Raw genomic sequence first — 259325 nt, 5'->3', positions numbered from 1 at the left:
TTATTTATTGCAGCTATAATAGTTGTAATAAATTTTAACAAGGAAAAGAACGAGGTAGCATGAAACGTAGCAGTCATACGTGAACTTGTGATTAGATCAGATTTACCGGTATATGCTTGATTCATCAAATTGACTTGATTCTTGCGTAAATTTAACCGAGCTCTAATTCCAACGATATTAATCCAATCTAAACCGTTCCAATCGAAACTCTACGAGCCCCCCCCTACCTTGCGAGCCAACATAATTACGATCCAATACAAACGTGGCCGAGTCTAATCTAAACAGAAATCTTCCAGGTCTAATTCGCGTTTAATCCTCGATCGAAATCTTCGATCGAGACTTTACGAAGTTACGAGTTTAAATCAAGTTGGATACTTTTATCGCGCGAGATGTCATCTTGAGATTCAATCTATTCTTAATCTTAATTAATTAAATCGTTATATAATCAGCTACAATTTTTTCTTCATCTACACAATTCTTGTACAAATTTTATTCTTGAAAGCAAAATTGCTTTTCCAAAATTGTTCCTTATATTTTTTTTACTTAAAATCCCACCAATTTATACCACACTTTTCTTCCAAATCGCAATCATATCAAGAAGGAAGAATTACATATTTCAAGAAAAGACAAATTGTATTATTAAAATTCCGCGTTAGGCGCGTTATTTCTCAAGTAATACTGAAAGAGGGATGTTTACTCGTTACAGGGATGGTTAGAGGAACGACACAACAGGGAACAAGGACTACTATTTCTCCCATTGCTCCGCAGAGGCGAAAGTGGGCACAAGAACACTCGACTCTTGCGAAAAACCGTTATTGAGAAATGTTTCGCATTGTTGGAAATATTTTGTAAACGCCAATGTACCACCCCTCCTATGAATTTTTTACGCCCCCGTGGATCGAACTTTCGTTTCCCTCGAAATCAAATTTCTATAAAAATGGAATATTTTTATCATCGGCGGCTAGATTTTGTCGAAACGAAACGAAGCGAGTCGTTATTATGTTTATTCGAAAAGAAGAATATAGAAGATCGATCTAGGTTGATTGGAAAAATTTTTTAGTAAAAACCGTTTAATTAAAGTTTACGAATAATTGAATAGAAATTGGAAACATTGTTGATTATTAAATACTTAATACTTTGTGAAAAATGTAAATTAAAAATAAATAATAGTTCTTAATAAGGATAAGTTTGATTAATTGTAGGAGGGAGATCATTTTGTGGTTAAGAACTCGAAGATCCGTTCGTGGATTTGCACGTTTAATAAACCGCGGATCTTCTAATTAATCAGGGGAAGCTTCATTTTATCACCTGACATCGTAATAAGCCTCAAAACTGTGTGACAAAGTGCAGATTTAGCTCGCTATATTATTCAGCCTCAAGTCTAAATACTATTTAAGTCTCTTGGCTCGTCTATTTAAAGGCCGGATAAAAATTTCTATCAATCTCTTCGCAAAGAAATAATCATCAATTTTTCCCCGTTCAACGTCGGAGAGAAAGAAACTAAAAAGAAAAGGAAAAAAATAATCGTACAAATTTTAAATTATATTCCACAAAAAAAATCCAATTCACAAAAAGAAAAATCCAAAAACATACTTCTCCTTTCACTCTCTCCCTAATACGTCTCACTTTTCTCTCATCCGGCGAATAACAAAAACCTCCTCGATACCAAAAACCGATTTTTTATTTATACTCTTCTCATCTCGTTCCCTGGCCGTGACAGACCACCTCCTCGTGACTCCTCGACAAAGCGAAACTCTCACGCCCCATCAAACACCCCTTCAATCGAATCCCACGAATTCTAATCCCAACCTCGAGAAGAAGATCTCGATATTCTTCCTCCCATCACCCATCGACGGAACGAGATGCAAATTCGAGATTGCGAGGTGGCGGCCGAATTTCGAGCGGAAAAATCGTTTCTTCCCACCCCTTTGAATTCGAGAACTCGAAGAGAGGAAGGAGGGGAGGAGAAGACGATGGAATTTTTATCTTGGGGATAAAAACCTGACCTTCCTTCCCTCTTTCCTTCCGTGGAACCCACTTGACGGCGTCATCCTCGAACGTCCTCTCCAGGAAGTTGCATCGGAAGGGCGCAATCCCATTCCGGTTTTCTTAATCGAGGGAAAGAGAGAGGGAGAGGGAGGAAGGAAAGGGCTCGTTCCTCGCACTTTCTCAGGAATCAGGGAGGGAATAATCTCGACCAGACAGCCGCGTAATCTGGCTTGACAAAGCGAACCCACCCTCTGATTTTTCAATTTAATTCCTTCCGCTCGGCCTAGAACGAGAGATAGTTGCGCGGCCTTTTCTCTCGATTTCCTTTTTCCATATTTCTATCCCCTCTCTTTTTCCTACGGTTTTTACATCTCTTTTTTCCTTAGATATTTGTAGTATATTTGTTATAATCTGATATTCGTCGAGAAGTCGTAGTTTCTTTCTTTATCTTTAACGGTTGTTTTTTAATTCGAAGCAACTTCATTTAAAAAAAGCTTGCAACTCGTAAATTAATCCTATTTATACGTGGAATACAACAAATTGATATTGACGTTTCGATGCAACTCTCAGAGAGATCAAAGAAATATAATAATCTCGTAAGTCATCTCCTCCCTTGAAAAAAAGGTTCAACAGACAGTTTCCAAACCATAACCTAACCTAACTTCACGAAACTTCAATACTTGGCCCTCCAAGATATTCCATCCCAAGGTTACGAACTTTCGCGCGAACCTCTCTTCTTCCCTCCCTCCCTCTCGAATCCCCATGCAAACTTGTCGCATCGAAACAGATCTCCTCCCCTCCCCCCCCTCGATATAGAAATCCTGAAGCGACCACTCGTGTCCCGAGGGAGACACACCGCCTCGAGTGTAAACACGGCGTAGCCATCCGTAACCGTGCACCTCTTTCCTCGAGGAAAATTCGTCCCTCGATTTTCTTGCCTCTGCTGGAAACACCTCGACCACGTGTGTTTATCCCCTTCCTCTTTCTCTTCTGGAAAGCGCATGGAAAGCGCAGCGATTGCATTCGTTAAGAGGAAGAAGTTGGGTCTCGATAACGATTTCTTTTTACGAGGCTAGTTCTTTCTTCTTCTTTTTCTTCTCTCAAGTTGGTTGGTTTTCTTTTCTTTTCTTCCTCTTTTTCTTCTGTCTCTCTTGTTTAATTTCGTTTCCAGAGGTAGCACATCGGTCTGAATCGGAATTTTTAACGGGGTCGTAGGATTAAATGGAGGATGGTGGGGTTCAATGGGGGGAAATCTGTGTTTCGTGATTGTTTTTTTTTTTTGAAGGTTAATCAAAATGTTAGTCAGAAATCGAACGTGTCTTTATTTCTTTTGGAAGGAGAATTCAATATCTTTTTGATAAATTTTCTAATGATTTTTATTTTAAAATTTTATAGACGATTCTATGATATTATTCGAAAGTATGTAAAAGTATGTAAAAGAATCGCGAGAGAGTTTGATCTCCCAATTGAAAAATCGTGGAAAAAATTTCAAATTGAAAATCTTACGGATTTGGTAACGAGATTTGGAAAAGAACTCTTTCGACAATGGGATGATGAGTTCAATTGCGTTGTAATTCCAGTGGATTGGAGCGTAAAAATGGAGGCTCGATGTGTAAGACAGCGGGCAATCTCGATTGAAACTATAGCCAACATCGGCCAATAATTCTTTGGGTGAAAGGTCAATTATGTGTCAGGATGATGAACGACTTCTTACACTGGCGCAGCCAAGTTTCCACTCGAACTCGGAGGAAGCGGTGTGTGGTTGAAACTGAAGTGTTTAGAATGGATGGAAACGATCCGTCGAATTAATCAACCGCTCAACTCTGTCATATTTCGATAATCTAATTCGCGATTTACATGTAATAAAAGAATAATTTTTAGTTGAATGATGAGTTCGAATTTTAAATAATATTTCGTACGTATTATTTATTCATTCATTTATTTTCTTTCTGAATTATTGATTTTGTCCCTCTATTATTTAATGCTTCTTTATGCATTTGCTCGAAGATATATTTTTTCTTTATTATTCTAATTAATCAAGTGCTCAACCCTGTCATATTTCGATAATCTAATTCACGATTTATATTCATGTAATAAAAGAATAATTTTTAGTTGAATGATGAGTTCGAATTTTAAATAATATTTCGTATTACTTATTCATTTATTTATTTTATTTTTTAAATAATTTTCTTTCTGAATTATTAATTTTGTCCCTCCATTATTTAATGCTCCTTTATGTTCGAAGATATATTTTTTCTTTCTGAAAAGTCGAAAATTCTGCTACGTTTAAACTAACGTTTTTAAAAAAGTTTACGTAATGAGTTAAGTTGTATATTTTTTCTCTCTTATTTCGACGAAAGTCACACTTTTCACGAAAAGTGATTTTTTTCATCGAGTTTTGTAAAATATTTCTCTAGTGCTTCAATGCTTTCAATGCAATTGTAATTTTCATTGAGAATTTTTTGAAACGCTTCCCCGAAGTGGAAGGTGGCCTTTTCACTTTGAAGCCAGACCAATGAACGGGCAAGGGAAACAGGAAACGTGCCCTTTCGAACCACCGACCGGAATCGTGCAACCGGTCCGTTCGAATAAAATTCTTTTCATCAATTCTTTTAATTCTTTACACTTAAACTTCGCCAGAAACAATTTGTTCTTTCGATTTTATTAATTTCGAATCACATGTTGCGTACTACAATTGTAAAAATTTTCCAAGAAATTTTCTTCTTTTCGTTCGACAAATCCGTCTCAATTGCTTTTTCTCGAATTAAAAAAATTACAAATATTATTCTTCATCATCACAAATTACAAATTCTCCAAGAATTCTCATATAATTCAGAGGAGAAAATTTAATAATTTCATTTTACATAATTATTTATTCTTCAAATATTCGTCTTTAAATAAATTAATTTAAATCCATCTTATTCCCCCCTCCAAAATTTTCTTTCAGAAAAGGAAAATAAAGATTGGAACGTAATAATAATAAATTCATGACACGGAAACCGAGCGCGTAATCGAAAACTTAACGATTCCACGTATCTGCAGAAGCAATCCTCCTTCTCGAGGATTTCTCGAAACGAATTCGAATTCGTAACTCGTGATGGTGGTCAAAGGACCGACTTCGTAATTGCCGTCTATCGATACCATCGAATCACAGAGGCTTCTGTTCGAAACCTCAAATGAGATGATCGTCTTCGAGTGCGAATCCATATCTGCCCATTTTCGATCGTGCGTTTAAACCAAGACTTACTAATTAATTCGTATGTGTGTGTGTAGAACAAGATTAAATGGCGAAAATATAAAATATAAAATATTGGATTATGAAAAATATGCACTGTCAGAACGAATGTTTAATATTTATAATATTTATTATTAGTATTGTACATTGTACACATTGTATTGAATTTCCACGTGAAATACATTGAATATTTTCTGTTATTACAAAAATTTTCTGCATAAATAATAATCTGGAAATGGAAATTGGATCTGATCTGAGAATGGATAGAGATTGGAAAATGTTCAAATACTTAATGATAATCGTTTGAAGAAAGGATGAGCTAAGAGAACGTTTTAGGACAATAACAGAGTGTTTTTTTGAAAACGATGATTCGACTAATCGAATCACCGTTTTGGAATTAATTCAGCTCGGCGAGATTTAATAGTTTTACGAATTTCAAATTTAATCGATGGATTAAAACGTTTAACAAGTTGAGTAATTTTATAAAAACGATTTTCTTTTTCAAGAACAAAATAGCGTGTTGATTAATTTAAATTTTTTAAACACCGTGTTGTGTTGTAATGTAACGTAAAAAATTCATATTCTAATAAGTATGCATTTGCATTTAACCGCGATTTACATTACACACTATATCAGTAATAAACGGTTGAACAAATATCTCTATATTTAATTTCGCCTCTACCACCGGCAGGATATTTCGTTTCCGTTCAAATACACTCAGTTTTTTAATTCCACGAATATTCTATGGAAACCCTTGAATTGCTTTTATACGTTTCTGACTAAATAACAAACTTGATCACGGTAATATTTTTGTTTTTACGATGAAAATTCGCCGCTTTTCAGTATTTCCATATACTCGAGCACGCATACGGATGCGTATAATCGAATGAAATATATAGACGGGTCGATAAATATTAATTTCGTCAAATATTATCGAACATTCCGAATCCATTCGAAAAAAAAAAAAAAATGAAACGTTATACGTGGATTTATTTATCTTTCTTAATTTTCCAAATTTCAAAATAACATTTGCCCTTTTTTCTTCTATACGCGTTATATATTTTTAAATACAAATTCGATTTATCGAATTCAAAAAATAAAAATGAACGAACGAAGGAGGAAAGAATTAACGAGGCGAGAATTATTAGAAATTTTACGTTTACTCGATTCGAAAAATTCGTCAATACCTTCCCAGAAAGGATTTACCTTTCCAAATATAAAAACACGTACGGATTAAAATTAATTTATCGAACAACAAAGTTTCCTCTTTCGTCCAATTGGATCGCTATTGAATAATCCATCGAATAATCCAAAATCATCAAATTTGACCTGACTCGATTTATTCGAAGTGAATCGAAGAATCGGGATAAAATTGAGATACGAACAAAAAAATAATAACAATAATATTAAAAAAAATAAAAAAAAATAAAGAAGAAGAAAAAGAAGAAGAAGGGTAAGGAAAAATGAGAGATACCTTTCGTGGAATCGTTTTATCGATTGTAAAATCGAAACTTAATTTTCCATCCCCCTCTGTACCTTGTGGAGAACACTCGATAGGAAACAAGGGGAAAATTGGAGAATCGTGAGGAAACATCGCTTAGCGTGCTTCACTTCCGGCTGCTTGAGTGGCTTTTACAGAAATTTCCCTCCCTCTGCCTTCTTCCCACGCCCTTACGAGCTTCCGAGCAACCCGTTTAAAGCGAACACCGTTGTTACCTCTCGCCCGTACCGTAGCCAGTGGACCATGTTCCTAAGCAACATCCGATAAAACGATCACCTACCCGCCCCCTTGGAACCGGAAACCCAGTCGATACCAGTCGAGGCTTGGAATTCCAGAACTTGGAATAATTCTGATTTTCCTCCTTTTCAATTATATTTATATTTTTCTCTCTCTTTATTAATAATTATTTCAAATTATATAAATGTTTTACATCATGTATTTTTGCAATTATTTTTTAAAAGTATTTAGTGATTGAGAAAGAAGGAGATAGAATTTCATGTACAGTCTCAGAAAGAAAGAAATCTACATAGATAGATTTCTAAATTTTAGAAAATGATTTTACATATAATAGTTCGAATTTCATATTCATATTTCGTCGATTTGGCGCAATAATAATTGTATCAAAAATTGTTAACGATCAAGTAAAAATAATTAGATTAAAAAACAATAAACATCTTACTCTTCGAAGAAACCACTTGTCGCTTATCAAAATTAAAATTAAAAAAATTAACAATCTTGTAGACAAGTTGATCGATCAAAATTCGAACCATTAACCGAACCATTCTTTTTCTAGATCTCCAAAAATGGGACTTCGTTCATGGCGTTCCTCCACCTCGATTGGTCAGATATTAGATCGAGCGAAATAGAGAAAATCAAAGTTCGATAAACCCGATAAACGATTTTTTTCCACGGTTTGACACGATAATGGAGGCGATAAAACGCACAGGCGACACCGTTGATCGCCTCGATGTAATCTTGCAACGGAGGCCGTCGCCGCTGTAAGACGGTCGCAAATTGCATAATGCGAGCTGTTCAAGCGAAATTAGATTCTTACGGCTCTTTATCGTTCCTTTCTGAAGCCGTAATTTAGCAATTTAAGTAATTCGAGCCGTGTTATTCACGCCGACACCTGGACGACGTTAAATTTTATTGCCAGCCGTCATCAAGCTTGTACACTTGGCTTGTTGGTGGCGGGCTTCCCGAATGAATTCGAGTTTAAACTTCGCGTTCCCCAGATATTTGACGGCACGTGATTATTCTCGTGAAGGGAGAGATTTAATAAACCCTAAGTTTCATTCTAAGGGATATTTCCACGCGATTAATACTAATTTTTTAATCGCAATCGGGATTGAAAAAGATCTTCTTAATTTTCCAATTTTCGTGCGTATCAATTTCTTCAAATTTCTCGTTTAGATGAAATTATTATTATTAGAATTTCGATCGTTATTAGAAGCGCAATTACAATAATAATATGCTAATAATCTAAATTATTTTCATATAATTATTAATGACTGCACTAACTCATTCGTGTCATTAATCACGACGGATAATGATCTATCTTTGCCCATTAATCACACCGAACGTATCCTAACCTCTAACTACGCCAATCATCCTAGCCATTCTCCTCGTAACTGCGCATAGATGGCGCCAAACGTCTCTATCTCCCCTCAAACGCCTCTCTCGTCTCCATCAAGAGACCTCCTAACCTCTCTCTCTCTCTCTCTTTTTCTCTTCGAGAACGAGGCCTCCGCACAATCACTTCGTGTCCCTGCGCTCGAAACGGTTTCATCCGACCGGCTTCGAAACGAGGCCCCTCTCGCCATTATAGCCTTCGAAAGAGGCAGCCTCGAAAGGAAGCGAAAAGAGAGAGAGAGAGAGAGAGAAAGAGGAGGAACAGGCGTAATAAGATAGCCGAGGAGATGAAGTGTGAACGCGCACGAGGGAAAGAAGAAACGTGGGTCTCGAGTGGGCAGCGGGAGGAACGAACGGGAGGAAGAGTAGAAGAAAGGCTTCTCCATGGTTAAATCAGAGAGAGAGAGATCCACGAAGAGATGGAGAGCTCTCAGCAAATTGGAGAGACCCGGCCTTTTCTACTGCGTGCCCGTTTCCATTCGCACGGAAACATCGGTGCACCTCTTTTTCCCTTTCCCTTCCTTTTCAACTTCCCTTTTTTCTTCCAAAGCCTTTTTTGCTCGACACCCTCCCTCTCTCTCTCTCCCTCCCTCGCTCGTTCACTCCGTTCTTCCAAGGGCCTTCAACGGTTCCTCTCCCTGGCCTCGTTCGTTCGTTCGTAGCGGTTGTCGCGCCACCCCCTCGGGGAAAATAAGCAGCCAGGTCTCCAGCGACACCAGAGGGGTCACTTATCGTCGCGGGCCATCTGCGGGGATCGTGGCCAGCCTCGAGCTTGCTCCGGGATGATACACGTGTCCTCTTGCGCCGATAAGACGACGATATTCATCTCTGTCGCGGGAACTGTATCGTGATGTTTTATACGAAGGAGGGAGAGAGAGGGAAGGAAAGTTTCGAAAGATGGTTTTTGGTGTAACGATTCGTGGAACAGTTCTTGCTTGGTTTTCCGCTTAATTTTGCGGATTCTGAATTAATTGGTATTCTTGAGATATCGGTGGACAGTGATTTGTCTTGATTAATTCTGTTTTTCCTTTTCTCTCTTTTTTTTTTTGGTATTGATATTTGTGATATAATATGAAGAATGGATTTTTTTTTTGGAAGCAGAAGCTTTTTTCTTCACGTGCATCATGATATGCGCTCACGATAAGAACGGAAGCGCGTAAAAATAAATCTTCTTACACGGTTCAATTTTTTCCTCCGCGGATATTTTCTATCCCCGACCGAAACGCAAGATATATATAACCCGGCCCAATTGCATGACTCGCCCTGTACAATTTGTCAAGAGCAATCTAGATGATGGTTCACTTTGTCAAGTGCAACTGAAAACACGAATGTTGTATACATCCGGATGTAGAATTGCAAACAATATTTGTATTATCCTATGTGTTAATTGCAGAAAATTCGCCGGTATCGATAAGTACGTTTTTTTAAAAAATAAATAATCTCTTGACGCGAAATATGAATAAAATTTATTTCATTTTCTCTCATTATTTTGTGAGTTATATCTCTTAACGATGAATGGATTTCTTTTTTTCGTTTAATTCTTCGCGATACAATATTACACGCTCTTCCATTTTTATTCCATTTTTATCGTATGAAACTTTTTTTTTTTTCTCCTTTTCTCCTTGAATCGAAGCATTATTCAATGGAAATATTGTGAAATCTATATGTGTATATAATAAAAAAAAAAAGAAGGAAAAATTGGAACGGATTTATACGAGCAGCTGTTGAAAGAGAATTAAATAAATTAAATATAACGGGAACTAAATTTTTCTTCCTCCATTACCATCTTTCATTCCGTGAAAAATATTCCATGAATTTTAACTACATTTACATCTTAAAAAAAATACATAACGTAAAAAAATTTGAAAACTTGAATATGTAACACACGATTTACAAGCGTTTCATTGGAGCGTTTCATAAAAATCATTTAAATTCCGTTTGAAACTAATAATAATCAAATACATAAAGAACGAACGGTCGTATGAAAGGAATATTCCTCTTTCTTTCCTTCTCTCTTTTCTCAAAAATCTCTTCGTCAAAGAATAAAGGATTCGAAAATCCTCTATCCTTTAAAAAAATTCGCCAGTTTTTTCGCCCCTTCCCCTTTTTCCAACGTTCTTTCTATCCCTCTAGCCAAACGAATTTCCAAAAGTGGAGCGTAACGTCGAAGACACGACAACGATGGTTTTTCGAGCTGTCCACCGCGGTGAAAAAGGCGGCAAAAGAGTAGTGGTAAGCACGTTTGGGAAAAGGGAGGTCAAAAATTTTCAATTGCGAGCAACACTTTCACTTCCTGTTAAAATTTCCAGCCACGTTTCGTCTGCGTTTTTTTCCTCTTCTCTTCTCTCTTTTTTTTTTCTTGCTCTATATTTCTCTTTTATCACGGATCATATTTTTTTTCCCCGTGGCGCGAGAGACGGAAAAATGGAGGAATGAATAAAAAGTCAGAATTCTCTCTTTCTCTCTCTCTCTCTCTCTCTCTCTCTCTCTCTCTCTCTCGCGTATTTGTTTGTATTATTTAACGAACAAAACGTATGCGTCTACCTCATACTTAATTTCTAATCTTTAGATAACTTTTCTACAAAATATCGGATATCATTTCTTTGTTTTTATGTAAATTTCATAATATTCCTTTTTTTTTTTTGTAAATTGATAAAAATTGATAAAAATATCGTGGAAAGAATATGGGAGTTTATTTTTTGTGAAATAATTAATAAATTAGCACTGTTCCAGGTAGCTCCAGCTCTCTCTCTCGAGTCTACTAATTAGGGAAAGGTTAAGGGGTTGAAACTGTGACGTCATTTTTCACTCTCGACCAGATATCATTTTTACGCTTTGACGGATGGAAACGTTTTTCAGATATTTTATCTGAAAAATAATCCGGGGAGTAGCGTATTTTTCGTATTTTTCATGCTATATTGAACTTGCAATCAGTCTTATTACCGGAAGACAGTGCAAATAATTTTTTTCTTTCCTTTTCTTCTTTTTCCATTGCAATTAGTCTTATAACCAGAAGACAGGAAAAAAATAATTATTTCTCTCGTTTCCTTTTTTCCTCTCGTTTTTCGCCAAACCACATTTTTTCCTCCCTTTTCTTTTTTTTCTTTTATTATTATTGTTATTATTATTATTATTATTATTATTACACGGGTTCAGGAAATTTTACTTCTCGCGAGAGAAGAAAAGAGAGAACGTTGTCCAATTAATAATCTGTGTCGCTTCCTCGTTGAATTTCATTTTTATTCCGTACAAGAATCGTGGAAATTCTGTATGGATCTGGAGAACTGGTTTCTCCATTTAAGAAGATTTTTCTCTCTTTCTCCTTTTTTTTTCTTTTTTTTTTTTTTTTTTAAATAGAGGCGTTGAAGTGTGCGGATGAGGAATACGTAACTGGAACAATTTGTTAAATAAATGCAACTGGATATTCATTGTTAGCAAAGAAACACGGAGATATTCGAGCATTGGAATAATTATTTCTTTCGTTCTTTTTCTTTACATTCTCTTTAAACGTTCTTTTTTTAATTTTTCGTCACTTTATCGTCCTTTAACAATTATTAATAATACATCGTAGACACTCGCGTTAATTCAATTCTTAATTTTCATCAATTCTTAGATATATTTAATCGATCGAGAATTCGAAAATTTATTTATTTTCCAATAAACGAATCCAGGAGAATCGAAGCTCGAACATGACATATCCTTCCTCGACTCCTTTCCTTTCCTTTCCCTTCATCAATAATCGTCGCGTCGCGTTGTTTTCCAAACAATATTCCCACTCGTCGTTTCATCTTGTTCGCGAAATAACAATTTCCAACTTAAGTAATTACTTTAAAACTTTCGAATTGAAAAAAAAAAAAAAAAGAGAGAAAAAGGATATTACGCTTCTCAGCCGTAGGATTTCCAACGGTGGACGAAAGAAAGACTATTGAAAAACCAGGAAGAAAAGAAAAAAGACGTGGAACAAACGGATGGAAAGCTGCAATAAATCTAGTTTCGCGGTGACGATGGGCGTGCTGCTCGACAAATCGATTGGGAGGAGGAGCGGGAGAGAGAGGAGAGGAGAGGAGAGGAGAGAGAGAAGAAAAAAAAAAAGTTTCGCCAACCGTAACGAATAAAGCTCTCCATTCATCACGTTCGTCTTGTTAATCCACATCGTGATCGGTTAGGAATGAGCGACCACCCTCGAGAAAGTCGATATCCGATGGGAAATGCGAAAAATCAAGGGCGAAGGAGGGATTGGACAATTAGTTTCATTGAATACTAATTGATGCCACTTTCTCCCTTCTCAAGGAATTTAAAAAGAAATTTCAATCTTTCGTTTAAACAAAATTCATATCCACGCGTTATAAAATTATTTTTATTCTTTTTTTTTTTTAGCTTTTCATATTCATTGGCATATTTTTAGGATACGTGGGTGAAAATTTATGTACGAAATTCCCGATATTTTTTACGGCATAATTTACACCGGGTGTGTAATTAAAAATTATGAATTTTTGTGACAACGTATACCGATATATCATAACTCATGAGGAATGTACGAAATGTATAAAATATGTGTAATAGTGATTAATGTGAAAAATTATTATGAGAGAGGAAATGTATTTAAAGATTCAAGATTTAATAAAGATTAAAAGTTATCAAGGAATTCGGAGGAAAATCGATAATTCAACTTTCCCTTCTAAACCATTCCAAGTTAAATTATTTATCAAAAGCGTTACAAAATATACCATCGTTAAATATCTTTCCAAATTTGCAAAATGAAGAATAGAAATTTCCATCCTCCACTGTCCCGTTAAATCTTTTTTAAAGCTAAACTTAGGATCGAATCGCGAGGGGGAAAAAGCGGAATAAAAAGAATCGCTGTCCCGCGCAAAAATATATTTCTCTAAATTCCCCGATAAATAAATTCTACTTTCCCGCGAACATCCACTGTTTCTATAAATCTATTTCTAAACTTGATCAATCCAATGAGCAAGAGTAGAAATGAGCAAAGAGCGGAACGAGGAAATTTGCGAAAATGGGATAAATCCCACTTTCCCAAATATCCTTTCCTTCCTACGTTGCCCTATAAATTTTTCGCAAAACCCGCGGCAACACCAAGTCGAATCATCGAATCGAGGAAAGCCGGGCGGGAATCCCGTAAAAATCCCCGCGTCGACGCGGCGAGAGAAACGTCGCGCGGGTGGAAAATATCGTTACAAATGGACACGCGGTAACAGATTGTCCTCCCGGACAACAATCATGACCGTCACTCGCCGCTACACAACGATAACTCAGCGGGGAGGGAAAAATGGTTTAGCTCTCAACCCCCCTTCTTTCACCCCCCAATGATTTTCGTCCACCGCAATTTCGATTGTTTGTTTCGTAAATTGAACCTTCGAATCCGATTCGAACGCGATAATTTTCGAGTTTGCTTTTCCTTCCTTTTTTTAAAATTATTTTTAAAAGAGGGGATAAAAGGAGAAGGATAATTTTCTACGATTAACTTTTTAATTAATTTAAAATCTTTTCAGGAGAGGCTGCTTCGAAAATAAATATTGTTCCAATTTTTCAAAAAATATTATGATTATCCTAACAATGGCTAATTTCAAAGGGGGAAGTCCGTTCTTCTCTGAAACTACTTGCCACCACCATAACCATCCTCCATTGTCGCTGTAACGCGGCAACACGTCTGCAAATTACGCGAACAACGTCACGACGACATCGTTCCACTCCAGAAGACGCATTGTCAGATGTAATTTGGCTCGAGTCGTAAAACATGCGCGCGCGAGCGTTTCAGATCCATATGTAAAATAGCCAGTCATCGTAAGCCATGGAACAAGGGTAATCACGAGGAATGATTTTATCCACGTTTATCATATCTGGAACGAGTTCCTTTTTCTTTCTTTCTTTCTTTTTTTTCTTCCAAGTTAAAGTCAATGGCGCGACTACTAGCGCCACAGTGACCATTAACTATTATCGCCTTAATGCAAGTGTCGATACATTTCGTGGAACACTTTTGAACGATCGATTCGAAAATAAATACAGAAATATAGAAACGAATCTATCGACGCTTATTTATCGATGAAACGAAATGCTCGATTGATATTGATATTGATTGTTTCAATCAAGTTTCTATTTGTTGACTTTTCTATAGAATATTCTAAAAATATTTCTATTCCTCCATATTTTTGAAATTGCAAACGATTGATAAATATCGATATAAATAAGTCGCATCGAACGATTCGTTGCTCCACTTTTCGACAGTGGTGCTCGTTTTTTAGATTTCTGGCATCGTTTCTCGACACAATCAGCGACAACCTGTTCGCGTTACTCGCGAAGAAGTTGCTTTTATGCCAGTAAGCGGGGTTAATCTTTGTCGACAGGGGTTGGTGAGTCGAGATCTCGAACGGGTGTAGGATCCTTGAAAGTTGGAGAAATATTAATGGAGGCTTTTTCTTTTCCTTTTATGGCAATTTTTTGGAATAACTGGAGAATTTTTTTATCACACTTTGGTTTATCACATTTTAAGAGAACCCTTTCTTTTTTTTTTTTTTTTTGAAGATATGGAAGGGTCTGGGAGGAAGAAGTTTTTTGTAGATCCTTGAGATTTTTTTTAGAAGGGTAGTTTGGAAGAGGATTTAGAACAGAAATTTTTGATTTAAGTTTTTGCAGGATTTCTTCTATTCTTTCTTGTTCCTTCCTAGAGAGAACTAATTTTTTGGTAAATAACTTTTACGATTTTGCTCTTTACGAGTTCAATATTTTTTTATGAGTCCAATTCTTATATATGAAATTAAACACGTTTTACAAAAATATACTGGAACTATAATTGGAGAAAAATAGATAAAAATATAAAATAGATTGATTTACAAAATTGAAACTGATCGAAGAAAAAAAATTGGCTTGAAAACTTCGATTCAATTTCAACGTTATTAACATTCTCAAAATTACAAAATCATTTTTCAAAATCAATGATACAAACATCGTCGATAAACCATATATACAAATGAATAATTCCCAAAGCGAAGCATCAATCTTTCGGAATCGATCGGGTCGTGACGCGAATCGGGAAAGGATTTTCAAAGATTTTCCAGCACGGGTATCGTCCGTGAAAGCTGCACAAACATCCGGCGTGGCTCGAGTCGGCCACAAAGCAACGCTAGGCCATAAAATCCGCGCGGTAATTGAAGAAATCGTGATGTATGATATTCGCTTTATAAATAGAAGAAGATAGAGCGTGGAATGGTACGCGCGTAAAGTGTCGCAGTAGGACCGTCGTAAATTACCGGCCATTTTCTCTTATTCCGTGGCCACCGCCTCTGCCGTGCTTTCAAATTAAAAAAAAAAAAAGAGAAAAGAAAAAAGAGAAAGAAAGAAAGAAAGAAAGAAATAAAGAGAGGTAAAGAGGGGAAAAAAAAATATATTCGTGAAAAAAGTGTGTACATTTTGATAACGATGATACAAGCAAGTGGAGAAAAAGAGGAATTAACAAGAGAAAAGTGGAATTGATAAATATATAATAGAGAAAAAAAAGAAAAAGTAGAGAAATCGTTTTGATTAAATATTTTTCCGATTGGCTTAATGGAATTTAATTAAATCGGGGAATCGAAATGATTTTGAATTTGTAATTAACATGTTCTGATGAAGAATTCATCGGATTCTTCAGAGTGTATTCGCTGTTTGAACAAATCAAGTTTGCGTTTGTGTATCGAATCAAGAGGTAAAAAGTGTACAATCATTCAAGTACCTTTTTTTTTTTTTAAATTACAACTAATAATCAAACAAAAGGATCCTATTCAATATAAATATAATCGTTCCTTTTAATAGATAAATTATTGTACTCAAATTAAGAAACAAAATCAACAAAATGAAAAATAATTTATCTTCAACATTGATTCATTTTTCATTGATGAAAAATTTGCCCCTCTTCCTTCACTTTCTTCATATCCATATTACATTTTTACATGGACAAGGAGATAATAATTTATCAATCAATAATTTATCAATCTATCCATCCACTCTAAACAAAAAGAAACATAGAATAGAGAACATTTATACGACTTTAATATCCTCCTCCCATTTCTAATAATAATTTATAATTTACAATTATTATTACAAGTTTAATTAAACGTCGTGAAGCAAGCGTGTTGATCCATCTGAGCAAATTGTGATAATACTTAATTTATATATGGCCATCGTTCAAATATTATACCTGAAACGAAAAGTACGTTCCATTTTCCCTGGAATGGAAACCATGGAGGAGGAGCCATTCTTTGAGGTTCACCACGAGGAGAATCATGACTCGGTCGACACTTGATCGATTGAAATCGCGAATGGCGCGAGCAAAGAGTGAAAGCGGAAACGTGGAGGGTTTAGAAAAGTGTGTTGAGCAATTGGAAAAGAGAGGAGGAGAAGAAGGAAGGAAGGAAAAGAAATCGACATTATTTCTATCGAAAATTTGAAACGAGATGTTGCGAGGATGAAAGAAAGATAAAATTAAAATTTGTATTATCCATATTTTTGGATTTTCGTTTCCTCTTTTTTGGAAAATAAAATTATTGCGAAATTCAGAGTAGTTTTATCTTTCAACGAGAGATAAAAGAGGCGGGATAGATTGTCGTTTCATTTAATAAAGCGTGGCGAGCGAGCTGAAAGCACATCTGCTTATTTCAGCGACGCGAGTTTTATCGCTCCTTTATAATTTCAACCATTCTCCCGACTTAACCCGACCCGAGTCAGACGCTTGCTTTTGCTTTCGGATCCCACTTGCTTGCCAAGAATCCCCCCTCCCCCTCGAAAAGATACATCGCCCGCAACAATGCGCTTTAAAAAAACGCATATCCTTTCCATTCAATCCCTCCACAAATTCTTTTAACGCTGCTGTAACTTTGAATCAGACCAGATTATTTATTATTATATATTATATATTATATATAATATATTATATAATATATATTACATATTATTTATTATTATATTATTTATTATATATATTACATATATATATATATATTGGGTTGGCAACTAAGTAATTGCGGATTTCAGTTGAAGTTGATGACGACCTAATCAAAGCAATAATCGATTCGGATCGTCACAGTACAACTCGTGAGATTGCAGAGAAGCTTCGTGTATCGCATACATGCATTGAAAACCACTTGAAACAACTTGGCTATGTTCAAAAACTCGATACATGGGTTCCTCACGAACTGAAAGAAAAGCATTTAACGCAACGCATTAACAGCTGCGATTTGCTAAAGAAACGTAATGAAAATGATCCATTTTTAAAACGACTGATAACTGGCGATGAAAAATGGGTTGTTTACAACAATATCAAGCGGAAAAGATCGTGGAGCAGGCCACGTGAACCAGCTCGAACAACATCAAAAGCTGGTATTCGTCGAAAGAAGGTTTTGTTATCAGTTTGGTAGGATTACAAAAGAATTGTCTATTTTGAACTCTTACCACCCAATCGAACGATCAATTCTGTCGTCTACATTGAACAACTAACGTAGCAGTTGAAGAAAAGCGGCCCGAATTGGCAAATCGAAAAGATGTATTCCATTATGACGATGCAAGGCCACACGCATCTTTGGTCACTCGGCAAAAATTATTGGAGCTTGGTTGGAATGTTTTGCCACATCCACCATATAATCCTGACCTTGCACCATCCGATTACTTTTTGTTTCGATCTTTACAAAACTCCTTGAATGGTAAAAATTTCAATAACGATGATGATATCAAATCGTATCTGATTCAGTTTTTTGCTAATAAAAACCACAAGTTTTATGAACGTGGAATTATGATGCTGCCTGAAAGATGGCAAAAGGTCATTGATCAAAATGGGCAACGCATTACGTTAGAATAAAGTTATTTAGTTCCATGAAAAAATTATCTTTGATTTTCTAAAAAAAATCCGCAATTACTTAATTGTCAACCCAATATATGAGCAAAATTAAAATTAAATTTGTCATTAAATTTCACTCAACACTGAGTGATATGTTCTAACGAGTATCTCAACAATTTCAGAGTTAAGGAAGTCGAGAAACTTTTCAAAGTTCCATAGTGGAATTTTGTGATACGATCCCTGCTTTATATCCACATTGAATCTTGACGATCCTCGTGTCATAAGAGGCAAGGTTCTCGAACCTGGGATTAGCTATGGTCGCGCTCAACCGAAATTCGAGTACCTCCCCACTACGAGCCCTCCTTGTGGAACCTTATCGCAAGACATCAGGACTTTGATCCTAAATGTCTTGTCACGAACCCCAAACTTCCAACTTTCAACCTCGAACCGGTATCAGTTAAGACTCCGAGACCTCAAATCCCGGTCTCTAGACTTTGGTCGGTTAGTGTTTGCGCTCTTGGGCGTGGATATTCCACTTGGCCAGCGTCGTATGATGTCTTGCACACACACACACCCCAGCTAACCGCTCTATTTATTAGGGACAAGTTTTAAAGTTTCCTATTCTAAATCTGTCCAAGTCAATACCACAATGCTCCTACGTTCATTGCATGACACAGATTTAAATTTAAAATTCGTGTGACTCGATCTAGAAACCTTTATTACACAAATTAATTGTAAATATTCTATTCCATACTTGTTTTAAAAGATAAACGGCGTTGTTCAAGAAATACATAATAATAAAACGAATGTTTATTAAAACATATTCGTCCATTTCCAGTAATAAGGAATCGTACAAATTTTATGTAAATCATTTAGAAGATCTGAAGGATTGAAAGATTCCTTCAATTTCTTCTAATAAAAAAGAAAGAAGAAAAAAGTATTGTACAAAGTTTTTTAGTATTTTCAACATCTCCCAATTAATCGCGATGTCTGTGAAAGCTGGCCGCCCATAAACTTCCGCCGATGGAGCGACTCCGTGGATAAATGGCGGTTTGCACACTGTATATATATAATTCCGGTCCGAATAAGCAAGTTGCAGCTGCACCCTCCTACCCTAGTAAGAACGTTAAACGGCCGCACGAGGTCGGAATACGTAGTTCATCCGTTCCCCCAGTTTCTTTGGAGGAGTTCAACAGCGATATAATCGCGTTTGAGGGCCACCCGCCGATAAATCAAACCAGATGAAACAAGATGGCGAGGGATGTGCAATGGAAGGATGGAAAATTCTTCTCTCGAATTCTTTATTTATAATAATCCAGACGCGATTCGATTCTCCTTGTAAACGATCCAAAATTTTTCATTTCACTTTATTTCTTTAATTATCTTTAATCTTGTAGTGACTGGAACAATTGCATATTTATAGATCAGGAGAAGAATTGTAATACGGATTGAAGACGAACAAAGTGAAAATAAGGGAAAATAAATTCATCATCACGATATTACGAAAAACCTCTCGAAATCCTTTTAAAAATAATAACCCAACCCCTTTTTCTTGGACTTGATTATCCAAAAAACGAATCGTTAATTAAAATTGTTTTCCTAATCATGTTAATAAAATAAAATTATTAATAAAAATTCAATAGTAAATTTTATTTGAAATATTAAATTTATTGTTTATTAATTTGTTATTATAAAGAATTGTAATATAAAGAATTAGAATTGATATTACTAGTCCAATTACACCTTCTAGTTTATTAGGAATTGCTCGTAAAATAGAACATGCAAATAAGAAGTATCATTCAGGTTTAATATGTGTTGGACTATTTATTGGATTTGCAATTTTAAAATTATCTGGATCTCCAAGATGATAAGGAAATTGGAAATTAATAAATATAAAAATGAATAAAATAATATAAAATCCTATAAAAAGATCTTTAATTGAAAAATATGGATGAAATGAAATTTTATAATTATTAAAATTTGAACCAAGAAGATTTGATGATCCGGTTAAATGTAAAGCAAATAAATGAAGAATTACTATAAATAGAATCACTAATGGTAAAATAAAATGTAATGAGAAGAATCTATTTAATGTAGTTATTAATTGAGAATCCACCTCAAATTCATAATACAATTGTATCACCAATATAAGGAATTGTTGATAAAAGATTAGTAATAACTGTTGCTCCTCAATATGATATTTGTCCTCAAGGTAAAACATATCCTATAAATGCAGCTGCTATTGATATTAAAAGAATAATAATTCCAATACCTCATACACTATTATTTACAAAAGGGGAGGAAAAGAATAAAGAGAGGCAAGAAAGGAAGAAAGAAAGATAGAGATCCATCGATGAACCATCCCTCCTTCATCCTAAAGAGGATACACATAGGACGAGCTGTCATAAACTTGGCAAGAGTGTGTTGGGCACGTATGACGAAGGCCATCGCGATCCATACGTGGAGAATGGGCGAGGGGAGGGGGAGGAAAGGTCGAAGGAGGAAAATGCGAGTTACATTTCTTTCTCTTCGGTTCCCCAGGGATTCAATATTTCACCCGTTAGCGGCCGGCAACAGATCCTTGCGCTCCAAACTTTCCGCGAGAAAGGAAATTCACCCTTTTCCACCTGCGCTCCGCCATCCGCGTGTCCTTTCTTTCCATGTGTGGGTGGCTACTATCGAAAGTCTCGATGATAAGTGGTAATTTTCCATCGATTTTATGCCCGTTAAAGGGGAAAGGATGATTTAATTACAATCTTTCTCTTGGTTCCTAATTTTAGATTGGTCGAAGGTTTCTTGCGATTTTCCAGTGTTTTGAGAAAGGTGGATGATTACTTTTTCCAAATGGATTCGTATTACTCGAGAAATTTCTGTTTGAAAAATTCAATTTGAAAAATTATAAATGGTAACAGTTTGGAAAGTTTGCGGCATAAAATAGCAATTATTATTATACTACTATTATACTGTCTTCGTGAATACTTTGAATTTATCGAGGAACTTTCGAAAGATTTCTATTATTCCATAAGCGACGAGTGTGATTATAAAGTATCAACGTTTCTCGGGGACAAAAGTTGTTAAAAACTGTTTTACATATCTCTAATAAGAATTTTCCAAAAAAGGAAAAGAGAATTGTCGCGGAGATGGTTTCGATCGAAAAAAAAAAAAAAAAAAAAAAGAAACGTGAGATAACTGGAAGGAAGCAGTCCTCTTGTCTTCGATATGAGAATTTTTAAGTAACACGACTGCCTCATGATAAAGTCATATCGTGGCCATTATCCCGAGAGAAACTTTACGTGCACAGCCTTTGCGAACTTCTCTCGGGTGCTTTCAAGACAAGCACAAGTGCCCATAAAGATGGATAGATAAAATTGTAAACGTACCAACCTTCTCTCCGTGTCTCGTCTGTAATACGAGGACCTTACGTCTGTCGATGAATTCAGCACAAATGTTTAAAAAGAAAAAAAACATTCCGCTTCTTCTTTCCTTCCATTTCCAAAGAAAAAATTAGATCCTTTATTCCAAATTTCCATACTCTCAGCCTTCCAACATCGTATCCAAAAATAATATCCCCCATTCCATATCCACATTTGTCGATAAATTCAGCAGAAAAAAGGAAACATTCCTTCTTCTTTCTCCAAAGAAAAAAATTAGATCATATTTCTTTCAATTCCTATACTTTAAAACGTAACATTCGTCAAACTTATTCATCCTTTCCTTATCCAAAAAAAATAATATCCACATTTATCGATAAATTTAACAAAAAAAAAGAAAACATTCCTTCTTCTTTCTTCAAAAAAAAAATTAGATTATATTTCTTTCAATTCCTACACTTTAAAACGTAACATTCTTCAAACTTATTCGTCCTTTCCTTAAACAAAAAAATATATAAACAAAATATTCTTTATTCCATATCCATATTTGATAAATTCAGCAGAAAAAAGGGAAATATTCTTTCTTCTTTTTCCAAAGAAAAAAATTAGATTATATTTCTTTCAATTCCTACATTTTAAAATGTAACATTCGTCAAACTTATTCGTCCAGATCCTTTCCTTATCCAAAAAGAATAATATCCACATTTGTCGATAAATTCAGCAGAAAAAAAGAAACCATTCCTTCTTCTTTCTCCTCAAAAAAAAAAATTAGATCGTCCAGATCCTTTCCTTATCCAAATTTCCAAAAATAATATTCCACATCTTTCGACATAGATTTCCAAAACTCTATCCAACAACTTTATACATACATTCCAACTCCTTTCGTCAATCATGACCAATCACTTTATATCCTTTCCATTGAAAAAAAAAAAAAAAAAAGAAGAGAAGAAACTACATCGAGGACACAAGGACGAAGACTCCTTCCCCGTCTCCAAGGCATTCCACGCCTCAACACCCTCCGCCAAACGTCATAAATCACCCAAAGAAGAGGAAGAGACCTCGTGCTTACCTTCCATTAGAAAAATTTGGAACCCGAAAGTGGAGAGAAGCAGCTCTTCCAGCAGCTCGTCGGCATTTCGAGGAAAGAGTTGCCATGGGGGGGGGGGGGGAGGAGGACACACGCGGATGAGCAACGTGCGGTGCGCGGACGTTACACGTGTGTGAATGCGGTGTGGCGCACGACGGAGCACTGTATCAGTGCCGGTAATTTCGCCACGATGCACCGGACGTGGATCACGGGCGGAAGATAGATGACATTGTTTCCTGTGTCCCTCGAGAGGGTGGGACGAAGACGAACAAAAGCTCGTTGGCGAAGAGAGGGAGGGGCGCGATCGACAGAGACCCGTTGGAAACGGGGCGAGTCGATGATACCTGAGGGGGAGGGGGTCGAATTTATACAACGAAAGTTTTTAGGGATACTTTTGTCTCTTGGGTGTTTTATCATAGCTTGAGGTGTAATTTTATATCTTGGAGGAAAGAGGGTTTGATTGATTTTCGAAAAATTAGAGAGATGTTTGGAGAGAGTAAGGATTATTAATTCCAATAATTATCATTCAATTCTATCGCGATGATAATTACTCCATTGTTCCAACATTCTGAAAAAGAAGAAAAAGAAAAACACAATTATTAAAAAATCTTCCATTCGTAGAATTTATAGAAATTTCAATAAGTAAAACTTTAATACAAAATAATAGGAATTCACAATGAATTTCTAAAAATAATTGTATCAACAATTTATTTATCATCTCCTGTAAATATTAATTATATACGAAATTTTGGATCAATTCTATATTTTTAATAATCCAAATTATTTCTGGATTTATTTTATCTATACATTACTGTGTACAAATATCAATATTGCATTCAATTACTAATATTATAAAAGATATAAATTCAGGATGACTATTCCGTTTAATTCATATAGAAATGGAGCATCATTTTAGTTTTATACTTTTTAATTTTATATTAGAATTATATAATATATTAGAAATATATTATATCATATAAATTACACTGAGGAATTATAATTATTCTTTTAATATCTATAACAGCTACATTCATATATATTACCTTGAGAGCAAATGTCATATCGAGGAATACACAACACAAAAAATATTATCACTTCTGCTACGTCCACTATCGAAGAATAATACAAAAAGAAAGAAAGGAGACAGATAAGTAATCACCAGTAGCATCGGCCAGCATCGAAGCAATCGCAAAAAGCTCTCGTGCACACGCGAAGACGACGATCGACGATGGGCAAGATAAAAAAAAAGGCTTCTGGGCGAGGAGGAGGAGGAGAGAGCGAGGGGAAGAAAAATAAAACAGCTTCTCTCCGGTTTCACCCCGGTGAGATCGTCATTTGTCGCGTGTCTAGCAGGACGACAACGACGACGACTACGACGACAGGGTGGCACTGAGGGTAGGGGGTTGATAACAATGATAATGACGATGACGAGCAGGAACGAGCGAGCGGCTCGAATGACAGAGTCTGCGGCGTCGAGTGAACTGCGCCAGCAGAAACAATGCCCGCTGAATTTCCGCTCCGATTATTCCCCACTGTGCGACGCATAAAACGAGCGCCGAATCTGATACGTGTCCCCATCTCTCTCTTTCCATTCCTCTTTCTCTCGCCCCCCCTCCGACGATGAATTTCGAACGAACGAACGGTTTTCGATTTCGAGGATGACGCGAGGATTCGATGGATCGCGAGTATTTCGAACGGGCGTGAAATCGAAGGTAGCCGTGGTCTTGGAAGAGGAGAGAGAGAGAAAGAGCGGAGAAAGGGTATCGGTTTGTATGGTTTAATTGTGACGGAAGTGTAGACCAAGAGGAGGGGGGATGTGGCGTGTTCGGGACGGTGTACCAACTTGTTGGATCGGTGTTTGAAGACTGGGATGAATGGGATGGATATCGAGCTGGATTCAATGGAAATGGTTCGTGTTAATGAGGAGAGTTTTGATAGATGTGGCAGGTTCAACAATTTCCTCGTTATGGTGGTTAATGATTCGTGTACGATGATCTATTTATTTATTCCTTAGTTTCTTTCGAAACATGGATATATTAAAGTGCAAGTAGTGGCGAGTAAAAAGTAATTTCTATTTATATACGTAAACGGATTCAATTATCCAAGAACGTAATCCAAGATTAGATCTTACAGCCTTAACAATCTTACAATATCCCCGAAATATTCCATTCCATTCCAACAAAGAGGTCGACCACGGTTCTGCGCAATTCCATTGCACGACAAATTTCCATTACCATCGCCGTATCTTCAACACCGCGTATCCAACCTATTTTCTTACATCCTCGATTCTCGCAATTTCGAAACGCGCGTAACCCACTTCCAACAAGCGTAACCAACCGGAAATAACCGTGGAGCCCGCTCGACAAAAATCCACCAAAACTTGCTTTGCACCTGGACGCTTCTAAAAGATTCCCTTCGAAAAAAGAAAGAAAAAAAAAGAAATACTCTGTATATCTCCCCGATGATTCACGGTTCTCGCACGATCCTCGAGATCACGTGGAAGCCGTTCGATCGTAAATCTTCTTCTCGAACAGACATAAATCCACGATTTTTATTTCTTCTTCTTCTTCTTCCTCCTCCCTTCTTCCTTCTCTTTTATCCTTAAAATATTATATATGAGGGGGTTAGGCTGTCGCGAGGAAAGCGTCGCGTAAGAAACTCGAGGTCCAAGTGAATTGGCCAGGTTGATGAAGACGGGGAGTCGTAGGCGAAATTTAATTCGTTATGGAGCGAAAGGGTCGGATGATAAATGGGCCGAAATTTTTAAAAACGGGAAAAATAAACGAACGGGTTTTATATCGGGGTTCAGGAGGGGAGAGGGGAGGCTTTAAGCACGCTCTATCGGCGTAAAATGCTCGAGCACGTTTGCGAACAATGCGAGTCGTAAAGAGCGACCTCTCATTGGAAACGAAATGTTCTCTCGTTTTTATGTTCTTCCTCTGTGCTTCAACCCCCTTTTTTTTTCTTCCTTTTTTTTTTTCTTTTTTTTAAGCAGAAAAAGTGAGAATTTTTCGTTGTTCCGGAGTGTGGGTTGGTTCGAACGAATGTTTGGGAAATGTTGAGTAGTTTTCGTTTTGTTTAATTGTTTTCGGTGGAATAACTTTTTTTTTTTGGCGATATATTCTTTTGTTCGGGGATTAACGGGTAGATTAATTAGAGGCTTTCTTTCTTTCAGCCACGATTTTTAAAGTAAATATATTAGTAGTTATTATGCTCAAGTTTAATTAATTCGCTTTTGAGATGCTGTTTCGCACGCTGTTCCTGTCCGCTCTGTAAATGTTTATGCATTTTACATTATGCATTTACAATTTTAATATTCACATTTACAATTTATATATACAATTTTTTTTTTAGAGAGAGAATGTTACAAGTTACAACGCTGTCGTGAAAATTTTCCACAAAAAATTCTCTTGAAGATTAATTTCGGATGGATTTTTCATCTAAAATGTCAAAATGTTAAAGATAAAAAATAATATCACCTCGTGTGTTACAGGGATAACGAACGGAATCATTTGTGCTTCAATTTACTCGATCTGATTAAGAGGCAAAGAGGATTGTACTGTAAAATTCGATGAATCGTTGCTTTCATATCACTTTTCTTGGAACGTGTCCTGAATTGCTTCACGCTTATGCGCGCTAATTTTGCGGGACAAAGCGTTGTTTGTTGTTCGACGTGTACACGATATTCTTGACTTTAATCACGTAGAAAAATGTAAAGGGAGATCGCCACGCTTATCGGGATAATTCGATGAATAACATTGAAATTGAAAAAAGAAAAAAAAAAAAAGGAATTTTCGATCGTGGAAGAGACAATATTTTCTCTTTCTCGATAAATAAATAATTGTCAATCTCTATCTTTTTTTACATATATTGGATTATAGATTCGATTTAAATCTTCATAGTATTAGTTTTTTTATTATTCTTTTACTTTAATACATTTAAATTATCTCATTTAATTCCTGTAATATTTTAGAGTTTCAAAAAAATTGGTAAAAAATTAAAAAATTTTTGCTTTCAAATATTAAAAAAAAAAAAAACTAACTATTAAAACTAACTATTATTATTTGGTATATTTATTTCATTAAATTTCTTGAATAAAGCTTTTATGGAATTTAAATTATCATTCTGAATATAAATTATATAAATTCTAAATTATAATTTCCATTACTGAAATTTTAATTATTAAAATTATTAAAATTATGTGGTCATATGCAGTTATGTTGAATATATAATTAAAATATAATATAAAATTTGATATTATATGAATATACAAATAATTATTTTCCAAATTTTTTTGAAAAATAATTTTGAAATACGAAAACAGGACATTTAGTGACATCTATTGGATTTTCAAAATATTAACGAACAAAAATATTATTCTATCGATAATATCACATACTACATTATCATTCAAGTTATTTTATATTTTTGTCGTAAGAGGGCTACAGTTTCCTGTTTCTTTTAGTTCGTGATATACATCCGGTACGTTTTCTAGTGTCAGATTCTCATATTTATTATTTAAAATATGTTAAATTAATTAAATTGACAGATTAATAATAGTTATAAGTTGTTATTAATTGTTTCGTGATATCACGTAATAATTCTCATTGTTATATTTGATATATTTTTTATCGATCTCAATGGATTTAGAGAATCTATCTTTGCATGGCATTTTCAGCCGTATAACAACAAACGCGTGTATTTTGTTATAATATATCAATACTTTAATGTTAAATTGTTTTCTGAGAATCTTTTTAAAAAAACTTGTATCAAAGACATTTCTGTTTGACGTTAAAGTGAAATTTTGTTTTGTTTTTTGTCTACAATTCGAACATTACCTTATCATAACCTAAAACATCGTATTAATTTTAGAATTTGTTTAATATATATCGTTATTTCTCGTTACAATCGAAGCTTGATTTTTTTAAACAATAAAATTTATCGTAATATAATTTTATGCTTTATAAAGTTCGTATTTTTTTTTTCTATTAGAAATGGCAGACACACCTGCTGAACCAAAGTCTAAAACGAAAGCAACTAAGAAACCGAAAGAGAAGCCAGTAGAACCTCCTCCTTTAAAAAAGAGGCCTTTTAAAAGACACGGACGTCTTTATGCTAAAGCCATTTTTACTGGTTACAAACGTGGATTGCGTAATCAACATGAACACACAGCACTTCTTAAAGTTGAAGGAGCTAGAGATAAACAGGATTCAAATTTTTATGTAGGAAAACGATGTGTTTATGTATATAAGGTAACTTTCCTTAATTGTTTTCCTTAAATTATTTTATTTGAATTTAATATTGTAGTACAATATTAAATGATATAAATTGGATATTATTTTCATTGTAATATATTGATAATTTACAGGCAAAAAATAAGACACCTGTTCCTGGAAAGAAAAGCAGGAAAACAAAAGTTAGAGCTATTTGGGGTAAGGTAACCCGACCGCATGGAACTAGTGGTTCAGTACGTGCTAAGTTTAAGAAAAATCTACCAGCTAAAGCTATGGGTCATCGTATCAGGATTGTAAGTTGTTTAATAATTTGACTACTTACATGCAACATGTAAATGAATTTGCCAATGTTTCATTATTTTGTTACAGATGTTGTATCCCAGTCGGATATAAAAAATTATTATTGTATAAAATAAACAAATAAATACCACTTTGGTACTAAATACCAGTTTCACTTTTTTTCCTGCTAAATATATTTATTTTTTCATTTTGTGTTTTTTAAAATATGAATATTAATTTATTTTATTTCATATTTAATATTAAAAATTTATGCTATTACTTGTATTGATTTTGATAAAATCTTATTTACGTATTTTTAAATGAAAAACATAACCTTAAATTTCATACGCGTAATATATTAAATTTTCCAGTTTAAATTATACAAATATTTAAAAATTTTTTAAAAATTAATAATAATATTAAATTTTTTTAACAAAAATGCAACATACCTATATAAATTAAATAAGAATTTAATATTGATTGCACAAATTTGAAAGGAAGCCATTTTCTGTCATGTACGTATAATCTACCTACACACGGAAACCTCAAAGTTCAATCTCTGCGTTGAAATACGCACAATACTAACTTACTATCATACCCAAATATTGCATGGTGTTTAATATTCTCGATGTAATCGAAGTAAATATCGTGAGTTATTCGTTTCATTTTACGGGAGAAAAAAAATTTTCTCCTAACAGTGTCACAATGCTACAATCGTTAATCTAAACAAACTATAAAGAAAGGGGAACAAAGATGATGTTTTGCTGTTTGAGAAATTGTTTTGACGGCCTTGGCTTTGCCGCAACTCAAACACCGAAGAGAGAACCAAATCCTATATCTTTAGACACGTCTTATATGGGTAATTTTTAATTTTAATCTTGAAATGATTTTAACAATATATTTAAAATGTGTTAATCGTATCGTCGCATTTACATATACTGTATGTTCACATTCCTAAAGATAAGGTGTGCATTTAGTGTTTCTAATGATTTATTAATATTATGATAAATTTATTTTCGTATATTCTACATTAATGTTAAAAATTTTTTTGAAAACTACAAAAACAATAATTAAGAAAAATATTAAATTGGTGCAGGACATGAAGTTGTGATAGTAAAAAATGGTCTAAGAGTATGCGGTCGTGGTGGTGCCTTAACAAATGCTCCTCTTGTCCAAAATAAAAGTTATTTTGAAATAAAAATACAACAAGGTGGTATATGGGCTATTGGATTGGCTACAAGATCCACAGATCTCAATATTACTATTGGAGGAAATGATAAAGAAAGTTGGGCTCTTAATTATGATTCTATTATAAGGCATAATCAACAGGAAATACATAAGATTCAAAGTTCGGTTCAAGAAGGAGATATTATAGTAAGTATAATTATAATAATTATAAGGCATTTTCAATTTAAAAATTAACTATTTTTTATTTATCAGGGCGTATCTTATGATCACATAGAACTTAATTTCTATTTAAATGGAAAACCAATAGGTGCTCCAGTAATGGGCATAAAAGGAACTGTTTATCCAGTACTTTATGGTAATTTATTGTAATTTAAAAAAAAAAGAAATTTAATGTTTTAATAATTAATATTTTAAATAAGAAATGATTTTTCTTTATAGTGGATGATGGGGCCATTCTAGACTTAATTTTGGATAATTTTATTCATCCTCCACCTACAGGTTTTGAAAAAATCATGTTGGAGCAATCATTACTCTAGCAAAAAATATTATTACATAAGTATCAATCTTTTTATTCCTTGACACTAAAAGCATTTTATGTCCATTCTATATTTCTCTAACATAAAATATGGAATCAAAAATTGTTCTAATTTAGAAAGAAATTCATAAAACATAATTTTATGAATAAAAAATATTTCTCTTAATAATAATGTACAAATATATTTAATTAACGATTGCAAAATAAACATTTTAATTTATATCTCGCCTACATCATTCTTTTCAATTGCATTTTTAAAATAATGTTTACAAAAATAATGCTTACAATATACTAACAACATATGTAACATGAATTAATTTTTGTTTTAATTTGGTATATTGTAAAACAACCATATTTCTTTTATATAATTGTTTAATAATCAAATAACATAATTTTAAATATGTGTACAACTTACATATAATATTTTTATATAATATATATATTTATATATATATGTCTGTATAAGATTGTATATAATATTGTATACACAACAATTTATTGTTCCTTAATGATTTAATGGTATGGTATATACACTGGCTTACATAAGGTACCATTGGCTTAGGCCTATACTTTACTTTATTAGGCTACTGTCATGGCTTTTTGTTTTCATTATTATTTTTTTCATTATTATTTTTGTTACAACTTAATTTCATGCTAAAAATTTCATATTACATATTTATTAAAGCTAGGCTTTCATTCACACTAATCCAATGAGTATGTGCTCATTTTTTACAATGCTCACAATGTAAATACTTAAGTAACTATCAATCTCATAAATGTTTACAAATAGTCACAAGCATTCCATTGCATACGTAATGAGAAACATTTCAATATGTATGATAAAAAATGGCAGAGATAAGTATATGTAATTATTGAAACTAAAAATTAATAAAATAGTAGACAATGATTCTAAATATGTTAATTTTAAAATACTGCACACCCTGTGTGATTTAAGTTCGATTATTTCTGAATTGTTTGGAAATCTTAACATATAATAAAGGCAAGTACGCGAAAATAGCGATATATTGCTAAATCTGTGTTTCTGTGCATCAATTGCTTAAAAGATTGTTTGTGTTTCACCCAAGTTCAATATTGTATCTATAATATATTATTATTGTACCTATAGTATATTAAGTGGAAAGATAATAAAGTATATCTTTCGACTTAATATAATTATAATGATCACTTCATTTAAGAACATATAAAAAATTTTCCTTTTTACAATTGCTTGAATATGCTCTCTGCTCTTTTCATAAAAACTTATTAAATCTTTGGTCCTTAATGTTACTTTTAAATGATCATTATTGTTAATAATATTATAATGCTTAATATTATATATATTTGTAAATATAGATTGTTCATAAATTGCTCACTTTTGAGTGGTAATAATATCAAATTAATTTTTACATATATTTTCAAATAATGTTCCGAGAACATTATAATTAAAAAATCAAATTGATACTATTATCATCTACAAATTAACTAAAAAATATATTTAATATAGGTTGAGAAAGAAGAAGCCTAAAATTTATGAACAATAAAATGATATATTTTTCTAATTAACATAAATCATTTGTAATAGCAAAGCTAAAAATAACAGATCAATTTGTTTTATATCACTGATGGCACTCATTTTACAATTTAACTTATAATATAAGTATGGTAATCATAGAAGATCAATAATATACGTTAAAAGCCGCGTATTCACCGGCAACTTAAAAAATTATAAATATTTGTATTTAATATACAAATGTACTTATGATGATTCACTTAAGATGTTAACTAAAATTCAACATTTGCCGAGATAAATATTGAATAATATGAATATATTCGAGAACATCTATTATTAATCAATTGATAAAAATCAATATTTTAATATTTTTTTATTTCCATTGGACGCAAATAACGAATTTCAATTCGATGTATGGCAATCATAAACGTTTGCGGATATTTACGTTCATGTATGCCATGTATTTCTACCAATCATCAAAGAGTTTATGGATTATGGATTATTTACGTAATTGGTGAATACGTAGTTAAAGAGAGCATTTGCATTTTGCTTCGTAATGATTTAATGTTAGTTAGTTATATATATCTAATATATAAAGGATATATTACATTTATTTCATGACTGAATGATGTAAAATATTTTATAATGGTAACCCATCGAGTCTTATTGCACGTATGATTTCAACATATTAAATGTAATCTTTTCAATGTAACCTACATTTTTAATCAATCAATAGATTTTATTAATTTTTTCAAATTCATTAAAATGTAAATTTGATACTTTCAATGTTTTTGTGTGCATTATAATAAAAAATAAAATTATCGAAAGAAATATAATAAAAATGATACTTGTGAGCATTTAGACTGTTAAATAATCAGTATCTAAAGGCCCTTACACATTGAAATATATTGTAATCGATTCAAGCGATGGGTTTAAGTTAATGATTCACATGATATTGAAAATGATAAAATAATATTTCAGTCTCGCGAAAACCATTGACTTAAACCCATCGCTTAAGTCGATATATGTGCATCGCAATATGTTTCAAGATCTGCAGGCTGCTTAATATTAAACACGTTTATCCAATGACCATTCGTTCCAACATTCACATGAACATTTTATCACTTAAACTATATAGATCGCTTTTATTAAACCTAATACCACTTCATTCAAATAACACTGCAAATGATTCTATTAAAAAATATAGATTTTTAGATATATTTACAAAATTAATTTGTAATATTTATCCTTCCATTGAAAACCACTATAAATAGAGATTTTTATACATGTATTATGTCACTTTTATTATCTTTTTCACATATTAATTAGGAATATAAATTGTGATTTAATTTGTAACCTTTGATATAAGTTTAAAGCAAGAAATATTTCATTAAAAATTTTTTCTAAATAGAAAAATCTATTACTTATTATTTTTTTAAATAATATTTTATAATTTGCAATAAAATAATTATAAAATTTACAATACGATATACGATACATATCGAAAGAAAATTTATTGTTACGAATTATTAAAATTCGTAAATATGAATATATTATTATGCATATGATCATAAAAATAAGAAATTTAAATAAAAAAATATGCTTTATAATATTCATATCAATAATTTTAGCTACTAAATTATGAAACTAATTTTTATCACGTTTGAGAAACAAATAAATATAAAATATTGAGTATCATATAAAATACTACACACTTATATTTTTGCAAAACATTAAAGTTAATAGCTTTTTTTAAAATGTAAGTATACGTTTAAGAAATAATTATAATATTTTTTCCTAGAATTGACTTTTTAACATAGATTAAAAAAATCTGTAAATTACACCTACATGTAAAAAATAATAACTTTAACAAAGATTAAGCTTAACCATGACATTCTAAGCAAAAATTGCATTGAATGGAAGAACTTTCTTTAAAAAAAGAAAATTTTATGTATATTTTAAAAATCATAAAAAAAATTTGTGTAATTATACATATATCTTTTTATATATAGCTATTGAAAGAGGATCTAAAGGTTATTTCAAGATCCTCTCTGAGCTCTCTTTGGTCTTATCCACAATATTTTCTATAAACACTTTTGGTAAGTTCCATGCAGCAAATGCATGTAATAATTCTATGTAAAAGACATTTTTTCTTTCAAGGATGATTCCCTGAGATGCTCAGATTCAGAGCAACATTTAATTTGCTTAGCTATGAATGCAAAGCATCAATAATATTTATCATTAACATACTTACATATCATTCAACATCTGTAGTATCTTCTATAACAGAATCCCAATTGAATTCCGTTGCACTTTGCCTAGAAGGTAATTCCCCAAGGTGTTGAAATCGTTGTACAAAGTATGGATCGCGATCTTTAAGTCGTTTGAATCTTTGAAACGCAAGATTCTTTGCGAAATCATAAAGTTCCAGATCCAGTCTGTTCAATCTACGCACAGCATCTAACTGTTCCACACTTAGAGTAGCCATTGTGGCAGCGCTCAATGTCGCGTTATGTTGTTCAAATGCAACGGCAAATCTCATTCCAAATGTTTCTTCAAAGGAATATTGTCCCACCTATTCGATTTTAATTTAATTTTATAATATTTACGCACAATTTATGCATTTATGACAATATAATAAATAAACGAACTGTATGTAAAAACTTTGAATAATGTAGTACATTTCGCGAAAAAATTAAAAAAAATATATATATAAAGCATACAAATTTAAAACGAGGAACAAGATTTTTTATATGAAATTCTGCTACAAAAATTATTTTTAAATATATAGTGCATTCACATAACTAAATTTAAATAAAAAAAACAACAAAAGTTTAAAATTTATTAAAGTTTATAATTATTAAAAAGAAAGTTAGAAAAAACAGTATTTATTTTTTATGGTAACATATATTTTGACTTATGGTAATATATATTGACAAAGAATTTCCATTTGCATTATAAATTTAATTTCATATTTTTATACGATTCAAAAATAACAATTTATATCAAATTTTTCCCTAATATTAATAGATAAAAAAATTATTTGAATATATTCTACAAACATATTAGTATTTTATATAAAAAAATATGTGAATATTTGTTTTAAATTGGCAAAGGGGAAATTGAATGATATTAAAGAATAATATTCAAATAAAATTATCAGATAAATAAATAAATTTATATAAATTAATTTATTTATTTCATCTTTTGCAATCAATATTCAAATAATTTTTTTTATTTTTCAATTTATTAATTTCATTTTTGTTACGAATATATTAAATGCAATTAATAATAATAATGTAAAAATATTATTTTTAAATATAAATATATTTATTAAAATAAGAAAAATGCCTTTAAAACTAAAACGGTAAAAGCGTGGGATGTTTAGCATATTCAACGTCCATGTACGGGTGGGCAAGACAAATATTTACATTAAGAGCTACTTTCCAACAGATGATTCTTTGGTATAACATAAAATGTCTTGTTAATTCAGACGGATCAAGCAATTTAGAAGAAAATAATTTTTTCAAAATTTGAAAAAATTGATGAATAAAAATTTATAAATAAATCGAAGCATACAAAATTAATAACATTAATGCTAAAATAAAACAATTTTAAACAATATTCTACAATATACAATACCAGAATATATAATAAATGCAATCAATACACAATTAAAAAATAGTTATTAAAGATTAAAGATCATAATTTTGAACTTAAGATATATATACACAAGTATATGGAACATGCGCAACATGTATTAATTTAAATTATAAATCCATAATTTTTTACCCATGAAACAGACAGCATTATTAATAATGCAAGCAACATATGCACACAATATAAAAACTTGCATATATTTACATGCACTTAGTTATCAATAAAAAAAATTAATTCTTACTTTTTGATATTCAGTCAACATGAAGAAAGGCATGAATTGCAAATTGTGCTTAGCGCTAGCCAACATGAGACGATCTCTCTCCAAACTGCTGAGTGTAGAATTGTAACAACCAACAATTGATAGATCAGCCAACATTCTTGTTTGACGATTGCTTGCCAAATTATATGGACACGCCATGAACTATATAAAGAATAATATTATGAAAAGGGGATTTAATTTTTAAATAAAATCTCGTTTTATAATTATATTTTTCTATATTATATATTTTTCTTCACTTCACTTTTTAATATATACATATTTCATATATAATATATACATATACATCTATTATATTCAATATAAAATATTTAAATATTTAAAATACTTAAATATTAAATTATAAATACAAATATATTTATGTTTTAAATTATTATATCAATAAAATAAATGTTGTTTTCATAGGAGAAAATATATCTATACAAAAGAAAAAAATTATATCTATCTTAGAGAAGAAAAAGACAAATAAGATAAGGAATAATACTTATCTTAATGTGTTTCTACATATAAAAGCCTTTTAGATAACATAATATTATATTCATTAAAGAAATCATTGTTATGGATTCATGGAAAATATAATATACAAAGATATTTTCAAATTGAATATTATTTAATATTCAATATATGTATATTATTGAATATGAAATTTATGATATAATATTACCTGTTCTAAAGAAACTCCTTGCCAACTAGAACCAGGATAACATTGTGGTATATTTGCTTGAGTTCCTCCACACCAATGACGAGCTCCTCTCCAGGTTGCTCCTCTTTGTACATGTCTAAATTCAGACAAATATCGTGCAACAGGATCCCTTATTATAGTTATATAAAAGTATCTACGTTTTATTCCATCCCCCTCAATTTTATTTAACTCAGTATCAACACAACTAGTTAATTCTGTCCAGTCAGCATGTAGACCACATTTCCAACCAGTGGAATATCTTGAAAAAAGCCAATTTTCATTGCGATTTGGACGGAAACAAAAACAACGCTTGCGTCTTCTTTGACAAGAACATGGTCTTTGTAGATCTAGATCTCTAACTAAATGTTTTCCAAATAGGGTACCTCCTGTAACAAAAAAATTTTTAAAAATTGACAAATATTTTCCAATATATTAGAAATTTGTTTTCAAATTTTAATTTTAATTAATTTTAATTTTTTCTTGTCATCTTATATATTTATATTGAAAGTTTAAGCAAATATTTATGATATGCATATTCTATTACGTATCTTGATAAAGAAAATCTTATGGGAAGCATACATGTGGAAAACAAAAAGGAAATACAGATATGCATGCATAGCATATTAAACAAAGCAACATCCCTGAATTGTTCTTTCTCCTTCTAAGATAGAGCTTGGAGGTTTCACAGTGCCTGATGAATAATGCAAAGATTCAGTTGTACAATGGTCAGAAGGGATGTTGCATTGTTTTTATTAAGCTATAGGATTGGTTGGTATTCATTCAAAGAAATCAAGATACAAAACAATCAAAAAAATATGTTTATGCAAAAATTCTAGATTATTTCACATATTATATTATGTAATTCATTATATTTCAATATTTTTATTAAAAATAAATGATCAAATTAATTGAATTTCAATTAATATATAAATTAATATAAAATTATGGGAAAAAATTTATATCAAGAAACAAAAAAAAAAATAAATATTTTCCAAATTAAAATTTTATTCTAATAAAAATTCCTATTGCATATTTTTCATAACTTATAAAACAACAAAATTGATATATGAATATTTCAAAAAAAATCTGAATTAAATAATAACGCAAATTTTACTTGCCAGTCTTCTGAATATGCAAGAAAACGATGACATCGTGACCATTGATATCAAACTGGAAAGTATCATTGGTAAACACGTCGTCGTAACCAAGGCTTCCCTGAATACTCTGCAATCTAAAAGCAGGATGTACCGAGAGCAGGCCATTTTTGTCGAATTCGACGGAGACGGAAGACAAACCGGAGCCGGGACCAGCGGATAGACCCTCGGACAATCTTACGGACTCCTTGATCTCGCGGCTTGTTAAAGCACATACGTGATCGGGACAGAAGTAGCCGAGATAAATGATGCCCGTGAGCGCGAGAAATAAACATATCCCTACAACGCTACGTAGCCGAGTCCTCCGTGCTCGTGATTCCATCGTCGCGGACCTCTCGCATAAATTGTCCTTTATCAGGACCGAGAGTTCGCTAACGCCTTCTTCGCTTGACCGTCTGCCCATTATCGTACCCCATGTTTTTTCTTACCACTAAACACACCACGTACCGCTCACTAATGCGGTCTGACCAAAACTACGCTCCCAACGAACGTCGGCCATGACAGATACTATCCCTACCATGCACCTTGTCGTATAGTCGCCCACCCGCGGTTTTCTTACGGAACATTGTCTGGTATTCGTCTGTAACAGTTTCTCAAAGTGAAGTGGGGAGATCAAGAGTTTATTTAAAAGTGTGAACTACGAGAAGTGTACAAAGCTGTAACCGTCTATACGTATATATTTATGTTTTATTACAGTGCGTCTATTTAAAGAAATATTTCGTCCTTTTACATCAGGATTTTGGTAAGTTTTACAAGTTGTATACAATGAAAGATTATTTTTGAAAACAATAATGATTATAATTATCTCTTTTCGTTTATAATAAGGAATAAAATGTATATATTTTTTACTTTTAAATCATTAAATATATAACATTCTTGTTTGAATTAATTTAAAAGCAATGTGATAGAAGATTATGCGTAATAATCTTACGTTTCAATTTATAAAAATTTAATCATTATTTATATTATTTATGAAAATTTTGATACAAATTCGATATTTTCTTGTTTAAACATTATAATTATAAAAAAAATAAGTTTTAAATATGTAAAAATTTAAAATTGTCGATATATTTATATTACCGCCTTTTTTGATTGCTCTGAAGTAAGTTGCAATACCGACAAAAGCAGTTATATATTGGATTACTTCAGATCATAGTCGTATACTTATTATAACCTAATTTTATCTGTCAAATTTTATAAATTTACTGTCATATATATAAATATTATCATTTATATATATTTGTGGTGTAAATTGAAGTTATTTTAGTGGAATTCTTAAATTTTCTCAAGTAAGTAATGTCGCATAATGTTATAATATAATATTTATCACAAATTTTTTTAATTTATTTAAACTCTACTACATTATTGATTTATTAACAATATATAAAGTAATATTCGTTTTATTATTAATTATCATATATGCATTGATATACATATGTAAATGTATTAAATTACATAAGCTAATTAAGATAAGTATGTATCATAAATTGTTAAAAAAAACTTAATATATTACGTATTCATATATTTAAATAATAATACATTAATAAAAAAATATATAATTATTTTATTATTCTGTTTTTTAAATATTTAGAATGGCAGCTATTGAATTGTTAGAAGATAGAGTTATTGAATTGGAAAAAAAAATATATGGACTTGCAAAGAAAAAAGAAAATAATGATACATTGGAAAATCCCGTGATAGATAATATCTTGCATGTAAATACATTAGTTTCCTCTGCAATGTCAGGAAGAGAAAAAGCAAATCTAATGATAAAGCGATTACCAGAATTAAATACTTACTTAGATCCAATAATTGAAAGTTCAGAAATTCCTATAGAGGCCAAGCTTCAATTATTGTTAGCAATGGCATCAGAAATAAAACAAAATCATGAAATGTTAAAACAAGTGCAAGAATTAACACCTGTATTAGAGACTGATCGTCTAAGAAATGTACCAGAATTAACAAACAAACTCAATGATTTGAATTTATCTTATCTTAAATTATATGAAGATACTCAAGGATTAAATAATCATATAAATGAAGTTTTTTCCAAATATAATGATGTAATAACTAGTATTTCTAAGTCATTAATTACTATAGATGCTATTGTAACAACAGCTGAAATTGCAGCAATGCCCAAGAAACAATTAGATTAAGAATTTATTGTATAAATAACAAAGAATTATTTATTGTATAAATAACAATAAAATTATTTATATTTAAAATAAGAAAGCTTAAAATTCATTTAAAATACATTTATTTTTTATCTTAGCATATAAAAATACTTATGCATTCATCAATGACTATGCATACATAAACATATTTTATTATTGTATTTCTTCATAACAATGTATTTTATTAAAATACTTATATATTATATACATTTATCTCCTATCTATTTTTTATCCTATTCTATTGTTCATTTCAGAAATCCCTTTTTACGATTTCTGAGACAAACTATTTATTATCGAATAATCAAATATATTTATTCAATGGTCTCTTGTTTCCAATAAATATTTTCATTTTGCTGCTACTTTTTGTAATATCTAATAACTGGATTTACATAAACAATTCATGCAGACATTACACTAATCAGTAATACTACACCTCTGCTAATATTTCTTTGAGATAGTAAACTAGAAAGTGTATGTCAGCATAAATCTGTTAGATACAGTTGTTACACGAAACTTGTTGGGTATTCAGCAGAATAAATGAATGTGTTAAATTGTTTTACATATTTGAATACTTGTAAAACAGCATTCTTAAGAGACCTAATTTCCTAAACATGTAAAAAAAAAGTCTCTTACAATGTTAAGCATATTAAACAGTCACTTTATACAGTATTTACAAATAATCTTAATTGTAAATATCTTGTATCGCCAATTATGTTATCTCCGTCATTTTTTCATTTTCTGCGAGCACAATTTGCCACAAAATATTACAATATTAATTATCGTAAAGATATTTAAAAAAAAAAAAAAAAAAAGAAATCATTTAACATTTAGGACGTATTTTTCTGATGCAGAACGAATTATGGCCGCGATTACGTATTGCTATCTATCAAATCCGCGTTCTTCGCATTTAAATAGGAACATATTGTAAAAAACAAAGACGGATATAAATTAAGTACATTGTTTTTGTTTTATAAATTTCAACTTTCAGGAACTTGTGCACTCAATAGTTCCTTTTCGACTCATTTAATTTATTCGTTCGTTCATTTATTGTATTGTTATGATCAATTCGTACGAATTAAAAAAAAAAAAAAAGAAGAAAAAATTCATCTAATGTTCGCGTATTCTCGTGGAAAGAACGAAATCACGTTATAGCGCTTTAGCTTTGCGTTTGCAAAGCAGGTACGGAATTTCGCAACCAAGATAACGCAGGTTCCACGCTCGAATAAATTGCTGGATGACCTCTCGAACATCTGCTGTGATGACTTAATAGACCCTGAATTTCCCATCTGACCGATCCTCCTCCAGATTCACACATTAGAGGTGCTCCTTCGTCGTTCTACAAAAGAGAAAAAAGAAAAATAAGAATAATAGAATAAATTAATCGCTCACAGAATTGAAATTAATCATTCAAGAACTGATAAATGAAATTTATCTTAAACTTTGCACACATAATTATGATTTAACAATAGAACGATAGGAGGATTAAGAAATGGACTTAGAAAATTGCAGGAAAGAGGCAAGAATCTTACGTAGCAAGGTCCTTTATTCGTATCAGTGAATCCAGCGCATATATTGTCCTTCGTGATGAATCCTGCATAGTGAGTGGTCGCATTGCATTCTTCAATATCGTACGTTGGCAATGGCAGGAAGTTGAGGTACTTTTGTAAATCGACCTCACCGTTCACAGAAAATCCCCATCCAGCCATCACGCATATCTGTCTCGGCTGGAATTGCTAAAAGATAACCACATATTTTAAACACTCCTTCGCTAATATCTCTAAATATTCTTGGTACCAAATATTTTCTTAAGATACAAACCTGTATAGGATGTTTCGGAAGGCAGATGGCGCTGACATTCCTCGAGAAAGTTAAAGGCTTCTCTAATTCCACCAATGCGATATCATTGTTATACAAGAATTGATTGTACTTCACTTGAGGATAAGGAATGATGTTCCTTACAGGATGTGCTTTAAGCAGATTTTCACCGGTGAAAAGCTGCCATCCATTGCTCTGCTTATATCTAAGAAAAGAAAAAGGAAAAAAAAGACAAATATATCTCCCAATATTCAAAATTTCAAGATTTAAAATATCGTTTCGAGAATTATATCTAATCAACCAATCGACTACAAATTCCATTCAAAGATTCATAAGATTAATTTTCATTTTTTTCAATCGATCTCGATATTCACCTGTGGATGCAGGAATAACTGGCAAGCACGTGCATAGGGCCCAATATGCTGGCCGTGCAAGCAGCGCCAAGTTTAGGTTCCTTCAACAGAGCCACGCTGGACCATTGTCCTTCGCTGGCCGGAGTTCCACCGACCAATCTCGCTGTTGGTCCTTCTCCATAATCGGATCCGCAAGAAAATTCTTGGCAAGTGACTTGCACGACTTTGTCAGATACGCAGAATTCGACTTGCTCCAAATTCGTGACCAACGGGGCATGGTGATTGGGATTCGCCTTTAATCTGAAAATCTTCTGAGTTTTGTCCCTCGTTTGGAACTCTGTGCTCTCGGACCCGGCGAATCCTAGAGATTGGCAATAAGAGGTACTGAATTCCTCGCTCCATCCATCGGAACAAACGAGACGGTATTCGCCGTTGTATTGTCTGAAAAGAGAGAAAAGTTCCACTTATTTTCTTTTCTTTCTTTTTTTTTGTTGCAGAAGTTTATTTGCGAGATTAATCTTTCTCGCTATAAGTAACAATAATAATCGTTTTGTAGAAATTTTTTTTCTACAAATTAAATAAGCTGATTAAAAGAACGACACTGGAACAGTCTGATCTGTATCAAAACCTTGAAATGTAATTGCGAAGTAGAATTTTATGTTAATTAGTTTTAGACGATGATAACGGAAGAATTAGGAAATAGAGGAGGTTAGTAAGATTTCTCTCCAAGTTAATTAAACATCGATAAGAATAGATATGATTTGATTGACGCAATAGAATTATGCGAAAGAAATGATAAGAATATTTTAAATGGCAGAGATATCGTTTCATTTCAGAATTTTAATCTTTAAATTTGACGATTGTTTCATACGCACCTTACTTTCAGTAAAGGACTACTCGATTCTTGGCCACCAATGCTCCCCGCGTTATCCTCTTTCTGTCCATCCGTTCCAAACCTCTTCTCTGCAGTCACGTTCGCCCCGCTCAAACAGCCCCACTCGTCAGAATGATCGGGGCAGTGTTCTATTCCATCGCATACCTGGTTTTCAGGCACGCATCCCCCTGTTTGACACTTGAATTGATCGAGGCCGCAATCGCACAAATTTTCGTCCTCTCCGTTCGCGCATTCGTCGACCCCGTTGCAATGCCACGTCAAGGGTATACACCATTTCTCGGTCGGGCAGAGATATTCGTCGTTTCCACAACTTTCGGCGCAATTGTACTCGTCCCGATGATCCTCGCAATCCGGCCGGCCGTCGCACTGCCAGATGCCAGGAATGCATCTTCCTGAAATTACAAATACAACAGTTCTTATTCTCTCTATAATAAATTTCCAAGAAATTATCAAGTTACGAATAGACGAAAGAAGAAAGAAGCAAGGGATTAATTTTAGAAACGTAAATAAATCAAAACAACTATCTTAACTTCGAATAGATGTTGGATTTTAGACGATATCGATGTAAAATATGACATTTGTGAAATGGATTAAGTGGATTGTCAGTACGTTGTTAGATAAGACGAGAATAGAAGCGATTAATTATACCATTAGACGACTTCGAGAAGCATCCGCTAGCTCTAAATAGTTGGAAAGATTAAGCAATTTGCTCGAACGATAAGTATTTGACACCGATAACCCGACAGGAGAGAAAACATCTCGCCGCGGTCGATATATCGGAACATTCCTAGCTCGATTGCGAAATCCTGCATTAAACGGGATCCCATTAAATCGAGCGTGTATTATGTCACGTTTTTCCTTTCACTTCTTCTCCCCCTGTGATGATAATTCGCCTTCTGATTTGCATGCGATCAATCAATGTGTAATTGTGAAAAATTTATTCCGACTTCTCTTGTTTTTTATTTTGCTCAGGATTGGTCAAGGTGGAACGATAATTGGCCGAAGAAAAAAGTAAATTAGCGTGTAATATTATTCCAAAAGCCAGTTATTTAAGATCAGCAAGAAAACATGGTGACCCAATTTAACAAGAAAACACGCGAACTTGTAAAAAAATTTCTCGCAAGATTCTATGAAAATGTGTTATGATTATTTAAACGTATAATAAAAAGAAGACAATTTACAATCACGATATACGCAGTTATATTAAAAATGTGAGTAGTTTTATACTCTATTCTATAAATGTGAATAGATTTGAGAATTATCTTTCTCGAAACTTTTTCAAATGTATTCTCATTCAAAGTATTGCTGCCTCGTTAATCGTTATCTCCACTTTTCCACCTTTTTATCACCTTTTCATTTCCCCACTATCATTTCACAAAATTTCCAATATCAAATTTCAATTGATTTTTCGTTATAATTATTAGTCTTACCGCTGGGACACCTGAATTCGTCGAATTGACACTTCCATTCCTCGCAGTTCTTCTCGTCGCTCCCATCATCGCAGTCGACGATTTTATTGCACACCAGGTCTCGTTTCAGGCATTGCCCGCTATCACATTTGAAATTTCCTGGACAACCTTCGCAGTTCAACTCGTCCGATCCGTCCGAGCAATCGTTCTCGGAGTCGCACTTGGCGGACAGTTTCACGCAATACGCGCCATCCCTGGACGTTCCGTTCACGCATTGGAATTGCCCGGCCGCACACTTGGAAAACACGGCGCTCGGAGGCAGATTCAGGAACGAAACGTCTATGTGGCTGGTCGCTTCCACGGTTACAGTCTCCGGTAATTTGGTTTGGATCGATGAAACGGGTATCGTAGTGATCGAAGGAACGAAGGGTGATTCCGTTTCGTTTATTTTTTCGTTGTCCAGTGTTGTCACCGGCTCCATGGTCGTGTGGCCTTCGTTAGACGATTCGTTCGTTACCGACGGATGTTCCGTCGCAACTCCGTCTGATCGATGGAAATGATGCAAGTTTCGAAGAGGTACGAAAGGCTCCGTAACAAATTCCGGCTCTATGATCTTCTCTGAAACGGGTATGAAACTGGGATACTTCTTCGCTGCGTCTGGCACCGTTATGCTGGTTCTACCACCGAGATTTTCATTGGCCATGGAGCTTCGAACTTCCGTTTGATTCGATCCACTGGTAGTCTCGATGATTTTCAATTTTGGTACAGAATTTTCTTCTTTGTCAGTGGTGGCAGTGATTGCCTCCTCTTTGATCTCGCCCACCGTTTGCGGCGTTTCTGTAGATGACAGTTCTGGTACATCCGTCAACGCGTTCTCATCCTCGTTCTCCTCCAAATTCAATTCTTTCTCTTTCTTGTACTTGTACTTATCAATGACCTTTTTGTCGGTCGATTTCTTCTTCACGTCTAAATTCTTTTCTAATGGGATCACTTTTAAATCTTCCTCCGTTAGATCACCCATATTTAAGTTAGCCTTGGGCGTGGTCATGATAAAATGGGTCTTGTAGTCGAATCTTATCGGTACAGTGTCATCGTCTAATATTTCAATCACAGGTTTAACGTTCTCCGTGGTAGAGGAAGTCTCGGACGTTCTCTGCGATTCCGTCGCAGTTTCATTGTTGGATGTCGAAGGAGAAGGTTCGAGCGTTGAGCTTTCCGTCGCATTCTCCTTCGTATTCTCCTCGATACTCGTTGTCGTTGGCGCACTCGAATTTTCCTCACTTGTGTTATCCAACGTTGAAACAACATTTCCCTGTAACGCGTTACTTTTATTGCCCATATTTTCCATCGAATCATTAACAGTATCGTTCTGACTATTCATTTGTCCTCCTGAATTAATCACTCGAGTTCCATTGTCATTCGTATCAAGCGTTTCCTTTCGTTCAGAAGACACGTTTTCCAAATTGCCAGTTTTCGTTTCGATGTCTGACCTCATGGTGGAGGTGGTTAGCAACGCGTCGTTTTCGGTAGTCTGCAATTCTTCCGGCAATATCGGTACCTGGGCAGTAGTTTTAGTCTCCATCGACATCACGTGAGTAGTTGGTACCTGAACTGTCGTTCCATCCTCCACGTGTTCCGTGCCATTGTCCTTTCGAGGATTCTCCTCGGTCACAGTGGTGCTCTCCACTTTCTCAGTCGTTGACATCTCTTGCTGTATTTCCAACGGAAGCACAGGTATCTGAGTGGTCAACTTGGCATCCTCTGGATGCCTGTCAGGAATGTTTCCAATCATGGCCAACGCGTCTTCCGTGTCGTTCATCGCCGTCACGTTCGTCGTATCATTTACTCCACGAGATTCATCCGCGTTGAACGATTTTCCATTCACTAATTCGTTAGATCCATCCTTAATTCTCTTGGATTGAACTTCTGTGTCGTCCTGCTGATACCCTTTGCTCAAACTGTCATCGTTAATGTCGTTATACTGATCCTCCACGGCATTCTCCTCTGGCTTTTCCGAGGATGCTTGAACCGTAACGTTATCTTTCGATCTCTCTTCTTCCCCAATAACTGGGCCAGCTTCTGTAATTTCTGATTTATCTTTACTCGAATCGTATTTCACAGTAGTTTCAATCTCCTTGAACTGTTCTTCTAACGGCACCACTTTCAACGCCTCTTCGTCTTCCTCAGAAGCTGTTCCACTCTCGTTCTCGATCGAAACTCGATGCTCCTCGTTCCTGGCTGACTTATCAGCATCGTAAGTGAGCAATAGCCCGTTTTGAATCCCGGATTCCGTGTCGTTACTTTCGACAGCGTCCAACCCGTCACTTTTGAATCCACGACCGATCTCGTTCCGCTCGTCAGACTTCGCGTTATCGCGCACAACGTCGTGGATGTCGTTCAGAGAGTCCTTTAATTCGGTTTCATTCGTGTTCCGTTCCGTGGAGGGAGAAGTTTCCGGTGGAGGTTTGTCGGTGATCACATCTTCGACGTGATCTTCGAAAGGATTGGGCACGTCTTGCTCGTCCTTGTCCAATCTAGGCGCCTTCTTCACCTCCTTTTCCTTCTGGACATCCGGCAAGAAGGGGGACATATCGTCCGCGTGCTTGTCATAAGCCGAGTCAAATTTCTCCGTCGCGTGTTCGACCGTGTTCTCAGGGAACATTGCTGGATGCAGGGGATGATTGGTCGAATGGTCCAAATTCTCCTCATAGCGAACAGAGTCGCTTGGAGAAACAGCGTTCTCGTCTGGACGTACAGTGGATCGATGCAGAGTCGTCTCAACAACTTCTGTGGAGGATGGAATTTTACTTCTTGACGAATCTTGGCTGTTTGTCGACGATCCATTCGACAAGGATTGGACGCTTTGCTCGGGAATCAATTGCGGAATAATTGCGTGTGGATCGTGAACCACTTCCGTGGTGTGCTCCGTTTTTGGTATCAGCATAATGTGCTCTTCCGTGTCGTTCACCAGTGGTTCTATCAGAGGTTCCACGTTATGGCCGAAATTCTTTGGCAATTTGGGGAAGACTGTCGTTGGCATGTGCTCAATCACGTTGGTCTCATTCGTCGAATCACGAGAAGGTGATTCAGTTTCCATAGTGGATTCATTTGACGGTGCTAATGTATTCTGAGATTTAGACTCTTCGTTATCCATTTCTGTGCTGTTACTTTCTGCAACGGGATTTGATTCGGTCGTGCTTTCCGATTTAGTGTCCGTCACTGTGTTAGGGGAGGTTATCTCAGAATTAGTGGTGGATTCTATTTCAGGAACTAAAGATTGAGGATCACTGGATGAAATGGACGAAATGGAACTAGATTCTGAAGAGGAGTTCATCGTTTCGTCATTGTTTATACTCATTGTGGTGTATATAGTTGTTTCATCTTGTGGCATATTGGTTGTTTCGGTGATTTGCTCGTTTTTATCCATTTCTATAGGGTTTGAAGTTGTTACCTTTTCCTCGTTGTTTTCCATCATCGTTGTGCCTACAACTGTGACACTTGATTCGGAATGATCATCAGAAAACGAATGATTCGACGTCATAGTCTGTTCGATATCAGAGATCAGAGGTATCACTGGTAAAGATTCATCATTGCTTGCCATTTCGTTATTTGGTAACGTAGTTTCACTAAGCATCATTGGCGTTGTAGATTCTGACTCCATGTTTGTAGGAACATTAGGTATAAGTGTATTTGCTGTTTCTTTTTCAATCATAGGTGATTCTGTGGAAGATTCGTTAATCGATTCAGAAGATTCCTTATTCACAATTACAGATTCGGTAGAAGATTCAGTTTTATCAGTAAATGTTTTCTCGGTAAAATCTTTTGGCACTATAGTGTTTTGTATTTCGGTAGAATGCTCAACAATAGAAGGCATGTTTTCACGAGATTTTTCATCATTGAATAATTCTGGTTCGATGGGTGATAAGGTTGATAATAATTCATGTTCGGTAGAAGAATCTTCTTTTCCGGATATTTCAGGCCTAATAGTAAAATCTAATTGAAGAGGTAGTTCTGGATGCTCGGTTGCAGTTAATTTTGTTGATAATTCACTAACAGGATTTGCTTCAGTAATTGGTTCAGCAGAAGCTTCTACTTCGGTAGATGGTTGTGATTCTCTAGTAGGTTCAGGTTTATTAAATTCAGTAGATTGTGGTTCCATGGAACTGACTAGCTCGGTATTAATCATTTTTGTGGAAGATTCTGGATCGAACTCTAATTCATTAGGAGATTTTGGTTCAGGCTCAGCAGACGGTTCAGGCTCAGCAGACGGTTCAGGCTCAGCAGACGGTTCAGGCTTAACAGACGGTTCTGGCTCAGCAGATGGTTCAGGTTCAGCAGATGGTTCAGGTCCAGCAGACGGCTCAGGTTCAGCAGAAGGTTCAGGTTTAACAGATGGCTCAGGCTCAGAAGAAGGTTCAGGTTCAGCAGACGGCTCAGGCTCAGCAGATGGTTCTGGCTCAACAGACGGTTCTGGCTCAGCAGACGGTTCAGGCTCAGCTGAAGGTTCAGGTTCAGCGGATGGCTCAGGCTCAGCAGAAGGTTCAGGTTCAGTGGATGGCTCAGGCTCAGCGGATGGTTTTGGCTCAACAGACGGTTCAGGTTCAGCCGAAGGTTCAGGTTCAGCGGATGGCTCAGGCTCAGCAGACGGTTCAGGTTCAGCAGAAGGTTCAGGTTCAGAGGATGGCTCAGGTTCAGCAGAAGGTTCAGGTTCAGCAGACGGTTCAGGTTCAGAGGACGGTTCAGGCTCAGCAGAAGGTTCAGGTTTAGCAGACGGTTCAAGTTCAGCAGAAGGTTCAGGTTCAACAGAAGGTTCAGGTTCAGCGGATGGCTCAGGCTCAGCAGATGGTTCAGGTTCAGCAAAAGATTTAGAATTGGATTCTATTTCAGGTTTCTGTTCAGGAGTCGACAAGCTTGAATAATCATACGTCGAGTGATCGTGTTCCGAATGATCATGCATCGAGTGTTCATGTTCCGAATGATCATGCATCGAATGATCGTGCATCGAATGATCGTGCATCGAATGTTCATACGTCGAATAATCATGCATCGAATGATCGTGGTTCGAATGATCGTGCATCCAATGCATCGAATCGGATTCGTCATTGAACACGCGATTCTCTTCCGTCGTGGCCGTCTGCGTGGGTTCCGGTTCCGCCGAAGAATGTGGATATACGTGAAATTCGTGTTCGTTGTCTTGTGGCGCGTGTCCATTGTGCGTTGTTTCCGTGCTAAAGTCCAAGTGATCCCAATTGTCGGGTCTCCTCGGTTCAAACACCGATCCAGGTCCTCTGCTTCTTCCCTGCACGTAATCGTGCACCATTTCCGTATTGGTCTCCGGCACCTCGTCATCCATTTCCACGTTGCTCAAGTCATTCTCATCAACGCAATTCTTTCCATCACTGGCTAACACCTTTCTAGTTCTGCAGAAGCAAACGAACAGACCTTTCGAGTAATCGTAATTGCACCCTTCTGAACACCCAAAGCTCCCGCTCTGACATTCGTCGACCAACTTGGTCACCTTTAAACTGTTCAAATGATAATGTCCAATCATGTTGCCACTTTTCTGCAACGTTTTCTCGATCATCTGTTGCGTTTCTTCTGGGATGGAACGCGGTGGATAACTTATCCTAAACTTCACTTCACCGTCCCTGTTTATGCCATACACTTTGACGATCGTTTCGTTATCCATTGGCTGCCTCAACATGCTCCTCAAGTATTCTTCTATCTCCGTGCTCACTTGTCTGTACACCCTCGACTTCGGATCGCTTAGATCGTTGTCCCATTGGAACTCGTCTAATTTTAACACACCGTCCAACGCGCTTGGGACCGTGTTGTAAAGAGTCTCGTCGGTCGTTGGCCAGGATGGGAACGTCGAAGTCGCGGGCGGTGGACTCGGCGGAGGATTCTTCATGTACTCTTGACTTTCGGCCGTTCTCACGTCACCAAATTGCCGCGAATTCTGCTGAAGATTGTCCAGAGGTTCGGAAGTCTCTTGCGTCAAGATCACTCCGGCTAGGACAGAATCGATCGATTAATTTTAGGTTAAGTTTCACTGTTCGAGGCCGATACTCAATCAGCACATTAAAGACAAATCATCGAAATTAGAAATTTAAGGGAAAGAGACACTTACTCGCCGCCAAAATGGCGATGATGACAGCTATCAGTACGACAGCCAAGCAACATCCCCAACAGGCCATTCTTCTCCAATACGAGCTCCTCGATCTCTTATCCTTCGTTACGTAAAGTTTCTCGCCCCTGTAACACAATTTCACCCGTAATTAACAACGATAATCACGAACAATGTCAATCAGGAATCATCCCCATCCTGGACCCAAAATAAGCGTATTTTGTACAGCATTGTGCTTTGCCAATGTTTCGAGACCTTCTTTCAGCCATCAAATAGGATTAAAAGCTTCCCTAAACGAACAGACACCATATCCTGAAACGACTTCGTCGCGATTAATCGACCTCCTTAATCGAACGAAAAAAAAATTTCCTCCACGTTCCTTATTAATCATTGTTTCTTTTTTTTTATTCCTCTCGTTTTCGAATTTAAAACTCTCGATATATATATACATATACATACATATATATATGTACATATATATATTCTCGAAAAAGAAAATTCCGTGCTCGTTTCACCTCGCGACGAATGCTCGCGTGATCGGTAGTGTCCACGTGTTGGGAGTGCTTGCTTCTGAGGTAGTGGTTGTAATCGTTTCTTTGCTTGTTAAAGGCCTGTTAGGCATACATCCTCCAACAATGATAATGATGCTGCGTGTGAGCGCACTACTCGGTGAATCCTGAAGCACCTAACGGGATAAAATATAAAGTATAAAAAAAAAAAAAATACATATATATATATTTATAAATCTATCCTCAGCTTCTGTCCAACTCTCTAATAGCCATTTTCTAATACGCTTTCATATCCCGGTGCATTTTGCGAGAATGCTTGTGAATATATATATGCTTGTTGGCATTCCATCGTTGGGTGTGTCGTCATTTGATGATTAGAGATGGAAGAAGAAGGGTAGAGGAGGAGGGTAGAGAGAGAGAGGAGGAAGAAGAGAAAATGCTCGGGGAGCAGCGGGGGTTGTAAGCGAGTTAGTTTCGTAGAATATCGTGCACCATCTCGTTCATCGATCAGCACACACACACACATACACACATTCTCTCTCTCGCCTCCTCGTAAGCATCCTTCAATGTACCTGAGGGCTGTCAGCCAGTGGGAATAGTCGACCAGTCCGGCGGCAGGGTCTCTCAGGCTGAGTCCCTCGCGGCCGACGCCGGGGCCCAAATCAAAACGCACTCCAGCCACGGTTGTTTCAACCTCGGCCTCGGGACCCCTGCTAGGTATCGTGACAACAGAAAACACCGTCTAACTCTCTACACTCGGCTCTCTGCTGCTGGCCTCTCTCCTCTGTCCTCGCGTATCATCGTCTCTTACGTATGTCTGTCCTTACGTTTTTTTTCTACTTGTCTATGTGTACACGTTTGTTACGTTCTATGTGTTTCGTGTTTCCTATACGTGTGTACATTATTATCTGCTCGTAGGTGTGTCGGGAGGGGTGGTGTGTATAAATCTCGCGGCCAGCGGAGGCGAAGCTGTGTGTATAAACGTGACTCTAAGGGAACGAATCTCGCGTGGAGCATGTACTGGTTCGGTTGATCCTCGCGTGATCCGAGTCCTTGCACTCTGCCTCCATTTCTTATTTTTTTCTCGATTTTAATCAAGCTGATGCATCGGCAGATGCGGTGGTTAATTTTGAACCATTGGACCAGTTATTCTTTCTTTTTTTTTTTTTTTTAAGATCGAATTCGAGCGTTGAAGGATACGGAGAAGGGTAGGTTAAATATGGATCCATGTTTTTAATTATTGATGAGAAGTTTCAATGAAGGATTGGTTCTAAAAAAGGGCAGTTCTAGAAAGGACAGAAGCAGTATCGTGAAGTTCATTCACGAAACGATCGAGGATAATAATATAAATAATGTCGATTTGTATATGCTCCCTGCGAAGATGACGTTCAAACTCTATTGCGTAATTCCGTTGTTACGGAGCACTCTACTGCTTTTGCTTCTTCTCTAAGACAAAGTACGTAGCAACAGCCTCGCAAGGTGTTTGGGGCGAACAGCATAAATCAATCGGCTACTTTTGCTTTTCCTAAAAATCATCCTCGAGAAATGCTGTTTACGTCGCCTCGAACGAGAAGCAAGCGATCGAAAAAAGAAAGAAAGAAAGAAAGAAAGAAAGAAAGAAAGAAAGAAAGGAACAACTACGCGACACTACTCAGCAGGCCAATCACAGAGATTTATCGTACACATCAATCCCTTCCTTTTTCTTTTTTTCTCTTCAATTCAATCTCGACGAATTTTTCGTTCCTCTCCACTTTTTCGTCGTGAGAATAAAAAAGTTATTTTACTATCATCATCATCATTATTATTCATCGTTTATTTTTAAGATAACAGAAATGATCCATCCATGGATTGGAAAATAATTCGAAGCTGATTCAGAGTTCTATTTCCGACGAAGGACGGTCATTCCTACGTTTCGCTATGTGAAACGTTGTGACACATTCGTTTCGCAAGCCCCTCCATCGGTGAACGTAATCCGTTACGTTCTAAGCACTTTCGTTCTTTCGATATTTGCTATTTTCTCTCTCTCTCTCTCTCTCTCTCTCCTCTATTTTTTAATCGGTAATATTTCACTTTGCGGTGTCGCGTTTGATTAATCGTGTGCCTTGCCAGAATGTGGATATTTATTTACGCGAATAATTAACGATGGTTGGAAATATCGAGAGAGAAGAGCTTAATTCCATAAGTTTTTAAATTTCGAATTGCGATTATTATTATTATTATAATTTTTCGTAATAGCGAACGTTGATTAAAAAAAATGTATCGAAATATTGGACTGCAATAATTCTTGATTTTTAAAAATTAAATTGAATTTAATTTCGTGATAATTTCCTTCGTGCGTCGAAAGAAAAATTGAAAGAATCGCAATAAGGAACATTGATTTCATCGGCAGAAAAATATACGTTAAGTAATCTAGGAATATATTATCATACGTAAGCTAGGAGGCTTGAGAAATGGAGGACGAGCAAAACTGATGCGAGGAGAATATTAAAATTTTAATGAAATCAAGCTTTGTTTCAGGATCTATAAAGAATTATTTTTCGAAAATTCATGCATCCGTCTGGTTTTTTTATTTTATGGAATTCCAATTTCATCTTTCCGATGAATTTACTTATTAAATTTTGTGTAACATAATCTATCAATATTATTATTCAATCATATTCACGATGTTATTATAATTACTTTCTTGCACTGTTTTTTTACGCCATTAATATTTTCGAATTCAACGACGACACGTTCTTTCCTCGATCCGTATTCAACTCGACGAATCGGTCGTTTTAACAACTATGCAAAACGAGGAATGAATTAAACATACATTTCGGTATCCAGAAAGGCCTTAAATGTATTCCAATAGCAATATTTCTTCAAGTTTCATGTATTTTTATTGCATCGATTGTTGCACGAAATGAAGAAGAATTATTGTGTTACAAAGGAAAAAATAATACAAGTATATAGAAACATAATTCGAAGAAACTCTGGAAAAAGCGAATATAAAGAAATAAAAGATTCGCGTCAAAAAATGAATTAATCGAAAATCAATATTTTTTCTTATTATTAATTCAAAATTCGAAAGAAAAAGTATTTTTTTACGAATCAATCGATGCTTCCTTTTTCTTTAAATAAATTCTTACAACAACAATTTTCCTCTCTCCAAGCATTTCATCTGACAAACTCTGGAAAATAAGCTCTTCCACGACTCGATTCGAAATAATAAGATATCAAAAAGAAACGAGATATATATTGTGACACATGTATAATTTCATTTCTCGGTGTTCTGCTTGATATTGTCTTACTTTCTTGCTAAAAAAAAAAAAAGAAAAGAAAAGAAAAGAAAAGAAAAGTTCAAACGATCTTGTAACGCCCCGGACTGGTGAACACGATCGAATGTTAAACAGTAGCCAGGAAGAGAACACAGAGAGCAGGGGAACATTTTTCATCCGTTCCTTTACCTGATGTACTTTCGATGCTCGTTCACTGGAACGAAGTACTCCTCGTAGGGATCGGCTGGAACCTCGCAAGCTTCCTGGCCCTTCGTTTGGAGATTGTTGCCCGCGTAAGGCCTCATCGAGACCAGTTCCAAGTTTACTGCCTCGATCTGCTCTTTCTTTCCGGTATCTACGAGAAACGAGAAATTGTTTAACGAGGTAAATATTGGTTTTTAGTGGCTACGATTCTTCCACGGATGCATTGGTAGAATATTATTTATGATTCTTTTTTGGTTCTTTTTTTTCTTCGTGATGAAGATTTTTTCTTCACTTTTTTATTTATAATCAAGATATTATTGAACCAATTCATAATTGTGATCGTGATAACAGTTTTTTTTAAAAAAGAAAGGATAACAAAGGATAAGTAAAATAAAATTTTTATTATTGCCTGATAATAATTGAGTGTTGCGGTGAAAATGGTGATTTATTTAACATTTGTTCGACGCATCGACGCTTAAACTGAACTGATGTACACTTAATTTATCTAATTAAGATTTATCAGATTTCACTCGATTCGTGTATCGTGTGATTTTTCATGCGTGTCGATAATTGCTATTCACTTGTTATTCAATTTTTTGATGTTTCAACAATATTATAAAAATGGTACGTATATCTTTCAACTAATTATATTATATTATACCATGTTTTTTTCTGTAATAACTTTCTCTCTTTTTCTGATACATAGTGCAAGTACAAGTAGAATTCGAATTTAAATTAAATTTCTTACATATTTTGAGAGTATCTTGAAGAAGAATTATATAATTTATATAAATACAACATTATACACGGTATCAAAGTATATATTTTATAAGGCGAAGCTGTTGTCGTGTTGTAAAATCGATGTTAATAAGAGAAAAAAATTAGTTAATTAACGCGTTTATTTGAACAAAGTTCAAAAGTCGATGTACTATTATTGGGAAACATTCTTCGCCCATAAATTTGCTAGTAAAGAAAATATATTCCATTATGTATTGACGGAAGTTGATTGCAAATATATTGACGTTTTACCTCTTTGAAAGCAATAATGAAATGAAGTAAAGAATAATTTTACAATAATAGTGGTTAGGCAATTAAATTTATACTTTCTAAAGTAACAAGGAATTGATAAAATAATAACAGTAAAAAAAAAAAAGGGGAAAAAAATAAGTAAAAAGATATAAATAAATAAATAAATAAAAAATGTATGAAATAGAAAAAATATAATATTTAATTTAAACTAATATTTCCAGAATTATTATTTAAATTAGGAATAATAAGTTATTTTTATAAATGATAAATAAAATGAAGTATTGAAAAATTACTTTCATATTTATTAATTACATTTATACTATATTTTGTTTATCAAAGTATAATACTTCATTTATTTTCAGTGAAAGTAAATTTAGATAATCTTTACAAGATTTGCAACAGAATTAATTTTTTTAATTTCTTAAATCTGTTGTCACGAGTTATATATAGATACTACACATAGACACGTGGATGTACTTTTTTTACAAATTAATCATTTTGATCGTTCATATATTTCCTGCGCGTTTCACTGACCTCGAACGACTTTTTCTTGGTGAACTGATTGGTATTGGTGATGGTGGTTGTAATTAACGATCGAAAGTCATGCGGATCGATGCAGATTTCAGTAATAATTATTTCTACAATGTTTTGATTTGCTTTCGAATTCTGTGCAAATACTGTTTACCTTGAAAGTACAATAAAACTATCTAAAACTTCGATCTGATAATGAAAAATTTGCATCATTCCCTCGACGTCCATTCCAATGTGCAACAACTCGTTCGATTTTTATTCGAATTACACTTTCGAAGAATTTGAATTGTTGGAATCCGATTACAAATTTTCCTATTAATTCTTTCCTTTCCTTCAGAATTTTTTCAAAAGTCCAACAACAAGCCAAAGTTTCGAAATTTAATATTTCTTAATATTTGCAAATTTTTTTTCAAAAACTCTCCAACAGCTCGACAAAAAAGAATCCAAAGCATTAATCTATATATATATCGATCATTTACCCATCAATTATCGATTATACTTAAAATAATCAAACGGAAGAAAGAAAAGCATGAAATTTCAAAGTTTATCAGTGGAATCTCGACTCGATCAAACCAACTCCCTAAATCGAACCATCCTCGTCCAATCTAAAGCAACGAACCCATTCGTTCACGATCCAAACCGATGAATTATTCATGGAACGCGCGCGAACGAAATTTACGCGATTCCCAAGATCGAAACGACGAAATTCTTGGTTATGCGAATAGATTACGGTTTGCATCCGGATTTGTTGAGCGCGAAGTCGAGGAAAAATGCAACACGTTCGCTTTTTGTCGCGGAGGAATTTTCTCCGCGCTGAAAGGTAAAAGCTTGTGGCCTCCGCTTACGTAAAGTGTTTCCTTCCTTTTTCGCTCTTTTTCGCCTCTCTCGTTCCAATGTTTTTTCAATGATCTCTCTCTCTCTCTCTCTCTCTTGGGAGACATGTGGAGAAAAATTAATAGAATGGGACGAGGGAAGCGAACGAAGATAGCGAGTTTAAAAGGTTGTTGATCGTTGATTGGGTTTTTTTTTTTCTTTTCTTTTTCGTTTGCTCGAGAGAGGATAGTTGGTTTACGAGAATTTATGATAATTGGATAATATTCGTTTGATATAATGTTGAGTCGTTCTGTTTCTCTGATTTTGCAGAAGTAATATCAATGTTTATTCGACTGTGGAAATTGTATACTTGTTATTAAAAAAAAATTAAATATCTGTTTTTCTTTCTTTCTTTTTCGTTTCTTAATGAATAATCATTATTCTTAAAAAATTAATAGATTTCATTCGTAGATATGAAAAAGCAAGTGTTTCAATTTTAAGGAAAAAAATTACGTAGAAAATTTTCATTATACAATCGAAGATAAAATCTTTTTAGAAGAAACGTATGTCGTACATTCCAATAAAATTTCAATTATGATTCTCAATCGCATATCAAATTTCCCCATCTTGATCATAATTATCCCGCATAAAATTACAATTTTAATCATCGATCATATTATTATATAAAAATTCTAGATTAAAAATATCGATAATTAAACGGTGGACAAGAAATTTTTTAATTTTATATTATCTATGCCGAAATCGAATGAAATATTCCCCGTTTACTCACCGTTAATCTGCACGCTGGTCGCGCTGTTGTTAAGGAAACTGGCATCGTTGTTGTTTCCATTTCCATGGACGCCGTTCATTTTCGGCTCGACCACGGTCTTGTCGTTGGTTTCGGGCAACTCGATCTTCGTCTCGGTCCTCTGGTGATGAGGATCGGGACTGGTCTTTCCGGGCTCGACATACTGTTGGGAGACGAATTGGGCCCGTTGATGGCCGTTCTCCACGGGACCGCCCTCCGACTTGTGATCCAAGGTCACCTGTTGCTGCTCATCGTTCAGCCGCGACTCGGCCGCGCAATCATCGCTGGCGAACGCCGGATTATCTATACCATCCTCCGTCGACATCTCTCGATACGCCTCGCCGGAAACTGCTGGACCCTCACGTGATCACCGATCACCCGGTATCGACTCTCATGCGTCTCGATTCTGTCGAATGGAAAAGTTTGTGGAGATTAGAATCGAGAAGATCGAAGATCTTGTTTGGAACTTTGAATCGATTCTCTCTTGACTCTTGATTGAAGAGGAAGAGAATCGTGAATCATTTGGAAATCTCGATTCTCGTATTAACTCTGTGTATTAATTCTGTCGAATGGAAAGATTCATAGAAATGAGAATCTAAAGAAATGAAGATGTTTGAAGATGTTTGAAGGTTTGGAAATCGACTCCTTAGGTGTCTTGATTTTGTCGAGAATTGGGGGCTCGAAAGAAAAATTTCTGGAGATGTTTGAATAGAACTTTGGATCGATTGATATATTTTATTGTGAAGATGAAAATTGTGAAAATTTTTCGAGACGTTTGGATCTTTGAATCTTTTTAGAGATGTTGTTTCATGGTAATATTTATTCTAGGTTTTTCTAGATTTTTATTAAAAATTAATGACTTTTGATTGTACGTTTGGAGTTTATTAATAGAATGTTGTTCCTTTGTAGAATGGTTTATGAGATATTTCAATTGTACTTCTTTGTTGATTAATTTATATTGAAAAAATATATATATATTAATTAATTTTTAGTAGAAATTCATGATTTTTCTTTAGATATGTATAGTTGTGAGCTGAACTATTAAGGTATTTGATATATTAAATGTTTAAAGAATTTTATATTGAATTTTTGCTATAATAAAATACCTATTAAAATATTGTATTTTATTATCTAGGATATTATTTATTTTTTGTGTTAATTATCTTGTATTATAATTTGGGTTATAAATTCTTATTCGCTGTTCTTTTCTTTTTCTGAAAAATTTTATTTGGATATTTTAATTATACTATAAAGATTGGAAATATCTATATATATATTTAGATTGTACAATATAATGATCGATGGTGTGGCAGTAAAAGATATCCGTTTCATCTGATTAGATTGATTTTTCTTATCTTATCTCATTCTGCCGATGATGCGTAGAAAGAAATCAAATCACAAAGAAAGGAAATCCATTAATAAATGGTATTGATGTTGAACGTTTCGTTTTTTGAAAGGTGAATAATGAAATATGATTGCTGGAAAATATACATAGACTAATAATTCATTTTTTTTATTTATTCTCAACTTATAATGAGTTTCCTGTTTCGGTTTTAATTAATTTTATTATTGAAGCAACATCATTAAAAACTATCGACTTAATTGTAATTAATTCTGGACATGAAAAGAAGAAAATCATACCTTATAATAAACCAATAATTAAAATATAAAAAAATTTGATTTATTACAATTTAAATTAAATATCCTCTATCTTTATTTAAATTCTTTATTTAAATGTTTTCAGAAAAAAACATTTTATTCTTATTCATTATCATATAATTTTCTTTCTTATGTATTCTTTCAATTTTATCTTCATTCATTATTCTTCCATTAATTTAATTAATCGTTTCAATTCAAATACTCGAGAAGAAAACATATCTCAATTTTATTCAACCAATTATCATTCTTTCAATTTAAACAATTTCAAAATTGTTTAGAAATTATCTAAAAAATTATACCTTACAATAAACAAATAATTAAAATATAAAAAAATTTGTTTTATTGCAATTTAAATTGAATATCCTCTATCTTTATTTAAATTCTTTATTTAAATGTTTTCAGAAAAAACATGTTATTCTTTTCTTCATTATCATATAATTTTCTTTCTTGTGTATTCTTTCAATTTTATCTTCATTCATTATTCTTCCATTAATTTAATTAATCGTTTCAATTCAAATTCACTCGAGAAGAAAACATATCTCAATTTTATTCAACCAATTATTATTCTTCCAATTTAAACAATTTCAAAATTTTATTTTTCTTCGCTATCGTTATTAATTTCTTTCTTCTTTTTTTTTTTTTTAGAGAGAATATCAGTGTCAGCTCCACTTTTTTTTTTTTTTTATCAGAAGAATCAGTGCACCGTGATTCCACGCTTGAACGAGGATATTCCCCGATATCGGAAACGCATTTCGCAGTTTCCGTTCGTTCGTCGAGCGAGCAGCTTCTCGGTGACCGATTTCGGATCGTGGTGTGTAATTTATAGCCGGAGAAACTGGAAGTAAGTCGATCCGATTATTTCTGCTGATGAAATTCAACGAGCGGGATCGACGTGTGATCGATCGAATTTTCCATGCTCGTTACGTTTCGTTTGCCAAATGGAATTTGCAAATAAATCTTTTCACTTGCCACAACCAGAAAAAATATTCTTTTATACGTGATTTAAGGTAGTTATTGATTAAACTGTGATTGCGCCGTTTGCTTTGCAAAATTTTTCATATCAAACGATCGATGAATGGGATTGAATTTCAATTTTCCGTTCCTTTTTGAATCTCTTATTGTATTTCTGACGCGATCAATTATAATAATAATAATAATAAAAAAAAGAATTCTCTTATCGTTCATCGTTACAGAAATCGTTCGTTTGCCTCGTATCGTCGTATTGTCATTGTTAAATTAGTGAAATGAGAAGTAATGAAACTGTTTTTCACGTTCGTCGAATTTTAATTATCTAATGGAATGGAATATTTTAATTATTTAATGGTACACGCGCGTTAAGCTAATTTTTTTAAATTAAAAAAAAAATATTATCTTTCAATACGTGAATCAAGGACGCATTTCTTCAACTGTAAATAATACGTATTCACAACGCGTAGTGACAGAAAAGTAGAAAATAATTATCGGACAATTTATCTCATCTTGACAAAAGATAAAAAAATTACTTTAAATATTTACGTGTATATGGCATTTATAGATTCGAAATGAAATTCGTTACTTTTCAAAATTTTCATTTCGATAATTTTTGTCTCAAATAAAAAGTCAAGGCTCGAAGGGTTATTGCGGGATTCACAGAATCGCGTTTATTATTATAGCACGCGTGCAACCGCATAGCTCGTATTATCCTGAACGCTATATATAATTACACACTTACACCGTTCTTGGCCACGGTGTTTGTGACCACGCAGTTTTAATTAAACCGCATTATTTTTTCCCCTCTCTTTTCTCTTCGTTCCCTACCGATAATCCACTAGATAAGATTTTCTAAATTGAGAACAGTCACTCGTTTATCACCCATAAGAATAAGGGAATCTCTAAGGGATTAGACTGTTTAAGGTTTGTTAATTAATTCCAGCTTCTTCGTGTAATCGCAACGATTATCGCAGAATTATTCGATAATAATCGTTCTACAGTATCATTCGATGAACAGAAATTAGGGAATTGAAAATAAATTTTTAACGCTTCGAATTTTTCTCCTCGAAAATTTTGCAAACGAATAATTTTCTTTCCTTCGTATTTATCATTTCTATTATACTTTAAAATTTTTTGCTCACAAAAACAGATAAGTCAACACGGGTAAAATTAACGATAACGAATATCTAAATAACTTGAAAACAATATAAATATGTATTTTATATTTTTCTATCAAATTTTGAATTTAGAATTTTCCATTCCTCTTATGAAACTGTGTAATATTAATTTCGTAGAAAGATGGAATGAAACTGTAATGTAGAAACAAATAATCGAGGATAATTATTAATTGTTGAAACGAAAAGAAAAAAAAAAAATTGTTGCCACTCACCGAATTTCAAAAATTACCATTTTTCCTCCATAACGAAGCAAAATTTTGGATCTTTTGGAAACGATATATTAATCTTCCTCGTCACAAGAACCGGGATCAAATGCGGATATTAACGTCACTTCGTCGCAATGACGTCAGTGGTCGAAGCAATTTTGAAAACTTCGCACGAGATGAACGAGGCGGACACGAGAACCGTGAGACATTTACGCCTCTCTGCGTCTTCCATTCCACGTATTCTTATCTTCTAAGCGACATTGTTTTTTTTTTGTTTTTTCTTCTTTTTTTTTTTTTTTCGAAGCGATTTATCTTTCGATTCTTTATCGCAATATGCATAATTTATATTATAATTGCAACTTGTGTCGTAATTACGGAATTTTCGAGGAACATTTTACAGTGGAAAAGAAAAGGCAAAATCCAATGTAAATATTACGAGTGTAAATATTAAATATACATACTTTTTTGTATTCCTTTTCTTGGAGAAAAGAAAACACGAGAAACGAAACTTGAAACTCTCCAGTTATCCTCTTTACATACTTCTTCCCCAAGAAATTATATTATTAACATCTATTATATTCGATCGATAATGAAGGAAAGAAATCTCCGAAAATTTTAAATTTCTAATCTTTCTAGAAAAAAATGTCTATCAATCTATTTGATAAGATTATAACTCCCCAATTAAAAACTTCACGCGTTCGATTCAATTCGGGTTATCTCCGATTATTTGTTCAATGTAAACATCAGTTTTTAAGTACTGAAATTTTCAAGAATTCACGTTGCCCAAGCTCCTCGTATCCCCCCTTCCATCGTATCCTCGCCCCCTCCTCCCTTGAGCGGGAGTCACGGCCTCCCGCCCGTTTTTTTCTCTTCCATTTTGGTGAAACGTCGCGCCAACGAAAAAGGGCCGGGACAAAAAAGGGAGCGGGATAAGTTACGGCTCCTAAAAAGCCGCCTGTGCGAGCCGCGATCTTTGTCTCCGTCGGTTTACCCCTTTCATTATGACAATTTGAAAAAAAAATCATCGCGGATTAAACTCCCGTTTTAATTTGAAAGAGTAAGAATAATTTGACAGATCTAGAACCGTAAATAGAAACTTTTATATCCATTATTCCTTTATCTAAAAGAAAAGTTGTGTGACGTAGAAAAGAGAGGAGAGATAGAAAAAAGAAAACGAGATACGATTTGATCCACAATGATGCAAAAGTTAAAAAAACTACGATGAAAATCGTTTCCTGGTAACTTGTTTCTGGCGTACTCTAGATCGAATTTAATATTACGTTGCACGGAAATTTCTCTTTGTTTCGGCCGAAAAAAAAATTTCTATGACGCCGGTACTTCCTGCAGCAATAAGGGAGAGAGATGAAAAATTCTCGCCATTGGGATGTACAGGGTGGCCCGGTTGAATTGGCGAAGATATCGTCGTTTTGGATTCGTCGTTTCTCATTTCGATTTGAAAATGAATTGAAAATGTTTCCTGCAAAGAGGCGATTGAGACAATTCCTTTCTTTTGTCCTGCTGGAAAGGTTCCGGCTTGGAGCTTGAAAACTATCGTCTCGATATCGAAAGTGGATGGAAGAAAGCGTAGGATCAGCATTACTGAGAAGTTCCATATATAGGGGGAAACTTAAAATTGAGAGTGTTTTTCGTATTTTTTGTTGTATTGAAATAGGGAGATAATCGTTATTCAATTATATATTTTTTCTAATTTTCGTTGATCGAAATTTTTAAAAGAGATCCCTGTACTATATTCTATCTTCCTTTTTTAAATTTCTTTCAATCGTTAAAAATACACTTCGTGGTTTAATCTCTGATAATATCTCCTCCAAAAGCATCGTCACCGCCATCTGCCGATAATCTCTCCACTTTCTCACGAATTATTCAATATTCAATCAATAATCATAACTTCCAATCGATCAATCTCTTCTCCGTAAAACTTTCCAAATATTTAGTGAAAATTGCACTCGCATCAAACTTCAATTTCTAACCTCTAAAATCATATTCGCAGATATCGTCACGCCATCTGGCGACAATTTATCAATTTTTCCACGAATTATTCATCGAATAATCCAATCACGATCGTAACTTCCATCTTTTGCGATCTGTAAACCAATAACACCGCTGCTGGACGTAACGTGGCGCCATCTGGCGACAATTTTCTACTTTTTCTCAAATCGTCCAATCAACGACACGTTCCCGTGAACTGTTATCAATAATCGTATCATCGAACGTAACATAACCGCCATCTGGCGGCAATTTCTCTTGCCATTTTACGTTCGACATGTTTCAATCTCTAATCGCGACTTGCGAGACACCCGGTAGACCACGGTCAGACGGTCGGCCGTGTTGGCGCGTGTACGTGTAAACGTTGCAGGCATATACTGCACCGAAAGCGGTTGACCCTGAGAGAGGCAGGCACAAAGGACTGATTCACCCCGGGGCCAGAGTGGAGTCCTCTCCTCCAGAGAGGAGAGCTCGCGTTCACCCAGGTCGAACCTCGGTCGAACCTCTCCTCCTCGGCTCCTCTCCACAAGTGACATAATCCAGCTGGATCTGGCCGCCGTTTTCGATTTAACCGCCTGCTCATCGTAATTGGTAACGTAATCGCGGATCATGATGCCACGGGTTAGAGGTCCAAGAGACCGGGTCCAACCGAGCTGGGAAGATCGTTCGCGAGTTTCTTCTTCTGATGGAGGAAGTCAGCGAGCCGAGAGAAATCGAAACGTTTGATACTGGCCGTGTTTTATGGCTTCCAATTAATTCGAAGGCTGGGATTGAATTTCTTTTTTCTGAATATTTTGTAAAGAAGAAATACTTGTTGCAATATTTTTGGATTGGAAATGTAAAAGAGTTAGAAATCTTTCCAAGAGTGAAGTATATTATTAATTATCGTTTTCAAAATTCAATCAAACTTTACTATATAACAAAATTGCAATCGAAAATTTATGAAATAAATCATTTTTGAGAAAGTAATAGAAGAAAGATCGTTTGAATTGAAGTCGGTTCGCGAAATAAGAAAAAGAAAAAAACGATTCGAGAATTCGCGACACGCACGAGCGGATCTCCCGTCGAAACGTGCCAAATTTCCGCGAACGATCGACGCGTGAAAAGACTAACTAGAGAGAGAGAGGAGGGAGAGAGGGACACGCTAATAGAGCGTGGTTGAATTTCGGTTTCGTTCGATGGCGGTTGGTATGCATAGATAATGCGGAAAAGTTGCGCAAGGTTTTCCTGTCGATTACGATCAAGGTGAAAGTCTTCGAGTTCGCCAGAGCGAAACGTTATCAATAGGCGGACCTCGTAAATTGCAGCCAATGTCGGGCTGCAAGAATGTCCTTTAACGAGGAAATCGTTTCGAGAATCTCGAAATCGTTAGTTTAGGGGGATAATGGTTCCTCCTTAACGAGGCGATTCCTCCTTAATTCGCCATTGTTGTAGTGTAATTGATAGCAGTCTTTGTGAATTTTGATCTCTTTTTGTCTCGCCTACGTGAAATTTTTCATTTACTTTCCGATCGATAATCGTGGATATTGGATTCTGGAAATTAAAAATATCTTTTGAGATCGTGCATTGTTTAAAGTATTTTATAATTGAATTTTTGTTAGGTTATTTTATAAGTTTATAGGTTAATCAATTAAAATTAAAATAATTAAAAAATAAAATAATTAAAATTTTCAAACTGTTACTTTGTATATCTAAGTTTTAAATTATTTGTACGATTGATGGGGTTACAAAGCATGAGTTGAATACTGAGATAAATTGGTATGTTAAATACAATTTAAAAATAGTTTTATTAGAGTTCAATTTAAATTTTGTTGCAGCAAGAAATTGTAGTGAATCTCTGTAATAGTTACAGATTAATGAATTTTTTGTTGGACTATTAATATTAATATTTCTTTTATTATATCCTTTGTGTGTATATAAAATTTACAAATAAAATTAGTAAATTTTGTGTTCTTGGAATTTCATTTCGAAGAAGCGATATCCTGGTTCCGAAGGTTCGATCGATTTCATCGACCATTTCCATCGACTTTATCTCGAACCACTGGTTCCGCTGCTAGAAATAGAGGATTGCGTATGCAAAGCGGCTGGATTTTGTTTTCTTCAACGTTAAACTTATAATCTAGTCGAGTTTTATTCGTTTCTAAACGAGCGCCTCGATTTCTGCACAAAATCCTTCATTTCGTAATAGTCTATAAATCGGTATTTTAAATTGCAAGAAGCCATATTCTGTTCAACATAAAATTTCTCTTGAAACATTCTGTACTGAATTTCAAACAAATCTTGTATCTTGATTATATTGAAAAAAAAAAAATTAACAAATCAATTTATCATTTGAAAATATTAACTCAAAAATTTTTTTTTAATACAATTTTTCACAGAAATAAAAATTTTGTTCTTCCTTTTAAATATTCCTTATTTATAGTTGACAGTTTCTCAGATCTGCTTTAAGCTAACTGATTCTATTTTTAAATCGTTTCTTCAATCTCAATTGAACCTTCTTATTCTTATTCTTTCTAAGAATAGATTTTTAAACTTATCATCATTCTATTTCTATTATTTCAATTTTCTTTTTTATAAATTATTTTCTACATCAAGCGAGCATCCCTTACTTTCCTTCAAGAAAATTTCAACCTAATTTCGCCTTCATCTCGGCGAATTGCGAATTTAATTACTGATCGAATCGAAAGATTGTAACACGCTCCGCATCGAAATGAAATTTTTCTTAATTAACGGTCGTTGGACAAGCTTGAGTAAATGTTGCGCCACAATGAAATTTTGTATCACGCCTGTATCCGCCTGTGATTAACGCGCAAACAGAGGAGAAAAGATTCTTCGGCTTCTATTATTATCGATGCCGGGAAATAGATTCGGTTCGAACACGTAATCCTCAGCACAATGTTATTACAGCAATAAAATTGGAAGATGCGCTTTAAAGAGTTCCATGTTTGATGAAATTAATTGTGTGAAATTATCTATCATTTTTTTTTCTTATAGAATTTATTTAAAAATAACAAGGATGCAAAATTCTTATTTATTTAAACGATCTCCTCTCCTTCATGAATTTCTTTATTTCGATAAAATAAATAACTTACTTTAATTTATTTTGAAACACACGAATTTTCATTAACTTTATATTTAATAATATTCCTGTTTATTTTTATCTATTTTCCTCCTTTTGTTCCAACAATGAATATTATTTAAAAGATGCTCATTTATTCGATCACTCATTCGATATTAAACAATCTTCATCGAAGATCTTTTAATTAATCTCAAATTGTCATTTATTTGAAAAAAAAGATCGTACGGGAAAAAAATTAATAAATTTTCAAAAGGAAGAATATTCGATCACTGATAAAGAAAACTTCATTCCATTTTTCCTTTTTTTTTCCTCGTCTCGTAAATAAGCGAAGTGAATAGGAGACACGCCTCATAGGAGAGGAATCCTAGCGATGCTGAGTAGCTGTTGAATAAGTGACGTAACTTTGGATCACAACGAAAGAAAGCGAAGGCGTTCAAGCGTTGCACGAATGGACGCGCGTGCAAAAATGTCGGATCGCATTGTCTCGCGTGCTGGTACGGGCGAGAAGATCTCGTCGTACCTGAAAGATCGCGACTCGATCCGCTCGATAAATTACTCGAGCAACGAACTCATCTATGGATATATAAAATAAATAAGACACACTCGAGCTCGTTGAAACGAAAGAGAATAGAAACATTGTGTCTCGAAATTTAATAATCCTGTATATTTATTATTCAATGTAATTTTCTCTAAAAAATTCTTTTTTCTTAAGCAAACTTTTAATTTAAAAATTTTTAGAAATATTAAATATTAATTTTAAAATAATTATTCTATCATTTGATTTTTCTCTCCCAATAAACGGTCAAATAAAAAAAGAAAAAGGAATCGAAAAATTACACAACTTAAGAAAAAAAATAGGAAATAGAATGTCTCTATATACAGCATGAAGAAATGAAATGAAAAATAAACCGAAAGAAACTAAAAAATTTCAAATCGAACGAGAACGCACAGAATCCAAAAAAAAGTAAGAATAAGTAATTCCACTGGAAAAAGAAAATTCTATGAAAATTCAACCTACGAAGAAAAGTACACAAAGAAGGATAAAAAAGAAAAGAATAGGAAGACAACGTGGACGGAAAGCAAGCGCGATTCCGGAATGGCGAACCATTCCATTACACGAAAAGATAATTCCGTGATCCTCCTGCGAGGGAGCATGGGACCCTCATCATTCGAGAAAAGGATATTATCTTACGCGAATCCGGTATTATTATTAGACAAACCGAATGCCGTAGAGAATGACCATTAGAGAAAACGTTGGAAACGCGACTGTATCCTATCCACCCTTTTCCTGCCCGCCCATGCACGCACGCACACGCATACACGGAGCGAGAGAATGCTACGATCGTTTCGCACGCAATTACACGATCCGTCTTTTGGCGCGAGGCGAAACGCTGCCGAGAGATTCGAAACGATTCCAAGAAGATTCTGTTTTAAAACGTTCCGCCAATCTGGAGAGATTATCGACAGCGAGAAAACAAGGCGGAAACTTGATCCTCCAAGTCAGTGGTCACGCCATTTTGATACTATCGTTTTCTTTTTTCTTTTGGAGAGATGATTTATGTTCTTAGATCTTTTTTTTTTATGTGGTAATAAAAATTGTTAAATAATGTTAAATAGATCAGGTTGGGTTAAATAATGTACGTAAAGTATTTATTGTTATTGAAAATTAATAATGAATATCAATATCTTTGACATGGAACTTTTAACATTCAATTCGTGAAATTATTTTGATATTTGATTTAATTTTGTCGACAAAATTCCTTACTTTTCATTCAGTTTAATTACTTATATTAAAGAAATTATATGTAGAATTGATTTATTTATTAAATCAAATATCAAAATAATTTCACGAATATATATTATTATAATTATAATATATAATTATAATTATATAATTTAATATTATAATTATTAATTATTTATATTAAAGAAATTATATGTAGAATTGATTCATAGTTCCTTTTCTATAAAATTATTTTTCTATACAATTTTTTCATCCATTCTTGTGGAAGAAAATCGTCTTAATAGATACGTATTCTTCGTAAAGGTAACGTCAAAGTGCGGATCGATCACGACGGGATAAACGCAGAAAGAAAATCCCTAGGAATCCGTAATTACCGGTATTGTTCGAGCGCGAAACTTCGGTTTACCTCGAACGCGCACGAACCACCGGTTACAAACCATTGTATGCTTAATTACAACCGTCGTAACCGTTCAATTTCATGCTGTTTCCCGATAACACGACCACCCTATTGTGCATTACCCTCGGATAACGATGAAAAAAACCGTGATATCTTTCTTTTCTCCTTTTTTCAAAAGTGTGCCAGACGCGCTTTTCAATTCCTTCGAGCGACGTTTAATTTAAACATTTTAATTTCTCCAACGAATATTCATAATTTCCCTCCCTCGATTTTTATCTCTCTCTCTCTCTCTCCTTGGATTCGAAATGATTTACAAGCCGTTCGTTAAATACGCAAATACGAGATAAACATGGTATGTCGATGATATTTTATTTTTGCTATTCGACGGTTCGGATAGAAAAATTCAAAGATAGCCGGAGCCTCGAAAAAAGCTGCTCTACCGGTTTCAAATTATGTGCGGCAATCGATGCACATAGTTAATCGAGGTTATCTTTTGTGCAATAAAATTTAGGGGGGGGAGGAAAAAGAAGAGAGAGAGAGAGAATTGTATGAAATTTTGTCGCGAAAACTTTTGAAAAATATTTAAAAGTTTGTTGTCTGAATCTTGAATCGATCATCGTGAGTGAAATTTTCTCAAATATTTCTTCCATTCGAAGCAGCATTCCCTCTTGTTTCGTTTTCTAATAATAAAATATTATTTTATCAAACTCGTATCATTTTTTCAAATCGAGCCCTTCAATTAACATATCGATTTCTAATCGACGATTTCGAGGAAAGCATAAGGAGAAAAGTAAAAGCGGTGAAAGCTTGGAAATAACAAGTGCTCTAATATGAGATGTGAGGGGAGGGGGAGGAGGTATGAAAGTTTGGATGAAGGAAAATTTGGCCTAATGAGGGGGTTTGTGTGTTAAAAAATTAGTGTGTGCATAAATTACGCGTGGCCAAGAAGACGGAACAAAGTTTTACGCGGTTATGTCGATGCATTGCATGATGCAACCGTGCTCTGGAGAATTTCTTAAATGTCAGATGGTTAACCGTGGTGCATTCGATTCGTCCTTCCTTAAAATCATTCTTCCATTTTCCGTTTGAAATTCGTCTTCTTTCAAATCTGACGATCTTCGAATAGATTCGCCATTTCGATTCTGTATCCGTTGTATATTTCTGTTAAATAATACTCTTAAGTATTATCACTGTTATCCTTCCATTTTAATTCCAATTTTATGCTGTAAGCTGTAATCTCTTCTAATCGATCAAATTTCTAGGTTTATTTCTGATTTGGATTGAAATTACAAGTAAAAAAGTTTGACTTTTCGATCTGATATCTTCTCTGAATTTTTTATGAATTTGCGGATATTTAGATTTCGTATCATTTTTATAAGGAAATCATTAAAAATGATGATTTATCGTGGAATTTTATTGCAAAAATGTTCAGGAAAAGGATAAACAAAATATTTAAATTAAAAATACTTGTTATTACATTTACAAGATAAATATATATATATGTATATATATGTACGTGTAATTCAAGGTCCATTTGTTCTGTTAATAAAGAAACATAAATTTGCATAAATAATAGATAATTATATAATATTGAATAAATATACAATTTTATCCTCTGACATTTCTTCCTACAACCTTTCAAATCTTTCCTCTGCCTACAATCCTTTCCAATTATACAACGAATTCACTACAATTTCTTTTTTTTTTTTTGTCTCTCTAAAGTTTCCCTCTAATAAAAATACAAAATATAAAAATTATCCTTAATCGAACGTCCATTTTCCAATAAATAAATCAATCGAACGAATCTTTTCCAATCACGGAAAGAATTTTCCGACATAAAATGACGATAAAAAAGGAAAAAAACAATAATCTTTCTCGCAAATTTTGGAATGAAAAAAAAATATATAAAATAAAATTTCTCCTTTAAATATCATATTCTAATGAATAAACCGATGGTTAACACACTGTAGTGAATCGTTTCGAATGACCTTTCTACGGCACGAAGAGCGGCCGACAGCGGGATGATGATGATGATGATGATGATGATGATGATGATGATGATGATGATAGTGTTGGAGTTTGCAAGGCGCATCCTCGCGAATCGACAAACCTATACTCTTGCAGAGGAAGGGGATCTGTGTTACCCAAGATACTTTACTTTCTACATTCCACGGGAGACAATACGTACACCCACGCAACTTGCCCGTGTACCTGTCTCCGCGCGCTAGAATTCCTCTCCCCAACCATTTCCCTCCAAGTTTGATCAGGCAGATGTTTGCCAATTTCGGGAGCGATACCGTTCTCGTAATTGAGAACAGGGTTATTGGAGTTTTGGGGCGATTGTTGTTGGGAATCCGGTTTTGTTGGAATTTTAATGAAACTCTGCATGGATGGGATTTTGGCTTTCGGTGAAAAATGGATACGAGGAGGGTGGAAAAGTTGGACTTAAGTTTAGTGAAAAGCAGGGAGGATGAAATTATTTTACATTGAATTTGGAAAAGGATATCGAAGATTTGAATGGAAAATGAAAACGAGGAGGGTGGAAAAGTTGGATTTAGGTTTAGTGAAAAGTAGGGAGGATGAAATTATATTATTTTACATTGAATTTGGAAAAGGATATTAAAGATTTTAATGGATGAAATTTTAAATGAAAACGAGGGAGGAGTGGAAAAGTTGGACTTAAGTTTAGTGAAAAGCAAGGAGGATGAAATTATATTATTTTACATTTGGAAAAGGATATCGAAGATTTTAATGGATGGAATTTTGAATGGAAAATGGAAATAAGAAGGATGGAAAAGTTGGACTTAAGTTTAGTGAAAAGTAGAGAGGATGAAATTATATTATTTTACATTTGAAACTCTCCATGGATGGAATTTTGGCTTTGGATAAAAAATGGATACAAGGAATGGAAAAGTTGGACTTAAGTTTAGTGAAAAGTAGAATGAAATTATATTATTTTACATTTGGAAAAGGATATCGAAGATTTTAATGGATGGAATTTTGAATGGAAAATGGAAACGAGGAGGATGGAAAAATTGAATTTAGGTTTAGTGAAAAGCAGGGAGGATGAAATTATATTATTTTATATTGAATTTGAAAAAGGATATCGAAGATTTTAATGGATGGAATTTTGAATGGAAAATGGAAACGAGGAGGATAGAAAAGTTGGACTTAAGTTTAGTGAAAAGCAGAGAGGATGAAATTATATTATTTTACATTGAATTTGGAAAAGGATATCAAAGATTTTAATGGATGGAATTTTGAATGGAAAATGGAAACGAGGAGGGTGGAAAAGTTGGGCTTAAGTTTAGTGAAAAGCAGGGAGGATGAAATTATATTATTTGGAAAAGAATATTGAAGATTTTAATGGATGGAATTTTGAATGGAAAATGGAAACGAAGGGGGATGTGAAAGTTAGATTTAGTGATAATTATATTATTTTACATTGAATTTGGAAAAGCATATCCAAGATTTTAATGGATGGAATTTTGAATGGAAAATGGAAACGAGGGAGGAATAGAGTTGGATTTAAGTTTAGTGATAATTATACTATTTTATATTGAATTTGGAAAAGGATATCGAAGACTTTAATGAAACTCCATGAATGGAATTTTGAGTGAAAAATGGATAGGATAGAAAAGTTGGATTTAATGATGGAAGATAGAGAAGTTTGTAGAATAAAATTATATTATTTTACATTGAATTTGGAAAGGAATACACAATACGGTTCTTCAAAAAAAGAATAATATGGAGGAATAGAATTTAATGGAATTAAATTATATTTTTTTAATATTTTTTCTTTTTCAAAAACATAGTTCGATTCCTTCTGGATGTAATAGTACTCTGCTAATCTCCGACACTTGGATTGTAGGAAGACGGATGTATAAAGTTTCACGTTAATGACATAATCAGATCATATCTTTGAAACGAACGAGCAGCTTTAAACAAAGCAGGAAATTCCAACAATATTAACACTTTTTCAAATAATAATAATAATATAAAATTATCAAATAACACAATAAGAGGCACAAATATTTTTAAAATCCACCAAGATTAATATAAGATTTTTAAAACGCGACATGGAATTATATACGTCGAGATAGACGCGTATTCCACTTGTAAATACATATAAAATGTCAATGTATTCATTGCATGGTCAAGTCTATCATTCAAGAGATAGAGGCAAGGACTCGAAGTTCCGGTTTTATGGATCGTGTTATCGACATTGAATCATCTGTAGGGAAAAACTTCATTTCAATACTGAATGTTAAATTTATTTACACGATACGCGAGATAAATAAAACGCCGTCCATCATGTTGAAAAATTATTGCAAATAATAAAATCATTCTTTGAATTTTTTCCATACTGCTTTCCATACGTTTATAATATTTATAATACAATTAAAATTTTTATAGATTTTTAATAAAAGAATGTTGAGCATATACTGATATAATTGTTACGCTCTGTTTCAGAAAACGAGAGGATTGCGTGTAACTGAGAGTGTGACAGAGAGAGTAACTGTGAGTGACAATGTGTGGCTGATGTACAGTATGCAAGGATGAGATTGAAGAAGAACGAACGAACAACACGTTTGGTGAGTGGAAAAGAAATATTTTAAAAAATATCAATTGTTGATCTATAAATTCTTCTAGATTCTAAATTTTCTTCAAATATATTATATTTTAAATATCTATGGAAAATGTAATTAACTTGATATGTAAATTCTCACTTTTCAAATTAACTTTTAATTAAAAATTAAAACTGGAGAGAGGAAAGTCGTTCGATTCTAGCTTTGACAAATTTATTATCGAACGGATGCTGAAATATCACGGCGTACGATCGAGCCTGTTAACGGAATCGCAACCTCGGAATTCCGGTTCGTTCGAATTAACATACGACGACATGGAAAGGCTTGGAATAAACCTCGATCGATCGACTTCATCCGCGACAATAATCTCCACGCGAGATTTAACTGCCTCACTTTCCCTGATAATTAACTATAAACGTGTATCGGACAAGGTGAACCTCGAACGATTAATTTCGTTCTCTTCTCTTCCTCTCATTTCATCGATTGTCTTCGATTGGATTAAATCATTGCTCCTTAGAGAGGATCCAGTGATCCATATTTAAGGTGTCGGTTCTCTATGATTGGTTAGAAGAAATTATAGCTCTTACTCGAAATTTTGTTATTAGAAAATAAATTAAACAACAGCTTGAATTTTTTTCTTTTAAGAATAGAGATATAATACTTCAACGTCTTTGATTTTCGGCCAAAAAAATTTCATGAAATTTCTTCGAGAAAATATTTAATAATTATATCGAGGAGTGTAATGTCATATATTTTGCAATGTTTCGATATCGGGTAGAAGAATCGAGTTCATACGATGAAAGTTTTTCTGGTGGAAAGTGCCGTGGGTTATCGATGACCCACTGAATGGAGAGTTCAATCGCTATCTCCGAGTGAAATTTCTTAAATTTGCAGGACCAATTTTCACGGAAGCGTTAAATAATTGCGATAACTCGATTACCAAGGGGAAATTCTTTCAAAATTGGGTTGAATTTTACTACTAAAAATTCCAACTGCTATTTAATCCAGTGAAATAATTCGTTCGAAAATGAAATCGAACGATTTCCTATCTAATAATATTATTCTTCTTACGTGAAAATTATCTTAAACGAAAGTTTAACGAACGGTGAAAGCCACCGTTCCACCAAGCGAATGAGAAACGTTACGCTCGAAAAAGATGTTATTGAAAATGAATAATCAACACGTTGCTCTATAGAAATCTAACGAAACGAAACGAAACGAATCATTGCCCGAAATAATCGGCAATCTTCCCTCTTCCTTTCATTTCGATGAATTACAATTACATAATTTAAAATTATTATATCAATCACGTTTGATTTATTTCACGCCGATTTGTAAATCGTATACTTTTATTTTGCAAAGATAAAAAATAAAAAGCTGAAGAGGTATATTGTCTTATTGGAAATTTTAATTAATCTTAAAAAAATAAAGATGTAATATTAAACGTGAAAAGAAAATTGATGAAAAAGGAAAAGAAAAGAAAAGAAAAGAAAAGAAAAGAAAAAAGAAAGAAAAAAAAGAAGAAGAAGAAAAAAGACGGCTTTCATGCCGTTGTAAATACTTGTAGACAACGTTGACAGTTTATTGTCGCAACGTGTAATGAACTGGTCGTTGAAATCACCGGTTGCTCGTCCACCATGCGTTAAAGTCACCGAACAACGTCGAAGCGCGGAAATTATCTTTGACGAGGCCGAAGACAAGCGATGAATTACAGCAGCAGCGGTAAGAAATGATCAAAGAGCTGATTCACACGCTTACCCCCTTGGACATTGTTATAATTAATATATTGAAAATTACACGTTGAAACTTCCTTTACAATTACCTATTATAAACCGTTAACATTTCCTCGTATAAACCAGTAGTAGATTGACTAAACGTATATATCGTATTCTAGCTTTTCAATTATTCATTTACGCGGAATTGGGATTGTTTTATACGATTGAATTCTTTTGAACGATTTAGAATTCCCGTGATTAATTATTTCTTGAGAGAATTTTTGTTTTAGATTTTTTTTTTTTTAATAGAATCAATAACGGATAAAAATTTTTTGAGGCGTTTTAAGAAAAATTTCTATCGATCGGGATATATTGGATAAAAACAGAGAAATTGAAAGTGTAAGTTAAGTATCGTTAAAATTAACACGTGTTGTAATAGTGTTTTGGAATGACAAGAATATTTTCGAGCGAAAGTTGTGGACGAAGATTTAAGATGCGTCATAAAAATTAATAAATACCACGCATAAAATCTTATTGTTTATTAATTACTGTAACAAATGACTTTTGAAAAGTTTAAAATCCACGCTCTTTCCACACGTTATTCCCATAATAAAAAAAGTTTTCTCAATCCCGAGACACGGAAGCTATTTGAGGAGATTATCTGCATTTCTAGCAAACGCGATCTCCCCCTCTCCCCTCCGCGTTTCATCCTTGAAACGTAATATCCCGAAGAAACGGAATAAAACGTAGAAATCTAGGTTATCGAATTCTCGTTCTACTTGAAAACGAGTCTACTTGGATCGGCTCTGAGATTTTCTTGGTCTTACGTAACTCTAGAATGAAGATAGGATAATCGCGAGAATAAATCATCCGACAAAAACAGAATTAATTTCACGATAATTCATTCCTCGTTCGGAGGAATGAAAAATATATCCATGGTATATTTCTTTTTTTAGAATCGACGCTTCTTCTTTCTTAATATTCCTTATAAAAGATAACGTCGAATACAATATCGAAATAACGATTAAAATTTATATAACTAACCTCTTATTCAATTCTTCCGACGTAGAATTAATCATCAGAAAAAAATCGTCGAAAAAAAAATAAATATATTTATACTCTCACAATCCACAATACTTAAAACTTACTCTCGATTTTCAACATATATATATTCTCTGCTCGATCAATCAAGAGAATATCAATTTTTTATCTCAATCACAGGATAATCACAGGATTCATCGTTTTCCAATTAAGTAATTTCAAATTAAGCAATTTCCATTAATATTAATCAATCATGATTCATCTTTTTCCCCCCTCTAATCGTTTCTCTCGCAGAATCTCTTGAAAAGAAATAAATATTCTTTCCTTGATTCGTCTCGTCGTCGATCGATCGATAAAACGATCGATGAAAATATCGACCGAGCAAGGGATACAAATTATCGACGAGATATCGAAACGAGACAATGGGTGGAGAGTTAACGGGTTCGAAAGCGCTCGTTTAATTAATAGTTGGTTGGAAGAAGGGGACAACGGAGACACGAGGCGGCCGATAATTTCACGGAGCTGATTTAACGCAGACAAATCGGAGTTGTGGTTGTTTCCAGGAAGAACGGGTTCCCCTCCCTTTTTGCCACGGAACCGGTATCTCGCTTCAGGATTACGTTTATCGGGAAAATTTTATCCCGAGGAAATTTATTATGCCGCCGCTCCATTCTCGCTCCTCTCCCCACCTTCATCCCGTTTTGCCTCTCTGCCGATCCGATGATTGAGTCGTGAATATTAATTGGAATTATATTAGGGGGCTCAGGATGGATTCGATTGTTTCGACAAATTATTTCGAAAAATTTCCTTCCTTCTTTCTACGCTTTACGTTTGTTTGTTTGTTTGCTCGTTCGTTATTAAGCGTTTTACGATCGAATAGAGATGAACAGGCCGGCAACAGGCACTTGCGGTGGCAGGATCATTAAATTGAAAATTTAATGCCCGTGCTATTAATATTAATTTTTTCATTATACTTTTTACTTATTTGTTGTTCTTTTTTTTTTTTTTTTACCAAAGAATAGATTTGTACTTCCTCTCTTTCCTTTCTTTCGTCTTTTATTTATACGTCGAATCGAATTAATTACTTACTTATCCCAAATTTCTTCTCAAAATATTTAATACAATTCGTAAGGCGATATCCGGAAATAGAATGAAACGGAATCTCTTAAAAATTCCTCTCTGAAAAAAAGAAAGGGAAGAGAATGAATTTCTTCGAGTTCGTCGAATGGCGGAGGATTTAAGGAGAGGGGAGAGAGTCAGGATCAGCCAGGATTTTCTTCGCGGGTAAAGAGAGAGAAGGGAAGGGAATCATATTGAATCATCGTCACGCACGATCACCCCGAATTTTTTCCCATATCTTCTTCCAGTCCTCTGTCTGCCTACGTGCTTCACGCATGAACAATATGCGCCGGTCATAAGCATGGACGTGCGTAAGCCTTTCGACCGTATAAATAAATATACCCTCCCTTTTTCGTTTTGCTCGTTTTCATTCGTGTGCAAGAGAGAAGGAAAGGAAAGAAGGGGAAGGGGAGAAAGAAAGAAAGAGAGGGAGAGAAGAAGGGAAAAGAAAGAAAAAAAAGTGGAAAAAGGGAATTCGCATTCCACCCGGTTTATGCACACACAGCCGCCGAGAGTAGAACTATTTTTGCCGAGGAAAAGTGCAACGCTCAACCTGCGTTCAATATGGCGCATGGCAACAGAACTTGTTTTCTGTTGTGTTGTGTTTGCCGTCCTCTTTGCACGCCAAGTTTTTAAATTTACTTTCGATCTCGAATCATTCTTCTCGGGATAATCGAGATAAGTTATTCGGTTTCTAAAAGAAAAAAGAGTTTTAAAAGTGGCGGGGTAAATGGAGGGAAAGAAAAAGGAAAAATGGGAGATGAAAGTGAGGTTGGTTGGGAAAAATCGATGAGATTGAAAAAAAGAATTAAATAAAAATATTGGACAGTTTTTAAAATGGTTATCGTCGCATTTAGATATCTCGAAATAAATATGATTGTCTCGAGAAATAATGCTGGAAAATTTCTTTTCTAGATGAAATGAAAACGATATGTAAAATTAATTTTTTGTAATAGAATTAATAGAATTAATCGATTAATGGGAGATGAAAGTGAGGTTAGTTGGAAAGAATCGATATGCTGGAGTTGAAAAAAAGAATTAAATAAAAATATTGGACAGTTTTTTAAAATGGTTATCGTCGCATTTAGATATCTTGAAGTAAATGTGATTGTCTCGAGAAATAATACTGGAAAATTTCTTTTCTAGATGAAATGAAAACGATATGTTAATTTTTGTAATGGAATTAATCGAATTAATTAATCTAGAAATTCTGATATTCTTTGTAAAGAAATGTATAATTTATTCTTGTTCGATTTTGAATATGTGTTATACAATTGTAAGATAGAATTAAAAATTTTAACAATTTTAATCATTTCGAATTTTGTCATTAGATATTATATATTAGATACGAGAAGTAATTTCGACGAATTTTCCTGAGAAAAATCTTAGAGATTTCAGAAAATTTTAAAAACGAATCGTCACTTTATTTTCTCTTGCCTTCATTATTTTAATTAATTAATGTTATTCCATGCGAATAAATGAAAACGTTCGAATTAATCGTAGAATTATATTAATTTATTATATTTCCTTTTCAAAATGCTAGTTTTCCTTTTAAATTAAATTCCGTTTCTAATTGCGACGCTGATCGAGTTATTTTCGAGGCGGCATGCGTGGCTAAATGTAACGAAGGTTGAATTCTTTCGATCGAATCGGCTGAAATCGGTAATTATGCGCACACTCGTTACTTTGTTTAGATTCTGTTCACCGTGCACGCACACTTTTGATATTCGAATGATGATGATTTACGACCAATATTTTCCCCTCCGTTAAAGTTCTCCGATTCTTTTCCCCTTCGATCGAAATTAATTTCCTCGATGAGAATTAACGGGATTCTCCGTTTCGATTTTTCAGAAGCCTTTGATCCTGCATAAAACAAAAAGATTCAGTAAGAGAAATTCAGAATTCTGAAATTCTATAAATTTGCGATTGTAAAGATTGAAAAAAATATATTTTTTTTTTCAATATTATGTCATTTGCGAGTACAGAGAGAGGAAAATAATGAAGATAAACGTTTTCCTCGCTTAGACAAAAATATCGATTATCGAGCAAACGGCAAAGCGAGAAAAATGAGATGTGAATGGATGAAGATATTTAAGTAGCAGCTCATAGAAATCGTGATATTGCAAACAGATGGAACAATAATTTTTCTCGAGATGACATCATATGCATAAAATTATATTCCCTCCTTTAAATTATTTTATATATTATTTAGAATAATTTTTTCGAAAACTATTTTATTATTGATTAATCGCACAAAATTATTTTTTTTTTAATTTATTCTTCTCTCCTATTGTTAAAATAACTACAGAAATAAAATTCCTCGAATGAGTATCTTTTTATCTTTTCGTACAAATCTATTCTCTTATTATTATTACTTCAATCATCATTTCAAAGCAAATCAATTCGATCAGGCTGAAGGATATATATTTTCAGGAAAAATGAAAAAGTTCCCCCTTTAAAAATTAAATTGGTTATTTAGCAAAAGATACCAGTCAATAAAATCGAGATTAATTTTCAATTGTTCGCATCTAGACTAGTTCCTGTTTGCGCGCATTATCTCAGTACAGTAGATCATTTCGAGAAGATGGATCGTAATAGGTTGCAATTGAAATTAACAGCTTCGTACGTGTGTTGGTGAAATACCCAGAAGGTTAACGAGCTGGAATAGTCTATAATTTTAATTAAATCGCGATTATTGTGCGGAGAAAACGGTTTTAATCAATTCGTTTGGAACGAATCACGAACCTTGGCGTGTCGAAACGCGCGCATATCGATTAAATTTTATTATATCGCGATTCGACATCATCTTGAAATTTTTCCAAATTTTTTTATTCTTTCAAGATTCCTTCAAGATTGGGAAATATCGGATTTAAACATTTTTTTAAGCCCCGAAATTTAGGAAAACTTTTCGAAAAGTTTTCGAATATTCAAATTTTAGAACTTTTTGGAGGATTTTGAGATTCCAGATTCTTTGGAAAATTAAAAAAAATATTAAATTCTGAATCTGTGCAATTTTTAACAACGTGGAAATATAGATTTTTTCAAAATTTTAGAAACTTTTGGGTTCTCTCAAAATTTTGGGACGGATAGATTTTTAAAATTTCAGAATTTCTGTATTTTTCTTTCTCTACGACCGATCGCAAGGCGAAAATTAAATTAAAAATAAATCTTTGTCTCTGAAAATCAATCAATTGTCTAATGGTTTAAAATGATTATTTATTTTTCAATTTTTAAATTACAGAAGATTTTATGTTTGTTTATAAATATTTTTTTTTTTTTTTTTTTTACTTTATCTCTTCAAGAATTAATAGGTTTTTATTTCAAATTCTATTAATACAACGAATAAAATATAATTTTTTTTTAATTTTTTTTTTTTTCTTTCTTAGTCAAAGTGATTAATATGGAAATCGATGCAGTTTGTCAAGAATTCAGATATCCAATTAGTTACGTCAATTAGATATATCCTGCTTACTGATTCGAAACGATGTCCTGCGTACGTTTCAAGAATTTCCCTTTTAAGTTTAATCCGATGCATTCGTTTCTCATCGACTCATCGAATTATCGCACAGTATTTTTTACCGTTTCTAGCTTCTGCTTGAAAAATCCGCGTTTACTCATCACCATCAAGTTTCCTTGATACTGACTTGTATAGTTCCAAGAACAAAGTAGATAATAAATCTTTTTTTTATTACAAAAATTCCAATGACTAATCCCGATTACGGAATTATTTTTCAAGCTTACTTACTTAATTTTAAATATTTAAAAAGAGATATTTCAAAGATAAATGAAAAATTCCTTCCTAAAGATATCAATAAAAACCCAATTATTATTACCAAACATAAAAATAATATCCGTATATTCGATGATGAACAGAAGAAATTCATAAAGATTTTTTCATAAAAATCTTATATATCATCGGATTGAAATAACGATTTCTAAAATAGCACCAAAGATGAATTTAAAAGAAAAGGACGAAAAAAAAAACGATCTCGAATATCAAATCGATTACCTTTGTCTTCTCGCTCTCCAATCTTCGAGAACACGCTCCATCCGACATTCTCATACTCGCGGCTCGATGTAAACATCTGGAAACACGATTCGCGGACAGAATTCTTTGCCTGTCGAGGGAGATATTCGAGAGAACATCCGATACAGAGACAGAAACCGAGCAACCCGGGGACCCAGGCTGGATCGGTTTGATTAGAAAGTGGGACACAGGTAGACACACTGTGTGCCGGTAGCTCGCTCGCTCCAGCCCCCCAGGGTCCTTGCCGACCCACACACATCCATCGCGCGCACACAATCGTCTACCCTCGCACATCTCAAGAACACGCGTGGCTACGAGTGTGCGCGCGCTTGCTCGTCGGTGTGGGTCCGCAATATGGCCGCCTCCGTAATATAGAGGAGTAAATATGCGAGCGTCATGTACCAGGTGGTTCTTGAAACATGTGATACCACTTGCTCTCACGATTTTTTCCTGTCATTTTTATTTTGAAATTGTGTTATTTTCTTTATAAAGGGCGAATTATTTCGAGTGAAGTGCGATATTCCGATATGCTTGCAATTTTTTTTTTTACTTTTTATTTCGTTGTGAATGTTCTTTCTTCCTTCTTTCTTTTAAAAAAAAAACGGGTGATTCGTTAAATTTTGTTCCTTGCATGGATATTGAATTATCTTAGTTTTTGGAATATTTTTACAATATTCTTTGTATATGTTCTTATCTAGAAATAAAATATTTTAATTATTATTTTTAGTTTGAAATGGTGTGTCTTTATGGACAAATTATTTCGAGTGTTTGTGTAATTCTTTTTTTATTTTTTATTTTGTGAATCTTATTTTTTCTTTTAAAAGTTTTTGATTTACTCATATGGTAAATTTTGATTTATCTTAATTTTTGGAATATTTTTACAATATTCTAGATCATATTTTAATATCAATTGCGTTATTTTTTGAACTTCTTGAAACGATGTTTTCTTTTTTTTATTTTAGCTACTTAGAACAATTTATTTAAAATTTTTTTAGAATCTTTTATCCAATGGAAAATATTTCAACGTGTCTAAAAGAAACGTACGATGTTGAAATATGACGCTGACAACATTTTATATTATTCAACAATACGTTTCAATATTTTATTCATTTTTTTTTTTCTTTTTTTTAAACGATGCACCTGAAACGAGGTATTTCAAGAATATTTATTTGCATGGCCATAAGAGATGGAAATCGAACTTGTAATTGCATAGTTTTATCGCGAACACAATGACTTGGAGTCGTAATTTCTCGTTGAATTATTTATTGCGAAAGTCGTAGACGCGTGTAGCGAATCTAAGGACCCAAACACGATTGCGTCGCGCCCGTCGATATCGGTCTAATTATTATTCTCATGCACGCGGAAAACTCGGCTTTTTCTTTGATCATTGGTGAAAGTCGCATTGTCCACGAAATTATTGCCCATATCGAGTAGGTGTTCTTGTAAAATCGATATAATAGATATCGGATAAAAAGAATACATTTTGACCCGAATATATTCCAGAAAAAGAGAAAAATATGAAATCGTTTTTCGATTAATAACATTTTCAACGAATATCATAATATTTAAGATACTATAGAAATCTTAATGACATCTTTTGGAATGATTTAACATTTTTTTTTTTTTGAGAGTATCAATCAAATTTCGAAACGAGAAAATATTATATCTTGATAGAAAGTTGAGATTAAGAGTATTCTATCCTAACTGTGTCAAGAAATTAGTTGAGTTAAGAAATTCAATTTGCAAATAGATTAAATAACTTGTTTAACAATAACGAGACTTTCAACGATTGAAAAATTTGCATGGACGATACGTTATCGCTTTTCGTTTTATCACGTACAAAAAATTATCATCATAATCATGCATTTTTTAAATTATGATCGCATCAATGATATTTTTCTAAGGAAACGGAATAAGTAATTAAAAAAAAGAAAAAAAATATATGTGTTTCTCAAAAGCCACCAGTATAAAATCCAATATACTTTGCTCTAGACACGTTTAAATGAAAAATGAAAAAAGAATTTCAACTTTGATGTATGGTTCAAGTTCAGAGTTTAAGTTCTAACCGCCCATATATTCCATCCACATTTCAACACGCTACATCACACAGTGTTTCCACGATGAATGGTTCTTAAATTCCGGACACGGTATATTTCTTGACACATTCCAATCCACGATCTCTGTGCACACATTATTGGCTCCGTGACAAGTAGAGCTTAACGCACGTGTATATTTTCAGACACTGATCAGGGTATACGTTAACGATATAAATACATAGGAAAACTCAAATATATAGGATGTTGATACATTCAGTGAGACTGATGATGAATTCTAGAAATGAAAAATGCAAAGTATCATATAGAAGATAGAATTTGATCAAGTTTCAATTGACAATTTTTTATTATATCAATTTTTGCATTCGATTTCATTAAAAATTATAATTTTTGAGAAATATTCAGGTTTGGTAAGAAAAGAAAGAAATTTAAAATAGTTAAATGTTGCACGTTTTATATATATATTTGAGATATTTTACTCGAATATTATCGGCACATTGGATCGACGAGTGTGAAATTGTTCCAGTCGTGAAAGTCCAAATGCTCGGCCATGGTTACTCTATTGAGATGGAGAAGGGGTCGCCGAAACCTGTCCAAAGAGATTGTCCATTCGAAGTCATAAATGCCTTCGATTCCTGGTTCGACTGTTGCCGGATACTTTCTATGATTATATTTCTCTCCTAAAGAAATGAAAGTTTGAAATTGTTTGAATCGATTCCTTATCGATTCTAACAACTCCAAAGCTTCCATTGCGAAACTTACGTTTAATTACAGCTACGTGATATTTATTCGAAATAAATATGACGACTATAGAAATGTTTAATATTTATCAACGTGTATACGTGTGAATAATAATAATAATAATAATATGTAAAGGATACTTTTTTTTTTCTTAAATTTTTTTTTTCTTAACTCTTCTGAATAAATCGAAACGACGTTATATGAATAACTTATGAATAATAATAAACACATAGAAATCGCGTGTTTGTGAGGAAGAATAATTATCATTCGTTTCAAACGTCATACATTACAACGTCAAGCATTATTTTTTCGCTTCTTTTTTTTTTCCTTCCTAGAAGATTTACAAGGAAAAACGTGTACAAAAACGTTTATCCAACATTATATCAAATAGCTGAAGTTTAAAAATTTCAACTTGAAATTCAATTTCAAACAAAATCATTCTCAATCATGTATAAATTTTAATTCCTAAAAGCTTCGAAATTGAGAAACAACTTCAAATCTTCAAATCCAAAACACAGCACGATCAAATTTTTGTCGATCAAATTTGAATGCAAAAATAATAAAATATTCCGATTGAATTTTCTTTCTTCAACCCGCGTTCGAACAGGATCCTTTTCTTTTTTCTGGATAATCGTTTGGACTCGCGATGAAACTTGAGCAATGGCCAGTTATGTGCATTCTGCATTCTGCCTTTCGACGACAGTTACGCTTCGACCGACTGACAGACGTGGAATTTAATTTAACAGCCGTAAACGGCCGCGAAAGACACCGACAACTCGAAATGAAAGTGCATTCGAGCTCTGAGAGAGAGAGACACATAGAGACGGAGAGGGAAAGAGAGAGAGAGAGAGAGAGGAAAAGATAGAACGACCTTGCTGCTACGAGTAGATGGGCGAGGCTCTTGACGATAGTTTTCGATTTCATTCTGAATGGAGGCCGACTGTCGTCTACACGGTTTAATTAAACAGAGATTTTGCACAATTCTTGGGAGGAAAATTTAACAATAGGAATTGGTCGGTTTCCAAGATGGAGCGAAATTGGCGAACAATTCATGGGGGTGAAGTTTCTCGACAAAGAGGAAATTTTTGTTAGGAAGGAGACTTTGAGATTGGAAAAGATTTTTGAAAAATCTTGGGATAAGGGAAGGTTGGTCTCTCTAAAGGTTGAACGAATGCACAATGGTCGACGAATATTGGCGTGAAAAGTTTCCAGAAAAATTTCCAGAATTTAAAATGATTTTGAGGAATGAACGATGGTTGAAAAATTTCTGGGAAATTTGTTGTAGGAAGAAAGTTAGGAAGAGGTAATTATGATATTCATTATGTTAATTTTTCTATAATATTTCTTGTCATTTGAACGCAGTAAAGAATTTCAGAAATGAGTAAGAAATTTTCTTATCTATATTATAATGCATTCTTTTTATCGACCCTCCATTCACAATTGGAAATCCAAACTATTCTCTTTGAGAATTTATACAGTGAAAGCTTCATTCACAGATTTTCTTATTTAAAATTCGTAGAAGGTTTAGTCTATAATTGTATTGATTATGCACAATTTTTGTTTGAATGATAAAAGTGTATTAATGATAAATATAATAAGAAAAATTTTTGATTATAATTTTTAAACGACTTTAAATTCCTATTGATGATTATAATCCCTCGAATTCGAGTAATCAGTATAATTAAACGTAACCTTCCCATTCAATTACACTTCATTAAAACTCTGCTGGCTCGTTAAGCCCTCTTGAAACAAGTCTGCAGTTTAAAAATCGTTACTTTCTCATAGGCAGATTCAATCCAAATTTTCAAATTATATTCAATAAATTTTCAAATTTTATTCCGTATACTTTCAAATACCGTAAAATATTCGCGAACAAAAATATTAATATCTTTAAAAAAAGAATATCTGAGAACTGTTCACGAACATCTTTCTTATTATCCATTGAAGTAACAATGATTCAGGGTTATAACTGTTAATTCTAACGTTTCTCGCACCTGTTCCTTCCAAACCATAATTCAATTGTATCAAGAAATATATTTTAATTGCGACAAGAATTCCCTCATAATTCACGCGTCGATTATTTAATTCTCTCGGAAAACGAATGAAACGAATTTTATCCTGTTTAAGCTTTAATCGTTTAAAAAAGAAAAAACTATCATCCGCAAAGAAACTTTCTCACAATTACACTAACCAACATAACGAAATTCCTATTTGACGTCTAAAATATTCTTTTTCATATATTTTTCATATATAGATCCCTGAATTATCAAAAAATTTGCGTCACAATTCTACAAATAACACCAATGCATTATACTCAACAGACTTTATGCGATATTCAGATACTTGATTAGAAAAAAAGAAAAATTCAACCGTGGAAAATGAAGGTAAAATGATGTCGAAAATATTCTGATTTTTCATATACAGATCCTTGGATTATCAAAAAATTTGCATCACACAAATAACACTAAAGATGCATTTACTCGCATTATATTCAACAACCTTTATATTCAGATACTTGATTAGAAAAAAAAAATTCAACCGTGGAAAATGAAGATAAAATGACGTCGAAAATATTCTGATTTTTCATATACAGATCCCTGGATTATCAAAAAATTTGCATCACACAAATAACACCAACGATGCATTTACTCGTATTATACTCAACAGCCTTTATATAATATTCAGATACTTAATTATTAAAAAAAAAAAAATTTAACCGTGGAAAATGAAGGTAAAATGACGTCGAAAATATTCTGATTTTTCATATACAGATCCTTGGATTATCAAAAAATTTGCATCACACAAATAACACCAACGATGCATTTACTTGCATTATATTCAACAGCGATATTTAGATATTAGATTAGAAAAAAAGAAAAATTCAACTGTGGAAAATGAAGGTAAAATGACGTCGAAAATATTCTGATTTTTCATATACAAATGAATTATCAAAAAATTTGCGTCACAACTCTACGTCACACAAATAACACCAACGATGCATTTACTCGCATTATACTCAACAACCTTTATATTCAGATACTTGATTAGAAAAAAAGAGAAATTCAACCGTGGAAAATGAAGGTAAAATACCACTTTAAAACAAAACGTGTAATTTTCAATCCTACGACAAAGACTGGGGATCATTAATAAACCGCAATTGATAATGCAATTCGACGAAGAAGATAAGGGGAGAAAAAAAGGAGAAACGAGCAGGAACACGATCCTTCTTACCCTTTATTCCCCTCTAGCATCGAGCTCAAATCCATGGATCCATGGATGCATCGAGATCAACGATATTAAGTGATCAACGTTCCTCGAGGCGCAATCGGACGACGAGTAATTTACATGAGGGAATCTTTTTGCCATGGAATGTATCACGCCGGGTTGGAAACACCCATGCCAGCCTTGAAGATTGCCATTTCACGGTCGAGGTAACAGGAGACAAACGGTCGATTCCTAATCGAGGAATTTACCTTTCTTGCGGTCGGTTGAGCCGGGGATGATTGAACGCGGGCACCGTTCTTCGTCCACGCTTCTTTTTCTTCTGTTCCCGAAGGAAACCGTTTCCGTGTTCTTCTCCTCCTCGACGTGTCAACATTCTCTGTGGAGGATAACTCTGTGGAGGACAGGCGCGAGATTTGCATGGAAAAATATCGCGTGGAAATGCCATCGAAAGGTCGTGCATTAGCGAGTCGATGAAGGATAAATTTATTTTATGTGGAAGATCGGCTTACTTTTCTTTTTATCAGGGAGAAACTCTTTTGAGAAAAGCTTTTGAATGATTGTGAATCGTTTGATCGAATTATTATTTGATAAAAAAAAAGAAAAGAAATGTTTCGCATTTTATTTAAGAAAAATATTATAAAAATAATAAAATACAGAGTAACAAGCAACTTACTGTAAAATTTTATGTGAAAATGAACGGGTGTGAATGGGGCTTGACGTACAGTTAGATTCTATTTATAGCTCCTTCCTTAACCATAAGCTTCGATAGAAGCGAAATATTTATCAAGGATGGAAATTAAAAATCGTTTAAGCGACGTAAAGTTTCCTTGTTATGCGATAAATATAAATACACAAGCTCGAACGTAACAAAATTATCGATTAATTCTTCTTAACTTAAGAATTGTTTAACAAGTTAAAGAAAAATTCGAAAGAAATCTTTTCGCAAGAATTTTAATTATTCGCGAATTTTTCAAAAAACCGATGTATTTTTCTAATTTCCAATTCTTATTCTCTCAAATTAACACACACATATATATATACCGGTATTACCATGCCAATATCCATGATTAACAAGTTCAATAGCACCATTCTTCTCCTCTCCGCTCCTCTCCTTCCGTTCCGCGGCAAAGCAGTTCCGCTTCGTCAGAAACGGCCGGCTTAATAATTTACCGCTAAACTTGTCGACGATGTAAGTTCGTTGACGTACAAGAGGCGGCTCGTTATTCATCATTCCATCTCGTCTCAATCCGTCCAACCGAATGGACCGGCCCGCCTGTCATTTTTAATTAATTCCCAAGTTTTTTCCCAAGCTTCGCGGATTAATTTAAAAATAAATAATTTAAAAATAATTTTAAAAAAATAAATTAATTCATTCACTGTTGCGCAACGCACATCCCAATTATTCGTCGGGAAAATTAACATGCAACGAATCTCTGGACGTCGAGGATACTTGATTCTTCGAAAAGAATATAGGAGCAGCGATGGGAAAAGAATGGTAATTGTTTGTGCGGTCTACTTTCAGTGACCTTGAGCAGTCAAGGTCGTTGTTCTGTGTAATTTTTTCTCTTTTTGTATATAGAATCATGGTTCTATGGTTTTATGGTTTTCAAGGATATATTTCTTCTTCAACGTCTTATTTAGTCAATAATAGAGAGCCATAATTTTGAGGTATTAACATTCTTTCCAAGCAGGTATACATATTAATACTTGAATATATTAGTTTCTATTAATTAACAAAGAATTATAGTTAAAAAAGTCTTGAAATGTTCAAGCATTCTCCAAATAGATAAATATATAAATTTGGTTTTATGCTTCAAAAGATTAAGTTAAAAGATTAGCTATTGAATTAATAAACTTGTTAATTAATATAATAAAAATTCCAACGTGACCAATTTTAACCAAACGAAAATTCCCTGCTAAACAAAAGCAAAAAAACACTTGGCTTGAACTCGAACGACGTTGGAGCAAAATTCTGTTAGAAATTAAAACGTCGTCACCTCACAAGAAACGCGCGACACCCTTCTCGTTGGCGGACAAGGAGCGCACATGGCGACGAAATATACCTGCTGCGGCAATTCCAGAAATAACCTTGAATGAATTTCGAAGATCGTCTGACGTAGTATCAGGTATGGAGCTGGTTAAATCCCTGACCTTTCTCTCTCTCTCTCTGGTAGAGAAAAAAAGTTGGTCATCGATAGAGCGATATTTCAAGAAAGGACTTTGACCATTTCGATCGTGATTTGGAACGTCGGCCATGTTATTCGCTCTTTGAGACGAACGTTCCCTTCGCAGTTGCGGATGGATACCGTTACTTCGACAATAAATTCGATAAACTCCTTTGAGGATCGTGGAAGGAAAACAGGTACGAAATGTGGAAAGTTATTTTCGATAATTTATCGAAGGAAAAATTTAAAAAATCACGGTGTTGCAACAGTTCTCTCTGCTATTCGTTAGATGCGATAAGATGGAAATTAGAGAGTTTCGAGAAAGAAGTTATTAGGAGGATTTTCGTTATCTTTCACGAAGAATTCTTTGTCGACAATTTTATTGGTTTTTCTTTTATTTGAGGAGAATTGAAAATCGAGGAGAAACGGCTATATGGATACAACTATACGGTTGTCTTTTATTATAATTTTATACAAAATGTGTCTAATATTTCCAAACTAGATTTATAATAGAATTGTCGTTTTTTTAAATATATGTTTATAGAGATGGAGTGTGTATTCTGGCGTGGAAAATTTCTACACATTTTGTAACTAATAAGAAGAAAGATTTCATTAAACGTAGTGAAATTTACAGCCGGCCATTTGTCTTAATGATCGGGATTATTATGCGGTTATTATTTCTCTTCTAGACGATAATATTTTCTATAATTCAACGGATATTTCTATTTTCTAGCCATTCCATTTGATTCGTAACAGTTTGATGCTCGTCACATTTTTTTTTCCTCGAGCAGATCGCAACAACCGTGACTGTTAAACGGCTTTTTCTTGAATCGACTGTTCATTACGGGCCAGGATAGAAAAATATTTTCGTCGAGGAAGGCGAAAGCGGCCTTGAAACCAGCAATATGTTACGCCTTCATTCACACGTAGAAACCTATTTTTATTTAATCATGAAACTAATATTTCGAAGATGGAAAATTATCGGAAATTTTTTTATTTTGATAAAGAAATATTAAAAGTTTAACGTGATTACGATTTCTATTGTATTTTATATATAATTATTTATTGTTACGCTTGCAATCATCTTTGATATAAAATTTTACTGTTAACAATATTACAATTATAAAAATATTTACATTTCTTTTCTCGATATTTACGTCAATATTTTCAACGATATGACGTTTCGTTTCCAATAACATTGAAAAAAAAAATATATATCCAAACGATATAAAATAGAAAGTTCGTTCGATAAATTATTATATTGCGCAACGAAGTTAACTCGTAAATAAAAGAAAAAAAAAATGAAAACACGCGAGGAACAATTGCCGGTTTCAATATTCATGATTTATCTCGATTACAAGGGGAAACGACCATAAACCCGGTGAATCGAGCATGGTTTTTCCATAGAATTTCAACTATCGGGAATAATAGACGAGTCTTCCCGCGTATCTCGATGTAATTCCTTGATTTATTCTCCATATTCGTGTTTTAAGCGTGATACATTCAAATGTGTACGTATTTTTCTTCCTGGTATTGAACAGGTACCATTAATTGGCAATCAATTAATTAATCGTCCTTCAATTTTGATTAAAATTAATTCGTATTCGTTGGAATTCAATTTGGAATTCCAATGATTAATTACTTCCAATAATTTAACCAAGTTAATGGAAGTTAAAAAATAAATTTACAAAGTTACAAAGTGATGGTATTTTTATCATGAAATTTATCGAATTAATTTTCTCTTTTTTTTTAATTGATTGAAATTCATCAGTTGAGATTTATAATTGGGGAGGATAATGGAGGAAAATTGCGGTTAATTTCCAACGAATACGATGAAACATTCCATAAGGATTGTTCCATATGGTGTGCATAGGGATTTGCATGCTCGACCCACGACTGGATTCCATATGTCCATACTGGATTCATGGCTGATTCACGTGGAAATAATTTGTCTTTTTATCGAGCATTCATATCTCAGATCCAGCTTCGCTCTTTTCCTCTCTCTCTCTCTCTTTCTCCCTCCACGCATGAATTTATCATTATAACTGCACGTTCAGATTGTTGGCACAGTTCCAATGTTCCAGCGCACCGATTTACAACAATCAACATTTCTCGGATTATAACTGTAATATTAATTCTTGCGATCTGAGAGATAGATCCTTAAGATTCATAAAATATCGTAGGAATTTTAATTATCGTTCGAATTTTCCATTTTTAAATTTTTCTCGCAATATAAATTATTATTTTTTTATTTTCTCGAACAAACATCGCGTTACATTTTTCCTCTTTTTATTGCTGTAATTCTATTTTTAGCCTCTTTACGATTTATTGCTATAGGAAACCCCTATTTCGGTATATCTTTTATTACAAGGACCCCTTTCTTTCTCCACCAAGAGGAAGGGTCGAATAATGACGGAGAAGTTGTTTGCCGATATTTTTTTCTTCCCTTTTTAAACCTCCAAGAGCACACGTGTTCATTTTTCTTCAACTCTCCTATTTTTTTCAAACTCATATTAATAAATTCTAAATTCCAAGTTCTGTATTAACTTCTACCATATTGCAACGTATAATTTACATTAAAATTAAAAAAAAAAAAGAGAGAAGAAAATAAATAAATAAATATGAAATCGCAAAACCATCGAACCGCGTCAAATCAACTTCAAACTTTTTCTTCCACTAATTATTTTTCATCGTTCCTCCGACCTCGATCATCATTTGTTCATCGATAATTCTCAATCTTTAATAATCTCCTTCTTTACCCCAATTTCCAAATCTGTTCTTCGATACAGTTAACTTCGAAATTCACACACCATGTATCTCCTAACCTAACCTAACCTAACCTAAAATATTCACCGGGATCCGGTCTCGAAACGAGACAATGACTCCCACGGCCATTATGGTTCCACGCTCGTGTAATACCCGGCGCATCTAATTAATCCCTCTCTTGCAATCGAACACCGTTTTCCGCGTCCTTTTACCGTAATATAAAAATACCAGATCTGCATACATTCACGCGGATGGAGCCGCGAGAGTTTAGAAACCGTTCTTTCTGCGCTTTCGGTTTCCGCCTCGAGCGGTTTCGCAATTTTCAAGGCCGTCCGCACACAGAGACACGCGTGTACATAGAGGCAACTCGTCGTAGGCGGCGCGCATATCCACTCAAATCAGGGGAACAGGGTGTCCCTGCATTTGGAATTCGATTCGAGTTGCAATTGAATCCAAGCCTCATACGAATTTCTGCAGGAAAGAATAGAATAAATTCTTCGATTTTTATTAAATATTTTATATTCGAGAATTTCTGGAACGATTATTCGAGATTATAATGGAGATATTAATAGGGATTGTTGTTGAGATGTTATTCATAGAATAGAGTTGAAGAAATTGTGAGTTGAGAGTTAAATTTATTCGATGTAAAATGAATAAAGGAGTGGTGGGTAGAATAGAAAAGGAAAGATGTTACAAAGAAATGTAAGGATCGATTTGATCTCAGAAATAGTTGGTTCCAAAATATAGCCATTTTAGATTTAGTATAACTCTGATAGAGGGATTGATTTTTCGTTTTCTGTTGATTTTATTCGATTTATCGATTCGAGGAACTGTTCTAATCCATTGATACACTCGACAAAATCAGCAAACTGGTTCAACCAATTCGTGTTCAGCATGGAAGGCATTGCGAAACGACGAAGAGATTGTGAAACAGAGAGTTCGAAGCTATGAAATTGCCATGGATTAATATGATGCATTGCCAGAGTTCGGAGAAGATTAGATCAGAATTTATCACTTTAATTCGGGGATCGAATTAGAAATTAGAAATTTCTGAATTTTGCAATATTATTATTTTATTTTCGTTTTACTTATTTAATTAATATAGATAAATGTAAATGTAAAACAGATGCGAAGCGTGAACGTTAAAATGTTAAATAATTTAGCAAAAATAAAAAAAAAAAAGAAGTAAGAAGCACGAAGGAATATCTACAAATTTAACAAGAATGAATATTATTCTTATCTAACATCTCTAACTGGAATTTATAATTGTAAATTTTTGTTTCTTCGAATTTCGTAATTGAAATATTGAATTTTTTTTTCTTTTTATGTATACACGTGACCTTTTTAAGTTTATTTATTACAAAGTGTTTATCGAATGCATAATCGAATTTTCCGAAAAATTGCAAAATTCTATGACGACAGGGATATGTTTGTTTCGCAAATAAAATTTAAATGGAATCTTTTTCTGCAGGGAAATTATATATCTGAAATATTTGACACAATGAAATTTTGAATTAAAATTTGTTGAATTAAAAAAATTCTATTTCCTCGAATGTTTATCGTATGAATTCATTTTCGTATCAATATTATGGCAAAAAAATTTCCTTGTATTTTTTTATTTTGTAAAAGAAGAAATATATTTTTTATTTAACATTTGATTTAGGCATCTAATCTTCGATTCGAATGTTTCTAACTAATTTCCTCGGAATCGATGTTATATGGATCAAGTTTGTAAAGTTTAGAATTAATTGATTTATAATTTTGATAAATGAGATGAAATATTATCTATTTATTGTTTTCTTTTTGATTGGTAAAAGTAATTTAATTCGTTGAAATATGTATATATGTACATATATCAATTTATAGTCATCATTTCAAACTTTTTTTTTTTCAAAAAATATCTAACAGGATGTTGCATAATAATTTACAACCAATAACATAAGCGATTTGACAATTTATAAATTATAACTCATAAAATTCTCTATTTTATGATAGCTAAATGACGTGTAAATGATAAAAATTTACATTATTACTATTATTAAATTAATTCACCGTGTATAAAATTTTGCTATAATGTTTTTAATTTTGATGCGCATACCTATGTCAAACTTTCTGTCTTACTAATCACTTACTACCTGTAAAATTTCATTATAATAATATTAATTTAACTTTAAGAAAGAATTAAATTCCTCGGACATTTTTTTACCTTCTTCTATCTTTTTCTAAAATTAATAATAAAATAACTTCCAATTTATTTATTTGTCACCACCCATAAAATCTCTAACTACAAATAATATAACAATCCTTTTCCTAACAAAACAGATACAAACCTTCTACTTTTTTTTAAAACTCAATAATCGAATCACTTTCCAACAAAATTTATAAAATCGATACACGTTTCATCATCATTAAAAATTCCCTAACCCTGAAAATCTGAATAATACAATAATTCATTGAAAACATTCTCGATCTCTCCAAGCAAATCTACGATCCCAAACCATTTCCATCATCCCCAAAAAAATTCGTTTCACGAAAACCATCGTCCACGGTGGTCCACAATTTTTTCCCCCCCTTCAGAGCATCATCTCTGCCTAGTCAAGTCCATTGTCCGATCCAGGGGGCGGGTGAAGGGGGGAGAGCCAGATAGGACTGTCGGTCGTCTGGACCGGATTCCCTGTCCATTGGAACGAAACTGTAACGCCAGCTCGGTTGTTCGTTCGGTCGCATGCCGATCGTACGATTGGCGGCGTGTGCAAGTGAAAGTGTCGCCGTTCTCCTCTCCTCTCCTCCTGCCCGCCTAGAGAAATCCGTGCGCCCTGTGCGTGGCCATACCGGGCCAGTGCCTATGATGTATACCCGTGTCAACGCTTCTTGTGTATTTTCCTGTTCCCCGAGCTCTCGCGTTCCGGCCGGGTATCGCGTGTCCATACGCAACGGTGAGAAAAGCGGATCCCCCCGCCCCACTGGCGAAACGCTAGTGGCTTGATCCTCTTCTGCGAACGCACGGGTTCGACGCACCTTTGGCCCCCCTTCTCTTCTGCAGAGAGAAGGAACAAGGGATCGTGAATCGATCACGATCGTTTTTACATGTTTGCGTCGATTCTTCCATCAGGATTGGTTTTCTAGGAATATTTAGGGAAATTTAACGGGGATTATATAGTTTTTGGGTTCGAGTATGATTGGAAATTTTATATTAGGATATGTTTAAAGTATTGGTCCCTTTCTTTTCTGTAGAGAGAAGGAAGAAGGGATCGTGAATCGATCACGATCGTTTTTACATGTTTGCGTCGATTCTTCCATCAGGATTGAAATGGTTTCCTAGGAATATTTAGGGAAATTTAACGAAGATTGTATAGTTTTTGGGTTCGAATACGATTGGAAATTTTATAATAGGATATGTTTAAGATATTGGCCTCCCTTCTCTTTTGCAGAGAGAAGAAGAACAAGGGATCGTGAATCGATCACGATCGTTTTTACATGTTTGTCGATTCTTCCATCAGGATTGGTTTCCTAGGAATATTTAGGGAAATTTTACGGGGACTGTATGGTTTTTGGGTTCGAGTGCGAAATTTTATAATAGGATATGTTTAAGATATTGGCCTCCCTTCTCTTTTGCAGAGAGAAAGAACAAGGGATCGTGAATCGATCACGATCGTTTTTACATGTTTGCGTCGATTCTTCCATCAGGATTGGAATGGTTTCCTAGGAATATTTAGGAAAATTTAACGGGGATTGGATTCGAGTATGATTGGAAATTTTATATTAGATTATGTTTAAAGTATTGGCCCCCCTTCTTTTCTGCAGAGAGAAGGAAGAAGGGATCGTGAATCGATCACGATCGTTTTTACATGTTTACGTCCATTCTTCCATCAGGATTGGAATTGATTTCTTAGGAATATTTAGGGAAATTTAACGAAGATTGTATAGATATTTTTGGATTCGAGTACGAAATTGGAAATTTTATATTAGGATATGTTTAGAGTATTGGCCCTTCTGCAGAGAAAAAGAAGAAGGGATCGTGAATCGATCACGATCGTTTTTACATGTTTGCGTCGATTCTTCCATCAGGATTGAAATTGGTTTCCTAGGAATATTTAGGGAAATTTAACGGGAACTGTACCGTTTTTGAGTTCAAATGCGATTGGAAATTTTATATTAGGATATTTTTTAGGATATGTATTGGTTTCTTTTCTCTTCTGCAGAAAGAAGGAAGAAGGGATCGTGAACCGATGACGATCGTTTTTACATGTTTGCGTCCATTTTTCCATCAGGATTGGAATGGTTTCCTAGGAATATTTAGGAAAATTTAACAAGGATTATATTCGAGTACAATTGGAAATTTTATATTAGGATATGTTTAGAATATTGGCCTCCCTTCTTTTCTGCAGAGAGAAGGAACAAAGGATCGTGAATCGACGAATGACGATCGTTTTTACATATTTGCGTCGATTCTTCCATAAGAATTGGAATTGGTTTCCTAGGAATATTTAGGGAAATTTAACGGGAATTGGGTACGAATGCGATTGGAAATTTTATATTAGGATTTGTTTAGGGTATTGTACTTAAGGTTTTAAAAATTGAAATTGTGATGATTTGGAGGATTTTTGAATTGGGATTGTGAATTGGATGATTTGGTTTAAGAGGATTAAAGAAATTTTTGAAAAACGTGGGCATTGTGTTTATGGTTTTTGAATATTGAGATTTTGGAGGATTTTTTGGTTCGATTGTCAATGGGATCATTTAGTTTATTATTTGAAAGTTTAAGAGGATTTAGGTAACGTGGTTATGGTTTTAAGTTTGAGGATTGAGATTTTGGTACAATTATCAACTGGATATTTAAAAAATGTGAGGATACTTTTATTTTTGGATTTGAATCATTAAATTTTTGATAATTTTTAATTGGTAATTGGCTTAAGCCTTGGATTAATGAAATTTGATTATGGTGATTAGGAAGAATAAATTGGAAAATTATTAAATTGACAATTTTGTTCCAGAAGTTTGAATAAATTATTAAATGAATATTCGAAGAAAGATAAAATTGTTTTTAAAAAATTCCAATAAGACGCACGCGAAATACGAAAGTGGGTTATACAATTCAAATAACTATATATATATACTTTGTTGAACTTCCGTTGTGACAACGAGTGACCTGTTACGAGTATGCGGGCAATTACAGTTACGTTGATTAAAAGAAAGAAAAAAATATTTCGAAAGTAGGAAGCCAACTGTCAAACAAATCCTTCGTGCGACAAGAAACAGCAAAAAAGAAAAAAAAGATATATAATTAATTAGAACGTATCGAAAACAGATTAAGAAAAACTTAACATCGACGCATGTAACAGTAATGATTCGACAGAAAAATTAGAAATTTTATTATTTTCTTCAAAATAAAAGAATAATTTTCTTCTCCCCCCCTTCACTCCTCGAAAAAACGAAATGATACGAACCTCCAGTAAAAAAAAAAAAAAAAAAAAGAAAAGAAAAAAAAAACTTAATAACGCATCACGTGTTAAGTAGAAGTAAAAAGTCTTGTTTTCTAACATCTGTTTATGCGATGGTTCATAAACTTCGTGTTAACCACCTTATTAAACGTAACTTCCTCGTAAACTTGTTCTAACAATAATGAATTGTATTACTCATTACCTATAGCGTTAATCCAATGAAAAGTGATTTATATGCGAAAATGGCGAGTCATCGAGTGTATACAATAAAACAACAAAAAAGTGCCAGGCCATTAAATTTTACGCCAATTATCTATAATAATAATAATCAATCGTTTCGTTTAACGATATCTATCGTAAAACTTGCCCATCCTCTTTTCTCTTTCGTTTCTTCTTTTCTCTCTCTCTCTCTCTCTCTCTCCCCCTCCTTCATCGATTCGAGATCAAACCATCGTCAATTCTGAACGATAACTCGGTCAGAATTTTTCCTATCCTTTGACAATTTGTTAATTTTCGAAACTCTTCTCGAGCGCATGGAGAAAATGTTGGACAATTTTCGCGCGCAAGAGGAAAAGCAGGAATTCGTGGCGCACTTTCGAGTCGACGTTGCAACTCGACGTTGCTCGATTGCCAAGAATTCGGAATGACTTATGCTCGGAGAAAGCTCGACTCCAACCTTTAAAGGAATCCCAACCGCATCGTCAAGGACGGTTCTTCCATCGATGCAACCGCGACAATTCAAGTGGAAAGGTTAATTCGATCGATTCGATCGGTTTTCTTCTCCTTTGTGGAGAAGATAGGAAATATTTCTTGCAATTGTCAAATCGTAATTCCAGGAAATGGAAAATTTTATGTTGCTTCGAATTATTATTTCGAACGCTAATAGTTTCGTTGTAAAAACTGTTAGTTTTAAAGTTCTACATTTTTCTGAGTATAGTTAAAATGAAAGAAAATAAAACATTTTAATATTGATGCAAATATTTAATATTAAGATTTAATATTGATGACAAAGATGCTATGTCCATGAGAAGAAATTTTATCCAATTCTATTAAAATTGTTCCATTGATTTAATAGAACGTATTCATAAATAAGAATACTGTAATGGTACAAGAAATTTTCAAGATATTATGGCGAAATCAGTACGAGCACAGAGACAAGAAATCGATGATTAAAGAGTCGGATATGATCACGAGGAAAGCTGCGCATCACTCGTTTCCATGACATCATCGAGGTCAATTTCCTCGATTGATATCGCATTCGAAACGATTCGTATAATCCGATTGAATATCGATCGAAATCAATCGACTGCATTCTCTCTCTCTCCATCAACTAAGAGACTAAGAGCTAAGATTAAAAGAGAGACAAGTGAGGAAAAATATCTATCCAATTGATATAATAAGATTTGTTATATTTTAATTAGCCAAGAGCAATTTGCAAGAGAATTTAGTGACCATTTCTCCCTCCCCCTTCCTCCCTCAAGAATTAAGATTCATTATTCAAGTTAAATGGATTTGTACAATTAAATTTAATAATTTCTGTTACTCGTGTCGTATAATTAAGAATTGTACACTTTTCTGCTATTTGTTGCCAGCTATAAATTGGCTTGGATGGAAATATCGCGTTATTCTCATGCTAATTATCGTGACGAGGAGATATATTGAGCCGTTACGCTTTGCTGTATATGAATATTCATATACGGCAAATGTTTATTTCGTCTTTCGTTTTCATTATAATAATGAAAATTTTCACCCATTACGATTCCGATATAACCAACTTTAAACTTGCATCGATACTTCTTAATTTCGCGTGAGGAAAGTTTTAATGAGAAAAATACAATGTCGTTTTTATTTTAAAAAAATTAATTTTGATAATCAATATTTTGAATTTATCAATTTATCTTTTGGAATAAAAATCTGGATGCGAAAAAACTGCACGTATTAAACTTATAATTATATTATATTAAATATATTAAATTATATTAAACTTTTTAATTTAAATATATTAAGTTATATTAAACTTACGATATATTCAAATTCATTTTTCTTAATATAATTAAAAGCGATTAATCCATCCTTGTAAACATCTAACCTATTAAAAATAGCACAAAATATAAAAAGAAATATCTATAATTATCAACTTCACTTCCTAACGTGCAAGGATCAAAAAATCATTATCATTAATTTTCCACTTTCACTCACTCAGCAGGCCAATAAGAAATTAGATTATCAAGTTAACGAGAAAGCCGATCGATCTTTCAAGTAAACTTCAGAAACGCATAAAAATTTCCAGTTATTATTCGAAGTATTAACAGTTTTTTCGCACTTCTCTCGTTTCCTCCGCACAATCTCCTCTAATCACAATCATCCTTTATTCCTGCGATAATCCAAAGATTCGCATTCAATGGCGACCATTATCCCAACCGGAAGCTATTAACAACGCCATTAACGTTTCGCATCTCGTTTCGCAGCGGTGCGAACACGATTTTTGATCAACTCTTTCTCTTTCCTCCTTCTTTTTCTTCCCTCTTTTAATCCTAACGGTAACGCCAAGGACGTTTCCTTCTGCTGCTTCTCCTCCCCTCTTCCCTTCTTTTCAACTTGATTACACGTTTACACGGAAACTGGAACGAACGCTCTGGAACTCGTGGTGGCGGCAACGGATTTGATGCAATCGTAAATCAACACGACCAACCTAACTGTCCAATGCAACTTTATTTCGTTCTAGTTATTCCAGGGCTCGTGCTTGCCTTTCACGAGCTTGTTCTTGCGGTTTACTTTTTGACTTTTCGTCGGTCGAGGAACAATGATTCGAGTTTACAAAGGAATTTTCGAATTGTGCTCTTATTCCAAATATTTTATTCTATCTCTATTTGATTTCAGCCTTCCAACTTTCTCGAATCTTCGACGATGAATTTATAATTTCATAACAAGTAGGATTTTTAAGTAGAAAATTGCAAGACGCAACCATTTTCACTTGTTGCAAAAGTTCGAGGAATTCGAAAGCCCATTCGACATATAAAATTTTGTAAATATTATTCTTGTGAAAGAACGGATGACGAAAATATCCCTAGTTTCGTCGAATGTTACAACGATCAGGTGGACGGATCCACGATTAATCCCTATGACTAGGGATTTCTAGGGGGGGAGAAGAAAGAAAAAGAAGAAAAAGAACCTGTTGCGCACCGTGGATGGGCAGAAGAAATCCACTCGTCGCATGATCACTCACTTAGCAGCTTTCATTTGAGTTTCTATCAACGCAGCTGGTGACTTTCGAGTACGGCTCGAATGTTTTTCATCGCGAGGCCGTCTATGGTAATGTCGTCTCGTTTCGTGCCAAATAAACGAGGAATCTTCCTCCTCGAGAATCTCTCTTTCTCTGTCGTTTATTTCACTCTATTTGACTTATTCTTCTTTTTCCTGTTATATTTCAATATCGATCGATCGTCAATCACATTTATCGACATTAAATCAATTAAGTGTGAATTTGGTTTATTTGAAAAATCCAAGAAGGAATTAATCGAAATAATCTGGTCGATGATTAGACAGATGTTCGTGTACGACAAGTATAATTAATCGGCAACTATAGATAAGACGAATGGTAGTTCAAAATGTAAATAATATATTGGTCGTTTAAACGACAACACTTAGGTGTCCGAGTATTCTTGGAATGCGTGTTCTCAATTCGAAATCGTCCCGATTTCCGCGGATTTCTTTCCAACTGCTCGTCACTGGGTCGTCACGATTATCTTACACGGAAAAGAAATAATGCGATTTGAAGTGGACTTCACTTCCACTCATCTCATAAATAGATATATAAATTTCACTTATTTTTCCTCCCCCCATGTATAATATTCAAATATTCCAAAATATTCAAAAAGAGTAAAAAGTTAATTAACAAAATCAACTTCAATTGCAAAGAAGTAACATTTGTAATCGCTTTTCTCCATTTATCCCCTCAATTATCAAGTATTCCAGATATTTTTCCAAAAAAGGAAGAACGAAAAATATCAAAGGACAAAAGAATTGCAAAAACAACATCATTTTTCTCCATTTTTCTCTTCACCGATTATCAGTTACTCCAAAAAAAAAAAAAAAAAAAAAAGCAAGGAATGATCGAAAAAGAATCGTCAAAGAATTGCAAACAAAGAAAAATAACATCGTCATTTTCTCTATTTCTCCCTTCGTTAATTATCAAGTATTCCAGATATTTTTCCAAAAAAGAAAGGACGAAAAATATCAAAAAATAAAAGAATTGCAAAGAAAACATCATTTTCTCTTCACCGATTATCAGCTATTCAAAAAAAAAAAAAAAAAAGAATGAAAAGCAAGGAATGATCGAAAAATATCGTCAAAGAATTACAAACAAAGAAAAATAACATCGTCATTTTCTCCATTTATCCCCTCAATTATCAAGTATTCCAGATATTTTTCCAAAAAAGGAAGGACGAAAAATATCGAAGAATAAAAGAATCGCAAAGAAAACATCATTTTCTCTTCACCGATTATCAGCTATTCCAAAAAAAAAAAAAAAGAATGAAAAGCAAGGAGAGATCGAAAAATATCGTCAAAGAATTGCAAACAAAGAAAAATAACATCGTCATTTTCTCTTCTTTCTCCCCTCAATTATCAAGTATTCCAGATATTTTTCCAAAAAAGGAAGGACGAAAAATATCGAAGAATAAAAGAATTGCAAAAACATCATTTTCACCGATTATCAGCTATTCCAAAAAAAAAAAAAAAAAAAAAGAATGAAAAGCAAGGAATGATCGAAAAATATCGTCAAAGAATTGCAAACAAAGAAAAATAACATCGTCATTTTCTCTATTTCTCCCTTCGTTAATTATCAAGTATTCCAGATATTTTTCCAAAAAAGAAAGGACGAAAAATATCAAAAAATAAAAGAATTGCAAAGAAAACATCATTTTCTCTTCACCGATTATTCCAAAAAAAAAAAAAAAGAATGAAAAGCAAGGAGGGATCGAAAAATATCGTCAAAGAATTGCAAACAAAGAAAAATAACATCGTCATTTTCTCTATTTCTCCCCTCGTTAATTATCCCCGGATGTCCTCCCCCCTCCAAAGTGCAAGAAAGTTAAGAATGACCCGAAAAAAATAGCGGCTCCCGACATACCAAGCGAGGAATCCTCAGACCGGACTCTCGAAGAAGTCCTGTTACCTTGGTACCGATATGTTAATTCAAAAGTAATAAGGTATTTAGCGAGGCCTCCTTCTCGATCCGGTCTGCGAAAAAGAATCGGGCGGCCAGACGAATTTTAAATGGTGAAAGTCTCTCTCTCTCTCTCTCTCTCTCTCTCTCTCTCTCTCTCTCTTCGTCCACTTCGCGTCGTTTCGAAATTATCTCGAGACAACTCGTTTTTAAAACTACTCTGTTCAACAGATTCCAAGATCCTTTTCGAATTCGCGTTCGTTTCGAATCGAGATGAGAAACACGAGAGAGAATGGGTGTTAAAGGGGCGATTAAACATTTATCTTGGTTTCGATTGCTGTCATTTTTGCGGGGAACGCGGAGGATGAGGAATGCGGATGAGGACGTGTACAGGAAACTGGAGAGATTATATACTTGTTTTGGTTGCAAGTGGGACGAGTGAAAAATGGCACAATGGCGCGTCGAATTCAATTGTAAGTGTTTTAAATGAATACATTTGCTGGATTTATTTGGAAGGATAATTTAATGTGTACCATAATTGTAAGTGTAACTGTAAAGTGATTTAATTTTGGAATATATTGAAATTGAGATTTTATTGACAATATTCTAATCAAGATCATTGTACTTAATTTTTCTAGATACATTTTCCACTGTTTGTGAGAAGGATGTAGAACAGGATGTAAAATCCTTTGCATTTTTCTTTCTGCTTTACAATATTTGAAAAGGTATTATTATTTATATTTCTAATTTATATTTTTAATTTATTTATATTTTAAAGGAAGATAATTCTGTTATTAATTGAAATAAACGTAAATAATAATTGAACTTCGAATAATTTCTCCGTCGATAAATAAATCATATCTCTTTCATAATGGATTAGATTTATTACAGAATGTTCAACACGTTTGGTTAGTCACGCTTTCCATTTTCGGATGTTAATAAGGGTGTCTTTTGTAATTGATCACACACAGTGTGCTCGTCGTCGTGTTTACGTAACCAGTGTTGCGTGTCGAACACGAACACGACTTCGATCGAAACGCAAGGATCAGAATTCGACGCGCGGCCTTTTGCAAACTTTTACATAATCGAACGACCCACAATCGCGAACGGTTCGTTATATCCGTTCAAATCGTCCACCAGTTCTTTGCACGAAAGTTTCTTCCTCGCCGCAGAAATGATTTTCCTCGTTAACCAAAATCGCCTTTTTGCCGAGTGACGAATGAGAAATGCTTTGATTGCTTCATTTGAGAGAATCGTGAAATAAATCGTCGTGAAAATATTTATTTTCGAAAAATTTAAACACGAGAGATTTCCTTATCTCCTTATAATATTATTACAATTTATCTTTTTCCTGATTTCTTCTGGAAGAATTAAAGATCTCCGCTTTTGGGAATTGTTGGATTTCTGTAAATTTGAGAATGGAAGTTTCTTCTAAATATATTTATGAAAAGCTAGAATCCTTTCTCTCTTTTGACACATTTTAATTCAATCTTCTCTAGAAAGTTTCTCGATCAATTATTATTATTACTTTGTATTATCTTTATGCAAATTTAGATTTATACGAACCGAGGAAACTTAAAATAGAAATTTCTTTCACCTCATTCAATATTGTAACAAATATTTTACGTGGAATATTTTACACGTATTCTCGCAAATGTATCCATGAACGTAATTAAAATATCTGCTGAATAAATTATTTGATTCTGATGCAACGATATCAGAGAAAATGGATGAAGAATGAGAGAAAACATATATCATGATTATTCAAAACACTTTCTCGTTTTTGAACATTTGTGACATGTTATGATACAATAAGGAGAAAATAATTGTGTTGTATACGTAATACAAATTAAATTCACGTGTCATTCAAGGAGTCGTCTTGTGAAACGAACAAGCTGCAATGGATTTCTAGGCCATGCCACAAAATATGGCGTCCCTTCCGAAACGACAAAGCCTGTAATACCATACCAGCAACGATACTATTATTATATTGTTGCAAGATTATTACCCTCGTTTGAAATTATCTTGGATCTTTGTCACAACAAATCTGTAAAAACATTCAACGTCTAGCATTTCATTGTCGTAGAAAAATTCATTTAGAATTATCAGATCGACGCCAATTAACTCTCAAATTCAAAGTCTTAAAATACATATTAACAAATTTTCTAGATATCCATTTGAAACATTTCGAAGAATTCTTTTGTGACTCAACCAGCAGAATGTTTGGCTTCCAAAATTAAAATTTCACTTTTCAATATTTCAAAACATAAAATTTTTCTTCAACTAACAAAACATTAATTCCAGCAAGATCCAAACATATCCTAGAATTAAAATTCAATCTTTCGACATCCCTCAGAACATTTTGAAAAAAAATTCTCTAGATATCCATTTGAAACGTTTCGAAGAATTCTTTTGTGACTCAACCAACAGAATGTTTGGCTTCCAAAATTAAAATTTCACTTTTCAATATTTCAAAACATAAAATTCTTCTTCAACTAACAAAACACCAACTCCAGCAAGATCCAAACATATCCTAGAATTAAAATTCAATCTTTCGACATCCCTCAGAACATTTTGAAAAAAAATTCTCTAGATATCCATTTGAAACATTTCGAAGAATTCTTTTGTGACTCAACCAACAGAATGTTTGGCTTCCAAAATTTCACTTTTCAATATTTCAAAACATAAAATTCTTCTTCAACTAACAAAACACCAATTTCAGCAAGATCCAAACATATCCTAGAATTAAAATTCAATCTTTCGACATCCCTCAGAACATTTTGAAAAAAAATTCTCTAGATATCCATTTGAAACGTTTCGAAGAATTCTTTTGTGACTCAACCAACAGAATGTTTGGCTTCCAAAATTAAAATTTCACTTTTCAATATTTCAAAACATAAAATTTTTCTTCAACTAACAAAACACCAACTCCAGCAAGATCCAAACATATCCTAGAATTAAAATTCAATCTTTCGACATCCCTTAGAACATTTTGAAAAAAAGAAAAGAATAATTCTTCTTAACTAACTCACTAACAAAATAATACCAAATAATACCAACAAAAACAATCCAAAAATCTCGAAAAAAATAAATCTCCAACAAAACAAATCTTTTCATCTTGAAAAATTTCAAGATCTCGATAGCTCGGTTCGTTTTCTCGCTCAAAAGAAGAAGAAGAAGAAGAAGAAAAAGAAGGAGCTCGTGTTACGGTCGTATATTCGATAAACAACGGAGCATAACCGCGCCATAAGTAATGCACACACGTAGCGGGCTATTTTCGACCCGGTGGCCGTTTCAAAATCGAACAGGCTGGCTGTGTACGGGGGTTGCTTAGTCGATGGCTCGTTGCACACGCAAGTGCAGCGTCGCAGGTGCAGCCTCGAGTGACGTCACAGTCCATTGTTCGCCTCGTGGCACACAGCATCATGGATCTTGGCCTCTCCGCGGTGCAACGACTTTCCTACGTCTCCTTTACGAGCCTCTTCTTACCCGCTTCATTCTCTCCTTTTTTCCCCTCCTCCTCCTCCTCCTCCTCTTCCTCCTCCTCCTCCTCGTCTCCTTTTTCCCCTCTTTCTTCTCTCTGCACTGTGTTTTCGCGCAGGAGAGGGACAAAGAGGGGAGACGCGTTGCGCGCACGCGATGTGAATTATTCGGGAGAGGAGAAATTTTTGGGAGGGAATTGCGTGGGATTTTGTATCGAGAACGAGGCTTGAACTTACGTTATACATTTGAGAAGAGATTTTTTTGAATACGAAGAATCGATCGAATATTTCTTTTTCTAATGTTTTTAATTTTGGTAAATTTGCAGGAAAGATAGAAAGCATCTATTATCGAATTTGTTTCGAAGGATAATAATAATAATCTCTCTCGACTAAGAAAATGAAGAATTTTTTAATAACATCATCTCAACGCCAATTCTCGAACGCCATTTCCAAGACTAATCAATGATTCGATGAATTAAGATTCTCTTTAACTCTAAACTTTCGTTGCACACTATTAAAAACGCATCGAGTTTAATTAACGATAATAACTGTCTGTAATTATAAATATTACAAAAAGAAAAAAAAAGAAGAAAAACTGCATCCAATCGAATAAACTATACGATGAAATTTAAGAAGATATTGACGAAAGAAGGTGACGAAAAGACCAAGACCAAAAGAAAATAAATAAGATAATTTCCATATTTATATTACTCGTGCTATTTCCCCTTCTCTCGTTCAAACGACAAAAGCCTTTGACACGTGCTCGCGCGCGCGCCGATTCACGAACCGCGGATCTTTTATTTACGCTTCGAAAACCCCCTCCCTTCTCTCCCCCCGTTTTCGATCCGTAACAAGAAGGATCTTTAAAAAAAATCCGCGAGCACGAAGCGGGGCCCACGAAGCCCCAAGCGCGCGTCCTCTGCAGCCGGTTCGACCGCATTTCATGGCTGCTCCACACACACACGCGCACGAACGCACACAAGCGTGCCGTGTGCGTACACACACTTTCGATCTCGTATGCAAAACACATGGAAGAGTGGATCTCCGCCTCGAGACGGAACTCTTCTTCGACGAAATTTCGTCAAGATCGATGGATGTAATTGTGTCTCCCTCTCTCCTCCTCGTCGTGGATCTTTGTTTCCTTTTTTCGAGAGAGAGAGAGGATACTTTAAAGTTGCTTCGAGAAATTTTTCGAGAGGATTAAGCAAGGAGAAAAAGAATTGCTTATTATTGTGAGAATTTTCTTCTCTGGTCGATTTATCTTACAATTGAGATACATATATATACTCGAAAGAAGTTTCGTGACATTTGTCGTATTCGTTCCAAAATTGAAAAGAAATAATAAAGTACATAGAAGAAAACGTAGAATTTTAATAAAAAGCGTACAAGTTTTTCGAATTTTCTAATAATTTTTAAATGGAAAGGGAGTAAATAATTTTTCTCGAATTTTTCTTCATCGAAATTGGAAAACAGGTTCAACGAATTAAAAAAAAAAAAAGAAAAGGGAAAAGGAAAAGAATCGTAAACTCGAATATACGTAATCGCTTTCTCTGGCGACGCGACAATATTTGAAGAGTCGACATACTCTGTTCGGTTTCGTTTCAACCGCACGAGAGATCCCAGGACACTTGGGAGGATACTTAAGATTCCACGATCTAACCGCAACGCGTTCGTTCGTTCGACGCATTAGCTAACCCGACTCCATCTGCTCAGAGGTGCACGTAGAGAGGAACACGTCCGTCCGTTCGTTCGTTCCTAACCTCCCCTTTCCTGGACACGCCTGGAATCACAATTTCAAACTCCCCAACCGATTCCTTCGCCTTTTGCGCGACTTTTCTTCTTAGCCATCGTCCCCCGTTCTTTTTTTCTTTTTTCATGATGATTCACACATGTTGATGATTCATGATTGGAAAGGCCAAGATGATCCAGTTGATCCATAATGGATCATCGAGAAGATTGGAGCGAAAGATGAAGAGGGGGGAAAAGAAATTATTTCTCTCTCTCTGTTTGGATGTTCAATCTCGGTTTCGGTTTTACAAGGGGGATGCGATTTTTCCTTTTTTTTAATAACAACGATTTGACGAGGAGAAGAAATTAAAAATTGGGAAATATATAAAGTCGGGGATATAAAGTTTCGCCGTGAAATTATCGCCACAGATAGAAAGTGGTTTATCAGAAAGAATTGAATTGGATACGGGATTTGTAAAAGTAATTATGGAAGTTGTATGGAAGATTTTATGATTTTAGTGGTAAGCAGTTATCGGTGCTCGAACGTCGCTTGTATTCCTTTCTTGTCAATCTTACTCAATCACGAAACAATAGAACGGTTAATGAGCACTTAAAGTTCGATGAATTCGAAAATTTTGTTTGCATTTCTGCATTCTACCGGGATCGTGTTTCAACCGGAATGGAAAATATATATATCAATCTCCTTCTGATTTTCTTGCTTATATATTAATTGAGCTGTTTCCATTGACATTTCGATCCTAATTAAATATTTTCTTCGACAAAAAAATTCTTTCTTTTTTTCTCGAAGACACGTTTATATATAAAACGTTATTCTTTCCACGAAATTAAAACACGTTTACGTAATATCGATCGAGCAAAGCGCGTTTAGAAACATCCGAATCACCGGTCACTGCTCCTTTGTTACAGCCTAGCTTATTTCCAGCGGGGGAGCTCGATAAAATTAATTCCTAGGCCTTAACTCGTTTCCGTAGGGTGCCTCCTCTCGCGAGCGTAACGGCTACACCTACTCACTTCTATCCGATCCAAACATCCTTACAATTACCATTACACACACACACATATATATACATATATATATATACATCCAAGAAACCCTTCTCCAAATATTTTTCCTCCATTCCTCTTCTACTTCAATTTTCCAACAATCACAATGTCCCCTCCCTGCTCAACGAAGAAAAACACCTCCAAAAATTCGAAACTCACCCTCACCGGCGTTCCTATATCCCCATGACACTTGCCACTACTTGATAAACACAACGATCTCTCCTCGATCCTTTTCGCTACAACAAGTTCCACCTGGGCTACGTATCTCGATATTACGTGTGTGTGTATATATATCACTCGCGCGGATTTCAAGGAGGAGAACGAAAAATAACGCGACGAGGCGAAAGAAACGCGGGAAAACGCGAACTGACCGGACGCTTACGAGACGAGCGCGACCCGAGGCCTTCCCTCGCGATGGAAACAGGCTTTGGGCCCCTGAACTGGCCGCTCCGCTCGGCCGCAGGACCCACGCGGCCGTGCGCATGCGCCGACCGGCCCCCACTACGGGTCCAACGGCGAGCGGTGGTGGGGGGGGCGGCCGAGAGGCAACCCTCTTACCTGGACCTGCTCGTTTTCACGCCGCCTCGCGTGTACGCTCCCCATCTCCTTCACCTGCGGATTTTCCTGCTCAGGTGGCAGCACCTGACACTCGGATTCGCCCCGTGTTTTTATCTCGCAGTGGCGTAAGAAGGGATTTTTTTTCTTTTCTTTTCTTTTCTTTTCTTTTTTTTTTATTTTATTTTTTAACGCTCAGATCGGTCTCGGCACCGGATTTCACGAGTCGAGGTGGGAACAGACGAGGTATTCGAAACAGTTCGTTCCAGTCGTTTGTTCGAGCTTGCGGGACGGTTGACAGATTTACGAGGATGATGTATTTTGGGTTTTGCTTATTTCGAGATTGAAATTGTGTTCATGAGTTTATTTTTGATCTTTAATCGAGAGTACAGTAGACTCTTTACGAGTATATTGTTTTGGTCTGATTTTATTCAATAGTGTTTGTGAATATCGTTTATTTTTTAATTAATTCCACGTAAAAAGAATATAATTGATTTTAATATACGTTATGTGTATTATTATAAAGTTGACGATGGAAGAAATATTCTTATTCCATAATAGATCACCTCGACGTGTAAATTTCGAAATGTGTTTTGCAACTAATGCCTAATCTCCCGAGCAGTCACGATTATTGGAACGGAGACGCATCGGATTGGAAGGCAAACCCTTCCTCCAAAGTGAACCTGTTCCTTTTCATTCTAAATACTATTCACCTGTGGATATGCTCGTTCGCCTAATCCTGGCGCCGCAGTGGCGTAACAGTGATCTCTTCCGTCTATTCACTGATATCTGAAATCTTTAGAATATTAAAAAATTTCAAGCGAACCTGATGAATAAAAATGAGGAATTAAATAATGCGAATTCTATATAATTTTTTTATTTTTGATTTTAGATAAATCACTTTATTAATTTTCCACAGAGAGAAGAAGAATCTCTTTATAAACTACGATTAAAATGAAATTCTTTCCCTTTTCGCTTCAACGCCTTTAAAATTCTTCATTTCTTTTCTCTTCTTTTTCTTAAACTTCATTACAGCAATTTTCAAATAAAGATCCGACGAATAGGAGATTAGAAAGAAAAAGTTATGTTTCAAGGATTAAAGAAAAGAAGAAGAAGAAGAAGAAGAAGAAGAAAATTATATTTACGTAAATCGCAAGGCTTTTTATTGAAATTTTTATTCCCCTTACGCACAGTTAATCGCACAGTTCATTATGTTTATTTGTCTGGCTGGTAATTACGCACGCTTAAGTATCATGAAGTAATACATTTTTAGAAGTAATTGGCCAGGATAATGGAACGATAAACTTGGCTTCCTCTGGCTGGCTTTCTACACGCGTATAATCCTCGATCGACGTCATCAATTTTCGATACATTTCATCGAATCGGTTACGCAATTATTTCACTACTATCCGTATGTAACGACCGATTACATAAAGTCGCCGCCATTAACGTCGTTAATCGTTCTTGACTAACGATGTCGTTATACTTGCTACACGCGAATGATAGAAATAGAAAATTGGATAGCCATACCGAGAATACATAACCTCTCTCTATTTCTATTTTTCGACTTTGAATGATTCGAAAATCGGGGAAAATTAAAATTCAAATTGAATCTCTTGGGTATCGATAAATTATGATCGAACGTTTGTCGTGATCTCAAGTCGGGCGGTGAAAGAAAGTTTGTCGTTTTTTTTTTTGGAAAAAAAAAAGGAAGAAAGAAAGGAAGAAAATCGAGGGACTTTGTACAATGGGGGGCAAAGAAATATTACAAATAAGAAATTTCTTAACTGTATTTATATAAGAGGTAGTAAATAAATTTTGTATATTAATTAGAATTATTTAAATAAGAAATGGGCATTTCTTTATCTCTTCGCCACCGCGAATATCTATTTACATTCTGCGTTTCAAACAAACCTTTATTTACCTGTGAATAATAATAATAATAAATAATAATTATCCGCGTTAAATGTAAATGTACATCGGGCAAAGAATCATGCGTTTAATGATGTAATAAACAGAATCGGGAAAATTATGGCCAGCCGAATGTGCAAATAAAGGAAGGAGGGGAGAAAAAAAAGAAAAAAAAAACACATTGATCGATCAGATTGATTATCTTACCCTACGCCCTCGACCGTGCCGTTTTCTTCCTCTTATTCTGAAAGAGATAGCCGCGTCTTCTAACTGGAAGAAGTTCTCGTTGAAAATAGGGTTGAGCAAAGGAGGGAGGAGGGGGGAAAGGGATCCTCCTGAACTGCATCAACGGACACTTGGATGCACATCGTTGACCTCAACGTGCGTTAATAATTCACTCCTCTTCCTTTCGTTTCTTTTGCCTCGCTTTCGTTCGTCCGTTTCTCTCTCTCTCTCTCAATTTTCGAAATTCCATCTCCTCTCACCTCTTCTCCCCTCATTTACTTTACCTTCTTCATCTCAAATCGATGGCCCAATTTTTCCTTTCTTAAAGTTCTTTGGACAAATCTGATCTTTTTCTTCGTTTCGAGGAAAAAGATTTTTTCAAACGCCTAATTATTTATTTAATTATTAATTCTCTCTCTCTCTTTCTTTCAATTCTTTTCAATTGTTGTTGCCTCGAAAATTCGTACAAACTTTCGTCACACACACACACACACTGTTTCTGCAACATAATGGAGGGAATAAATTCGCACGTGGCGCATCACGGCGAACGGAGAACGGTATAATTTCCGGTCGATGCACACCGCCGATGAGAGGAGAACGGAACGGAATAAAGGAAATACAGTCACGAGCTGTATGTAAGCTGTGTGTACGTGTTGCTTTACGAGCTGCGAATTCGCGCGAGGGTGACTCGGCTGGCGAAATTTACGATCGACTTATCGGACGTCGAACCGGAAGTAGCGGGACGGGACGCCATCTTAAGTCAAAAGGCAGCGGTGCACGCGCTTTGTAAATACAAGGGGTCTGGGGGCAGACGAGGGAGGAGGTGCTTTCCTCGTTCACGTTGTGAAACCGCTCGACCGAGTTATCTACAATTTCAATTCGATTTTAACGAAGATCAATCTAATCATTTTCTATTTTTTTTTTTTTTGAAATAGTTTATGAAAATTTAAGAAAAAGGAGTGGACAATTTTTAGAGAAAGAGTTTCTGATTTTTCTGAAGTGAGCTTCGAGAGAATTCGATTATGAATTTCAATCTCTCTCGAACTTCGAATTTGATTGAAAAATTTCAACAGACTGACATGATCTGACTGAAACGATTCGTTGGCTATGAACACATTGGCTAGGGACACGAGTTTTCTTAACCCAAGAGAGGTAAACTGGTTTGGAAGTTGGCTGGATGAAGTGAATCATCGACGAGGAAACCATCGATTTCCACCGGTGTACTTCCACATGCACGTGCGTGCAACGTCGTTGCATGCGGCGGCAGCCCGACGTGTTCTATTGTTTCCGAAAGAATTCGCGCACGTGCGTGGGTGTGTCACGTATGCGCGAGCGCCTTGGAATTTTAAGCGGGCGCGAAGAAAACAACTCGCGTCTCGTTGATCGAGAGTGAAAATCTTTGCCCATTTGAAAATTATCGTGATTATATTGAATTTTATTTTCGTCTCGTCGCGAGAGGAATCCAATTTTTGGGGAGGAAAAACGTTACCGTCTTCTATTTCGCGCAAGTTAAAATTTTACGAGTTTTGTTCCCGCGTCGGAACAAGATTGATTGAAAAATGATTGATCGAAATTTTTAATCCATCGGAATTCGAAAGTTAATAATTGGAATTTCCAGTTTCTCTGACAGTTTTTCTGATTAAATTCCCCACGTTTGCTTACGATTACTTGGATCGATTATTGAGACAAGTTATTTCAGAGATATTTACGAGAGTATAAAGATTTTAGACGTACACGATTTTGAAAGTTAATTGAACTGAAAAATAAGAATTAAGAAATTTTTTCGAGCAATTTTTTTGAGGTAACCATGAGAAGATGAATAAATATTCAATTGATAAACTGTTCAACGATGAAATGGATGGATAGATAGAAGGATTAAATGGAATAAAAAATTTTTTTCTTTTATTAAAGAACTCGTTGAAAATTAATTAATTGATTGATTATACGACATCTACATAATCGAAAACGTGTCATCGACGAGATTCATTGAATGTGATGACGGGATTAAAATCATGCGCGAGCATGTAATATGTACAGTACATTTTTCATGATTTTTCTTTGGATGATTTGTCTGATGGACGATAATTAGAGACGGGGACGAGTTTATTTACAAAAAAAAAAAAAACAATGCGCTTTTTTGTACATGAGATCTCTATTTCAGGGTCGTGCCTCATTTTTTAATTGCTAATAATAATAATCCATCGTTGAATAATAATAATAATAATAATAACAATAATAATAATAATAATAAATTGAAAGATTCATAATAAAAAGGATCTTTTTCTCTTAAATTTCAAATCACGACTTTATGATTTAATCAGATATAATATAATTATCAATGATACAATGATGAGTAATTTTTTTTTTTTTGTATCTAAACAAAAATGTAAATCGAGAAAAAATTTTATAATTTAGAAAGTTTTTCGTTCTTCTTTCTAGAAAAGAAAAAAATAAATAAATAAAAAATTGGAAAGGAATTATCCTTCTTGATCGTTCCTTCCAATTATTTTTTTCAACCTCTCAATTGTTTCATTGATCGAACCAACGATTCTTCCTTCGTTAAAAATGATAGTTTTTAATCGATTGAAGTGCAACGATATTTGCATCCGTATCTTGTTTGAATACTGTTTGAAACATCAAATTCCTCGATTTATCTTTGACAATTCACTCAGATTCGATCCTAGAAGAAATCTCCACCTTTTGTTTCGTTTTTTTTTTTTCACAAGAATCAAATAAGAATTGTTCCTGAACTGTTTCGAAAAAACGTTTTTTTTTTCTTTCTTTTTTTCATGATCAATTAAAAATTGAAGTGAAGTCGATCGATAAGATTTACTTCACTTATATAAGGATAGTAGAAAGTTTCTACTAAGTTTCTACTAATTTCATTTTGTTCAACTTGTTTATTAGATAATATATCTGTTAAATAAATAAGAATATTTTTAAATAAGAATCGATAATTATTAAAATGGTTCACAATTCGTGATTTCGAAATTTTTAAAATCATCGATAATATGGGATAATTATTACATTTTTATTAATAAATAATTAACAGGATCTTATTAAAAAAAAAAAAAAGAAATCCTAATTTGATTAATTTAACACCTATATTTCTTCTATATAACTCGATCATAATATATTCTTATTAAATATTTCATCCATCGATTTCATTAAATTTTACAAGAAATTTATCTCTCGACAAACTCGCGAAGAAACGCCTCTCTCGTTTTTTATTATCACCTTGACGAATAATAAAATATTACACAATTTACTTTTGCACACATTATTATCTATACATTTTATAACTATTTCTTCGACGAGATATGCAAAGTGAATATAAATATAATTTATATTAATACAATTACAATTACAATATTTTCCATTCAATGAATTGTTTAAAGTTCGACCTAAACTCCAACTTGAATCAAATATATTGATTCATAAATGCGATTCATAAAATCCCTCTTATCATTCGAAATAGATTCTCGAAATGAATATTAAGATACCAAAAAAAAAAAAAAAAAATATTACCATTCCCCTAACCTGCCTCTCCACTTCTCTCTCGCAGGGTGTTAATATATCCCTATCTCTCAGTCAATTCTAAACAGATCTAAATTACTACAAAATGACGAAATATTAACGTCAATCGAGGCTTTTTATTAATCGAGTTATAAAGATTATCGTTAAAACTCACACCTCTTTGAGATGCCTCGAACATTCGTTCGTTCGATCATTCACAACTCGAAACAATTTTTTATTAACTTCACATAACCTCAATATTTTCGATATTTTCCTTTTTCCTTTTCGAGAATCGACCGTACATATATTTATTTATCACAACGACAGGTCAACAGAGAATCTCTCCACCCGAGAAAAATCACGGGTAAAAATCAGGGGCGACAATACTGGCGGGGCACGACCCTATCCGAGATGTTGCGATCCTTCTTTTCTTCTTTTCCTTTTTTTTTTTTTTTTTTTTTTTTTTTTTTCTTTACAACGACACCCGTCACGTGGTCATCTCCAGATACCTCTTCGTCTCGATCGAGCCGTAACTGTGCGAGTAACGGCCGCTGTACGAGGCCCTGGACCATGCCCCAGCCCTGTTCGAGTAACTGTTGCAAACGATCAAGGAATTCATCCCGCTCGGCCTGTCCACGATCGGCACGCCCTGCCCCCCCCTGGGCGAGGGCTGGTGCCGATAACTTCCGCTTCGAGATTGGCAACTGTCCGTCAAAGGTGTCCTCGGGTCCTCCGTAGTCGCGTTGATCTCTGTGTAAGGCTTGCGTCTCAGGGTGCACGTGCTCAGGAACACAGCTGCTATTGCGCCCTGTATATATATATATATAGAATAAGAGATAAATGTGAGAGAGACGTTTATAGGTGGTCGAAACTTGGTCAGATTAGATAGGGATGGAATAAGGCCTCTTTTGTCGCGGTGGAGATAAGAAATATTGTATGGAAACGATCATCTGGATCGTGCGAATTGCGATGTGGTGCGCGATTATTGGCAGTGGAAATGGAACATGTAGAATTAAAGAGAGTCAACTGCACGATGGAGGAATAATAATATGAATGGATGAATTGGAAAGTGTAATCCATCAATGGATCATAAAATATAGAAGTATTTAAATTTAATTTTGCTCCTTTGATAATAGTCTAAAAAATTTTTCAAAATAGATATATAATGAAACCAAGAGAGCCAATTTTCTTTTTGCTTTCATTTATTGCAATATGAGAAATTGATCCAAAATTGAACTAATTGGAAGTTTCTGATAAATTAAAAACGATGATTCGAAAAATCAATTTGATACACTTACAACTAGCATGTGAAGCAGTACGATGAACATGGTGGCATTTCTGAATCCAATATTGTCCAATAAAATTCCTGCCACGCTGGGCCCAATGAAGGCTCCGAGGGCGAACGTGCTAGTCCACAATCCACTGATCAGACCGTAGGTCTCTAAATTATTTGGGAATCCGTATTGTCTAAAAAATTCGCCATCATTGGAAATCTTCAAGATGATTTGAAAAGATATCATCACAATATTAATGAATAATATCAATTAACGTACATGGACGTTCTCAAAGCGTCCGTGAAACTGGCAACCAGTTGTGCAGCCATACCTAAACCGTGAACAACCAAACCGCAGATCGTCATCCAGAGCAGAGTTGGGCACGGTATAAAAGGTGCTGGTCCGACTAACATAAATCCTATTACCACGAGGATGCAACCGGCTACGGTGGCTACCTAAACAAAAATTTTTCAAATTCCTCAATTCTCTCGTTCTGAGAAAAGAATTTTTCAGAAAATTGCCGAATCTTGACGCATCTGTTCCAAGATCGAAAGGTCGATCAAGCGTGTTAATTAGGAGAGCGATAATTACTTTCGGATGCGAGTGCTTGTCACAGAGCCATCCCCACGCGGGGGCGGTGATGGCGTAAGTGCCGCCGTTAATCACGAACATTAAGCCCAGAACTATAGGGCTCAGGTCGAATTGCCTTAAATGGGGTTCCAGGGTCGCTTGCAAAAATCCTATGCTCATGCTGGTCGCTATTATGGAGGACGTGGCGATCAATACGCCTGGAATTCTCAAAGCTTTCTTCACGCCTGGAAAAATATTTTTTATATCATGTGGTAGGTGATTTGTTGAAAATTGTTAAACCACTCACCGACTGTGTTGGGATTGGTTTGATTATTGTTCGAATGAACCGGTAGGATGAAGATGGTCATAACTGCGGTTGTGAATAAAGCTGATCCCAGGACAACGAACGGTGTCGTGTATCCTCCAACCTGTGTTAAAAAGAAAAACTATTCAAAATTGTTAATAGTGCGAACCATGTTCCGTCTAATCCATTTAATTCTCAAAGCTTCCTTCACAGCCTGGAAAAATATTTTTATATCACGATTATTTGCATTAAAAATTGTTAAACTGTGTTGGGATTAGATTATCAATTATCAATTCAGATTCGCAACATCTTACGCGATCTATAGTCTTAAAAAGTCTCGAGAAAGTGACCCATTATCCTAATCTCTTTACAATCGCTTCCAATTCCATTTCTTCGACCATTAAACCCATTGCAGAAGCAAGAAAGAAGAAGGAATGATTCATTCAACTGTTATTCTTAATGCGTTTCGAATCTAAGAGAATAGTTTTCTTTCCTTTTTCAAGAAATTATCGTCTTACCTGATAAAGAATACCGCCGACAGTTGGGCCAACAATCAGGCCCAGACCGAAGAATGTCTCCAGGCTAGCGAAAGTGGTGGCCACGTTATCGGGGAATTCTTTGGCGATAATGGCGAAACTTGCGGTGAGAAACGCAGCGTTCCCCATTGCCTCCACGATTCTAATCACGAACGAAAGGATTATGAACGGATAATGGCCGTTCACTTTGTCCAACAGGCCGAAGAAGATGGCGCAGGTGCCCGTTGTCAGGATACCGCCGTTGAACAACAGCTTTGGCCCGATTCGGTGCAACTGCAACGACAATAGTCGATTTTCTTGTCGAAATGTAAATAAAAGTGTGTTGCGAGAATATCAAGAAAAGGTAATAAGTTTTATATTATAAATATTTATATGGTGAATTATTAGTGGTGAAAATTGTTGTAATTTTATTAATCGTCGTGTTTCTTTTATTTTGATAAAAAAAAAAATTTAGAACTTTAAAACTTGATTATTGTTGTTTGGTGCTCTTTACAACGTTTAAATTTAATTAACATGAAGAAATATGAGTGAATAATGTGAGCGTCTTGAAAGTGTTTTGGAAGCTGGCTCGAAGAGCGATACATTATCTCTTCGGTCCCTTCGATCACGTTATTTTTGTCCTCCTTTTTCTTTCTTTCTTTTTTTTTTTCTAGTAGTAAAGATAAGAGTGATATTTATAGTCATGTTCGAAGATTGAGAAACACGTCGATCTTAAACTATTTTAGTTTTATTTGGACGTAAAATGAACTGGTTGGAAGTAGTTTCGTTAGACGAGGAAGGAAATATTATATCGACGATGAGAAGCGAGCGCCTACAAGTAGGCAAATTAAATTACAGTAAAGTAAACATTCCTCGTCGAGTTTGAGATTTCATAGTCGAATGATTCTTTTTAATCAATTATTTACGATTACGATTTTCCTTTTTTTTTCTTCATTTCATTTCAATATTTTAATAACAATTGTTGCGATGTTTTTTAAAAAAAGTTTCTTTAATTTGAAATTCTGTAACAAAATCTAACGTACCTACTTATGGTAACTACTTTTCACTTATTGCCACGATACTAAAATAAAATACCAACGAAAAAGTTTGGTGGACAAAAATATTAATTTAAAAATAATTGCATGTGAATTTATGATAAATTGTAATATAATTATTTCACTCACGTATTGTCCGTACAGAGGGCTGATGATGAACACGATGAACTCGAAAATCCCAAAGACTAATCCGTACTCGGATGGCGATGCTCCTTTTTTCTCAGCCTATCGAAAAAAAAAAACAAAAATTACCAAAAAATGACACGCCAGTTCAACAAATAATTTTTCAAGATTCGAAATCGCGTTAGACGATTCTTCCATGTTATTGCTACGCATTTCGTCGCATTATCACGAGTGCAATTAACGAGTGCTGGCCATGATAAATCTTGATAAACTTTAGACACTTCACGCTCGGCGAAGAGTCGGCGAAGATTGTTGAAGGAAAATCGGTTCTTTCCTCCGGAAGATTTCAGAAAAAATAAGAAAAACTTTTATCGTCGATTTTCAATTGTTGCATCGATTGAAATAAAGTAATTTTGTTTCGAAGAAATATTTATATAATTATACGTAGACGATCAGAATTAGATATGAGATAAATAAAAAGAAAAATAGAGATTCTTCGTTGAATTTTATAAAAATTAATTAAAAGAAGTATCAACTTTTTTGACTTTTGAATTTGTACGGCGATTAGAAAGACAAATTAGAGCATAGAGATGAGTGAGACATATTTTATATTAAAATTAGAAACTTGATTAAAACGAGATAAGGAATAATTTCCAAGACTTGATTCTGACGAAATCTCGAAAAAAAAAAATTGATTCGTTTGTCTTTTAATCTAGAAAAATGTTTTTACTCCATTTTAACACGAATTATTATTCATTGTACAACTGTAAACAAATTGTGTTAAATTGCAAAATTCTCACGAAATTTTTATCTCCATTGTATCAATCATTCGGATTACGAGGTTTTGATAAGAGCATTTTATTAATTGACACGAAATGACACACATATTTTGTGATAATAATAACAGGATAAGTTGTCTAATGCTCGTTTCATTTGGAAACGATAGATTAAATAAATTAATGAAAAAAAAAAAAAGAATTAATCCTATAAATTAATTTTTTACAAAAATTTTTTAACTCTTCTATAAATACTTTTGCGACAATTATTTCTATAAATCAATTCTTTAAAATTGCAATAGATAATTTGTTTTATAAACATTCTCTTTACATTTCGATTTCCTTAAATCGTTCCTCGAATATTTGGCAACAGTCGATCAAAAAGTAGACGTGTTACAGATAAATTACTCGATCTGTGCTCCAATTAAAGTGTTTACTACACGACGAGATTACGAGGATGCGAGTGTGCCACTACTATAATGAAGAATTTCTAAAAGATTGTAATAGAGATCAAAACAAATAAATTATCTTTTCTCACTGTCAGCATAATACGCTCCGAAATAGAACTCTAACAATAACAGGAGATAACAATGTGAAATAATTCATACCAAATGGAGATAATATAATTACATTGGAACATCATCTTTTCAAACAGATATCGCGTGCATATCTACAACGTAGGAAAATAATTTAAACGAAGAGAGAATAAATTATTTCGTACGAAAATCGAATGTCAATCAATTGAAACATGCTCCAAGATTAATATCTGTTTCGTCGTGGATAATTTTTCAAAATTTTAATAGAAATCATCTCTTTTAGAATTTTTTAATTTGAAATTGCAAACGTGAGAAAGATTAAAAAGTTTATAAAAATCGAGAAGAAAGAATCTGAGAGAAGTGTATTGATCCTAAGGATTGAAAAGTATTCAAAAATGAAAAAAGGAAAGGGAAAAAATTTCTAAAAACAGATTTCCTGTGAAGGAGAAATGCAATATATTCTATTGTACTCTTCTATACGTAACACTATTACATAAGTGCACAACATATCTAGCAAGTATATAAGTATATACCTATTTAAATGCGTCATAGATAATTCTTGTTGTGTCTGGTATCATGAATCATTGAAAAAGTATTCGAAACTGGTAATTCGATATAATAGCTTCACAATTAGCGACAATTTATTTGTGACACGATCGATTATCGTTTCATAATTCTCACTTACTTATCGATTCTTTAATTGTGTTGAATATATTGTATAATTCTTTTCTTTTTAATTAATATTAATATTTCTTTCGAATTAAATATTCATATAAATTTTCCTTGATCTCATCGAAAGAACTTACGATTTTCAACAAAGTTACAAAGTTTTTGCAAGTTAGAATTTAAATACTCATTACAATACAAGAAGAGGTATAATGATAGAAAATAATGATGCAACGAAAAAATAATATAAATGACGATTTGATTATTCTATTATATATTTGATTCTTTTCTTTTCTTTTTTTAATTAATATTAATATTTCTCTCTAAATTAAATATTCATATAAATTTTCCTTGATCTCATCGAAAGATCTTACGATTTTCAACAAAGTTACAAAGTTTTTGCAAATTAGAATTTAAATACTTATTACGATACAAAAAGAGGTATAATGATAGAAAATAATGATGCAACGAAGAATAATATAAACGACGATTTGATTATTCTATATTATATATTTGATTCTTTTCTTTTCTTTTTTTAATTAATATTAATATTTCTCTCGAATTAAATATTCATATAAATTTTCCTTGATCTCATCGAAAGATCTTACGATTTTCTACAAAGTTACAAAGTTTTTGCAAGTTAGAATTTAAATACTCATTACGATACAAGAAGAGATATAATGATGGAAAATAATGATGCAACGAAAGAATAATATAAACGACGATTTGATTATCTCGAGAAAAATGAAGAAGAAGATGGCTTCTTCTAAGTAGCCAAAATAATTAAAAAACTGGTCTTTTAACTTGCTATCAGAAAATTTCATTAACGTCTAAGCTAACCAAGATTACGAGTATTTATCTGACGATTCACTTATTTTCTAATTTTGTATTACGTTACGTTTATTGATTATTATCAAGTGCAAGTACAAGTTCATTTCCATCGTTTAAACATTTAAACCATGTTCTCATTTTTTCACGACACGCGACACTTTACTTTCGTTGTGTTATTAAACTCGTGTTTTAAGAGAAGGGGGAGGAAAAAAAAAAGAAAGAAAATGAAAGATGCATAGATACAACTAGAAAAAGATCGCACAAGCATTAGTTAACAATCGTGTCGTGTTGCATCAGGTTATTATTCAACAAAATTTTTCAACAAAATATCTCAAGTCAAGCGAATTTTGTTTACTTTTGATACTGCGAATTTCTCATTTCATTAATTATAAGCTACGAATCTTTTTAAATTTTTAAATCCATCATATATTTTATCAAATTTTTATACTTCAAATTGGGGTAATTATCGTGCAATTCAAATTGTAAATAATTATTTAAACAATAAATCTTAGTAATATTAACAGCTTCTTAAAAATTCCAATCATCAACTGTATATACTTTTATTACTTGAATCTTTCGATCGTAAGAGACGAGCTCCAAACATGTCTCGTTTCCTCGCTATTTTTTCTCGTAATCTTTCATCAAGTCAAATTTACAAGCGTACGTGTACAACTTTCAGCATGAATAATTTACGATTCTCAAGCTATCGTCTTCAACAAAAAGAGAGATTACTTGTTTTCGAGCCAGATATATTTATAAATATTTGAAAAAAAGTCGTAATATCGATAATGACTGACGTAATCGACGACGCCATACAATTTTTGCGTCTACGTTACGCAATTTTTTTTACCATTTCCATAAGCCTGTCTTTCAAAAAAAAGAAGAAGAAGAAAAAAAGAAATAATAATTTCCACGACACAATATGTAACAAAATGTCGAAGCATTTCTTAATAAGAATTATCGCGGCGAAGAAATTGGTGGGACGAGTATGGATGGAGCAAGGAACCGCGATTATTTTCCTTCAGAAACACGTAATTAATTAAATTAATGACTCGTCTGATGCAGCATTAATTGGCAATCGCGTGGCGATTTATATTGCCTTGTCACTCGCCGATTAATTTATCACGAACATTGTTCCAATCGTTGTTCGAATTCTCGAGATTCACTTTTATCCACTATTTTTTACTTGATCCTTGTTAAAGTATTCCTGTTGAACAATCATCGAATCATAAAATATAAAATCATGAAAAGAAAAATTATATATGTATATTTTATAAATAATTGTGCACGATTAAATTGAATCGTAACAGGATTTTATATAAAAATTATTCTTCGCGTATTATTTGTCCAATAGAAGTATTTTTCATTGGGAAAATAAACTTGCAATTTGTACAAAAATTTGTATTCGAGATTTTCGAGCGATTTATTGTATTTTTAAAAAAGGAAACGATTGATATATTTTAACAAAAATTATGAGAATAGGATTCTTATTGTCATGGATTTCACGTATATCAGGCGACGCGTGGATCGCGTTAAAGTAAGTAATTTCTTAATGAACCACGTAGAATTGATAATACTCGAGCGTCGATATGATGAACCCCTTTCCAGACAAGCTACCAGATAAGAAATCGTAGAAGAGAACGTCCTTCCTGCCATGCATTTATATCGATACTTTCTTTTCGTTCCTTCTTCCATTTTCTTTTTTTTTTTTACTTTCCATGTATTCTTTTTCTTCAACGTTCGACTCAATTCCATAAAGAAATTCAGAAGGAAATTTATAGAAATCTTGATTGAATTGAATCATCAGAAAACGTCCTCCTGAACTGAATTTTATTCCAAGTTTAATTTAACTCTATATTTTTCACCGATCTTACACGAATCGTGTAAATTTGCCTTAAGTCGAAAGATAAAGAAAGAATAATACCCCCCTCTCTCTCCGTATCGCAACAAAGCAATCACGGTATTAAAATATTTGTAAACGAGTGCAAGCTATACATTTAAAAACAACGGTATAATTAAGCATAAATTCTACTCTCGTTTATCTCGACAAAACAAGCGTATTATACTGATAATAACAATAAAACTCACTGTAAAAGTCAATCGACACGACACAAGTCTTAAATCTATCTTATACAAACATATACAGTTTCTGTACAAGAAGCGTTTGTATCATAACACTTGCTATATTAAATTTCCTATATCATTTACAATCGGTACAATTATCGGAGACAATGTCTTCTAACCTTTCTCTCGAGTTGCGAGAATAAATTTTCGTAAAAAAATTCAAACAAACTTGCTTAAGATAACCTCATCCTCCTCTTTCTTCCACGAACAAGAGAATCGAAGATCGATCAAAAATAACTCCTCCATCCATGTATTAAGAAAGTTAGAAAACTGATGATCACGATTTAGAAGAAAACGCGTCATGGATCCTTCCCGCCCATTTTTATTACTCACCTCCTGCGGGTAAAACGGTGCCTGGAGCGAAACGCAGATCGCGTTGGCGAAATCGGCGATGCTGATGACGATCAACGTGAGCCATTGCCTCTTGGTGAATTGGGCCATCATCTTCGTTCAACGTCCTCGACGTCCTCGACCAGCTTCCTTCCCTCGATTAAACCCACTGATCCCAATATCCTCCTAGACTCGTGTCCCTCGTCTCCTCGGGGCCAGCATCGGGGCCAGGCACCGCTGTTCTCGCCGCCGATCTTCACCACCCACCCCCTTCGCCACCCTTCACGGATTTTAATTTAATTTAATTTAATTTACGGGATGAATTGCGGTGCGTCGTGGCGCGTGTTCGACAGCGACGACAACGCCAAAGCGGCTTGCTCGCGCGCTCTCGGAACGGTTGTGCGACAACGAGGCGAGGAACTGGCTACTTTTCAACAAGGGATCGTTGCCACAGGAGGGAGAGAGGACGTGACACGGAGGGGTCATAGGTCGGACGATACGACCTACCGCGATTCTAATTCCCATTATCGGCAGACATGTTGCGCGACTTTCTACGACTTTTTCGTTCCTTCCCTGCGAGCATGGCCGAGCGTGGACGAGGTACTACGGCATCCCGTTCCATCCCGTTTCGAGTGAAAATTTTGGAGGGAAAGTTTCGAGTTTGAGGCTGGCTCGTCAAGATTCGTGGATCGAACGGACGTGATGGATGGATCGAGAGAAATTTTGATTTCTCGTTTTGAGAAGGAAGTGATTCGTTCGATTTTTGATTATAAAGATTCGTGGATGGGATTTGTGATGGATGGATTGAGCGAAATTTTATGGAATTTTGATTTCTCATTTTGAGAAGAAAGTGATTCGTTCGATTTTTGGTTATAAAGATTCGTGGATGAAATGTATGATGGATGGATCGAGCGAAATTTCATGGAATTTTGATTTCTCGTTTTGAGAAGAAGTGATTTTTGGTTATAAAGATTCCTGGATGAAATGTATGATGGATGGATCGAACGAAATTTCATGGAATTTTAATTTTTGAGAAGAAAGTGATTCGTTCAATTTTTAATTATAAAGATTCGTGGATGAAATGTATGATGGATGGATCGAGCGAAATTTCATGGAATTTTGATTTCTCGTTTTGAGAAGAAAGTGATTCGTTCGATTTTTGGTCATAAAGATTCGTGGATTAATTTCATGGAATGTTGATTTCTCGTTTTGAGAAGAAAGTGATTCATTCGATTTTTGATTATAAAGATTCGTGGATGGGATTTGTGATGGATGGATTGAGCGAAATTTTATGGAATTTTGATTTCTCATTTTGAGAAGAAAGTGATTCGTTCGATTTTTGGTTATAAAGATTCGTGGATGAAATGTATGATGGATGGATCGAGCGAAATTTCATGGAATTTTGATTTCTCGTTTTGAGAAGAAGTGATTTTTGGTTATAAAGATTCCTGGATGAAATGTATGATGGATGGATCGAACGAAATTTCATGGAATTTTAATTTTTGAGAAGAAAGTGATTCGTTCAATTTTTAATTATAAAGATTCGTGGATGAAATGTATGATGGATGGATCGAGCGAAATTTCATGGAATTTTGATTTCTCGTTTTGAGAAGAAAATGATTCGTTCGATTTTTGGTCATAAAGATTCGCGGATTAATTTCATGGAATGTTGATTTCTCGTTTTGAGAAGAAAGTGATTCATTCGATTTTTCGTTATAAAGATTCGTGAATGAAATGTATGATGGATGGATCGAGCGAAATTTCATGGAATTTTGATTTCTCGTTTTGAGAAGAAGTGATTTTTGGTTATAAAGATTCGTGGATGAAATGTATGATGGATGGATCGAGCGAAATTTCATGGAATTTTGATTTCTCGTTTTGAGAAGAAGTGATTTGTTCGATTCTTATGCTTGTGAAGATCGAGTGATTTGAAAGTGATGTGATTTTTGTTTATGAAGATTCGCAAAAGGGACTTTGATTTTTGATATAATGTTGTTGAAAGATAATATTAAACGAGGAATTAAATATTTTCAATTAATGAGAGTGATTTGATTTATATATAAGTGGTGAGAAATTTTATTTTATTTTTTATTGTTGATGATTTGAACTTTTTTTATTAATTCATGGAAAATGCACGATTGATGATTCTAAGATTGTTTCGAAGTGCAAGAACTTTTTTTCTCATTAATTCATTGGAATATTTAAAGTGGAAAAAATTTCTTCTTCATTCGACTTGCAGTTAAGGAATTAATAAAAAACGAACGATTAAAACACGTATGAAACTATCCTGGCATCTTTATTTCATTTTCAATTGAATTCTAGATTTAAAATTTTGTCATTACACGTATATTTAAGGCATGAAATCTTCTATGATGGATCTACGATACTTGAATCATAATGAAAACATAAAATATAAATGTTTTCAATAATGACTAATCCCGTGTATCGTCGTTACGTACCTTTGTAAACAAGAAACTAATCGTAATCCTGGCAGACAATGTTACATCGTACACAGAAAATCGAATATTATCTCGACTTTTCACACGTTATTCGAAAAGATTTCTCGATAGGCAGTGTGACAAAATTATTTACTCAAGTGCGTAGATAGAATTATATTTTTATTTTTCCTTTCTCGTCCCTGTTTAATCTGACATTTCGATAAGGAGAAATATCTTTGAAAATAAAAATTCACGATTGTCTTAAAATTCGATGTAATATTTGAACAACAATAATCATTTTCTCTAGAGATAAATGTAAAAGCAAAAATTATCACAAGATAAAATTAAATTATATTAGAATTATACGTGTAATCTCGAAGAGCAAGAAATAAATTTGCAAAATTGAATATATTTTTAGCAATAATTGTCTTTAATGCACGATGCATGTGCCATACATCATCGATAATGCAAACGAAAGATCACTGCGTTGCAATTGAAATTAACGATAAGTAATTACAATAACGCTAGACACTTGTTTCTTGTTATTGAAATACGTAAAATGATACAATATAGAGATTCATTTGCCTGAAAATTATAAAGATCATAAATAGAACGAAATTAAAAAAAGAAAAATTAAAGGAATAGAAAGGAATCTTTCCTAAGGAAAGAGAAACTTTCCAAAATTTCATTTTTAAAACAAGTAAAAAGAAAAAATTATCTTTCAACCAAAGTTCAAACAACCAAAAACAACTTCACTCGAAACATTACCTCGATTCGTATAAATCCTTAAAAAAAAAAAACGATAAATTTATTAATATCTTCTTCTTCTTCTTCTTCGATCCACATCGTGCACACTTTGATATCGTCAAAACAATCTGTCCATCAAGATCCATCGATCCTTTTCTCACCTTTCTTCGAACCTTTCATCGATCGTTTCAGAATAATGAAATTAAAAAAAGAAAAAAAAAAAAAAGAAAGAAAAGAAGTGATGGTTCTCGGAAGAAAAGAGAAGAGAGCTACGTGTCGCGAAGCCAAACTTTCAACGGGACCTTGTTCAAAGCCTTGCCAAGGAAATTCTTAAAGTGTTTCGCGATACTGGCGCTCGCCGCCGGTCTCATCTCCTCGATGATCTCCTTCGCGTTCTGGTTGAGGAACTGGTTCATCGCTTGGCCGATCACGTTGTCGCCGTTCAATTGATCGACCACCCGGAAACGGGCGCGGCCAAGACCGAAATCGACCAGCATCCGCACCACTTTCAAGTAACGAACCCCGTCGCGGATCTCCTCCGCGCCCTGGATACGGGCGACCGCCTGCACGTCACCTGCAATTCCATCGTTTTCTTTCTTTCTTTCCTTTTTTCCTCCCCGATTTTTCCTATTTTTTTTTTTCAAATTACATCGCCGTGGATATAATGTTCTTTTTTTTTTTTCGGAGAAAGAAAATTTTGGAAAAGAAAACTCATTCTCATTTGAATGAAATTATTTCGAAGACCAATAAAAAAGACGCACAAGTGTAAAATTTAAATAAATTTACAGGGATTGATCAATTTTTTTAAAATTTTCAATCTCTCTTCAATCAACCATGAATACTTTATAGTAAATTTGTCAATATAAATTAAAATATTTAATAATTATATTGAATATGTTGTTCAAAAGATATTTTGTTTGTTCTGATTAATATCTATAGAAGCTTAAGAAGCTTGTTTCATAAACGAAGAATTTATTTCTATGATCTCGATTGCTAAGGGATTGATCAATTTTTTTAAAATTTTCAATTCCTCTTCAATCAACCATGAATACTTTATAGTAGATTTATCAATATAAATTAAAATATTTAATAATTATATTGAATATGTTGTTCAAAAGATATTTCTTTTGTTCTGATTAATATCTATAGAAGCTTAAGAAACTTATTTTCATAAACGAAGAATTTATTTCTATGATCTCGATTGCTAAGAGATTGATCAATTTTTTTAAATGAAAATTTTCAATTCTTCTTCGATCAACCATGAATACCTTATAGTTGATTTGTCAATATAAATTAAAATATTTAATAATTGTACGAAATATGTTATTCAAAAGATATTTCATTTGTTCTGATTAATATATAAGAAACTTGTTTCATAAATGAAGAATTTAATTCTATGATCTCTATCTATTAACTATGAATACCTTACTTCTATGAAAAATTTACTTCTATGATCTCGATTGCTAAGGGATTGATCAATTTTTTTTAAATTTTCAATCCCTCTTCAATCAAGCATGAATATCTTATAGTAGATTTGTCAATATAAATTAAAATATTTAATAATTATATCGAATGTTTTTCAAAAGATATTTTGTTCTGATTAATATGTATAGAAGCTTAAGAAGCTTATTTTCATAAACGAAGAATTTATTTCTATGATCTCGATTGCTAAGAGATTGATCAATTTTTTTAAATGAAAATTTTCAATTCTTCTTCGATTAACTATAAATACCTTACTTCTATGAAGAATTTACTTCTATGATCTCGATTGCTAAGGGATTGATCAATTTTTTTTAAATGAAAATTTTCAATTCTTCTTCGATTAACCATGAATACTTTACTTCTATAAAGAATTTACTTCTATGATCTCGATTGCTAAGGGATCAATTTTTTAAAAATTTTCAATCCCTCTTCGATCAACCATGAATATTTTATAGTAAATTTGTCAATATAAATTAAAATATTTAATAATTATATCGAATATTGTTCAAAAGATATTTCTGATTAATATCTATAGAAGCTTAAGAAGCTTATTTGATAAACGAAGAAAAGATGATATATAATCGGCTCACCGAAAAGGGCCCAAAATTCGCCATGGCTCTGAATGGGGAAGAGCAACACGTTTCCCACGACCTCGTAACGGCCTTGAAGTTCGATCTTCGGGAACGCCAAATGAACGTCAAGCCTGTAAGTTTTCAGGTCGACTCGTGACTTCGTTAACGAGTAATTTCCAGCCCCTATGACCGTGATATTGGAGAACAATGCCCTGACGCGAACAGCCCCTTGGCCGTTCTCCATTCCCAGTTCGGGGATGATCAGCGGTTCGATTGGGGGCAAGTCCAATTCAGAAATACCTAATTGGCAAACGTAATTGATGACGTGGAATTTTAATCCAGAAATTTAAGAGAAATAAAGATCAGGAAAGCATGAAGCAATCTCAATAAGATTTAATATTTACATATATATGATTCGTGTTTTATTTTCATATAAATATGTGTGATGTAAATTTCGAAATAAATGCGAGAAACGAAGCAAGTATCTTTTAATTTATATAAAGTAACTCAAGTAAAACGAAATTACACTGATTGCACCTTATATAAACGTTAAGACCTACTGATTTCGAGAGCTTATTACGTAATATATCTTCATTTCATATTGTGTTTATTCTTTTTTTTTTTTTTTTTTAGACAATAGAATCACTTCAAATTCGTATCATCTTTCCTTTCAACGAGTACAATCTAAATTTTGTATGTTAAATATTATTTTTTAAAGTATAATATTTAAATAGTATTTTGTGATACAAGAATAATAATAAATTAATTATATTGAAAGTTAGGTTAAGAGTATTCTTAAAATGTTTACTCACCCTTCAATAAATATGGCTGCAGATGATTCAATGTATTCTGAAAGCACACGTCTATCTTGGGATCTGACCTACTGCAGGGTAATATGTACTCAGCTGTGAAAAAGTAGAAAATTTTGAAAGAGCAGAATGTCAAATTTTACGCTATAGAACGGAGCGTGAAATTTTCTGTTATATTTTATTTATACGCATCTTTCTACTTCTTCTACCTTTATGCAATCACTTCCGGAATGTGTCTTGAGAAAATTTATCCAATTTCTCGGTTATTTTATCCTTCCTCGTCAACTCTCAACATGGATTAAATTATAAAATAATCGTGTAAATGTTAAATATGTTAAAATTATCAAAAAGATATTTTGCTCTAATGTCTAATTAATTCCTTTTCAAATATTTTGCTTGGAGTTGAAAGAAATTTCTACTAGTTTCTTTGTTATGTGTGTATTCACACATAATTGATCTCAGAGACTGTTTTATTTGTTCATTTTTTCATGAAAATGCAAAACATTCGAACTTGACACACAATTCAATTCATCAAGAATCATCGAAACGTTCCTCAGAATTGATTCTTGATCCTGATTTGAGAACACGAAGAAATTTTTCACATGGAAGACTTTCTGAAATATTAATTTTCTAGATATTAGAGCGAATAATAAATCTCTGTTATAACATTTTCGAGCCAAATCAAAATCAAATATGATTATATTTATAAAATGTGCCAAAATTTCAATCTCATTCAATATCAATGACATAATGTTAATACAATTACAAACACAAGAATATAATTTATAAAAAAAAAAAACTAGGAAACAAAGTTATTACTCAATCCAACGAATGAACGAATATTTTCAAGTTACATAGATCACAAAAAAAAAAAAAAGAAAAAAAGGAAGAAAAGAAATCATAAACGTTTATCCAGAAACGACTTCCTCTATTCGAATTTTTCTTTTCATTTCATTGCAGAGCAATTTCCCTCGGACGCGAGTCACAATTTATACAACACAGAATTCCTTAAAACTTTATAAATAAAAACTTCTTACTATTCATCATACCCTGCGTTGTTACATCAGCGAAGAAAATTTACGACGCATAATTTTCTCTACTTTCTTTTTCCCCGCGTTACGAAGGGATAACGAAAAACTTATTTTAATTTTTGGAATTTATTATCTCTCTCTCTCTCTCTTTCTCTTTTTTTCTTCACTCCTCGATCGAAACGATCAGCTTGTTAATGTATAAATCATTAGGCTATAAAGTTATTTTATCATTTTATTTGAAACTCGTTTAAATTTTAATACGAGTCATTACTTTTAAATGTTTCTTTTCTTTTCTTTTTTTTTTTTCATTGTTTGACGCAACACGGTTTTCTTGCTCGCAGCTTGTAGAATGATTGATGGATTGCTATAATAATAGACGATAGTGCACAATGGCTCGAAACTTTGAGCTATAAATCATTAACAATCATTATTTATAATTGTTATAACTTATAATTTTCTCTACTGTATATACTTTTTTTTTATATACACTTTTTTTTTCTCTCTATCGTTTCCAATTTGTTGAACAATTACAACTTAATACTGAGATTGATGCAAGAGTGTGTGATAATGATATTAAAAAAATATTACGTGAAAAATTAGAAATGACGATAGTGTGAGAAACACACAGATTGGAAAAGAGAAATGATTAAGAGGAACGATAATAATAACGTGTATAAAAATATGCGGAATCGAATTTACAAGTGATTTGAATGCGTGTAGTGTCGTGAATGCAGCACAGTGTTGTTATTATATCTCTGTTGTTGTTAAACACTTAAGAGAAATCGTTAAATATGCATTTTAGCTTTAAATGGATATTAACATAGGGATTAATTTATATGGAAATTTGTTGTCATTATTTAAAATTCTTTTGTGGATGAATAAAAAAAAAAAAAAAGATTCCAATTCTGATTGAAGCACCGTTTAACTACTATTGATTATTAACTATTAATTTGCAAAGTTACAATATTAATTACTGAAAGATAATTATTGAAATCAAAAGTTGAATGCTGAAAATAAATAATAAGGATTAAGAATACTTTAATTAGAGTTCAGATTCAATCTTTTATTTTCATTATTAGATTATCAAATTAGATTTATAGCAAATATATATTTTCAGTTCAAGTTAGGTTCAGTTTAGTCTAGGATCAGCTGTAGATCTGGCAAAAGTGAAACTAACACTTAAACTTTCCACGTCTAATCTAATACAGAGAGAAAAATGCATACCATGGCTGCCCACGCAACTTTAAAATCATACATCAAACCATAATAGCTTCGATCATTCCTCTGATCAATAAACAAATAACACCTGGTTTTACAATTACCCAATTGATAGTTGAAGAAATTGATTGTCAATTTCATAGATCTATCTTTAACGTACATGCTTACACCATTGAGCCATCCTGTATTTATATTCGAGTTTCAATCCTAACATATACATTATTTATTAATAAAATTCCTCTAAAGAAATTTTTTATTTAAATCCTAGTTGCAATGTACTTTATTCCATCGTTAATATAACGTTAACGTATATGCCAATTAACTAACTATTTGATAAAATATACTAACCTTTACAAAACCTTTAAGTAACCTTTAACTAACCTTTACAAAAGCACACTGTATTCAAATTTAATTTCTATTCTAACAGTTATACAATTAGTGATAAAACTTTTCGAAAGAAAAACTTTATCTCAAAAATTGAATTTTCAATATGCATCCCATTAATCATAACACTTGCACAGCTCTATTTCTATATTCAAATTAATTCTAACTAACTTCAATCAATATTCATACTCAAAACCACTGATACAACTTTTCTAAATAAATTTCATCTTACTTACAATATAAATCTTGTTCTACTATCATTATCATAACACACCTGATCTACATTAAAATTAATCCCAATTCTAACCATAAAATTAATCCCAATTCTAACCATATTCAAACTAATTTTAACACGTTAAAAATCACTGATAAAATTTTTCTAAAAAGTTTCACCCCATTCAAAATATACACCACCATTAATATACCTTCACCTTACAATTACCATGAGTTTAAAATAAAAACTTCATAATTTCAATTTCATCTCTATCATCTCTATCATGGTCATCATGGACACAGTGGCCGTTGCAAGGTCCATGACCAACGAAAGAATCTGGACCGTTCGATGCACCGTTCCGGTTTAAGCGTTTACGCTTTCACTCTCGGGGAATCATGCGAAGACGAGCGTGTCGAGGATACCAGCCGTAGAGACCAGCTCCAAACATCGGCCAGGCCGCTACTTTCTCCGCTCGATTACCGATCCTTACGGGCCTGCGGTTATGCAATCTCTGACATAACCTTCGCCACGCCATCGAGAGTCGTTACGCCATGCTACCATTACGTTCAACCAACGCCATAACCATAACGTTGCGTTGGATTTTCCTTTCGTGCTTAATAAATGACGAGCCTCGAAATTTCGAGTGAGAATTTTCTTCGTGATCTCTGACATAACCTTCGAGATTCTCCATGCTGCTTGTCATAGGCATCCTATGAGATTTTTAAGTTGTATAGATAAATGGAGCTCGAAATTTGAGGAGTTTGAATTTTTTTTTTTTTGCTCTCGATGATTGGATGCGCTTTTGTTAATTTCTCGACGGAAGAAGGATGATGATAAATTCTTTTTTTTCTGGTGATCTTCTTCTTTTCTCTCTCAGATCTCTACTTCGAAGAAGTGTAAGTGAATAAGGTTTGTTTTTTTATTAAATTTTGAGCTCGAATAGGAAGTCGATCTGAGATTAGAAGAGGATTTTTGGAATCTAAAAATGGAGGTATTAATATTTTTAAGCGTTTCAACTACTTGAAAAATATTTTACATGGTAATTTTTTTAATTTACAAATCAAAGACACAAGTAATCTGCCTTGCAAATTTAACGAGCAGGAGTTTATTATAATTGCAACGAGTTTGAGAATTCGAAACAATGATGATGTTCAAAAAAATTTATGATCATTCCTATGGATAAATTATCCACCAATTTCCTTGCTTCCGTTCGTACGAAGAAAGAGAAAGCAAGAAAACGTCGAAGAAAATGTCGAAAAACTCAATTTCCATTACATTTTCATCTTTTCCAAAAATTTTCTAAAATTTAACCAACTGTTGTTTCAGTCAGAAAAATTTTATTTTCGAGAATCTCTAATTTTTAAAAGCAAAGAGAAAAACATTTGATAAAATCTCGCTCAAAAATCTCAATCTTTACAATTTCCAAAAGGAAAGAAAATAACAATTAATAATAAATAAAATAATTATCCTTTATCCTAGTTATCTAGCTAATTTGAAGAATTGGAAATTTCCACAATTTGAAAAGTTTGAAAAACTCGATTCTTTTCGAAAGGAACAATCGAAAAGGAATAATCGGTGAGATTAATTTTCGTCATTTCTTTTTGAAAATAAATATCGAAAAGGAAAAAGAAAAATAATTATTCTTTACCCTAATTATCTAAGCTGAAGAATTGGAAATTTCCACAATTTGAAAAGTTTGAAAAACTCGATTCTTTTCGAAAGGAACAATCGAAAAGGAATAATCGGTGAGATTAATTTTCGCCATTTCTTTTTGAAAATAAATATCGAAAAGGAAAAAGAAAAATAATTATTCTTTACCCTAATTATCTAAGCTGAAAAATTGGAAATTTCCACAATTTGAAAAGTTTGAAAAACTCGATTCTTTTCGAAAGGAACAATCGAAAAGGAATAATCGGTGAGATTAATTTTCGCCAATTCTTTTTGAAAATAAATATCGAAAAGGAAGAAGAAAATGGAACACTTGGTCAAAGTTACGCTCCAAATTGTCAGCCGGTTTGTCACCACGGGAGGAGAAACTGGTGCAATGCAACACCAATGCTTCCGCGATACAATCGTTTCCCACTGTTCCTCTCCTCGTGTGAAGAGAAAGGCTCTGATACGCTCAATGATCGTAAAAGGAAAATACGAGGAATAATTACTCGCTCGTAATACTATTTCGTTTCATTCTGTTCCCGGTTCCACGTACGTGCGTGCGACACGTATTATTCCGACGCGTATATAAAAGAAGAAAAACTGTATATCTATTCTAATATTTGCTCTCCCGACAATCAATGTGAAATTCTTTTGAATCGAGTAATGAGATAACTCGATAAACGTTTTTCTTTCCCTGGACACGAGTTGTCAATTGTTGTTCAAATCATCACCTCGGTTTATCGAACTGTGGAAAGTTGTTGCGTAACTGGAACTCTGTATTAACTTCTTGGAAGAGCATTATTCTTCATTTATTTCTTTTTTTTTTTGTATTATTAATAATTAAAATAATTATTATTCTTTCACTGTTGTCACCTGTTGTTCCCGTGAAAGTTGCCTGCCTGTTATCGACTTTCAAATATTTTTCTATTTTCTTTTTTAATTACATACTACCATTATTAATTATCCACATTTGACAGTTAATACAGTTATCGATTGTCATTCCAAACTAATGGAAAGTGATTGCGTAACGGTTTATCAACTTCTTAACATTTTTCTTTTTCTATTTCTTTTTTTTTTTTCCTTATTTTTTTAATACACAATTCAATGACAGATTATCATTTAATAAGCACGATAATGGATAATAGGAATAAAGATAAGCACAGATTCAGATCACATGAAAGTATGAAAATGGCACTTGGATTGGCTTACGAATTTCGAAGTCGGGCTCGTTCAATGCTGCGTTCCTGCTTTGTTCCTTATCACAGGACACCGGTGATTCGCCGATACAGAACAGTCCAAAAATCACCGCACAGATCGTTATCCTTCGTTGCGGCAGCATGTTGGAGGGCTTCGACCTCGGACGAGGTCCACCAATGGGGATTAAAAATGATGTTGGACAATCGAAGAGTCTTGGAACGTGTTCTCAAATTTTTTTTCAAATCCGATCTTTTCGATAGAACATAAGGATTTAACAACTTTCAATTTTAAAAAAAATTCTATTTAAAATATCCAATGACGGTTTATTTATTTATTTCCTCTTTAATTCTCAAAATTTAATTTGCACCGTGTATTTGTATGAATGTACACTAATTCACTTAATTATTTTTTTATATATATTTTTTTTTTCTTTTTTAAATCGAGGAGATTTTGTTTAAAAATAAATTTTTTTTCTCTTAGTTAGTTTGAATACACACGAGATTTATAATCGAGATGAGGAATCAAGGTGGCTAGGTGGATCGATTCTTGTAAACTAAACACGCGTTCCTTTCGTATTCTGTCTTATATGCAAGCATTCCCCTACTCTGAGGACTGCTATTCGGCCGTCGCCGATTCTTCTTTCCATTTCACACGGGTGATATCGATGCGCTTTGTTTTGCCACTAATTTTTCTATTCCATTATTAATAAAATTTGGAATAGAACAAAATTAATTCCAAATTTTAGAAAAATTAATACCAGATTCTTATTTTATTTCTTACTTCTCTTTGTATCTCTCTTGTGTAAATAATAAAAATATTTGTTCCTTTAATTTAACTTAATTACACTTTTAACAATTTTTCTCCCTTTATTCGTAATTCAAAATTTGTAAAAATTTCTAACTAAATTTCTATCACTGGATTAAAAAATTGTTCCATAATTTTTCTTTATTACAATTATAAATTCTTAATAAAAATTTAACAGGAAAAAAAAATACATTTTTAGAGTATCACTTTTTGATTTATCATTTAAAAAAAAGAAAGAGAGAGAGAGAGAGAAATCGATCACTGTTCGATCTAATAAAATGAAGGAAGTCGGTTTTCGTTTCGCAACGATATTTTCCATTTCAGACCTACGCCAACCTATTTGAGGATCACAATGATCGTTCGCAATTTCGCAATGGTAATCCACCTGTTCAGAGGCGACATTTAATTTCCAGTGTCCATCATTGCGCAACGAATCGTGGTTGAACAGATGGATAGATAATGGGGCCCGAGAAAAATGTACGCGGTGTGTACATGCGCCAAATGAATAGCACTCATTTGCGCAATCGAGCTTCTGCCCGATCATTGCGAGAGCTCTACATCCATCCTCTTACCTGCCAGCCTCTATTGCTAGCGTTTTTTTAATAACATTAATTCGACCGACAACCGATTGCGAAACGGCTCGTTTCACGCTCCTCGCCGCGCGATTTCATTTTCGTTCCACGCCATTGTTTCCCGGATTTTCATGTGTGACGAAAGAATCCGGTTGACTGGCAAGCGGAGAAATAAAATCGTTTGTTTGTTTAATGTCAATTGTCCAAGTAAATGTACGCTTTGCTCTTTGAAATGGGAGGATAGGAAATTCTAGATTAACTGAATTTTTCATTCTCGGATTTTTTTCTGAAATTCCATTCGAAGACGAAGAGAAGAGAAGAAATAGAAGAATAATTGGAAAAAGATATCGATATCTGCAATGATATCTGAATTATTTATGAGAATAAATTGGAACGAAATTGTTGACGAGTTTGTTTAACTTGTTGATATTAAAAAAAAATGTTATAATTATTTTTAAACTTCCGTCAGGAGTTATTAATAGTTAATAACAATAAGTTTCGCGATTGCCTGTCCAGTGGTAATGCACAGCCGGCCATGAATGTGTAATGCGTTATTGTCTTTTCGAATTGGTCCTTGATAAGGATCGTGCACCGCATACAAGACAAATTACTCGGAAATGAGCGATGAGGAAAGCTGTATTTTTTACAATTGACCTCCCATTTCTATGACGAATATATATTTGTCCGATGAAACGAATGAAGATCTAAAAAGAAATAATGATTTGTCTCACATGATTTGAAAATTAACATTTTATATTTATTCGATTCAATCTAATTTTATGATATAAAAGTTCGTTATCATTATCTTTTCAATCATCGTATCCAGCCAGATATTTCTTTAAAATTTATTTTTTTTTAAATATTTAGAATTATTAATTATAATTGTCATTAATTACAGTTTAAATATTTGTTACTAATATTGAATACCATCCTTTATGATTGTTGAATTAATGTTACACGTGTGCGTGTGTTTGCGTGTGTTTCCACCCATTCCGGTTTTAATGATTCAGCCATTTGTTTGAACACCTTGAAACTTTCAAACATTTCACATCGTTTAAAGAAATTCCGAAAGAACTTGTCGCTGTTGCCCAATTTATAACTCATTAAAAAAAAAAAAAAAAAAAAGAAAAGAAAAAAAAAAGGTGTGTCGAAATCGATATTTGTCCAACCTTCTATTTTTATAATTTTTACACGACTTCCTAATTCCGACTTTTTTACAAACTTAATAAAAAATAAACTTAATAAAAAATAAAAAAAAAAAAAGAAGGAAGAACAGGTTCTTCAAGGAGAATTGAAAAATATTAATTTCAAATGTGGACCAGTTTCTCCATTATGGGAAAACAGGTTTGGCCATTCCTTGTTTCAAACTCTGAAATTCAAAACTCTGTTTGAAGAGTTAATCACGCATAAGTTGATATTCGCGATTTTATACCTGACGCCTGCAATACCGTTCCACGCCTTGCACATTTGCCTCGCGAGTTATCCTCTTCCATCTTTAAGGCGTTACATCATGGACGAAGTGTAAAAGTATCTAGATATTTCATGGAACTTGTTCCATGCTCTGAAATACCGACATCGAGAAAAGAGTGTCTCTTACGCCCTCTATGATTTGTTAAGAATTTCTACCACATACATATAATATACTTAAAGCGAAGAACGTTTCGCTTATTGAGATCGAAAAGAAGAAAAGAAAAACCTGAATTTTAATATTCGCTTTTCTCCTTCTCGAACAAATATAAAGCATACAAAACATTGTATAAACTATAAAATATATTGTATACAATTAATCAAGTATAAAATACAAAAATTTATAAAATCTTACAAAATCGATTAACAACGTTGGATACAATATAAACAAAAAAAAAAAGAACAGAAAAAGCATACAAAACATTGTACAAACTATAAAATATATTGTATACGATTAATCAAGTATAAAATACAAAAATTTATAAAATCTTACAAAATCGTTCAACGTTAGATGTAATATAAACAAAAAAAAAAAAGAACAGAAAAAGTATACAAAACATTGTACAAACTATAAAATACATTGTATACAATTAATCAAGTATAAAATACAAAAATTTATAAAATCTTGCAAAATCGATTAACAATGTTGGATACAATATAAACAAAAAAAAAAAGAACAGAAAAAGCATACAAAACATTGTACAAACTATAAAATATATTGTATACGATTAATCAAGTATAAAATACAAAAATTTATAAAATCTTACAAAATCGTTCAACATTAGATATAATATAAAAAAAAAAAAAAAAAAAGAAAAAGCATACAAAACATTGTATAAACTATAAAATATATTGTATACAATTAATCAAGTATAAAATACAAAAATTTATAAAATCTTACAAAATCGTTCAACATTAGATATAATATAAAAAAAACAAAAACAAAAAAAAAATAAACTATTACATCACTTCTAAGGTGGTAACAACACATTTTCCGGGAACAAGGAGAAAATGGTGTTCGTGAATTTCATGATCAGCATCGCTATAGTCTCCTCTAACTTCGGTCTAATCTCGGCGATAATCGTGCTCCAATTATCGTTGAGGAAAAGATTCATCGCTCCGGACAACATTTCGTCACCGTCGAACAAATTGTCCAAGTGCACGGTGGCGTGGCCGATCTCGAAATCCACATAAATATCGTCGACAGACTGATGAATCGAGCCTGTCCTCTCGTTCAGATATCGCTCCATCTGTATCGTGACAATCACGTCTATGTCGGTGAAGTTTCCGTGTCCTAACCCGTTCCCCGTGATCGATAGCATCATGATTCTACCATCCATCACGTAATTCGACACCATCTCCAATCGTGGTATGAAGAGTTTCAATCGTATCACGTTTTTATCCAAGTCGAGTCTGATGGAAAAATGATTTCTCACGCTTTGCGCTTCATTCAAGATTTCGCGAAGAATTTTCATAAACTATCGAATCCTCCAAGAGATCTCGATTTATTTATTTATTTATTTTAATTGTGCGAGAAAAATTAAATTTTCCTTTTTACGAAGAGAATGTGAGTAATTCGAGATATAAATATAGAAAAATGCAGATAACATATTTTTTTTTTGTATACAAGAACTCACCTGATACTCTTAGGTACGAAATCAGTTCCTCCAAATATGGACACGTTGTTGTAGATCGCTCGGATATAGATCGGACCGGAAGATTGATCGATCTCGATCTCGTCCAAGTGGAGGGGTTCACACTTTGGTATTCCAAGGGCCGGTATACCTTTTCTTAGATACGGTTTCAAGGAATTGACACTCTGCTTTATACAGTCGCTAAGGTACGGATCACTTTGATGGCATATCTTCAAGAACGAGGCTAAGGAAAGTATAATAAAATTGCATGGAATTATTAATTTAATTTGGATTTTCTGTGTATGCAAAAATTTAATAATCCTGTGAATCACACTTTATTGGAGGAGAATAATTTGAATTGCAATAGATATAAAAATTCGTCTATTAATTTTCTGTGTATGTAAAAATTTAATCCTGTAAATCATTTTATTGGAGGAGAATAATTTGAATTGCACACAATTAGGTATAAAAATTCGTCTAATAATTTTCTGTGTATGTAAAAATTTAATAATCCTGTGAATCACACTTTATTGGAGGAGAATAATTTGAATTGCAATAGATATAAAAATTCGTCGATTAATTATAAATAAATAAAAAAAAAAAAGAACAGTTAAAAATAAACCCGAGCATTATGTTCTCTCTATAGTTAACCTTGTCCAGAATTTATCAAGTTAGACCTCGATTCTTTCCACATGATTTTCTCTACGATTCATCATCGATTGAAATGCAAGTGTTCCAGATTGATGCTATTAACACTATATACTGGGTGTATTTTTTAAATAAACTTAAATATACTGTAATATCTCGAATGCGAATAAAAAAATAATTAAACATAACACGTCAGATATTAAGATAAAAATAAATGTATATATATTTTCTTTTTTTCAATTACAATTACGAACTACTTACGTATTTCTGGGATGGGCGATGGAATGGCGATGGCCGAGCAACTTGTCGCGAAAAATATCGCGAAGAGATAGACGTGGAGGAGCATGGTTGTTGCCACGGCGAGGCTCGATCGCGGAATAATTTCGCGTGGCGTCGAAAATGATGGAACGTGGCATCGATTAGCAATTTCGCTGACACCTCCGTTTCTATTGCATTCGCAATTCCTTTTACGGATCACGCAATTCAACGTTCCAACATTTGTCTCTCGTATCGATTTTTATTGCACCTTCGTGCCGATTGAATCCCCTTGCAAATTAAACCTCGAGGAAGCGACAAAATAACCGATCACTATTTTTTAATGAATTGTTTCTTATATTGTGACTAAAAAAAAAAAAAACAATCATTACACATTAAAAATTAATCAGCTTCGATTAACCAAATTACTGCTCACTTTAAGCAAAAAATAAGATCAAAATTACAATGAACCTTCTCCTCGATAGACCTTCGATGTCAAGCTCAACCTCCATCGAGCTTTACAACCAAACATCATCCCCGTACCAAACAACGAAACCTATTAACCGCAAAACGAAAAAAAAAAAAACAATCATTACTCATTAAAAATTAATCAGCTTCGATTAACCAAATTACTGCTCACTTTAAGCAAAAAATAAGATCAAAATTACAATGAACCTTCTCCTCGATAGACCTTCGATGTCAAGCTCAACCTCCATCGAGCTTTACAACCAAGCATCATCCCTGTACCAAACAACGAAATCTATTATTATTATTAACCGCAAAACGAAAAAAAAAACAATCATTACTCATTAAAAATTAATCAGCTTCGATTAACCAAATTACTGCTCACTTTAAGCAAAAAATAAGATCAAAATTATAACGAACCTTCTCCTCGATAGACCTTCGATTTCAAGCTCAACCTCCATCGAGCTTTACAACCAAGCATCATCCCCGTACCAAACAACGAAACCTATTAACCGCAAAACGAAAAAAAAAAAAAAAAAAGAAAAAAATGTCACCATACCTCGTACGTACATTTAAGAGCAAGGTGAATTGCGTAACATGGATCGAACATAGCTTCGATAGCTATTTGCGGCCTCTTCTGACCCGCCACGATCCGCCATTACATCTTCCACTTAAGGTCGGAAGGAAGGACCTTGCCCCCGTATACACGGTTCCTCGCAACGGGAGCAGAAACGCAAGATGGGAGAAACTGAGAAGAAGGATCTACTTAAACGGGAACAAGAGTGAAGATTGGTCCATGGCCCAGATCCCCGGATGCCCTTCCACGAAACGATATAAAAAGGTGGCGCGGGTGCATCGTCGACTCGTTTTTGCACGAGGGGGAAACAGAAGGTGTGCGATGGTTGGTAAGAAGTAAGTTAGTGGATCGTCGATTGATTGATCGAAGAAGAGCTGGAGGAGGAACGAGTCGTCGTCGGGCCGGGAATAAAAGTGTTGATACGCGCCATCCTGATCTGCTCTCTTCTCGTCTTCGTCGTGGTAGCAGTTATCGTCCTCTTGGTGATCAAGCCTGATTACGTTTGGCAGATCAAGGCTGAGGATTAGAGGATTCCTTTGGAATTCGAAGTCGAATTCGAAGAATTCGATTCCTTTGGTTCTTCAAAGTGTTTTCAAAAAGGAGGATGTGATTTTGAAGAAAGAGGTTATAAAGATCTTTGATCCATCTCTTTTAAACTTTGAAAATAATTAAGAAGTGTGAAATAATTGATTCTGGGGGAAGAAAGAAGGGACAGAGAAGTTTTCTGGTTTCTGAAGACATTCAAAAACAGCAAAAAAAACAAATAGACACAATGATGAAGACGATATTCCTTGCTCTAACATTGGCGAGTTTGGCAAACTGTCAGGGAACTCTGTTAGAAATGTCTCAACAGTTGTGGGCCAAGCTTCTGTCAGGCGGATTCTCGAAGACGGGGAAGTTGGACCCGTTGAGGGTTCCTACGATCAAAGTGGACCAATCGGAAGGCAACACCAGTTACAGAATTATTCTTCGCAACGTGGAGATAACTGGGCTGAACGAGTCCAGCTTGGACAGCATCCACATAGCTCGAGGCCGTTTGAAATCGAACCTGAGCGAATTGGAGGCCGGTTACGTGAGCTACAGCGATCTCAGAGACTTGGACTCGATCAGATACAGGTTCCACACGTTGATCAAGGAGCCGAAGGGGCAGAACGAGAGCTTCGAGGCGATAGTCTCTGCCGCCAATCAAAAGATAAATAAATCCGCGACAGGTTCGAGGGAGGAGGAGAGCCGTTTCGAGAGACTGAGAATGTACGATCCCTTCCTGATGAGGATTCAGGCGGAGAAGATGAGGTCGCCTGCCATCAACGAGCCGCCATCCAAATTCCTGCTCCGTCAACCTGCTCCCACCTTCAACATGGAGGGCGCCAAAGTCCTCTCCAAGTCGGAGACCGCTCGTATCATCGAGAACTTGAGGTATCCTTCCGACTTGCAGATGATTTACGCGATGAGCGCGATGAATTCTGGATTGAACCCGAGAAACTACGATCAGAAGGAGATCCAGGGAGGCGGGGTTGAGAGACGAGAGGACGAGAGAAGGGAGAAGAGCGGCAGAAGGGGGGAAGATGTTGAGACTATGGCGTCAGAGAATGTAGAGAGCGTGGCCAAGGGTCACAAGTTCGTCCCTGGAATCGGCAGGGAACAGACGTTTCAATCGAGGATGAAATTGGAGGATAAACCGGGCTACATCGACATAGTTTACGCGGACGGGGAGCGTAATGGCGGCGTGAAACGCTTTGGAAACGGGAGAATAGAGTCTAAGGGGAGTGCCAGAGTGTTTGGAGTGAACGGTGAAGCAAAGGTATTTTTTCACGTAAAATGAAAAAAATGTAAAAATTCTTGGAATTTTCTGAACGAGCTTCCATCTATTACGATTATATAAACATTCGCTTGAGTGTCTCCTCTTAAGAAATTCGTCTTATAACCTCGATTCACGTAAGGCTTATGTAAACAGGATATCCTGGAGAATAAACGAGTTATTAGTCGCAACTGTACCGAGGGGGAATCGTTGACGAAGAGGAACGACGCCGTTAAGGCGGGCATAGAGGCGAAGAGGTTGGATGGATTGTCGAGATACGCGAGAGATTATCAGGAGAGGCAGGGATACTTCGAGGAAGGTATGCAGTTGGTTTATCATTATGGCGGGATGGATCCTGAGGGGCAGAAAATTGGCCAAGGGAGAAGACAGAAACGTGCTCATGGAGGGAACGACACTGATGTGAGCGATCATCCTTCTTTTTTTTTTTTTTTTTTAATTATTTTTATGCTCAATGATTTCCTTTTTCTTTTATCGTTATTATTATTTTCCTCTTATTATCTCTATTATCCATATTTTTTTCAAGGACGATGTGATGCACGTGATCGTGAAAATCAGGGTACCGTTGCTTCGCGTGAAATCCGATTACCAATTGATGGGAAAGGTTGGACAGGAATTGGTAAGAGGAAGGGGACAGTTCAATGGGAATTTCTGTAAGTATATTCATTGATCGATTGATACCATTGATTGATTGAATATTCCCTCTTTTTTCTTTTGAAATAACACTTTGTCATGATTTGCAGCTGATGTTGTTGGTGATTTCACTATCGAATTGAAGAAAACCAAAGGGCAGGACGAGTTGATGGTTCGAGCAGCCAGGAGCAAATTAAATGCAACTAAGAAAAATGTTTCTCTTCAGGGGATGGACGAAGAGGGACCAGTGAAGTCGATTCTCAGCAATGGTAGGTTGTGAAATGATCAATATCTTCGATATTTGAAAATATATTTTTATATAATTCGACGAATAGTAGAATAAATTTTCTTATCGAGTTGAACGAAAAGAATCGAGTCAATGGGGAAATGTATAAAAAGTTAAGGCGATGTTCGATCAACGACAACAAAGCCAGTTCAACATTATGTAAAAACCTCTTTCATCTGTCGATGTTGTTGCGTCACGAAACCGGTATTCTTCCACAATTATGAGACTAGGGAAACGTCGAAGAAAAGTTTTAATTCTTAATGGAGGAAAGCGATGTCGATAAACCTAAAGTGTTACGAGTGACAAAGGAACTATAGTAATCTGAAAATTTCGATTCTTCCTACTTATAGCACAGTTTTTAAGATTTATATAAATTTGAGGGAGAAAGTTGGATTTGTGAAAATTATTTATTTCAAAGAATCTCGTTATTATCTCTCCAATTTTATTCTGTGTGAAAGAACAAAAATTATAATAAGTTCATCGCATAATTTTATATCTAAGTAGGCTCGATTGATCGAGAATTTGATGGAGGTGTACAACAGGTACGAGGTATTTAATAATTAATAACTCATTGTTCAACGATTGATATGTAAGATGTGATTACGAGTATCGACGACCGGATGAATGCATCGCGTTTAGAACGTGTTAAGCGTGCGTGCAATTACATAAAAGGTAAGACTCGAAAGAAGAAACGCTTCCTTTTAAAAGTATCAGATGTGTGTACCTTATCACCTTCGTTTTCTTTAAGAAAAAATGTTTAAATTCTTCCCTCCCTTTCAAATTGTCAAGCTTTTGAAACACCTCGAATTTTTTTCAATCCTTCGATATTCGAATTCTCAATTCTCAAAATTCCCCAACTATACCAAACCCTCGAATTTGAAGAGTAAAATAATTATTTTGGAAATATCAATCAACTTGGAACAGAAAATCGAGCTTAATTTCCTCGTACATCTAATGTATTCTTTCCATCGAACGTTTTAGAAAACAATAGAGGAAAGTAAAAGTAGCGGTAAGAGTGTATTGACATCGATCGAACGAAGTAAAAGTCCGCTTTCAGACGCTTTATCCTATCAATAATGTCCGGCGTATTAACTTGCTCAATAATAGATTCACGATTGGCTTTCGTCCACAGGCTTGATGGCTGCGGAGGCGGTGGCCGCCATGCTTGCCGATGACCTGGCCACCAAGGCCCTGAACGACAAAACGGCGGATGCGATGATTTACAAAATGTACAAAAACCTTCCGGTCAATTAAACCGGTGTCGAGGACGGTTGGGCTTTAATCGTTTTGACAGATTTATATATTGTGTAATACGCGGTGGTCGAAATAATTCTTTCGTTCGAAGAGGAAACGTATTTAAAAGGATATATATATATTTTGAGATTGAAAGAAAGATGAAAATTTTTAACGATCACGTTTTCCTCTTTGGAAGAATAAGGTAAGGTATGGTGTTAAGAAATAGAGTTACATCAGGTAATATTTCCTTTGTTTATATAATTAATGGCATATTTCTTTGAACAGTCTTTTAAATTATCTTTTTTATTAATCAATAATTGCACGATTCTATATTATTACTTATTTATTTATTTCTATTTATTCACTGGCTATCACTCCAAGAGTTATTAACTGATTAATTTTGTTTACTAAGTAGATATTATATTTAGTTTTATTAGTATATCACGTTACATATATAGAATTTCATACGTATATTCATTACACACATGTTTTACATTGTATACGCTTAAAAATTATTTAAATAGTGGATAGTGTAAGTTAAAATAGTTTAATTTTTAGAATTACAAAGAATTCATTTAATGCATAAATGCAAATTGCCAAATGTACCAAAAGAAATCAACGTATATACATCTATCTAATCACAAAATCAATTATATTTATTTATAGATAATAAATTTAAGAATTATCTTTCTGCGAGAAGAGAAAAAAATAAAATTCCAAGTGTGTTTAAAAATTGTAGAAAAGTTTAATTGTAAAAATTACAGAAAATAAAAGGATTAACGAAAAAAAGTTTCTTGAAGAGTTAAAAAAAGAAGAAAAAAAAATTCCCAATTTAATGTTTTCCCAAGAACCACAATTTTTCACTCAAAAATACAAATCAGCATAAATCTATCAATTTATTGTCGTTTCGTGACCTTTGCTCACACCGGAAACTCGTTCATATCTAATTGATCACGTTTCCCAGATTGTGTCAGCCAATTCGCAAACGAGTTTCCAAATGTTACGTATATTTATACCATTCTCAGCACTACTAGGAAACCAGTTGGGATTCTATTTTACATAATCTTGTTTGGAAAATTCATCGAGTTGCAACAACATTGGTTGACTCGGGGAAAGTGGCTATGGAAAAATTTCACGTGAGGAAGAGATTTTTTTTTTCCCTTTTCTTTTATTTTTCACGTGGAAATTTAAATTTGATTTCTCGATTATGAGAATGAAATGAATCGATTTAGATTGATCCAAATTGCTGGAATTAATAGTTAATTACAATGGTTAATGTGAGATATTAGGGTAACGTAGGGTAATGTTGAAATATTATAATTGTAAAATTTTAAAATATCAATATCAAATTAAATATTATTGGAAATAAAATACAATAAATTAAGGGAGTATAATAAACTGATATTAACCAAAATTAGTTTTAGATTGAAAATGAAGTTGAAAAGATTAATAAAATTAATACAATTATGTATTTATTCTATATTGTATATAATATTAATACACTTAACAAAATAAGAAGAAATGCAAGAAAAATAACCAATTAATATTATGAATGTATAAAATGTTATAAAAATATGAAAAATTTAAAATGTAGAAATAAAAAAATTGATCTGGAAAATAAGTTCAATGTATCTTTATTGATCCACACATGGTAATATTTCAATCATTTAATTCTAATCAATTTTAATTACACGCTTTTACATTCTTATAAAGGATTAAAATTCCTAATATTAATTTTACTTTGAACCATTCCTCTATCCAGTACTAAATTTCCGTCAAAAGTTCCAGAAAAAAAAATTTGCAAGGAGAACATTTCTCAAACATTTCTTATCGCTAATCAGAAACACGATTCACTTACGACACTTGATAAACAGTCGAAACAGAAAAAATCAATTAAGATTTTTCCGCCTAAAATTGCAAAAACTTTCTGTTTTTGAATGATTCACTCGGTATTTGGCGACCCAAAAAAAGAAAAAACATTTATCGATTACAAAATCGTAGCAATCCTTGTTAATCGGGATCTCTTCGATTCTCATGCTCGAAGATAAGACTAACGATTGTTTGCACGAACCATAATTTTTTTCTTATCCGTGCTCTTTCGAAATCTCGGTTTATTGCAGGAAATATTATGTGGAATTTTGCGACAAGGACGAGTGGCCTGTTAGATTAATGACGATTCATCGTGAGATGAATCATTATCGCGATTCTCGGACAGTGGCGAGAGAAATTACGAGGATGTCGTTAAAGAAGGCTATAATATTGAAGAAATTACCCGATGAGAAAAATATTTTAGCTGGGATTGAATATGTAGGTAGGCGGAGAGAAATGAAATCTTCGTTTTGTTTGATGGATTATTGTAAATTTCTATTTTCGAATCGAATTTTTCTTTTCTTTTCTTTTCTTTTCTTCTCTTCTCTTCTCTTTTCTTCTCTTTTCTTTTCTTTCCTCCCTCCCCCTCCCCCTGTAATTATTCTCTGATTACGGGGATTAAATGTATTTTATTATAAATTGGAGAAAATTAATTTTTTTTTCTTTTTTTTTCTTTCTAGTTCTTTCTAGAAAGAGAAACTTAATTTTTTTAAACATTAATATAGAGAACATAATGTAAGAATGTTAATAATAAATTGTAATAAAAATTCTTCTTAGAATTTAATAATAATACTTTGCCAGTTTATAGAAATTTAATCTCTCTATGTTTTATTTATGGTTAAATCATGTCGCGTTTTAAATCATGTTTTATTTGTTTGCGAATAAGATTTATGTAAGTTTGAATAATCTTATTATACAAAATCCTATTATATAAATACAAAATCGATTTATTCAGAAATTTATATTTTAAATATGACAAGTCTTTCGAACAAGCAACACTTTCCAATGGCTACAAGATATATATTGTGACAATTGTATAATCCGCATTAAATTATATAATTCGATCAATATACTTAATTGATTTTTCTAAACGCAGAAATTGAATGAACAAAGAAACAAACCACCAGAATAAATATCCAAAATAAGTAAAATATCAAGATATCTTTGAAAACAATTCTTACCAACTAAAATAAACAATTTCAAGACACTTTGATACCTTTGAATAAAAAGATCCAAATACCAAAGCATCTCGAATCCCTTAAATAACCAATCTTCAAAGTATTCCAAACTTGAAATCCAAACTCGAATCTTTAAAAAATCATTATTCAAAAAACAATGGAGAAACAACGGAAGAACAAAGTAACATCCTTCCTTCAAACTTCTCTCAAAGTTCCATTAAAAAAAAAAAAAGTGAAAAATCTCTATTTCCAGTTTCTCGAAAATTTTTTCCACTTTATCAATCCTGACCTAGCTCCGCGCGATTCCGCATCCAGGTTATCGCGAATTCTATCGGATGCAAAACGGGTACACGCGGTACGGCCCTGACTGAGTTAAAAGGAGGCATTCTACCGTGATAAATTTTACCATCGCTGCGAGTGGGGCGGCTCTGCCTCGCTCGGAGAAAGTGGCGTTAGTTCATATATACCGTGGCGCGCGGGCCATCGCACGCATTTTCGATATCGCTGTTGCTAATTTCGATTCCCTCCAACAACGGTACAACGTTCACCCACCAACGTCCTCCAACGACACCAGCCAGTCGACAGGATGACGTCCCTAATCGGGCTCGCTCTCATCTCCGCTTGGATCACCGGGGCTGCATTCGCCGAGCTGCGTGAGTACCGATATTTTCAATAAATAAGAGATGTATATATTTTTTTTTTCCTTTGTTTTTCATCCACGTGTGTGGATTTATTTATTTTTTTTTTTTTTAAGAGGATTAGGAGGATTAAGTAAAGTTGTTAAGTAAGGTTGAGGAGCAGTGTGTTGAGTAAGTAGTATATTTTCGTTGGAATTTTTTTTTACGAATGATAGGAAGAGGTTAAATTGTTAAATAGTTAAGTTCGTGTTGTCGAAGTGCTTGAATTTCTTTCGAGGTTTTCAAATTTCTCTCGAGATATTTTATTTTGATCTTGATCTACGTTGCGTACTTCCGTAGAAATTTGTTTCCTTTTGAAAGGATAGAGAGAAGGGATGTGATTCGTTGTTTTTTTAATAATTTGTAGAATGAATGGAACGATTAGAGAAGTTTTCTCTCTCGATAAAAATGATTCTCTTCGATTTAGCAAGATTTTCTCATAGTATATCGAGATACGATCTTTGAAAATAATGGATAATTAATTTTGTTAAAGAAAAATATTCATTTATCAATGGAAAATCGAAGATTTTAAGATTGTTAAATATTTCCTGTATTATTCTGAAGTAAGAAAATTGACGAGGATTGTTCAATTAATCCCACTTTTGTTTATTGTATTTGAAGAAAAAAGGATGTAACAAGATCGAGAGAAATATTATTTGAAAAATTCATAGATCAAAGAACTTTCAATCTCGCGTAAGCTTGACACCTTAAAAGACACGTTGTATAAAATGTGACGCAATGAACGTATCGAGAGGTTTCAAGAGTCGTTTTTGAGGTGAATGGAATCGATCCATTTCCATAAGGAAAGGGAATCGAGCTCGTATTAGAATTCCTTTCACGTTTGAATTATATATTTTTTATTCAATTATTAAATTTAAAAAAAAAGAATCACTTGCTAGAATTAAGAAGTAATAATTTCAAAGATCAGATTGCGTATAAATCAATCTCTTTAACACGACAGATGATGTATGATTTGAATAGGAGAAAGGATAATGACGAAACAAATATCGAATCAACTATCCCTCGATTCGATTTCATAATGGCGTTACGTTAAAAAAACAAAAATCAATTATGTAAATCGATCGAAGAAAAAGAAGATTGAAACAACATTGATCCATAATAGTTTAAATCATGCTCAGGTGCTATAACCTGACACTCTACATCTTGCCATATTGGGTTTCTAATCAATCTTAGTACACCTTAGAAGACTTGGATGACAAATATTTTACGAATAATTAATAATTAATAATTTCGACTATTTTACGAATAATTAATAATTCTTGAATTTTTTTTTTCTTTTATTAAATTTATTCTTGATCAAACTTGATCAAAATTCCAAAAATTGATCAAACCAAAATCTCTCGAGAAGGAAGAATCCAAATTTTTTCACGTAATGATAAAAATAACTTTGCAAAATATTTAGAAATGAAATATACTTTATCCTTTAAATTATTATCATTATTAACAAATATTAAATTAAATATTAAATTAAGAAAAAAAAATTGGATATTTTATTTGTCCGCATGCCACTTGCATTCTGCAAATATTTACGTATATACTTTCCACAAATTCCATACATTCTTCTACTCTCCCAATAATTATCATTATCATTTCTCAACAACATTCTTTTACCAATTTTTCTACATTCCAAATCAAAATCATTGTCATCTCTCAACGACACTTCGACTTCCATCCCTCCTTTGTCAATTTTTCCACGCTCTAAATCATTATCATCCCTCAATTTCGACTTCCAATCTCTCAGTCCATCGATCGACCCTTTAAAATTTCGAGCAAGAAACAACTTAAACAACGTGTACTTCGAGGAACGATCGTACTTTTCACAGCTATAGGCCACGATCTATCGATGATTGCCTGGATCCTTTCTCGAACACGTGTGCTCTCTTCCTGATGATCCCCGAGAATTCAAGTTTACAGTGGCAGAAAAAGCGAGCGTATAATTTCACTTTCTATCGAGCGTGTATCCACTTTCGATTTTAGAGACCTGGCCTCCAACCAGAAAAAAAACCGTTCCACCGTGACTCCTTAATCATCATCGTTGATCGTTCAGTAACCCTAGGCTTCGATCTGGTACGTTGATCTCGTTCGCCAATTTCCGTTTCACGAATCTTATTATAGATAGAATATAGGCAGGCAACTTTTTACTGGTAAAAATTTTGATAGATTTTTTACACAAAATTAAATTTTCGACACGTGATAAATTTTTCGATTCCCTGTGAAACTGGATTTGGATGTATAGATAAGCAAAAGTAGAAGTGCAAAATTATGGTACAAGAAGTGTAGAGAATATTTATATTATAAAAAAGAGGGAAGATGAGAAATGCAATGACAAAATTATTTTATTGCGAATAATTTACAAGTTTGAATTAAAAAAATAAAGTATTACGACTTAATAATATAATAAGTGAGTAATTACTACGATGAAACAAACGTAAAAGCGATAGAAAGATTAATTTTGTTAGATGTTTAACTGGTCGTTTAAGCAAAGGAAAGCAGGTCATTCAAATTGCTGAAACCGAGTGCAGCTAAAATAATTATAGGCTTTAAGAAACACGCGAGCAGCGTGGTTTTCACTGTTGGTTGGCATCGAAATGCCACAGGACCTTACCTTTCGCAAGGTAAAAGGAAGTTTAGCTAATGAGGGAACTTTGGTAACTCGAACGAAAATTCCAATTTTTTTAGAAACTTTGCGAAACTCGATAGGGAGAGAAACCTCGATAGTTTCTTCCTCTGTTCCATTCCAATTACTATTATACTTAGTTACAAATATATTTCGATATTTCTCTTTACAAACACTTCTGATTCTATATTAATATTAATTTTACGTGTTTTAAAAAAGAATATTCCTCCCCAAATTTTCAATCTTTTTCATAAAAATGAACTTACTTCTTCTGATCCCATTTTACGTGTTTTAAAAAAAAAATTCCTCCCCAATAAAACTTACAAACACTTCTTCTGATCCCATTTTGAGTATTTTAAAAAAGAAAATTCCTCTCTAAATTTTCAATCTTTTCCATTTATAAAAACCAACTTACAAACACTTCTTCTGATTCCATATTAATATTAATTTAAAAAAAAATTCCTCTCCAAATTTTCAATCTTTTCCATTCATAAAAAAGAATTTATCTCTTCTGATCCCATTTTACGTGTTTAGAAAAAGAAAATTCCTTCCCAAATTTTCAATAAAATGAACTTATAAACACTTTTTCTAATCCCATATTAATATTAATTTAAAAAAAAAATTCCTCTCCAAATTTTCAATCTTTTCCATTCATAAAAACGAACTTACTTCTTCTGATCCCATTTTGCGTGTTTAAAAAAAAAATTCCTCCCCAAATTTTCAATAAAACAAACTTACAAATACTTCTTCTGATTCCATATTAATATTAATTTAAAAAAAAAAATTTCTCCCCAGATTTTCAATCTTTTCCATTCATAAAAACAAACTTACAACACTTCTTCTGATTCCATATTAATATTAATTTAAAAAAAAAATTTCTTCCCAAATTTTCAATCTTTTTCATTGATGAAAACGAACTTACTTCTTCTGATCCCATTTTACGTGTTTTAAAAAAAAAAATTCCTCCCCAAATTTTCAATCTTTTCCATTCATAAAATCTTACAAATATTTCTGATCTATATTAATATTAATATTATCTATATTAATTCTATATTATTATTATCTATATTAATATTATATATCTATATTAATATTAATTTAAAAAAAGAAAACTCCTCCCCAAATATTCAATCTTTCAATAAAGAAAACTTTTCTTCTTCCCAGCACCTGGTGTAAGGCCGTGTCCACGAACGAACGACTTGATACAATACAACGTGTGCGTGCTCCAACAATTGAACGCCATAACCCCTTACCTCGCCAACGGTATCCCCTCGTTGAAGCTGCCAGCCTTGGACCCGCTCTTCCTACCCTCGTTGACGGTGGACAGAAACCTGGAAACGTTGAAGATCAAGGCGAACATGAGCCAGATTCGCGTTTATGGGGCGACGAATTTCGCGATCGACGATTTGAAGGCGAACCCGAACGATCTGTCGGTGAACATCAAGGTTCGACTTCCTCACGTGCACATGAACGGGAACTACGACGTTCAGGGAAGGCTGTTATTGCTTCCTTTGAACGGAGCTGGTAACTTCAAAGGGAATTTCAGTGAGTGAAATTTTTATGGTGTAAAGAAAGAAATGTAAGGCTGCAACATCTTCTAATTCGATGCTCTTTTCTTCCGGCACGAAGCTGACACGAAGGTGGACGTGCAGGCACAGGGCAAGGAAGTGACGGACGCGAAGGGGGTGCAAAAGATCGAGATCGACAAGTTGGTGACGAAAATTCGGGTTGAAAATGGGAACATCGAGTTGAAAGCACCTCCCAACCACAGTGCAGCTGGTAAGTTAGAATCTCTTTCCTCTGATACCAATTAATCTTGATCAAAGTACTACGTGTTCTTCTTTAATCTTTTCTTTCAAAAATTCAATTTTGCTTTCCAATTATTTTGCCCAACTTGCTCTTCTCTTCTCGTCCATTGAATTGAATGGAATTTCTTCCTTTTGCAGCCGAGGCCGCAGCAACATTCTTCAACTCGAATCCACGATTGGTCCTGGACATAGCCAGTCCGATTATCGAGGACACAGCAGCCACTGTGAGCAGAGCATTGGTCGCGAGAGCGTTGAACGTTCTTACGAAACAAGAATTGCTTCCCTAGTCCGTTAGATTAAGATGCAAGAAGTAATTATGAGTTCGACACGTTTCCTGTTTTGTTGGAGAAGAGATGATAGATTATAATAGTTGTTACTGATAATAATATTTCACACAGATACGTGAAATATATTGTATATAATTGAACGTGGTGGATTAAAAATGATAAATGATTGAGTGGAACAAAAAAATTTTTCGTGTTTAAAAATATTAAAGAATAATTAAACTTTGAAACTTCTGTGTTGTACTGCTCGATGTTGAAAATAACGTGGATAGATTGATGATAAGAAAAAGAAAAAAGGAAAAGAAAAGAAAAGAAAAGAGATTGGATAGAAACGTGTTGAAAAGAAGAGAATCTTCTTCTTCGATTTTTCTTGTACTTATAAGTAATTAAATCGTTACGATAATGATAGTAGATCTATTTTTAATATTTTCGATATGTATTAAAATGCATCATAGTGTGATTGATTATCTATTAAAATAGTATTATAAACGATTAATTGAAAATGGATAGATGATTCTCGCTTTAATTATCTTTATTGTTGTGTAAATCGTATATTAATTTTTTAATCAACTTAGTATTCTTAAATTAATTTTTTCATATTTACTTATTATTATTCTCCATTCCATTTTTATATCTTATGGGAGAAATATATTCTTTTTTGTGATTGTAAATTCTTTTCATTTAAAATTATCAAAAAAGAAAATTCTGTGTGATTCAACCATTGATAATTATTCATTCTATTTTTTTACAAAGTGTGATTTTTAAAAGCTAGAAAATAATCAGCTATACTTTTAATTTCGTCATGATTATATTCCAATCATCTGGTTTAATTAAATAGATTTAATTATAAGTTGAATAAATGTTTCAATAAATTTTATTATAATATTATATAATAATATTACATAGAAATGTACATTTTATTTTCATACTATATTCAAAACATTTTACAAATAATTTTACAAACTTTATGTACAAAATATATTGTACATTTATAATTCTCTCTCTCCCTCTCTTTCTTTCTTTATAATATATATATATATATTATTCCTTTAATTATAAAATTTACAAATTGTTAAAATTGTCTTTACAAATTTTATACATATTATAATTTAAAAACTTCCCTTCGATTATACAAAATTTCTGTATATTATATGTTAATTATAAGAGCAATGAATTTGAAAAATTAATAGAACAACTGTACAAATTTTTACAAGACAAAGTGAAGATGGATGGATTCAATCATCCGGAAACAGTTCTTTATACGTGAAAGATTTTGTGATCTTGTTTGCCACATCTGTGAAAAGATCCGCCAAGGATGTTTCCAAAACTGGAGTGATCTCGTCCAAGAATAATGCATTGTTGTTGTTCAACAGATCATGGGTGGCTGCAGCTTAAAAAAAAAAAAGAAATTATACGTTAATCTTTTGATCAAATTTCACAATTCAATCATCATTTTTATTCTAAGTTATAATTTGAATTATTCCTAGGTATGAGATTTTCTAACATTATCGAGAATCTAATTTATTAACTTACCAAGAACAGTGTCACCGCCGAACAAATTGCTAAGATGCAAATGTGCTTTGCCAATCCTGATCTTCACTTTCATCCTCTCAAAGTTCAGATAAATATCATTGTCTCTGTACACTTTGCGCGCCCGTAAAACGACGTCTGAATCATAATCGGCTTGAAAGAAGAAAAAAAAAAAATGAAAAATTAAACATTCATCAGGGAATGAAAAATAGGAAAAAAAGAAACTGTTAAATTTAGAAAGAGAAGAAAAAGAGAGAAATTTATTTACTGAACGTTCCAGTGATGTTCCCCTCCCCCGTCAACTTGAGCAAAAGCACCCTCGCGTCGATCTGATACTTCCCTTGGAAATGGAGTTTCTCAAAGTTCACCTTGAAGGTGAAGACCACGTTCTCGACATCCGCTTTGAGATCTCGAACTTTGAACGTGGATGGGCCGAACACCTAAGATAATAAAATGTAGAAAATATCGAAAATATCATTTATTTATATCCAGAAATCCAAACTTTTTTCCAAGAAAAATTTATTAACAATTTAATGCAATTTTAAGGTAACGATTTTTTATTAATTAGTTTCCCTTTTCTCAGTATTCAAGAAAAATTGTTTAGAATAGTCGATGCATATCGATTTTATTATATACTTGCAAGATTGTGGAGCTCGATATTTCTTTCAATCGTAAAAAAAAGAGCAATGTCGATAGATGTGGGACAAATTTACCCGCAAATCCGTGAGATTGACGTCAAGTCTTGCTCCAATCGGTCCCCTGGACAGGCGAATTTGCTTGAGGTATAGGGGCTCGATGGGTGGCGCCTCGAATTCCGGTATTCCAGCCGATAATTTGTCACGAAGCTGATCGATCGATCTTGTGATGCACGCGTTTATGTCCGGATCCCTCTTCTTGCACGGTTTTATGTACGACGCTGCGCGATTGTTCAATTGTTGATTAATTATCCGTTCCTTGATTGTTGGATGAAAAGGGAATTGAAAGTGAAAAAAGGGAGAATGAAAGAAGGGAGAAGAGAAAGATGGATTTGGAGAAGGAAGAAAGGGAGAGGATCTAGGATAAATGAAGAATTAGAAAAATTATAGAGGATGAGAAAAGATAATAATCGATAATAATATTTTGTTGAAGTTTATTTTGAACGATGAATGTTTATTAACTTGTAATGGTAAATTAGTAAAATTGCAATTTAATGATTCGTTTTTTAATGGAAATTTTCTTGATTTCCGAAGCATGAAGATAATTATAATAGATATCGTAGAAAAAAAAAGAATTCAAGAAATAGAATCTTGATTAATGGTATTCATATTATCCTCGTATTTTTAATTTCAAAAATAATAGATATTTCAAGTATACGTGATTCGAAATTTGATTACTTTTTTTTAGAATATTTATATTATTTAAAGATATAAATTTAATTTTTTCGAAATTCAAATTTTCAAGAAATTCCTCCAATCGATTTGTGGAAGAAATAGTGCTTGGCTATCTTGCATCGAGTTTAAGGTCGTGGCCCTCTCCTCTTTGAAGACCGAAAGTGGCACGATACAAGTGTTGAAACCACGTTTAAAATGCACGCGACATACTTCTATTTTTCTCGAAGAAAACTATTAAACCGAAATTTTGCAATCGATTCTCAAAAGTCTCGGAATCTTTTTCACGAAGATCTCTTTTGATATTTTTGAAAACAGACTCTCGTGATTAATTTGACCGTCGAAAAAATTTAGCTCGTAAAATGTAACCAATTCGAAATGGAAATAAATGGTTTAAAAATGGAAGGAATTTTTAACGGATAAAGAATGGAATCTATTTTAAGATTATTCGTGAATGATTTAAAAAGAAAAAGGTCGATAACATGTAATGAATATAGAGATTTTTTTAAATAAAATAATAAAATTGATTAAAAATGATGATATTATAAAGAAATACTTACGTAAAACGGCGAAGACTACAGGAACTAGAAGTGCCATTAGGCTGGAAAAAGAAGAAAAAACATGGCTCGATCGTATTATTAAGTATTTACGGAAAGAAATATAATTTTAACCTTGATCTATCTTAATTAACCACAAGGAACGATTTAAATAACATTTTTTTTTTAAATTTAATAATGTTTGTTTACATGTTAATTATTAAAAAAAAGTCATCTTCTATTTTGAAGGAAGAAAAATCTTAAGATCTAAAATATCGTTATATAATGTAATAAAAAAGAAAAATAAAATAATTTTGTTTAAATATTATCAAAATTTGATCTTAATAATTTTAAATAACTAGAAGAATAATTACATGTTTGTGTTCTCGTATCGACGTTTAATAAGAAATTCTGCATTTAAATCGGTCGATTATATAGATGATAGATACATATTTAAGCACGTTTCAATAAAAAAAAAAAAACTTATTTAAAGAAACGAATCAAGGCTGTACAAATATATATTATATTATTAAAACGTTCTTAAACGTGTAATTTGAAAAATAATTCTAATTAAAATCGTATACAATTATATTCAAAATAGAATTGGAACGAAAATATTAAAAGGATTGTTAAGAATTTAAGAAGAAGAAGAACAATCTAAAGATTTAATCAATTTAAAGATTCCGTTCAGCACGATAATTTATTTAAATGGCAATTATATTAAAAGTACGGCGCATCGTTCAATTATCGATTTGGACAGATTAAAATTAAATTTATAGCACAAATGAAATACAGCATTATTACATCACTATTGCATTTTCTAAACCGCAAACATATTCGATCCGCGGTTTGTGTGAAAACTTCATTTCTTCCGTATCTTTGTAAATTGTGTATTTATGCTAGTTTTGTCTCTTGCACAATATATCTCTCTTAGCAGTGACGTTCGTTAATTGAATGATACTTGAAATATTTAGAAAAGTGTAAAAAACTATCAACTTGTGTACAGAAAATCTATCCTCTGTCGACACAAATCAAGATAGACATGGACAATTGATTGACACTTGGAATATTTACAAAAGTAATATAAAGAAACATTTACTGTTTGAAAAAAACAAATTTCTAAAACAAACTATTTTTTCCAAAAACAGAATTTTAATTGTTTCACTTGCATATCCAATTCTTCTCAGTCTAAAATTGAAAAACTATCAATCACCAATTTATACATATATATATACAGAAAACCTACCCTTTGAAATTTATTCAAATTGTCAACAAATCAAGATTAAGAAAAATAAAATAAACCTCTGAACTTTTACTTTTACTTTTTTTAACTTATTTAGATATATCATCATTTCAAGAAAAATCAATTCCAGAGAGAAAAATTGATATGAAACCGTTTTACCTTCATTCATCGTATCAATAATCGATCTAACTCATAATCTCCATCGGTCACAATTTAACAAACTTCCCTCTTCCGAATACGAATAATTTTTAAGAAAATTCAAATTCGCACAAACATCACCATTTTCCACCATTTCCTTCCCTTCCAGTTGAATCACACGATCGATATACCATATAATTGAAACGAATATGCTTGCACTAGTGCTGGAGGATGGTCTGGAGAGAGGAGAAAGAGAAAATCGTTCGTACCAAAGTCGTGGAAGAAGAGCGTGCATCGCGGCAGATACTGGACGACTAGCCGACGATCGAAAGACGGGGGGATGATATCTATAAACCCACGATCCCCGAGCAACGGTGTGCAAGGATTGCCTTATCGCAATCAGACATGTTGATTACCTCGTGCCAGTTGTCGGTCATTGGTCCAGCCCATAGTGCCGATGGCTGGAAAACGGTGGTCGACTTGGCGTCGAATAGCCTTTTGCCACGATCCATCCAAGTTTTCCCTTCGCCAATTTCGCCAATTTCGCTCGCTCGAATTCTGCCGAGATAGAGAGATTTTTAGAGAGAAGGATGGAAGTGGAGAGGAAGTTGAAGTTTTTTATTTAATTAGAGAAGGGGTGCAGAGTTTGTTTTAATTTCGTTTGGGTACATCGAGAGTGATTCTGAAGGATTTTTGAATAAATATTGAGAGTGAATTTTTGTAAAGTTTCAGTTATTTTAAAGGATGTTTAAATGTTAAATTGGAAAATTCAGAAAGAATTTAAATTTGAAGGGAAGAAGTATCGAATAAAAAGGATTTAAAGATTGAATTTAGAATTGCAGGAGAAGAAATAAAAGAAGAATAATTTACGTGACTTTTCTCTCGAAAAAAAGATTATTCGTGACAAATAAATTTGTTGAAATTAAATCCTGGATTATAATGAATAATAATACGGCATTTAATAAAAGAATATTATAAGAATGGAATTCGTTGAATGGAAAAGGAGATAATAATCAAATTGAAATGTATAAATAGACTTTTTTAATACACGTAAACGTAATAAATTAGCAAATCATTCTTCAAAGGCGGCCTAGAAACATGTATTGAAGGGGGAAAAAAAAAATTATTTTATTTTATTTTCAAGAATCCTCAAGAAGAATTTCTTTATGTAATGACAAAATATAGAGAGAATTATAACGTAAAGAATTTACAATTACACGCGTTAGTTGTAAAAATGAGAAATGTGCGCGCCAGTGAAATTACAAACCGTGTAACTTCGTAAACAATCGTAAATCATAGTAAACGTTACGCCATTCACACAAATTCGGATTGCTTAATTGTATAATATTTTGTATAACGTTTTTTCTTTTTTTTCTAACAAGCCAAATCGTCTGTAACGAGTTAAATAACAAGTTTCATCAAGGGATGTAGCAAATTATTGGAGAATCGATCGAAACAGTGAGGAGAAAGGAGGAAAATGCATGGAAAATTTACAAAGATAAATTGTATAAATTTTATGACACGCGTAAGAGATGGAAAATTCATAAAAGTTCAATTTTAATTTATTCTTGGAAAAATTTATTTCTCAAATATAATAATATTCTGTAATAATTTTCAATCTCTGGTACAAATGAATTTGAAAAAATGATTTCAAATAAAAAGAAATTCGAATTACTTAGAAATAGAGAATAAAGGATTTTCAATTTTCCCGCCACAGCTTCAAACGCGAAAATTTTTTTTTCTATTTTTTACAAATCAAAAGATACTTTTTTTTTTAATTTAACTTTGAGAACGATTTTAACACACTTTTTTAAATAATATTACAATAATGTAATATTGAGATAGATTTTTAAAATTAAATTAAACAATTTATTATCTGTGAAAACTTTTTCCTATATTCCTCAATTGTATAAAATAAATTTACAATAGCAGGAGAAGTACGTCAAAAGAAACGTTAATATTAATTCACCACAATTCCCATTTTTCCATGTGATGTCGTAAAATCAACCAGTGTCAGCAATATCGCTTTGCATTGCAAATCGAACGATTCTCGGTTGAATTGTTACGTGCTGTTAATTTTAACAGTTACATATGAATATTGATGCAATTTTACAGTCTACTTGAAGAAAGTAATCGAAAGTCTTCGAAACTCGCAAACAATTTGGTAGAAACGCGATAAAAATTTAAAAAAAAAAAAAAAAAGAAAGAACGAAGAATTTCACAAAATTCTGATACAAAGATCTAATCGTTTCTTTGGCACAGAGACTTCCCAATTACCTGTACTCAAAATTATCAAAATATTACACTCAAAAAATTACTTATTTTTATCTGTGAAATTTGTTTCAAAAAAAATTTCAACCTCTCCTTTCCCTTTTGATCTCTCAGAAATGAATCTAAGAAACTTGGATTCGATTTAAATCGATTCCTAATCGAAATTTGCGAAGGAGAGCACGCATGCAAGTGCAATTATCCAGATCGCCGCCCGAATACCGAATACTGGGTCTATTAACAAATAAGAAATTCCACAATGATCGCTTCGCTCGATCGTTAAAACCGGTGGTAACCGGTGGATCGAAATAAGTAATCGGCGATGTAAAAAGTTAATTGCGAAACGAAACGATCCACGGCGTTAGATCGGCGTTCTTCCGCCATTGGCGCTGCGATCCGGATAGGTAGGGGATGAAAAGAAAAAAGAGGGAAAACGATCGGGCAAACTGATTTCCGCGATTTTTACCTCGTGACGGCGAAAGTAAAAGATCGAAATCCTTCGATCCGTGACAAAATATGCGAGCAAAGTTGAACATTCGATCTTGATTACTACGTTTCGAGTTGTAAGTATCGTACTTCGTGATAAATTGCAACACGGCCGCCAAATGTGAATTTTATCTCGTTCTTTTTCTTTCTCTCGTTTTTCCTTTAATCGTTTCTGTAATTTGTATCGACATCGTGATGATGTTTCCTTGAATTCTTCGAAAAAGAGTGTCGTATTTTCAAATTGATCGAGTTGTAAATATTTTATTGGAAAATAACTCTTTTGTGATATATATATCAATAAATATTAATCCAATATCCTTAAAATTTAATTAATCGATAAGGTTTAATCGATTCGTTTAACAATTTCAATATGAAGTCAAAGAATTGTTCATAATTCAATATTTTAATTAAATTGTATATATATATATATACATAATAATTTATATATAATAATATTTATATATTATAGAATGTATATAAATATTATTATATATAAATTATTAAAAATATTATATTATATATATTATATAATATTATAAATATTATAGAATAATAATTTATTTAAATTTTGCATTGAATACAAAATCAAAACAGGAAATGAAAATTGTATCAAACAAATATTTTGTCTTTTTCTTACAATACAATTGTATCATAGATAGCGTCTGAACGTTTCGTTTCTTCACAAGAATAATAATAGAAAGATTTTTTTAATTTTTAACTCGAATACAAAGATAATAAGTAAGAAAGAAACGGTAATAAATTCAGTAGTTTCTCTTATTATACTTTCGTTGCTAGTATACAATTAAGAGAGAACAAGTCATAGTTCTTCGTCTGCTACTCGAGCATCGTCTGACTTCGTACAATCCACTTTCTCTTGTTCTTTTATACCTTATCCCTCCTTCGTACTTCTCTACTATGAGAATTATACTCTATCTTCTATATAATATTTTATCTTAATATTTTTATCTCTTTTTGAAATCTTTATTCTAATACAAACAAATTGGCTATTAATTAAATAATTTATTGTCGATTAATTATACGTACATGAGATGTTATATGTTAATCAGAAATATCAGAGATTTTGAGGAGAAAAAAAACTTTCATATGGATTGAATTGAAAAGAAAAATTAGAGAAAATTTAAATTTTTTTAATTAAATCTCTGATCAATCTCGTGTCTTCTTGATTTGAAGAAGAAGAATCAATGATTTTTATATTTGTAATGATTTTTTTGAAAAAATTTTAAATTAAATTCTATTCTTATTTCAAATAATTATTTAAAATTTATTATTTAAAATTGTATTATTTAAAATTTATTATTTATTTATAGATAGATAATGTAAGATCGAATTTCAATATTTTCAGATGATAGCAGAAGTTTTTTTTTATTCTAAAAATTAATTTATTAACTATTTTAGTAATAAATTACTCGAAAAAATGCAGAAGAATTAGATTTTTATGTGTATGATAAAATCGAGAAAAGAAAAAAATTATTTAGTCAACTTTTCTTTTTCATTATGATCAATGATCTTAAATATTTACGCAAAATATTTAAATGTAATATGACGTATATATATAAATTATAAATTCTCTAATATTTCAAATAAAAAATTATTTATAATTTAATTACTTTGTTGATTACTTTGTTATTTTGTTATTTGGTTATTTTCTGATTCTCATGATTCATGACTCATTCTCATGATTCTAATAAGAATCACAAGATTTTTATTTTTATAAATTTTTATATTTATTGATATCAAATGTATTATGAAATATATGAAAATTAAATGAGCAAAAAAAAAAATGATCTCTATGTTATGTAATTCTGTTACATTCTTTCTTCAATGATAAATAATAAATAACAATATAAAAACATCGCTTTATCTAGTACAAATTTAAGTTGTTTACAACTTATAACTTGAAACAATATCAATTTGAACTTAATTTTGTTTAAATAATTTAATTTATAAATTCAATATTAATTTTCACAAAGATATCTTTGTAGTTTCAATAATAATTATAAAACAAACAATTTCAAATCTGAAATTGTTATTCTAACATAATAATCTCTGAACTTTGAATAAATAAATCTCAATTAATATTTTTTGCATACCAATTTTTATGTAGAATTTTTATGTAGAATTGACCTTCGAAAGATCTACGAATATACGTGCATATATAAGATAAATACCTTGTACATGTATTGAATTTGAATAGTCTTTAATCGTGACTATGGATTTATTGTTTACACAATTATTATTTACAATTATGCAAAAATATCTCGTATCTTGATCATTCATATAATATACTCTTAATTACTCAAGTTCTATATAATATGTTTTCAAAACAAATGAAGATCAGTTTCTTTGTTAAATTGGTTGAGTTCAGTAACAAGAAAAAATGTATGCCAAGTATCTTCTTGTAATCATAGCCATTATTGGAAATACGATATCTGAAGTTCGTAAGTATATTTTAATTAAAATTAAACAAAAGGAAAATAATAAAATAATAAAAATTGAATTCAAATTGAAAATTGTATTCCAGAAATTCTCAAAATTGTCAAAAGTAATTTTTTTTCTTCTTTCTTTTCTTCTTTTTTGAAAGATATCTGTTCCACCAAAAATCTTAATAAATTCTCTGAAATTCCTCAAATTTAGATTCTTGGTAATTGATATAATATCTGCGTAAATAATTGAAAAGTTAATATATATATAAAAAAATAATTTAGATAGATAAAAATCGATTAATATATAATAAATTTAATATAAAAAAGTTTATAGAAAAAGATGATTTACATTGGATTTACATTCAATTTATATGATGAATTTTACATTGGAAATGATTATCATTTTGAATCAAGGGAAGGTCGAGCAATACGGAAAAACATTTTTTTCATTTAAATTCAATGTTGTAGTAGGTACATCTAATGGCACATGAAAATTAAAATAATCAAGATTGGATATTGGACAAAGAAATTTTGATCGCTCAATTACTCTAAATTGTAATGTTACATCTATAAACTTTACCAAATTAATTTTATCAAATAAATTTTTAATAATATAATCTTAAGAAATCTTAATAGAAATTCTATAAAATATTTTGAAAATGTATAAATTCTTGATTTTAAATAAGTTTAAAATATAAAATAAATAAAGAAAGAAAGATTTCATATTCCACATTCTATATCGACTATATTATGAAATAAATTATTCTATAGACATAAAATAAATTCTATACACATAGAATTGTTAATATTTTAATATTTGCATAATATATAATAGAAATGCATATCTTTTTTCTATTCTATTTATTAAAACAAAATAATGTCAATGTCGTTATATTCAATAACTTTTTTCCAGAATATTCTAGAACACAACCATCCCTCGATCTCAAATCCTATTCCTATTAAATACAATTATAATGGAAAACAATTTACATGTCAAAAGGATAAAGAAATACAGAAATGTTTAATCTCAGAAAATGAAACAAAAAAAGAAAATTTCAGATAATACATATAAAAAATATCGATAAATCACGTACTCGGTTTTCAGCTTCGTACATCCAAATTTGTGGTCAAAGGAATCCTAATCTCGATGATTGCGTCCTCAAAAGCATCAAAAATTTGAAGAGAAAGCTCATTGAGGGAATTCCCGAAACAGACATAATGTCAATAGAGCCGTTTTTGCTCAATAATATAACGATTATCGACAAGCCTAACATTAAGATTGTTGGCATGAACGTGAAATTGCATCACTTATCGAATTTTCATATAGAATATTTGCACTTGGATCTCGAGAAAATGGAATTGGACATCAATCTTCATTTTGATAAAAATGAAATCAATGTTGATTATAACATGATCATAAATGTTTCCGTCCCTTTACAGAAAAATGGATCGTTGACTTTGAAAGGGGATAAGTAATCTGATTATTAATTCTTAACACGAAAATATAATCGATAATAACTCTTTAATACGTGTTTTTAATATTTTAAATTTCCAAATTAAATTTTTAAAAATATTCAAAATGTAATTCTTAGTTAAAATATTTTTTTTAATAATTTTTATCTAGATCTACCATAAATAAGTATAAAATAAGAAATATTTATTTTAAAAAATGGATAAATATATGTATATTTATATTTAATAATAGTTAATTTTTAATTTGCAATATAAAATATTTGATGTATATTTTTATATCAATTTTTAATTTTATCGTATTCATGGATAAAATAATGAATATTTTTAAAAATATTTAATTTCTAATAATTCTAAGTAAAACTTTTGTCAAGGATACAACAATGATAATAAATTTCGTTTACAGAAATCGTAAAAACAAAGATGAAATTATTCTTGGAAAAAATAGAACGCAATGGTAAACAATATCTTTATTTCAAATCGATAAATCTAAATCTGAGTATCGGAAAATTGTCTTTCGATTTCGATTCGAATAATTTCGATATTTTGAAAGAAATGTTAACTACGATTGATAATAAAGAGACATTAAAAATCCTCATACCTAATTTAGAAAGGATCATTTCAGAAAATTTTCTTGAATTATGCAACAATTTCTGTAAACATTTCACTTTTGATGAATTACTCCCCGACAGGGAATGAAAAAGATTGGTCGAATTTGTTGCGACAATTTTTTTGTGCAACGATGTATTTTTTAATTTTTTTTTTCTTTTTTTATTAAGCAGTTAAAATATTCTTTTCAATTATTTTAAGATATTTTTCTTTCGAGCATAGCATTCAATGAGTCAAGAATCAAGAAAAATATAACAATTTTAAATAATTGAAAAAAGTGAAAAAAAATTTTAAAAATGAAAAAAAAAATAAATAATTAATTTAAATAAATAAATAATTTAAAAAATGCATAAATAAATATGTAAGTATTAAAATACTAATAGTTATTGTTACTTGACACTAATATTACGTCATTATAATGTTAAATAAAGTTGTAATGTTAGAAAGTGATTAAAAATTTTGTAAAAATCTAAAAATATCCTATCTTTCAGATTCTTTTTTTTTTATTACAAAATTGTAAAATTTCTTTCTAAAAATTTTATTTTCATTTCTCAATTTATCAAGACAATCAAGAAAAACTTTTTACATAATTAATAAAAAATTGTTCTGATAATTGTAATTTGTAATTTGTTTATTTCTCATATTTTAACCTCATATACATTACACTATAACGCATAATTGATTAACAATCAAATTGTCCAAGAATCAAATTATCAGAAGAACAGTAATACTTATTTTTTGTACTTGTGAATCACAAAAAAAAAAATTGACAATTCTTACTTTCAAAGTACAAATTCAAATGAATTATCATTTTTGAATGTGTAATAAAATTTTATAATAAAATTCAGATCTAAACCCTCTTGTACAATAATATACTATAATGCTTCGTTAAACAGTTATTAATTCATATAAAGAAATATTTAAATACAATATTTTTAGAAAATCTTAATCTTATTGTTCTTTTCCATTGCACAACATATGAATATTTGATAAGGAGATCATAAAATAAATGTTTGTTAAAGATATTTTATCTAGTGAAAATAATAACCAGTTAACAAAGCATTATTACCTACTAATTAATTACATTAATGAAATTACTGAATTACAATTTGTTTTACAAAATTACAAAATTTTCTTAATTATTCCTTATTAATCTCAATTGTGAACCACAAGAGATTTTCACAAAATGATTTTTGAAATCGTATTATTATTAATCCAAATTCATAAAAAATCATCATTAATGTTTCAAAACTTGATACAATATTAATTTCATAATGAAAATAATAGAAAGGTTTTTTAAATTTTTTAAATTTACTCCTAAGATTTCATCAATTTCACTATCTACCAAATTTGTTTTATCATCATAGAAAAAAAAAATTACTATTTCATCAAATTTCATTAATGATATTAATACAATACAATTCAATCGTTCAAAAAGATTTGGATCCATCATTTATCTAAAAATATCTATGATTCTGGGAAAAGTTTCTCATAAGGGAACTGCTTCAGAATACTGTTCGAAATATCAGTGAATGTATTCGAGATGGCGTTCTCGATGATAGGCGTTATTTCTTTTAGAAAAGAGTCGAAATTACTATTGATGGCAACGTTGATAGCATCTCCAAGAACTGGATCACCGCCGAAAAGATTGTCCAACTTCAAACTAGAGCCAGATCCAACGAAGATCTTGGTTTGAAGATCGGCCAGTTTTAAGTAATTCTGACCATCCTTTCCCTTTGTCATCTCCATTTGCAATTTCACAAGTGCCTTGCAATTGTTGAACTGACCATTCAGGGCTCCACTTCCACGAATTCGTAGCAACAGTAGTTGTCCATCCACGTCGTATTCCCCTTTTATGATGAGATTTGAAAAATCCAAATCGACCACGAAATTTAAAGTGTCTATGTTGCTTCTGCGAATGATTAAAGAAAATATTTCAATTAGAAGATTATTTGGAAAATTTTTCCTCAAAAGTTAATTCAATTAATCGAATCTCTTGATTGTTTTACAATTTCTATTTAATATTGTCATAATTAATTAACACAACATTCTGAGATAATTTTTTTTCTATGATCATTAAAAAATTAATATCTTTAATGAAAAATTGCTTGTAATTTTAAAAAATAATTGAAATACAGAATTTCTTGGAAAGAAATTTTTCGACAACAATTCTTCCATTAACGATTCACCCGCCATTGACATTCATCGTTTCCGTTCAGATGGTTTCCGTGGGTTCCATATCTTTTTGCGATCCTCGTATCATGCGTTCGCCATACAAATTATTTCTAACTAGAACCGCAAGAGTTCGTGTCATGGCCATTACCTCGTGCACACGTAGAATATTAAACGACGGATCTCTTTATTTAAACTTTTCTTTTTTTTGTCTATGAGTCACACGAGTCAATAATTAATTATGTATCACATTTTCGATAAACTTATATTGCCTCGATCTTAAATTAGCAGAGGAATTAGATTAACTCAAGATATTATAATAAGAAAGTGATATTATAATAAAGTATTTGTAATAACTTCAATAATCAAAAAAATATTATGTATAGAAAAGAATAATAATTTAATGTATAGTAATCTAGAAATTTATTTCTGAATGAAAATTAATAATTTCATTAAATGAATTGAGAGAAATTGAACAATTCTATTCCCTGATATTAAAATTTCAAGTTGAACTTCGAATCAAGTTTTCGAATTTGATTTTTATTTTCATGGATGTCTTTAATCCATTGACAAGACAATGTCTTCATTTCCAAGACAGGTCGTTCATCGCTGCAACTCGTAACGCGTCTCATTATTTTTGACATAATGACGAACCCATTTCTGTTTTACACGTCACGTTATGTAATCTCTCTCTTTCTTTTTTTTTTATTTTTTTTATTTTACTAAGTCTCTTTACACGTTTTTTCCTTTCGCATCAAATAATTAGAATGACATTCATTGAAATACAACTTGATAATCGAAATTAAATTCATCGTTGAATATTGATTTACAATTAATTTCAATAATTGAATATGGTAAATCAACTATGTAGGAATAATAATGGCGAAAAAAAAACTAAGATAATTATGCGAAGAGAGAGAAAAAAATTTTTGCAAATTTTACGCCATTATAAATAATGATCGCGATTCATCATAAATTCTAAATGTTTTATTCACGCTTAATTCATGGTGTTTTCCTTGAATAATTTTTTGTTACGGATACCTAATGATCTTTATGATCGATTATTAGTTTTTCTTAATTTCTTTTCTATAATTTATTATATAAGATATAAAATTCAACAATGAAATAAGGAACTAATGTCACACGATAATAAAGAATTTCATTAACCAGAAGAACGAAGAATATCCTTGTATATCCTTGGATATTGAAAGAAAAAAAATCTCTGCAGAATTTTTTATTTTGATATTTAATAAGATAAAATGATTGCAATAATTTTTATTTTGATATTAATTTGATGTAAATTAACATTGGATATCTTTAATGGTCAAGATCATTTTCTTTTATTTAAAGAAAAAAAGGAGGAAAAAATGAAGAATAAATTAACAAGTGAATCATTCGAGATATTCATTCCAGCATTCATTTAATCGATTTACTTTTATAATCATATTCTACCACTTCAACTTTAATTACTGAAACAATTCTACGATCTACATGAAAATCAAGAATGAAATCAAAATAATAATAATAATGAAGATCAGAATGAGCACAATAATTAATTTTAATTAAATTTAGCAATTAAATTTCTCAGAATTTTGAATGAATGAAACACGGTTCTTTTAAAAGTTTTACAAACGCATTGTGTTTATTCAATATTCAATTCATTATTTAATTTTTTCAGATAATTTAAATGTTAAAAATGGTATTAAAGAACATAAATTTAAATTTTCTACTGAATTTCGAAATTTTGAATATATATATATATATATATATAAAATTATATCATTCTAAAAATTGTTTAAATTCGATAAATAAAAATTAAAAATTGAATTTTAACAATGCTTTAGAAAGTTAATACTCAAAAGGGAAATATGTAACATTTTTTAAAATTTTCTGACATTTAATTTAATCGATTTTTTGAAATTTTAAATTTATTTTATGTGAAATTAATTTTTTAGCAATTTTTTTTTAACTTACTTCAATTTCGTTATAGTGAAATTACTTGCTCCATATACTTTGATGTTTCTCAGCTTCAATTTAACATTTTCTTCAGTCGTGGTTATCAATTCCTTTAACAAAAATGGTTCCAAGGCGGGTATATTGTATTCTGGTAATCCTGTATTTAAGTAAGGCCTAAGATGATTCACACTATCCGTTATGCATTTGCTCAAATTTGGATCGTTCTTTTTGCAAACGTGAATGAAATCGGCTGTAACAAATTTTACAAATTTATTGATTCAATAATTTTTCAAAAAAAAATTATAATTTGATCAAAATTGAAAATATTCTTTTCATTTAATGTATTAACAATGCATTATTACATTTCATATTCAATTTAAAAATTGGTTATGATTATTTGATTTTTAGCAGTTTTAAGAAGAAATAATAAATTTATCATAAATTAATTATTATTTTTAAATTCTGACCAATCTTCATTTTGAAACAAATCTTTAAAAATATGTACATACATTTTTTTGTAATTGTTGCTTTATATATAATGATGATTAAAAATTGAATCAGGTGATTTTCTTTCAGGTGAATTATGAAGAATTGTGTATAATAATCAAATTAAATGTCGATCAAATGTTTAGTGGAAAAACTTGCTTAATTCGATAAGAATATGTAATGATAAAATATAAAAAAGCAAAATGGAAAAAAAGATTGTAAATTTTAACGATTTAAAAACATAACTATCTTCTATATTTTTGAAACCTTTTTGATGCAAATGTTTTATCATTAAAATATGATGTAAATATTTCAATTTCAATTTTTTCCTGTTAAAAAGAATAATATAAAAAAAAATTATTATATCTCTACCTTTTTTAATCTCTTATTCTAATTCCCTCGAATAATTATAAAAAATTTTTTCTGATCCAATATCAACAAGAATTCGAAACGTAGCAATATCAATGTATATTTTCCAGATTATTGATTCTGATTAAAAATTCTCATTCGAAGAAAACTTAAAAAAAATGGCAAAAAAAAAAAAAATTGAAAAAATATCACTTACGCAAATCACGCGCAAAAACAGTGGCAAAAACAGTGACGATTACGATCGATCCGATTACCGTGATCTTGTTCATCTCTTCTTCTTTCTAGGAAATCAATTTTTCGAGAGGAATAAAGTATTACAATCTCTAAAAACGAACTGAACAAGATTATGAATGTCAAGAGCAAAGTAATCATTCATATGATCAGATAGTCTGTCTAGAAGTGAATACTGTTGTGGTTAGCCCCAAGTTCTTATAGTTCCACCTTTCTCCCCCTCTCTGACCAATTCTCTTCAGTTGTTGTTCGATGATATTTTGCTCTACAGCATCCAGATCACGAATTCTGAGCATGTGATCGTGTCAAGACTCGTATCGTGATACTATTCATTGTTTCAACGTTAATATAAAACGAAAATGTCGTGTCGTAAATCATATTATCTAATTAAACGAATATACATCTAACCAAGGATTGATTTTATTTACGAAATGAAATTTATTTAAATATACATCTCTAATATCTTGAGTAAAAAGTTGAAAAAGTACAATGAACTTGTAATTATTTCGAGCAACAATTTTGTGAAAGAATAACAATTGCCAATAAGATGATCGCGATTAATTTTCAATTTTTATAATCAACTCGATTACGTGTCTTTAATTATTTGAGATACGACAAGATTAATCTTTTTCCCAACTCTTGGAAAAATCTCTCTGTTGTCTGATGCATTAAGCGTTTCATTTTTTTATTTCAATTTTGACGTATAAGCATAATAAATTCAATCTTCAAATATAAAAAAAAAAAAATAGCGTAGAAAATTAGCAATATCGTTTAACCAATATATCAAAATCTTTATGCATCATCAAATTAAAATACAAAATACTGTTAATTATATTTTTATTTATCCTTCGATTGAAAAAAACAAAACGAGGAGACGATCAAACAAATAAAAATCTTGCCGTCCCGTACAACAATAATAATTGTATTTACACTTGAAATTATTATTATTTTGAACGAAATTTATTAATAAAGAAATTTATTAACACGAGATTAATCAAGGTAGAAATGGTACTTCGAACTCGTCCTTCGGCTGTGTTATCGAATTACGAATTTACGAGCCAATATCGTGGATCGTTTTCGATTTTAATCGCATGTTTCTTTCTTGAAAACAAAAAAAAAAAAGAAAAAAAGAAACAGGAATAAACGAGCTAGTAGCAGTATATAGCACACGCAGCCGGTGGAAAGAAAATACGCATTTGGAATAATAGATGCGATGGTATCTTCGTGGTTTTTCAACGCGTATACCGTACTTCGAGGAATTCGCCATTTTGATTCCTCCTCGTCTTCGAACATCTTCGCACTTCCTCGTGATTCGTGAATGCATGATTCGACGATATCATTGATATTTAATAACAGATTTATTAAGATTATATTTATCTTGGAATTTTAATTTAGGAATTAGGTAAATATTTTTATCCCTTGGACTGGTGTATTGGAGTTGATTTTTATATAAAATCAATTATAATACAAATTTTAGATTTTTAAAAATGCCTTTTTGTTTATAATATATCCAGACAGACTTAATCATAAGAGTCTAAGTGCGGAAATATTGTTTAAGTTAAAATAAAAATGCAAATCCAAGGAATACATGTTTCGAAACATGAATTATTAATTAAGTTCTTATAAAGATTAGTAATATTATTTACATGTATTTATAATATTTTATGTATCGAAATATGATCACGAAAAAGGAAAAGAAAAGAAAACTAGAAATATATAAGTGTGTGTGTGTGTGTGTGCGTGTATGAATATGTAAGAAAATTTAAAGATTTTTTTTAAGAGATAATTCCTACATTTTAGCTTCAGTTTTACAAACAGTATCAATCTTTTTGTTATAAAATATCGTTGAGTTGAGAAAAAATGCAAGATTAAAAATTCCCTTTTACGATATAATTTCTTTTTTATATTTTAACATTTTTATTTAATGGGATACATTAACGAAGTAAATAAATAACTGTCATCTTGGAATCTCAATGTAAACTTGTATCACGGCATTGAATTGCACAAAGTAAAAAAAAAATTATTGGTATTTACTGGAATATCAATGAAATAAACTTAAGCAATAGTCGAAAAATCTTCGAGTCGAATAAATGTACGACAATTAATTATATTTCTAAATAAATTGAATGTTGAAAGAAAAATGTAAATTTTATATAATTTTATATTACATGTATTAATTTTTAATTGAAAATCGGATAAAAAATATAGATATAAAAATTTAATTTTAAGTTTAAAATTGGAACAGTTTTCGTTTCTTTGATATTATGGAATTTTCTACTACCTTGAATCAATCATATTCAGTTTATATTATATTGCGCAGGATGCAAAAAATTAAGTGACTGCATGAATTATATGATCGATCATAGTTAGAAGAATAATGGGGAGCAATCATCTTCATGTGATCCTCCGGAAACTTCAAAGTCGAAACAAATTAATTACCCTTCTTCTTTTTCTTTTTCTCCTCTTTTTTTTTCTTTTTTTTTTTTTTTTAATCATATTTTCCTCTAATTTCGTACAGGAAAAATTACGACATCTACTCGTTGAAATTGATAAATTGTCGGACGATAGAAAGAAAAAAAAATATCTTTCGTTCCTCTCCGTAAAAAAAATATAACAAATGAAATACAATCGACGTAATAATTATAATTTTGTAACAATTGAATTAATCGAATTAAAGATAAACGAAATAATATTAATAAACACAAGTAAAGTAAAATAAATAATTCTTATATAATTTTTATTATACCCCTATGAAGAATTTTTCGATTTATATTTTTTTTTAAAATAGTCATTTATATGTATTATGCAAATTAATTTTTAGAGAGAAAAAAAAAAAAGTTTATCCTGTTTCCTTATAATGAGTCATACAACAGAAAGATCGATTTCAAATTTGCAAATGGTAATTACATTTCAGAAAAGATGTTTTATTTATAAATGACGTCTATATCGTACGTATATATCCATATTTCTATTAACTTTATATTTTATTCTCAAATATATAATGAATATACATGTTACGCAGAATGAAAATTTTATTATATTTTATATTTTATATTTATCTTTAAAATAGCCTGTGAATAATTTTGCTTGATTTTTTTTCGAAATAATATTTCACAAAGCTCGATGAGAATTAATTTTTATTTTAATACAACGATAGTAATCTAGTAAAATAAATATTCACTTATAAACCATAAATACACAATGAGAAAGTATATGAGAAATATCAAGCAAGATATGTAAAAAAAAAAAATATATGAATAATATAAATCGTGATATAAACTGAAAAATGAAAACAGAGAAAGTTGCAATCTTATTCGATATATAATTTTTTTTTTTTTTTTTAGGATAATCGAAATAGAAAATGCTCGAAGCTTTCCTCCAGTTTTCATTGTTCAGTTAGTCATATGATCGATGAGTACACGAATAATATAACTTAATATGAATATTAAATCATTGATGATATTGATTCGATATTATCATTCACGCTATCTCACACAAAATATACAAAATGTCTACAAAGTTTTACATTCTCATGAGATATATGATTAAACCAAAAGAAAACATAAATATTTTAAGATTGAATTTAACAATTTAACAATTAACATTTTTGATAAAATGGTAAAATTACGTTTAGATATATTTTGCAATTTAAATATTTCATTTCATTCAAATTTAATTAATCATTTTGCTTTTTGCATTTGGTGGAAAATCCTTTTCCAAAAAAAAGATTGAATAAAAATGGGAGACATTTTAGTTATTTTGTTCTTTAACAATTAACAAAATATTTGGTCATTCTTGCTCGTTAACCGCCATCTTGTATCAATTTTCATAATTAATCTAGAATCCAAGCATCGTATGGTACCTGAGCAAAGATCCTTTCCACGAAAGTCGTCATTACTTGAACTAATTTCCTTCTTAGATCCGGTTTCATCTCTTTCAGCAATTCCTGGCTGTTGGTGTTAATGAAAAGATTCAACGCTGCCACTGAAATTATATAAAGAGAAATATTATTCGAGAGAAAAATTTATTATTTAAATTATTCATATTTTTCTTTCTTCAAGTTCTCTATCCCTCTTAAAAATTTTCGTCTTCGTACAAGAGGAAGTACTTTTGAAAATAAATACTTACAAATTATAGCATTGCTGTCGCGAACATTTTCAACGCCCATCTTAATATTCTGCACACTGAAATCCATCTTAAGCTGTTGCAACCTCAAATAACGACGATCTTGAACCAGGAATGGCTTCGCTCTGATGAATACTTTTGCTTTTACACCTTCTATAATCAAAAAAAGAAAAAAAAAATTATTTCAAATACTCGTAATTCCATGATTAAAAATTTATTTTAATTTATTAATAGAAGAATTTATATGATACGTGACAATTGATTTATTTCATCGCATTGATTTATCGAAAGAATCTTTATAGACTGTTCCTTTATGGACAATAAAAAATTTTATGCTCGAAGCTATCATCGCGAAGATCAAGACGCAGTTATGCAGAACTGGTTGCATTCTGCAAGGCGAATGCATTAGAGAGGTCAATGATACCATGCGCAATACTGTACTTCTACAGTGTTTCTCAACATGTAAAAACACTATTCGTCCCCCTGTAATTTTTTGAATTTATTTACGTGTAAAAAAATATATACATATTTATTATTGAATAAAAATTGCAAACGTTACAACGTTTCGTACGTACTTCACTTTTTTGTACAATAATAAAATAATATTTTAATAGAATAAATATTTTTTTTTTTTTTTATAGAATTTTTCTGACAATGCTATTACGCAATAGAGAAAGATTCGAATAAAATTTTTCTTTAAATATTGTTGTTAAGTTAAACAGAGAGATGTTTAAAAAGTGGGATCATAAAAGTTAGCTGAAAAACAAATTTGCATTGCGTCGGCGGTGAAAGTTGACGATGCTCTTGACTTTTACCTTTTCACTTAGCCCGATGTTCTATCACACTGCTCGCTTACATATTTTAAAATTACTGATACACTAATTTATACACACCGATTGGAACATCATTTCCTCCAAGTATTTTTTTTTAATATTGATTATTTTATTCTCGAGAACAATTTAATTCGTTCTTCTTCCTCTTTCCGTCCCAACGGTTTTATCGATTACGATTAAATCGGAAGGATTTATTCGAGAAAGGTAAAAATATCAGGTTTTTTAAACACGTTTCGTTAAAAACAATCTCTCACCGTATTCGCCCCAATAATCTCCAGCTCCGCTCGCCTTGACTAAAAGCAAGGTGCCACTCGACCTGTATTTCGCTGCAGCCCTGATTTTCGGAATGCTTAATGCTAATTGCAATTGAACCTCGTCGTCTGACAGCCTGGCCCTCAAACCTGTCACTCGTAACGTGGAAACGCCTCTTGCAGTGATGTTCTTGAACTGAGCCCTGTACCCATCCGGTCCCTCGCCAAGGGCAATATGGAGCTCGTCCAAGATGATGGGCTCCACCTCTGTGTATCCCAATTGCGGCAAACCTTACAAATTTCAATTTTAAAGTGAATATTCCAATTCTTCTTCTTTTCTTTTTTTTATAATAATATAATAATACAATTTTTTATTTTGTTTATATTTTAACAAACGAATTGCATAAAGTGTTACGAAAAATAGCGAAAGGAAATACGTGTTCGAATATTAATTAATCTATTAATTAATCATCGTGTTATTATTTATTTGTCAAGAACAATCGAAAGTTCAATAAAAAATAAAAAGAAAAGAAAGAGAGAGAGAGAAAAGAGGTGGAATGAAAGAACGAGATACATAGAGATTGATAAAAATTCTGTGTAACGTTTTATTCAATCTGAATCGAATCTATTCGATCGTTCTGTCTCGTATAGTGCTCGCGGAATGTAGGACACTGGATGACCATTCGAATACACCGTTATAACCTGCTTCTGTGTCTCCTCTCTCTCTCTCTCTCTCTCTCTGTCTCTCTATCTCTCACTCTGTCTCTTCGTTTAAACGACACCACGTGCTCCCGCAATCTATAATTCTCCGACTTTCGACTTCCGTACTTTTCATCAAATTCCAGTTTTAGAAAATGGGACTCTCGTCAAAAGAGAGAGAGAGAATAAAACGTTCGAAGTCATCGTGATCTAACGGATTTCTTGTTACGAATGCATTGGTTTATAAAGAGGGAGGGGACGTAAAGAATTTGTACGAATTTAATAAAAATAAAATTTTTACGATTATTATTATTATTTATAGTGTTCTAGAATTGTTTGTTATAGAAGAACAAAAAATATATATTTTATTATTTTTCGATTCGAGATTAATTGCGAGATTAAATAATATTTCGATAATTTTAATATTGAATTAAAACTGTTGTTGATATTTTTGCAAGATAAAGAAAGATCTTAATTTATCTTTTTTATTATTTCTGTGGGATCGACTATGCAAATCTCTTTTTAATTTAAATGAGAAATAGTAGATTTTTTCACAAAGAATTCTTTGACGAATAAACAATGTAATATATTAACGATTTAAAAATAACTGAAAAAATATATTTTGCATATATAATCGCATCAGATAGACTGAATGTAGAATGTAGAAATATTCATAAATGTAAAAATCCAAGAAAAAAAAAAAAAAGAAAGAATAAAAATCTACAACCAAAATTAAATGATCGAACAAAGATTTAAATGACAAGGTTATCCACCCTTTCCTTTAATAATTGAATCAAATGCAAATTACACATTCCATATATTAATCCTTTAACGACAAAGGCGAACAACATTTTACCGTGTCGGAAGCGGTCGGTGAGCACATTGGCCGATCTAGCAAGGCAACTCTCCACGTTGTAATCGCTTCTGGAGCAAGGTTCCAAAAACTCTAATCCCCTGTATCTTCCGATCGCCTGCACGCCGATCACCAACGAACACGCGAGCACAAACGAGATAGTCTTCATGTTATTATTTCTCTTACGAGCCTCCCAGTGACTTCTTCGATCGAATTTCTCCGCGTGGAATGACCGGCCGTCAGGGATGCACCAGGCCTTATACCACCTTGACATTGCCCCCGCTATGCCTTCGAGGCTTCCACGTACGAACGACAGAGAGAATTCAACGGTGGATCTGCTCTCTGAGAGAGAGAGAGAGAGAGAGAGATTTCCTTCAGTTTGGATTCACTTTTGGGAGAATATTGGATTATATAATAAATCGAGGATGATTTCTTTTGTTATCGGCAACAGATTGAAGAGGATAATTGAAAAGGAAACTTTGGAAGAGAAGTGGATCACGAAAAATTGAAGGGTTTTTCTGTTTTTTTCTTTTTTTTATTTATTTTTTTTTTTTTGTGAAGCGAATGATATTGAGAATAAAGTAAGATACATTGATTGGAGGTGAGACGTTGAAAGTTGAATGATTGCACGTTGTTGGAGAATTTGATATTCGAATAGAGAAAATGAAATTTACTAAGGGTTCGATGAAGATTGATGATTCGGAACTTGGTAATGATTTAATTATTTCTAATACGTTCGATAATAATTATTTTATACATATAAAATAGTATAAGCTATGAATGAAATGTATAAAAATCGATTATGTTAATTTATGATTAAAAAAGAAATCTGTCATGTTGTGAAACTATTTTGAAAAGAACTTAGCAAAAATGTCATTGTTCGGAGCGACGATGTCACGTCGGTAAAACAGATCCAACAGATCTGGCGGTGATTTCAATGCGTGTATAGAAATTGTGAGTAAATTATGATTAATACAAATCAGAATAATTCTTAAAAATTACATCGCTTCATTTTTTCCTTTCCAATTTAACTTTCCATTTGTGTTATCTTTTTTCCAAGAATTAATATAATTTCGTTCAATATAGTTACATTGTATACAGGTCAATATTTATGATAATTTTTATGATTTCGAGAAAGCACGATCTTCTCGAATCCGCAACGAAACGATCTTCATAAATTTCTTCTTCTTCTTCTTCTTCTTCTTCTTCTTTTTCTTCTTCTTCTTCTTTCCCCTCTATTACATCGAGATTGTCAATATGGAACACGATACGTTAATTATTTTAGCGGCTAACTTTCTCGCAGTCTCATTGTCCGCTACTTTCTTCAACAGCGTAGAAAAAACAGACAAAGGCAGAAACGATTCGCGAAAAATATGCGCTATTGTTGAAGAATTCTCGAAGAATTATCTCTCTGTTACAACGGCAAAACATCAGTGTTTGAAAGAATCGAGAACAAAGTAACTTTGAAGCATCGTTCATCATTGATTAACTTTTTCTCGAGAATCTTATCTTCCTTTTAATTAATGATAATTTACTTTTAGATTTAATCGATCTTTCTTTCTTTCTTTTTTTACATTAATAGAATCATCCAGGGATGATCAGTCGTCAGACTCTTTTGTAAATTTGATTTGAAATTTCTAAAAATCTATAAAAGGATCGTAATACAGAGATTTTTTAAATTATTTGGAAAACTAGGATACTCGAACAATCTGAATTCAACAATTTATGAACAAATTACCTGAATTCTATAAATGCAAACTTGACTGACTTGATCCTTTTATTCTCCTAGTGTTAGATAGGTGATGAATTATGAACAAATTGGACGAATAAAAGATACGAGAAAAACGGATGAACAATAGAAGTCAAAGAAGTGAATACGTGTTTAGCAAAGAATGTTAAGCACCGTTAATAAGCACCGTAACTCGATCACCATTAGAATTGATTATGATTGAGTCGCAAAATCGTGAGTAAAAAAATATTCACACGAATAATTCCAATTTCGAGTTAACCATTCCTCAATTGAATAATTAAATCAGAGAAAATGAAATAAATATTAGAGAAGATCATTTAAAATTTAAAAAAAGAAAGAACAAGAAAATATTCACACGAATAATTCCAATTTTGAGTTAACCATTCCTTGATTGAATCATTAGATCAAAGAAGAAATGTTGGAGAAGACTATTTAAAATTAAAAGAAAGAAAGAAAAACGAAATATTCAATAATTCCAATTTTGAGTTAACCATTCCTCAATCGAATCATTAGATCAAAGAAAACGAAACAAATGTTGGAGAAGACCATTTAAAATTTAAAAAAAAAAAAAGAACAATGAAATATTCATACCAATAATTCACATTTTAAGTTAACCATTCCTCGATCGAATCATTAGGTCAAAGAAAACGAAACAAATGTTGGAGAAGACCATTTAAAATTTAAAAAAAGAAAGAACAACGAAATATTCAATAATTCCAATTTTGAGTTAACCATTCCTCGATTAAATCATTAGATCAAAGAAAACGAAACAAATGTTGGAGAAGACCAGTTAAAATTTAAAAAAAGAAAGAACAACGAAATATTCACACGAATAATTCCAATTTTGAGTTAACCATTCCTCGATCGAATCATTAGATCAAAGGAATCGAAACAAAATTTAGGAGAAGTTAGAGTTAACTATTTAAAAGTTAAAAAAGAAAGAAAGAACAATGAAATATTTATACGAATAATTCTCGATCGAATCATTAAATCAAAACGAAATAAATCTCGAAGAAGAAGTGAGGCTATAATTATTAAAAAAAAAGAAGATTTGAAAATCATTGTTACACATTAAATATAATAATAAAACAGGAACGTGAAAGAAATCCACGTGATCCACGAACGTATTCATTCACGATGCGCAAGATGCTCCAATTACTCTTCAAAGAAGACAATGACCGCCAAGATACATATATATATTCTCGATGCGAGCATTACGTTACCTAATGTCTTCCTTTGAACGCAAATTATCGACGTAGAGTCGACGTACCACGAGAATGCGAGGTCGTAGACCGTCAGAATCTCAAGGCGAGCAGCCTATCCTGACAGAAGAAGAAAAGTGTTCGTAAAATGCTCGATACCTCGACGAGGGAGATGAAGGGAAGATTCGTCCGATTTCCAAGAACCTTTTGAATAAATCCTTGAACGTAATTTGAGACAATTAATGCATGATCTTGCACGGTTGACACGAAGCGTACGGATGCAGTATGGAATAAGAGATAATTCTCGTTTCATCCTGATTGTAATTTTATACACGACAAGAAATGGAACGATTTAAATTTGATCGATTCTCGAGAGAAATGAAATAATTTAAATATATTCTTGTTCTATTCGAGGAAAGAAAATTTTATTTTACTTAAATTCAAATTGTATAACACTATTTTCATGTATATATTCTTATTTCATTTATTTTTATCATCGTTTCATTTTCTAAGGTGATCTAAATTAATATTTGTAGAATTGATAAAAAAAATTGAGCAATTGCAATTCAACGTAGCAATTAAAATCGTATTAATTATCATTCGAATCATCGTGAAAATGACGATGACGAAGATATTTCTAAAATTAAACTATTCGATAAAACTATTTTTGATTTAATAATAGTATTTAATATTAACGAAAAAAAAAAAAAAAGAAAAAAAATATTAATGCATTTTCTCTACTTTCTACGCTTTATACTTTGTGATATTCGTACTTACATACTTAATTCTCTTCCGTCCCATTATCCCTACACGACAGAGCCTAGTTGTCTCTTTCGTCTCGTTCGCCTCAAAGAGAAAAGGAAATCTTTTTAAACGGATCTCTTTAATCCTCGTAAGGATATGGCTTGATAATTTTCTCGAATGGAAAATTGCGGAACGTGGTGTCGAACAATTCGAAATATCCGTCAGAGATGAGCTCGTTAATTATAGGTGTGCTTATCTTGAAGAATTGTTTCCACGTGTTATTTATCACTATGTCGATAAAATTCTCGATCAATTTGATGCCGAAGAACAAATTCGTTACGTGTAACTTCATGTCTCTGATCGAGTTTAACTCCACTCTCACGTAAACCTTTGATCCTGGTTTCGCGATAACCGTGGTCGTTTGAACTAAATCGTCTGAAAAATGATATGAGAATAATTCAATTCTTAAGTATTGATAATTTTTTTTTTTTTGGATTTAATAACATCACTTACAAAGCTGTAACGTGAACGTTCCTCTGTTGTTTATAGTAGAATTAAACGTAGATCCTTTGAATTCGTATCCACCCTTTAGCCGTTTGTCCGGGAAATTTTGGGTATACACCACCTAAAAATCGAATAACAAGATTATTATCATTACAGATATAATAATTTCTCTAAATAGGGAAATTATGTATTGATATTAATACGAATAAATTTTCGACGAAATAACGATAAATAATTCATATTATTTTGTCAATGAAAGAATCCATAAGCTATTAGATTCGACAATTATACACGTAGGTACTCAAAATCATTCATCTTCACCTTGTAGTTCTTCAAATCGCTGGTGAACTTGATCACTTTGCTCAGATCCCATCCAACTTCCTCGACGTCGGTCATTGTAATGACGAAGCCGAAGTTGGGTGTACCTCGTGACGTGCGAGCTTTTTTGATAAAAAATGGCTCGAAGGGGATGTGTGCTCCGAATTTGGGAACACCTGTCTTAAAGTAAGGTCGAATCTCGTTTAATGCATATTGAATACACTCGTCGAAATCCGAGACATTCGGGTGGCAATCCTTGAAATGATCCTCTAGAAAAAAGAAGAATGATATATTACTGTTGATGAAATGAAACAATGAGTTAAAGTTTAAAATTAGTCTGAAATTATTAATTACCAAAAGAAGATAAATTGTATCATTATTTTAGATATTTTAGATCAAGTATAGTTTTTGAGATGTGATAAATAAAAGAATGCAGAAAATTGCAAAAAGATTATTCACTTATTTTAACAAATTTATCAAAATAATCATCATTCCAAATTACAATAGAATTTTAATAATTTTAAAACGTAGAATAATTTGAAAAAAAAATTAGAAAAGAATAATTTACTTTTAATAAGATTAAACTTCGTTCTATATATATATCATGATTAAAATATTGAGAAGTAACTTTAAAACTCTATAATTTTCTTAATCTAGTGGAAATGAAAAGACGTCTATTTACCAAATTCTATTCCTATCGATGATGAGCACAGGAAAAGCAGCAACGTTCCGGAAATTTTTATCGACAATAGCATCTCGTTCATCGATAATGTACTTGGTCGATAATCGAACGAACCAACAGCATTCAGTTTTCTTCAAGGTAATCACAATTCTAGGCTAACAAAACTGTACGTACGATGCTTACACTTTCACTCTCGACCATACATCTGAGAGAAGAATTAACCGTGTTTCGGTTTTGAGCGAGGATTTACGGATAATCTTACGTAAGTTTCCGTCGAAATATTGAGGAGATTAACATCTGAAAAAAAAAAGATATTAAGAAAAAAAAAAAAAAGATATCATGATTGAAAACCTATTTTGGAAAGTATACTTTTACCACTATTTTATTCTTCGTCAGGGTCAAAATTGTGTTGTGTAATTTTTAATTTTATCGTATAATTATCTTAATTTTGTGAAAGTTTTTTTAAATGAATAATTTAATAAGTTGAGTGGATTGAATTATTGCTGTGAATAGTCGAATAATTTTTTTTTTTGTTTATTTTATTGATCTTTATAAAGATATTTTATTGAAAAAGAGAAGTGTGAAAAAAGAAATCTTTCTGAAGAGATAGAGAGAAGAGAGAAGAGTTCTTTTTTTTTTTTTTTAAATTCAATTGGAAATAGTTAATAAAACTGTGAATTTTTAGATACATGAGTTGTGAAAAATTTTTGTGAAAAATTTGAAAGTGTAAGTGCCTTTTGTTCATGAAAAAAAAGTTCATGAAAATTAATAATAATAAATTCGATATAATGATCAATAATCGTAATTATAATATATTTATCAACACAGTTTTTAACTTTATTTAGAAAGTACGTGTGATTTATACGAAAAAAGGATTTATAAAATTAATTGTATGATAATTTTATCATCATACAATCTTTTTAGAAGAAGAAATGAATTACACAGAAGAAGACAAGTACTCAAAAAAATTAAAGCAAGTAAGTAAATATTATACTACGTATAATTATTTGTTTCTTTTCTTCATCTGAATCTATGTCAACCATATGCAAATGATGTATATCGATTGATTATAAATTTATTTAAATGCTTTATCCAACTTTTTCTGCTGTTTTTTTTTTTAGGCATTGTATAAAGCAAATATAATAAATATCTTTTTATCTTTCATTCTAATTTTCATTGTAATTCGTAATTATTCTACATTGCATTCTACAACCAATTATGAAATATTATAATATATTGAAGAAATTTTATATATCAATGTAAAGATCGCTTTCGCGACCTCTTTAGTAAGTGAAAGTTTTTTATGTAATATATTAAGGTTATAAGAAATAATTTTGGCTAAAATTTTGAGAAAAATTAAATTATTAATTTTATTTTTTGGAAAGTAATCATTATAATACAAATTATAAACTGACGATATAAAATTCTAATTGTAAAATTATAAAAATAATTTGTAAAACAGATATTAAAAAAAATTAAATTATTTTTCAACGTCAAATTTGAAATTATTTCACGTCTTTTTGAACATAACCATGGTTGGTTGCTTCAACACTTTCATGAATCCATACCTAAAGTTCAGTCTATTGAAAATCTGATTGCACAATAGATTACAAATTGCGCAATTATGGTTACAAATTCGTTATATTATCTCACATTTCGATTCATAATATAAAAAGTTCATTAATTTTTATTAAAATCTTGAATATATTTACTCTCCTTTATCATTTCCTTTTTTTGTCATAATATTTTTATTATTTTTTTAATTTTTATTATACTCAAGGAAAACTTGTTTTCATTAATAAGAATTGTATAACTGATATATATTAAATTAATAATATAAAAAATAATAATAAAGATTCAATATCTTTTTAATTAAAAAAAAAAAAGAAAGAAAAACTAGTATTTCTTGAAGAACAAAAAAAAATTTTCAATTTTTTAAAAAATTCAACATTAAAGTTATATGATAACGTTTTGAAAAAATTAATGAAATGCAAATCATTGGTAATATATTCTATGAAATGAAAAAACATTGATAAAAAAAACATTTTCAACATTATTCTTCATAAATTATTTTATCTTTGACAAACAGTTTGACGTTCAAAACGTCAGAGACGTTAAGACGTTATTGTCTTTCACAGTTTTATATCAAACCATTCCCTAATCCATATTTATATCCATGTTTTTTCTACTTTTACTCGTAAAATATTCTAATATTGTTTGTTCGAGATTATTTAATTTGTATCAAAGCACATACAACATCGACTAATTGCTCGAAAGATTATATCACTTTCTGACAAACATCCTGAAACGATGTACAATTTGATGATGTATCAGATTTTTGCGTAATATTGTCTTTTAGAGGAAAGAACAAAAAGAAATGAAAATCAATACAAGATATTGGTTGCCAATCAGGAACAGAGGCGCCAGAATAGGGGTGCCAAATTGTTTTTCGTGATTTAACATTCAAAGAAACTTCAACGAATTGTCTATTTCAAAAAAAAAAAAAAAAGGAAAAGGAAAAGAGTGCCATTAATACGAAAAGGGAAATCTCAAGAACAGAGCACCATAAAAGTCTTTTTCTTCAAACAACAATAGAACAGACGGAATAGACAATTGCAATGATCAGGAAATCAATGAAATCAAATGATGTCATAACGTCTAAATATGAAAAAAAAAAAGAAAATATCGAGAAAAGGAAAATCAATCACGAAGCTACAAAGATGGAAATAAAGTTTAAAGGGAACGGAATAAATATCAAAAAAAAAAAAAAAAAGGAAAATAATCGATATCGAAATTATTATAGCTGGGAAGAAGATTTTATTTTATGGAGATACGTTTTGTAAAAAAAACAAACTGGTAGATTGTCTCTTTTGAATTCAACAACATCAATCATGGTGTCAAGTAAAATATCACCGAATTTGAAAAATAAAATTCGAAGGATAAATTTCAGTCAATCAAAGTCCATTTTATATTCATTTAAAATTCCGATTGACCGAATATTCTTTAAAATAAATTAACCTTATGCTCCGTAATACTTGAAATTCTTAAAAATGTCCAATTAACCTAATTCGATATTTTTCTTTCTTTTCTTTTTTTTTTTTTTGTTATTAATTTGCATAGAATACGAGAAGAAGTTAGCCACACGATTTCGAGAATCTTAAAGTCATATCGAAAGTATTAATAAAAAGAAATCATCGATGAAACTGTAAGAGAAAAAGCTTATATTTGCACAATGGATCTAACTTAATAATTAATATAATATTTAAACGAGAAATAAGATTGATACCTGTATTGATCGATAATTCTAATTTCCCTTAAACTGACAATTATTTCTAGCCACAAACGTGTCATTAATATAATTAATATCTCTTCACCACGATGAATATATTAAAAATAGAAAAAAAATCTTACCTGCACGAAAATCTTTCCATATCCTAAGGCAGGATTCCAACAACAGCTAGGAAAACGACAAAACGACGTCATCGACTTCCAAAGAAGAAAACATATATGTATATATATATATATAGAATTAAAAAGAAATAAAGAAATAAAAATCGATTCATTATCGACGATCAAGGCCAGAAGCAGAGTGTTCGAGAAACAGAAGCCAGGGTTTAAAGGCATTCCAAGAGGCGGCTTTCCAGCCAGTAGCCGTCAAGATTGGAAAAGATCGAAGACCATCCGCGTCGTACGCTTTCGACACAACGATCTAGCCAACGATCTTCTAACCATAGAGACTCGTCCCAGACGAAGAAGGCGCAGGTGCACGTTGCAGCAGTGAAAGTATCCGAGTGCAGTTGCGATCTGTCAATGCCCTCTTGCATAGTCAGTCGAGGACTAGCGAGGTGCTGTTTAGATTTCGAGCTCGTTGAACGAAAGTCTCGGGTGTCTGGTTCCGCTGGTTCCGCGCCGCCTGGCCAACCCGATCTCCACTCAACAATCGTCGAAATCCTTTCCAACATCGTTCCAATTCTTTCTTCGAGCCTTTAATCGAGGAGGAAAGAGAATCTTCGGATCGAGATGATCGCCGCCACTTTGTGCCTTCTCGCTATTATATCCGGTGCAACTACCCTCTCCATCGACTCTAATCGTGAGTAATTAAAGATATTTTTCTTTTTCTTTCTTTTTCCTTTTGCTTTCTCGACGAACGAATGATTTTCGTTGGAGCTTGGAGCCGAGCAGGAAAAAACCTGAAAGTGAAAGTTTGATAAGAAGATATAAGGTAAAAAAGGATTATTATTTTTCTTTTTTTTTTGGATCAGAGAGATTCATACGATTTCATTTCACGCTCGATCAATTAAGAATGGAAGAAGTTGGAGATACGTTGAATTCTGCCCGGTTGAATTTGTGAGTGTTGATAAGAAGGCGCTTTCATTTTTTCAATCGGGTTAAATATGGAATAAATGATGGATTTTTATATGGCGTGAAACGAGGGAAATAAGAGTGTTACATAAATGTGTTATGCGAGGGAAAAGGGTCATTCGTGCAAGTATCCCTCAAGAAATTTCATTAGAATTTCACAATGTGCGGTTTCAGAAGTGACAAGTTGTCTGGCAACTACCTTTTCGCGTAACCAACGTTTCCGCTTGTTTCCTTGATTAACGATCATTAACTTTTTGTTTAATGATGGCCTTACGTTTGAGGCGTTTTTTTTTTTTTTTATTCGAGCCGAATTTACATCGAACAATTCAAAGAGAAATTGAAAACGAACTATTTTTAACATCAATTATCAATCTTAGCCGGGTTACGTAATAATAAATTAAAATCTTTCTTTCTTTTATCCTTTTGAAAATTGTTCAATTGTTGTCAAACAATTTTTCTCTCGTCTTTTTTGCAATATTTCAATAAATTGGAAGAAATATGGTAAAATTGTAAGATTCGTAATCAATAATCTACTTGATCGAAAGAAAGATTAGAAAGTTATACTGCAACTTTCTGTCGGCAATTACAAGAAAAATGTTCATTGATACATGATGAATAATAATAAACATTTATCTTATCCAATTAACTTATTGCCAATTAATTGCTTCGATAATTGCAGCCGAATACATAAAACAGTGTTCGAGAAGCGACCCGCAATTGAAAACATGCCTCATTGACGCGCTGCACCATCTGAGACCTTACTTAAGCGTCGGGATACCGGAAATCGAGCTGCCTTCCGTCGAGCCATTTCGCGTAAGTTCTCACCAACTTTCGATATCCTGTCGTTACATTGAAAATTAATGCTTCCTCGTTAATAAAATTATTACACATTTCAATTCTCACTCTTCCTTTCAGCAATTTAAATTTCAATAAGTATCAACTTTTTAGAAGAACTTTTAAGTTACATGAAAACGTACAACTTTAGAACGATTAGAAAAAATATAAATTTCTTAATTTTTCGCGCCCTAACTTGGCAAATTTTATAACATAAATGATAATCAATAAATTCCTTTTCCAAAACACACAGTTTACAAACTGGGATAAATCGTGATCACAATTTCTTTTCTTTCCTCGACCAATTTTATTGATTTTGTGGTATCTCGAATTAGAGATTAAAATCTCTGATTGGTACAAATAATTTCAAAGATCGATAAATTGACCAGATTCTTCTAAATATAGATACCTTTAATTCAATCTCTAATTCGAGATACCACAAGATCAATAAAAATTGGTCGAGGAAAGGAAATTGTGATCACGATTTACCCCAGTTTGTAAAATCTCATTTCTGGCGTGTCTGTCTTGAAACTTGTGCTTCTTATTCTAACAGATGGACGAGCTGACTCTCTCCCTGACAGGTGGCACAAACGGTTACAAGGTTCAACTGCGCGAATTATTCGTAAGGGGAGCGAGCAACTATACGGTGGAGAACATTAAACTCGGCTCACCCTTCGAAGCCATTGTACGAATGCCAGCCCTCATCTTGGACGCCCATTATTCCAGGTACACGATCTGCAAATTCTCTCTCTCTCTTCTCCATTCAGATCTTGCTCTCCCTGACCGTTAACCTTATTAATTTTTTTTCTTCTGCTTGCACAATTACAATGTTGGATTTACATTATTATTATTATTATTATTATTGTAATTTCTTTCTCTTTCGATGAACCGATTTTCGACGATCAAATAAATTACTTTTCGATTTAATTGTTAGAAGAATTTCTAGAAGTTCGATTCGAATCGCAGGAATATTTATTATTACATTTCGTATTTAACACGCCAGTTCAGGGGTGTTAATTATTCTACCAGCAAGTGGCAATGGAACGTTTCACGCGCGATTCGATGATGTCACGGCTGTGGTTAAAGGCACCGTTTCAACGAGAGTGAAGGACGGGAAAACGTATCTGAACGTGGATAATCTTGACGTTGTCCTCGACGTGAAGAAGGTGCGGATGGGCGTCCACAAGATATTCAATAACAATCGGATCCTGAGTGAGTAACAAAAATGGAATCCTGGAAATTAATTTTAAAAAGAAGATATTATTATCGTTGCACACGATTTGGATAAATTTTTTTCGTCGTTTTACAGCCGAGGCGACGAACCTGTTCCTCCGCGAGAACGGGCAGGAGGTGTTAAAGGTGATGGAGCCTCAATTGAAGAGGAAGTTATCCGTACTTTTTGCGGGAATTGTCAATCAATTGTTACGCCACGTGCCAGTGGAAGTTTTCTTGCTGCCCTGAAATCGCGTGTTTCTTCTTCTTCGTCTTCTTCTTTTTTTTTCCTTTTTTTTTTCTCTCTCTCTCTTGTTAGAAATAAGCGAAGAAACAAATTTAGTTCAAGTTAGTTACATACATAGAGTTAGGAAATTAATAACTTGGGTTAAAAAACAAGATTATAAGGTACAAACAATATCGATTATTCGATATTTCAATTTGTAATTAATTATATAACGATCGAATTTATTGTAAAGTGTATGAAAAAAATATATATGTATATATATTTATAGATGTATAGATTTGTATTTTGAATAATCATTTATTTTCGATGATATCACTTTGATATTGCAATGATATTCATGCAATGAAAAAAAAAAAATCTAGTTTGAAGAAGAGAATTGAATAATAATTGGAAGAAGAAAATTAAAACTATCTTCTGTTTAAAGGACAACAGTTTAAGAATCAATATTTATTGCTGATTGTACAAAATCATAGTAATCATCTAAATTAATATTTAATTATTTGGCTTCAAACTTATCCAATTAAAAATTTCAAAAACAATTGAAGAATATAAACACTGTTGTATCAACAACTGTGTCTTCAAAGATTAAAAAAAAAAAAAAAAAATATTCAGAGATCACGTTAATCGTTCAAATGAATTTGAATCACAAAATTTTCTTACAATCATTCGTGTTATATTATTACAGTATAATCAATCCTTGATTCTTTCATTTCATCTTGCTACTATTACAACAATTGAAACATTCCATTCTTTAGTTTCAACGAGGAAAAAGACTTTGTTGAGTCTGTTTTTAAATCTATCATTTTTTTATATAATTATTTGTTAAATATATTATATTCTCGACGTTCGTTTCAAGGAAAGATCGTCGAGAACGGTATCTTTGAGAAGAAACGATTGGAGAACTCGGACAGATACGTATCCCACATTTCTATTAATTTCGGCAACATTGTTCGGTATACCAACGGCCAATATTCGTTGATGAAGACCAAAGCAGCACGATCTGAAACCAGAAATTAGATTCGTTTTCAAGATTGGAAAAATTATTATCGTTTCCAAAAAACGATTATACGAAAGATTGTTAAACATTGTTGAAGAAAAAAAATTACTTGATAAATCACTCTTAACGATTAATCGCCATTGTCAAACAAACAAGTAATAAAAATGTATTGGAACACACGATTGAATTGTAATTACTATCGTAAGTTGAATAAATCATTCTACTCTGTCTCGTAAATTTCATTGCGCAGAAAGTTCATTGATTACAAAACAAGGATCTCGTTATTTTCAGAAAAGATAAAAGCAAAGGAAAAAAATTTTCAAATTCAATTAGATCCTTATTTACTGCGCATACTATATATATATATATATACTCTAAATTCAGAATTATCAGAAATCGAAATCAAAAGTTGAAATTTCTTGATAAGGATTTTTAAATAGAGCGAGAAATATTACTTTTACGCCTTCGCTTTCAAAATAATAATTCTATATCAATCGATATAGAAAAAGAAAAAAGAAGTTAAATAATTTTTGGAATAGAAAAAAAATCAAAGCCTGTATATAATTAAGAGATATTCTCAAACGGATAATGCAACGGAGGAAAAAAAAAAAAGAAAAAGGAAAATTATTACATCCGCAAAAATCAAAAAATTTACATTCTTCAAACTCGACGATCACGTAACATCGCGACGATACGGCAGAAGGAGGAGCATATACAACATAACCAGAGATAAAGTTACAAGAATAAGCGGCAAATAACAGCGTATAACGATTGCATGCATGCTAATTAAACGACAGGATTCTCTCGAAAAATACAGAAGTCTCTCTCTCTCTCTCTCTCTCTCTCTCTGTATGCGTGCGCTTCGTACGTAACATTATGCAATGCGATGTCGAGACAACTAGTCTTTCTATCTAAACTAAATGAAAGTTTCCACATCGATTCGAAGCATGCGACTTAAGGTAAACAATTATCTTCTCGTACTTCTCTTATTATGTCACGTATATACATTTCTTTCTTTCTTTTTTTTTTCTTTTTATATAGTAATCGTGTCATCGAAATTTGCATAATTATTATTGCACGACTCGTGCATCGACATGCATCGTTCGTTAATCGGTCATGCAAGGATTATCGCACTTACTCAGTTCTTCGTTCCCGTTGAAGAGATCGCTGAACCAGACCTTCATGCTGCTGATCGTGGGCGCGGTTTTGAAGTGTTTCACGACCCATCTGTCGTTCACTACGTGCCCCGAAATGTCCCAAACGGTTCTGATGTTTTCCATGCTGATGTTGAAGAATCCTGTTGATGTAAAAACGTTGTAAGTATAAATAAAGATAAAGAAAAAAATTTAACAGTCTTATCATTAAGGATGAAATTTATTAAGTAATTTTCTTAAGTTCCTAAAATCTTCAATTTTCCTTCCTTTCCTCATTATTATGAAAATTATAAAATAATGATAATTTTGTCTTGTTTGATGATTAATTAAGAATTTTTTTTTTTTATTATTTATTCATTTGTTATTTATACATACCTTTTCCACCCATTTTGAATGTAGCCAATGATCCCTCGGCTTTGTAATCGCCATCGATCAGAAGCTTTGGTATCTCGACGTCAATTTCCAGCCGGAAGAAATCACCATCCATTTCCGGTTTCACGGATAAGAAACGCGACTTGGCAAGCCCGTACAATCGAACATCAGCGATTGATATTTTTCCACGAAGTTGTCCACTCTCGTGTTCCATCGAGTATGATTCCGTGTAATAGGGATCGAGAGGAGGTATATCGAACTCTGGTAATCCTATTATGGAAAATTCGTGAAAATTGCAAAAAAAATATTAATTAAAAATTACGAAATATATTTTAAGAAAAACTTTGCTTATCTCTGTTTTGAAAATAAAAATATAAAGTTTATTGGAGAATGTTAATTACGAAATGAAATGTCGAAAATGAGTAAAGAAGGTATGTTGACATAACTAAATACTACCTAAAAAATATTTGCCAAAGTGAATGGAACATGTTTACCATGTTTGAAATAGTCACGAAGAAAAAGAAAGAAAAGTCTCGACCAGTCAAAATCTTCGACCAATTCTAATTTCCCATAATTTCTTATCGTGGAAAAACAAGTTGATTGTTTACGGATTGAATAAAAATTGTTCTCGTGATGTTTGCAATACAAAACGTTGTTATGTAATCTTTCTCACTTCAAAATAACCCACGAGAGAAATGGAAAAATGGATGGAGCAAGGACGACTTCGAAACGAGTTTATATAAAGAAAAAAATTGTGATTATTAGATTGTGACGTGTTTGGAAACAGAGTTCGAGTATATACATAAGTGCACAGTTCATTTGAATATTTTCTGCTCTGATGGATAATTATCGAGAAAAATAATGTTACCTGGAACGAATGTGGGCCATGCTTCTTGAATGGCGAGCCGCAAACATGATGAAAAATCGTCTGAATCCCTTTTGCAAGTCTTCACTGTTGCAGCTGTGAAATGAGATTAAAACCGATAAAGAAAAGTTTTAAGATAAAAGTTTTAGGTTGATTTAGTAGGTGAAAAAACCAAGTTTCAAGCTGGAAATAGAAGATTTCGTTGTTTAAAAAAAAAAGAAACTCAGTTAATAGAGGCTAATAAGGATTTGATGCAATTTTATAACTCGATAAAAAAGAAAATTGCCGGGTGATTCATGAGGGAAAACAAATGCGCACAGTGAATGGTGGTTTTCAAGATTTCGCTTTAAAATTTCAACCTACCAGCACATTGGAATTATCTATGTTAACTTTCTACTTCACTAGTTCTGTGAAACAGAATAACAGAAACTTTTACTCTAATTCGAGGTAAAAATGAAACTGCTTCGTATATCGATCGTCACGAACAATAATGATTTTAAAAGTATTTTTCAGTAAATTTTCTATTGCATTTAATTACTTTAATTTAATTTATTTCCTCATTCTATTTATTCCTTCGTTTATTTAATCCATTTAATCTGATCAAACTCTAATTTTCTTAAATAATTATAAAGTTATTATATCTCATTAGATATATCATTTCCAAAATTAAATAATTCAAAAATTATGAAATATCTAAAAATCTACTAAAGGAATAAAATACAATTTCATAATCCAAAAAGGAAACAAAAAGTTTCTACATTTTAATCGAACACTTTAATTAAATCAATCCTTTGCAAAAGATCTTCCCTTCTCCAAAAAATTATAAATAAATCAAAACGATATTGCGATATTCTCAATATTTAAAAAAAAATCCACAAAAAAAAAACAAACAAACAATCTTCATCTCTTTTTATTCTATCTTTTTTGCCCCTTTGCAAAAATCTTTCCTAAAAAAAAAGACTCTTTGTCAAAAAAAAATAAATAAACAAATAAACAAAAAGATAAACCATATATAGGAATATTCAAAGAGATATATATTTCGATCCTCTCAACTTACGAAGTTGATAATCCCCCAGGACGAGGGTGGCGGCGCATAGAGCGGCGACGACCACGGCTTGGAACGACATAGCGCTGTACGGTTAAAAATCTTTCAGCTAGCCTAGCCAATTATAAGCGGTCCGTTTATATAGTTCCCAGCGCCAAGGACTCGTGGCGGTGAGCTACGTTGCAAAATTGCATGTCATTAAAGCGCGCCAACACGTGAGAGGCGAGAAGCGGCCCGCTTCTACGCCTGCCCTATGAAACGGGCAGAGAGTAAACGTGGTGTAGTAATGTGTCGTGGATTCCGGTGAACACCCGTAAACCCGCTCTTCTTTTGTTGAACGCACCGGTTCTGATCCGGAGGGGGGTTGATCCAGCTTCGACTTTTCTGTCACTGCATAGGCATCCCTGGCTCGCCGAGCCGATAGCTTTCCTCTCGCGACCGATGCATAGACGTTCTGCATAGACGTTCTCGGAAACCGAGATAGCGGAATAATTGACACGCTTGTTTACCTTCTAACACTTGGGTATCGAGTATTTCTTTTTTTTTTTTTTTTTTTCAACGAATGATGCTCCTTTTTGATTGATGTGACAAATCATCGTTAAAAAATAAAGAGATAAAATTTCAGATTTTTGTTATTGGAGAATTGTTTCTTGTTGGAAAGATGATTACATGATTTATGTGATAATTAATATTGATTCTGGTTGAATAATTTTGTAAAGAAGTTCTTGTCAGAAAAAATTTAATGGTATTGCAATAATATTGTAATATATATATTGTGAAGTAAATGTTTTAATTTTAGTGTGCAATGATTAATATGGAAAAATATTTTAATATCAAGATGTAGTTTCCTTTTTTCTATTAAAAATATCAAATAAATTTTTTTTTATAATTTTCATCTATAAATAATTTCTTTAAGAATGAAATAAGGATGCTTGAAACATCTTCTTAAAATCAAAGTCATGGAATTTAATTTCATTCTGTATTTTATCCTGTATTATCTATTTAAAATATACATATATGATTCATTAAAGATATATAGACAATTTCAATTGTATACGCAATTAATAGTTAATTACACGTTGGAACGTAGATTGAAATTAAAAGTTTAGAAATTAAAAGTTAGCAACAATACATTAAAACAGATCAAACAATGAATATGAAAAAATAACAAGTGTGAAAACTGTTTATTTAGATAATTAATTTTCCAATTATCTGAACCTGTTCGTTTCAATAATTACACATCGTTCAAATTTTTGTGCTGAGGATGCTCTTATTATACCGATTCGTTTCCGAATCGACCTGTGATTGTGGTCTAAATCGCGTGTTGTATAACGTGTAATGAATGAAGTTTTTAATGCCACATCCACATCTAATTACCCTACAACGTTATGTACCAAAATTATAGTGCGATTACAAAATACGTAGTAACATAGCAACATTTGTAAAAATACGAACAAACGATTTTATGACTTACGGATTTGAACGTGAAGTGCTCTTTATTTCTTTCCTTTCTTCAAATTTAAAAAGGGACAAAAATTTAAATTGTTATAAATATTTATATATAAGTTGCAATGAATATCTTCAAAATAAATCATTTCTAAAGGAAAGTTAAATTGGATGGATTAGTGAAGATTTATGATGCGTAAAAAATAATTCAAAAATTAGACTCTTATTTGGTGCACTATGCTATGCGGAATAATAACGTAATCATAAATTAAGCTATAAAGTGAAGAAAATAGCTTTTCCAGCTTTATTGTGACGCAGAAGCTCGTTAATGTCGTTCGTTTCCACCTGGTACCTATCCTTGTTAAATTTTCTTACTTTAAGCAGGACTATTAGAAGACTATTTGCTTCAAGCAAGACAATTAGAATACGTTTAATAATTAATTTTTTAATTTATTAAAATATATTTTGTAATTATAATTAAATATTAAAAATATGGCAATAATCTTCTTATTATATCTTATAAACTTTTATTTTAAAAAAATTTAAAGTTTCTAAAACTTTGAAAAAGTTTCTATCTATCATCAAAATTTAAATCCAAGAAAATTAAAAAAAAAACAATTACTTTTTAAAAATTCACTTTAAATTTTTTATCAAAAGATTCATACTATCTTTCATATTACTGATATATTATGAAATATATATATATAAAACGTGTATAAGGAAAATGAAAAAAAAACACTTGATCTTTGACAGATAACGAGTAAAGATCATGTGCAAGGAAAAATATAGGCATCCGTGACCTTGTGACCTTGCGAGATACCTGTCATGAAGTTAGCTGGTTGAAAACGATACTGTAAACAAATGACGATGAGATGTCCCTTAGGAATTGCTACGGTACCGTCTACGCAGTTTTATGTAACAGGGATTACGGAGCGCTCGAACCGGACGCCCTTGGATCACATCTCATCGATATGAGAAACTAGTTTCCATCGGGGAGGCGACTGACAAAGAAAAACGGCCAACGAAACAGTACCACATACTTATGCACTTACATACCTGATCAATCTATTCAACTCTCACTCGTTTGTTGTTCGATCGATCGATCGTTCGACACAGTTAATCGGCGAAGCGATCCGTCGATCATCGACAATCGTGTTGACAAAGATGTTGGATGATTTGCGCAAATAAAATTAATTACTTAATAAACTAAGTAATCGAATTGAATATTAAAGTAAATCCATTGATTAGATTACTTTTTAATTTTATTTTTATAATCAAAGCTGGATGGTTAAAAAGTTAATTATTTGTTTTAATAATTTGTTAAAATAGCTCAATGAGTTTATTGATATTCGTATTCGATGATAAACTAATGATAATGGTAAAAAACTTTAATTAATATTGAGATGAGAAAATTTGACTCTTGAAATTAATCCTATAGAAGTGAATTCTTTCATATTTTTTGAAAAATAAGTAAATTACACATCATATTTATTCAGATGATAAATATGTAGGTCTATTGGTTAACATTTGCAGATTGCTTATGCGGTTCACCATTCACTGAATATATAATTATTGTAGAATAATTATCATAGAAATCTGTATAAATGACACAAATTTTAAATCTGCGTGTTATATAGTGATTTATAAATATTTCAGCGAAATTATATCTAGTAGGAAACAATTTCAAGTAACTTCGATTAAATTCACTAATAAATTATATTTATCTTAGTAAATATACTATGTTTTTCATTAGATTTAAGAAAATAAACATTGAAACATAAAAAATTGAAAAAATATACTATGTATTTAAAATGACTGCATCATAATCAATTAAAAACATTAATAAAAAAATTAATCGTTTATATATCCTACTTTTAATACCATTACTTTTAATACCATTTTTTATTAAATATTATTAATCTGTCTTATCATCTTATAAAAAAATATTAATCAACTTCGCTCAATCGGTAATGTAGATTATGAGCATCCTTTTACGTAGCGCCATCTACATAGTACAACCTTGTGTACGTATAACCGGGACCGCCATTGATTAAACCTGTCAGAGAATCAGCTGATCGGTTATTCACATACGTGAGATCAGCTGTGCGTAATCATGGACGAGTTGACCGAAGAAGATTTTACAATACCCCCTGCAAAATATGAATGTAAGTATCATATATCATATTTTAAATATAATATCACATTAAATTCATCAAATAAAGAGTTTCATTATGTTAGAAATAACCGGCAGCCGGTGTGTCGTTATACCGGCATCCATTTTGCTACATGTGGATTGGTTGAAATTGAAAGTTAGAACGTTATTTTACGCTCAGTTATATAAAAAAATAAGTGAAATCATGTACCTACGTTTTATTTTTCAGATTTGGATCATACAGCAGATGTACAGTAAGTATTTAGTTCATAAATTCCTCGTAAGATTAAAACTGATACATTGTAGAGGTTACTTGCGTAGATAACCTAAAATTAAAAGTGGGATAACAAATTACTTTTGTTAATAGAGTGAAAAATATATATCATCGAATTATTTTAAGAATAAATTAAATAATTAAATACATATTATAATATTCGTAATATATTATAGATTACATGCATGGGGCGATACTATAGAAGAAGCTTTCGAACAATGTGCGGTGGCCATGTTTGGATACATGACGGATTTAGAGCGCGTTGAAATGACACAATTACACTATGTGGAAGCAGAAGGACATGACATGGAAAGTCTTCTTTTCCATTTCCTCGATGAATTATTGTTTATGTTTAGTGCCGAGCCATATATCGTTGCAAAGGTATATTTCATTTTTCAAATAACGATTTTGTCATTACACTTAAAATTTTTTTTTCAATTACATCAGCTCTTCGTTCAACGCTTTTTCGACTCTTTATTTCTTATGCGAGGATATTTATTCAATAAATCATCCAGTTTAATATGTGATTTCAGTAATAATTTAAAGAATAAAATACAATATTCTCTACCTTTTGTTTTTTATTATTTCAAAAATTTTGTAAAAGAAAATATCATTTTATGTTATCAGAAAGTGAAGATCACTAAATTCGACCGCGCAAATTTCAAGATCAATGCGATGGCGTTAGGGGAAGAATTCACGATTGGTAAACATACTCAAAATGCCGAAGTAAAAGCGATCACGTACTCTGCCATGCAGATTCTCGAATCTTCAGAAACACAACACCCAGAAATTTTCGTAATCGTAGACATATAGTTGTTTCAGAATCTACTCGGTGTCTTTTTTGATTTCTTGATACACTTTTGGAATTTAGCTTAGCTTAACACTTAAGACACAAAAGTGGGAAGGAACTCATGAATATAGGAACAAGAAGGGAGATCTATACCCTCCCTTACATCCTACATAGGGTACGATCCTTTTGTAGTTGCGTAGGGTTCAAATAAATACGTTACGAAGAAAACACCGGGCTCCCTTCTTGCCGACCTATCTCAGGTACGTAGCAACATATTAAAGAATCCTGCAACTTATCGATAATTGCTCAAGAATATCATAATAGCACCGACGTATAATAATAACGTAACTAATAACATATATAAATGTGTTTAAATAATGTAAATATTTTCATTTCTAATTTTCTTTTTTACATATATTTACAGTTATTCGGTTACTGTTGTCAATAATAACTTTTAAATATAAGAGACGTATGATAAATATTATATAACAAAATATTTGTATATTTTTATAAACATATAATAAAAATAATTTCTTATGTCTTGTGTCAATGAAAACTTTCATCATTAAAATAAAATAAAATTAACATAAATATTGTTAAAATGAAATTTCAGTTAAAAGAAAATCAAAATTATAAAATCAATCAAATTAATATTGAGAATTTTCGAATCATTTGTTAAAATAGAAAACAAAATTGAACGTGCTTTAGCACGTGTAAAGTGATACGGCCCTGGTGTCCAACACCCCTCCATCGTGAAGGAAGCGACGACCGCCCGCTTAGTTTCGGGCAAGAAACGATAGGTAGTGGGATCCTCCCAATCTTCGGGTGTGTGTGTAGTACAGAAAAAAGAATCAAAAAATATTGAAAATTATATAATTCGAGAGAATATTATTCATTCGTTTCATTCTTGCCCCCTTTCTTTCGCGATAAGGCCCACGTTAAAGGGACTCACTGCCAACATCAAGCGTGGACGTTTGTTTCGAAAGCGCACACCCCTGACCATGGCGGACTGAAACGGTAATAATCTATAATAGCAATATATTTTGACGTTTTAAACTGTCAAAACTAAATAAAAGATACATTAAACGCGAACGTGTCTTGGGAAAGTCGTGATATAGGGATTTTTCACCTACATGTCGGAGCTTGCGTGGCAGTTTCATGGAAAACGAGAGGGACAGTTTTGGCGCGTGTGCTCATTATCTCTGTGAAAAGTCTGTGCAACTCGTAAATTATTAATTTTTCTCGTCTTATTTTTATGTCAACATATAACGACGCGGGTAACGAAAACGCACCACATCGTGTATTCATTGTGGAACGTCTAACCCTAAGGAATATAAACAAACGATAGCGTGAATATTTAGAAGATCATTATTGTCTCGATGGATTCGAAAGATAAGTAAAAACAGTGAAATTTTGTAAAAAAACATAGAAAAGGTGACACGGTCTAGGAACTTTTTTGGATATCTGTGATAGCTGGCGGCGCGGTGGTTACGGAGAAAAGCGAAGTGACGGTTTTGGCGCGCGTACTCGACTCCTGTATACGACCGGCAGATGGCCGATGCGCCGGTACGTTATAGGCGCGCGTCCACGAACGCACCGACACATGACAGGCGCCTAAGCACGTACTACCACCGTGACAGAGACGCGTTCAAGAACATATCGAAGCAGTAGTAGAAGGCCACTACCACAGTGACACTGTACGTTGAAGAGCGGAGTAAAGCGCACGAACACGCGGTCCGGTGTTACTACTACCGGCACAGGCGAGTCTATCTGCCTCGTAGCCCGAGCCAGTTGCCAGCGCGCCAGCCAGCCCCGTCCATCCAATCGCCCAGCTCACGAGCCGGCCTCGTGTGCGCGCGCGACACCCCGACAGAAAAGGTTCGTTTTCCTCGCCGGTGGCTCGACCGATCATGTCGAGGCGGGGCTTATCGTGAACTTTAGAGCCTGTACATTCCTTGGAAGCTGAAAACACGGCAAGCACACAAACGGCTTCGGCCTTTTACACGCGATTATTTCGGGTCCCCAGTCTGCTGCTGCTACTGCTGCTGCTGCTGCTGCTGCTGCTGCTGCTGGCTGTCGTTCCTATTGCCGAGATCGGCCCTGCAGAAAATGGATACCGCACCAGTGTGATAGAGAGACAGAGCGAAACAAATATATAGAAAAACAAGCTTGAAAGAGAAAGAGAGAGTGGGAAAAAGATAGAAAGAGAAATAAAGGCCACGCAACTACTACGACTACGACGAGGACAACGACTACGGTTATAAACTGAGAAAGCAGGACAGAGGGAGAGAAAACGAGCGAGGGCGAGAGAGTAGTAAATCGTATGTACGAAGTGTATATATGATATATCGAAGCGAAAAGCAAGAGAAACATTCGTGCACGGGTTAGCCTCGGGAGACCGGGTTAAAAGACTCGTTGTCGTCCTCCGAGCACACGTTTTGTCTGTCTTGTCATCGACAGACATAAGTGAAATTTGCATCTAGAAATATCGACAACGCGACAACAACGATTACGACCACGACGGCGACGTATTTGCCATCGAGGAGGCACGGATATGCCTCGCTCGTCGGTGCTGTGACACGCGCCGCGCCGTGTGCTGGCTGAACCTCCCGGAAGAGAGCGTGGGCCTCCGTCTCAAAATACTGTGCGGTTTCTACCGCACGCTCGAGAGCCAAGTAAGTGGAATAAACACGCGTAAATCGTTTTTTAATATCCGTTTGTTTCGTCCGAATGAAAAATTTCTTTGCCTTGGGGAATAGTAATTGTTATTTCGAAACACTACATTCGAGTTCCCGTCCGAAAAGAACGTGTTTTACCGTGCGTGCTTTTTTCTATCGTAATCGTACGAAAGATGTGCTTACTGGAGCGCATAAACAGAAAGGAAAGAATGGGAAAAAAATGAAATAAAAGAAAAAAAATGATCCGTTATTTCGAGCTCAACCAATTTGGTCGTCGAAAGTCGCTGGCATCTTTTGCGATCAATCGCGAAAGCGTGCACTGATTCTAGGTTCCCTCATGACCGTGCCGGTAGCACGCCTAACTAGGGATACTCTAGTCCCGGCTTGGCTCTTTAAACGGCTCTACGTATTGCGTGCGAATCGTGCGTTTCTATGTGTGCGTATCGGCAAGGAGTGGTGTGTGTGCGCGCGCTCGCATAATCGCGTTCCCTCATTGTCTGCCTACTCGCGCTCACTCGCTCGCTCTCGTATGCATGGCCGCTTCGGTGCGTGGCGTACGGATTATATCGCGCGTACGCATTGCCGTGTTCAATAAAATCGGAATTCGTTTGTTGTTTGGTCGTGGTCGAACGTTCTACGCGGTATTAAAAAATAAAAATAAAAACAAAAAGAAAAAGACAACCTCTAAACCTTCGATTTATGTTAACAGCTGATCGCGAACGATTATTCTGTATAAGTGATGTAAAACAGATTCATTGATGCAATATATATATATTTTCCACTTTTCCACAATGATAAGAAAAAGAGAATGATTATTCATTGATAGACCTTGCAACCTGTGCAGTTTCTACAAGCGGAAGAATGAAAAAAGGGGGACAGTAAGGTTCGTCGTTAACATCTGGGGCCTGAAGCCTCATACACACGAGGCATGTTTACCTATCTGTATATAATCTATTGAAAAATTTTTTTGCTGTATTTCTTATTTGCAAAGCACACTTTTCAGATTTCATACATATATAATATTTTATTAATTTAAGCAAAAAAGAAAAAAAATATTGTTGCATTAAATGAGAACATTGGATTTATTGCATACCTTCTTAAAAATCGTTCATGTAAAACGTTTGTGAACGAACGTTATGTCTCGTGTTTTAAAGAGCACGCTTCTCTACTAATCGATGGACTCTAGGCTAGTTCTACATCCAATGCCGTCGACGCGAGTTACACTAGTCAAGTTTTATCTTTGAGATAACATCCTACCAATCAATGCCTCCGCACCGTGCATTGCTCCCAACCTTCGAATGTGCTTTACCGTGCTATTGGCCCCACGATCTCTTGTTATAATCGATGTAGTACGGTGTGTACTCGGCCAAATAGGCGAAAACGAGACAACCTCGCAGTTCGACCGGGAGTTTGCTTCTAAAACTGCTTACAACGCAAGGCTGCTGTAACACGACGATCCTACGACGTGCCTCTTTAAACCACACCCGGAACGCTGCCTCGTGTTCTTGGGACGCTTGCTCTTTTTTTCGAAAATTCTCGTACGCGTCCGCACTGTGGGTCTCATTCCGCTCAGGCGCGTAACGAGTCTTTTGAAAACGAGGACTTTAGGAAGGATTTTCTATTCTTTTTCGCGGCTATTTTGTTTTGTCATTCTCAACTTTTACGTGAGGAAATATCGTATGATCAGAATACTCGCATAATAGAAGAATGATTCTAGGGATTTTTTCTGAGTCGATATGTAGGAAATTAATCTAAAACTGTAATCAATTTAGAATACTTGCAATAATTAATAACAATTAACTATATATTTTTAGAAATGATGTTTTAAATTTAAATTAAACATGTATTATTTGTGAATTTTAAAAAGTTGAATATAAATTTTATTTTATATTTTGAAATAATATATTATAATTAAGATTATCTTTGATATTGATTTTAAAAAATAGCGCGAAATTACACTTTAATATTTACAACAATATATTTCTTTTTTTTAATTAAAGTAAGTAAATAAACATGAAATATTTGAATTTTTTAGTAATTTAAAATAATATATATAGTTTAATTTTATTATTTTCAACAAAAATAATTGTTGTTGAAAGTTTTAGAAAAGCTAATACAAATGTCACATAATGTATATTGTCTGTTTTAATTTTTTTTTGTTTTTACTTTCATTTTTCTTGATATTTGCAGCTGCTGTATACTCATATTAAAGTTAACAATACAAAAATTGATCTGTAGTTTTCACCAGATGTTCAGTACTTGTAGAATTGTCACCTTGCCGTTTAGTCGACCACTTCCGTTTTGTGAACTGAAACGTTCCGTTTCCGAACGATTATTTTTATACATGATTATATTTTAATCATTTCCCTTATTTCATAACACTTGAGAAATGTTTTTATCTTTTTCAAGATATTATTACTTAAAAATAATTTAAATATAATACAAAATAAATTACATTTTGAACATTAAGAACAAACAAAAATTAATAATTAATGTTATCAATTATATTTAATAATTTAGAATTTATTTTACATGCATTCTATTAATAATAATAGAATTAAAATTGTATTTTTTATCATTATGCATTTATTTTCCATCTTTTTTATTTTAACATAAAAGTTTATCATTTTCCCTGTGAAGACAAATGTGAAATTCTTTGGAATACGAGTTCTATTATTAGGATCTACCAATGTTGCTTGATTCAAGAACAAAAACCTTCTCTCCTATGCTGTCTGTTCTTTGATATGCATCTAAAAAGTCGCTTCTCCTTAAATGTGCTATCGCGTCCAAGTAAAACACACTCACAAATGGGTGGCACTGACAAAAAGTCGAGAATGAAGGGACGACAATCGATAGGAATTTTTATCGGATTCGCACACTTCGCTGTCAATAATTTTCACATATGAATGGTATATTTTTGATAAAGCATATACTATTGACAAGGTTAACAAGGTACTAATATCTAAGTTAAAATGCTGCATTTCAATTTTTCCGAACAACTTTTCTTCTCTGCTCGAGATACTTATTAACGAATATTTAGTAAAGATATGTTTGAAACAATAAACAATTTTTTGTGATGAACAATATGAAATGAAAAATAAGTATCCGCCAAAATAGTATACATACATTTATTAACCTTCATGGACGATGTTGTAGTGTATGACACGTTTTCTGAAAAACTTCGATAATTCAATTTTACAAATTAAAAGTAGGAAAAGATATTTATAATGTTATTATTAAATATAATTAATAATAATTTTATCATTGATAAATTGTAAAAATATATAGTAGTATTAAAAAAAAAATATTGAATGTAATTAATTATTTAAATATATAATAAAAAGTATTGTTTTTTAAACAGTATAGAAATATTTATTAATATTTTGTATCTAATAATAATTGTATTATAATATTTTATATATTTGATAATGAAATTTATGAAACATTTATGTTATGTATTTTTCATTATATTTTGTTAAAAATATATATTATGTTTAAAAATATTTATATTTTCTTAATAATATATCTATTTGTATGTATTCAAGAATTTTTTTACATATATTTATATTATATATAATGTATGATTCATATGTAATGACATAAAATATAAAAATCTAACTAATTATTTTGATAACAATTACCATTCAAATTTAATTTTAATTAAATTTGATTTATTTGATATTAAATTATATTTTATGTTTTATTATTAGAAATATATATTTAATAAATTTAAAAGAAACTGATGGTAGAATATATAACTTCAATAAATTGTAATACAATATGATTTATGTTTTTAATATATGTATAAAATGTTTATGTAATATTTAAAATTCTTAACTAAAAACGTATGGAGAAATTAATTATTATATTTATTTTAATTTAAATATCATTTGTCTCGAACTTACATATTTTAAAATTTGTATAAAGAATCTCATAATTTTATATTTTTTCTTATAACTGTTATAGATTCTTATAAACTATAAAAATGCCTCGAGTAAGGAGACAAGTGGTCTTAGAAGATCCTGCTAGGCCTGTCACACCAGATATGGTGGAGACTAAATTACGTATGTATTATTTGTGTTATTTCATAATATCTTTATTTATTTTGCTTTTATATTTATATTTATATATATATATGCAAATTATTTTTAGTAAAAGAAGAATTTTTGGATGAGGGCTCTTTGGATGAAGTACAAGCACAAAAAGTAGCTGAAGAAACACCAAGTCCTCATCTTCAAGACCACCAATATGGACAAACACCTTGTTATCAAGTAACAAGGAAACCTACACAACCACCACCACGAACTGAAGTAAATAAAACTATATTTACATTAAGATAATCTTTAACCAAATAATTTTTACTTAGTAAAAAGATAAATCAAATATGATAACGCTTTTTATTATAGTAAACATTTAAAGCATTAAAAATGATTTAAAAAATTTATTATTAATAAGTATGGAAAAAATCTTTTATTCTTAATTTTTTTTTTAATTTTATGATTAATCGAAGTGATTATTTAAGATCATAATAAATGATATTATAATTATAATAGTAAGTTAACAGTGTAACAATTAATATTTTATTTTATTGTATTTTTATAGCAAATTTCAGTTCAAGCAGTGAAACGAAGACTGAATTTGGAAATGGGAACTACAGGCCCTAGCCAATCTGCCTTTAAGGCTCCTAGAGGTAAACGTAGAAAATCTGGATCAAGTTCTCTAGCTGGCCATACACCTACAAAAAGTAAATTTCATTTATTTCTCTTGGAATATTATTGTTTAGATGTTTAAAACAAAAAATTTTATCTTCATTGCAGGTAAAACAGTAGAGAGAACGCGGTACGATACATCACTGAGCTTACTTACAAAAAAGTTCATACATTTAGTTGAAAGCAGTCAAGATGGTGTTGTAGATTTAAATGTAGCATCTGAAAAGTTAGAAGTACAGAAACGTCGTATTTACGATATTACGAATGTATTGGAAGGCATAGGTATTTTGGAAAAGAAAAGTAAAAACAATATACAATGGAAGTACGTCGTTATTTAATTTATCGATAAATATTGAGCTTTTCTACTGTAATAAATGTGATTATTTTATTTTACAGAGGCGGTCAATTACCAAATGAAAGGAACGATATCGCTGATCTCAGAAAGGAAGTGGCAGATTTAGAAGCTAAAGAAAATACTTTGGATCGATTAATTCACGGTGCAGACAAAAATCTTAGGGAGCTCTGTGCAGACAGACAATACGCTTATGTAACGTATCATGATTTACGTTCTGTCCCAATGTACAAAGACCAAGCTATAATGGCGGTGAAAGCTCCACCAGAAGCTACACTTCATGTTCCACAACCTATTAATAATCTTGGTCAACAAAAGGTAATTTCATCGAAATCGATTAAGAAATTATTTACATTTTTAACAATTAATTATTTATTATTTGTGTATTCAGCTTCAAATGCATATGAGGTCATCTCATGGTGAAATAGAGGTATTTCTTTGTCCTGATGATCCTGCAGTTAAAACGTCTCCCACTCCGGGTTACACGACGACGCAACCTGTGCCTTCGTCAAAAGAATCCGAAATACCTTGTCTCCCTCCTGAACTGCTGGCCAATGGAGGAAGCGGGGTTCGGGTTGAACCAGTACCTTCTATCGAAAGTTCGTTGAGTACTCGTTTGTGTACTCCGGTTATATCTACAGTTACCAGTTTAGCAGGCATGAGGGACGCGCTTTTGTGTGAATCCGATGATTATGGACCAATGGGTGGTGGCAAATTCCAACTCCAAACGGAGGATCAAATTAGCACTCCAGGTAGGATCGCGCATATTTCATAATTTAAGATTCATTTGTTAGTTTTCATTTTTTTTTCGCATTGAATATGCGAATGCTATTGGAAAAAATAGAATTTAGAAAAACGAAGTCAATTCAATATCTGCATACAATATTAATTTTAATTCTTTTATGAAATTAATTATTATTATTTATTTTTTTACGCTGCTTTTATTTGCACGTATGCTTTTAAATGTATCGCTATGTTTTATAACAAATGCTTAGTGTAAAGTGCTAATGATTGTAATAAGATGAATATAATTTTTTTAATATAAAGATATAAGATAAAAAAAATATATATTTTTTGAATATCAATTTTAAGCTTGTCTTCATCTTATTACACTACTTTTGAAATTTTTTTAGTTTGTTAATATATATTAACACATTAATTTATAACGATACTTTAATGCAAAATCCAGTGCAATATACAATCCAATGCAAAATCTTAATTAATTTCTTTATTACTTTATAATTGATTAATCTTTCACATTTTCTTAATAACTTTTTTTTGATGTAGTTATTATATTTCTTTTTTTTTTTTAATTTTTTTCTTTTTGTTAACAAAGTTGTACTTTTATTTTACTTTATTTTTTAATAAATGCTTTCAAAACTACTATTTTTGTCTCTATACTTCCAAAGTATTTAAACTATATAGAAATACATTTCTTTCTCGTTCATATGAGCAAATGAAAGATTCATAATTTTTATTGAAACTTGAAAGAAATGTCATGCATGTCACTGAAGAATTCTATAACAATTTTTGATAAAAAAAATAATCTCTTTGGAAAAAAAGAAGATAGCAAGAGTTGATTTTTTTATTGTACATCGAAGTTCAATAACTTGAGCTATCTTTTTCATTGGTTCTCTACCTTTCCAACAATGGAGGATAGCCGTACCCTGATGGAGCTCTGGCTGTGACTTGTGTGTTAACTGAATTAAAATCACATCACAGGCAGAGTTCTAGTTAGGTAACGGTTTCAAACAACAAAACTCTTGTCGCGTGAAGGTATGTTTCATGGATAAAATAATTATTGGCTTGTGTATATTTTAACGCTATTTTTTATGTGTATTTTTTTTTTTTGTTCTCGTTTAAAATTGTTACCTTATTATAAGAATAGATTACTTTTAATCCTTGTATTCTATGGCTTAAAAATGTTTATGCTAAATTAATTCTTTAAGCAAAAATAGAAAACTTTAAAGAATGTCAGACTTAATCATTCTTAATTTTATGAAAATCTGATTATACTCTTTGTTTTTAACAAAGTAATGAAAATCAATTTATTAAAGTAAATAATCCAAAATATTATCATGATTAATCCATACAATTATCACTTAATTATGAATATAATAAATAATTCATGAAATTTTTATCAATTTTAAATAAAAATAATTAAAAATTCATAATTTCATCATTTGATTAATAAATAATTCATAAATTTTTCAATATTACTATAATATAATTCACAAAGTGATTAATAAATTAATATAACAAACATTCAGCTCTCATTGCTTAAGGGTTTTGCTAATTGTTATTTAAATTAAATAATAATACTTGCTTATTAATTATTATCTTTTCAAATTGATCTCAATAAATCAATATTTCATGAATCAACTTAAATAATCAAATATAATTAACATTGTAACATGGAATATTTTTCAAAAAAATTATTAAATCATAAAGACAAAGAAATAAAACGAATAAGATTAATAAATGAACTTTGGAAGTGAAGGTGTTCAATGCGACTGGACAAGCCCAGCATTTTCTCTCTCTTTTGTTACAGATCTAAGTATTCTCGATTTCGGTGAGCATCTACTGTCCCTGGAACCGCCTCTTTCTGAAAACGACTATTCGTTCTCGTTAGGCACAGAGGAAGGGCTTTCGGATCTCTTTGATTTCAAATTCTAAAGGATATCGTCCTAATTGTCGTCATCGTGATACGCAACACTACATTCACATGCATACCTGTCTTTTTTTTTTTTTTTTTTTTTTTGGAGCATACCACTCTGAGTTCGCCTCCTTAACATTCGAATGGATAGCGATCACTCGGTTAATCCAATATTAATACGCTTTTCTATTTCGTACCGATTAGCAATTTTTTTAACAATTAAGGGAACGATCGAGCAGAGAAATGTTAGATTGTTCGATTAGAAATAGTTAGAAACAGGGAAAATTTGATGATTACTTTTAAAAAAAAAAAAGCGAGATCAAATCCATGGCACAATGGAGAATCGACACGCCGCTGAATGCTTTTTTTTTTTTTTTTTTCTTTTTAAATAAAATATAATTTCGCGCTTCTCAATTTTTACGGAGAAAAAGGAAGAATGAATGAAATACGGAATGAGCGGAAATACGTTGGAAAAATGTATACTAGATATTAATTGTTGTGTTATTAATCGTGTAATATTTTGTCAAATATGCGTCTCGAAATTGAGTTTGTTCTCTTTTATGAAAACAAACATTTTCATTCAAAAAAAAAAATCAACTGCAACTACAACGTATCACGATTCGCTTTGGGAAATTCGGTTTCTGCATGAAAGAAAGAAAGAAAAAAAGCATTAAACAATGGGGGGAGGGGGGAGGGAGAAACATATCACGGCAATGATTAACGCGCACTGGTGAGTACTTCCGGCTTGATACGGTCGTAACGGTCGATTAAGTTTTTTTTTGGAATGATAACTTGTAAAGCTGCTCTCACGGTATTATTGAGCCGTTTTCTTGTGCAATGTGTAATAATATTGTAAATGATGTAAACGTGAATGAGAAGGCTTATAAGAGAAAGAGTAAGGAGGGTGAGAGAAATAGATGGAAGAGGATATATTTGAAGTTTTCAAAGAGAGGAGAGACTGGACTCGTGTCGACGATATTTTCTTTATATATATATATATATATAAATATATATATATATATTTTTCCTTTTTTTTTTCTCGTTTCTATGATTTAATTATATGGAATTGTATAATAAAAATTATTATTAGAATCGTGAAGTAGCGTACGCGGATAAAATGTAATTTGAAAATGAAAGAAGTCCCTCCTAGAGTAATGTTTATATCGACGTGATATAAAAAAAAAGAAATAATAATAATAATAATAATAATAAGGACAACGGGGATAAATCTTTTCCGGATGGTCGCCTTCTCTTGTCACTTGGACTGATTCTTCTTTTCTAAATCGTGTGCTTAAGCCGAGAGACCACCGTCCGGAAGGGAACTTGTTGTAATTATTAAAAAAATTTTTGTCGAGGAGATCAATGCGTACAGTAGGCTTTATCGAAGAAATTGTTTGTAAAAAGATGAAAGTGGAGGCAGAGAGAGAGAGAGAGAGAGAGAGAGAGAGAGAGAGAGAGAGAGGGAGAGAAAGTTGAAGAAATGATGAAAATGGGCGAACGGTTGAAAGGCATAGTTTTTATTCTATATACTTTTGTAATCGGTCGACTTTTCTGAGTAGGGAGCGAAAATTTGTACAGTTCGATGCATGAAAGGAAAAAAAAAAAGCACGACGTGAAATAGAGAAAAAAAGTATATATTATGATTATCTATCGGTGCGGATGATTCTTTTATGGCATGTAAAAAAAAATTACATACATAAGAAATACACGTACACGAACATTATCATCTCACGATACGGTCCTATCGAAGAAAATATTATTATTCCGGCTAATAGATCATCATCATCATCATCATCATCATCATCATTATCATCATCGTGTGTTGGATTAGCTTCATCGACAATGTCGTAGCGAACATGGAGACGAACTCGAGCATATGATAGAGAGAGGAAAAAAAAAAAAAAAAGAAGAAGAAGAAGAAAATTGCAAAAGCAAAAAATCTTAGGCTGTACATTTACATTGCATGTAAACGCATCTATACGTATTCAATTCGAGTCGTAAATGATGAAAAGTGTCTAAGATTCTTTTTCAGGATACAATGTTATTCTGGAACTGATTTATAAAAAAAGAAAAAAGGGGTTTTTCGAGAGGAATTTTATACCGGTGCACCTTGACTTTTGCCGCGTGAAACTGCGGTGGAAAAAAAAAAAGAAAAAAGAAATGAAGTTTGTAGGCTGATTTCAATAGAAATTTCATTCATTGAAACAAAGATGTATCAATTATAAATATATTGTTCCTGAAGAAGTCGAGGTCCTACTGGATGGAATTGTCTCAGTTGGAAGTCTCTTAAGGATGTACTCTAAACGTACAACTTAGTGTACGTCCAAAGCCATAGTGCCTACACAATAATGATCATACCCTTCTGCAAAACTGTATATAATTTACATACTATATAAAAATATATAAATAAATATATATATATATATATACATTATATATATATACACACACAGACAGGCAAAATGTAAGAATGTGACGACCCTGAAGGACAAAGAAAAAAAAAAAATATAAAGAATAACCGGATGCTGTGGACACCTCATTGCGATTATCATGAAATATCGATTAGTTAGTTTTAATTTCAAATAATAATTAATTATTGAAACATTACACGAGAAAAATGTTAGTTTATAAATTCACTTATTATATATATGTACATGTATATATACTATATGTATATGTAATAAGTATGTATGTTTTATAGTCAAACGAATATTGTGCAGAATAAGAATTGAATTCTAATTATCTGAATGAACTTGGAAAACTATTTTCCTTTTTACTTTTCCTTCTTTTTTTAAACATAGATACAATGATGGACATGATACAAACGTAGATACAATGATTTCTTTCCCGCTACATTTCATATTTATTTCAATATAATTAATCGTATAATATTTCAATAAATAATTAGGAGCACAAAAACAATAGTTAAGAACAATTTATCTCTTGTTCATTATATCATATAATAGATAATAGAAAGTAAAGTGAAGAATGGAATAATAATTATTCTGCACAACTTTCGTGAAACGCAATACCTATCTGTAACAGAGAGGATTGTAATAATGTTTTGTTTCTCGTTTCTTTTTTTTCTTTTTCCGATTAAACTCCGATAACATCGCACTTTTTTTCGTACACATCGTGCAACGAGAGAGGGGAAGCAAAACGGAAAAAAAAGAAAATAAAAACAGGAAAATAAAATGGAAGAAAACGTGAATCGATGAATGCGTGAATCTGTGTGAATGGACGTGATGATCGAATGATGAATAATTAATTGATACGAATGTTCTATCGGTCGGCGATTCGATTAAACGATTCCCGACTTACCAGTGAGAAGTTACGATATTTTCTACCTGAATGTTTGTGAGGATCTCGGCGAAGTCTGACCACGTCCGGGATTTTAAGAGATGTAATAATATTAATTAATTCATCGATATTGTATATTTTAATCTGTTCGAGAAGTACGTTGTAAGAGACATAACACTTAAAAAAAGAAAAAAAAGAGAGAGAGAGAGAGAGAGCGAAGAAAAAAAAAAGAAAAAAGAAAGAAGGAAAGAAACGAAGCAAAAATTGTCGTTCCGACGTTTTCAGACTTTTCGGGATCTTTTTATAATAACTTATCGCGAAAGATGGTTCCAGTCCATCAAATTTTCATTTTTTAAGCCTGATTATTCATGAAAAAAATTCTCTGGCTCTCTTCTGGCAGTCTGTCGAATAAGGCGCTTCTTATATTTTATAATGGACGACAGAGTCTTTCCTTAATCTTTTTTTTTCTCGTTTAGCGAGAGTTTTATGATCTTTACTTAACGCGATCTTATGCGAAACCAAGCATCGAGAAAATAAATTATTATTGTTGTTAGCGGCGAGCAACAACGACGATTCGATTATTTAAACTAAGATAAAAAAAAGAGGAAGAATATTAGAAACGCGTTGCTTTAGAAATATAACGATATTCTTTAAAGTTAGCTTGATCCTAATTCATTAATGATTTTTTTTATCACTATTTGCACGTACGTATATGTACGCAAACAAATATACTTTTCTACGATTGTATTTGAGAGACTGTTCAGAAATAATATTAAAAAAAAAAAAAAAAAAAGAAAGAAAATAAAAAAAAAAAGAATTAATTCTGATCTTAGAAAAAGTAAAAAGAAATTAAACGATGTATGTACCAATACGACGAATGAGAATTTTGTCACATTTTACGGGCACAACCCGTCGAAAGATAAAGTCGAAAAGAAGATTTGAAAAAAGAAAAAAAAAAAAAAATTGAACAGGAAATTACAAAATATAACCTTGTGTAACGTCATAGGGAGATGTGATGTTTTTAATTTACCATAACCTTCGTGTTTTTTCACTTATCATACTTTATTATACGAAAAATTATTTTTCGTATAATATAATTTTCGTTTATCTTGTTACAAAAAAATAAGAATCTATTCGAATCGACATTTTCGTTGTTCGACGTTAAACATTTGTACGTTTTTACTCGATTTAATTTTAAATTTAAGTTGATATATATAATTTTGCACCGGAAAATTTGTTCGTAAAACTTACATATAAGTTCTAAATGTTTATAAAAAAATAACGAATAATGTAGCAGAAAAAATATTTTTTATGTACGTTTAATACGTATAACGGTATAAAAAAAAAAAAAAAATAAAGCGTCGAAACTTCATTCAAGTTCAAACTTGATCTTTATAAACGTCTCTATATTTGACACATCCGTGTATTATTATGAATTTATATAAGTAAAGTGATTTATAATTTTAACATTTAAATTTATGATTTTAATATTTTATTCTAATTATGATTTCGTTATAGGAAAAAAATTAAAAAATATATATAAAAATATTATAATATAAATTAACAGTGAGAAATTTTCATATTTACTTATTTCAAATATAGCACGCATGCGCAATGTTTGCGAGCTACTACTTATTGTCGCGCTACAGTTGATCATTCAGCATTCCCGCGTTAGCGCTTACAGAGTAAACGTCATTTTTTGTTTCATATATATATATATATATATGAATTTTTTTACATATACTTACATATAATAATAATCTTATATACAGAAATGAAGTTAAGACATAATGTATATATGCTCATAATATTAGTAGTTATTTTCATACTTTGTATCGATAAATTATAGGTTAGAATAAGCAATAGACAATTATCGTATACACTTGACAAATTGTACATTTGGCTTAAAAAAATATATAACTGTTATGTCAATCATTTGTAATCAATATGCAATACTTATTTTAGCATAAAGAAATATACCTAATGTTTTAATAATTGTTTTTTTATTTATTCTTACATCAAGTCTCAAATTAAATTTAAATTAAATATGCCTTTCAGGCTGGAAAATTGTGCAAATGAAAAATCCCTAATACTAAGATTTTTTTTTTATAATAAATATAATCGCTCATATTGGAAACTAACCTTTAGATGTGAACATATAAGAACATAAAGCCTAAAACACTATATTCAAAGTTCTGCTTTAAATTGATCAGTGGAAATCAATTGTTTTTCATTGGCGCGAATTATCGAGCGATTTCCTAAATTTAGGCAATATTTAAAATTGACGATTTAAAAACCAACAGTCAAAATAAGTAATTCAAAGGAGATAAGTATGCCACCGAAGTGTAAATTTCAAGAAGGTACACGTTTAATTTTTAATACAATTATGGAAAATTCCAAGATATATTTAATGATGTTTGATTACTGAATAATAAATATTTTTTTCATTCATTTTCATTTTTTAATTTTATTTTCAATAAATATGTGGTAATTTGTAGGGGAAAAGGTTCTATGTTTTCATGGGCCATTAATATATGAAGCAAAATGTCTAAAGTCCTCCATTACTAAAGAAAAACAGATAAAATATTTCATTCATTATGCTGGATGGAATAAAAAGTAAGATTTATATTTTATTTATTATATGTTTATAAAATTGAAATTATAAATATATAAATTTAATATAAATAGTTGGGATGAATGGGTTCCGGAAAGTAGAGTACTTAAATATAACGAAGCAAATGTACAAAGACAAAGAGAGGTTCAAAGAGCACATTCAAATCAACAATCTGCTCAAAAAAATAAAAAGGGCAGTACTTCGTCTAAAACACAAGGACGTAGAAGTGAAGGTGGACGTGAAAAGGATACTGACAGCAGAGCTAGTACTCCTGTTGCAACAGTTGATAAAGGTGTCAGTCGTTTTAATAAAAGCACTAGTAGCAATGTAACACCATCATCATCTCATGATTCTACTTCAGATGCTCCACGTAAAAAACGCAGGTTTATATCAAAGAAATTTCATTTTTATTAAATTTTATTAAAATATTAATAAACTATGAAATATAAAATTTATTATAGTCGATTAGAACCAACTGGTGAAACAGAAGAATATCTCACTAAAGTGGAGGTTAAAATTAAGATTCCAGAGGAATTAAAATATGTACTTATAGATGAATCGGAAGTAATATTAAAACATCATAAATTGCCTGCTTTGCCTGTAAAAAATACAGTTGATAAAATTTTAGATGACTATGTAGAATCAAAATCAATAGGAAAAAATGATTCTGTCAGGTAATTGTATTATAATTTTAAAAATGTATTATTTTTTTATACATTATATTTTTTTTATATAAAACTAATATTTTTATCTATTTTTAGGGAAAGTACATTAGAAATAACTAAAGGTATTCGCGAATATTTCAATATTTCATTAGGTTTACAATTATTATATAAATGGGAACGTCCACAATTTATTCAAATTATGAATGATAATCCTGAAACACTGCCAAGTCAACTATATGGTGCATTTCATTTATTAAGGCTGTTTGGTACTATTTGTAATTATATTTTATGATAATATATTAATATATAATAAGAAATATTATTATTAATTTATTTAATCTTTACAGTGAGACTTGGAGGAATGTTATCATATACTACATTAGATGAAAGAAGCATACAATTATTATTGTCTCATTTTCACGATTTCTTATTATATTTGCAAAAAAATAATACTGAACTTTTTAATCTTCAACAAGATTATGCAGATTCACCACCCGATTATCATAGGAAATATGCTTAGTTATTATAAACATTTGGATATTTTTAATTGAATTCAACAATATTATAATTATTTTATATCCCAGACTATAAGTACATATAAGCAGCTACAATGTTTGTTTAAAAATTGTGTATATTGATGCATTGTTAGAAATAGTTCAGTATATAAAAATAGGTTATTGTAAGAACATATAAGAATTTGAAAAATTATATTGAATATTAATCAACATTTTTCTAAACTGTAAGTATATATTCTTAATTTGTTAAATGTATAAAAAAAATATTTGAAAAATGTAATACATTTTATATGTCTTAGTTTAAGCTAAAAATTAATGAATAATATCTTTTATTTATTGTAAATATAATGTATTACTACTTAACTATCTAATTACAATTTTATACATATTTAGAAACATTTAATTCACGAGTATAGCTTATTTTTAATTAATACCATTCTAAATATACATTTTATCTTTCTTTTGAATAATTTCAATTTATTTTAAATTGCTGCAATTAAAAAATTATAATGTATACATATGTATATTTATGACGTATTATATGAAAGTGTACAAAGATTAGATTACGATTTTATTTATAAATATATAATTGTATTGTATTTTACGTAAAATTATCAATTATAAATTGAATATTTAAACTTCAATTATAGTAGATATATTTTTTGACGAATTAACATTTCGACGAATATATTAAATCTATCAAACAAATAGATATTTTTGAAAATGATTACATTATTTGCGTTTCATTCTTCAGATATTTTATGAATTTATTCCAATATTTTGAACTTATTCGCCAAAACACCAGATTATCAAAAAATATCTATATCAACTATAACCTTAGATTGTAACACGAAGCAAAATTTCCAAATTAAATAATACGATCAAATCATAAATATTTCTACGATATGAAAATAATTCATTTACATAAGAACACAACAAATTTTATGTTATATAAGACGTATTATTGTTGAAATATTCATATAGGAAAAGAGAAAAAAGAGAGAAATCAAATGCAATATAATACAATATATTGCATATTCACCCAAATCAATAATCATTTTATGTCAAAACTAATATTTAATATTAAGTTTGCTATATTTTTCTTGTATTTACATAGGACCAGCAGTCGATAATAATTCATATATATATACATATATATATATGTATATATATATATATACAAATCGACAAGAGTCATATATAGTTAAATGCGTATACAAACATATCATCTAGTCTACAAACATCAGGTTAGTCAGTCAGTGGCAAGAAAAAATGGCGGATGTCGAGTTGAACGTCGACAACCTGATACAAAGATTGTTGGAAGGTACGTGATAAAAAAAGAGGCCTCTGTGAAAAGAAAGTGTGAAGTTGTTCTTGGTAATATAGTCTTCAGTTTAGTGTACAGTTAATCGAAAGTTTTTTCCGTAATACCCAGTGAAAATTGCTCGATATGAAGTCGCGCCGCGTACATCGAGTATATATACATTTCTTTCCAGCCAGAGGAAGATTAAATCGTGCGCGATCTACTTTGTCATCCGATATCTGTGTATCACGAGTCTACAAATGGTTTTCCTCGAGTTTCCTCGTTTGTCGAAAGTTCGTTTAATTCGTGATCCGTAGATATTAAATAGAGAGAAAAGATAAAAAAAAAGAAAAAAATATCGATCTTCCAGTGTTGCAGTTGTCGTAATTCTTTAAACATGCCAGACGTCTTTGGATTTATTCCGTATTTTTATTTATTTTCCCAGAAGGCAAAACTATTTTCTTTTGTTTGTTCTCTTTTCTCATGCTACATGTCGGAACTCTTTGCGGTAAAGTATACCACACGCAGAAAGACCAGGTTCAGAAGAAAGCCAAGCTAAAAGATATTTTCTCGTCGGATTTTGTCGGTACGCAATAAGGAAACCACCCCATGTAGTTTTTTCCGTTCTTTAGTTGCGTCTTTACCTGCCTCAACATCGTGCGTGAACGCTCGCCATCGTTTGCTTATGATTTATAATGTAAAATGAAGTAGAAGCTAGATATAGCATTGTGGCACCTGCAATATTGAAGTTCTCCCAAGATATCATCTTCATTCTCAATCAATTTTATCATCATATTGATGATGTCCCATTAGCTTTTAAGGTATTATTGATTATATGTGAATTTTTTTCATTGTGTATTTAAATTAAAACTGTATATAAAACATAATATATTTAAGATAAAATTTTGTTAGTTAGGATAAAGCTTTTGGGACTATCCATATAATAAGAACATTAAATTCAAATCACTTTTTGTGAATAATAAACCATATAAAAAATATAATTTGTAACAATCCAATTTGCACGTAAAATATTGCTTGAATGCAGATTAGTTTATTTGCATGCTTGATATGATACTTGTCAGTGTTGATTTAAGCTTCTATAATAATAGTATATGTACAATTATTCTTTTTTCTTATCAAATTAGCTACTTTTTTTGGAAAATAATATCACATTCTTTTTCAAAAACTTATGGCACAATTTGATGTATTATCACAAATGTTTAGTATCAATATATATATATATATATATATATATATATATATATATAGAAACATATGTCAAGATTATATGTATAAATAACATCAATATATATATATATATATATATATATATATATATATATTGATGTTATTTATACATATAATCTTGACATATGTTTCTATTAATGTGTTCAATTAATATATATTACAACACTGACTTTATTTATTAAATATATTTGTTATAAGATTTTTATTTAATAAATATAAATAATTTTAAATTCTTTTTTATTTGTCATTTTTTATCAAAAAAATTAACAAATATTAAGAGATATACAAATATAAACTATGTATAATAAATTATATATGTTATATATGTATATAAATTTTTAATAAATATTTAATAATAAATTTCATTTTTTAGAATTACAAAAAATCTTATTTAATTAGAATGAAGATGTTAATGCTTGGCGAAGAATAATAATTTTTTTTAATATCTATGATATTATTTTTTATTTTATCTATAACAAAAGTTTTTATCAAGTATCTACTCTAGTGTACAAATTGATAATGCTATTAACATAAATTGCAATACGCGACTAAAGAGCAATTCAAACTACTGCGTGTGAATAAATATAACGATGACGATAGCTACAATTTTTTCATCGTATGTTCTGTTTCCGTAAATAACTGTATTATTAATAGATGTCATTTCCGACATTTTGTCATTTTCGAATTTTTTATCATTCTTTCGCAACAGAAATTCCATCTTTTTTGTTTCTCTCTCTCTCTTTCTCTCATCATTAATTATAATGCTTAGATACTCGTTGATGTGACCTTGCTGATATGCAGTTTTCCAATAATCACCATCGGCCCAGTTTAACCGCACCGTGAATTCCTTTATAACTATAAATAATCCAATGACACTGATACAAGGTTCTAAAGAATAATCTACAAATGAAATTTTACATTTCTTTGCTCATAATCATTTGTTCATTGATCATTCCATATATTTCGTCTACATTTTCGTAATCTATATTCATATATCACGATCAGTGGTACTTACGCGTGACCACCAACCGATTTCAAGCTTTTGTTTTCGACTATTCCACAAGTTTATGCTTATACGGCGTATTATTCGAACTCATACAGCCGCTTAATCCCTTCGAAGCATTATAACTACGACAACCTTTTGTGTCCCCGATTATTGCATCAGAAGAAAATATATATCGTATCGCTTGATGTTTTCATGATTGAACCTCCTGCGTTTAATTCTTTCATCTTTCAAAATAAATCATTAATGTTGTTATTTATGCAAATATATGACTAAATCTTTTCGTAACATCAATAATTTTTTACTGATTCTTATATTTTTTAATATTTGACAATATAGGTTAAATATATTTTTTGAATTTAAGAAAGTTTCAATTTTAAAGCAACTTTAAAAATTACATTTACAAAACATATGAAATCACAAACAAATCACAATATAAAATTTATATAATATATGCATAGTAAATAAATAAAATTGAATTAAAATTTTTGATTAGATTTCGATAAAGTTAAGTTAGATTTATCAAGTTTTGAAACTTTCTTAAATTCAAAACTAATATTTGGTTATTCATAAAATATTATAAAATAAAAGGATCGGTAAAAAATGTTTAATGTTTTAAAATAAAAGGAAATATATAACATCCAAATATTGTTTCGAAGAATTAAGCATAAAATGTGATATATGAATAACGAACTTTGTCACTCGAGTCGATCGAAAATTAACTCAACAATCCCGAACATATCAGACCGTATTTATATAAGCAACAATAGAAAACCCGAACAATAGGACGGTCCGTGGAATCCGTGTAATCGTATTACCCTTGTTCCCCCTTTGAAAATCGGTTCTCGGCAATCAGATACCTTCATGCTCCAGCGTAGAATTATGCTCGATGTACCTGTGACAAAACGACTCACCGATGCCTCGCGATTCGTCGCCGACATTGCGGGAACGGGCAGGAAATGCATTTAAACGTGGAAATTTTTGGGCGCAGTCCGAGGATGCCGACCAGGAAAGACCGTCTTAATGTCAGAGGGAGAGGTGCGTGGCCTTTGTCTCAAGTCACGGGAAATTTTCCTACAACAACCGATCCTGCTCGAATTGGAGGCGCCACTTAAGATCTGCGGTGATATTCACGGCCAATACACTGACTTGTTACGACTATTTGAATATGGCGGTTTCCCGCCAGAGGCGAACTACTTATTTCTTGGTGATTACGTAGACAGGGGCAAACAATCGTTAGAGACGATATGCTTGTTGCTTGCCTACAAAATCAAATACCCGGAGAATTTCTTCCTATTGCGAGGCAATCACGAATGCGCAAGCATAAATAGGATATACGGGTTCTACGACGAGTGCAAGAGGCGGTACAACATTAAATTATGGAAAACGTTCACCGATTGCTTCAATTGTCTTCCAATCGCGGCGATCATCGACGAGAAGATATTTTGCTGTCATGGAGGTCTCAGTCCAGATCTTCAGGTGATTTTAATATTGATTTTTCGAGAAAATTGTTTTCAAAATTTCTTATATTAAAATATACAGAAATGATTAATATTTTAAATTAATTTGTGTCAAATATTTTTATATAACTATCATTTATAGAATTTTATAGAATTAATCATAAAAAATCATTTAAAAGGTAAAAGATCGTATTTATTTAAGGAATTTTTTAAATATTGATCAAGAGGTTTTTTTTTTAAACAGGAAGTTTGTAACATTGCGTACGGAAATGTTATGTTAAAGATCGATGTAGTCTTAAATAGCATTTTGTAACAAGTTACAACTATTTTATGAAATATTAATATCATTAATAAAATTATTAAACATTTGCGTAAGTAATTTGCAAAATTTTTTGAAATAATTTTCGAATATTTATATTTATTAAGAAATAAAAAGTATTAAAATGATATATGCAAAATATGTTAAAATTTGAAATATATCAAGAAATAAATTTAAAAAAATTATAATATTAATAGATTTTTTATCTATTAATATTACTTAAGATTTTTAATTATTAATATTTTAATATCTAAATAAAATTTTTAAAATTATTTTTTCGTATTAAATTAAAAATATATTTATAAAATTTTTATAATGCTTATAATACAATCATAGACAAATATATGTGAAATTTATATTTATGAAAGAAATTTAATATTCAATTTTTATTTAAGAAATGAAAATTAAATTGATGGGTTTTAATGCTTCTAAATTTTAATAATATTTTTAATTTTATGAAACTTGATTTATGTTAACTATCAATAATAAAAATCTGAATCTTTAAATGTTTTGTTTTTAGAAGCACCTGGTAACATTAATTTATGAAAGAAAATTTAAAAAAGAACTTGTCGCTTGGAATATTGATTTTCTATTTATAAACCTAAGAAAAAAAATATTAAACGTTTGATCCTGGTTAGAATGTCAAAAGATTATTATTTTTATATAATAAACTATTGATTTTTACCATTCATAAAAGAATTATCGTTTAAAAAAATATTCTTAACGCTATTTTACTTTTATTATTTCTTATTTTTCTAGTAAAAATTATAAAATAATTATTGCAATCAAATTTTATCATAAATAATATTTATTTTATAAAATTATTAATTAAAAAAAATGTGCAGTAAAAATATTTATTATTTTTTATTCAACAGAATATGGAACAAATCAAAAGAATTATGCGTCCGACAGATGTACCTGATACTGGCCTTCTCTGTGATTTGTTATGGTCAGATCCAGATAAAGAAGTTCAGGTATAATGATTTTCATTATATATTTGATTATACATTCTACTTCATATAATGATACTTCATGTAATTTTAATCTAATATATTTTTATATTAGATTATATATATTCTAATATATTTTTTACGTTTTAGGGATGGGGTGAAAATGATAGAGGTGTATCTTTCACATTTGGTCCAGATGTAGTATCGAAGTTTTTAAATCGTCATGATATGGACTTAATATGTAGAGCACATCAAGTAGTCGAAGATGGGTATGAATTTTTTGCAAAAAGACAGTTAGTTACTTTATTTTCCGCACCAAATTATTGCGGAGAATTCGACAATGCCGGAGGAATGATGAGTGTTGACGAAACTCTAATGTGCAGTTTTCAGGTAGGATTCATCAATATTTGATATACTCATCATTCATTTTTGCATGCTGTATTTTTGTTTAATTTTTATTCATTAATACGTGCAGATTTTGAAACCATCAGAGAAGAAAGCTAAATACCAGTACTTAAGTTTGAACACGGGTCAAGCCACCAGACCATCTACACCACAAAGGAATCCAGCCAAAAAGAAATGACAGCCTTGTACTCGGTTTTTCCTTCAGTTAAGGAAGCTCGTCGATAAGGCGACCAAATTTTTGTTAAGGCGCGAACATTAAGAGCATAACATTGTATGATATGTTCTATCACTAACTAGCGGTTATGCCAAACAGATGCATAGCAAAGAAAAAAAAAACAAAAAAACAAAAAAAAAAACAAAAAAATAAAAAAACAAAAGGAATGAATGAGACACGTAGTGATATTTGATCGTCGAGAATTTTTTGTGATCGTTAAAGACTTTAAAAAAGGCAGGTTTAATTTTTTCCTTCGAATATAATTTCAATCTAGCATTTTAAGTAATTATTATGTTGACTGATTAGTAATTAAAAATAACGATAGAATGGCTCCCGAGTGCTTGTTATGAAAAGTTTAAAAACAAACAAAAACAAAAAAAAAAGAAGTAATTCTTTGTTAATGCTTTTCCATAAGTATTACTTTCATGTTTTAGAATCAAGTATCAAGAGAAATTATCTCTTCCTTGCATCTTAATATGATAATTAATATAGTTATTAAAGAAAAACTTTTTTTTCATATACATTTAATTTGAATCAAGGATCACTTCCGTGTTCTCAAAATTACTTATATATATCTTCTAAATATGAGTGGTCCTTTAATTGCCATTAGTGTTTAAAAGAAATTCAAATTCTCATTCTCATTTTAACTATTTATTGCTTCCATGTTGAATGTTCAGTGTAATTATTAGATACATTGCTGATTATTCTTAATATTTGTCTTAATAATATCATTGCCATCGCTTTGCAACTGATTTAATTATTATTGTTTAATGAAATGCGCTATATCATGTACATAGATATTCTTTCATTTCACTTCATATTTTTTTCTATTTTATTTTTTTCTTTAATCATTAAATCATATCTCTAAGCACGTTTGAATACTTTAGTTTCTAGTATTCGCACGTTTAAGATATGTTGTAGGAATATTAGATTGTTAATTCTCTAAAAACGAAAAATAAGAGAAAAAATAGAGAATCAGTATTTTTAAGATGATGATTCTATGCAGATTATTATTACTGCATTTATTTGAAGGACATATACTCGAAAGAAATAAATGGGTATTAAACATTATTTCAGATGCAAAATATACTTATTACAAAGTTGTATTTAAGAAAAAGAATCTCAATCATTGAGAGATTTTAATCTTGCGATAAAATAAGTATATAAAAATATATGTATTAAATCGATCTACGAAGTACCAAATTATTAAAATGTAAATCATATTTGTTAACGGATAAAAAAAAGTCCTCGAATGATTTATTATTTCTAAGAACATTTCTATTTCACTTTCAGATGTTTTGAACTTTATTTCTTTAAATATAACTCGATTTTTAGGTATATAATTAACTGATAAAAAATATACTATATATTTAATTTTACTTATTAAGTATTTAAATAACATAACAATTATATGATATTTCATTTTTATTCGTACTTTATAAAATATTAACTCTTTTTTTAATTGTTTTAAGAAAAACTTTTTTTGCATTAATTACTTAATAATATAATTGTTTGTTAAGTTGTGCAATATAAAAAATAGTTTTTACATAAATGAAAATCTAGAAAAGGTATCAGAAATGATTTGAATATCGACGTGTATAAGAGATAAGTAAGAATATTTACCAAAAATACATGAAAAATAAAAGAATAAATTATTTGAAAAAAGCGAAAAAAAAAATTAAAAAAAAAAAGAAAAAAAATATATTAGATTACATTGTATCATCAGATTAACTTATACAATTCCAGAAGTGAATGATGAAATGATTAAACTTATTATCTGAAAGTGAAATAAATCAATTTTAATGCATTGTTAGACGATTAAAAACGATTATTAAGTTCATTTATATGAATATTTATAATTTATATTAAAATTATTATTTAAGGAATGAGGATGAATCATAGTGAATTTTTTTATATATTCAAAGATTTTTAATCAATTTATTATAAATGAATTAATTATTATAAATTGTTAAATAGAGAAAAAATATGAATTACGAGCATATTTGATAAAGTTGTGACAGTTAAATTTTCTTTTTTTAGCATTTAGATAAGTTCTACACTGGTTACGTGATTTAAACAAGGCGACTTAACTATGGCCATTTTTCTTCCCTCACATTCGCCATTAACTTTCCCTATTTCTCTCTCCCGTTCCCAATATAAGTTTAATTGTAAAAGAAGCGGTTGTGATCCCTCGATAATATGCGTTTTGTCTGAGACTCGTAAATTATATACATAGATATTATATTTGTAAATGGCTGGTCGGTCGGGATTCGACGATGCTCTGTCAAATATAAGATAATAATACTAGTTATGTGCACATAATCAGCTATTGTTACATTAATCGAATCTCGACAGAATAAGCTAATTCAATAACATCCTAAAGATGTAAAACTTTCAGATAATAAATATGCATATTGTTGTACAAACCTGTTTCCGTGAGCTTAACATTTGGCTCTAGATTAAATATGTTTAAATGCGAATAATAAAAAAGAGGAAGCGATAAGATCGCGTGTATATGATCATATTGTTTTTGTAAAAAAAGAAGATTTGTAGTAAAATTTGGGCAGTGTTTATTTTATTCGTAGACAGCACGAACGAATAGTACAATAAACCATGGTGATGAGAAACGTTAATAAATAGAACTTCGTGAACGATGATACGTACTGTGAGAAAAAAAATAATCAGGCAATAGATATCGAATAGTTGTTTAGGATACGATGTAAATACTTTTTCACATCTTTTTTTTGTTATCTTTTTTCGTAATTTTATTTGATTTTTTTCATCGCTTATTTTCGTATCACGCGTTCCATTCGGGGCGACGATCAGTCATCAATAGGCATGAGCTGTAAAAAAATTGATTAATCGATCAGTATAAATATTAATCGAAAAATATAACAAAATATTGCTTCGAGAGTTCTAAGTAATTCTAATCTTTGCAATGTAATTGTTTAAGTAATTTTATAATTTTTAATAATGAATGAATTTTTATCATATTTTAAAATACAAAAATACAATACAGTATTCAATAGAACTCTCAAAACATAAAATAAGGATATAGTAGATATACACATAATAAGAATTAGAATATCTTTCACAAAGGAGAGAAAGGAAATATATCTTTACACGGTAAGAAAAATATTTTCGACACGGATTGTGTTTCCGGTGTCTGTCGATATCTCGTGAGACATCTGAAGCTGCTGTGTTAAATCCGAATATCGTCTGCAAACACAAACTACGGATTTATGAAAATAGTAATTGTAAAATAAACAATAAGTATCCTTTAAATAATTTATTCCAAAAGTTTCTGTTTGCAGAACATGCCTCAATCTTCAGTCGATATGTACACAATTGTATATTGCATATTAGTTGAGTGAAATGTACATAGAGGAGCAAATTTCAAATAAAAAAATCCTATTAGAGGGCGTTGTAAATCAAGGCACGTAAGTCACGTACAAAATACAGACAAGATGTGTGGTGTTTTTTTTTTGTGACAATTCTTCGTCTTTTTTTGTTTTTAATTGGATCATTTTGGATTATAAAAAGGTAAGTAGTTTATAATTTTATGATGACATAGTTAGAATCAGATATTTCAGTTTGTTTACTCGAAAAATTCAAATGGTACGAAATAGTAATGATTCTAAATTTGAAACTAATTTCATTTTTGTTCTGTTATGTTTGTTACATTTAGCTGCATGTTAATTGATAAATAAATTTCATCGTAGCCAGAAATATATACAGCAGTATAACGTGATCGTTCTTCCTGATTGTTTGCTGGTAGAATTAACATGTAAGGATAACATGTAAGGTAAGTTAAATACTTGGCCACATTTTAATCTTATCGCTCACTTTGTTTCTTAATATGTGGTACGTTTATTGTACCATGGGCGGGTAAAGTGAAATCGTGGAACTGGCTGCGAATAATAGTAGTATAACGCTCCTGAAATATAACAGATATATTCGAATTGCATATCACTTCTGTTCATTTTTAGAATATATTTTTTCTTTTTTTTCCTTTTATTATTGAATTGTATACAATATTTTAAAATTTTGTTTATTTTATGAATAAAATTGAGTCGTTTGTATAGAAACATCGAATATATATATATATTTCTCACACGAATATCGATCGATCGAAATGCACATATTGAAAAAATAAATAGCTTTATATCGATATAAAATTTTTTCGAGATAAACAATGTTGCAAAGTCAACAACATTATTATCAGAATTAGTGACCAGATTAAAAATTGCAGTATCATCTTTGATTATAATAATCTTTGATCAATGTTTATTTTCAAATATTTGTGTAAGTATATTTTAAAATTTTAAAATTATCTCTAAATTCAATCAATTATCAATTTTTGATAATTTTATCACAAATATCTATAAATAATTTTTTTTTAAATAGTATTGAATTATTGTTGAATAGAAGAAGATATTGAATCTTATTATTAAAAAATAGATTATTGAATTTTTTGTAAAATAATATGTAATCTGTTTTTTAAAAAATAAGACTTATATTTTGATAAACTTCATACTTTTATTTTTTATTAAAAATTCGAAAAATTTAAACAAAAAGAATTCAATTTAATTTTTAATTCATAATGTTTTATCAACATTCAATTGTCTTAAGCAAAATTTATATGAAATAGCCATTAGTTCTATATAGTCTCTTAGATTTTAATGAGTTTCTAATAATAAATCTTTTATGCAATATTGATTATTTGATTCACAGTTACAGAGTTGAATAATAAGATTTTAATAGAGTGAGATGCCAACACGTGAATTAATCGACGACCAAGAAGAAGAAGTATATTTGGCTTGAAGCCGGAAGTTCGCGTTTGGCACAGATAACCATGAATTTCGCGAATAATTCGTAGAAGCAACAATACATATATTTGAGCCAAACAGTAAACAATTGGTCAAATAATGCCAAGCATAATTTTATAATATTATGTAATTGAACACTCGATCGAACATTCGTGAAAAGAAATTTGTTTAAAATAATTGTAAAATTTTATAAATAATTAAATGCTGGCATATTATCGATATTATAAATAATCGATAATAATATTACGTATTCCTTTATTGTGAAAAAGTATATTAACGTCAAAAATTTTTTAAACAGTTGTTTTCTGCATTATTTTGTTGATTTGTATCATGTTCTAATTTCAAGATGAATTTAAAACAAATTTATGAATGTGAAAAACGAGATGGTAACTGTCCAGAAATTTTTGAACAGTCTTATGTATTTAGATATTTATATTTTCGTTGATGTTTTGCAATAGAAGTTTGCAAAATTTTTGAATTTCAATTACGTGTAAGTTTTGCTCTGCAATTTATTAAATCATGTTGATTGCAATGTTTCCAGATGATGGTATGTAATTTATTAAATTCTAAATTAAATGAATGATTTAATTTTTGTTTTTTTTTAAACAAAAGAAATTGATTCTTAACAATTAAAAATAATGAAAAAAGAAAATAAAGATAAGAATTATAATTTATTTCAAATTTGTTTTTAATCTTTTCTCATTCTTCATCTGAGAAAATTGATTTATTTGAAGAAATAAATGCTTTCATGAAATTATTACTTATTCATTTTAAAAAAATTAAATAGTTATTACAAATCAATTAATTTATCTTGTATATTGTTTCCATTTATATTTTCTCTAAATATATAAACATCTATAATTGATTTATTATTAATAGTATACTTCAAAAGAAAATAAATCAAAATATAATCGTACTTTATTAAACGAAGATTAGTCTAACATTATTTTCTCAGACAAAGAATTATCTTTATCTTCATTAAAGTATCTCTAATAACAAAATAATGTGGATACATACCGAAAGGCCTGATGGGATGTCGGCTCCATAGATAGCTACGTTTAACAGGACTTAGGTAACTATCTCTCAGATAAAACGGAGTGGATTTCGCAGCATAACTTGGAATATAAGGAGCATAACTAGGATACCACCATGGGTCTCTAGTGAAAGCGCTGATCGGTGCCATTACTGATGGCTCAAGGAGGTCGAATAATGGTTTCTTGCGTAACAACGAAGGGAACGATGGTAAATAATCGTAATCGGTTACCAAGTTACCTGAAATTAAAAATAATCTTCGTTTGCAGGTTTTTATTCATCTTCTTAATATTGGACAATACGGTAATTATAATATTTTGTTATGGAATTTGAGATTTTAATGGATCTTATAAAAAAAATATAAAAAAGATAAATAATTTAAGATTTTTTAATAATCTAATGGAATATTATTATAAATTTCATAATTATATTCTGAATTTTGAGATGTGAATAAGAAATATTATAATTATATTTAAATAATGGATTAATATTTAAGCATAGTGAAAATGTTTGATTTGTTTAAAAAGAAAAAAATTCATGAAATATAAAATAAAATAATAAATAAACAAATTCTAATAATAAATGAGAGAAAGAAATTATCTAAATGACTAAAAATATTTTATAATTTCATCAGCAAATGAAATAGTATAAAAAAATATTTCTATTCATATAAAGAACAAATAATTTTTTCAAATCAATGTATAGAAACATTTCACTGCATCAGTATAATAACTTCTTCGAATATTAATGATGAATTAATGATTCCATTAAAATCCAAATCATCTATAAGTTTTTATATCCACATTAACAATCTTCACACAAGTATTCAACAATTTATCACAAAAAGATAGCATAGCATACAACAGAAGTTGAACTGAATTTTCTTCTTTATTCTTCCTTTTTCACTATTCACACTTGTTATTAAATTTATTTCACTGATATTTTTAGTAAATTGTGTGTGAAGATCCAATGTTCATGATGAAAACTTTTACATCAAATCAAACATCGAAGAGGAAGTTAAAGCAACGAGTGCTACTCACCGTGGATATCGAACAATCGTTTCGTACTGAGAGGAGGGCTAATATGCCGAGCCAGCAAAGGCGATTTGCTTGGATACAGCTTGTCAATGTCTGCCAAGCGATTCAGATGATCAGCCCAAGCTTGCTCAGGGTCGAATGGTTTCGCTGTATTGTGATATTCATGGCAATGAAACAAAAATTCGCTCGTGGCAATCATGCATCCCTGTCTATCTCACCCTTTCTGAACTTTTTCATGTTGGCTCGAAATAATTGGATATTCATCGCAATTATTCTAGTAAGTTCATTTGTCAGCAACATTTTGGATATATATGTTATTTATTATTAGATTTAGAAAATTATTTATATATCTAGACATAATAGAATAATAATGAAAATGCAACAATTTTAAAATCTATTTTAGAATTCTCATATATGAGTATATTTATATTTTTTATTTTACTTTGTAAATTTCTTTTCTTGATTTTATTTGAGCATTTTCTAATAAGTTCGATAGGGTTTGACCTATACAGGAACGCAATCGATAGACTTATGCAACATCGAGAATTCAACAGTTCGTCAAGCATTACGTGACTTTTAACATTTAATGCGCGTTGTTATATGAAATATTGATTTGTAATTGAAGACAAGGCGAATTTCTCGACGTTACGTGCTTAAACAAAATGAAGGTAAGAAGAGAAGACAAGAGAATTTTATCTTATAAAAAAATTCTTTGATAAATCATGATTAATAAATAATTATCTTATATGTAATATTATCATAGATATTTAAAAAATTTTATCTCAATTTGATTTATCAATGAATTGTTGAAAATACTCTTATGATCTCATTATATAAAATGTAAGTAAAAAATCGAATCAAATTTATTATAAATCTGATTCAATTTTTTGTATAGACTTGTCTTCGAGTAAAAAAAGAAATACAATTTTTAAAATATTTTAAGTAATTATACTATTTTTAATAATATTTTTTTCATATAATAAAATGATTTGAAATCTTGGAACAAGGGAGAAAGAAGATGATCATTTGTTTACTCGAAGAAGAACTTATATTCCATCGAGAAGGACTGATGATATTTTATAGAAAAAAAAAAAAAAATGACAAGTTCACATAAAAAAAACATGTTGTTAAACTATAAAGAGACTTGAGATTCATCTTTTTCAATTGTCTTTCTTCGATGAATCGTTCTATATGAATTATCATGTACTACAATCTACATGTGATCATAACACCTAATATGAAAACCGTGCGTATCATCGGTTTATTTTTCGCGAATTTGGCCGAAAATATATCGAATTATTATTATTCATTTGCGCTTCATTTTCTCTGTTTTAGTATTTTAGCTTGAAGCATTTATATAACGTAAAAAAAGATGTTTTTATCATTAGTAGCAATATTGATATTATTAAATTACCATGCAATATTGTGAGTAATTTTAATAAAAAATATTAAAATATTTTAGAGAGTATAATAAAGTTTAATATAATTTTATTATAAGTAAAAAATACTAAAAAGATAAAAGATAATCAACATTTCTTATCTATACAATTTGTTTTAAAGTATTTTGCTCTCTAAAATATTTCATTCAATTAAAAGAATAGTAAGTTGTTAATAAGTTTTGTTAAATCGTTCAATTCGATAAGTAATCCGAGAAGAAACCAGTTAAATAAGTACAAATTGCGAATTACAAGGATTTATCCCCGTTTATAACTATTTCATTTTTACACAAGCCGTGCATGTTTCTACCTCTGCAAGCTATAGATATATATATATGTATAATAAAGCTCATCGAAGCTCACGATTCTTTCCTTCTAAAAGAGAAAAACGAAACATTCGAGACGCTCTCACAAAAATGAAATATAACACGACGCCACGTAACGTATAAAAAAGTATACTAACCTGGTGAAAAATACCGCCTCAAAAAATCACATCATCCTCTCCCTTAATAAAAGTAGAGAGATAAAAAGTATGATATTTTCCAAAAATGTTTTTCTTTTTTTTTTCTACACTGCTTGTAGATCGCTCAATGATTTTCAATTTTATTTAGAAACCCAAAACATTATTTCTGTTATTAGGAAGTCGTGGCTATCATCGAGATTGAACGAAATATAGATCAATTTTTTTTTTACAATCTAATCACCAATTTATCTTTATTAATTTGTCAAATTACTTTAATTTGATTAATTTATGAGACACTATTGAAGGAAAGAATTATATTATATAATTATATTATGTAATTTTGTGGATATTTGCATGAAAAATTTTAATAATGTAAAGTGTATTAAATAGAAAATTTTTATTTAAAATAAAATAAATGCACACAATATAAGTTTGCACAATATCCACAATTTAATTATCGTACGTATAAGCTGATACAACGGAAAGGCTAAAGGGATTGGAATAAGAGAAAAAAAAAGACATGCCATTTCCTGAAAAAGATAGAAATTTTTGGATCTAGCTGATTATCACTTGTTAGTCGGAGAAACAGAATACTTTACGCGTGCGTGATAAAGCGTGTATTAATATTGGAGTGTTTGTGTCAATTGTTCCTCATCGTTTTTCATCTCCTATGTTCAATTCTTTTCTACTTTATTTCTATTTATATTAAATTGTATAGAAAGATAAAAAATTGAATAATTGAATAATAAATGGAGATAAGTGACGATGTTGGATTCAATAAATCAGTAATCAAAAACGCGAAAGCGTCGAGAGAAAATTTCCAGCTTTTTCAAGTTTGGCGGCCATATTGAATTTTCTTTTATTCATTCTCTTTGTTTTGTTTTCTTTTCTCTTCTTTTCTAAATCTCATGACTATCTTCTCTTTATTAAATATAAATTCAATTCTTTGCTATATAATTATGTATCGAATCGCTGCTGTATTCTTTTTTTATTTTCTTTTGCGATTATTTATATCAAATCAATTTTTTATTATTATTTCTTTTCTTTTTTACACATATCTCGTTCTTTTCCAGATTACTGAGAATGTTTGTTAACTCAAACTGCGACCTCCACCTCAGCTGCAATAATTAATGTCTTCTAAATATTATTTGTCATCATGGACAAAAAAGCAAAAAAATGAAAAGTCCTTCAATTCCTTCAACGCCAAAAAATGAAAAATCAAAAATGATCTGAAGCGTAAGCGAAACGCAACGAAAAATATTGTTGCATTCCAATATAAATCCTCGTCCGTGAATAATTTGAATAATCATCTTAAAAAATACCATCAAAAATGGTAAGAAAAATAAATTTTTTCAAGAAATTTTATTGAAAAAGGAAAAAATATCTGTTCAAAATAAAAAAATATAATTTATTTATTAATTTAGCAAAAAATTATAGTATTCAAAATAGAAAAATTATTTTCAATCAATATCTTCCTTAAGTCATTTCATTTTATTAAAAATTTCATATATATATATGTATACAGTGTACAGCAGCTTTCTTGTGCTTATTACAAGCAATTCGTAAGTAGTATATTGGCCACTGTTTCGAGATGGCTTTGATCGTATTTCCTTTTCTTAGGCTCTTGTTACGAACCGTGGAAAGTCGTGATATTCTCTCGACGATCGTCTGACTACATCGGTGAAGAGAAATCCAAGCACTATATAAGCACTAGATGCACGTGAAATCATTGCTTTCGTTGGTGATGAGGGAAATGGATTAATATCGTGGCACGGATAAGTGCATTGAATATGATTTAAATATACTTATATACTTGGCTTTGACTTTTATATATCTTTTGCATTGTATTGCACAATACAAACCAAAAGATATGAAATTAGCTTAAGCGATTTATAGTCTTGATAATGATATATTATATATACTATATATATATTCTATATTCTTAATTAAATGATGAGTGAAAAATCATTTTATAATTTAGAATTCTTTATGAAAAAAATTTATGAAATTTGAATTGAAAAAATTAGTATGATTTTATACTTTTGATTGATAATATACCATTCAAAATGAACAATTAGTTCAATCATTTGAATATACTAATCTAAATTTTAAAATAGAGATATGACTTTATGCAAGAAAGTTAAGAAAATATCAAGAATTAGAATGGGTTAAAAAATGGGTAAATTAGCATCGCGCAAAATGTCAGTATCCTTCCTTCGTATGCAATGACGAAGTCGTATTTGGGTAGTAAGCGTGTTTCGCTGTTTAATTTCTCTAGTCTGCCAGTATCGTGCAATTTGTTGTCGTCTAAGGTCGCTCATATCGACGAGATTATTGAGATAAAGCCACTTGTTGGGTCTAGTGCCTGGAAAGAAATTAGAATCAGAGCTGCATGCGATTCGTTTATATTCCATTAGAGAACAGTAGCTTAGCTGGAGATGTTTTCATTCAACTGGACAACGAAGTGGGAAGAACGTGGATGATGATGATGATGATAATAATGATGATAATCGGTGATCGATGAACGATGATCCACGATGATGCCTGGCCACATTTCTGTCTGTCTTCTGATCGTAGATTGTCAGCATTTCCATCCATTGATATTTCCATGTTGATGGCGTCAACATGAGATACATCCACCGATGTTTAACGTATTGTGATTGATCGTATTAATTATATTAATTTAATTATTAATTCACTGTTGAATGTTGCCTCTATAAGGACTTTCAATCACTTAGTAGTACGAGCGTCGACACTTGTTACGTTTAATTTATTTAAATGTTTCAATTTAGATTTATGATTTTTAGAAACAGAAATGGGCATTATCTTGAGCAGTTATTTACAATTTTTAATTTCTTATTGTTATTGTTATCGAAATTTATATATATTATTTATAGATTATATAGATTATTTTGTCTGACAAAAATTAATCAATTAATCAAGGCTTAGGAATTAGGAATTAAATTCAATTATATTATCTTCTGTTATTATTCTATATATATATAAAATCACATAAATAATTTTTTAAAAATTTGTAATTTATTATTGTTTTAAGTTATATCATATTATTAAATTTATATGTTTTATTTTGTTTCAGTCATAATGCTATAGATGCATAATATCACATTATGTGAAAGATATGCACATTAATATCCAATTACATCATTTGTAATGGAAGAAGCAACCTTGAGTGGTTAATTGATTTTCGACAGACTGTAGCACATCAATTCATCATATCTGTTGCTAAATTATTTTCTATAAATTATGTTACTTTTTAAAATTGCTTATAATTCAACATATGTTGTATTTAGTCTGTATGAAGATCTGCAGCATATGTTATATTATCGATTTAATAATACAGAAATTATACTAGTATCACAAATGATTATTGATGACATACTATCTACGTTCAAATAATTTTTAATAAATTTCTTTATTACCATGATCGAGTTAATCGTTAATTGATTATTAAAACTATTTCTATCTCGTCTTTGATGTATATTAATTTAAACAAAATACTAATGAACCAGTAGAGCGTTGATCATCAGTGGATGTCAAATGCTCCGTTCTTTTTTTTCTTATTTTTCTTATTTGAAAAAAGGAAAAATAATTATCGTATTATTTCAAAAAGAAAAATAAAAATGAATCCAGTTTAACTAGAATTATATAATCGCGAGGCAGACAAGTTTTGGGGCACATTTTAAATATAATTATATATATTTATACGTATGTATAGATGCATATTTTTATATAGCGATATAAGTATAATAACTTAGATACAAAGTGCACGGAGTAAAATAAATTAGTATTACACATATCATGACATGGTTTCGTGTACGTGAAGAGGTGTTGAGACACGGATTATAGATAAATTATGAATTTGAGGTAAACTAACACGATCCAAAAATACGTATATGTCCGAGAGTGCATACGCATTTTACATATCGAATAGGGATGATATATAATACAAAAGTTTTTTTCAAAAGGGTGGGGGTAGAAACATCCCATATATTTTACATTTTCTCGTTTCTTTTTTACTCATTTTCACTTTTTTCCTTTCTTTTTTTAGTCACGATTGAGGTGCAGGCAAAGGTGGAGGGTTTTTCTAAGGATACGAGACGGATCCTCCAAGATGGCGTTTTTGGCTTCTGAGAAAGACTTTGGAGGGAAAAATTCGCAAATTCTGGAATATTTACACCTCCGACAAAAATGTTTTTATCGATTGTCTTTCTTCTTTTTTATTTATTAATTATTATTAATTGTTTGAACTTTATTCTAAATTATTCATTTGTTCAATAGATAGAAGCCAAAAACACCTGGTTACAAATTAATGAGAAGAACTTAAATTATTAACTAAGGAAGAAAACCCCGAGAACGAGCAGTTATATTAATTGGATTCAATGGTACAGCGACGATGATGCTTTCGTTCCACATTCTCATGCGTTTATTTCGTTCATTCTCTTTTTCGTTCTCACTCAGGTCTTTTTTGCTTTCATTATTTTTTTCTTTTTCTTATTTTACTTTTTGTTATATATTCTCCTCTCTTTCGTTCGTAGACGTTCGAGATGCGTGTGTAGTACAAGAACATTTTAAACTTTCCAAACTTTTCGTTTCGTTTCGCGTTTTACTTTTTCGATTCTTTCTCTTTGTTTTTTTTTTTATGATTTTTATATATAATTTTTTTGTTTTTACGACGTCGTTCACTCTCTTTGGACTTTTGCTCAGAGTTCTTTAGTACGTACCAGGGATGAAGCGTTCTACAGGTTTGTATTGATGCGGGTAGATCTGCCTCGGTGAGTAACCATAGATCTCACGGTGAACAGGCAGGTACCTTGATAGAATAAGAATTCATTTTATTAGAAAAAAATATCAGAAAAGTATAAGTATAATTTACCTAATTGTATTATTGCTTTTGAAATATCAATCGACTTGATATTAATTTAATTGTAATTTATAATGTATTATATAAAATTATAAGTTTTATTAGAAGATTCTGAAGTATTGATTTTTATGTAATCTTGTAAGAAATTTCTAAAATAATCTTACCTGTATCCAGGAACATTGATGCGATCAGCTGCGTGGATGGGATTTTCAAAGATAGATTTTCCAAATGGCCACGAGGTGGAATGCAGCTCAGGGTAATCTGAGCGGAAAATACTGCGGGGTCTGTGCGTGTGCTCAGGGGCTCTGATATCATCGGTGCCTGTCATTATCAATAATTTTATTATCATGAATTTCTTCAAGGTTGTATATTCATACTTCTTTATACATTTTAATATTACAATAATTATGAAATATAAAATACAATATAATAATGATAATATGAACATATATCAATAAATCTGAAAGATTTGGAAACACATGGATATAAATTATAAAAGAAATTGAACAATTTAAAAAGAATTCAAATTAAAAAGATATGAAATAAGAAAATTTGATTTAAAATTATTTGTTAATCTTTGTTAACAAACAATGGATTACCTTTTAAGGCTCGAACATAACTTTGCCAGAATCTGGCTTTCCTTGTGATAGGCTCGTTGCGCCCAATCATGTCGAGATTGCTTCTAAAGCGCGCGTCCATTTTGCCGCTCTACTGAACTGCTAAACCACTCGTTTGCTAAAAAAAAATTATAAATTATATTATAATAGTTTTTTAATAATATTTATGAGTAACTCTATTTCTTTTTTTCTTCTTTTTCAACATATTAAAATATTTTTCCGCCTGATATACTTATGTGTTTCATATCAAAAAGATAAATGATTTTGATTTAAATTTAATGTAGGAATTGCTCTTTCTTGGCGTAAATTATTTATATTAATAATAAATATAAATTTTAAAATATTAATTAAAAATGTTAATTATTAAATAAATCTCTTGTTAGTTATATATATATGTTAAAATTGGTAAACTTAAAATTTTTATATTAAAATTAGATATTTTGAATAGTATTTAATAAATTCAAATATGATAATGTCAGTTTTAGGGCTTGTAATACTAGCAGATATTGAATGCGCTAAAAATAAGGAACTTATGGATGATAATTCGCAAAGGTGCTTGTTGGCATTCTATCATTTTCTAAATATAGTTACACACATTTTTCGCGGTCGATTTCTTCATCATTCTTGTTAAACATGATATCATAATTATGTATCCTTATAACTACTATAAAACTCAGATAAAAATTTCATTCAATATCAAACTATAATCATATAGATTATATTGACATTAACATTAATTGATTAACATTATATTGACATTATATTAGATTTTATATTTAATGAAATTATATTTAAATAACATATATCTTTATGTATATATGTATATAAAATTATGTATGTAAAATTAATTATACTTTCAAATTATTATAACATTAATCAATTTATATTATTTATAATTAAAGAAAATATGTAATACACATGTAAACTTAAATATCAGTAAAATATTTCATTAAATAAAATGCGGAAGCGATAATCATGCGAAAACTTGATTGTTCCGTTTTCGAATAGCGAGCGGTATTACGTGTATTACGATTGGTTGCGGCATTGCTTGGATCAGCCAATCAAAGACTGCGACACAAACAGGAGCATCGCCTTTTCTTTTTGTTGACGCAATGGTGTCGCTAAATTTAGTAACGCGCGTACTTCATACTCGGCCTGGATCATTCGAACGCTTTCGCACGTATTCCTATTTCATTCTCGGCAAGAGCGATCGAAGGTCATCGGAAATAAATTTGGAATACGTGATCTAAATCCTCGTCCATTAATGCTTGTTTCTGGCGACCGAATTAATTTCTTCGTAATTGCATAGTTTGGTCACTGAACGTATTTCTATATAGTAATTGAATTGATCTTTGAAACTTAATGAGTGTTGATATATTATTCAAGTTACTATTAAGAATTATGATTAAATATTATAACAAATAAAATAATTACAGGTTTTGACGCATTTTCAAATTTATAGAAATATTCAAAAAGATAAAAAAAATGTATATAATTATATAAAAAAGTAAAAATTCTTAAAATATATAATTATTTTATAATACTGTATATTTTATAATATTGAATATTAAATATTATTAGGAAAAAATACTTTATGTTCAAATTTTTTTCATAATTTAAAATATTTGGCGCGAATTTTGTTATAATATAATTGCTGCCAACCTTAAATTTTAACTCCATATTTAATAAAGAAAATTATTATAAAAAAATTGAAAATTTACTATTTAATTTTTAATAATCAATTGATTTCTTTTTAACATCGAAAAATAAGAATAATACAATATATATTAATATTTAATAGTAATTTTTTTCCATTTAAAAAGTTGATATATTACTAATATGAATGTTTGTTTTTTAAACGTTGGTACACTTGAATTTGAAATAGTTGCTTAAACGTTCGGTTGAAAAAGTGAAGTGCGATTTGTTATAACGTATTAAATTAAATTTTTAATAATTAAGTGAAACAAATTCTTAATAATTAAGTGAAACAAGTGTGCACAATGAATTATATCTATTAAAAGGTTAGTTGTTTCTTGATATATTTATAAATATAGTAAAATTACAAAGAAAATTTTATAACTTGTAATGTAGCTACTTTTGATTGAAGATTTGAATATTTTTTTTTCGATATTATACATTTATAGAATATATTATTAAATATCTTTAAATACTTTATTATATAAAGTATTTTTTCATGATAATTAATTAAAATATTATTCGAAATAAAAATATTAATATACATGAACATATATTCATTTTTATATGCAGTTATATTTTAATAAAAGTTAATATTAATAATAATTAATGCATTACAATTAACAGTCAATAAAAATGTTTTATAATAAGAAACTTTTCTATCATATAATTCAAAAAAATAACCTAATTATTTTTTTCTCAATTTCAATCTTAAGATAAAATAGAACAATAACTAGTATTCTATTACACTAACAGGTGTCTCTGGAGGCTACATTGATGGAATCATTCTTCCAATATTCTGGATTTCATCAGAAACAAGTATGTGCAATTTTCATTTTCTTATTACATCATTATCAAATACAAATTTGAAGTTATCAAGTATTTTATATTCTTATTTTTATAATAAATTTCAAATTATTTTACTGAACATGGTATCACATAATAAAATCTATTGTATTATTTATGTACATATATGTATACTTATACATATACTACTACTCAATAATGTATACTACTATCATTTACCATTTACAAATTTACTTTCAAGAAGTAATAATAGTATAAAAATTAATGATACAAAGATTCATACTCAATTCTATTCTAATAATTAAATGATAATATTGATTTTCACGTAGTAATAACAAAACTGGTCATAAGATTGTTAAAGATAACCAATAAATTTCCAACAATCAATTTTAATTCAGTCTAACGTTACAATAAAACCAATAAATAATTAATCTTGCATTAATTTGTACATTTTGATAAAATTAACATATTTGATCCAGAGATTGATCAAAATTTCTGGATCCTTATAAGCAGTAATATATATATACATCATCCACGCGTTCGTGATTGGAAAAGGAAAAGGGAAAATAAAAAAAAGCTAGGTGGTCGTAGCCGCAGAACGATGCTTTGTGACGTAAGAGTCCCGGATTCGCGGTCGCTATATTTAGGATGCCCGGGCCCCGGTCCGTTTTTAGTCGGAAACAGGTGGACATCCAAGCTGTTCGAAGACAGCATAGTCGACGAGTTTGACTTTGACCGATTTTCACGAACCCTCCATTGGAATGGGCTTCTTTATGCCCGCGGCGACGATAATGACCCATTAAACACCGGTTATCCTTGAATCCATGGGATCCCATGGGATTCAGAAGATCGATTTGATCGAATTTGTTTCACGGGATACAATTGATTGTTTAAAAATTGATAGTTTGGAAATTTTTTTTATGCGATTTCGAATTATTTTTAAGATATTCTTCCATCTTAAGCACAAAACTAATTCCTCTCAGAACTTCTTCAAATCTTCCTATCATCCATTAAAGTTTCCCTTACTTTTCGTTTTTCTTTTTGACGAGAAAGAAAAGAAATTCGAGAAGGAAAAACTTTGCTCGAATAATTAACAACTTTCCTAGGAGGAATTAAATAAAATTCACAAATTTATCAAATTCGATTCGTTGTTCCTTATGAGTAACTCGAATCAACTGGTTATTTTTTCACTCGTTATTTTTCGAACAAGATTTATCCGACACTCGGTGGGCACGCGTGTAATCTAGATGACTGCCAAAAATAGCCACGGTGCGGTCAAGCAAATAATCCGGGGCGTAGGTCCAAAAATTGAAAATACGTGGCCGGTGTGACTTTTCATTTGCTGGCTTAGAACCGAACTTCTCCGTGTTATGTTCTCTCACCCAGCTGAGTTCCACTTCCGTGCGTCATCGCGTATGCGTTATACGTTAAATGGCGGCCATTGGGAATTGAATAACACGAGACGTTTGCCAGACTACCGGCCAGACACGTGGATGAATCTCGATGACAGCTGATAGAGCGTTAGGTGCCCCCGACACCTGTTATCTGTTTCATTCGAGCCTGCCAGCTCGATCAATCAGTATCACAATTGAACAATTGTTCAAGGCTTGGCTTTGATCTGCGGATTCTTTGGATAAGTCGACCGACTCTCGAACGCGATTGATCGGGAATGTTTCGTATTTCGGCTTGAGTTTAGACAGATTTAATTTTGTTCCTAGATTTTATTTTAAATATGGAATAAAAATTAAAATTGTAAATTTAGAAGAGATGAAACGTAAAATATATTAGTAATAATTTAAAGATTGTATAAATTATTTAAACGTTGTGCTTTAAAAATGTCAATCTTTCGTCGAACGAATGTTTTAATCTCAAACGTGTTTGGGAATAATTGTATCGTATTGTAAATTTAGATTGAAAGAAATTGAATAGAGAATTGATTAATAGATAGTAAGATGTTAATTATTGGAAAAAAGTTACATATTCTTTGAAGTAAGAAGTAGAAGAAATAGGAAAAAAAAATTTTTGATTTATAAATTTTTAATATCTTATATTATCTACCAATTTTATTTTCGTGCTAAAAATTTGTTGAAGAACGAATTTTCCAAGTAAGTTTCTTCTTCTGTGCGGTTTCGCGTGACTCGTTAAAAGGTGCACGAGAACGTATCAGGATCTGAGGAAACTTTAGCACGTCGGCCTTCAATGTTGAAACTTTAACTATTAAGCGGAGACAGTCAGCTTGACACATTGCGGTGAAACGTGAGAAGCGGTTTCTCCCGGAAAATATTAAACGTTTGGTTACATCAAAAGTTTCCTTTGACGTTGCTCGAATAGACTATCAGAGAATAGAAACTTTTTAGAAATCAATAACGTTAACTTATAATTATTATTGTAACTTTGGCTATTTATAGTAAAGTTTGTCACTTATCTGAATAATTTCTAATTTGCGTGATATTTAGAGAATAGGTGTATGGAAATCTAGTAAAGAGGTTTGGACATACAATAGACAGATACAAATATCCAAATGTAGTATCTCAGTCAGAAATGCAAGTTGAATTCTTGAATAGAAATAGAATACAAATGTAAGACAAGGTCAAGTAGATTACTGATTGTTTATAAATATTGAATCTATCTATAAATAAATAATACATGTTCTATATTTCCTTTTTTCAAAACAAATAAAAAAAATCACATTTAGAAAAAGAAACTGAATTTCACATGGAAGCAATATTGAATCTATTTGTTACATAATTGATATATTTAAAAAATATTCAAATTAAAAGATTAAAAACTTATTTGCATATTCAAATTATATACTATTTTTTTTTAAATAACAAATATTTATTATATCTTATGAATATTAAGCTACATTCCATTGTATGTTCTAAGTTTAAACTCCAATATTTTTAATTATAGTTAGATTATTATAATTTTAAAAAATTTATCAGAATTGAAATCTCGGCAAATATGACAAGGAAATTGAAACATTGATGACAGAGATGTCAGTATGATTGTTTTGATTCAAAGTTTTGTCACTAGGCTAGAAAGTTGCTTTTTTACGGCGTTATATTTAGCTGGATTGGCCGAAAGTAGTGACGCCTTAATTCGGTCAGACGCGTAGTTTAGCTTGTCAAACGGCGCGAGGCGCCTCTTGGCACTTGTGACGTATTCTATGATATTAAGAGAATGAGCAATCTGGAGCGTGTCATTTTGATCGTTTGTAATTTTATATTCGTCTTCTTAAAAGATTTCATCAAAATCACGCGAGATTTCTTTTTTATGATTTCCAGTAGCTAAGAGTATAAATAATTTCCTGGAAAATATTCAACGATTTCCTCAACAATTATTTTCTAAATATATGCTAACCTTATAATTCGTAAAATTTCTATTAACTTACATAGGAATAAATTTATCGTATTATTAAATCCAATCCAGTAATTTTATTGTTATCTTATCAAAAGTATCATTATCAAAAATATTTCAAAGATTAATTTATTAATTTTTGATGATATATATGAGGAACAAATGAAAATTAGATCAGGCAACCATATTCGGTTAGCAGAAAATGTTTTGGGTGGGAAAAAAAATTATAGAAATAGAATTATAATAAACTACATAATTTACATAATTTAAAAAATATAATACACGTGTACTAAATTTTCTGTCTTCTCTACTGTATAATATAAATACATGTATATATATGTACGTGCAAAAAAAAAAAAAAGTATTTCACGTTTAAACCGCAGAAAGAGAGCGGCTATAACAGACTCGTCGGACTTGGCGGCATCCCGTGGATATTTTTATCTCGACAGGCATGCCGCGTAGCGTTACGTAACTGCCAAACAAATCGCTGCCAATTATTATAAACAATTCGTTCGATTGTGTGATTGGCACACACGTATACACACGCGTACCAACCCATCTTATGTATCTTCAGTAAGTTTGTACTATCTTTCGAGAAGCACGCGGCAAGGAACGGTTGCTCTGCCTTGAATTGGTATGCGATAGAAGCGAAACCGAGACGCGAGTCGCGCCAACTATTACAAACGCGCTTCCACGAAATTAGAACTTCGATTCGGAACCGTTCGTGGTTATGTATTATTCGATCGATCGATCGATCGTTGAACGCACTGAGACACTTATATTTTGAAACGTTTTGTATAATTTTATGATGGGTTTATAGGTTATGGTGACTTTTTGATACCATAACCATTTTCTTTCTATTTTCTGTAATTATTACTTGTATTATCGTATCTCTTTTTATTTTAGATTTCATGTGATAACGAGATAATATATTCTATATTATATGTTAATCAATCGTGCCACGCTCAAGAACGGATGTTATAATAATGTATCACGCGCAATCGGTAATACTGTCATGCATGTATTACCATAGTAAAAAACATAGGGCGTAAACAGCAAGGGATAGATTTTCTTTCCATAAATGATTATTTTTTTATATTTTAAATTAATCCAATTTTTGTTAATTACTTTATTAATCGATTAAGCGAAATAATAATAACTTGAAAGGATTATATTGTAGAAAGATTATCTTCTCACAGTGCAATTCTTATTCGCATCGTTAGTAACATTAATTGTAATTAGTCCTAAAGAAAAATGCACACAATCAAAACAAGTAATACAATAAAAAAAAAAAAATCTGTCTAGGTTAATGGAAGAGCAAATTCCTACTAAATATACGCAGAGGACAAGCGTAGGCGTAGCCATGTCCAGTCAGGTGTTCTCTTTTCCTTTTTTTTTTCCCCCTCTTTTTCACTGGCGCACACATGGAGAACGGAATAATACCGCGAACGTGAATCCTTTATTTTTCCCTTCGAAGGAATCGTTCCTCTTCGTATCGTCCCCGATTCAGCCTCAAATTCAGTCGCACTCACGATTATCTATCTCTTTTTACGTGATGATGATTTGTTTCTCTTTCTCGAGTAATCGAAGTAATCGAGCGTTGCGCGATTCAAATCGAATCAAAAACTTTTCTCGTTTTTTCTTTTTTAACAAGGATAAAGGATAGAATAAAAATAGAATAGAGAAAAAGAAGAAGAAGAAGAAGAAAAAGAACCAATTGAGAACCAAAGAAACTGTCGTATATGTCGACCGGTTGTTCGGTGGTCGATTGGAAATTAGCCCTTTTACCTAAGTATTTCGGACGACCGTTCGGTTCGGGGATTGGACCTTAGACTGGGCGGCTGCCGCCAAAAATGTGGACTAGTATACCGAGCGTCGGTACGGTGGCGCCGACCTGTCGGCGAGTTTCCGCGACTCGCCACGCGACATTTATGGCACAACCCCCGCCAACGTGACGCGATTGGTCGATCAGCCCGCGCGTATCTTCGTCCTCTTCGCCTGACCACTGCGCCTTTCCTCTACTTGTTTCTACCTCGGTTGGCGTTTCCTCACGGTCGCCTTACGCCCACGCTTTTCCGTTTTTCTTTCTTTCTTTCTTTCTTTCTCTCTTTTTTTTCTTGTAAATATTTGCGTGTCGTATTTTTATTGGATATCGAAGAAGTTATCTTTTTATTTATTGAAATTTTAGGATTAGATACTTTCTTGGTTAAGTTCTTTTCATAATTCCATAATCGTATTGACAAACGATTCAAATAAAATCAGAGAAATAAAAGATTCTATTGTTTTTCATGTAAATATTATAACAGAAAAATATTATTTTTTATGGAAAAAATTTTCATGCTATATATGGTAATTGTTTTAAATGTTATAATAATTTATATTATTAAATTTCGAACAATTAGTTGTGATAATGTGATAATTTGAAATTCGTAGATTAGAGAAACATAAATGATGTAAAGATTTATTTTAATGATCTTTAACCGCTATATTTTCTTATAAATAGGTATGTAGCAATATATGCATTAGTGATCGATTATTATTGGTGATAAGTGAACGACGAGAATTTATGAGAAAATATTCAAATGCATAATTTGCGTGCAATTGAAATTGACAGATATCGATGATTCGAGAATACTTTTGAACTTTCATTCAGGAAGTAGTTTGTTTCTGTCATTGTTCCACGTAATACTTTCAAATTTAAGCACGTGAAACATAAAATATTTCGAGATTAATACGTGTTAACTGTAAAGTAAAGTAAAAGAACGCACGTGGATCTTGAGTCTTCTATTAATATTCGTTGGCGCTAGTGTGCTACTTGATTCATGGTTATTTAAAATAAATTTCAATAGACAATCTTTATAAAAGTTGAAAAATTGCAAAACTGTAATTCTTATTTATCTTAGATAGTAAAACAGTTAAATACATTAGCATTATCTAAGATATATCATATCATTATATATCATATTAATTAATATTTATATCTCAGATAGTACAAATTAAATATATTAGCACTATCTTAGATAAATTAAAAAAATAAAAAGTAATATCATGTATTGAAGTACATTTAGTAGATAATAGAAATTATAGTAGAAAAATATAGTAATTCTTTTAATAAGTGATATCAAATGTTTCTCCATTAAAAGAATAATATTCACAATAATTTTAACATTTTAGATAGATAGAATAAAATGATAATATAACAATGTAACACAATTCACATTCCTATCCTAAAAATAAGATAATTATAATTCGTAAATAATTATATTTGCAACAGAGAATTAATATTGTATACAAAATAACATTCATAGTAACAGATCATAAGACATGATTTGTAAATAATCGTCTGAGCATTTGATCGTGAGTCACTATCTAATTACACATTATGCGACGTCATAAATCATTAATACTTCATTACCATATTAGGAAAAACTTGTAGCAATCAAAATAGTCCATCAGGATGAATCATTAACAAAATATCAATGTAAAAAAATAAAAAAGAAAAGAAATGAAATAATAAGATTATTGAATATATTATTAATTAAATATAATTTCACATCAAAATAGTATAGTATATTTTTGTCACTTCTTATTCTATAATTCACTCTTTCCCAATAAAAATTCATCGGAATAAATTCATGAAAAGAGAAAAATAAATATCTTCTTTACCAAATTCTCACGAAAGTATCGAATTCGATGGATATTTGGTAATGATAATTTTGCAACACATTATAATTTGATAAGTTTCGTATTCCGAGAATTGGCGGATGTTTAGCTATTCTTTATTGCTCTCGAGTTAAGCAGCCATATTAAACGCACAGTCATATCTAAATGCTGACAAGCGTCAGGCTAAATTGACATTGGCAATATCCGATACTTGAATCCTTGAGATGAGGCAAACCTTCTCCAAGGTTGCATGCGTATATTTGTTGCGAAAATGTCATTGCACGTGTACGTTACGTACGAAATATTCATTTCAGAATATAATTTTCACACATTTTTCACACCATTTTCACAATTTTCCCACGTGTACGTTCTCTCTTGGATAGAAATGCATAAAGCTCACGCTTGACATGTTTTTATTCGGTTTTCTTGCTTCTCGTTGCTGTTGGTTGGTTTCAGATGTCACACGTGGATGGCAATTATTTTGAGTATCTATGAAAATTGTTTTTTTATTAAATCTATTATTTAAGAAATGCAAAGTATATAACGAATCGTCTAAAATAATTTTTTAACGGTACGAGATAATAGGCAAGAAAAAAATTAATATTAATTCCAAAGGAAAAAATATTTATTTCTCAAAATAATTGTATTTTAAAATGGGTTAAGAATTTACGAAGCGGTTATTTTATCTTTTCCTTTTTTTTTCGGAATAAGATTTCGTAAATGTTTAATTTGTTCGATAAATGACACAATGGATCATTCTCATGTTTTTGTAACAGTGATCTCAACTGTTCGGTTAAATGCAACAATTATTTTAAGCGAGAAAGAAAGAGAAAAGGAATTCATTTCGCTACTATAAATTAAATTACGAGAATAAGAAAAATTATAACAAAGATAAATATAAATGGAACCAAAATAATATATAATTTAACGAAAATTTAATTTCATAAATTTTGAAAAGCAAAATCATTTATGGAAAGAAATTTCATTTCGTGCAATCATCCAAACACATTCGAATTCGATGAAAGAATAACGAGATTAATTATGTATCGTTTTATCTCGTTCTCGATTTTTATCCACGACTCTCAAAGAGAGCGAATCTCCTTAATCCTGTTTAAAATTAATGGCCCACCGTCATTAAGAATTTATCAAGTCGAAAACGCGATTGATTAATGGATTCAATCTCGACATCGGTGCAGATACGTCTGCTTAAAAACATCCGAATGACGTCGGTCGATCTTTAAATCGTACGTCATTGGAAACGAAAATATAATGGAATGATGAACGCGATGACGCGACTGGAGCACATCTTCTCGCCACTTAATACACGAATAATGGAATTTCCTAGTATTCAAAACGTAGACGTATCGTAATTTCGTTATAAGATTATCCGATTTAAAAAACCGATACTCGATTTTTACGATTCTGAAAAAGAAAATTGAACATAATGTTAAAAAACTTTTATGATTCAGAAAATTACTCAATTTTTACTAAATTACGCGATCTTTGCGATTTGAAGTGTTACTTTAGAAATTTTCTTTTTTAATAGATTATTGTAGTAATTTTTAATTTGATAGATTTTTTTTTTAATTTTTATCTAGATTATTAAATATTAAAGAAAGAAGCATCTTGAAATTTGGAGTATTATTATTACAAGATTCATTTGTTAAATATACAATATTCCAAAAAATTTTTATTCCCTAATTTCTTAAATTTTCAACGTATAAAAGATTCAATGAATAATCCTTAGATCATTTTTTGAAGTAAATAGCTATCTTCCATTATTCATCCAGATAATTATTATATTTAAACTTATATTATCTCAAAAAAGAAAAAAAAAAAATAAGGAGAAAAGAATGTTAAAACAGAGTTGCACAGAGGCGAGCTGATAGGCAGCTCGTAAGAAGGACGGAAGAAAGGTGATCTTTTCAGATTTGGCACTCCTCGGTCATTCGCGGCGACCTCCTAGCACGTATATACCGGGTGTTCTAAATGCAACTCTATTTTCGTTCCCCGTACCGTTCGACCCAGCGATACGGATCGGGATGAGGCGTATTTATTTTCAATTCGGCCACGGCCAGACTCGAGTAGTGTTGATAGACCCCCATGACGCGTTTTATACAGTCACAGTCACTTGAATCGGTCCGCTATCTCTTTCCAATTTCTCTTCCCATTTCTTCTGCCCAAAGAAGATTTATTACCCTGTTATTGTATCGTGTTATTTAAAAAAAAGAAAAAGATTCAAGCTCAATGATATTGCGTAATATTTATAAACCCCCATCGAAAAATTATATTAATTTAAATTTCTGCCTTTCGTCGTTGCATTTATTTTCGTTTAAAAAGATTAATTAATTCGCGTTATTGTTCTTGAATTATTTTGTGATTATTAATGTATAAATGGTATCGTGAGATATTTATAAATATCCATCCAATAAATTGTATTAATTTAAATTTCCATTTTTCTTTCCATTAGACATTTGTTGTTTCTTTTTTGAAAGATTAATTATATTTTATATTATATTTTATCCTCTCTCTCTCTCTCTCTCTCTCTCGATATTTTTGGATGATGACCGTGTTCGAAACTTCCTTTCTCTTTCACGAGGGGTGCAACAACCTCTAATTAGATCGAAATTAAACGAAGACCGATAAGTTCTGCTGAGCTCATCTCGAAGTAAACTGCAGTAGACATTCTAATCGTAAGTTGCACAAGAGGGACGTATATTTCCTGTTGGCACAGTAATAGTACATACTCGTTACACGGTAGTGGAAGAAGGACGATTGCGAAAGTTTCGATCTAGAGAATTGTAACACTACAGTTTGTACACAACGATATTACGTATGTAGTGATCAATTTCTTAAAATTATTTGATTTTTAAAATTCGTTAGATATATATTATATCTGTGATGGAGATTAGATATTTATATTTATTTTTGTTCAGCAAAAAAATACTTATAATTATGTAATAAAAAAAAAATTGACCATTTTTATTAATTGAAACGAAATGGAAGTTTTATATTTTTTTACTTCCGATTTCCGTGGCTTTTATCAATTAAAACCGTGATTGTAGAAAAATAGCGAAGAGAAGAGAAAGAGAGAGTGAAAGATAATAAAGGATGATTAATTTGAACCATAAAAATAAATGGTTCAAAGAATAAAACAAAATACTTGCAAAAATGTAATTTTTCAACAATTTTGGGGGAAAGAGATTGTTTTATCTTAATATTTGATATAATTCTAGATTGATCGAATTCTTTTCAAGTTTCTAAATTTTTTTCTAAATCGATCAATAATAATTTTTCGTGCAAAAAGCGAGCATAAAAACCATAAACGTTACAGCCTAATTCTCAGCGTTTGACCTAATTCCCTGCTCACGTTTCAAATTTAGACGTCTACGTTTCGCAGCACCCACATCCTTGTCATCATGTACAGGGTGAAACATTTTGCTCGACTTGTTCACGTCTCGAGGCTTCCATTAAAATATTTTCTTCTTTATTATTTTCTCGTTCTTCGAACGAGTTCATTTTTCATATTTTCACGCATTTAAAATAATTTTCACGTATCCATTTTTATTTTTTCATGTTACCAATAAGATTTTTGAACTTTTGACTATTTCCTAGAAATGGTTAATAGAACAATAAATGAAAAGACTAATATGTACTACAAAAAATAATAATTTTTATCTCATAATAAGTTTTGATAGAGGAAATGTATCTGATCTACATTTATGGTATTTCTAATTAAATAATTCATAATTGACAGACTATGTAAATTGTACTGATAAATAAAAATTTTCATATTTCATTTTTTTATTTTTTTTTCAACTTTTTTAATTAATATTCAGATACAAAGAAAAACATATTTCAAAATCTATATAAAGATAACATTGAAATATTTCATTTTTAATTAATCTAACATTAAAATTAACTTTAGATATAACATCGTTACATTAGATTCATAAATTATCTTTTTCCAACTTTGTGTTCCAAAAGAATCATAATAAATTACAATACAAATTCTACAGAATTAAAGAAAATAATTAAATAATAACAATATAAGAAGCTCTTTTTAATTGAAATACTTGTCGATCTCTATGAGATTAGCAATTGTCCAAAGGAAAAGAAAAGAAAAAAGAGAAATACCAAAAACGACAAATATTTGCAAATTCGATGTGGAGAAAATAATTGTTTTCACCTTCGTCGAAGATCAAGGCGTGATGATAAAAGTTAAAAATCTTTTCTAAGGATATAGCGTGGGTGTATTCGAATTGCGAAACACGATGAATGAGACGGTTAGTTAAAATTGTACCTATGACGAAGGTATTCGCATCGCATCGGATCGTGGAATCTTCGCTCGTGCACCGTGGCATAACAAACATCCGTGCATCGTGACCATACTGCGTCTCCGCCAACGCGTCTAATTTTACACGTGCCCCCCTATCCTGGAATCAATTCCAGTTATGGTAAATGATACAGATATTTCCGGGATTATTCAGTCATTGGTGGATTATTCAAATGACGCAAGATACAAAGTGCAATCAAATTGTACTCTATATTCTATTTTTTGTAGAATGTATGATAGATTCAGATATTGGATGTTGAAAATTATCGAAAAACAATTTTTTATCGAGATTTATCTTTGCTTCGAATGAAAATTTTGCTACTATAGTACAATATTTAATTATTATATAGTACAATATTTAATTAATTATGAATCCAAATCAAATCGACTGATTCTCTTAATATCTCTTCTCTTTTGTATTTTATAATGATTCCAAGACTTGTGAAATTGAGGAACGTCACTTTCAGGATTATTTATTACTTATTACGTAAATTTTATTGTATCGAGAATTCAATATCTATTTTTAATTCAATTCTATTTTTAACCGAACTTGATACATAAAATTTTGTGCAAAATTAAATACTGTTCCAGCATCTTTTGATTAAATCGTAGAATTAGAAATTAATGTTACTTTTCATTCAAATAGAAACAAGATATTTATCCATCTGCAAGCAATACATTATATTTAGATTACACAAATACTTACCAATTCTACTTTTAATATATATAGACACTCATTACCTGGTATTCCTTTTCCAAATAAAAAAAAAAAATAAAATCATTTCATCAAATAATTCTCAGACCTAGAAAAGAGAAAAATACATCTTCATTTGATATACGACCGATATACTTCGTGTCTCAACCCTTGTATTACCCAGACGTTGATTACTTTCTTCGATCCTCCTGTTCTCCATCCACGGGTTCGTTCTCCAAAAGGTGGAGAAGCTTTCGGGTCGGGGAAGGTCGAAATGGGCGAAAATCAATATAAGGCGCGGCGCTTAGCCCGTAAAGCTCGTCGGAGGACGCTGATCCCCGGCTAAATTGAAACTTATGAGTTTTCCAAGCTGCGAACCCTCGGGGGTTCCTCTTCTTGCCTTCTTGCCCGCCATTCTTCTTCGCCGTTAAGGAGACCTCGTCTCCTTGGTAACTGATACGCCTTATTAGCTGCTCTCCTCACCTTACGAGGCTCAGGAGGATCATGCGCCCACCGCCCCTCACTTTCTTGCGCAGTAACCCCTCTGTCTTTTGCCCTCCGTGCCATCCTCCTCTTCTATCACCCTTCACGCCAATCCCTCCCTTCTCCATCCGTCCTTCACGTTCATTCAAACTCTACGCCTTTCCTTCTTTTTATTCTTTTTTTTTTTATGGTTCCTGTCCGTTGTTTTGGAGTAAACGAGGAAAGAGATTTTTAACGCTTTAAATTCGTTGGTCACTCTTCACACGAGTTCCTTCCTCTCAAGTCCTTTCAAATTCTATTTCTTCTTTCTTTTTTTCTATATGCGTTGAGTTTTTCCTATGATAAATGTTTTATATTATTGTTTTATCTATTTCATGTATCGAAGGAAAAAGAAAATTGTAATAATAATAATTATGTTATAAATAAATATAAAATTTAATGTCTTTTGTATTCTGTTTAGTTAAAACAAGTTGAGAGTTTTATACATTAAATTAAATAATATTAAATAAACTAGTTTTATACTAGAGTTGAATGAAAGGTTTTAATTACACAGAGGTGGATATTTGAGAGATATTTAAGCGATTTGGGTGGGCTAACGGTCGGGACGCCACGTTCATTCATGAAAATTTCGTGGCCACAAGCCATTCTAGAATTGTTGGACACCCCGTGGAACCCATGCCTCGATACAATGGACAATGCACCAAAGATACAAATATTTTGGGTAGACGCGATTTCACGCGACAACGCCTCCCTTCACCAACGTGTTCGCCGCGTGTTTCCCTTCGACTCGTTTCTATTCTCTTTTCCCCGTGGTGTGGCCGTCGCAGCTGAAAAAATTCACCTTTCGGAAAATGATCTTGCTCTTAATAGCCGGATTACATCGATCGATATTGCCTCTGATCACTCAAAAATTATTCGCTTTTGGACCACGAAGAAGAAACAAGTATTACAGGTAAGTGAAAACAATTTACCTTAAAAAAAAAAAAAAGAAATTTTATATGTTCGTTTAATCATAATTTATTCAAATCATAATGTTTTAAGATAATTTTTAATAAAAACATGAATCATTACATTAAAAAATTGAGATTTCTTTCATAGAATATTTTTTTTTTTTTTTTTTAGAAAAACGAACTTGATTTATAAATTAAATAGATACTCATTGGATAATAAGTCCATCCAAAATTTTTCATACAACAATAATGTGTATAGATATTCGATATAATTTCATTTATATTTTATCCATTAATTTACTCGAATTTTTCAAATCTCTGCATTGTGAAAATAGTTAATCTCGTACTCTTAGGCAAACGTAATAACAAAATTGGAACGATCCAAACTGTCACTGTACTATGTAATGATAAAAGACGTCTTGGACAATGCAAAAGATGGTCTCCCAAAGTAGGCGAGAGATTCGTTTCTAGACCAGCTGGTCGTCGCCTTGGCCGTCATAAACTAGAATTTGTCAGCGCTCCCTAGTCAGCCTCGTCGACTTTGGGACCAACAGAGATTTCCGAAATTTCACGCCCATTACCATTGTCAATGGGCAGATGCCGCGTAACAAAAAGGGCGCGAGTCACTCGCACCTTTCCACGCATTTTTCTAAACCCACTTTAATATCTCCGACACTTCGCAAACGAAGGTGGCATCCTCGTCGAGGATGCTTCTATCCATTTTCGAAAATATAGCGCGAGATCTATCTCCAGCATGAGCATTCTGCGATATGTCTTCCATGGAATAAGTGTCACGATTTTGGAGAATAATTTATTGTAGCTGAGTAGTCGAGCTCAACTGTGGTTTTTCGCGCAAAGAATTCTTTTTTTTTTTTAAAGAAGAATTTTGATTTTTAAATTATTAAATTGATTAAATTCAGATTTTTCAATTAACTAGATTTACACTTTTGAGAAAATTAGAAAAATAATTATCTCGTACTTTTACTTCTTTTTGTAGTATTCGAAAGCATATTGATTAATTTAGATAGATATTACTTAACATTTTTTACTATAAATATTTTATAAAAATTTGATAAAAAGTTAAGCTTGATTGGAAGATAAGAAATATTTTTATAATCATTATAAAAAGTGATACGAAACGTAATATCAGTAATTACTCCATCCAAAAATTTCCAATAATTCAATCTTTATATCTCGATTCTCCTCACAGAGTCAATTTGCATCTCCCTTTACTTTTCTCCAACAACAAAGATTTACACGTCACTTAACGACGAATATATCCACACCGAGTATCCTAATCGACGGCGGTCGATTTAAAAAAAGAAAAAAGGGAAACTCGTTAACCCCCTCTCGTTGTCCCCCTCTCTCACCCTCTCCCCACGCGCCATTTTCATCGGGCGTTTAATTAAACGTCATCAATCTTTATTAGGAGGAGGCTTCTCATATCGACAACGGCGTGATTTCGTGACGTTAACCAGGACCCCACTGTGCCCTTTTCCCCCACCGTTCGCCGCCCATGAATACATTTATGGGTTGGTTGGCCGAGGGTGAGACCCTGGCGACCGTTCCAAACTCGCTAAGACAATATCCGTTTTATCACTCGCTCTCTCTCTCTCTTTTTTTTTCTCCTTCTCTCGCCTCTATACGATTCCGGGTGTACACGTCTCCCCAGGATTATTCTGTCGACCGTGGTTGTCTACATTATTTGACGACATTATTCCAGGCCGGGTTATAACCCGAAAAATGACTCGTGTTTTGCTTGTTTTAAATCGTGTGACGGGAGTTTTGAAGCTTCTTATGTGGGCTTTTCGATTTTTGGGAGGGAAAGATTGTCGAAATGAAAGTTAGATAAGAAAGTGGTTTGATGTTTGGATAATTTTTTTTTTATGAAGAAAGGGAGGGATTGATATTCCTTTTCTTTTTATGGAAATTTTTGAATTTTCGAGATTTGTATGTAATATTTGGTGAAAAAAGAAAGTAAGTTAATATAATAATTTCCTTGTTTCACGATTTTTTCTTTTCTTTTCTCTGTAACAAAAAAAAATTTTGTTATTGTATAGATATTTATATTTTATTTTGTGAGCTTTTTAATATTTGTTTGGAAAAGAAATTTTATGAAATATCTCTCTGGATATATGTGATATTTTTGTGATTATTTGTTTCTTTTCTAAATTTCTTCCTGCAATTCTTTCTTATAGAATAGAATAGTGATAGATTTATTCTTGTGAGAAGCGTTTCGTTCGGTTTATTGAACGATCTTGTAAACAGATTCTAACTGTCAACGATATATTTCGCTTAATACCCCTTCAACCCTCCTTTCGTGTCTCGTTCATGGCTATCCTTAATTTTCCTATCGTCTCGCATTATTTCAGATGACTGTGTATATCGCTGTTAATCGATCAGCTGGATTTCTGACCTATAAGTTCACGTCCGTTGAATTATTACGTACTCTCACTTTTCGATCGAGGAAACAATTGACTAGAATTGTAGAATAAAGCTTCCTACGTTCCAATCTTCTCAAATTTTCAAAATACATTTAAAAAAAATCACAAAAATTTCAAATTTTTTGCAAAAATCTTTGTCCTCTAAAAAAAGAAATCTTCAAAAACCTCAGAATCTTAATTTTATAACACATACGTTTAAAAAATTCCAAATTTTTTACGAACTAAGAAATCTTCATCCCTTAAACGAAAACCTTAAAAGAAAATTTAATAACTTAATACGATTAAAAGTGATAAAAATTCCAAATTAAAAAAATTCTTCATCAAGCTTCAAAGTATCTTTTCTTTCCATCCAAAGCAAACTTACCACGATATATATATATATATATAAACCAGTATTAGCCAATAAAGATCCCAGGTCCCATTGCCACGTACAAATGTTCGTGTTCGTTCGTTCTAGCCACAAGGTTTGAGTCCTTTTATTCATATGTTAATGGCGATGGTCCAACACCACCACTACGGCGAGTCTAATATCGACTAACGTAATCCAGGCTCAAGGCTTCTAAGCCCCAATCTATACAATCTTCCTTTCTTTCTCTCTCTCTCTCCCTCTCTTTCTCTTTCTCTTCACTTCTGTTTCGCCCCTTTCGGCGGTGCCTCTATGACAAGTATATTACTCGCTGCGTTTATATCAATTAGCCTGTGACGTTTCGGGGGTGTGCTCGTCCCGCGAGCACGATGCTAAAAGGGTGGCTGAACCAAGCAACACACCTCTTGTTTAGTTACCCGGAAACTTTGCAAATTTTTACCGTTTTTGTTCGCTTCGATTATGGTTTAAACCGTACTTTTAACTTGGTCGAAAGTTTCCTTCTTCTTTTTATTTTTTTTTTTTTGTTTTATTTTTGGTAGGATGTTCGAACAAAAGTTTCGTTCTTTTATATTTTCTGGAGATAGGAAGTTGAATTTTAAGAAGATATGATTAAAAATTGAATATGGAATTTTATATTGCGAGTGATACTTCACAAATGAAATAATGGAAAATAATTTAGTTAGAAAATATGATTTATTCTTGATTTCTTTATGAAAGATCGTTCGAAGATGAAAATATCAAAATATCGGAAAATTTGAATAATGAAACGAAATCGTAGCTGCTCATTAAACGCTTATTAAAAGAGGGTGGCCACCCTAAAAGTCACCCTGCCAGGTTAGAACAGTTAGAAGATTTTAAATAGGGAGTTTAAAGGCCGGTCTGATAGCGGTTCGCCACGATCCTCGTTCGATTCGATCTTAATTTTCCGGGGAGAGAATCACACGGTCGGTCGAGCGGCAAATCGACAACAACGGATTTTATGTTTTCATTTGGAAAAGTGCACCCCTCGCAATCAGCCCCAAAGTCGTATTGGATTTTATTGATATCTTCCCCTGGACAATAACTGAGACAATTTTGGGGAGAAAAAAGTAAGAACTGCTTTAAACGAAGATGTATGATTTCAGTCATAGTGACGAGCCATTATCCCATGTTCGAATGATCCCTAAAATTTAGAAAACCAATTATTAGAAATTTTCAATCTTCAACATTTTTAAATATGAAACTTTTTTTGAAATTAAAAAATTCGATATACTTACCAGCTATTTTATTATTTTACTACTTTATTATTTTAATAAATATAATTTCATTGGAACTAATATCCTTATTTGCAAAACTTTCAAGTACAAAGTCAATACAAGATTAATGTGCAACAATCAATCGCTTCTAAATCTCTCCAAAATTTTCTTCTCTATATTACAATTTCAATAATCTCACATTATTTCCAACAATTTCATAATACTCTTCAGAATACTATTTATAAAAGTTTTACAAAAATTAATAATCTTTCTCCATCTCGAAACTCACCCCTCCATCTCAACAATCCTCCAACATCTCCCGGTATTTTAAACTCTCACAAAATCTCAAGCATACGTCTCTTCACCGTGTGTACCTAGGACAAGATTCCTCCACTTTCCTCCTCCTCCTCGATCCTCTCTCAACCCTCCTCCAAGAGGGGGGTAAAAGTCGGTCGGGCGATAAATCAAAAATTTTTTGGCCAGCTGGTGGGGTAGGTTTGCAGGGCCGGTTGCGTGTCGTCCTCATTGTCGTCGCCGCGGTCGTTTAAATCCATTTAAGGGTGTCGTAATGGGGGGGGGGTGAACAGAAAGGGGAGGGCCCTTGGCAGGGGTACCGATTTCTACGACTCGAAAAAAGGACGAACACGGGACGAGGCGTGTCCCGTGCTTCTTCTCTCGATCTCGTGTGCTCTCCATTTCTTTCTTTCTTTTTTTCTCTTCTTGTACCCCTCCTCTCCCCCCTATTTTCTCGCCTTTCGAGCGAGAGATCGATGGTCGACGGGAACATTCATCGAAATTTGTACGGATCGTCACGGATCACGTTGACATACGCTGGTTACGTGTATGCGTTTTTTTCAGAGGTTGAATGGTCGATTGGAAGATATTTTCAACGATTTCGATCTTTAGTGTGATTGATCGTGTATCTTTAAATCTTTCTTCTACTTTCTTTTTCTTCGATAACGTGTATTTGAATTAATATTAATACCTGATCTTTCGTTTCTTTGCCTCTTATATTATTCTTATAACTTCTCCGTCTTTCA

At 31.9% G+C, this 259325-nt stretch overlaps 23 protein-coding genes, 2 long non-coding RNA genes and 1 other non-coding gene across 43 annotated transcripts; 14 read left to right on the top strand and 12 right to left on the bottom strand.

Moving 5' to 3' along the window:
• Positions 1 to 27053: 27053 nt before the first annotated feature.
• Positions 27054 to 28329, top strand: LOC409599 (60S ribosomal protein L35a). 2 transcript variants are annotated; one of them, XM_006561665.3, is made up of 4 exons: positions 27054 to 27123; positions 27634 to 27893; positions 28010 to 28168; positions 28245 to 28329. In XM_006561665.3, the coding sequence occupies exons 2-4, from the start codon at positions 27636 to 27638 to the stop codon at positions 28266 to 28268; spliced, it is 441 nt and encodes a 146-aa protein (XP_006561728.1). In that variant the 5' UTR covers positions 27054 to 27123; positions 27634 to 27635; the 3' UTR covers positions 28269 to 28329. The 2 variants fall into 2 exon arrangements, with proteins under 2 accessions (XP_006561728.1, XP_006561729.1); XM_006561666.3 differs by lacking the exon at positions 27054 to 27123 and adding an exon at positions 27215 to 27235.
• A 335-nt stretch (positions 28330 to 28664) lies between these two features.
• On the top strand, positions 28665 to 29980 carry LOC409600 (SPRY domain-containing protein 7). Its single transcript, XM_393103.7, has 4 exons — positions 28665 to 29013; positions 29251 to 29528; positions 29595 to 29697; positions 29781 to 29980. The coding sequence occupies exons 1-4, from the start codon at positions 28908 to 28910 to the stop codon at positions 29876 to 29878; spliced, it is 585 nt and encodes a 194-aa protein (XP_393103.2). The 5' UTR covers positions 28665 to 28907; the 3' UTR covers positions 29879 to 29980.
• A 3473-nt stretch (positions 29981 to 33453) lies between these two features.
• Positions 33454 to 37702, bottom strand: LOC412762 (heparan-sulfate 6-O-sulfotransferase 1-B). The gene is made up of 4 exons (XM_396215.7): positions 37125 to 37702; positions 35989 to 36392; positions 35289 to 35468; positions 33454 to 33962 (listed from the first exon to the last, which is right to left on the bottom strand). The coding sequence occupies exons 1-4, from the start codon at positions 37561 to 37563 to the stop codon at positions 33645 to 33647; spliced, it is 1341 nt and encodes a 446-aa protein (XP_396215.1). The 5' UTR covers positions 37564 to 37702; the 3' UTR covers positions 33454 to 33644.
• A 95-nt stretch (positions 37703 to 37797) lies between these two features.
• LOC102656311 (dynactin subunit 3) lies at positions 37798 to 39808 on the top strand. 2 transcript variants are annotated; one of them, XM_016913979.2, is made up of 2 exons: positions 37798 to 37902; positions 38752 to 39808. In XM_016913979.2, the coding sequence occupies exon 2, from the start codon at positions 38753 to 38755 to the stop codon at positions 39314 to 39316; it is 564 nt and encodes a 187-aa protein (XP_016769468.1). In that variant the 5' UTR covers positions 37798 to 37902; position 38752; the 3' UTR covers positions 39317 to 39808. The 2 variants fall into 2 exon arrangements, with proteins under 2 accessions (XP_016769468.1, XP_001122103.1); XM_001122103.5 differs by lacking the exon at positions 37798 to 37902 and adding an exon at positions 38211 to 38449.
• LOC412763 (cardiomyopathy-associated protein 5) lies at positions 39401 to 109083 on the bottom strand. 5 transcript variants are annotated; one of them, XM_006561660.3, is made up of 11 exons: positions 108805 to 109083; positions 57067 to 57490; positions 53889 to 54054; positions 51015 to 51155; positions 49937 to 50061; positions 43828 to 49818; positions 42378 to 42789; positions 41524 to 41943; positions 41153 to 41354; positions 40864 to 41067; positions 39401 to 40670 (listed from the first exon to the last, which is right to left on the bottom strand). In XM_006561660.3, the coding sequence occupies exons 2-11, from the start codon at positions 57407 to 57409 to the stop codon at positions 40491 to 40493; spliced, it is 8184 nt and encodes a 2727-aa protein (XP_006561723.2). In that variant the 5' UTR covers positions 57410 to 57490; positions 108805 to 109083; the 3' UTR covers positions 39401 to 40490. The 5 variants fall into 5 exon arrangements, with proteins under 5 accessions (XP_006561723.2, XP_006561724.2, XP_016769465.2 ...); XM_006561661.3 differs by having other exon boundaries at positions 51015 to 51152; XM_016913976.2 differs by lacking the exon at positions 108805 to 109083 and adding an exon at positions 61558 to 61668.
• On the top strand, positions 72798 to 146811 carry LOC100576902. The gene is made up of 6 exons (XM_026442832.1): positions 72798 to 72915; positions 141567 to 143924; positions 144078 to 144341; positions 144466 to 144592; positions 144683 to 144841; positions 145991 to 146811. Exons 2-6 carry the CDS (start codon positions 142896 to 142898, stop codon positions 146110 to 146112), a joined length of 1701 nt encoding a protein of 566 aa, XP_026298617.1. The 5' UTR covers positions 72798 to 72915; positions 141567 to 142895; the 3' UTR covers positions 146113 to 146811.
• Positions 113217 to 125521, bottom strand: LOC412764 (MFS-type transporter SLC18B1). The gene is made up of 8 exons (XM_396217.7): positions 123960 to 125521; positions 118700 to 118795; positions 117519 to 117809; positions 117004 to 117124; positions 116718 to 116941; positions 116406 to 116581; positions 116151 to 116319; positions 113217 to 115660 (listed from the first exon to the last, which is right to left on the bottom strand). The coding sequence occupies exons 1-8, from the start codon at positions 124068 to 124070 to the stop codon at positions 115340 to 115342; spliced, it is 1509 nt and encodes a 502-aa protein (XP_396217.2). The 5' UTR covers positions 124071 to 125521; the 3' UTR covers positions 113217 to 115339.
• Positions 126222 to 136266, bottom strand: LOC727028. Its single transcript, XM_001122741.5, has 4 exons — positions 135714 to 136266; positions 130008 to 130100; positions 129214 to 129495; positions 126222 to 127715 (listed from the first exon to the last, which is right to left on the bottom strand). The coding sequence occupies exons 1-4, from the start codon at positions 135841 to 135843 to the stop codon at positions 127411 to 127413; spliced, it is 810 nt and encodes a 269-aa protein (XP_001122741.2). The 5' UTR covers positions 135844 to 136266; the 3' UTR covers positions 126222 to 127410.
• Positions 139422 to 141560, bottom strand: LOC727021 (protein takeout). The gene is made up of 3 exons (XM_001122734.5): positions 141088 to 141560; positions 140182 to 140422; positions 139422 to 139957 (listed from the first exon to the last, which is right to left on the bottom strand). The coding sequence occupies exons 1-3, from the start codon at positions 141170 to 141172 to the stop codon at positions 139516 to 139518; spliced, it is 768 nt and encodes a 255-aa protein (XP_001122734.2). The 5' UTR covers positions 141173 to 141560; the 3' UTR covers positions 139422 to 139515.
• A 2812-nt stretch (positions 146812 to 149623) lies between the features above and the next one.
• On the top strand, positions 149624 to 155044 carry LOC727010 (circadian clock-controlled protein). The gene is made up of 4 exons (XM_001122724.5): positions 149624 to 149794; positions 153621 to 154001; positions 154086 to 154235; positions 154403 to 155044. Exons 1-4 carry the CDS (start codon positions 149728 to 149730, stop codon positions 154549 to 154551), a joined length of 747 nt encoding a protein of 248 aa, XP_001122724.2. The 5' UTR covers positions 149624 to 149727; the 3' UTR covers positions 154552 to 155044.
• Positions 155045 to 155652: 608 nt separating this feature from the next.
• Positions 155653 to 159747, bottom strand: LOC552773 (protein takeout). 2 transcript variants are annotated; one of them, XM_625148.6, is made up of 6 exons: positions 159632 to 159747; positions 158006 to 158046; positions 156792 to 156994; positions 156347 to 156518; positions 156082 to 156231; positions 155653 to 155938 (listed from the first exon to the last, which is right to left on the bottom strand). In XM_625148.6, exons 1-6 carry the CDS (start codon positions 159655 to 159657, stop codon positions 155784 to 155786), a joined length of 747 nt encoding a protein of 248 aa, XP_625151.1. In that variant the 5' UTR covers positions 159658 to 159747; the 3' UTR covers positions 155653 to 155783. The 2 variants fall into 2 exon arrangements, with proteins under 2 accessions (XP_625151.1, XP_016769601.1); XM_016914112.2 differs by lacking the exon at positions 159632 to 159747 and adding an exon at positions 159384 to 159602.
• A 4491-nt stretch (positions 159748 to 164238) lies between these two features.
• LOC102656101 lies at positions 164239 to 166107 on the top strand. The gene is made up of 2 exons (XM_026442679.1): positions 164239 to 164575; positions 165666 to 166107. The coding sequence occupies exons 1-2, from the start codon at positions 164515 to 164517 to the stop codon at positions 166034 to 166036; spliced, it is 432 nt and encodes a 143-aa protein (XP_026298464.1). The 5' UTR covers positions 164239 to 164514; the 3' UTR covers positions 166037 to 166107.
• Positions 166108 to 168099: 1992 nt separating this feature from the next.
• Positions 168100 to 172035, bottom strand: LOC726981 (circadian clock-controlled protein). Its single transcript, XM_001122696.5, has 3 exons — positions 171819 to 172035; positions 170786 to 171017; positions 168100 to 168551 (listed from the first exon to the last, which is right to left on the bottom strand). Exons 1-3 carry the CDS (start codon positions 171889 to 171891, stop codon positions 168107 to 168109), a joined length of 750 nt encoding a protein of 249 aa, XP_001122696.1. The 5' UTR covers positions 171892 to 172035; the 3' UTR covers positions 168100 to 168106.
• Positions 172036 to 175536: 3501 nt separating this feature from the next.
• On the bottom strand, positions 175537 to 178841 carry LOC412767 (protein takeout). The gene is made up of 4 exons (XM_396220.6): positions 178618 to 178841; positions 177066 to 177353; positions 175982 to 176131; positions 175537 to 175837 (listed from the first exon to the last, which is right to left on the bottom strand). The coding sequence occupies exons 1-4, from the start codon at positions 178781 to 178783 to the stop codon at positions 175686 to 175688; spliced, it is 756 nt and encodes a 251-aa protein (XP_396220.3). The 5' UTR covers positions 178784 to 178841; the 3' UTR covers positions 175537 to 175685.
• Positions 178842 to 181399: 2558 nt separating this feature from the next.
• Positions 181400 to 184022, bottom strand: LOC100577064. Of its 2 annotated transcripts, XR_003305297.1 has the most exons (5): positions 183815 to 184022; positions 183136 to 183401; positions 182824 to 182935; positions 182344 to 182745; positions 181400 to 181784 (listed from the first exon to the last, which is right to left on the bottom strand). XR_003305297.1 is itself a non-coding variant. In XM_026442678.1 (4 exons), the coding sequence occupies exons 1-4, from the start codon at positions 183894 to 183896 to the stop codon at positions 182450 to 182452; spliced, it is 756 nt and encodes a 251-aa protein (XP_026298463.1). In that variant the 5' UTR covers positions 183897 to 184022; the 3' UTR covers positions 182294 to 182449. The 2 variants fall into 2 exon arrangements, 1 of the variants encoding a protein (XP_026298463.1); XM_026442678.1 differs by lacking the exon at positions 181400 to 181784 and having other exon boundaries at positions 182294 to 182745.
• Positions 183994 to 187625, top strand: LOC102655890. Its single transcript, XM_006561655.3, has 3 exons — positions 183994 to 184076; positions 184660 to 184791; positions 187254 to 187625. The coding sequence occupies exons 2-3, from the start codon at positions 184747 to 184749 to the stop codon at positions 187593 to 187595; spliced, it is 387 nt and encodes a 128-aa protein (XP_006561718.1). The 5' UTR covers positions 183994 to 184076; positions 184660 to 184746; the 3' UTR covers positions 187596 to 187625.
• Positions 187409 to 191005, top strand: LOC412768 (protein takeout). The gene is made up of 5 exons (XM_006561656.3): positions 187409 to 187904; positions 188856 to 188989; positions 189564 to 189736; positions 190014 to 190222; positions 190320 to 191005. Exons 1-5 carry the CDS (start codon positions 187835 to 187837, stop codon positions 190469 to 190471), a joined length of 738 nt encoding a protein of 245 aa, XP_006561719.1. The 5' UTR covers positions 187409 to 187834; the 3' UTR covers positions 190472 to 191005.
• Positions 190882 to 195071, bottom strand: LOC409602 (circadian clock-controlled protein). Its single transcript, XM_393105.7, has 5 exons — positions 194915 to 195071; positions 193861 to 193953; positions 192996 to 193262; positions 192605 to 192763; positions 190882 to 191469 (listed from the first exon to the last, which is right to left on the bottom strand). Exons 1-5 carry the CDS (start codon positions 194982 to 194984, stop codon positions 191321 to 191323), a joined length of 738 nt encoding a protein of 245 aa, XP_393105.4. The 5' UTR covers positions 194985 to 195071; the 3' UTR covers positions 190882 to 191320.
• Positions 195072 to 198389: 3318 nt separating this feature from the next.
• On the top strand, positions 198390 to 199821 carry LOC412769 (protein archease-like). The gene is made up of 4 exons (XM_006561654.3): positions 198390 to 198513; positions 198730 to 198754; positions 198951 to 199155; positions 199402 to 199821. Exons 1-4 carry the CDS (start codon positions 198462 to 198464, stop codon positions 199585 to 199587), a joined length of 468 nt encoding a protein of 155 aa, XP_006561717.1. The 5' UTR covers positions 198390 to 198461; the 3' UTR covers positions 199588 to 199821.
• Positions 199822 to 200249: 428 nt separating this feature from the next.
• On the top strand, positions 200250 to 210618 carry LOC412770 (transcription factor E2F2). Of its 5 annotated transcripts, none has more exons than XM_006561653.3 (8): positions 200250 to 200581; positions 206209 to 206306; positions 206395 to 206552; positions 206845 to 206986; positions 207060 to 207273; positions 207348 to 207621; positions 207695 to 208055; positions 209855 to 210618. In XM_006561653.3, exons 2-8 carry the CDS (start codon positions 206228 to 206230, stop codon positions 209977 to 209979), a joined length of 1353 nt encoding a protein of 450 aa, XP_006561716.1. In that variant the 5' UTR covers positions 200250 to 200581; positions 206209 to 206227; the 3' UTR covers positions 209980 to 210618. The 5 variants fall into 5 exon arrangements, with proteins under 5 accessions (XP_006561716.1, XP_006561714.1, XP_016769650.1 ...); XM_006561651.3 differs by having other exon boundaries at positions 200250 to 202239; XM_016914161.2 differs by having other exon boundaries at positions 200250 to 203168.
• Positions 208953 to 209060, top strand: Mir11 (microRNA 11). The gene has a single exon (NR_039428.1). It is a non-coding gene; the product is annotated as a microRNA 11 (primary transcript).
• A 4781-nt stretch (positions 210619 to 215399) lies between the features above and the next one.
• LOC413181 (mortality factor 4-like protein 1) lies at positions 215400 to 217456 on the top strand. 2 transcript variants are annotated; one of them, XM_396632.7, is made up of 6 exons: positions 215400 to 215619; positions 215758 to 215875; positions 215948 to 216256; positions 216335 to 216547; positions 216635 to 216813; positions 216886 to 217456. In XM_396632.7, exons 1-6 carry the CDS (start codon positions 215592 to 215594, stop codon positions 217056 to 217058), a joined length of 1020 nt encoding a protein of 339 aa, XP_396632.3. In that variant the 5' UTR covers positions 215400 to 215591; the 3' UTR covers positions 217059 to 217456. The 2 variants fall into 2 exon arrangements, with proteins under 2 accessions (XP_396632.3, XP_006561709.1); XM_006561646.3 differs by having other exon boundaries at positions 215402 to 215619; positions 216635 to 216804.
• Positions 217457 to 218230: 774 nt separating this feature from the next.
• Positions 218231 to 226429, top strand: LOC409804 (serine/threonine-protein phosphatase PP1-beta catalytic subunit). 3 transcript variants are annotated; one of them, XM_623270.6, is made up of 6 exons: positions 218299 to 218377; positions 218871 to 218942; positions 221599 to 222086; positions 223262 to 223360; positions 223487 to 223726; positions 223812 to 226429. In XM_623270.6, the coding sequence occupies exons 1-6, from the start codon at positions 218326 to 218328 to the stop codon at positions 223917 to 223919; spliced, it is 1059 nt and encodes a 352-aa protein (XP_623273.1). In that variant the 5' UTR covers positions 218299 to 218325; the 3' UTR covers positions 223920 to 226429. The 3 variants fall into 3 exon arrangements, with proteins under 3 accessions (XP_393296.2, XP_623273.1, XP_006561704.1); XM_393296.7 differs by lacking the exon at positions 218871 to 218942 and having other exon boundaries at positions 218231 to 218377; XM_006561641.3 differs by lacking the exon at positions 218871 to 218942 and having other exon boundaries at positions 218318 to 218377; positions 221481 to 222086.
• LOC113219018 lies at positions 220074 to 221226 on the bottom strand. Its single transcript, XR_003305369.1, has 2 exons — positions 220620 to 221226; positions 220074 to 220504 (listed from the first exon to the last, which is right to left on the bottom strand). It is a non-coding gene; the product is annotated as an uncharacterized LOC113219018 (long non-coding RNA).
• A 72-nt stretch (positions 226430 to 226501) lies between the features above and the next one.
• On the bottom strand, positions 226502 to 246058 carry LOC409805. Of its 3 annotated transcripts, none has more exons than XM_006561642.3 (8): positions 245902 to 246058; positions 238234 to 238369; positions 237799 to 237955; positions 237495 to 237583; positions 230857 to 231000; positions 229802 to 230056; positions 227802 to 227892; positions 226690 to 226798 (listed from the first exon to the last, which is right to left on the bottom strand). In XM_006561642.3, exons 2-7 carry the CDS (start codon positions 238331 to 238333, stop codon positions 227810 to 227812), a joined length of 828 nt encoding a protein of 275 aa, XP_006561705.1. In that variant the 5' UTR covers positions 238334 to 238369; positions 245902 to 246058; the 3' UTR covers positions 226690 to 226798; positions 227802 to 227809. The 3 variants fall into 3 exon arrangements, with proteins under 3 accessions (XP_393297.4, XP_006561705.1, XP_006561706.1); XM_006561643.3 differs by lacking the exon at positions 245902 to 246058 and adding an exon at positions 245557 to 245580; XM_393297.7 differs by lacking the exon at positions 227802 to 227892 and having other exon boundaries at positions 226502 to 226798.
• On the top strand, positions 230018 to 236105 carry LOC107964990. The gene is made up of 5 exons (XR_001704282.2): positions 230018 to 230119; positions 230765 to 231130; positions 231350 to 231521; positions 233826 to 234085; positions 235850 to 236105. It is a non-coding gene; the product is annotated as an uncharacterized LOC107964990 (long non-coding RNA).
• Positions 246059 to 259325: the final 13267 nt, after the last annotated feature.

Source organism: Apis mellifera, linkage group LG9, assembly GCF_003254395.2.
Source record: "Apis mellifera strain DH4 linkage group LG9, Amel_HAv3.1, whole genome shotgun sequence".
Taxonomy (NCBI): Eukaryota; Metazoa; Arthropoda; class Insecta; order Hymenoptera; family Apidae; genus Apis; species Apis mellifera.
The sequence above is the reverse complement of the archived record's forward strand: the minus strand, read 5'-3'. Positions and strand labels throughout refer to the sequence as shown.

Coding starts and splice junctions, on each gene's coding strand:
- LOC409599 (XM_006561665.3), top strand. CDS start 27,636: ATGGCAGACACACCTGCTGAACCAAAGTCTAAAACGAAAGCAACTAAG. Junction 27,894..28,009: donor GATGTGTTTATGTATATAAG/GTAACTTTCCTT, acceptor GATAATTTACAG/GCAAAAAATAAGACACCTGT. Junction 28,169..28,244: donor TGGGTCATCGTATCAGGATT/GTAAGTTGTTTA, acceptor ATTTTGTTACAG/ATGTTGTATCCCAGTCGGAT.
- LOC409600 (XM_393103.7), top strand. CDS start 28,908: ATGATGTTTTGCTGTTTGAGAAATTGTTTTGACGGCCTTGGCTTTGCC. Junction 29,014..29,250: donor TTTAGACACGTCTTATATGG/GTAATTTTTAAT, acceptor AAATTGGTGCAG/GACATGAAGTTGTGATAGTA. Junction 29,698..29,780: donor TGTTTATCCAGTACTTTATG/GTAATTTATTGT, acceptor TTTTCTTTATAG/TGGATGATGGGGCCATTCTA.
- LOC412762 (XM_396215.7), bottom strand. CDS start 37,563: ATGGGCAGACGGTCAAGCGAAGAAGGCGTTAGCGAACTCTCGGTCCTG. Junction 36,393..37,124: donor CTTGCATATTCAGAAGACTG/GCAAGTAAAATT, acceptor TTTTTGTTACAG/GAGGTACCCTATTTGGAAAA. Junction 35,469..35,988: donor AAGGAGTTTCTTTAGAACAG/GTAATATTATAT, acceptor TTCTTTATATAG/TTCATGGCGTGTCCATATAA.
- LOC102656311 (XM_016913979.2), top strand. CDS start 38,753: ATGGCAGCTATTGAATTGTTAGAAGATAGAGTTATTGAATTGGAAAAA.
- LOC412763 (XM_006561660.3), bottom strand. CDS start 57,409: ATGTCGACGGAGGATGGTATAGATAATCCGGCGTTCGCCAGCGATGAT. Junction 51,156..53,888: donor GAGCATCGAAAGTACATCAG/GTAAAGGAACGG, acceptor CACGATACCTAG/CAGGGGTCCCGAGGCCGAGG. Junction 41,068..41,152: donor TTCCGAAACATCCTATACAG/GTTTGTATCTTA, acceptor GTTATCTTTTAG/CAATTCCAGCCGAGACAGAT.
- LOC412764 (XM_396217.7), bottom strand. CDS start 124,070: ATGATGGCCCAATTCACCAAGAGGCAATGGCTCACGTTGATCGTCATC. Junction 117,810..118,699: donor GCCCTCTGTACGGACAATAC/GTGAGTGAAATA, acceptor TTGTCGTTGCAG/TTGCACCGAATCGGGCCAAA. Junction 115,661..116,150: donor TACTGCTTCACATGCTAGTT/GTAAGTGTATCA, acceptor ATATATATACAG/GGCGCAATAGCAGCTGTGTT.
- LOC727028 (XM_001122741.5), bottom strand. CDS start 135,843: ATGCTGCCGCAACGAAGGATAACGATCTGTGCGGTGATTTTTGGACTG. Junction 130,101..135,713: donor CGAGCCCGACTTCGAAATTC/GTAAGCCAATCC, acceptor ACTTTTTCACAG/CTGAGTACATATTACCCTGC. Junction 127,716..129,213: donor CGAATTTTGGGCCCTTTTCG/GTGAGCCGATTA, acceptor ATGGAATTGCAG/GTGACGTGCAGGCGGTCGCC.
- LOC727021 (XM_001122734.5), bottom strand. CDS start 141,172: ATGCTCCTCCACGTCTATCTCTTCGCGATATTTTTCGCGACAAGTTGC. Junction 140,423..141,087: donor ATCGCCCATCCCAGAAATAC/GTAAGTAGTTCG, acceptor TACTTTCCTTAG/CCTCGTTCTTGAAGATATGC. Junction 139,958..140,181: donor TTCGTACCTAAGAGTATCAG/GTGAGTTCTTGT, acceptor TTTTTCCATCAG/ACTCGACTTGGATAAAAACG.
- LOC100576902 (XM_026442832.1), top strand. CDS start 142,896: ATGATGAAGACGATATTCCTTGCTCTAACATTGGCGAGTTTGGCAAAC. Junction 144,342..144,465: donor ATGGAGGGAACGACACTGAT/GTGAGCGATCAT, acceptor ATTTTTTTCAAG/GACGATGTGATGCACGTGAT. Junction 144,842..145,990: donor GAAGTCGATTCTCAGCAATG/GTAGGTTGTGAA, acceptor TTTCGTCCACAG/GCTTGATGGCTGCGGAGGCG.
- LOC727010 (XM_001122724.5), top strand. CDS start 149,728: ATGACGTCCCTAATCGGGCTCGCTCTCATCTCCGCTTGGATCACCGGG. Junction 149,795..153,620: donor GGCTGCATTCGCCGAGCTGC/GTGAGTACCGAT, acceptor TCTTCTTCCCAG/CACCTGGTGTAAGGCCGTGT. Junction 154,002..154,085: donor TAACTTCAAAGGGAATTTCA/GTGAGTGAAATT, acceptor TCCGGCACGAAG/CTGACACGAAGGTGGACGTG.
- LOC552773 (XM_625148.6), bottom strand. CDS start 159,657: ATGCACGCTCTTCTTCCACGACTTTG. Junction 158,047..159,631: donor GCTCTTCTTCCACGACTTTG/GTACGAACGATT, acceptor TTCTTTTTCCAG/CCTAATGGCACTTCTAGTTC. Junction 156,519..156,791: donor TCAATCTCACGGATTTGCGG/GTAAATTTGTCC, acceptor TTATTATCTTAG/GTGTTCGGCCCATCCACGTT.
- LOC102656101 (XM_026442679.1), top strand. CDS start 164,515: ATGTATGCCAAGTATCTTCTTGTAATCATAGCCATTATTGGAAATACG. Junction 164,576..165,665: donor AAATACGATATCTGAAGTTC/GTAAGTATATTT, acceptor CTCGGTTTTCAG/CTTCGTACATCCAAATTTGT.
- LOC726981 (XM_001122696.5), bottom strand. CDS start 171,891: ATGAACAAGATCACGGTAATCGGATCGATCGTAATCGTCACTGTTTTT. Junction 171,018..171,818: donor TGTTTTTGCGCGTGATTTGC/GTAAGTGATATT, acceptor AATTTGTTACAG/CCGATTTCATTCACGTTTGC. Junction 168,552..170,785: donor TTCACTATAACGAAATTGAA/GTAAGTTAAAAA, acceptor AATCATTCGCAG/AAGCAACATAGACACTTTAA.
- LOC412767 (XM_396220.6), bottom strand. CDS start 178,783: ATGAAGACTATCTCGTTTGTGCTCGCGTGTTCGTTGGTGATCGGCGTG. Junction 176,132..177,065: donor AGATTATTGGGGCGAATACG/GTGAGAGATTGT, acceptor TTTTGATTATAG/AAGGTGTAAAAGCAAAAGTA. Junction 175,838..175,981: donor CGACAGCAATGCTATAATTT/GTAAGTATTTAT, acceptor ATATAATTTCAG/TGGCAGCGTTGAATCTTTTC.
- LOC100577064 (XM_026442678.1), bottom strand. CDS start 183,896: ATGAACGAGATGCTATTGTCGATAAAAATTTCCGGAACGTTGCTGCTT. Junction 183,402..183,814: donor ATCGATAGGAATAGAATTTG/GTAAATAGACGT, acceptor TCTTTTTTCTAG/AGGATCATTTCAAGGATTGC. Junction 182,746..182,823: donor AACGTTCACGTTACAGCTTT/GTAAGTGATGTT, acceptor ATCATTTTTCAG/ACGATTTAGTTCAAACGACC.
- LOC102655890 (XM_006561655.3), top strand. CDS start 184,747: ATGAATTACACAGAAGAAGACAAGTACTCAAAAAAATTAAAGCAA. Junction 184,792..187,253: donor ACTCAAAAAAATTAAAGCAA/GTAAGTAAATAT, acceptor CCATATCCTAAG/GCAGGATTCCAACAACAGCT.
- LOC412768 (XM_006561656.3), top strand. CDS start 187,835: ATGATCGCCGCCACTTTGTGCCTTCTCGCTATTATATCCGGTGCAACT. Junction 188,990..189,563: donor CTTCCGTCGAGCCATTTCGC/GTAAGTTCTCAC, acceptor TTATTCTAACAG/ATGGACGAGCTGACTCTCTC. Junction 190,223..190,319: donor CAATAACAATCGGATCCTGA/GTGAGTAACAAA, acceptor GTCGTTTTACAG/CCGAGGCGACGAACCTGTTC.
- LOC409602 (XM_393105.7), bottom strand. CDS start 194,984: ATGTCGTTCCAAGCCGTGGTCGTCGCCGCTCTATGCGCCGCCACCCTC. Junction 193,954..194,914: donor CCTGGGGGATTATCAACTTC/GTAAGTTGAGAG, acceptor CTCATTTCACAG/CTGCAACAGTGAAGACTTGC. Junction 193,263..193,860: donor ATGGCCCACATTCGTTCCAG/GTAACATTATTT, acceptor TTTCCATAATAG/GATTACCAGAGTTCGATATA.
- LOC412769 (XM_006561654.3), top strand. CDS start 198,462: ATGGACGAGTTGACCGAAGAAGATTTTACAATACCCCCTGCAAAATAT. Junction 198,514..198,729: donor ACCCCCTGCAAAATATGAAT/GTAAGTATCATA, acceptor TTTATTTTTCAG/ATTTGGATCATACAGCAGAT. Junction 199,156..199,401: donor AGCCATATATCGTTGCAAAG/GTATATTTCATT, acceptor TTATGTTATCAG/AAAGTGAAGATCACTAAATT.
- LOC412770 (XM_006561653.3), top strand. CDS start 206,228: ATGCCTCGAGTAAGGAGACAAGTGGTCTTAGAAGATCCTGCTAGGCCT. Junction 206,987..207,059: donor TGGCCATACACCTACAAAAA/GTAAATTTCATT, acceptor TCTTCATTGCAG/GTAAAACAGTAGAGAGAACG. Junction 207,622..207,694: donor ATAATCTTGGTCAACAAAAG/GTAATTTCATCG, acceptor TTGTGTATTCAG/CTTCAAATGCATATGAGGTC.
- LOC413181 (XM_396632.7), top strand. CDS start 215,592: ATGCCACCGAAGTGTAAATTTCAAGAAG. Junction 215,620..215,757: donor GAAGTGTAAATTTCAAGAAG/GTACACGTTTAA, acceptor GGTAATTTGTAG/GGGAAAAGGTTCTATGTTTT. Junction 216,814..216,885: donor AAGGCTGTTTGGTACTATTT/GTAATTATATTT, acceptor TAATCTTTACAG/TGAGACTTGGAGGAATGTTA.
- LOC409804 (XM_623270.6), top strand. CDS start 218,326: ATGGCGGATGTCGAGTTGAACGTCGACAACCTGATACAAAGATTGTTG. Junction 218,943..221,598: donor TTTCTCGTCGGATTTTGTCG/GTACGCAATAAG, acceptor TTTTGGGCGCAG/TCCGAGGATGCCGACCAGGA. Junction 223,361..223,486: donor ATCCAGATAAAGAAGTTCAG/GTATAATGATTT, acceptor TTTACGTTTTAG/GGATGGGGTGAAAATGATAG.
- LOC409805 (XM_006561642.3), bottom strand. CDS start 238,333: ATGGACGCGCGCTTTAGAAGCAATCTCGACATGATTGGGCGCAACGAG. Junction 237,956..238,233: donor TTATGTTCGAGCCTTAAAAG/GTAATCCATTGT, acceptor TGATAATGACAG/GCACCGATGATATCAGAGCC. Junction 230,057..230,856: donor ACGATTGTTCGATATCCACG/GTGAGTAGCACT, acceptor TTTTAATTTCAG/GTAACTTGGTAACCGATTAC.